Source organism: Podarcis tiliguerta (assembly GCF_965153285.1).
Source record: "Podarcis tiliguerta genome assembly, chromosome: 1".
NCBI lineage: Eukaryota > Metazoa > Chordata > Lepidosauria > Squamata > Lacertidae > Podarcis > Podarcis tiliguerta.
In genome coordinates this window covers 83,073,442-83,361,799 of record NC_139534.1, presented here as the reverse complement: position 1 = coordinate 83,361,799, position 288,358 = coordinate 83,073,442, and the positions used below count along the sequence as shown (strand labels likewise).

The window sequence follows — 288,358 nt, the reverse complement described above, 5'->3', positions numbered from 1 at the left end:
ACCTCCCTTAGTATATTTTTGCCTAGCTGGAACATGTCCATGAGCTCTGATGTTTCTCCCCTGCCTGGATGGATGACAGAAAGGGGTGTGCAAATGGTATGTAGCCCCCAGAAGGCAGCTAGCCTTCACAATGGTCCCCCGTTCCTGTGCTAGGTGTCCATTTTCTGGAAGCACTCTGTTCAACTTCTTCTGTCATTGAGAAAGCAAACTCAAATGCCGGTTACGGAAAGGCTGTTGCCGTGGCTTGCCTTAGCGTTCCTCTTTAATCCACCCCACGTTTCCTGCATTCGGGTGTTCAGAAGGGAAAGGGTCACGAGGAGGACTTGCCTAGAATAGCTAAGCCCTCCTGCATGTTTTCTGTGCACATTTGGAATCTGGTGGAGAACAGCAGGGAATACGCAGAGCAGCTAAAAATAGCACTTGCTCCCAGTGTTTATCCAATATATTTTGCTATGCTTGGTTTTGCTCGTGTCCTTTACTATGAATAAGTGTTCCAAGCAAGCTGAGGACAAAAAGTAAACTCTTTTGAACAAGAAACTGCTGAAAAGCCTGGACCTTGTGACTTGGCAGGCTACCCTCCTTTCTATTTATTTTTCATCTACAAGCAGCCAGCTCCCAATATTTTTTTTTTTTTTTTTTTTTTGTCTAAGCCAGGGATGGGGCACCTATGGACTCCAGCTCCCATCAGTTCTATCCAGCATGCTCAATGGTCAGAGATGATGGGAGTTGTAGTGCAGCAACACCTGGAGGGTTGCAGGTCCCCCCACCAGTGTTCTATACAGCCAATGGCAGCCTGCTCACAAAGTATGCCTGACTGTGATGGAGAAAGCAGGGTGTTGCCAAGCCCCTCAGCAGGCCCCACTATGCACAGCTACAGGAGACATTGTGGGCCCGCAAGTGTGTGGTCCTGCTCCACCCTCCACCCCACAAATTAGCTTTATGAATGAACAATGAGGGCAACATGGAACTGTAGTCAGAAGAGACCCTGCAATGCAGGAATATGCAGCTGTTGCATATGGGGATTGAACCTTTAACCTTGGTGTTATCAGCACCACACTCTAACCAACTGAGCTATCGTTGGACAGCCCTTTCTTCCTTCATAGCTATGCTTGACATGGACAAAGTATGGTCATGAGCAGAAAGCTGCTCTCATTGTGCCACTCAGAAGTTTGGTGAAACACACCCACCTTCTCTCTGCAGCCATATTCAGAATGGGAAGGGGAGATAAGGGAGTGGCAGTAATGGCAGTACAAGATCCAGTCCTAGCTGCGATGGGAAGGAAGAGGGAAGACATTGTCTCGTTTTTCCTCTCATTGACCTAACACCACCTGACATTTCAAAAGCAGTTACCTGGTTTACCTTTAAGAAAAGATTCTGTATTTGGGTGTCGTCTTTGTATTTTAGATACCTGGTTGCTGATTTTTCTCCTCGTTATGCTGTTGCTGTTACTAGAATCTGTATTTTTTAACGTTTTCCTAATTATAATTGGATGTCGCCGTGCTCTCAGGCCAGGAATGTCCAGAGTGAGGAATCAACTCTTAATTGTCAAAAGGACACTTGCAAGTTAGGGAAAGACGTGTTAATCTGCCCCATGTCTCTCGGGTACTTCTAGGTGTGTCACAGTTGCCACAATAGAGAGGCCCCGTCCCCGGCTTATGTATCTCCCCCATCTGAGCTGCTCGCAAGCAGGCGAAGACTCTGCCTGTGTGTAACCTTCTGCTCCTCTCACTTCATTCCTCTTCTGGCCCTGGGAGACAGTGGAGCTGAAGTGGGCGCAGGAGGAGGAGGTGGAGGTATTGAAGCCCTTGACTCTCCACCAGCCTGACCTCTCTCTCCCTCCTCCTGCACCTGTTCTTCACTCTCCAATCCTGCAGCTTCTTCTGCCTCAGACTCATCTCCTGGCTGTTACAGGCTCCCCCAGTTCACGGATCTCTTCTTCGAAAGGGGATCCAACCCCCTTTCTCCCGGTGCCCACTTATCAGTATCCAGCCTCCACTCCTCAGTGTCCAGCCAGTCGCCGACATTGGATCTCTATAATTATTATTTGGCATGTACAACGTATAGTTCTTATGCTGTACAGGTGTTATGTTGTGGCATTGGTGTTGTATGTTATAAACCACATTGTGGTCTTCTGTCAAATGTTGGCATATAAATTAAAAATAAATAAATTTGTATCTGGCAGCCGCTATTCTGCAGCTGGCTCTGATTGGGGGACCTGAGTATTCTACTAAAAAGCACAAAGACCCCACAAACTTAAGGTCTGTTCATCCCTGACCTAAACTATAAATGCAATTGTACAGGACTGCAGTGAACAGTGCAATGCTAGACACGTCTACCCAAAAGTCCTGTTTATTTCAAAGGGGCCTGCTTCCAGGTAAGTGGGTATAGGATTGCAGTCTGAATTGTTTTGCACCACAGATCTCTACTCAGTCCCACAGTGCATCGTTCACCTTCGCTCCCATAGCATGCAGCACAGCTTATGCTAGCTGGGCGGATGGTTATTCCTTGTCATGCAGGGATTTCTGACATCTCTCAGTCCCTCTTGTTTTGTGCTTGCTCTTGATGTGAGTTAATATGATAGGGTTGTTCGGGGTGGAATATCCTGCTGGAGTAGATGACCTTTAAGCCAACCTTACAGTTCTACCTTCGGGGTAGGGGGCAGGCACAGTTGTCATTCTGTGCTAATGCCCAACACAGCAGCAAAACGGAAAGCAATAAATGCTATCATATATATATATATATATATATATATATATATATATATATGAGAAAAGGAAAAGGCAGAATAAAGCGAGTTGACCCACCACAGCTACCAGTGAACACCAAAGCGCTAATGCACACAAGGAAAAGTTACTTTCTTCCCTCCCTTTGTTTAAAATCACATTAACACATCCCTTTTTTTAAAAAAAAATCACTTTTTAAAAAACTAAGAATTTTATCAGAATTTGTTAACTTGCAAACCCCCATGTGAGGTCCACTTCACTATATTTGAATCAGAGTCTCTCTTCTGCCTCTTCAACGATGTCCATCAGACAAGGCCCTTGCCCACTCCACCAGTATGATGGTATTGGAACTTAAAAAGGCTACTGTGAAGCACGTTACTGCTAAAAGTTAGTATAAGAACTGAGAACAGATACCCTTCAATTTCATAGTAGATGAGAGACTCAAAGTGATTACCTTATTTCAGAGACAGTGTTGGTAGCTACAAAAAAAATAATTAACTGGCCTGACTGGCCACTTCTTGCCAACTCAAACTACTGAATTCTTGAAGATGGTGCTGCAAAAAAATTCAGAATTTAAAAGAGTTGGGACTTAAGCCACTGAGATTTTCATCATTTTTGTTTTTGAGGCTGGAGTAGACACAACAATGTCATCCCCTTAAAGGATCAGGAACAGACTGGAGGACTCATCTTGTGCATGAATTCTCTTGCCCTAATCATGGTTAGTTGTGGCATATGCACAAACCCTAGCACACACAAGTAGCCAAGGTGGAGTCTTCAGTATGTTTTGGACTACAGTTCTCCTACACTCAGCCGTGATCCACATGACCAGTGATTAGGGAAGATGGGAACTGTAGTTCAAAACATCTGCAGGGCACCCCATTGGCTGTCCCTGGAACAACATTTCAGATTTTGGGGAGGAGCAAACCAAGATTAGGGTTAACCTAAGTTAACATTGAGATGCGGGTGGCGCTGTGGGTTAAACCACAGAGCCTAGGACTTGCCGATCAGAAGGTTGGCGGTTTGAATCCCCACGATGGGGTGAGTTGTTGCTTGGTCCCTGCTCCTGCCAACCTAGCAGTTCGCAAACACGTCAAAGTGCAAGTAGATAAATAGGTACCGCTTCAGTGGGAAGGTAAACGGCGTTTCTGTGTGCTGCTCTGGTTTGCCAGAAGCGGCTTAGTCATGCTGGCCACATGACCCGGAAGCTGTACGCCGGCTCCCTTGGCCAATAAAGCGAGATGAGCGCCGCAACCCCAGAGTCGGTCACGACTGGACCTAATGGTCAGGGGTCCCTTTACCTTTAAGTTAACATCAGTGCAGCCATTACAAATAACCATGGTTGAAACATTTAAGGGAAATTCAAGTATGAGAGGAAAAGAGCTAGAGAGGAGTGCATGTGAGACTAAGGTCTGTTCCTGTTCCTGCTTAAGAAGCAGGAAGCATTAAGTAAGCCTCTGAATACCAGTTGTGGGAAATCAAAAGTGGAGAGAGGGCTGTTGCACTCAGATCCTGCTTGTTGGCTTCCCATGGGCCTCTGGTTGGCCACTTTGAGAACAGGTTGCCAGACTAGATGTGCCATTGGCTTGATCTAGCAACCTTCTCTTATGTTCCTACTACAAATGTATTGACTGGAATTCAGTGTTGTTAGTAACAAATTCTCACCAGCTGAGTTACATACAAACACTGATTATTTACCTGTAGTAGATTATCAGAGATGGTGCACATTTAAATCTGCCTCTAAATTCTGTATTAAAACAACTTGTTAATGAAATGTTCACCTTAGGTCATAGCGAATTGTACTTCGATTTCATTTTAGGTCATGGGAGATGTAAAAAAAAAAAAAGAGAGAGAGAGAAGTTCTTCAGAGGCAAAAATTGAAAACCAGTGAAGATGAACCAGAAGCAGACCCAACAAAGATAAAATCTCTCTCTCCGTCTGCACAAGAGAGCATGAGCTTGGTAAATAGAAACAAAAATTTTAAAACTGTAATGCAAAGGGTGGAGACAGAATAAAAGCCACCCATCTGTAGTTGGCCCCAGTTTAATAGAATGATGAGAAGATGCCCACAGGAAGGAGGTTTACAAACGGCTTCCTGCTATATGGAAAATATATCATTAGGTAAGTCAAAGCTGAGCAGCAAGAACTTCCAGCGGCAATCCATGTGGAAGGGCACCAAAACCGTCTACTGCTTCCCCACCAACTTGCGGAAAACATCATAGACCTCTGGTTTCTCCTGGGCAAACTGTTCCACGGTATTCTTCTGCAGCCAGTCAGACGAGCGCATCTGCTGCTGAAGGAGGCCAATGAGATCGCCGAGGTTGGAGCTGCCAGCTGAGGCTGGCTCCTGATGGTGGGACACAAATATCACTTCGTCTGCGCTGTCTGCTTTGCCTTCCGAGTCAGACTCACAAGGCTGGTCTTTACCTTCATTCAGGATTCCATGCTCATGTTCTTCCAGAACCTCACGGACCCTCTGCATGCCTGGAGAAAAGGGAGAGAAAGACAAGAGTTGGAACAAAAGTTGGAACAAAAGCTGGATTCGGATGGAGAGCTATGGTCCTGAAGCAACCAAACAGTGACTGACAGTTGAAGAGAACCAACTAACAGGTCTGAGCTATCAGGCCACAGTATCTTACTGGTGGGTTTGGCATACTGGGTCGCCAGCTGGGAGAGAAGATAGGAGAAGGACAACACTGACCTAGCTGCAGCCGATGTATCTTGTCCGAAAAGATGATGCGGAACCAGCCAGGCTCACTGCACTCAAAAGCTTTACCACAAGAGAGCAGGACTTTGTTGTCCAGGAAGCGCCTCCAGAGCAGCATTTCCTCTTCAAATGTTCCTCTTCGCAAGTACTGGGGAGTAAAGGAGTCAAGAAACAAGTAAGCTCTGACTCACAAGAAGGAGTTAGAACCACATCTCCTCAACTTCAGTAAGACCATGGAGACCTGAGGTTCCCCGCAGCAGGGGCGGGCGGACTTCAGGCTTTGGGGGCGGGGGGGGGTGCAATTCAATGCCACAGTTTTCTGATCGTCCTGTCAGAACAAGAATTTTGGTTTCTCAGATGAAACTATTCCCCCTCTCCCCCGTCACAAGCTGTTCTGGGGAAAATCTTGACACCCCTTCCCTCAGTTTCAGAAGGAGGAGAAGGGGTGGAAAGCTCTGTTGTGAAAAGTCACCACACAAGGCGTCTGCAGACGGGATTCATTACCTGAGTCACACCCTCAGGATCTACTCTGTTTAATAGAACCTTGAGATCCACCGACAGGAGTCAGGGGCAACATCACTCAGGGATGTGTGTATGTGTGGGAGAGAGACTTCTGGGAGTCAGAAACATGTGGATCTACTGCAAATTACCCATGGATCTACTAGTAGATCCAGACTTGCCTTCTGCCCAGCCATAGAATTAGAATCATGCAAAAAGACCCTGCCCACTAAAAATAAGGACAGATTTTAATTTTTTTTAAAAAAAGGTCTGAAGAAGAAGAAGAAGAGTTTGGATTTGATATCCCGCCTTTCACTCCCTTTAAGGAGTCTCAAAGCGGCTAACATTCTCCTTTCCCTTCCTCCCCCACAACAAACACTCTGTGAGGTGAGTGGGGCTGAGAGACTTCAAAGAAGTGTGACTAGCCCAAGGTCACCCAGCAGCTGCATGTGGAGGAGCAAAGACGCGAACCCAGTTCCCCAGATTACGAGACTATCGCTCTTAACCACTACACCATACTGGCACTCTGAAGCTATAAGGGAGGCATTTTCCTATTTCTGGGAATGGGAGACAGCCCTGCTCACAGAAGACTTCAGAGAACTGGGAACTCCATCTTCCACCAGTGGAATGAGAAAGTCAACCACAATCTTTGCAAGTTTATTTCCCTTGGCTGTGGTGATGAAAGGGAAGCACCCATCAGACTAGGGAATATTCCCAACAAATGTCTTCAAAATGGTGTACAAAAGTACCAACCCTTCCCCAAATCTATAGTCAAAGTGAATATGCAGAACAGTCCAAAAGCAGTTCTTAAAGAATTAAATTACAAGATTCCATATGAATGCAATACAAAACTGCAGAGTCTCTCTTCAGGGAAACCCTCTTAGAAATAAAAAAAAAATCAGCAGTCGCCTAAAGGCAAAAATGCTACGGTTGTAAAAAAAAGCAAACCTAGGAAAAGGTTTGGGAGCTAGGAAAACGGCTAAGGGAGCTGGGCATGTTTAGCCTGGAGAAGAGGAGGTTAAGGGGTGATATGATAGCCATGTTCAAATATATAAAAGGATGTCATATAGAGGAGGGAGAAAGGTTGTTTTCTGATGCTCCAGAGAAGCGGACACGGAGCAATGGATCCAAACTACAAGAAAGAAGATTCCACCTAAACATTAGGAAGAACTTCCTGACAGTAAGAGCTGTTTGACAGTGGAATTTGCTGCCAAGGAGTGTGGTGGAGTCTCCTTCTTTGGAGGTCTTTAAGCAGAGGCTTGACAACCATATGTCAGGAGTGCTTTGATGGTGTTTCCTGCTTGGCAGGGGGTTGGACTCGATGGCCCTTGTGGTCTCTTCCAACTCTATGATTCTATGAAAAGGAGGCATTCAGGACCCAAGAAAACTACTTCACTGCCTCATAAAAAATCTCAACATGTGTTTCTGAATTGAAACAACTAATGCTACTTCTCTACTTTACAGAAAATTCTGAGTAAGCTCTTTCAAAGGATAATTTTGGAGATGAATTATTTGAAGTGGGGCCGCAGCGGGGGCAGGGGGGGGTTGAGGTTGCTTTTACAAAAGAAAGCAATGCCTTGCCAGTGAGACAGTGAGTGTGTGCACACACCAGCCAGATCTTTCTGAAATCCATAACACTGGATGTCTGCTTGATTCACACCCACCACTGCTGAAATAGAAGGACCTGGTTTGATCCTGCAGGGCCTCCTTTCATGAGCACTGACCTTTCGGAAATCAATCCATACAAAGAAGCCTGCATTGCGGTTCAGGAAGGGAACCCCAAGGGTCTTGAGCTCATCCGTTACAAAAGTGTGGGCAGCTTTCAGCCTTTCATGATTGGCCCGTAAGTATACCTGGTTGATCCAGTCTAGCCAAGAGGAAGACACATAAGGCAGTTCAGACACATACATATAAAATTGCTTGATTTCTCAACTCTTTGATGACTGGTGGTTCAACGTTTGAACTGACTCCATTGAAAAGCATTGCATCTGAAGCCATTCAAGAATATAGTCAAGTTCTGCCTGTGGCATCAACTCATTCAAACACCGATCATCACTTGGTGTTGCAGGCGAACTATGTGCACGCACAAAGCATCCCACAGAGAAGAACGTGGGCAAGAGCTACACAACATTGCCCATATTTTGTATTGAAATGTTGGTATCACTCCATTGCCTTCTTTTCTTTATTCTCACCTTCTGCACTATTGCAGCAGCAAAACATAATGCAAAATCCTCAGGGCCTTGTCAGTTTATGCAATGCATTGCAATTTCCTGTTGGTCACATTTCAGGTGTGCACATGAAAATAATCTTAAGATAAAGGTAAAGGTAAAGGTACCCCTGCCCGTACGGGCCAGTCGTGTCCGACTCTAGGGTTGTGCGCCCATCTCACTTAAGAGGCCGGGGGGCCAGCGCTGTCCGAAGACACTTCCGGGTCACGTGGCCAGCATGACGAAGCTGCTCTGGCGAGCCAGCACCAGCGCAGCACACGGAAACGCCGTTTGCCTTCCCGCTATAAAGCGGTACCTATTTATCTGCTTGCACTTAAGGGTGCTTTCGAACTGCTATGTGGGCCGAAGCTGGGACCGAAGGACGGGAGCTCACCCCGCCGCGGGGATTCGAACCGCAGACCATGCGATCGGCAAGCCCTAGGCGCTGAGGTTTTACCCACAGCGCCACCCGCGTCCCTTAAGATACACACCTAAAAATATAAGGAGGTCCATCCAAGGCAGGCATAGGCAAACTCAACCCTCCAGATGTTTTGGGACTACAATTGCCATCATCCATGACCAAGGATTTGCCCATGCCTGATCTAAGTTTGCCCATGCCTGATCTAAGCCACTCTAACATAGGCAGAATGTCTGAAAGGGTCCCCCAAACGAGTAGACTTGTATGCAGGTGGGGCTCCCATGCAATCTGGACCCCTGGATTGAGCAGAGCTCCAGATCTCATAGGAGCTGTACACGCAAAGGGGGCTGTTTCACATGTCCAACCAAACATGCAGAGCTTGGGTATGTGGCGTCACTTCCTACTCCACACATTGCTGTGTCTATGGTGGGGAGGCTATGAAAAGGGCTGTTGTTGGCAGTGCAATCTTTTTATGCTTTAATTGAAAATGCTGCTGAATTGGCTACAGCCTGAGAATCCTGGACAGGCAAAATCTGCAGTTTTGGCAAAGCTCCCTTCTCAAAGGGAGAACAAAGCAGGGAGGGGTTGTGCGACATTCTTGGTCTCACCTCTGTCTCGGAGTAGCTGGGCCATTTTGTACTGGACAGGCCCACAGACCCCATGGAAGTAGCACAAAGAAGCCACAGCATTGGCAACATCTTGATTCAATGTGTACAGTGTCCCAAAGCGAATCCCAGCAGCAGCAAAATCCTGCAGGGGCCAGAAATTAATAATCTTTTGAGCCAACCAATGAATAAACAAATCTCTCTTACGCATGGCCTAGGCTTTTGAAATAATACCACCTGAGCATCAGGAAAAAAATGCATCTTTATGCTCAAAGATGGGAGGAAGAAACAGTTCCGACAAAGGAAGACTGGCAATTAAAATTAATGGAGTACGCAGAAATAACAAAACTTACCAGAAGAATGAGAAATCAAGAAGAGACTTTTAAAAACAGAATGGGGACAATTTATTGATTATTTGAAGATATGTGGTAAACAAATCAAAACATTAGCAGGATTGATATAAACACATGCAGTAAGAGATAATCAAGGGGAAGATAATGGAAAATTAGTAAACAGACTTGAATTGGATATGCAGTAATAAAAAGATATAAAATAAGTAACTGCAGAAATGAGGGGAGGGAAGTAGAGGGGAAGGTAAATGAGATTTGAAAGATTTTGTTTTTCTTGTTAAAAATATTTGTAAAAGTTGAAATTGAAAATAAGATAAAAAAAGAAAAGAAAAAAGCACTCACCTTAGTAATTCCCCACATCACATGGGTCCTCTGCGGATCAGGAAATCTGTGCATAAAGAGAATGCATATGTAGATGTTAGCAACAAATCAACGAGGCTTCTAGGGTATTCTGAAACACCAGAAGAAATTATACAGTCCCCAGTATGGTTCCCAAGGGCACCCACTAAGACTTATCGAGGAAACTGCAAGTTTCTCTAGTTCCCACCCAGTCCGAGTTCCTCTTCATCCTCCCCTGTGTCAGGCCTAGTTTGCTCACAGAGAGTCAAAAGACTCTCTGAGGTCTCTCTGCTCTGCTTTCAAGCTGTGTATTTCCACACCATGTTTAGGAAAACCTCCAACCATCACAGACATGCAAAAGAATTTCAGACAATTGTATGCACATAGTTCCTCTCCTCCATGGTCCTGATCCAGGGTGGGGAGCCTGTGGCTGTTGCTGGACTCAAACATCCATCATCCCCAATCAGCACGGCCAATGATGATGCGAGTTGCAGTCCACAGATATCTGGAGGGCCACAGGTTCCTCTCCCCTGAACCAGAGAGTCATTCTCACAGTGCTGCTACTGTTAAAACTGTGCCAGAAAGCAACTCTTTGAAGCCCTGGGATATTGTGGTGCAGAAGCATGGAGAGCACTTTCCCCCAGTTACAAGCCTCTAAAAAAGGGAATGTACCACACTGCTGCCAGTAGAAGCTGCCAACTTTTAACCCATCAGGACTCTTAATAGCAGTTTGTGCTGTGAAAGTGTTTGCTCAGTGCCGCTTTTCTGTTTCACGGAACTTTATAGTGTTGGCGAACCCCATTAAGAGGTGATGGAAGCACTAAAGATGCCTTTACCTGTCCATTTCAAGCACACTGTGGAATGTGGCAGAATCATCAAAAACTGACAGCATGTAGATCTCATCTACTATCACGTGCAGCTCATGCCTAGAATGGGAGAAAGGGAAAACGGGATTTTTTGGAAATGGGTAGAGAGACTGCTTGCTGCCAGGAAGTGGTCACAGTTCAGCTGGCTGCCACTAGAGAGGAGGATTTAGGTGGGCAATGCTCCCAAAACCGGACAGCAGGAATGGAGTGAAAACATCACACCTAGTAGCCACATTTGCTCTCCCATTACTAAAGACGGCAGCAAAACCTTCATGGACATTCGGTTTCCCACCGAAAAGGCTGCCTTTCACTGACATGCAAAACAGCTTGCTGATAACAACAGGGGACACTTTCAGATTGTTGCTATTTTCGGCTGGGTTCAATCTTATTGGCATTCAATCACATATGGGCAAATTCAGGCCATGTAATTAAAAGTTGATTTGGCTCTCTTGGGCAATACGTTTTGTGATAAGGAAAACGATGGGAAACAATGAAAACTGGGCAGTAAAAATTGCTGACACAACATTGTATAGGCATCCCAGCAAACAAATCAGAGGGAATGCTCAAGAAATGACCAATGGTACCTGACCTTGCAAACTTTGTGGGAACAAATCGGGATGAATGTGCAATGAAATAGGTCATCTGGAAGCAACCAGGATGCTACACAGGTGTAACTTTCCCCCAGCATTCCTAGTTCTTTCTAAAGAGGAAGCAATATCAATGGAATGGAGCCAGAAATGTATCCCCCGTCACGGCATTTGCTCCTCCAGCTCCACCACTCTCCAGTAGATGAAGACCTCCTGCGCCATTGAATGGCACCCCATCAATTCTCCTTTGCTGCCCCTTATAGCTAAAGCTCCTTCTTGGAATATGTCTAGTGTCACACCCAACTCTTGCCTTCAAGTACCACCTCACCCTACAAAATGTCCCTAACCTTTTCTGTTGAGTCTTCAGCTGAACCTCATCCTCTACAACAGGTGTGGGGAACCTCTGGCCCTCCAGATGTTGCTGAACTGCAACTCCCATCATCCCTAGCCATTGACCATGCTTGCTGGGGCTGATGAGAACTGACAAGCCAGAGGTTCCCTACTCCTGCTCTGCAGAAACTAAGTACATGTAGCCTAGGCAGATGTAAAAATGCATATTTTCACTCATCCCAGCCTACAATATTTGGTCTGTTGGACTAGCCATCTCCAAACAAAGTCTTAGATCATACCTTTTTGCAAATTCCAAGAAGTCATGTAACTCAGAGAGAGAATAGATGTCCCCCAAGGGATTATGGGGGTTCAGGAGAATTAAAGCCTTTACTCTGACACCCTATAAAACAAAAGCATCAAACTGTAAAACACAAAGAACAAGGGACCTCATATAAAATACTGCCTGTCGAGAAACCTGCGTGTCCTGAGGCACTTTGGTTTATAACATTGGTGACCCTCATTATCAGGCTGCTTTTACCTGCCTGTTGTCAGTGCATCATGAAATGTAGCAAAGCAAAGGAGCTTGGTTGAATTCTCTTTTATAGCTTTACAATATTTTTTAAATCAAAAATGTCTTGGTGCAATCAAATTCCACATAGATGGTAAGTGAACAATTGCCAAGAAAATTCAACACAGCCACATTTGGCTTTAAAAGAGGAAACGTCCCAAAACTGAAGGAATTGGTAAAAAGAAAGTGGAATGGGGAAGTGGAAAGTGTCAAATCTCACCAAAATACTTAGAGATTGTTCAAAACCTCAATCATACAAACTGAGCTAGGAAGTACATTACAGATAAAGGAAAGACTCCATCAGAGACAAGAAGATGCCAATGTGGCTAATCAGCAGAATCAAGGAAGCTATTAGAGGTAGGAAGGTATCCTTCAAAAAACAGAAGTCTTTTCTAAATGAGAACAAAACAGAGCATAAACTTTGTCAAAAGAAGCAGAAGCAAGCAATAAGGGTCCATTCATACTATCCTGTATGCCAGGCATAGGCAAACTCCAGCCCTCCAGATGTTTGGGACTACAATTCCCATCATCCCTAGCTAACAGAACCAGTGGTCAGGAATGATGGAAATTGTAGTCCCAAACATCTGGAGGGCCAGAGTTTGCCTATGCCTGCCGTATGCTGTAATAAAATATTTGTCTATCAAAGCTCCAAAGTTGTAATGCAGCAGTCAAAACACCATAATGCATCCAGCCTCTACCACACTTGGCCTCAACAATGCTTATACTTAGACCACCCTGGACCACTGAAATGAATCAAAACTAGGGGCCAGATTCAGCTAACCTGGCCCGTGAGCAGAAGCCAGTGCGAAGACTCCCACAAGCAAAGGGGCTTCCCCTTGCACCTCCCCTAAATCCACTCTGGGAGCTTGAGAAAACCCCCAGAACAGTGTACAGGGGAGACTGTTCCATCAGGTAAGCAGAAATGCTTGCACTGGCAGAACGGCCGTATTAGCGCAACACTGAATTACCCCAAAATCTAAAGGTTTATTGTATTCCATTCCACAACATCCCTGTAATCTGTGGTCCCACCCACCAATGAAGCCTTGGAAGATTCAGCAACTGTAAGATGAAGCAAGCTCACCTCTGACTGTGCATCCTGCAAGGCCTTCTTTAGCTTTTCCACAGTGAGCTGGAACGGACGGTTGCAGGTGCCGGTGACCTGAAACGCATTAAAGAATAGGCTGAGCACAAAAGCCTTCGGAACCAAGCAAAAGCTATTAGTGCTGCACATCTCAAGAAGTCTTAACAAGGACTCCACTCCCTTCAACTGGATGTTATTACAGAGATAAGAATGGTTAACACACTTCCCAGTGACATAATGAATTGAGCAGCCATTCACAGAAGCTGAAGTTCAACTTCTACTGAGGAAGGGATATTCGTGGACCTCTACAGAGGAATGCCAGAATGCTGATTTGGATACAAGCAAAGGCAGCCTTCACAGCCCAAATTACTTAAGCCTTAAATTCAGCAAACATATTCTAGGAAAGGTGTTCCAAAACTTCTTACTGTAGGGATACACACAGGTAATTTCTGATCAGAAACTTTGTCTTCTCAGAAAAACCAAATATATCTTGTGTGCAATACTTCCCTCTCTGTCAGCCAGTTTGGCAACCCATACCCAACTTTCCCTGTGACTTGGAGCCTGAACCCATTGTTTAGCAACTATTGCTCAAGTGAACTGTGAGGAAGATATGTAAAGTTGCCTGCTGCCAGAAAATGCCATAGGACAATAGCAAGGGTAGCCAACATGGTGCCCCCAGATGTTATGGACATGCTGGCATGGTGACAGATGGAAATTTCAGTTCACATCCGGACCCCTGGGTTAGAGAATGTGATGGCTGTCTGCTCTCCTTCTTACCTGACTGTCCAAATGGGCATAGACCAGCTTCACATTCCCATAGAGAAACACACTTTGGGTGATGCCTCCGTAGAATGGGGTAGCGATCAGAAAGGCTTCTGAAATCAAAAGAAGAAAGCGGGTTATCCCACTGCTGCAATTTGTGCCCCTGAAGTTTACAGCTGGGACAATGCAGCTGAGGTCAGGGTCTTTGTGAAAAGTTCCTTTCTACGAGTCCAGAGAGACCAGTTTGGAGTTAACTTTTACTTGCCCTGATTAATGTAGCTAATTAGTGCAAGTACAATGGGCAAGGGAATAAAGAAGTATACCCAGCAGAAATACGACCATAAACATTAGCAGTTTTGTTGCTATTCTTTGCAATATTCCTACTCCATTACCAACCAACAAATCCATATATTAAGGGTTGTGTTCAACTACGTTTTGCTCAAAATAGGCCTACCAAAATCCATGGACCTAACTGAGTCATTAATTTGAATACCACCCAATATTTCTCTAGTTATCTCACTTACCCCCTGGATCGCAGAGAACGGTAGCCAAAGCAGAAAACAGAGAGCCGCAGCCATTCAGTATGATCACCTGCAGAAGACATGTTGGGACAGATGTTTACTCCCATTTAGGGTAGGATAATCATCAATATGAGTGCCAATACATTACTAAAAGAACAAACAAGCCAGAAGTAAATTGACCTACATTTTCTGCTTTAAGAGGTGCAGGTGCCTTGCAATAATAGGTCAAAAATCGAGCCACTTCCTCTCGCAAGCTGAAGGAGATATAAAAGCAACCATGGAATTAGCTTCTCCCAAGAAAAGGCTTTGCTCTCCACCAGGATGCATTGCAGAACAACACAGAGAAGGTTTATGCAGAAGGCATGGAAACAGGATAAAGTTTTACTGGGCCAGCGCAAAACATTTCCGTTGTTCACACACGTACGATGCCATAAATTCCTGCACTTTATTATTGTTAATTTCCACTTTAGGTCTGATTGCATTGAGAACTGAAGGTGTAAAATGCTTAAAAGCAGCAATGGGGCACCTAAGACGCTCCAGATGCGGGGCTAAAACTCCCATCATCCTGGACCATTGACCATGCTGGCTGAGGCTGATGGGGGTTGGAGTCCAACAGCATCTGGAGGTTACTGACTCCCCAACCCTGCTTAAAAGAACCATATCCTGGTGGGATGGAGATGGCCCTTCAGATGTTGTTGTGCTACAACTCCCACCTCTCCTGACTGTTGGTCATGCTGGCTCTAAATGACTGGAGCTGTAGTCAGCAACAAATGGAGGGGCACAGGTTCCCTGGTATACTGAGCTGAGCTCCCTTTGTGGAAAAGGAGAATATACATACAGTTAATTCACTGAAAGATCAGCCCTTCCTGTTACAAGCATGTTATGTTCCTGGCTGGACCAGTTCAAACTGCATGTCCTGGGTATTTCCACAGTCCTCTTTCTTTCTTTCTTTCTTTCTTTCTTTCTTTCTTTCTTTCTTTCTTTCCTTCCTTCCTTCCTTCCTTCCTTCCTTCCTTCCATTTCTTCCTTCCTTCCATTTCTTCCAAGGCAGTGAACATAGCTTCCCCTGCACCCAAGTTATGCTCACAACAGCCTTTGGAGAATGAATGAGTTATCAGAATATATGGTTATTAAAATTATCAACTATATTAAAGAGACGACCTCAGGCGCAAAGACTTCACATGCCACACAGTTAGCAAACAATCCATTGCGCTCCTGAGGTGCTATTTTGAAATAATTCAGCACACTCTTCCACCACCATACCCCTTATGTATTTTATTTTCTGATTTCTTATACACACATGCACACAACCATGCTCACTACATCACCCTTGGTACTTACAACAATCATAGATTTCATTTATAGCCATTTCAGGCACTTTAAAAAATACTCCTCCTCCTCCTCCTCCAGAACTGTCATGACTTCTCAGCCTCTTCCACTACCTTGGGGAATATAAAGATGATGGGGAAATACTAGCTGCTCATGGAGGGGGTTAGCATGGGGCTCAGTACTTCCTACAGGGCTCTCACAGTCTTAGGGTGTTCCCTCAATAACAGCTCCTGCAGAAGGGCACTTTAGTTCAGCTCAGCCTGTCCCTCAGGGAGGAAGGGTTTTTTTTCAGCTGCAACTCACCAGAATTCAGTTCTGGCACCTCTCAAGTGGGCACCATTGCCATTCTAAGACAACAAGGGAGGTGTTCATGGTGAGTTCCTGCACCTCTTTTTCTAGAAAAATAGTATAGGCATAACCAACCAACATCAAACCACAGGATTCTAGATGGCCCCAGCTCTCTGCTGAAACGTGTTTCACAGCTCAGCAAAGCAGCTGACCTGGGATCCTGACCTGCTTAGAGAGCTCTGACTTTGCCTGCCTGGAAAAGGCTCTCTTTATTGCTTGTACTGCACCTGCAATCTCCTGCAGAACAGGATAATAATTTCCTTGTAGGTGCAGAAAATAGGGTGAAGATACTTATGAAGGGGAAAAGATACAGGGCAGTTACTACTCACAACATATGGCCCTTCCAGTCAGGATATTGTAGCAGTGGAGGTTCTATGACGTTCATGTCACTTTGCGTCAGCTATTAGCAAAGAGAAGGAAAGGGCACAATAATTAAGCAAGCCAAACTGGTCTGGAAAAGGTAAGAATCAAACCTGTAGAACCGAATGCTCCCATCCTGCTGGAGGGCATTCGTCTTACAAGTTACAAAACCCAAAGCATGCAAATCTATATTGGTCAGCAAGGCAAGTCCATCCCATTTCCTTTCACGGGAACAGACGCACTGCTAGTGCTCCTGCAACATTATTATCAGAAGAGGACCCTCATTCTGGAAAGAGACACTGTCTAGAAGTACCCAGAATTTGAAAGTCAAAGAAACACCCTAAGTTAAGAAAATAACAATAATTTTGATTTCTATTATTGTTTAAAGCTTGGTCAAGGTAAGATTGCTAGCTTGGGAAACATTTCCATCCCTTCTAAAGGGTGTGGCTCCTCTGCAGAGTCCTGTCTCAATCCTCCTCTGGGTCCTTGGCCCACTTTCTCCCCCAGTTGTTTTGGGGATAGATAAATTCATGCATACTAGGGAAGCAAGGGCTTGGGGCAGGAATGGGGCAGGAAGTTCTCTCCAATATTTGAAAGTGTTTGGTGGTTGACTGCAAGAAACCCAAGAGAGGTGCCATGTTCCCACCACCACTACTCTGGAAAAGGCACAAATGGAAAAGAAAGGGGTCAACAAGTATTCATATCAAGATGCTTCAGCATGTAAAATTAAGCCTCTGAGGGCTAAATGATTTGGGAAGAGAAAGAGCAACACCCCCAGCACAGCTCAGGAATCTCTTACCCGCTTGGACATCAGATCAAAGCACAGCTTGTTTTCACTGGTGCCAAAATTAATGATGCCCTGGAGACAGAGACAGAAGTATTGTTAAGAAAAACAATCACTGCATGTATATGTATTTCACATTAGCTGACGTGCTATTACCCCGTTAAAAAATGTGTGAACCAGAGTTCCTTTAAGTACTGGGGCCGATGAGCACTTTGGGAAATAGATTTTTTTAAAGATCAGGCATATAAACAAATAGTATGTAATTTATTCTTCAATTCACTTGTGAATGTATCTGAATCCAAGATTCCTCTTTTTGTATAATTACGTGAGAGGCTTCAGCTGTAAATTTGCATGCATTTACACGGCACATATTCATATTCCTCAACGAAATCATTTCATGCCGTTCATTTATGTTCATATATAGACACTTCATCATTCATACAGTGTGAAAGAAACTGCAGGTCAGTAAGTATGGATACTATTTTTCTTGGAGACAGTAGCTTGGGGAGTCACCATGTTTACCCAGTTAATTTATTTATTTACTACATTTGTATACTGCCTTTTCTCTAATAATTTGTGGTGTACACAGATCTCATTTCCCCCCTCACAACATCCCTGGGAGGTAGATTAGGCTGATAGTTATTGGTCCAAAATTACCCAGTAAGGATTTGAACCCAAGTCTTTCAAGTCCAGTTCAACATACATCATGCTAACCGATTTGAAAGCAAAAGACATGGGCGTAGGCAGGATTTTTGTTGGCGGGTGGGGGACAGGACTTTTATTAGGGGGGGCAGAACCAATGTGATTGATCAGTTAGTTACTTCTATTGTTTTACTTGGCTACAACCATGTATGTTACTGTACCTTACTTTATTGTATTTTGTCTTTTTCAATTTTTTTGTATTTGTGAAAATTGAAATAAACATTTTTTTAAAATAAATAAATAAATAATTTTTGTTTTTGAAGGCTCACAGCAGAAACAGAGTTTACTCACAGTGGGGTTTTTGTCCTCTTCATACTTGTCGGCATGATAGGCCCTGTACCCTTCCTCTGTGGACCCCCTGAAGATGTTGGCAATATTGCCTCGGACTGAGAGGTATGGGCTGCTTTGGAAATCACTATGGTTGCAGAAATCAAACACATAGGCTGTCCTGTCCAAGACGGGCCGCACCAGCTGTGTGGTCCTCACTTCTTGCTGTGCCCCTTCGCCTGCCCCAGTGCTATCGGAAAATGCTTGGCTAAGGTCCATGCCCTGGGGCAGCCCGCTTGCAAAGGAGCCGTTATTGCTTTGTTTTAGGATACTGAGCATCTGGGCGAAGACGTTGAACATGCGGAATTCGTGGTCCCGTTCCAGTTCAAAGCGTCGCTGCTCCAGCTGTATCCGCCGCTCCTCTGCCTCCAGGTCCCGTTGGAGCCGCCGTTCCTCCATCTGCAGAAAGCGCTCCTCCATGTCCCGCTGCGCCGCCAGGGTCTTCAGCAAGAGCGCGTCCAGGGGATCCTTCAGCCGCTGGGCTTTCCGCTTCTTCCGCAGGCGGTGCAGGGTGGAAAAGCCAGGCCGTGGCCCCAGACTTTGGATCCGGGATGACGAAGCCATGTTGGGTTCACTGAAACCTGAAGGAGGAAACAGATAAAGGGAAATTCCTTCCTTTGAGGCACAAAATCATTTCACACTTCTTGACTACGGTCAGACTTGCTTGAACCGTCTGCCATCGGTGCCTTTAATTACCATCAGTCCTGTCCATAGGAGAATCTCAAAGCAAACCAAACTAGTAAGGATATTGATAAATCAACATAACATAAGCAGCATTTGCTGGCTGAGGCCAGCAGTCCACCTAGTGCAGTATCCTGTTCTCACAGTGGCCAACCAGCTGCCTGGGGGAAGCCAGCAAGCAGAACCTGAGCACAACAGCAGTATCCTCCCTGCAACTGGTATTCAGACATTTAGTGTCTCCCACAGTGAAGGTCTTCATGGCTACTAGTCATTATTCTCCATGAATTTGCCTAATCCCTTTTTAAAGCCATCCAAGTTGGTGGCCATCGCTGTTTCTTGTGAGAGCAAATCCCATAGTTTCCTGTGGGAAGAAGTATTTGCTGTCCTGAATCTTCTAATGCCCAGCTTCACTGACTACCCCCAAGTTGGAGTATTTTGTAAGAGGGAGGAAAAACTTTTGCCAATCCATTTTCTCCATAATTTTGTGCACCTGTATCATGTTCCCTTACTCAAATTTTTCTAAACTAAAATTTTGAATGTTGTAACCTTTTCTCATAAGGTTTCCTGCCCCTTTGTCGGCCTCTTCTGAACCTTTTACAGCTCTCAAATGTCATTCCTGAGACAAGATGCCCAAAACTGTATGCAGTTACAGTCACACCATAGATTTTTATAGTGGCATTATGATATTGGCAGTTTTATTTTCAGTTCTATTCCTAATGATTCCTAGCATGAAATTGGCACATCCAGAAATGCGCCCTTTCCTTTAACTTTTTGCAACAAGTACCTGATATACAGATGCAACTCATTCAGCATCGTGCTTCAAACAAGTTACAGAAACTGACATAGAATCATATTGTAGGGTTGGAAGAATTGTAGAATTGGAAGGGATCCCAAGAGCCATCTGGGCCAACTCCCTGCAATGCACGTGGCTCCCACTGTTTCAATTTCTAAAATAACCAATGCTGGAGATCAATCTTGGTGGATGCCATTTCCTCTCAGAGAAGCTCCTTCACCTTTAATTCTAGGTAAAAGGTAAAGGTAAAAGGTATATTCTGTACCTTAATTCTATACAATGGTTGGCTGTAGTGGCTGAGCAAAAGGTTTTCAAACGCCCTAGAGATGGCTTGATCCCAGCAAGCCACCAGTCAGAATTATAATTGGTTCCAAATAATGGATGGTGTGGAAGCTCACATTCTGAAGTCTGATACCAACGATGCCAAACTAAGCATCTACTACACTGGTACATCTGCTCATGGTATAGATTTCCCCTCATGCAAGGTGACTTGAACAGAGGTATTATTGTAGACTCAGCATTTAGAGTTATTTATTTGCTTTGTGGCATTTAAAACTCCAGGCAGAGGTGGATTTAGGGAAGTTTTTAATGTATGACATTTTATCACTTTTTTATTCTGTTGGGAGCCGCCCAGAGTGGCTGCGGAAACCCAGCCAGATGGGCAGGGTATAAATAATAAATTGTTGCTATTATTATTATAACCAGTTGCAGAGTCACAGGGCCCCACAGGAAGCACTGCTATAATGATGAACAATGGAAGGTGGGGATTTTGGTGCTGCACAAGGTGCCACTGAAATGTTAAGCCCAAAGTCCGCCACTGCTCCAGGATCCAAAGCAGCCTGTCTCACCCAGAAATCACCCAAACCTCTATTTTAAACCCTTTTTTTTGTAGTTTGAGTCATGGATTTAGTTTACTGTTTTGCATTGTTCCCCATTTGACACATGGGACAATTCCAAGAAAGTCAGCATTCTGTAAACTCAGGTTACTATTTGTTAACTGCAAAGGGCATTTAGCTGCAGAACTCATTGCCTCTGAGTGTTTCAAAGGCCCAAAGTATACCATTTATTTATTTAATTGCCTTTCTGCCTGAAACATGCCCAAGGCAATGTTCTGTGGCTTCAGATAAAGACAGGATAAAAGTTTCACAAATCAGCACATCAGGACCCTTAGAGGAATTGGGGGAGGGGGGACGGACACAACACACCTGCATTGGGGGGGGGGGAGGAGAGGCTGAAATTATGCTGTATTACAAAACCAGAGGACAGGTAAGCCTGGTCTCAATGCAGGAAAGAGGGACTTGGCATCAAAGGACTGGGAATTCTTGGAGATATCAGGGAAAGGCACTTGATTAAAAATGAGTTTTGTAACTAAAACAGAGGGTTGTAGTTTTCTGGGAAAACACAGATTGGCTGGTGGGGGGGGGGAAGTATATGCCTCATCTTTTATAGAGCAAAAGAGAGATTGTAACTGACCACTCTGAAAGCCAGATCCCTCAGAAAGTGGATTCTTTGCTTTCCGATCCTCTGCTGACATAACTAGCACGCAGCACAAAAACAGTGTTAGCTCCTGGCAGGACATCAAATGGTTGGTTACTTAATGTATTGTTGTTGTATTTTTACTGTGAGGGAAAGTGGTGCTTGTGGGATTGTCTGCCTCGGGGGCACTAGGCTAACTTCACCTGCTGGGTACTGTGTACCTTGACTTGAGAGAAGGGGGGGCAGCATGTGATGCCCCCCCCTCCAGTGCCAACTTGTCTCGGGTGGGGCCTGCTCTGTTGTGACCAAGAGGCCCTTGCCGTGTCGACGTTAAGTGAGCCGATCCCGCCGCCGTCCTACCTGAGGGCGAGACACTGGTCTCGATGGGCATCTCCAGCCTGGAGAGGGGCGAGTCGTCCAAAAAGGCCCTCTCCTCCTCGGGGGAGCCCCCCGGCTGGTAAGTGAGAGAAGGCGGCGGCTCCGGCGTCAAGCACTGCTCCACCTCGGAATCCACCTCCTCGCATTTGATCTCCATCAGCTCCGGGGGCTGAGAGGGCGGGAAGGGCAGAGCCGACGAGGGTGCCAAGTGGGGACGGTAGCTTTCCACCAGGCTCCCCGGCGGCAGGACTTGTTGCGCCATCAGCAAGGCGCCGCTGCTGCTGCTGTTGGCGGCGGCGGCGCTGTAGGCGAGGGACGGCCGGCTGGCCAGGACCCGATCCATCACGTCGTAAAACTTCCAAGTCCTGCCCCCTCGAGGGGCCTTGTTGTTCTCCTTGATGCGGCGGTACTCCAGCTTCATCTTCTTGATCTTCTCCCGGCACTGGTCGCCCGTGCGGTGGATGCCCTTCTCCCGCAGCACCTCGGCGATCCGGTTGAAGACGTGCTGGTTCCGAAGGCAGCTCTCCAGCTCCGCCTGCACCGACTCGTCGGCCCACAAGTGCAGCAGCTCCACCACCTCGGGGTCCGACCAGTTGCTGCCCCGCTCGTACTTCTTCCCTCGGAAATCCATGCTCGACCCCCGGCCTCTGAACCTGCCGCCGCCCCCTCGGCAAGGGGAAGCCCAGCAGCTCCCCAACAGCAGCAGCAGGAAGCGCAGGGGACGGGCATTAGGGAGAAGCGGCCGGCAAGGCGCAAGGAGTGCTTGAAACCCTCATCTGGGGCTGGCACGGACTTGACCCGCTTCAGTTTATTGGTGCTAAAGCTTTACTGTCGGGGATCGTCTTTAGGAAGCGGGACGAGGGGCGAATGCATTTATCTTGCCCCCCTCTCTTTTTCTCCTGCTGCAGAAGCCGCAGCGCGGAGTAAATCGGATTGGCACGGCTTGGCACGATTGCTGCCCCCCCTTCTGATTTTTTTTTTTTAACAAAGCGAGCTCCCGGGTGATGGAGGCGGAGGAGGCCAAATGAGCCTGTTCACATCCGGTGTGATGGCACATGCGTGCTTCCTTTATTCCGGGATAACTTTGGTCCGTGTCAATCACCCGTCCCGGCCGAGCTAGGCTGGGCTGGGCTAAACAAAGCGGAGCCGCGCGAAGGCACCAGGGGGCGGTGCTTAGGGAAAGCTCCGCCCCTCACAGGGCCGACCCCTTTCGAAGATGCGAACGCTGGCCGGAATAGACGGAACCAGCAGCCCTGCGGCGAAGGCGAACTTCCCAGAACGGGCAAATAAGTAACAGGATGGGGCGAAGGGACGCACAGGGCTCGAAGGACACCGAGTCTCTGCCAGATCCAGCGGCCTCTAGAGGCTTTGCCTTGCCTTTGTGATGATGAGAAAACGCGCTTTTAACGCTTGCAGGTTGTTCTGTGCCCGCGCTGGTAGGATTCAAGCTCGGCACAGTTCAATGTTGGATCCGAAAACGCCGCAATATATAGCAGCGGTTGAAGCTTCTAGGAATGAAGATGGGAAGCCAGATCTGCCTGGCTTTTATTTCTCTTTTCAAAAGCATGCCTGTTTCAGGGATAATTATACGCTAGAAGTGGGCAACAATTAAGACTTTTGTAATCACAGTACAACAGGTCGCGATTCTACGCATCTGCGCGTACAGTTTGGTTTTACAGAAAGTAAAGCCTATGGCAGGTGCAGTCGTTACTCATCTAATTTTTACTTGCACAGACCTTGATGTTCAATTCAAAAAGAAGACGACGATTGCATTATATTCCTATGCTGGTTTAGGAGGTTTGACATACACTTCCCTTGACTTTAGGAGAACTTTTTTATTATTCTGTTTCGATTATTTACTTCATTTATGTATTGGCCTTCCTCCCAAAGGAGCACTCCCCAAAGAGATCTCTTTTGCCCATCACTACAACCCAAGTGAATCCAGTTTGCCAACATACTTCTTCAAAGGGAACAGTCCCACATTTTTCCTGGTTATGGTTCTGTTCAACTGCACAACAGCAAAAAGATGCGGTGAGAAAGAAATGTTGAGTTCTGCTTGTGAAAGCCAGAAGAAGAAGAAATGATAAACACTGGCCCATAAACTATTGCACATGTTACCCTTCAAAAAGTGAAATATGCAAAAAGTAGAGATTATACTCTACAGAGTAGTACAATTCAACATTTGAATGCATTTGCTAATATTTATAAACTCATATAATGCTTTAATTATACAATATATACAATATGTATGAACGCAAAAAAGCAAAAACAACTCCACCCACCTTCAAATAAATTATTAATAAATATTGAATATGAACAATATAATATCACACTCGCTTCAAAAGTATGAGCCAGCTTTCCAAATGTACTCTTATAAGTACAAATAATTTATTCCTCTTCTTAAGATTTGTAATTATTTTTTATATATTGAGTTACCAAATCTCAGCTTTTAATAATTTTTCTTTCTTTAATTACTGGCCTATTCCATTATTGTTACCATAATTGGATATCAGCCAAGGACCATTTTCAAACTTTAGGCTGCATTCCTATACCCACTTAGCTAGGAGTAAGCCCCATTAAACCAATAGGAGTGTGCTGTGAGTTGTGCATAGTAATTATAATTTATTATTTTTATCATCTGAGAACTGCAACACAATGTTGTAGTGCATCCCACCCTGTAAGAGGGGTGCTTTTTAGGACTCCTGAGAGCTTTGAGCAGGAAGCTGGTGCTGTTCAGGTCTTGAGGAGGGGCGCTTCAGGAGTTGGGGAAGTGGGGAAAGGCATGTTTTTCTTTGCCCCCCCCCCCTTCCCCAATTTTCATCTAGGCTGCCAGATTCTACCCCTTTCTCCTCTTTCTCTGTAGGCTCTTCAATCTGAAGGTTGCATTCCTGGCCAGTTGTGCAGAAAGGCCTTTAAATATTCAGATTAAGAAACACTCCTGATTTTTAGAGAAAGGGGAGCAAAAATAAAAATTCTCTTTTCCCACTTCAAGCATTGCAAACTTTCATATCTTTCAGAATTCTCCTTAACCCTTACATGCTCGCTCGCTCTCTGTGTGTGTGTGTGTGATTTATAATTAGACAGTCTCTGAAATGTGTTGAACATTGCATATCTAAGGGGATGGTCTCCCATGCTGAAGACTTAGCAATTTTTCCACCTGGACCGAAAAAAGTTCCATGTCACTTGAAAGCTTGCAAAAGTGCAAGACAAAACAGACCGTTTTGTGTTCTTCTTTGAAAGCTGCACCTGCTGTGAAAGAGACTTACCAACAGATGGCGGTAGGCCCCCACATTTCCTGGGTGATCAGCCAAAAAGCAGCTGAACTTGCAACCTAATTTGGACTTTCAGTAGGACTTCAGTGGCTGGAACATACCAGGCTGTTGAGCTGGGAGCATGAAAAACATGTTCAAGCCAAGAGATCTTGGCAGTGTGGGGACTTTGGTCCAGAGTTAAGAAGTATCCGGATGCCAGCATTGGTTTCTTTTGAGTTTTTGTTCTTTTCTGTTCTCCAAAGCGGATGACTTTTCCCATAAGGATGATTTCAGTTGAAACAAACTAATTTTGCAGTTTCCACAAAGGAACAGGGCGGTGGGTTGGAGCATGTAAATATCTGCTTATCTTGTTTTAAAATGCACCCGAAAAATGACATGCAGACTAACTTTTTGAAGACTTCCCAGAAGGTTCTTTGCATCCTTGCACATTGCAATGTCCGTCAACAAGAAAACAAGCAACGTGTTGTTGGAAATGGCTAACACATGGCCGTAGAAAAATAGAGCATCAGAGCACAGGCCCATCTAGTTCTGCATCCTCTTCTCACAGTGGCCAACCAGATGCTTGTGAGAAGTTCTCAAGTAGTACCTGAGCACTCTCCTCACTGGTGATCTGCAGCAGATCTTTGGGGGAGCAGATCTCAGTGTAGATTTTTAGTCCCTCCTTGTTCCTGATGTAGGTCTTCACTTGCCACTTCTTCCCTGGCTGGGGGCGGGGCAACATTTTGTGGTTTGTCTCAGGCTCCGAAATGTATTGGGCAGGCCCTGTGGCTATCACTAAACCTGGGGGAGTGAATTTCATAGCTTAATTATGCAGTGTGTGAAGAATTTTCCATTGTAGGTCTTGAGTCTTCCAACATCCACCTTCATTGGTTTATTCCAGATTCTAGTAGAATGAGAATGTGAGAAAACCTTCATCCTATGTATTGTGCATTCATAATTATCTACACAGTTGATGGTATTAGGATAGTTATCTGCGCTCCTGAAGTACCGGTAAATACGATTTGCGCCCTCAAAGATTTTAGAGCAGTCACACTACTTTGCATTGTATGTCCAGTAGTTCCCTCCTGAAATCCCATATACAGTGGTTCCTCAGGTTACAGATGCTTTGGGTTACAGACTCTGCTAACCCAGAAATAGTACCTCGGGTTAAGGACTTTGCTTCAGGATAGAACAGAAATCGCGCTGTGGTGTCAGCGGGAGGCCCCATTAGCTAAAGTGGTATCTCAGGTTAAGAACAGTTTCAGGTTAAGAACGGAACTCCAGAACGAATTAAGTTCTTAACCCGAGGTACCACTGTACTACAAATGTTCTATTTCTTCTTCTTTCCAGTTCAGCTTCTAATTGCGCTACAGCACAAGGGGGCCTTGGCAATGTGCTGCATTGTATCGCCTTCTTTGTGATGTAACCACTCACATATACTTCAGGTTAATAACGGATACCAGTATTCATGTGGGCTTTTGTTTTTTAGTGAGTGGGCGTTTTGTTTTGTTCCGTTTGGTGGAAATGAGCAATGGCGTAGCAAAGCAATCATAGCAAACATAAGAAGTGTACAGATTGCAGGCTTTTTCCACTTAGCTTGTTGGGGGGGAGGCCCCCCTGACTGACCAACCACAAAAGCTGAGGCTGCTGAACAGACTCCTAGGCTGGGCTCTTGTTTGGGGGGGGCATTGTTGGGATGGTTGTTGCTGTTGGACCTTGTGGAAATTTTTCAGTTGGGTTGTATATTTTTTTAATGTTTCATTTATTGTTTACGACTACTATTCTTATGTTGCGATTATGCATTTTTAAAAATGTTGTAAGCTACCATGAACATGGTTTGAAGTGTGGAGCCGATGAAAGAAACTTGTTTGTCAGAAGCAACCCAGCAATAAAACCCGATTAACAGAGGCAATAATTCAATCTTGGTTTCAGATTATTACAGCTGCAGAACTAAAAAAAACTTGGTTCACTCCATGGGAAGGTCTTGTAAGGCCATAATTAAAACTAAAGGTTACTCAACTAAGTATTGTATATCTCATTTTTTCTATGTGTTTCACGTTTTTTCTTTATGACTGCTGTTGTAATAAATAATCCTTCATAAAAGTTATTGCATTACATTCTTCATTAAATTATCTTTCCATTGATATATAATTTTATGGTATTACTCCATAAAATGGTGGTGTTATGAGCCATCAAACCTCAGAAATACACTTTTCCCCAAAGGTTTCCACAATTTTGGTCACTAGTATATGTATGAATGTACAGATGAAATTATGGGTGCACAAGTAACTAAAAAAAAGAGTGAGAGAATTCAAGTTGTTGGGAGCATGGATGATGGAATGGGCAGTTAAAGTCTGAATGCAACAATGGGGGGACATTGGGGAAGCATTGCTAAACAACTGATAAAGTGAGTTTATGTGTGGGCAATCCAGTATACATCCACTAATATCACACTATTAATGTATCAACAACATGTTGCTCCACCACTTACCATAAAACAGCAGTCTGAAGCGGCCCTTTCTGCATACCATGGGTAATTTTACAGTCCACTTATTCTAAATTAAAAAGCCCCGAACACCAGAGCTACAAGTGTCCTGAAATCTAGCTCAAGTGGAGGCTGCTTGAGTTTTTCAGGGTCTGCTTTTAAATATTTTAGTAGAAATGCATGATCTGCTCACATTTTTTTAAATGTACAAATTATATTACTAGCTCTAATTGAATTGTCAGTATCTGTACTTGCATTTTATTTCCCTCAAGAGAATCTGTTTCAGTTTCTCTCTGTTTTTCATTTTTCCACTCTTAAGTTTGGTTCACTCTCATTTCCTCATATAACTGCAAACATTTTTAAAGTGTCTACACGGCAGTTTGTACACATTTTTGGGTCCTTTTATTTTCTCTTAATACACATATTTTTGTATGCAATTTTGCCTAGAAAATGATTTTTTACAAGCAATTTCCCCTTCATATAATGCTTTCTTGTACATCCTTTTCACTAATACACTCATCCTATGGGACCCTTTTTGCTAATATTGGTTGGCATTCTCTGCCTCGGGAGACAATGGAAGAGTGTGCCTTATATAATTCTTATATAATTCTATACACATCCTTTGCATAAGGAGTGCACTGCAAAATTCAAAGAAGTGCAGTTTTCAAGAAAGTTATGTTTCAGTTCTTTTTGTTTGTTTGTTTGTTTGTTTGGACACCATTAATTATTAGGTAATTTCACATTTAAAATGCAAACTGAAATAATTTATTTCCCATCCCTATTCAGACCTCACTGTTTATAATCCCACCACCACCAGAGGCAAGTGATGCAAATCTTTTAATAAAAATGAATATTCCCTTTCATCTAGAATGAAGTACTAATAATAGCAGGCTAGCAGTTATTGAAGGCTGTACGTAAAGGCAGTGGGAATGACATGTTGTGCCTTAAGTCCCATGCTTGATAGGTATCCCTTTTAAAGACACCCCATTAAATCCCTTTGATGGGTGTGATGGAATGGCATGCATTACGATTTGTATGTATACACCATTCCTACCTATGTTAATCTGGGCCCTACTAGGCCTGCAGAGCCCTGGTTGAAGGACCTAATTCGCATTGGTGCAATGACCAGGAATTGGCATCATATGACTTAGCATTGTTTGGATCTCCAGATTAACAACCTAGACATTTCTTTGCCGTGCATTTAGAATTATATGTGTACCAAACAATCCTGAAAGGTCCTTTTTTGCAGCTAATTTCATAGACTTCTGGAATCATAGAATTGTAGAGTCAGAAGGGACCCTGAGAATCAACTAGTCCAACTCCCTGCAATGCAGGAATATGCAGCTGTCCCATATGGGGATCGAACCTGCAACCTTGGCGTTATCAGCACCATGCTCTAACCAACTGAACTATTCAGGCTTTCCAATTTATTTTCATTGTTTCTTTTTCCACTCTTGATTTTGCTTTTTCCTCATATTCCATCTCGGCAAGTTCTCAAGGAGCCTTGAGAATTATGAACAGTGCATCCTGCACCAAAACTGTCAAAATGTCTTTGTTTAGCAGGTCCATTAATTCAATCCTAAAGCAGAGCCCAAGGAAAAGATAGGAGCCAATGGGTAGTTGAATCTTCTTTAGCTGATATCAAGGGCTTCAAAGTTCTACCTTGCCCTGCTTACAATAGATGCACTTTCTAAACCAGCATTGCTTATTCCTTCCTTGGCCTTCTTGAAGACTGGTGACATTCATCCAAAAGTCACTAGTAGTTCAACTACTGCAGTGGCTAGAGTACAGAGGCCCTTGTAATGTACATTTATAGAAGGGTTGTTTTATTTTTAGAAACACACAGAACCTTTGACCTAAGAATTAAAATTCCAGAAACATGGGAATCAAAGCTGGAAAAACAGAAGTTGATGTCCATTGAGATCCTCACAGCAGGACAACAGTCATATTGTCCTACAGCGATGAGTTTATTATTCAAGAACATAGTCATCACAACTGAATGAAATGCTGCAATCCGTAATGCATTATCAAAATCTGATGATGTTCTTGGGGAACAAAAGGTGATGATACTACATCAGGGGTCAGCAAGGTTTAACTTGCCTGGGCCGGTCCCATGGAAATTCCTCTGTGGGCTGGATCGTGTGTGTGCATGAGCACACACGCCTGCGATTTTTGGCATCTGCACAGACACGATTTTCGGCACCGTGGAAGCGAGTCCCTGCTCCGCGCTGCACCTGTTTAGCACAACACATGACTGGGCGGCTCTGTTTGGGGGCGGCTTGTGGGCCAGTCAAATGACCTCTGCAGGCCACTTCCGGCCCATGGGCCTTAGGTTGGTGACCCCTGTACTACATAATGCGACACGTCATCCTGTGACCAAACATGTTTTCTGCATGCTGCACAGCTTCATCCATTTCTGAGTTCAGAAGCTCATGTTGTGAGACTCCCATTATTTTCCATAGGAGATTATTTTAAAGACAAATTGAACTTGCGTTACTTCCAGCATCATGTTTTGTTTTCAAGCCTTAGATGGCTTAGACATCAAAGGGAAGGAATGGGCTGAAGAACTGCCTTGTAACTGAAATCCAGACTATACCTTTCCCAGGAGATACCATAATTTTTAAAAGACTTCAAAGCAGCCAAAGGATCTAATTTGGATTGGAGCCATGGCAATGGAGGAGAGGGTTAACCCTTCCTCCTCATATCATTTCCCCAATCAAAATCCACACCACTCTACCCCAAAGCTGCTATAAACTGCTTCAGAGAAATACTCCCCAAAGCAGAAGGGATTACATTTTTTTCACCCTGCCACTAATAGGAATTCCACTGCATTCAACTACAGCAGTCAGTCTAGTTATTTCAACCCAGAGGCACACTCTATTGTTTCTTGAGGGAGATGGATAACAACCAACTAAAAAGCTTGATCTGCCACTCCCATTATATGAATCCTAAGCATGCTAGGAAAACACATCCCTGAATCATGCCAAGTTTCCGCGAAACAAAGGCAGTCACTAAGTATCCTGTTGTGAACATAGATCTTCCATCGCTTGTGCTTTGAACAGAAATTTCTGAAATAAGTATGGATCTGATGAGCCCATTTACCGGTGCTTGTCTCAGAGTTGTCATGCCTGGGCAAGTGATAGCGCAAATGATGGCTGGTCAGTTCCAGGCTATGTATTTAGATGGAACCACTTCAGTTCGGTTTTACAGAGAAACTCCTTTGGTTGGCTGGTGGATGAACTGCACTGAGAAATAGGGCATGTGACTCTGTTGATTCTCCCAAATGTTTCAGTCACCTTTAATATCTTTCCACACCACCAGTCGAGGTTGGCGACTGGAAACTCTCCAACAAGTACTTCCTGCCTAACCAGGGAATTGCAGGAGATGGTTCTGGAAGGATGGCTGCTCCACACTTTAGGAATTATCTCATGGGTGCTATAGAGATTCCTCTTACACTCTGTGCTATTTAACACGGGAGAGATTGTATAGAGATTTGGGTCAGGAATCTACCACGTGCTGATGACACTCAATAGTATCTTGATCTTCTGAGGAAGCTGTGGGTCCCTGAATGTTTGTGTGTTCCTTTGCTTTGAGATGTCTGGGTTATGAGACCTAGATCTTAGACCTCAACTGTGGCACTCAGCTGGGAATTGAAACTCTGTCAGGTGTCAACCACAATGCCCAGAATTCTTTGAGAGAAATGATGTGCTTTAAAGGTATAGTGGGTCCACAGTCTTGGATGGTGGTATTTGTGTAAGATTCCAGGGACTATTACACAAAGATGACCTTTACAATTACATGACTTCTCAGTTGGATAGATTACAGTTAAAATTACATATAATGGACTGACTGGAACAACCCCTTAAGTTAGAAAGGCTGAAGGTCTTAAAAAAATAATAATCAAATCATTGGCTGCATCATTGAATCTTCCATGTCTCATAACTCAAGCTGCTGCTACATTGAAGATGATAGCAAATATGAAACTGTGAGTGACGTAAGAAAGACACAGCCACAGACAGGTTGCAAACCAGCATGTTGCGCATTCTTGGCTAACTTATTAATATGCATTTTGGCCCACTTTTAATATTAGGCAATAGACAATCTGCGTACATCTGAAATGCATTGGGCATGCATTTATGAGTTCCATGCTTCTAGACCAAAAAAGAGGAAGAACATGCACTGGACCCTTAACACAGAGAGCAGGAATATTGTCTAAGAAGAAGAGAAGAAGAGTTTGGATTTGATATCCCGCCTTTCACTCCCTTTAAGGAGTCTCAAAGCGGCTAACATTCTCCTTTCCCTTCCTAGTGCCCCAGGCCTCCTGCTTCTGCATGTTGAAATTATGGCTGCTTTGCAAGAATGCTGCATTTAGGATTTCACCTTCCTCTCCCTCAAAGTAAAGAGAGGGTGCTTCTACACTTACTATTTTGGGGTGGGTTTCAATCACACACTTGCAAATTAGGGTCCCACAATTGCCATGGATATGGAGGTCCTGTGCTATAATAGGAATGCATTGATAGTCAGTTGTCACAGTTGTGTATGAAGGCTTTATGCACACTCCTTGCATTTACTTTTTCAGAAGGGTAGCATTTGCTGTTTCTTTGCAAACTAACAACAATTTTGAAAAGTGTGGTATTAAAAACATCACTGCAAAGACCAACCACAAATTTGCTCGCACGACCCAAAGAGGAAGAACCCTTTTTGTAACTGAAAATGCACCATGTACACATTTATCTGGGAAAGAGATCAATAACTAGCTCAAGTGTTCTAGCTAAATTAATTAGAATGTGGGATCAGATGTGATGATTGCTGCACAATAAGTCTCTCTTGGAAGGCCAAGGAAGCCTGTTGTTGGCTGATAAGACAGCTTGCTTACAACATGCACAGCAGTCTAAAGAAGAGGATCAGACTTAGAAAGAGCACAGAGATGTTTTCCATATGGGAATGTAATCTTTCAAATCAGGGGAATTATAAACTTTAATAAGCCAGGAAAATGCCAGGAACCAAACCTGGTACTTTATGCAGGCAAAGCATGCACTCTTATCACTAAGGCCCTTCCCCGCACCAAAGGACAGCAAAATAAAAATAGGCTTCCTTTAGGCTGTGTACACATACATTTAAAGCACATTGTTTTCCCCAAGGAATCCTGGGAACTGTAATTTGCCCCTCACAGAGCCAAAATTATCAGCACTTTTTTTTCAAAAAAGATGAACAGAAGGTAAAATAAATTGAGAAGAGATAAGAGACCAACCTAATGACGATGGTGGAGTGAAAAGAAAAACAGGAGAGAAGAAGCAGGTTTTGAAAGATAGACCTCTGAAAACATATATTCTGCTGCAGTCTAGTAATCCTACTATTGCAAACATAGATGCTCACTCAGTGTTCCTTTATGTAGCACTCCCAAGCACACTTCTTACTTACTAACTTTCCCCCCTCAAGTTTAATTACACAGCAAAGGTGCATCCTGGCTATAATATTACCAGTTCTCCATTACAGTCAAGTATAAATTCTGGTGACCTGTAAGAACCTCCACCGGAATCCAATCACCAGTATTGGATTCCAAAGATTTTTTTTATCCTGAAATACAGTTCCTATAGATAAAATCATAACATCAGAAATGTACCACTTGTCTTTGTACCTCAGACAATCCCTTAAAACCCAATTAGCTGCCTCTTCCGTCCCACATACTTCATGTAGGCCAGAGGCAGTACCTGGCATGCCAAGCAAATTATATGGAAGAATCAGAAGCAATTTGTCTCACCTGTCCCGGTTGATCAAAAATCTGGATACTTCCCAAATTTGGGGGAAATAAATAAATCTTCCTACCAAGTGGCACCTGTTCTCCCAATGTCTTTGCTGTTTACTCTTAAGCTTAACCTTAACCTAACACTTAGCTTTCTGAGAAGACACAACATGTTCCACTGTACAATTGTTCTTAAAAATAAGAGGTGCTTCATCTGGTCCTCTGCTGTAACTTGAAGCAAGTGCTTCTGATTCTTCTTGTTAAATGATGACTCTTCCCGGTCCCTATGGCAGCTTTCTTTGATACAATTGTTATCATTAGTCATCGGAAAGGCATGGTGTGAGAAATCATCTCAGCTTCTTGAAACAACTATTACTATATCACCATGAAAACCTTTGAATTGAAGGGCCAGTTATAGATACAATTCACTGAAAATAATAATTGAAACTAATAGGCACCGCTTTCTGAATGTGAGATAATTTAAGTAATTAATAAAGGTAAATAAATACTGCTTCTCGGAAAGAAAGACCATCTTAAAGACCATCTTAAACCTCAAACACTGACCTGGGAGTACATTCCATGGAATTAAATGGGACTTATTTCTGACATGCATTAGATTGCACTGCAAGAGTAGTTTTTATTCCATTAGCAAACCAGTGACCAAATTGTGTTAAAAAAGAATGTTTTCCTCCTTATGATTATCGGGAATGATCCAGCTTTTAAGGATGAATTGGAATGCATTTCAACTGTCACGGTCTTGGTTTCTTAGTTCCGGAATGAAAGCCATAGCAGTTTCACTCTGAAATTCGAAATTCATATACAATCTGTATACTCACCCCAGTTTTGATTCTCAGCAGCTGGTATTTGGAGGCCTACAGCCAATAGAGGTATGACATAGCTATTGTGGCTTGATAGCCTATACCTGTACTCCATTAGCTTAATCCTCTTTTAAGACCATCTAAATTTGTGGCAATCAATACATATTATGGGAATTAACTCTGAAAGGTAATATGGGTTGTGTGAAGAAGTACTTTATTTTGTTATGAAGAGGGAGAGAAAAACTTCTCCCAATCCACTTTCTCTACACCATGCATAATTAGCTGCACGTGAAGGGGATTTAAGGTTTACTTTATTTTTTCTCCTAATTAAATCATGTCATCATAAATATCACTTAGTCTTCAAGTAACTTGATCTCTACATTAGCAGTGCAACCCTATATATGTCTACTCAGAAGTTCAGTGGGATTTACTCCTATACAACCATTTCCAGAGTGATAACAGCAAAAGCAACAAAGAATTGTGTGGCACTTCAGAATCTAACTACAGGCTCATCCACCTTTCCCTTTGTCCTGCAGTTGCTTCCATTTGTTCTGTGATTTCTAGACATGGGTCCAAAAAGGGGTTTATTTTGTCCCACCACTTTCCCGGGGAAAACCCGCTGCTTACTGCTGAATCGGAATACTGTAAATGTCAATCTGCAGAAAACCCAATTGAAGTTTGTTCCAGTTTTCCCAGGGAAGATGGTCGGATAAAAGAAAAACCTCTCAGAAAAAGCTCTCATTGGACAATGGAAGTGTAGATGTGCCCAATTTTGCGGAACAGGTTTTCATGGACAAGAGTTTCCCTCATCAGATGCAGAACTCTTGCCCAGTGCTACTCAAGCTATCTGATGTGTTCAACTGGCAATTCCCGCCCCCCCAGTGTGCCAGGGACTGGCACCTTATTTGGTCCCTGAAGTGTCCCATCCAACCTGGACTGCGGTGGAGCCACTGTGGACCAGCAGCCAATGGCTTGTGGACTTGCACTGCTCCACAGATAACCATTTTGAGTATACTTCCAGTCCATGAAAGCTTATGTCCTCATAAATATGTTAATATTTAAGGTGCCACAAGACTTATTTTTACTCCCACTTGTGTGTGTATAGGACTGCAGCCCAAGCTTCCTAAATCCAACAACATCTAATATCGAGCCATTCATTTTCAAACAATAATTCAAGAATACAGTCTCGTCAATTTACAAGGAATGTGATGCAGAACATCTGACTGACCTTTGAAAAGACAGAAGACTGCTATTGCTAGTGGTGATGTGTTTGAGATTATTCCGTGGTCAGCTTTAAACTTAATTATCTTCTGCCTTGCTGGTCTCTAGAAAGGGAGATCAACAAAATGGCTTGCGTTGCTTGGATTCAACACAAATAATGGTAATATTATCACTTACTTGGCACCTGGATTATGGAAGCACTGGACTAGGTAATGCCGATGGTACTTTTGCCTCATCTTTTTGCCTTGTTGTCTCACTGTTCATCATCCCGAAAATTCAACTCACTGATGGAAATGCACCAGTGATGCACCTTACTAAATGCTAGCAAACTCAATTATTGACAGTATATGGAGAACACTGCCAGGTGTGTCCAAGTGTAAGCATGGGAAAATATCAGGTGTTCAACTGATTAAATTATCAAGGCCACATGGCTAGCCTTAAATAATCAGAAATTATATAAAGAAAACAAATACAGGAGGTTGAGACATTAAAAGCTTGCGTGGCTATGTAGACTCAGCTTTGTTTCCTTCCATGCATATTTATGTGAGAAGCAGCATGTCTATCTGTGCCGAAGAGTCTTCATTCCTCTGATTTTTACTCAGAAGTGTAGGTGAGTGGTGTTCAATCCAGGGATCAGATCTGAAACCTGGAGGTGCTTATTGAGCCAGGGTTGTCACCAGAAGATCAGGTAGCCTCTGTGGCTTGAAGTACCTTTTGGCTTGGCCATTCCCAAATCAGCTTTGTCTGATAAACCAACTGCGACCATTTGTGAATGGCCAGACCATAGTTACCCATGCTCCGATAACAACCTCTTTGGACATTTGCAACGAGTTACATGTAAGGATACCTTTGAAAATGGCTGCAAGATTGCTACCTCAGAGTGAGCACTTCAGTCATATTACACCAGTGCTTAGTCAGATGTTATGGTTCCAAGTCCACTTCTGGACCCATTTTAAAAACTTGGCCTTAAAAGTCCTAAAGAGGGTAAGACCATCTTCTACCACAAAAACCAGCCAAATTGTAAGATTTTCTTCAGAAGCCCTACTCCAATGAGCCCCACCAAGCATAGTGAGGTGAATGGCCATGGCCATTATTAGAGGTACTCCAGAGGGCCCTTGCCTCAGGTTTTTCACCGCTCTGAATATCCTATGTCTTCCTCCTACCTTAAAAAAAACACTATATAAACTTGTTTACAGGGCAGCTGGGTGCAATGCAAATCACAGTGCTGATGGGACACCCACCATCTTTATTTGCAGAAATTTCAATCCACAACCTGTGTACTAGGCCTGGAAATTTTACATCCAAGTGTGGAACTAGACCACTACAAGTAACTCTGGCACAGTGTTTCCCACTTTATAGCTTAACTTTATTTTAGGAATGTAGGACTCTAGGAAGTTTTTACGGAGCCAGGCCACTGGCCTATCTAACCCTGACTGACAGCAGCTGTCCAAGGTTTGGGACCTTAGGTAGATTCCTGGTCCTACCTTTGTTGAGTTTTGAATCAGGGGCCTTCTGCATGCAACACAAAAGCTATGACCCTTCCTCAGTGTGAAACATTGCTTATCTAAATGACAACTACCCCCAACCCTGAAAATTAAGTTCAGAGCTGAAAACTAACTGCACCCGTGAATGTTACTGGTAAGTGAGGGATTATCCAGTATACCTGAAGGAGCGTCTCCACCCCCATCATTCTGCCCAGACACTGAGGTTCAGCGCCGAGGGCCTCACTGCGAGAAGCGAAGTTACAGGGAACCAGGCAGAGGACCTTCTCAGTAGTGGCGCCTGCCCTGTGGAACGCCCTCCCACCAGATGTCAAAGGAAAAAACTACCAGACTTTTAGAAGACATCTGATGGCAGCCCTGTTTAGGCAAGCTGTTAATATCTGAAGTACTATTGTATTTTAATATTTTGTTGGAAGCCATCCAGAGTGGCTGGGGAAATCCAGCCAGATGGGCAAGGTATAAATAATAAATTATTATATATTAGTATTATTATTCCAACCTAGAAGCCAAAAAAGGAAAATCCAAAGAAGGCAGCTGCTCAAGAGCTATAATCATTGTGGAAGAGCAACAAAGACCTATTCTACATGGCTTTCCATAGTTCTGGTGTGTATCTATTTGACCAGAACATCTAGTGGATTACACACACAAAAGGACTTATGCCAGGAATGCGATGCTATTGCAAAACAATCAAATGCCATCTTGAGGCTGCAATCACAGAATCAGCTGCAGCATCCTAGTGAAACAAGAAGTGACGGTGCTTCTTTGCTTTGCATTGTTCAGACCACCACAGGAGAACTTTGTCCTTTCAAGTTGGGTCCTGTGTTTGCTAAAGATATGGGCCACCTGAAGAAGATCCAGAGGAAAGCAATGAAGAGGCAAAGAGGATTAAAGCTGTGATTAAAGGTTCAAGGATCTATCTATCTTTAGCCTAGTGTGACATAGCTGCCATCATATATCACAAGAACTGCTCTTGCAATATATACCAGTGGCTTTATACTATTTGCAGATTATAATACTATTTGAACTATTTGTGGTTTGTTATTGGGGGGTAGCATTTATCCGTTGTTTCCCAATGCAGTATACACTTCAACTTTAAAAAAAAATACTGAGAAAGGAAGAACTACGTATATGTTTATTTGTGGTTGAAAGGACCTATACTGGCTAGGTTTAAAAATCCTGGTCACCTCCACCTCTTGTGTGTAAACCACAAAAACTACCAACCCTGGTGTTGTAAAGGAGGTTGGCTGCTGCTATGTATGCATGTACTATTTCCTTTACAGGAACCCTGTCCTACACAAGGTGCCAAGGTAAGGAAAGTGTGGCCCTCCAGATATTTGCTGAATTGAAACTCCCTGCATTCCTTGCCACTGGCCATGCTGAATGGGACTGATGGGAATTGGAGTCCAATAGTATTTGAAGGGCCACTGGTAAACCACCAGTGGGGTAAGTTATCTGTCACATAGTCTTGTCCATCTGGGTGCATGTGGAGAACTGTTGTGTTGTAATGGCTAGAGTGCCAGTTTAAGGCCAATGAGACCCACCTCTCCACACTTGTGCCAGTCACCATCTTGCAGCCACTGTTGTGAGGATGAAACGGGAATGGGAAGGACCATGTGGGCCACACCTGAACGCCCATGGAGGAAGGTAAGCATAAATGGAATCAATAAACAAGTGTATGTGCAGAGCAGCTGCATCTTCCCCCTTGCTCAGATATTTAACTGCTAGAGACCTAAGGTAGGAAACTAAAATCTGATGAACACTTGTGTACACTGGCAATATTTTCTAAAGGCATTCCAAAAATATTGCTCCCCCACTGCAAGGGACAAGAGAGATAAAATAATCAGAGTGGTCTACTAGGAGCAGGGTCAGAAAATAGGAACTATCTCTGGTGAACATGGACTGGTGGGGCACGTTGGTTGTGCTCATCCAAGTTCTCTTGAGTGCTGATATGTTCTATGGATGCAGCACTAACTCCACCTTGATTTCCTTTGGAAGGAGGCCCCTGGGGGCTTCTTGGTGTTTTGTAATATCTGCATTTATTTCTAAATATACAAGTTGAGCATAGAGGAGGCACAGCTTAAACAACAGGCAGTCCAAGTCCACTGCTTCCCACATCAGATCTCCAACTCCCTAAGATGCTTCCAGCATCCAAACTCAATTCTCTGTTTGTTTCCCTCTGTTTCACTCAAACTACAGTTTGTTGTTCATTTCATACACAGGCACCTAAGACCTCTGCCTGGCTAGATTGCGTATGTGGGGTTTTTTTCGGGGGGATGTCTCTGCAGATTAGTTATCTTTTCTGACCATCACCTAGCCTTTTTAGCTTCCATGGAGACAGAACACTGGGGCAGCATAGGCTATCAACACTCCTTGGTCAAGCCCAGTATTGCCTCATACCAATAGCCCTACTTACAGAAACTGATAGGAGACCCACAACAATCTGAATTAGTATTTGGTAGTTAGGAATGAACTGTGTTTCAGGGAAATTTACCTGCTGTTACTAATCTCCTTTGATAAGCTTCCAAGCAACACCGGGGCTTCCCCGAATGCAGTTTGAAAACAACAGACACCTTAAAATTGAATTAGTGTTTGAGATGCAACCTAGACCGCAGCTCATAAAGTCATATATTCTTGCCACGCAGAAAGGCTTCTGATGGCAGGGGAGCTATGAGCCTGCAGCCACCTGCCAGAGTTTCATTTATTAGTCCTCTAATTGACAAGAGTTTATGGGTGAAAATCCCAAGCATTGCTACTGGGACTGATCATAGTTTGGGTTGATTCCGGATATGAATAATTTGGCAGCACTCAATCATTACTGTTTTTTCTTTATGCAGGAAATGGGATAGCAGCTGTGCTCCAAACTTCTAACACTCTGTAGTCGAGTGGGCAAGTCCCCTTTCCTCCGCCCCCATTGTAGGCGGGAGTGGTATTCATTAGGACTGTTGTGTATAGTGAGGAAAGGGTTAAATACTCCCTGCTCTTCACAGCATTCCCGATCATGGTTGTCCCTTTCTACAATGGGGAGGGTATAGAAGCAATGCTATTTGGAAAGGAAAGTGTTAAAGCTTGAAGAAAGCTTCCACTTGGTTCCAATGAGAGAACATTTTCAAGCTAAATTGGTTTCATGTTATTATTATTGAATTTGCACCCCACCCTTCCTCCAAAGGAGCCTAGGTGGCAAGCATATCAATACTAAAACAATATAATGAGAATGTCTAAGAAGAGGAGATTGCTGCTGTTGTCTAAATTGCCATGCAGGGCAGGGGACGTTTTTGCAGCTGAGAAGGGAAGGTGTTAATCCTCCCCTCAAGAATGCCTGTGCTTTAAAAAATGTAGATATGTAGGAATGTGTGTGTTTGTGTACAAACGGCTGTGTGTGTGTAGGAGCTTCACCCACATTTTTCATTAGCCCCAGCCAGTGCTTTTTTCTGGGGGGACCTAGGGGGAAGCATACCACTAAACATTTTGTGAATCTAAGTTTGGCTTCATTGAGAGGCAGTATTTCAATACTGAGTAGGAAAATGAGAATACCCCTAAACATTTTTTCAGAAAAAAAGCACTGGCCCTAGCCACCACTGGCATGCCTGTCATAAAGCCTTTGTCTCACTGCCCCACAGTCTGGCAGGTGAGGTGGCTCTCAGTTTAATCCCAACTGCATTTTGTGTGTCTCAGTAAAACAACCTCTCTGCTTTCTCCTAAATATTTATCTGTGAGAGTTCGTGCTGTTAGACCCAGGAATGTCCTGAGATGGAAGAGGGATATGGAGCTGGGCCCAGCATTTTTTTCCTTCTTCTTCTGGCAGATTACTTCCAAATAAAACATTTGCAGACATAAATATTAGAGAATTGGGAAAGGGAGCCACATCTGTCATCTGCTATACCCAGTTCAGTTTAAAACTCCGAATTATAGAGAGGATTTAAAATAAAAATGAAACAATACAAGAAGCCTGCAACTCCAACACAAGCTCAGATCCGCCAGAAAGATGAATGTGAATCACCAAGTAGAAACATGCTACCTTTTATGGAAGAAAATTTTGCTGTGGTTGGCCTTGTTGAAATGATTTTTTAAAAAAGAAAAGAAAAGAACAACAACTCATATTAGGCCTTTGCCCCATTGTTAGTGAGCTGGTGGAAAGGTCTCTGGTTGCAAATTACCATAGCATTGCGTTTCCGTCTTCGACCAAAACCACAGTAATGTATGGTGAAGGCTTTCATAGTAATGCTGGGATTTTCCTTTAGATTAAAAAATAACAAGAAAAACTGAAGAAAAAAATTGCCTTGGTAACTTTCAGTTCTGTTTGAAATCACCCTAGCTCATGCTTTTGGTGCTCAGTTTTCAGGCTGAAAGTAGTAGCTCTAAAGAGATTTGGGTTGTTGTTCGGGTTGTTGTTATTGTTTATCGGAGACTGGATGCTTCTGAGTCATCGGTTTAAATACTGGACAATGGAAAATAACACTGTTATCATTCACTCAAGCAGTATGTCAGCTGTGGAAATGCAGTGCCCTATGAGCGCTCATCCACTGGACCCATATTTTGATGGTATTATGTACTGATTAATTCCACTCGGTCTGAGAACTTTGCTTGTTGTTCCAGACTTACCCACTTAAGGGTGGCACCTCAGAAATAAACAGGGTTCACTCAAAACGGCATTAATGCAGAAGGCCACCCCTCCCTTTGGTGTTGTCCTCTTTGGGGCAGACATTTCTGGTGTCTCACCACCTGCATCAGGCCTGGGAGAATGTTATGTACTGAGTTGAATAGGATCCAAAATGCAGCAGTCTGATTGGTCCTAGAACAATAGGCTCCAGAATGCAGCAGTTTGATTGGTCCACAGGAGCCACCCAATCCAGCTCCAGGTGGAAGTGAATCCGCGACCTGATTGGCCTACAGGAGAATCCCAGAATTAGCCAATCACGTGGGGCCCATTGTAAATAATGTATATAAAGCAGACATTCTGGGGGAACTTCCATTCTTCCTCACCACTATGAGCTGAATAAAGAGCATGAAATCCACTCTCGACTCTGAGTATATTCAGAGAAATACCACATCGACTCTTAAGAGGACTTCAGAGGGGCAGGGTTCTCCCCTCATCCAGCCGTAATAGTGAAATGGAGAGGTTTCATATCTCAATGGCAGAGATCAAATACCCCATGCATCACATGTTGCTTCTGAGACATTCATACATCCTTCCTGCTCCTGCCCTTCTATTTGCATCAGTGTTCAAAAGAGCAAGGCTCTCCTGAGTTGCTGCAACGAAGTTTCAATACTTTTGTACTAAAGAAAGTCCAACTGTGGAGTTTGTTTAGGATTCTAGGTCATTGATCAGAATGCTGAGATTACTAGTCAGATAAATTAGTCTGGGAGCAAACTAGAGATTATGTACTAATGAAAACCATCAGGCTGCGTATGCCTCCAGAGAACAGAATAAATATGTTGCTGACAGAGAGTACGGCTAGTGAGTTATGATGGAGATGGAGAAATCACTAAAACTGTTGGCCCAGCTGCAGTAACAAAAGCACAAGCCAGCTGTAAAGTATGTTAAAGAAGAAGAGAATAAGAACTGGGAGAGGTTCTGAAAAAGAGAACTGACGTCAGTGGGATTATTCCATTGGCCCTTTCACACATATCAACCAGTTTGTAAAATCCCTCTTCAGAATGTTTTTCCCCCCCACTTCTAAAAAATAACAGTCAAATATATAAATTAACAAAAGTCAGACGTTGAGACACTGGATGTAAGACCTATACTCTCTCTGGGAAGGCAAGAGAAGAAGGCAGGAGCACACATCTATAATTTGCTTGTTTCAGGCACAGCAGGTTGTCAATTGTCAAGAATGACACACCAGGGCATTAATTTGCACATAGGTCACTGTTCAGTTTTATGTCTCCAGAATCTATCTCAATGCTTCCCATCCACACTAGTGATTGGCACTTGATGGGATGTTTTTCATGTTGTCTGTAGTTGTCCCCTTCCCTCAATGATTACTTCCTCCTACACCATAAACTCCAGAAATTTGAGGTCCTTGTAGGTAATTGTTTGCAGGTGTACACATACCCTTTTTTTAAAAAAAAACAACAACAGCAAACAAATCAGAAGATTCACTCAATAAAGACTGAATACAGTCTAACCTCGTGGATAAAAAAGGTAAAGGACCCCGGCAGTTAAATCCAGTCATGAATGACTCTGGGGTTACGGCACTCATCTCTCTTTATTGGCCGAGGGAGCCGGCATACAGCTTCCGGGTCATGTGGCCAGCATGACTACGCTGCTTCTGGTGAAACCAGAGCAGCGCACGGAAACGCCATTTACCTTCCCACCGGAGTGGTACCTATTTATCTACTTGCACTTTGCTGTGCTTTCAAACTGCTAGGTTGGCAGGAGCTGGGACCGAGCAACGGGAGCTCACCCGACCGCGGGGATTCGAACCGCCAACCTTCTGATTGGCAAGCCCTAGGCTCTGTGGTTTAGACCACAGTGCCACCTGTGTCCCTATGAAACATAGGTGTTCACAAAATGGTACAGTCATGACTATTTGTGACATCACTAATAATGCCACAGATAATATACAGTAAGTGTCTATGGCCATCCTTCAGACGACAGTGTTCCATACTACAATTGCAATAGCCATGGGTGTGCTGTCTGGAGGAAGCACTACTTTTACTACATGCTAAAATATAGAAAATATTCTCTAATAATATGTTAATGGTTGCAACAAAAGTATCCCCTCAAGGAAATACATACAGACTGCCACTGCACCTAGCAAGCAACAAGTGCACATTTGTGGCACTAGAAAGTGAGGGTGCAGAAAGCCTCTTATTATTCTTATTGTCACTATTGATTGGCTTTGGACAGCAATTCTGCAGAAAAGCTTCAGACTATTGCAAAAAAAAAGAAAAGAAAAAAGAATAAGCATTAGAGAAGATTTTATCCATTTTCTATTTTTGTTAGAGGTCTTAAGCAAGGCAAACCTTCCGGGCTGGTCATATTGATTCCCACATACCACCTGTCTCTGATTCAGTGGGTACACTCTTCAAAGGATTGTTGTAGTCCCACACAAAATTGCATTCTCTAACCCACATGGCAATTCATTTCATAGCAGAAGCTCAATGGATGACCTACCATGACCTGGGTCAGGTGGAGCATCTCACAGCATAAAGAGATGGGGCCAAATCAGGGCGTGAGATCTTTCCAGATGCATGTCCACAAATAGCCAAAGAGGAAGTCCAAGAAGGCAGCTGGTCCCTGAGTGCCACAGTCCCTGGAGACTTTGGCCATTGGGTCAGAAGACTCAAAGCAGAAGAAGAGTCTTCTACATCCTCCCTGTTTATTGTTCCACCCTAGTCAACTCAGAGTTGCAAAAGTATTCCACTTGCTAGCTTATTGAGAGAGAGACAGAGAGACAAAGAGACAGAGTAGGTTTCTAACAAGTCACTACAGTTACTACTAAATGAAGATTTTTATCCAACTTAGACCATCATTCAGGACTACTGGAGGATGAACATCAAAACTAAGATGTTAAGAACAACCAGTGAAGAGGGGGCAATGGGGGACGTTGCTTTTTGTAACCATCTGCAAGCCTTCTTTACACAGTTTACACAAAACACTTCTGCTCTGAGCCAGTTACATTAAGAGGGAGCGTGGGCTTTGCCAGAACACCTGGAATGACTCATTATTTAAACAGAGGCATGGCATCTTTTTCAGCATGAAAAGAGTAAGATGTCACATCAGGGCATGCTTCAGGTCAGAAGGACTTGTGATGCTCAGCTTGGTAAATATTATTGTTATGTGAAGATGAAAAATGTCATTGAAGAAGGGCAAGCTATTATTACAGACCTGTTTACAAATCCACGAAAAGGACTCTTTTGCTGTGTTTCAAGCCTACAACAGCTTATGCTTTCAAAATGAAAATAAAAGAACGAAGCAAACAAGGAATAAACAAACAAAGACTCTTTCTTTCTGCTACACTTGTGCAAAAAGTACAACACTGAGTAGCCTCAGAAGGGCATCCAGTGTACATTCCCAGTGCCACATTCGATGACTGGGGCTCAAGACTTTTCTTTTGCTCGTGGTGACACTCAGAAGCTGCGTCAGGTTTTTTGGCACTTCCAGTATCCCCCACCAAAGCAAATGGCTCATTAGGCTTAGGGATGACCCTGTGCATATCCCACAAAAAAATAGTTTTGCTCATTCCCTCAGCAGAAGAAAGTCCAGGGCAGCTCTCGAGAGTCAATTCCATTGTGAGAACAGAATATTTCCAGAATGTAGTACTTTTGCAATATCAGTGTATGAACAAGCATACAAGTAGAGTAAGCAGGAACACAGAGTGGAAATGCTAGATCTAACACACCCGCCGCCACCAATTAGCCAAAGCCACAGCAACCCCTGGCGGCAGCAGCAGCAGCAGCAGCAGCAGCAGCAGCACCAGCACCAGACTTTCTTGCTAGCAAGCTCTAGAAACTCACACTTTTTGGCCAAATTAAAACAGTTCCCTTTCTCCGGCTGATCAAATATGATCCTTGGGGTTCTTTTGCTCCCATACAGGCAGGCAAACTCAACACCCCTAGTAGCTTGCCCTAGACCTTTTCAAGACCCTGAGAAACCCAGGGTCTGAATGCTTACTTGTGGCCTCCCTTCCTTTGCTTCTTGGTGGGACTGTCCTGTACTATCAGTGCTGCGATGGGCCCTTCTGTGTGTGAGGCCTGGGGCAACTGCCTCCACTACTTCAAAGGACCTGTAGTGGCTTCTTTTTTTAATTACAAAGTGCAGTTTGATGGCTTGTTACAGACCAGGCCACCCCAAGGCCAAGAAAAGCCACTACAATTATCAGAGTGCATATTTATAACATTGGCAGTCACCATTAATGGTCAGCCAACAGACATGACTGCAAAGACATGAGGGTTCCCTGGACGTTATCGTAAACAAATCTTGAGATAAAGTTGTTGATTCAAGTAAGCACAGGTTAAACAAACTTGACCCAAGGATAATCTCAGCTAGTGGCAGCCATGTGGAAAAGCCAGCTCATGCTGACATTATCACATGGCAGCCTGTGCAGGATTCAGGCCAGCTGGTGCTCACACTGAAAAAAACAAAACCTTGACCCAACTTGATCTGACGTCTTTACATGCCTGTGGGTTCTTATGGTGGAGCTGATGCATCTGCATGTCCTTGGACCTCAAGTGATTTCTTCCTGTAGCTGCCACAGCTTGAGTTGGTCATCAGAGATAGACCTTATTCTCAACTAGTTTAACTAGTTCATAGTTAAACATTCAATGTGTTGTTTTTTTTTACATCTAGATAGAATAGTCAGATTCTACATAGCTCACACCATCCATATAACTTCATCGAACTGCGTATCTGTCTCAAGTGAGGAAGTAAAAACTACCAAACTTGCCTTTTTGCTTCCCAGGTGCCAAAGAACACATACATCTATTTGATGCTAGGACTACGCACAACTGCCCTTGGCTCAGAAAGCAGCAGGAAATGGATCTGCGTCATTCTGCACGAGGCAGCTGGTCACTCAGTCCTTCTTCTGCATACAGGGATAGGGAGAAGCAAGAGTAATCTTTCTGCAGGCCAAGGAAGGGATAGGGAAAGAAATAACATAGAGCGGGGTAAGTATACATTGCAGAGTACATCTGCAAGAAAATGACAAAATAGTGCTGTAATTGCAGTGCGAAGAGATATAATTTTCTCCACCCTGCACCCCTGTTAGTATGTGCTGCACAGCACAGATGTTTCCAAATGGGCCACTTGCCAGCACAGTTTAATTGTGGTAACATCCTGGATGATGGATATCAAATGGGAAGGAATTGATGGCTTTGGTTATAAAAAAATAAACAGATCACAGCTCAGGGATAGTGTTCCTTCTTAGCAAGGAAGATAGTTTGTTATCTCTTTCATTATCTTCATATAGGGGGCGTATTTGAGGAAGGGAACCATGATCTGGATTTCTTTTCAGAGAATAAGATAATGAATCCAGATATTACAAGAAGATAAAGGTTGTGGGATGAGCAGAGGGTTAGCGTTCAAGCGGTATTCAGGTGAATATTCTCTTGCTCAGACCCGCAGGAATTCTTGTACTATAGAATAACAGAGAGTTTTGGTTTTTGCTTGTTCTTTAAAAATCCAGTTTCCTTTTTGCCCCTTTGAAGTTGTTGTTCCAATGTCTGGGCTGAAAGTTCAGCTTCACTTGGAACAGGGTCACGATACTTGGGTTGGAGCCCCCATATTCACTGGATGAGACTGGGATTTGGAGTTGGAGAAGTAATTGCTCCCGGAGCCAGCTCCAGGAGTACTAAATGGGAAGCATGTGGGCAAGAGGAGCCCACTGTGCCAGAAACTCTGCAGGTTGAGGAGGTTGTGCTACCTTCCTCTGACTTCAAAGGATCCATCTCAGAAGCCCTACTGGAACCACAGTCTCCCCCACCCTCAGTCAGAGTCCACAAGGCCTAAAGTAAGCAAGGCCCCTTTAAATGAAGATGTTGTATTTATGGAAGACGGAGCTGGTGTCTCAGCGCTGCAGCTGCTACTTAAGGTTCAGTCTGAGAATGCCTGTTGCTGAAACAACATTTGAGCTCTGCTTTTATGTAAATTCTAATTTGAGTCCTGCATGGAGCTGTCCAGGGTACTAACCAAGCCTTGTCTCATCTCCGTATTGAGGCCATTGCTCAAAATGGAACCAAAACTGTCTTCAAGGTGAGAGAGTCCATCAAAAATACACAAGGAGGAACTGTATTTACAAACAAGTGAGCAATTCATATGTGAGATTATTCCCAGGGAGTTGTTCCAATTAAGGTGATGTATTGCAATTTAATCTGTGACCCAGATTGTTGTTTATAGGCACTTAATATCAATACACGTTGGCTTTATGTGACTCCTTGACCAGGCCTTAACACTGGGTAGTCAAGTTACAACATGATGGTTGGAGAAGATGGCTCAGCCTTATTCCACTCTCTAGCAAGCTAGCCACAAGTGGAAAACAACAGTACCATTTTTGGGAAGACTAGTTGATAGACATCCTTTGTGCAAGTTCTTTAAAAGACCTTAAGACCTGTGAGACAGCAAGAGTGAGGCCTTTGTTTTGGAGGCTCTGTGAGTTAAGAACATCAGGGATTCTGGAGATATAATGTAGAATAATAGATCTGCCTGCTTGTTCGAGTGTCTAAGCTGTGCCTCTGCATGTATGCAAGCTGTATATTTAGAAATAAAGTCAGATATTACACAGAGCATCATCAATGTCCAATCAATCAATCTTCTGAACAAAGCCTGCAAGAGGATTGCATGAAACAAAATGTTCATACCAGACTCAGTTGCTATCAGTTCCCTCAAGAGAAGACAAAATACAAATAAAAGACAAAGAGGAATCTTGTGCTTTCTGCAGCTTTCTGTTTTCTGAGGCGTGCTCTGATTATTATCATTCTGCTCAGCTTGTTGATCCAATAAACTTTGCCTGGAATCTGTGCAAGGGTTACTGGAATAAGCAGGGAAAAAATAAAACAAATATACAGAAAAATAATGTGCAAGCTCCCTGGAAACCAGACAGAGACATAGTGACCCAAGACTCTTAATGGCAAGGGAACATGGAGGGAAAGGGAAGAGGTGATATATTGTCAGTAGGAAAGATTCTATAAATATCAGGAAAGGCAAAGTACGGAACATAGAGACACAGCATCAAAGATCTTTTGTATTAGGCCCCGGAACTTCGCAAATCACCTCACACAAGTGCTCTTAATGAAGCAATTGGTAGAAAAAGCTTCTGCCTGGAAATCCAGTTGCTTGACGCAAATGCTTGCAACACAGTTATTGAAAAGGCCTTTGCTACAAGGCCAATCTTTGTGGTGTTGTGTTTTGGAGTTTGTTTTTAAAATATATTTCCCAAATATGCAGGGTCATGGGAAGATTTACTCAGCTGACTTGAAAAGCACACACCAACATGTTTTCTGCCTATGAAAAAGCAGCTCAGAAAATGCTTCTGGCAAGCACAGAAGAAAAAAAGCCGAATAAGAGGGGAATTTTTCATTTAACTATGAGAGCGCCTGCAGATGAGCAAATTGATTTTTTCCATCTACCTTCTCTAATCACTGAACAACTTGGTGGCCAAGCACTTCATTCTAGTCTGGCTAAAGGCACTGTTATCACCTGCAGGTGTAATTGAGCACAAAAGGACAAAAGGCTGGTGCCAAAAGTCTATGCTAAAAGTGCACTCCATTGCAAAGGCATCCACATACATCCACATTATGAAACAACATCCACCTATAGCATCAGGGGGGCCGACTTGTGCCAGATTGTGGGTGCTCAGCGGCGCATGACGGAATGTGACGGCATGACATCACAGTGGTGCCTGGGAACCCCAGACGTTACATCTGAGCCCCCATGAGACCTCAGACACCTCACAGGGCATCCGGCGTGACTTCTGGTGGCATCGGAAGTCACATCAGAGGGCTTGTGAGGCCTTGGATGCCACCTCCAACCTTGAGTGCTTCACAAGGCACTGGAAGTTGCATTGGAGGCCTCGCAAGGCCTCAGAGGTGGTTTCCGAGGCCTCACAAGCCCTCTGGCGTGACTTCTGATGCCACCAGAAGTCACATCAGATACCCTGTGTTGTGGGTGCAAAGCACCCACAACTATTTTTTGTGGGTGCTCGGGCCCCCAAGGTCCCCTATAGTTGGTGCCAGTGTATAACATTATACATCGCACATGTAATGATCTCAGACAGGCAAGACTCTCCAACAGTTTTATGGTACTTTTATTTACAAAAACACATCCAGAGTGCAGCTTCTAGCCTGCTCTCATTGAAGGAGTTGGTCAGTCTGAATCTCTGCCCCTCTCATAGCAGGAAGGACATCCGATTCCTGCCCTTCCTCTCTTGCCCTTCCATTGCACTCTGACTCCGAGAACGGGGACTGAGAGGTTGGACTTCCCCCTCCCCACTTCCACTAGACACACTCTCTATCCTCTGCCTCTCTGCTGGTTCCCTAGCAACACTCTGACTGCCTCCTAAATCTCCCTCTGCTTGAGAGCTATCTGTGTCTGTGACTTCTACATGAAGGGGGATCGAAGCTTTCATCTGGAGAGCTGGCCTCTCTCTCACTTGGCTCTATTTCTGAGTCTGACTCCCCTTGAGCTCGGTTGAGCCACATCCCTGACAACACACATGGCACACATGTTGGAATCTTGCCAGTTCTCTTCATTGGTCTGGATCTATGGAACTCCTTGCCAGGGGAGGTCAATTTGCCCTCTCCCCAGACTTTTTGTTATTTAAGGCATTTCCTTCCCAGCAAGCTTTTCACCTGTCAGTGTGAAGAGTTTTCACTCAACTGCTCTCTTGTTGGCAGCACTTGTACCTCTTCAATGTTTTAGTAATTTATTGATTCATGTTTGTGTGCAGGTTGTCATTATGTGTGTGTATGTGAAGTAGTTTTAAGGCATAATCCTATACAGAAGATACCATTGGATTTTGCACACTCCTGCTACCCTGTTGGAACACTATGTGCCACCATCTTAAAAGATACTCCAGAAGATCTATTCTGCTATCTCCTGGAGCCTTTTAGCAGATCTCAGGAACTACCTTTCAAGGGGGCATGGTTTGCAATAGATTTTTTTGTATTCATTTTCTTCATTATGCACAGATTCTCTTTTCTTGAGACATCCAATAACACTCATGATGTACAGATTACACTGCCTAACATATATCTTCTCACCACCGTTAGACATGGAGTCTGACAATACGTCATTGTCCCCACCCCCCTCAAAAAAAAGGTTCACTTGCAATAAATATGTGGAAGAGCCGCCAGTCAAAATGGGCAATACTGGGCTGGAGAGATAAATAGTCTGCTTTTGTATACTGCAGCTTATGATGTTCACTTAAGCATGCAAGAGCACAGATGTTTCTTAAGACTTCAAGGAGAAATTAATTTATGAGCATTACCCACAAAGTACAAGTCACCCATTCTACTGTGAAAATTATTTTCACAGAATGTTCCTATTTTTTGCAACATTGAACAGAAAAGTACAAAAGTACAGTACATCGTGGGATCAATATGGGAGGCGGGGCATTCAGATTTATTTCCTGCTCTGATTCACAACTGTTCGATGAACAAATACAGCAAAATAGCCAAACAAGTTCCTATACCTGGAACTTAAGAGCAGGAAATGTGACAAATTCTAAACTGAGGACTGACATTTCCTAGCCTAGCTTCACCAAACTCACTATTTTTTTCCAGAGGTTCAAATTCTCCATACCACCAATTTCATGAGGACTTTCCCCAGGAGACTTACTACTTGATTCTACTGACTATGGGTGCTTCCAGGCAACTTGCTTACTGACCATTCATCCTGATTTGGTTCTAGGGAGAATACACAATGCCAGCTATTTATTGAGCATTCACTCGTATTTCTCTGTAGGGAGGTTAGACAATGTAGTAGGGGCGCTATCTCCCTTTCGGTCCCCCAATATTCTGGGGAGGGGGTCGGGGGTCCCCCAAGTCCAAAGGTGGCAGGAATTAACCCTAGGCCAGTGGTGGCGGCAGCAGCAGCAGCATGGCTTCAAGGGCCGAGCCACCGCTCTCGGCTCCACTCCTGGCTCCTCTGCCAGTGTGGTGTAGTGGTTAAGAGAGGTACTCTCATAATCTGGTGAACCGGGTTCGAGCCTCCGCTCCTCCACATGCAGCTGCTGAGTGACCTTGGGCTAGTCACACTTCTTTGAAGTCTCTCAGCCCCACTCACCTCACAGAGTGTTTGTTGTGGGGGAGGAAGGGAAAGGAGATTCTTAGCCGCTTTGAGACTCCTTAGGGTAGTGATAAAGCGGGATATCAAATCCAAGCTCTTCTCTTTTTCTCCTCTGATGTCCCGATGTCAAACGCACGACGCCACGCCCTGCACATTGCTGCCCCTCCATTCTTCTTCTGAAGGTGACACCTATGCAATGTTGCATCAGAGCAGGTATTCTCTTACACTTCCCAGGACATGCTTCCTTTACTTCCCTTATTTCAAAAAGAGAAGTGGATTTGTTTTGCAAGACTGCAACTATAATTGCAGGTCCTGAATTTGCTGGTATGTGATTGAATCCCACCTCAGAATAGCAGCAGTCTGTATAAACTAGAACTGGGGCTGGACATCTTATGGATTTCAAAGGTGAGCATGATTTTCATCTCAGAATAAGGCTGCAGGCCATAACCACTGCACATAACCACTGGAATAATACCACTGTATTTAACGAGAATTGCTTTTTCGGTGTTGAACCCTTGGTCTGTGCAACAAACAGAATTAACATGATCTTTCTCTAACCACTTGAGCTAAAGAAAAATATATAGCTTTTAAGCTGATCATGCAGAGAGACGACCCTGTACTTCTTCTTTTCTACAGACATGGCAGCATACACACCAGGCAGTTCATTTCTAGTTATTGTCCCATATTACGTTTCCTTCTAGCTGAGTCACACTGGATATTTTAAGCAAAGCTCTGTGCTGCAGGCCAACTTGAAAACATTTGAAAAAAAGACAGGTCACTCCTGAGGCAGGAGAGCAGCTGGCCCCTTGATGGGAATGGATGTGCAAGAAAGGGATTGTTATGGAAACATCACTTGCACGTTCTGTAACAGCACCAGAGTGATAAAGAGAGAACACATTTTAATTAACTGCCTTCAGCATATTCCCGATAACCACTGCTTGTACACACAGTGCAGAACAACATAGCAAGGCTGGTGATACTTCAAAGTGAGAAACAAAATGTCATAAGATTGGACAAGAAATTAAGTTGTGAGAGGCATCCTTTTCACAGTGGGCAATCTAGCATCGCACAAGGCACACAACCCCTATGACAGAGCCACGTAGCTGCTCTGGGCATGTGCAGATGATTCGATTCTGCTCTCAGCTGTGCTGGCGTAAATTAGGAGGCATTCAGTTTCTGATGTAGAGGTCCCCATTGTAAATGGATGGGTGTGTGGAGGAATGCATAATGGTAAGGGGGGGAAATGACTTCACTTTTATTTGTTAACACACACTTTATCGCAACATGATGGTGAAGCATAGGCTCAAGTTTAACGAAAGCAATACAGTGAGAAGCTGAAGAAAATGCTGGAAGTGGACAAAATAAATACTTTGTTATAATCCTTTTCAGGTAATTTTAGCTGGTGGTTTTTTCTGCCCTAGGCTGTGGGGCGGTGTGAAAATAAATGGAACCGAAAGAATTGGGGGCAGGGGCAGGGAAGAGAATTTGGGGGAAATGTTCAGGGCGTTAGAATTTTCCCTCAGTAATTTATTGTATGAGGTGGTTAATCTTAGCAAAGTCACTTTACTGAGCAAACCTGAACAAAAGGTGTCTAATTTGAGAAGAAATGTACACAGGTTTGGTTTTGCTTAAGTCGGGTCTTGTACATAGCAGGGAGCTGTTAAACTAACCATACAAGGGGAAAGTTCCCTTAGAACTACACAGCCTATTTAATAAATAAGGGAATAATAAATATTAGGCAATAGAAAACAAGTATGAGGCTGATTTCCACAGATACTAGATTATGCCTGATACAGCAAAAGAATACCTTTAGGGTATTATCATTATTATTATTATTATTTTATTTCTACCTTACCCATCTGGCTGGGTTTCCCCAGCCACAACTTCTCTCCCTGGCTAATTAACTGATAATGACAGGTGTTGGCATGGTAATGCCTTGCATGTCATATGATTTGGTCCTGTTCCAAAGGTGCAGTCTTTCAATCATAGGTTAGGCAACCATCTAAACATGGTCCTGGACACCTCCTTGAGATTTACAGATGCCAAAGTACTATCAAATGATGTCCTGGTCCTTTGGAACTTGACACAGGGACAATAGAAGGGCACTCATGGTGGCTACACATCTAGCACTTCAGTACTAGGTCTACCAGCCCCAGCCCCAAATCATACAGTGGGCAGAAGTAATGACTCAGCTAGCAGCCTAGGAGAAGGTGACCTTCTACAAGCACAAGAAAAATGGGAAGTTTTCCAATACATAGATTCCATATACAGATCTATTTGCATAAGTAAATGAACTTTCGGTTGGTCTGGACCACCAGCTGCATCAGCCATTCCAAATAAATGCACCGAAAATATTGCTTTGTTTTCTTATGTTTTACTTACCTGTATTCCCCTTTTCATTATTTCTCTTCAAAAATCCATAGAAACCTATAAATAAACAAGTTGCAGGACATTTGTGGGATGGGAAGTCCGCTCCTTTGTGCTCCTTCTTAGTCCCCGTCCCCCCGCTATTCTGGGGTTGTGAAGCCAATTTGGTCAAAGGCAATATATGTCATAGAATCATAGAATCATAGAATCATAGAGTTGGAAGAGAGCACAAGGGCCATCGAGTCCAACCCCCTGCCAAGCAGGAAACACCATCAGAGGACTCCTGACATATGGTTGTCAAGCCTCTGCTTAAAGACCTCCAAAGAAGGAGACTCCACCACACTCCTTGGCAGCAAATTCCACTGTCGAACAGCTCTTACTGTCAGGAAGTTCTTCCTAATGTTTAGGTGGAAGTTCTTCCTAATGTGTTGCTGTCTTTGCTCAGGTTAAGCTCTCTCTGAATGGAGGAACAGAGCTAAATGTGGCAGTGCAAGTTCTTGGCTCAATGGCCCCCAAATTGGTCTAGATCTTTGCAACGGCTGCCTTTGGCACCTGCTAGTGCGAGCCATGCTATTAACATGTTGTTCTCTCGTTCCAAAAACACCATCTTGAATTTTGGGTTCTCCCATTCTCTGATGTTTGCTACAGAGTGTGTCTGTAGAGTATCGGGGTATGGCTGCTTCTTTCAGGCTGCAGACACACTACACCTTTAAAGTGCATACAAAACACATTTCCGCCCCCTCAAAGAATTCTGGGCACAGCAGTTCACCCCTCACAGAGTTACAGTTCCCAGCAACCCTTTACAAACTACAGAGTGCTCATAATTCTTTGATGCAGGAATTGTGCTTTGAACATGCTTTACAGGCATGGTGTATATACTTAGATTCCAAATGAGCTTGCTGTCTTTCCTTTCCTCTTTCTCTCTCAGTACCTGGTAGATTTTAAAAATCACTTTTTTGCGAACTATAGGAGCAGGATGGCCTGACCACAACTGTCCTATCAGGAGTTTATCTTTCTGCGCATGGATATCTTGACCTTTTCACATTACACCCAACTGGGGCATCATGACAATGATGGAAAGGATGACTCAGATGCTGTGAAGTGTAGCGTACAATGTACATAACATGTTATGAAAGAACACAGTGTATGTTGTTTCCTTTTATTTCCCTCCCACCTTCAATTTTCTCCTCCTCCCAGCCTGTTTGCTTTTGTCTCCGGGAGAGAAGCTGAGTCATTTCCCAGCTGAGGCTCTGCTCACTGATGTGCCTTCTATGATACCAATGCTTTGGATGATGAAGGGCTGGAGGGAAGTATCCAGAGTGTTCCCTCGTCATGTCTCCCATCACAGCTGAAATCAAGCAATTATATATTCCACCCTTTCTCTGCACAGAAGAAAATGAAAAGCCTGCAGATATCACAGTTTCTGCCCGCAAACGATGTGGGCGTCAAGAAGGAACAAGCAAACAAATTCACATATTGTGGGCAGCGTCATTACAACCGGATCTTTATGCAAGCAAATTATTTCATTGGAAAAACAGATCCTGAACTCTTTTAAGTTTTGGTTCTTTCAAACCCATTCTTAATTGACAAGCAGAAACAGCAATGGGGATGGCAACACATAGGTATGTTTCGATACGCCTCTCTGCAGTTCTACCTTAGGCCAAGAAGCAATGAAAAATTGTTCCCGTACTTTAATGAGCTTGATCAGAAGTAACTTCAGTGAACCAGTTATTGAGAGCGGGGGAAAGTGCTCAACCACAACGAATTGTTGTCTTAAATTTTAGTGCTTAATTGTGAACTTCAATAATGAAGTCAGGAACTGGAAGCACCTGGGAGGTAAGAGTATTAAGGGTCAAATGACATGTTACATGTGGGATCTGTAAATGGATCTCCCATTGTTGTTTATAAGTGCAAGGAGATATTTATCACCCCTGCATGAGCCATAAGCCTCTGATTCCCAGTTTTCTCTCTTTTTTAAAAAGTCCCTAGCTCTTGCACAGTCTGAGATTTGAGGCAAAGAGTTGCATCCAAAGGAGCACTGAGTAACCATCCTGTCACCACAAGTATTTCCACTTGTGCAATGGGACTTTCCCCTTCTTCCTCCCTGTGCCCCATAAAACCAGTGATGGAGGAAGGGGAGGTGGGGGTGCGGTCCCCCCCGGGTGTCATCACTGGGATGTGTGTGACAAAATGACAAAAATATGAGTTGTTGTTTTTTTAAAAAAATGGGGTTCACAAAACTTTTTAGTTCAGTCAACAAACGTAACAAAACGCGGCTGGCACTGGGCGACACACCAAGGGGGCTGGCCAGCGGGGCCTGCAGTGTCCCCGAGCCATGTGTCTCTCCTGGCGGCATGGGGCTTGCATCTGCCCGCCACCTCTCCCTCAGCTGCCCTGCAGCTGAGGGGGAGGCAGTGGAGAGGCTCCATGCAGTGTGCCCCAGCCCCATGGCCGACTCGCCCTGCCCCCATCTGCAGGATGCCCGTGCTGCACTGGGCACCTGACCGGCTAGCTACTCCACTGCCTAAAATTGTTCTAGCAATATGTGCAGGGGAAGAAGAGGGGGAAATTCCTGTTGCAACGGTGGAAATCCTTGCACTGATGGGGCACATTGGTTGGATACCACCCTAAACATGCAGATTCTCAGGGGTTGAATAACTCCAAATCCTCCAACATTTCTCAAATGAAAATAGGGACATCCTAAGGAAAAGTGGGACATTTCAGGATCAAATCAGGCCCAGGTGTTTGGGGATTTTTCTCCCTAGTCAGCTGGTAGCTCGAAGTTAAGCATTAAAAGCATTTAAATAACAACAACAACAACAACAACAACAACATATTTCAGAAACATGGAATAAAGGACTTTTGGTAAAGCCTTGAAGTACATTTCTGTGTAAATTGCTTAGAGCTTAAGTATTGCCTTTCCCTTTTTTCAGAGAACCAAACCAAATATTTAGAGCTATGATGCCTTGAAGAAGAAGAAAACTATACAGAAAAAGGGGGGGGGGGCAAACTAAATAGACTGGATTAAACTTGTTGAAGTAACAGTGCTTCAGCCTTTGCCTCCCCAGTTCAAATATCTGTGTCTATAGCAGAGGCAAGAAGCTGAGATCAGCATGACTTTATAAACAAGTGTTGTATATTAATCATTCATATAAGTCAGAAGGAGCCTGTTAAAGTTGTAGTGTGATTCAAGTTTTCAATATTAATTGCCTATATGACACTATTAATGCACAAAGCACTGACGTTTTGCTCATGTTCATATTGGGGAAAAGTAGGAGCTGATGCTTACCCTGCGGGGGGAACACTGTCAATGTGAACACACATTTCAAAACACATTTTTAATAAAGCAGCATTTGAAGGTACACTTGTTTCCCCTGACTTTTTAGTAAATTCTCCTTCATTCCTTTCCTGTTACATCGTTTCTTCTTTCCTGTCCTTGTCCGCTAGATTGTAAATCTGACAAAACAATTGCATTGCATTTAAATGATTGCCAGACATCTTGTTTGGGAAATGCTTTGGAAATAACCATTAAGGGGATAGTAATGGTTAGAATGCCCTGTTGTGCCTTTCTCTGTACCCCAAAGCATTTCAAGTATTACAGGCACGAAGAGAGCATGTCCACTTTCCTCTTCCTGAGCACCTGACCGCCAAGGCATCTCTGTTCCATAAAAATGCATCAAAACCCGGCTTGCCAGGTGAGCTCTAAGTGACACGAACAGCGGGATGTGCTAATAGAAAGTGGATTAAATCCTAAGAAAAAATAATACTGTACTACACTCCCTGCTGCCCCAAAATAGGAATCCTTTGAGGCACAGGAGCTGCTTTTGTTCCTTTCACCAACTCAGCAAAGGCCCCCTGTGTGTCAGGCAGTTACAAACCAACTCAATTGGCCAATTTATTTCCTCTGAGACTCTGTGGTTTCCATTTGCCATTAAAGAAAATAAAAAGAGAGGGAGGGAATGAGAGAGAGGCAGCGAGCACATGGGGTTGCATGTATGCACCTAAGTGCATAGAGGTATCACATTCTTCACAATCTGCCCCAGAATCTGATGGAGGTATTAAGCTGGCCAGCTGTAAGCTCAAGAATGGAGTTTGGATAGATGAACAGGCAAGGCAGAAACAAGTGGATGAAAGAGGGTTCCTATGTCCTGCAATAGGATGGGAGAGAGCTCTTGTGCTCCTCTGGGTTCCCATAGGCATCTCTGGCCGCTGTGAGGGCAAGATGTGGGACTAGAGCCAGTGTGGTGTAGTGGTTAAGAGCGGTAGTCTCGTAATCTGGGGAACCGGGTTCGCTTCCCCGCTCCTCCACATGCAGCTGCTGGGTGACCTTGGCTAGTCACACTTCTTTGAAGTCTCTCAGCCCCACTCACCTCACAGAGTGTTTGTTGTGGGGGAGGAAGGGAAAGGAGAATGTTAGCCGCTTTGAGACTCCTGAAGGGGAGTGAAAGGCGGGATATCAAATCCAAGCTCTTCTTCTTCTACTTCTTCTAGATGTGCATGTTGGGGGCTGAGCTTCTGAAGTGGGGAGGCTGCGAACACCAGACTACAACCTGGGAGACCAGAGTCCAAATCTCTACTCAGTTCCCTGAGGGACCTGAGTCTGGTTGCAGTCTCTCAGCCTCACCTACCTCACAGGTTTTGCTGTGAGGACAAATTGGGGAGAAGGAGAACCATGTATGCTACTTGCAGGAAAGGTGGGGTCTAAATGTAGTAATTAAGAAGTAAAAAGATGTAAATATACAGCTGCAAAGGATCCGTATTTATATCCAGGCAGAGAGCCACTGCTTTCTACAAGATGAGTCAAAACACTTGTCTTGTAGGTATTTCTTTCCGCTTTAAAAAAACCAACTAGAAGCAGAATGTGGTAGTTTGTTTTGTTTTTTACAGTTAATTGCCCTTCCGGAAGACCCATATTATGTAAACTTGTGTGTACAAATAATGATTAACTGAAGTGTTTACATGTTAACTGTTGATGAAACTTTTAACTGAACATTTCGTCGCTGGAAGCAAACACTCAAGAGTTGTTTGTCTCTGAAAGCTGCTTTTGCAAAACTGTGCCAAGTGTGAAGGATGCACACGGGAGCCCCAAAAAACCCCAAACACCCCATCTGTTCTGACGGGGTCAGAAAAGGGCAACCAAAATGATCCACAGATGGAGCCATTTCCATGTGGAAATGGTAACAATATTTTTTTACTTAGGCTAAAGGTGGTCAGTGTGTAAGGAGGGGCGTGTGGATCTGAATTTATGATATGGTTTATCTCTGTAGAGTATAAGATATACTCTGCATGACTATAAGATTGACATAACTCTAACATGACATGAGACCTTCCATGATTAGCTTTGGTGACTATGGAACCATCCAGATCCCAGCCCCCTGCTGGGATATATCCTGAGTTCACCCACATCTGCCCTAAAAGATGAACACATGCAAGTGTAGTTGTCAAGTACAGGATACTCAGCCTCTCAATGGCATCCACCCACACAACGGTAAGGTCATGTAAAGACAAACACAGACAGAGATGGCAGGTTGCTCACTATCACAAGTCTTTCACCTTTTGTTAAACAAACTGATTTTGTTAAACTACTGGTATGCCTTGGCAAAATGTATAAAAAACCATTAGATGCCAAAGTTAGTTAGCTCTCACACCTCCAACAGGACAGAACAGGACAGTGTAGGTTTCTGGCAAAAGTGTCACGCCCTGCTCCTGTAGGCGGTGCACATGTGAGTCCAAATACACACATCGGGACATGAAAGAGGTATATCAAAATATGCAGAGAAAGATGATAGGGAGGTTCTTCTTTTAATATCAACAAACTGGGGTTGTCCAATGAAGCTGAATCGTGGAAGATTCAGGGCAGACAAAAGGATGTACTTATTCACACAAAGTTAAGCTACAAAATTTGATACTCCCAAGATGTAGTGATGGCTACAAATTAGGACAGGTTTCAAGGAGGATCAAGCAAACTGAACTACCTTGTGGTTTCCCCCCTACAATCAAGCATTATATACATTTTATTAGATGATAGATAGATGATAGATTAGATAGATAGATAGATAGATAGATAGATGATAGATAGATAGATAGATGATAGATAGATAGATAGATAGATGGGTGAAGAATAAGACTCTCAATGTGTACTAGTCACGATGGACATATATTACTTCCGGGATCAGAGCCAGTATGCCTCTGAATATCTGTTACACAGGTTAGCATGGGATATGCTTGTGGGCTTCCTATAGGCATCTGCTCTGCCTCTTCTAGGAACAGAATACTGGACTAAATAGGTTTTTAGTCTGATCCAACAGGGCTCTTATGTTCCTATTCACCAAGTCCCAGCTTGCTCGCCTTTGTCAGGTTTGCCAGCCTTAGTATATGGCAAAATGTATTAACCCTCACCCATGTACTACAAGTCCCAGGCTGCAACATGGTAGGGGATAACAGTAAGACTCAGAAGGTCTGAAAAGGTTAAAAACTACTGGATTAGACCCACTCACATGTACAAACATATTGCAAGTCTATGCCTTCCTTTCCCCCAGGCTACTCCCCAAGGGTACATTTATTTGTATGGCTTGTGCGAGGCCTAAAATAGCATCTGTACTAAATACCAAAATATGGGGGGGGGGGGGCATACAGTGGTCATGAACGGGTCATCACTTGAGGTAAATCTAGTATGCAAAACCACTGGGAATTATAAGTGCTACTGTTGCAGTTGTTCTCTTTGATTCCAGAGCTTCCAACTGGGAGTGGGGAAAAAGAGTCAAGAGTTTTCTGGGGAAATTGCTTTGGAATTTCCCATATCTGCTCACAAGACTCGCAACAGATATGAACTTACAAGGAGCCTGGGTTTTTTCCCCATTACAGTAGAGCCAAACAATTAGGGGGAAACCCCAAATAGTTCCCAAACGTCCTGAAACTTCAAAGTGTGTTAAGATAAAACAAGGAAGGCATTAGTGCAGTGAGTCAATAGTTCTTCTAACCAGATACAGTGGAACCTCTGTTTTCGAACGTAATCTGTTCCGGAAAACTGTTCAACTTCCAAAATGTTCGAAAACTGAGGTGCAAAGAACTGCCAGCAATTTCAATGGAGAAAACTGAAAAACACACAGAGGAAGTCATTTGACTTCCGAGGAGCGTTCGAAAATGGAAGCAATTCTGGGTTTTCGGCCTTTGAAAACCAGAATGTTCAGCTTCCAAGACACTTGAAAACCAAGGTTCCACTGTATTGCATCTCTAGCCACGAATGCTTATGTTTCAGGATATTTTAACAGAAGAGACAGCTGGGTACAAAGAAAATAGCCTCTTCGTACCATTCCTTACACACCATACATTTCAAAAACATGGATCCTGGGAACTATAACTTACCTCTCACACTGTTTGAGAATCATAGAATCATAGAGTTGGAAGAGACCACAAGGGCCATCGAGTCCAACCCCCTGCCAAGCAGGAAACACCATCAGAGCACTCCTGACATATGGTTGTCAAGCCTCTGCTTAAAGACCTTCAAAGAAGGAGACTCCACCACACTCCTTGGCATCAAATTCCACTGTCGAACAGCTCTTACTGTCAGGAAGTTCTTCCTAATGTTTAGGTGGAATCTTCTTTCTTGTAGTTTGGATCCATTGCTCTGTGTCCGCTTCTCTGGAGCAGCAAAAAACAACCTTTCTCCCTCCTCTATGTGACATCCTTTTATATATTTGAACATGGCTAGCATATCACCCCTTAACCTCCTCTTCTCCAGGGTAAACATGCCCAGCTCCCTTAGCCGTTCCTCATAAGGCATCGTTTCCAGGCCTTTGACCATTTTGGTTGCCCTCCTCTGGACACGTTCCAGTTTGTCAGTGTCCTTCTTGAACTGTGGTGCCCAGAACTGGACACAGTACTCCAGGTGAGGTCTGACCAGAGCAGAATACAGTGGTACTATTACTTCCCTTGATCTAGATGCTATACTCCTATTGATGCAGCCCAGAATTGCATTGGCTTTTTTAGCTGCCGTGTCACACTGTTGGCTCATGTCAAGTTTGTGGTCAACCAAGACTCCTAGATCCTTTTCACATGTACTGCTCTCAAGCCAGGTGTCACCCATCTTGTATTTGTGCCTCTCATTTTTTTTGCCCAAGTGCAATACTTTATATTTCTCCCTGTTAAAATTCATCTTGTTTGTTTTTGCCCAGTTCTCTAATCTGTCAAGGTCGTTTTGAAGTGTGATCCTGTCCTCTGGGGTGTTAGCCACCCCTCCCAGTTTGGTGTCATCTGCAAATTTGATCAGGATGCCCTTGAGTCCATCATCCAAGTCGTTGATAAAGATGTTGAATAAGACCGGGCCCAAGACAGAACCCTGTGGCACCCCACTAGTCACTCTTCTCCAGGATGAAGAGGAACCATTGATGAGCACCCTTTGGATGACTGCCAGTGGTTCTGAGATCACAACTGCCAGTTCTTTTAATACTCTTGGATGCAGTTCATCTGGCCCTAGAGACATCTAAACTAGCCAAGAAACACCCCTTTAACTCCTTAGGTCATTCTCCCTTAATACTCTAGGTTTCATTTCCCCCTTAAGGTTCTGTTTTTCTGGGCTGAACTTACCTCCTGTAAGCCTTTGAGCTTCTTGGGAAGAACAGCCTCAGAAAGCAACCATTTTACAGCACAGAAAAAAACACAAAATGGCTGGATCGTTTACATTCCTTGGCAACGATGCATGCTGATAAAGACCAATGATGAATTATGGGAAGAGACATTTTTATCTTTTTGGAGCATAGTTGGACTTCAGATAAAGAACTAACTTCCAGCTGATTAGCATGAATGAAAGAACTGGTTGTTCAGAAAATGGAAGCCTGTAACATTTATACGTTAATTGGGAACGGGATAATAAGTTATATTTCCTAACCGCGGGGTGTTGCGAACAAACTATCCAAAGTCGTTTGCTTGCACTCATTGATAGGCTGACTTAAGAACACACTGAAATAGCAAGGATGTGCTAATGTACGTCTGTCATTCTCACTCAAATATATATACGTAATAACCAGGCCTTTTTTCCAGCTGGAACTCATTTCCTCTAAGGTGGGTGTGATAGAAAAAGCCAAGGTGAGGGCAGGGGTGGTTTTTTTTATTCCCCCCACAACCCCTGTTCATAAAGTTGCCATCTGTGCACATTTGATGACTGCCCTGAATGTACATGCTATTCTTAAGACTGAAGCAAATGTGGCTTGTTTGTGAAAAAGCCACATCAAATAGCAGTATTTGTTAGGAAACTACAGGATCATATGGATTGTGTCTAACAGCTATGCAAATATGGCTTTAAAAATTGGCAGTGGAGCGCAATGGATGTGGAGGAAGCAGTAATGTGAACGTACACTTAGTCATGCTCAAACTCCACAGTCTTCTTTGCTCTGTTTCACAGACACACAGAGAGAGACCCTTCACAACCTCCTTGAGAGGTCCTGTATCAAGGAGCAATCTTCTAACAGCTCTAATGGAGACATATCCCAAGGTATTAGCACATCCTTGGATGCCTCCATGCAGGTGTTTTGGGGTGTTTTGAGGAACCTTGGGGAAGGGCTGTAGCTCAGTGGTAGAGCTTCTACTGTCTGGGCATGCAGAAGGTCGCTGGTTCACCCTTTGGCGTCTCCAGGTAGGGCTGGGACAGAACATGGTCTGAAATCCTGGAAAGTCATTGCTGGTCAGTGACAAATAGGGATGCCAATCATCCTGGTTTCCCCAGACACATCTGGCAATCAGGAGCCTAAAGTGGCATCCAGGGGGAATTTTCACGGCCCAGGCAAATGTCCAGGAAAACCCAGACATATGGCAACTCCCTTCGGGAAGTAAATTTTTCCTTCAGAATTAAAGAAAAACGTCTTCTTTTTTTTTTGTAGATTTTGCTGAAATTGGTGTCCGACCAATCACCCGCTCACCCCCTTGGCCACCTCTCACCCACCACCCACCGAAACTGCTGCCAATCCCTCACTCACCCATCACCGATTGCTGGATCACCAGCCCCACTGCCGATCGCCCCACCAGACAATGACACCTCCTCCATCACCACCTCAGGTCTGGATTTTTCATTTTTAAAATATAGCAACCCTAGGGACTGTTCAAGCTGGTTTATTCTGCAACATGCAGCCGACACAATGACAGTGGTAGATTCATACTGGACCACCCACACATCATTCCCCTTGTTTTATGATGCTTCCACAATAACCATGAATGCACAGAGAGGTGGTATCTCAGTGGTAGAGCACCTGCTTTGCATGTGGAAGATCCCAGGTTCAATCTCCAGGGAGGGCTGGGAAATACTTTCTGTCAGTCCGTGTGGGACAGTATGGAGCTAGATAGGCCAACTGATCTAATTCAGTATAAGGCAGTTTCCTATGTTCCGTATGTACAAACAAATACAGTGGTACCTCTGGTTACATACTTAATTTGTTCTGGAGGTCCGTTCTTAACCTGAAACTGTTCTTAACCTGAAGCACCACTTTAGCTAATGGGGCCTCCCATTGCCGCAGCGCCCCCAGGGCACGATTTCTGTTCTTATCCTGTAGCAAATTTCTTAACCTGAGGTACTATTTCTGGGTTAGCGCAGTCTGAAGCATATGTAACCTGAGGTACCACTGTATTTATATTTGTTGAGAGAGCCAATATGGTGTAGTAGCTACAATTTTGGACTAGGAGCTGGCAAACCAGGGTTCAAAATCCCTGCTCAGCCAGGAAACTCAATGGATGACCTTGGGCCAGTCACTCATTCTCAGGATAACCTACCTCACAGGGTTGTTGTGAGGAGAAAATGGAGAGGAGGAGAACTATGCACACCACCTTGGAGGAAAGGTATAAATGCAATGAATAAATGAATAATAAAAACGGATGGCTGGATTGGAACTTGTCAGGTTACAAGCTCTGTCCAGTTATTGCCTCAAGGAAAGTCACAATGATAGTTCTATTCACACACAAAAACACAACAGCAAAACATGCACTTTGATTATTTGTGAAGCTAATGATGACAGGAATGACTGGAAACAAATATATGACAAGAAAAATACGTCGCTCCAAGCAAACCCCAGTTCCTGGATTTTGATCCCTGGGCTCAGCGTTTCCTAGTCTTGCATCTCCTTTTTCTGCTTCCCGTGTCCCTGAGGGAACATGGAGCACAACACAGCTGGTGCCTGTTGTTTCTGAGAGGCATCTACTCTCTGGGCTCTCAGTTCTAAAAAGAACTGGAGAGCAATCCAGGCCTCTTCTGGAAAATGACCTTGGACACGAAACTAGATTAAAATAACTGCTAGCAGTATGCCTGAAATAGAATAGTTTTTTTCTTTTCTTCAGAAGTTCCATTAATGGGGTAACGGTGGGCAAAGAAAACCATGTGGAACATTTTAAAAGGACATCAGGAGGCAAGAATAAAAAAGTGAAATGCATTGTTTTGTTTAGCAGAAACTGAACCAGCTGAATAAGTGAGACAAAAGTGTGCTTGTGTGTAGCACCAGGGTAGGGTAGGGGGAACACTTCTGGGATGACAGCTATGTCATGTTTTCAGACCAAGGGAAGTTCAAGGCTGCTGTAACATTTGAACCAGGAACTTTCCATTCTTATCTGCTATGCTTCACAAGCTTTCAAGGTGAGATGAAATAGTTGACTGCAGTGAGCCCTTATGTAGCATCAGACAAACCAAACATGCACACGCACACAAAAAGCACTGGCCACATTTCTTTTTCTGCAGAATTCAAAGTATACAGTTAGGACAACCGAAAAATCAATTCCTTGAGCAAGAATGCACAAGTTATGTCTGCTGTCTTGTGCTTCCTACTAACCGAAAACATTAAAATGCCCCATCCTTTGCCTTATTTGGAGTTATTTTCATCTTTTAGCCATGAAGTGGGATTATTTCCCATCATATCAGCATATTACATAATCTCTAACAATCCTTCCTCCCCCAGAAACCTTAGCACCTGTGGAGAAGGGAAGCCTATTGGAGCCCTGGAAGTAATCAGAGACAAATTGAGAGGTAATTTGCTGCACTTATATTCACCACACTACTTATAGTATTATCATATCATCAAGATGTTCCAGCTTGGTAAAAACCAAGTTAGTTGAAGCTGAACAATCTAATTGCAGAATCATCACCACCATCATCAGCCGTCACCATGCAGGTTGGGGTCCCTGCTCTGAAGAGCTAGGAACATATAATTTGACCTAAGAGAAACAACAGGGGAAAGGAACATGTGATTAGGTTTGATTACAGGCTGAGAGCATGTGCCAAATACTTTCCTTTGACACAATAGTATTGCATTAGTGGTAGATTTATTCTGGACCATCCACACATCATTCTGCTTTAAGAGTTGATCTTGGATGCTTCCCCAATGTTATTGCATTATTGCTACCTGGAGGGGGACTCTTGCACTATAGCCCATCAAAACTGGGGGGGGGGGGAGGGGGAGGGGAGGGGGAGGGGGAGGAGGAGGAGGAGGAGAAGGAGGAGGAGGAGGAGGAGGAGGAGGAGGAGGAGAAGGAGAAGGAGAAGGAGAAGGAGAAGGAGAAGGAGAAGGAGAAGGAGAAGGAGAAGGAGAAGGAGAAGGAGAAGGGAAAGTTTTGCAGGTACTAAGGAAGGCAGTGGAAGCAGGAGTGCCTGGCATGCTCTGGGGTCACAAAGAGTCAGACACGACTAAACGACTAAACAGCAACAAAGGAAGCCATAGGAACCAAAATATTTTGGGTATTCTGTGTCAGCATAATAGTTAGATATGTGATTTATGGGCACCTTCCTTTTACACCTGAGAAGGGCAGATGAAGAAGTTGAAGGAGAGGGTGGGGGCTCATCCTCAGAGATAGAACTGTTTTTCTGCTTTGCCTTTTCAGTTAAGAACTTTTTAATTTAAGTCTTATTGAGTGCTTTCCTGGAGTGGCCATTAAACCACATAGTCCCCAGGTGTGCCTATCGATTAGGCTCAGTTTACATATTACTTCTTCCACATGTAGGCAATAGGAGATAGATTCCTGATAGCAATGCGGCACGCATATAGAGAAATATAGTCACAGCCTCCAGGGTGCAATGAAAGCTAAGAGGAGCTGCTGTCATGGGGCCTGGCACATGTGTACCCCCTGAACCCCTCTGTTGTCAGCCTGGCATGCTGGAATTGAGCATGCAATAAGGCTGGCATGCCTTAAGTATTACTCTCCCTGTGGGTACCCTTGCCATGACTAAGGGCTTTCCTGTGACCAGTTCTTGGGGTGACTAAACCAGCTCTTTGTGCCTTTGCACTGAGGCAAGTACAGTGCAATGCCATAGTTCCTCAGCAATGGTTTTCTGAGTTCATTGGGGTATCTCTGTTTGATAAGGGTGCTTAGGAACAATTTGTTTCCTGGGCAGCAAGTAATTTACTCAGTAATTTAATCAGATGGAAGGTTGCATCTAGAGCTGTTGCAATGGCAACTGTGGCATCATGACCTAGTCACCCCAGAGCAAGATGTTTCTCAAGTTTTTTTTTCCAGAAGGAAGGTGTTACCTCCCAAAAGAAAAGCAGCTATCAAAGGATTGCCAGCCCTGCTTTAGACTTTTAAAAGGCCTTGCATTCTGTCCCCTTCACCCCAAAAAGGCCTCTGTTGACGACAAAGATGAAATCATTTTGTTCCCCAAGAGTGTAGTTCTTCCCGTCAGACTCATTTACTTTGGTTTCCCTTTGTAGCTTCCTTTTCTCCCGGCTCCGCTTCTTGTCCCTATTCCTTTGTCCCTATAAATCTTCTCTCGCTTGTCTCCTTTTCTTTGGGGAAGCCACCTGCCTGTCCCTTTTATTACGGGGCTTAAGTAACAGCTGGTGACGCACAGACTCTGCTGCAAAATGGTTCAAGCATGCCTTGACTTTTGGAATATACACAGTAAACAGGGAAATCAACTCCACACCCCTCCCCGATGTTCTTGTGTTCCTGTTTGTCCAGAACTAGAGCACGAGGCTTTATTACAGTCGTGACTGAGAAACAAATTGCTTGGAGCAGAGCAGGAAAAACTTATTATGCACTCAGCAAGCAAGACTCTGGCAAAGGGATGTTTCTCTTGCTCCAGCTGCTGTATCTTTAGCAATGGTAAACTAGCCGGAATCAACAGGAAAAAATAAAGTTGGGTCCCCTTTTTTATGGTGGTGGAAGAAGTCCTGGCCCACTAACATGGCACAGGCATGGCCAAAGGTCTGTGAGGCCGTTATCACTAGTTGAGATGCTAGACATCATAGAGAACAAGAGAGAATTTCAGGTGGTGCAGTTTTTCTCATCGATGTACGAAAACCTGTCACAACCACTAATTCATTCTGTGTAGTTTTTTAAAGGTTCTAGAGGCCAGTCCTCGTTTGCATCTGGTCAGAGGTGCCAGCTTGCGAGGGGAACATGACGTTGACATCCCGACATTGCACATGTGATGTCAGGATGCTGTGAGGAGTGGGGGAGAGCCAAGTGCAGCCCCCTCCCCCAGCTTCAATGGCCAGCAGCGCCTCCCCCACTGTATATGTGGGGGCTCCCTATTCATCTTGTAAAGAACAGAAATAGGAAGGAGACACCTGCCATCCTAATATCCCCACCTCCATCCTTGTATGTTAAATTAACTCCCCCCAATCTCTGAAAAGGGCTAGAAAGAGTGTGTTCAAACCACTTCTATCATACTTACAATGTCTCTCTTTGCCCCTGGGGCATGCATAGAGAAATAAGGACTTGGATTTGAGAGTCAGGGGAAGATGGCGCCGGGTCAAGTCTCAACTGAGTCTCTGCTGTGAGAGTAAGAGCTCTAATGATCAAATTACCCTGATAAAAAGGCTCAACCTATGAAAATATCTGCCAACTTTTATCAGTAAAAGACTCCGGGAGCTGTCGGGTGGACTTTTAAACCTCCCCTCCCTTTCAAAGCTACTTAAATCAACTTTGAAACACCTCCCTTGAAAAGCCCATAAAGCTGTGGGCTGGATAAAAGAGCCCTATTTATTTCCGAGCATGAAGATAGTACTTACAAGACAATGTTGCAAAGAACTGGGAATTTCACCTTTACAACCTGTAACAACTCCCCCAAAGAAAAAACAGCCCAAAATTTCAACCTACTTCCATCCCAAGGCTGATGAAGCAAATAATCCAAGAAACCTTCATTCTCATTCTCATTGACCACACCTGGATTGGAAGAGAGGAAAAATCTAACGTCGGAGGTGAGGGAGTGGACCTGGCAACAGAACTAAAACAAGCTGAGCTAGCCAAAGAGGGAGCTGAAGCAAGTTTAGAACAGGAGCTATTCCTGGAAAACCCAGAAGCCATGTTAAATGAGCCTCCCCTCCCCTCCCTATCAGGAGAGAATTTAAGGTGCCATTCCCCGACTGAGCCGACTGAGACAGACAAATGGCCAAACAGCTTAAGGTTACAGCACCCGGACAACTTTGTCTTCTACTTGGCAGGGACTTGGATTTCTGGTAGAACAATCATATAGAAGAAGTCTGCCTATTGCACTTCTATCTCCAGCCCTTGCCTCAGTCAACAGATCAGTTGACCTCAGTCACTGAGATTATGAAGAATACAAACCACAGATCGGGATACCATCCATGGCCACATACTGATCCATGATAGTCCCCACACCTCCCTGACCCATATGCTGCCACTCTTCTCTGCCTCTGTGTTGGAAATGCCTTTGCTCCACCAACTGGCTCCTCAAGATTGTTGCCAAAGGTAGATATCTGCCAGGAAACGCATATGGCATTTATTAAATGCCCCTTTTTGTTCCAGTGGCGTTTTTAACCTGTTGAACTGGCCCTCCAGATGTACATGTAGGTTCATCCAACTTTCTGAAGATTTTTCAGCATATGGCAAGGTGCATTGTGGTCTAGAATTGCATCCGAGTATGTGCCTCACACACAGACACAAGATGCCAACATGAATGAAATAACTTGAAACGATAAGCACTTTGTACTGACTTAATGTCACAAAACTTGACTGTGTGAATCAGGCCTCAGCCACAACATAATGACTCATGAATATAAACACAAGTGAATAACCTAATGGTGAGTTTGCACACACACACTGCTCACATCTGTCACCGTGTGGTGAGTCACCAGTGATGGTATATGCGTTCCTTCTGCTAATGTTGCCTTGGCTCCCATTTTGGGTTATTTGCCTCAGGTGGTCAATGGTGAGTGACTCATCACAAAATTGAGTGATGCTAGTAATTTGAATATGAGTAACTTGGTACAATATTTTTTCATAGGGAAACCACCATGATATTACCCTGTAGCTCTTCCATACTTACGCATGCTTATAAATGTGCACCCAAGTGGTGAAAATAGCCTACAACCATTGGAAAGGTGAGCTTTCAATCTGTGTAGTTGTATGTCAGTTTAACATTGCTTATCATTTTCTTTAAACTGACTTAGAGGGAGATGTTATGTATTCAGTGGTCTGTGTTTGCTTGAGCTTGAGTCTGGACTAAGGATTCTGAGCCCCTGTGTTCTGATTCGATACATGATATCCAATCACAGAACATTTCAGGATTTGGCACTTAAACTCTATTGGCTCTTAAACTCTGAGTCATGATTCGCAGCTTGGAAGTTTAGACATCCCATCATGTTGGGGGTGGGAGTGGCCCAGGCCTCCTGAAATGTATATAAGCAGTTGCTTTGCCCCTGTTGTCCAGTTATGTTAGTTCAATAAAGGTTCTTGCTGTTATCACTGTGTCTTGCCTCGTGGGAACCCACCTACACTTTAACATTTACCTTTAAAAATTGTTCATTGCAACATGGGAAGCTGTCTTCAACCAAGTCTGACTATTTATGTGATATAACTCAAAATGGCCTGCACCATCTGCCTGCAGTTGATCAGGTGCGGTCTTTTCTAGCCTAACCTACCTCATAGGGTTGTTGCAAGACTAAAATGGAGGAGGAGGAGGAAGTATATACACTACCTTGAGTTCCTAGGAGGAAAGGTTAGATATAGGAAGCAGTCTTATACTGAGATCATTGGTCCATCTAGCTTCTGCTGTCCACACTGACTGGTAGGGGCTCTCCAGGGTACATTTCTAGCTTTACCTGAAGATGCCAGGGACTGAACCTACCTTCAGCATACATGAAGAATGCCACTTCTTTTCCTTCTTTTCTTTCTGTTCTCCACCATATTTATAACCATACAGCAGAAGATTCATGTCTATTATCCATTTTTGGTTGTCTTTTAGCAGGAATCTGATGCTGAACTGATGGTTTATGAGCAGGTCTCTTAAGACAAACTGTACAGAGAGCTGTCAGCTCTTAAATAAAGTCGCAGGCAGTAAGCTCTCATTCTAAGACACAAGGAGTTTCCTTGCACATGCCACTTGCCTCCTGAATTTCACACCCCAGCTAGTAGCTGCAGAAAACAACCCCAGCTATTGATCACTGGTATAATAATAATAATAATAATAATAATAATAATAATAATATGCCAAAGATAACATTGAAAAATTTGTCACAAACAAGATGGTCCTGCAGAGACGTTGCTACACAAACCATTGTCTACTATGACTGTATTTTGGAAACCTTAATAAATATTGTCAATGAATACAAAGGAAGTTAGAAGCAAACTTTCTTTGTCCTTCGACTGACTGCAATGTGAGCACAGCCGGCATTTAAACTTGCCTGACAGACTGGAGTGCTAACGTTCACTCTCAGGTCTGCTGACCAGGCTCTGCCCCCACTGACCCTAATGCCTCAACAAATGAAACTGACCTGTAAAAAATGTTACTTGGGGGGGGGAGAGAGAGAGAGACATTGCACATATTTTTGTAAATCAAGAAAATCTTTAATAAAAATACATTAAAAAATAATAATAATTGGGCCATTCAGATTTAGATTATTGGTGAGCTAAACTGCCTGTGAAGTGGCCAGCTGGGAAATCTACCAACGCCTCATGGCCCTGGAATTGAGGGCAGCTTGCGAGGTGCCTTTAGAAATGGCCTTTAGAAGCAAACCCTTTGGTTAAAAACCGAACAAAGCCCTGAAAACATTTGAAGTATATTTTATGGCAATATTCTGGCATAAAGTCCTTCACAGATTTTACTTTGTCAACAAAGTCCTGCAAAAAAGCAGACCTTGATGTTATGTCAAGGAAAAAGTCACTTTTTTTGTCCTTGACATGTGGAACAACTCTGAAGAAATGGAAGAACAGAAAAAAACAATAAATAAGAATGAGTCATCAAGTGGAAGCCACATATTCCGATGAAAGATAAAGAGCACAGGGACACAAATCTGTTTTCCCAAGTGGAAAAAGTGACAGCAAGCCAACAGGGAAGGACAAATTCAGACTGGAAAAATACTACAGTATTTTGGATAAACTTCCAATGGAACTAGATAGAATATCAACGATGCCGCCATCAAAAGACCGTTCACCTTTCTCTGTTCTCTTTCTAAAACGAAATCTTGTGACAGAAATGCCATTGGATAATCTCACAAGTGAATCATTGCCAATAAAAATAAAAAGATATAACTTTAACAATAAAATAACTTCTACAATTATCTGAATGTTGTTTGTCATTATGTTTAAGTGTTCGTTTATTTGTTTTTAAGTTATCAATATGTGCTATCCACTGCAAGTGAATTCGTTTTTTCCCCTTGAAATCTTAGAGATATAGTATCTTAACATGCTGTTTCTAATGTCAAATACAGGTTGTTGTTTTTTGACGGGGGTGGGTAAGGACTACATGCATATTTACTTCTTTTTTAACCAGGCCTGCTCTTAGTTTGCGTCCTCCTTCTGCTTTGCATCAAAAGCAAATATCTCTTTTGTAAACTTCTTATGCACCAGATTCTTCTTGGCCTGGCTCAACCACTCTTTCAGAATGTATTTCACGCTGCATGTCCATCCTGTATCCTTTGCCCCAACAGGTTATAACCCTACCTTTTGACCCAGGAGCTCCTGCTCTTGTAACTCATATTGCAATGCCACCATCTCACTCCCCTATCGTTTTTTCATCCTTCTTCAAAACAGGCTTCTTCTGCAAATCCAGGCTACTACTGCCCCAATCTTTTTATTTCAGCAAAAGGAATTGTATGTCTCCTTTAGCGCTTTGTAATTGCCTGTAACCAATGTCCCTTTGTTCCTTTTTTTTTTTTTTGTATCTGTTTTAATGTTTGTCCCTTTTATAAAACAGTAGCCTATAACTTCGTTGGACTCCATCCAGTGGATGATATATACCGGTAAGTAAGTAATTTTAAGAATTATCCACCACCTTATGGTGGGGGCTGGTATTGCATCTTGGTGTATTTCTTAGCATTTTCATTTAACCATGGATCACTTCTAAGAAGACATATATTATATAGAACTTTTAAACATTGGCAAAGTGCTTTAAAATCTTTACTCATAACAATCTTGCAAGCCAGGTCATGTTCACTATTTTTTTTTTTTTTTTTTTTACATACTTGAAACTTAGGGCAAGATATAGAGAAGAATGTGGCAATAGAGTGACCTGAATCCACTTATTGACAGTTCTTTCTATTCTTTGGCTCACACTGGCTGTATAATGGCTGTATGGATTGTTGGGGAAATGCAGGGGAGCGAATCCATTACAATATAGGATCATGTTTTTTGTTGGAAGTTGGGAATATTTACTTATGGATATGTAATCATTAAGAAAAGGAAATGGACTCTCAATGACCTCCCCATATAATACACTTTCCCAAATAAGTTCTAGGGCTTATTATACACCCCAGAAATGGAAGCAAGCAACTTCCCCATTTCTCTCAGTTCAAGGTTCATAATTTATGGAATGTACTAGGTGAAAACAGCCTATGCTCTAACACAGCAGGAGGGAAACTTTGGCTTCAGAAGTTATTGAACCACAACTCCTATAATCCCTCGGCGTTAACTATGTTTGCTGAGGCTGATGGGAACTGTAGTGTAGCAATGTCCGGATGGCCAAAGGTTTCCCACATCTGCTGTTATGGAATATAGTGAATGTAATGATATAGCTTGTAATTTATTGACTTCGCAATTTGAGGACTTGCCCTGGAGTCACATGGCCTGGTCAGTTCCTCAGGCCTTGAGTTTCACTTCTAGCAAAGGGTCTTAGAGGCTCCTTTTAATAAAGCACCTTTTATAAAACTACTCATTCTTGGTGCCTGTTGTTGGACCCAGAAGCATTGCACTGAAAATTGGGCAGAGTGGGGGATCCAGATAGGGAGCTTAAAGTGTGTTTCCCAGATATTTTGATTTAGGCAGACTGGTTCCTGTGGTTACAACATTTAGCACAACCATCTGCTGAATTGCAGTAATGGTGCCCAAGAGCTCCAGTGCCCACCTTAGAGAGCTTATTTCTAATCTTTTTCACCAGGGCAGGAGGGATGAAATAGCAATGTCTGCTTTCAAATGTGAAATACTTGAACCCAACAAACCCAGCATCCTGCTCTTGAGTGCATCAAGTAAAAAGCGTAGCGGCCAAATGGAAAATGTGAGTCTTCTGGGATTGTGAAAGCAAGGATTATTTTGTTTCTAAACTATAAATCAGGCAATGCACAGAGTGGAGGGGGAAGCAGGCCACTGGAACCATCATCAGGCAGAGTTACAGCTTTCAGTGGTGCTCACTTGAGAGCTTAATGCTGGGTTATGCCTGGATAATGTTCAGTGATGGACACCAAAAAAAATGTAATGGGAAGAAAACCGAATGCTTCACGTGGAATGTGGTTTTCCACCACCGCCCCCCCCCCAGCTGAGTAAGCTATCAGCTCAAAAACAACCCAGCAGAAAATAAAGATTCACTTTTCTGCATAGTAAAATATATAGAATACTTTCAGTAGCAGATCAATGACTGTGAAAACTTGGGAGAAACCTCAACTGAATGTTCTTTAATCAGAATACAAAAAATGTTATAATGCTGTTTTGAATGGGTATTTCAGAAACTTATCCAAACTTACCTGAGATATTGGTGCTTAATTCCAGGTTTGTCACTTTTCCACCTACAGCCCTCAACTGATTTTCCAGATTGACAGTAGGCCCAACATTGTTTTTCTCCTGTCACCTGGAATTCAGGACCAGACATTCAGAACTTGGATATTCTGTAATTTTGCAAATTCAGATATACCAGATTGGCCCGAATATAAGCTGCACCTGAATATAAGCCACACCTTTAAAATTCAAGAGTGAAAAAAGACAATACCTGAATATAAGACCTATGATGTATTTAGTATTTGGGAAGGTGGTTCAGGATGAAGTGATTATGGCTATATGAATATCTAACTCCCACACCAAGTAATCTCATCCATGACCCTCACCCTGACTCATCCTTGATGATGTACCATACTTCAGTCCTGACCTGCAGGCGTATACTTCCAACTGATGCTGCCTACCATTTGTGTCATTCATACCTGGGTATGACTAAACTGAGACCAACTTAGCGGTTGTCACCAAAAGCAGGATTTGAAGCAACTGTCCGAGCCGCATCCTTTGAATGAAACTGGAGCTCAAACAGATCAGAGCTCAATTCTCAGTAGATCAGTGGTACTGCTATCTTTTTCCAACGCCATCAACAATGCTCACCCCATTATACTTCAATATAGATTGACTAGGGGCTTATCCACACACTTACATTTCCTCCCCTCTTTCCAGGCACAGTCTGCAATTTAAAGCTCTGTGTCCAAGTGCCTTTATTTTCCTCTTTTTACTTTCGAGCTTTCCCCATGAAAACCCGCTCTTTAAAGCTCAGTCAGAACAAACTTCAATCCGTGGAAAACTCCAATTGATGTTTGCTCCAATTCAGCTTTAAAGAGTGGGTTTTCATGGGCAAAGCTTGGGACAAAATAAAGTAAAATGCTCGGACATGGAACATCGAAGTGTGGAACTCTGCCTGGAAAGTGCAGAGCAAAGGTAAGTGTGGATATGGGTTACTATAAACCACGGAAAGTGTCTTTGCATGTAGCCAGCAAAGCAGTCAGATGTCTAGGTTTTTGGAGCCAGCTGGCGCTGAGGTGACTTGGGGTTGGTGGAGGGGCACCAAAAGTGTGCTGTTGCTTTATGAGGCTTGATGCTGCTTTAAAGTCTAGCACTGCCTGTGACGGTGCCTGCTTAATCCCTTCTGTTCAATTTATGGATTTGGAAATAAACAGATGTTACGAAAACACTGTAAGGCGCCAGAACTGTCTCCTTGCAAGGAAACAGAACCCATCAAAGGCAGCCTATAACACTCCCAATTACTCCATGAAATGGGGAGTGCAAAACCAGCCTTTACCGATCTGGTGCAGGGGCTGAATGGAATTTTAGTCCAAAACACCTGGAGGGCATCAGGTTGGCAAAGGCTGGCAAAAGAATACAATACTATGCAAAACAAGTTCTTAGGCAGTATGTTTTCGATTGCACCGTGACTTGCTTTTCAATAAACACACGCACATTCGTGTTAAGTAACTGAACACTAAATAGCAGCATTAATAAGAATTTCACCTTTTCCTGTGGGATGTTCTTTTCAGTCCTGTTTCTCATCTAGCTGAACAACAATTCTATGAATGTAGCATTCTCTCCAGGAGAGCTCAGTAATGGCAAGGTATGGTTAGGTATATCAGGATTAGTATTAATTATGATTGTGCCCACCAGGTGGATAGATGCTATGCAAACTACGGGATCAACCATCAGTTCACACCTTAACCTTTAATTACGTATTTTTAAAGCCTACTTGTTAATCTGGAAAGTCACTGGCATCGTGGAACAACTTCTTTGTGTAGAACAAAAAGGTTGCGTTTGCTAAAGAACAGTAAAACGGATCTGGGCTGAGGCAATGAAAAACAGTGCAGCCCACCAGCCATAGCCAGGATTTTTGTTAGGGGTGCAGGACTTTGTTAGGGGGTGCAGGACTTTTGTTTGGGGGGCAGAACTGATGTGATCGGCCAGTTAGTTATTTCTATTGTTTTACTTGATGGGGGGGCAGTTGTCCCCCCTGCCTCCCCTTGACTACGCCCATGTCTTTTATGAAAGGATGGTATGCACTGCTGCTAATGCACATCTCTTGATTCTGCCTCAGCTACCTTGTGGTTGCCTTTAAAATCATGCCCCCAAACCAAAAATTGGTTAAGAAACCAGCATCTGTCGTCTCTGAAATCTCAGCTTAAATTCACACAACGCAGTAGTGTATTCTTTCTGTCACAAATGTGATTTTTTTAAAAAAAAAAAAATGCTTCTGACAGCACTTCTGATCGTACGTTATGATCAAGCTCTTTCTTCGTCATCTTCTGACAAACAGGCAGGCACATCTGGTGCAGACTTCTGGCAAGTCAGAGAGCATAGCAAAGAGCCAGGGGATGAGTAATCTGTGCTCAGAGCATATTGGGCATTGCCCGATAGCCATCAATATTTATATGCCTGCTTTTTTTAACAATTGGCAGTTAAAAGCCTCCTCCCAAAAGCCGTGAAGGAACTTCTCTCATGGGAACTGTGTTTTGCTTTATTTTTAGCTTTCCCACTGGGACGCGGGTGGCGGTGTGGTCTAAACCACAGAGCCTATGGCTTGCCAATCAGAAGATCAGTGGTTCAAAATCCTACAATGGGGTGAGCTTCCGTTGCTCGGTCCCTGCTTCTGCCAACCTAGCAGTTCGAAAGCACAACAAGTGCAAGTAGATAAATGGGTACCACTCCGGCGGGAAGGTAACCGGCATTTCCGTGTGCTGCTCTGGTTCACCAGAAGCGGCTTAGTCATGCTGGCCACATGACCTAGAAAAACTGCGGACAAACGCCAGCTCCCTCGGCCAGTTTACTGCTGCAACCCCAGAGTCATCCGCGACTGGACCTAATGGTCAGGACTCCCTTTACCTTTACCTTTTACTGTGCTAGGTTGTGGGGGTTCCCTGCTGCAAAATGTTGCAGTGTGCAGTACTTCAGAAAGTCAGCCAGCCATGCCCTTCCCTAAGATACTCCATCACATTCCCCTCAGTTTTCTGCTCCCCTCACAACAGTCTGCATTCTGTACCAACAGAGCATAGTCAATCTTAACTCCTGGTAGCATATTTCGTGATAATTTTTGTAGAGAAGATCAAGCCAGTTAAGAAACAAATGTTTAGTGTGTGTGGTTTAGTTTCAAATAATGTTAGTTTAAACACAAAATATTAGGTAAAGAAGCTTAAAAATGTTAATCTAGCCACTACAGAATTGCCATTTATCTTGGGTCTGATGCTGCTGGAACATCTTACTCTTGGCCTTGCCCCCATATCCCATATTGATGAAACCTAAGCATGATTTTTTTTTTAAAAAAAAAGTTTCAGTCCACAGATTCCCCATGTAGTGCACTATTCAGGGCAGCAGGTGTTTTTTTGCAATGCACCTGTTAAACAAACTTGATTTGATTGCAGAGCAGCTTCTTCAAGGTCTCTATTTGGAACAACATACCTTTCAATTAACTGGGGAAGGGTTATTCATTCAGTGCACATACCATCACAAGCTCTCTTACCTTTTCCTTTTGTGCTTGTGCAATTTCAGGATCCTGTGTTTTATAGGGTTGCACAATAGCTTCTTATTAGCATTGCCAAGAATGCTAGTTTTCAGAAATTAAAGACAAGCTGTGTCCTCAGAGCCAACATTACCCTGGATTAAAAATATGTATACCTGTGTTTCAATGGCAAAATACACAGGCTGTACATAAATTGTAAATAGCTGTCTAGCTACATAGATTTCTGTGCATTATACATGTAAACAGGGTGACTGGACCTTATACGACTATTGGAAGCTTCCTTTTACAAGATAAGACTAGTTGTTCCATCTACTCCAGTATGGTCTACTCGGCCACTAGTTTTCCAGAGCCTTTCCCATCACCTGCTCCCTGACCCCTTTTAACTAGAGATGCCAAGAATTGAAACTGGGAGCTGAACTGAGTGCATGTCTGAATTTGTGCCCACTTCTACGTTCACAAGGCCTTCACATTTGGAAATGGAACCGATTCTGTTTTTCCCCATCAACTCTCTGTATTCTGATCAGCAAGGCAGGCACATTGTGGTTGTATTCCCCAGGCCAAGTAAAGAGATAACACAATACTCAGGACATGGGTGTGAGTGAAAATAGGTCACAACCTTTTACTGGCTACAGTGAGGAAAGCAGGGTTGCCATGGCATTGAGTCAGGGTCCATTAACCTCCAGTACTTCCTGTCTGAAGCCTGATATGCCATACCAACTGGGGAAAGCCATGGGAGTTGACCAGGGCACAAAGATCCAACATGGTGCAAACCATGTGGCTGGAATCCTGTTGCTAACCTGAGATGAGTTGCACCAGGCCCAGTCCACTCCAAGCTCAGGGCAGGAGCCCAGGCACCTCTGCAAGGCCCTTCAAGAGGGTTCCCCTTACGTTTGGATCCTGCCCAATGCCATTTCACCCAAGCTGTGACACTTCCTATGTAGAAGACACCTAACAATCACCTGCTATCAACTGAGAGAGAGGGGGGCAAAAAAACTCTCAGCGAAAGGCTATGGGTGTCCTTTCAGGCCCTGTCAAATCAGCGGCCACTCAACACCTGACTGGAAGACTTTAAAACCAAGGGAAGGTTGGGAAAATTAACCTATGAGGTAAGAGAGAAAGAGTGGGTATTCTTTTCCTCTCTGAATGAAGGGTTTGCGAAGCTGAAAGATGCAGAAGGGCAGCAACTCAATCATGGCTATTTAAGCAGTACTGTATTCTGTGCCTTAATCATACATCCTTATTTGTACCCTTGTAAACAAGCCACCACTAAGAGTACATTGGTTTTAAGTTCTCTCTAAGGTTTAGGCCACATTTTTTAAATGACACAACACTATATAATTTGCAGCTGTATTCACAGAATGGCTCTTTTATTATCCAAATGCCAATTTTTCTTCTCAACCTTAATTTTTCACCATCTACTTTAAAAAAATTCTGACCCAGCAATACTGTTCTGGCAGGACTCTTGATTCACAAGACCTTTACTAAACACAGGTCAGTTTATAGCTTTGGTTCCCAGTTTGGTTCCTTGAACTTATGTGGTTTTAAAGAATAGCTTGCCAGTACTGAATAGCTTGCCAGTACTGAAGGGACGCGGGTGGCGCTGTAGGTGAAACCTCAGTGCCTAGGACTTGCTGATCGTAAGGTCGGCGGTTCGAATCCCCGCAGCGGGGTGAGCTCCCGTTGTTCGGTCCCTGCTCCTGCCCACCTAGCAGTTCGAAAGCACCCCTAAGTGCAAGTAGATAAATAGGTACCGCTTTATAGCGGGAAGGTAAACGGCGTTTCCGTGTGCTGCTCTGGTGCTGGCTCACCAGAGCAGCTTTGTCACGCTGGCCACGTGACCCGGAAGTGTCTTCGGATGGCGCCGGCTCCCGGCCTCTTGAGCGAGATGAGCGTGCAACCCTAGAGTCGGTTACCTTTACCTTACTGATTTTATTTACCAAAAGATAAAAGTCTTATTGATTTCCTGTTAACTATAACAAATACCTGCCTAATTGGTCTCAAATGTTATAGCCTAGGTTTGCAAATATTTCATCTAGCCTCTGTAGTTCCCTCTTTGATGGCAAGTTTATATGCTGGTGTAACAATGTTATACAGATATTTCTGCCCTCAGCTCTATGTGTGTATAGTTAATATAATGACACCAATGCCACACAGGAACAGTTAAAAAGGACAGGATGAGGTAGAGGCTGCCAATGACTTGGCATACTTCAGAGTGCAGCAGCTTTAAAAATTGAGCAGCAAAATCACTCAGCAGTGGCTGCTTCTTTTCTTTCTTTTTCTTTAAGTATGAAGAAATTGTGTTCTCTTATTATTGAATGTCTCTAAAATTGTGCCAAGGAACATAATCATGCTGCTTGTTCCTGTGCAGCCCTCCTGGAGGATTATGAGCAGTTGAGTTAGGACCTCGTAAAGTTTTCAGCAGCACAATTGCCAGGACCCAGTATCAACAGTAATAGGCAAATAAATAACATCCTCTGAGCCATTTTCAGTAACCCAAGAATCATTTTGCAAGCATGTCCTGCTATCACCTCCCTTTCTTCCTCCACTCTCTCCTTTTCCACTTCCCTCTCAAGAAAGGAACCTTTCTACACAGGTTTTAAGTACGAACAAATAACCTAAGCCTCCAAAATACAAATATTGGGGGGGGGGGAGAGAGAGATGATAACCACCCAACTGAAAATAATGCATTATCTAGGAAGATCTTAATTTTCTTTGAATCCAGTGTGAAGCCTGCATTTGGGTGAGGGGTGAGAGACTCTGCAGTTGCCATTAGAGGATGATTGTTTCACCTGAGTTGCCCCAACCTCCAGCCCTAGTAACCTTCATAAGGAAGCTGCTGTAATGTGAAAAAAGCCTTCCTCTAGTGGTCAATACACAGCAACTGAAGCAGGGTCCGAACCCACACTGAAATGGATCTTAATTATCAGTTTCCCCCAGGAATGCCTGCAGCTGCATCACCACAGCCTGAACTCATTCAGTCATGCCCCTGGCAGCTAGCTTTCATCAGCCATGGATTTTACTATTTACTACTGAACTGTAGGGGACACGAGTGGCACTGTGGGTTAAACCACAGAGCCTAGGACTTGCAGATCAGAAGGTCGGCGGTTCGAATCTCCACGATGGGGTGAGCTCCCGTTGTTCAGTCCCTGCTCCTGCCAACCTAGCAGTTTGAAAGCACGTCAAAGTGCAAGTAGATAAATAGGTACCGCTCCAGTGGGAAGGTAAACGGCATTTCCGTGCGCTGCTCTGGTTTGCCAGAAGCGGCTTAGTCATGCTGGCCACATGACCCGGAAGCTGTACGCCGGCTCCCTCGGCCAATAAAGCGAGATGAGCACTTCAACCCCAGAGTCGGTCATGACTGGACCTAATGGTCAGGGGTCCCTTTACCTTTGCTGAACTGTAATGCCTCAGACTGTGAGTGGGAAACAACTTCAAACCACAGACTAGGCCAAGAAGTATGGATCATCTCAGTGTCAATAACGAAGTCAAAGATTGCTGTATTACCTCTGGAGCTGCATATTAATTCCTATAGTACTACAGGGTTAAGAACTTAATTCGTTCCGGAGGTCCATTCTTAACCTGAAACTGTTCTTAACCTGAAGCACTACTTTAGGTAATAGGGCCTCCCGCTGCCACCGCACGATTTCTGTTCTTATCGTAAAGCAAAGTTCTTAACCTGAGGTACTATTTCTGGGTTAGTGGAGTCTGTAACCTGAAGCGTCTGTAACCTGAAGTGTCTGTAACCCAAGGTACTACTGTATCTGTATTCAGGGTATTTTAAGAGTTGACATAAAACAGATCCCTTCAAAAAGCTTTCAAGTGAAACTTTTACTTGGAAGATGAACAATGAGAAGGGAGAGCATAGAAAACAAAGGCATGTGGGTATAAATCTGTAATATGATTACACTAAGTGAATTTACACCAATATTCCCATACACAGCACCCACAATTAAGTTCAACTTCTCATCCACTTTGAGCATTTAAATAACCTCTAAGAAACCTGTGAAATGGAGCCTCTTGTGGGTATGATTTGTCTGAGAGGGAGGGTCAATGCTTATTTTGACTTTTGAGATCAAGGACTGAATTGTATATGAAAATCCTCATTGCTCTGCTGATGCCTAATGGCACCAGTTGTGAACTGGTAAGACTCCCAACTCCTATCAGTCTCAGCCAGCAAGTCCAATTGCCAGGGGTATATACAGGTATCAGCATGCTTTCCCAGTACAAATGTGCTAATATTCACTGATCAGATTAGAATATCAAAGTGTTTCTCCTAGGGAGCATAGCTCAGTGGTAGAGCATCTGCTTTGCATGCAGAAAATCTCTGGTTCAATCCTTGCCATGAAGGCAATTTTCCCCTGCTCTTCAACTAAACAGGCTCTCACAACAACTTACAGAACAATACCAGTCAAAATGACCTCTGTACTCAGGTTTATAATCTAAGAGACAAAACGAAAAAGTGGGAGGGAGAGCTGAGGAGGGAGGAAAAAGCAGCAAAGGTAGGTCTCCTCTCTGAGGAAGCAGCACATTTCAGATCTGCTATCCAGCTTCCATCTACTTTTAATTTCATTACAAGTTTGCATTCTGTTGTATACTATTAAATATTTCTATCTGTTTGTATCCCCTCCCTCCATGGTAGCATTTAGAAAATGGGCACAAATATCAGCAGTAAATGAATTAGAGGAAGAAATAGACAAACAAGTTTGATGAATGCAGTTATTTCTTTTAAACATGAAGAATCTGGACAGTTGTAGCCAGTTAACCGCCTGGCTTAATGGAAGACTAAGAAAGCATGGCACTGGACGGGAACTAGCTCAGTGGCACAACTCCCACTGTGCTTGCAGAAGGCCCCACGTACATTCCCCAGGGTCTCCAAATAGGGCTGGAGAAATCTCATGTCCAAAACCCTGGAGAGCTACGGCCAGTCAGTATAGAATTGTAGAGTTGGAAGGGACCACTAGGATTAGTTAGTCCAACCCCTGCAATGCAGGAATCTTTTGCCCAGCATGGTGCTCGAACCCATGACCCTGATATTAAGAGTCTCATGCGCTACCAACTGAGCTATATGTGCTGCCTCAGCTAGAAAGACCAAGGCAGATTCCTACTGCTGAGGAGGGAGGATTTTCCCTCTGTACTTCATAGTAAATACCATAACAATGTGATGAACTGCCTGCTTTGGTGTTCATGAATGCCACCCAGAGAGCAACAATCAGAACTGATACTAAAGAACTACGCTGAACAATTGATCTAACTCATAATACACAGTGCATTTATTCATCGGTTTCTTTCCTTTCTTTGCAAAATAACAGGAATGATATTACTTCCCCACATACCTGCTAGAATCCTTTGTATATTAAGGCATAATGCTGCATGATAGAACTTTTGGGATTAAGATGGGCGATTGCATTCCTATCGCAGGAATGTCAAACCGCCTGCCAAGCAATGAACGGTGTTCAATAAACTGTCTAGACAGGCCATATCCAGAAAGTTTGTTGAGCTGAATGCCCAGCTCTTCCTTGTTTGTTTGCACAGATTTTAAATGGCTTCTCCCCAAAGATGCTCTTCTGTTTGTGAGTTTTTAGAAAAATAGGTAAAATGCAATTCCCACTAGGAAGCCCATCCGGGTAATTCTTATGTTGTCTCTAATGAAAGCTACATAACCCCTCCATGCTCACACCATGGTGACTGTTTTGGTATTACTCTGTGGGTTTAACTTGTGGCTTTTACCTGTGCTTTACCTAGAATTTTGGAATGTGCACTGCTCACAGCTTTGTGATTAAGCAGTCTATAAATCTTTCTAAATAAAGGAGATTTATTGGGGGGGGGGCTATCTTAAAAAGTTGCCCTGCTTTCCCACTTCAAGGGATCACGGACTTCTTAGCCTAGCAGGCTCTCTACATCTTAACTACTGTAGCTTCATTCCAAGGGAAAGTTAAGCTGCTGAAATCTCTTTCATCTTAAGGCTGTGTTAATGGGAGATGTTGTGCCTACCAAAACTCCCCCCCCCATGCAGATACTCATAAACACAGCATCTTTCAGAAGGGGACACATGACAAACTTGTTAGACCATCATTTTAAGGGAGACAACCCCTTCCCCATCTTAAACCAGCTGGCTGTGTTGCTTTTAATGCCAGGACACCCCTTCTTTAAAAATAAATAAATAAAGCAATTACATCTGCGCGCAATTAAATAAGTTAGCATTTGCCACTAAACAACAACCTTGTTTTTATTCTGAAATATTCTAATCGGAATAATGAAGCCTTTATAATATTCTCTCCCTCCCTCCTTCTCTCCCCCGCTGATCTGCTCCTGACTAGATTTCCAAATGGGAGTTCTTGGAAGTATAAAGCCAATGCAAATCCTTTTCCTGCAGATGCTGTTGCTGCCTACCGCTGTGTTGCTGTCTGCAGTCTGGCAGTGCAGCATCGCCTGCCCATTTCCGATGGCATCCCAGCTACATACAAACACAGCCATGGGAAGCATACAGGTAAACAGCCTCCTTAATGCCCGCTTGTGTAGAATAGAGAGCTCCAAGAGGGGAAGTTTTATCGGCAGCCTGAGATTCTTACTCACTGACTCTACCTTTTAACAGATTTTTTTTTTTTACCTAAACCCTTAACACAAACCTGCAGAGCCACATTGCTTGAGTCATCCAAGGATGCAGTAGCTTGAATCCTACTAGAGTCACAAAATGCTTTAAGTGAGCATTGCCCTGCTGTAGGGTTACTTCAAAGCTATGGACCAAGGGGCAGTTTTGAGTCTCCAAAGGGCCTCACAGTGGGATTTCCAGATCACAAGTAATGCTGGAAATATCTGAGAAGAAATGCAGATGACTTTTAAACAATTATTTCTTTTTAAATTAACTTGGAAGTGGAGCATGCTTGCATTTAGGATGGTTAGCTTCCAAGTTACCGTGATATTTCTGCATTCAGGATGTACAGATTATGAGTGTGTACATATGTGCATATTAAGAAGATAGTTTAGTTTGTCTTCTATGGTAAGAGGAACATCTGGCTCGCTTACACATTTCCTTTTCTGGCTTTTTTATAGGCTTTTGCTGTAGAATAAACACAGTATCTAGGTGGTAAACCTAACGCATTCATAAAACAGCATAAAATACCTAGTCAACCTCTGGACAATGATACATGATAACCCATGCGTAAGCTATACATATCAGCAAGGCCTTCTAAACAGAAGACTCTTAAACCAGCATTTGAAACAAAATACTGATGGTGATTACAGAGGGTTTTTATTACAGAAACTGATGGGGAATATATCTCACTTCCTTGCCTGTCTGATTATTAATGGATTTTTCTGCATGATGAACTCTAAAGTTTCTTGCATTTCATTTTGTTTGTTTTTTGGTAAAGTGAAAAATGCTGCTCTGCTGACATGCTGTAATCCAGACTAGAAACATTTGTCCTACAACCCAGAAACTCTTGGCTTCCTATATATCTTGCTTTTGTCCTATTCTGCGGTATTTAGTGCTATTCACATATAGGCTCTAAGTGCATTCTGTTCTGCAGCATCACCTCTTAGCTGACACTACACTCTTCATCTCTGCTAGTGCCTCTTATTCCTGGGGGATTTCTGGTACCAGCTCCCACTTTCATCTTTTCTCAGAAACTTGTGTTTTGAGGATCCCCCCCGCCTCTCGGCCCCCTCCCCAAATCCAAACAAGCAGAGTTAAGGACCAGTCTCATTCATAACAACCGATTTCTTGAGAAAGAGAGAGGCCTTTACATGAACTTTCCCTTGGGCTATTAGAAAAATTCCAAAATATAGTGTCAGGACTCCAGGAGCATATCTGACGAAATGAAAGGCTGACAGATGGTTAGAAGTATGTGTTAAAGGGAGAACAGACATTAGTATTCTGATGCTTAAGAAACTGGGAGCAGCAGTTCTTACGGGTCTCAGCACTTTTAGAAGCACACTTCTCTGCACAGATGCAGTAGTTTAATATGAAAGGTAGAAAAACTGCACATGCATGATTGAAGGGAGCAGAGGAAAAGAGAAATACAGGCATTTTCTTAGTTTTTACTAGGATGGGAAGCCAATGAATGCCTCTTCCTAGAGTGCAGGCGTCCCTCCCCAAACCTCCTGTCTTGCATAACAAGAACTGCAGCACTGTATCGAGTTTCAAAACTTCACAACCCTTTTGGGTTCCCAGAAGAGAAAACTGCTATCAGGCACTGGTCAATAAACTAATCTCAACATCAAGAACTCACCACTTTAAGTTGTTATCAGAGTCACTCTGCAACATTACATTGCAGGATGTTGTTGTTTTTAAACTGCATTCCAACTCTCAACTTACTATATCTACAGTATATTAATCATTCCTTCATTTTAAACCACTGTAGTAAATATACAGCTTTCTGTGTGTTGCTTCCTCAGAAGATAAAAAACAGTATGTACTTACATATTGTGGTGTATACAACCATGATAATTTATGAGGGGCATGTCTATAAATATAATTACGATGCATAAAGATCAAATGCAATTATCAATCAGTCCCAGGTGCATTGTGCAAATATATCAGTTTTATTTCTCTTCTGTGGAAATAATTACAGACATTCAGGTATAAACATTTTAAGTTAATGCAGTCCAGAGTTTAAATGCAAAAATAAATATAAAGTCCAGCAGCGGATTGCATCCATAAAGCATCTCATATTTTTTTTAACAGTTAGAAAAAGATGTGCAATTTTTTATTTCCCCTTCGTTTTCTAAAAAAAGGGGTGGGGGTGGGGGAGGAGAGAGAGAAAAAAACTCAGTCAAGGTAGAAGCATACATACAAGCACTTTCTTTAAAAAGATTTTGACCTCACTTGCGAACTGCCCTGGGCATCTACTACATTCACACCGGATCTTTATCAGAGTTTTAAAGAAAAGAAGGGAAAGGAAACGAGGAGGTGGCGACTCGCACGCTCTTCCCAAAGTCTCTTGTCTTGTTACAGGATTTGGGTGGAGTGTAGGAGGCAAAACAAGGAGGGGGCGTCCGTTCCCGGCGAGGGAAAAGCCAAACAACCAGAAACCGTCCCTTTCGGCTTTAGAAAAGAGACTCTGCGGAGTTCCTCTCGGTTTCACTTCCTTATGGAGCGCGGGGCCAGAGAGGGGCGGCGGGTGTCCCGTCCTGTCCTGCCCGCTTCTCATGCCCCCGTCCCGGGTCCCTCAGAGCGGGGAGTCGGAGTCGCTGGAGTCCAGGCTGTTCCTCAGGCGGCTGCAGCTGCTGAGCTTCTTCTCCCTCTGCTGCAGGCTGAGGTTCTGGGTGCTCCTCCGGAGGCACTCGAGGGACTGCAGGAAGGACTTCTTGGCTTTCTCCTCCTCCATGGGGGAGACCCCTTCCTCCTCCACCTCCTGGATCTCGTCGAAGGTCACCGGCTGCGTCTTGAAGCGCGACTGGCGGGGTCTGCGCAGCTTGCCCCGAGGCAGCTTGGCCGGCCGGGTGGGCTGAGGGAACTCCTCGGCGATGCAGACGAAGTGCGGCATCACCGCCTGGTAGCTCGAGCAGATGCCCATCAGCTCCGCGGGCTTGGCGGCGGCGGCAGCCATCGGGCGGGGGAAAGAGAAAAGCGAACGCCGAGAAAGAGAGCGCGCGCGCCAGAAAACGAGCGCCCCGAAGAGCGCCTCGCGCTTGGCTCTCGCTTTGTGCTTCTCCTTATTCTTCGCTGCCTTGAGGCGTTTCTCTCTCTCTAAGGCGAGGGAGACCCGGGCGAAAAAGGCGGGAAAGCCGCCGGAGGTGGGGCGAGAGGGTGGCTTCTGCCGCTTCGCAGCCGAAAAAGCGCGCTGGGGAGGAGAGTAAATCCTGCTGGTGGCGGCGACTGGCAGAAAGAAGCGCGCGCTCCGCTGGTGTCCCCGCGCCACGCTGCTTCCGCGCCTGGCTGGATCTCCCCGCGCTCCCCGCCGATATATATATACCCCTCGCCTGCCCACACAGGAGCATGCTCAGATGACAAGCAATGCCATTTAAAGGCGCTGAGGCCGCTTCCCTTCCGCCTGACGACGACGTCGACGCGCGCTCCCACCGCCCCTCTCCCTCGCCGCCGTGGGGGGATTGCTCTTCCAAGGAGCGGCGGAAAGCCCCGCCAGCACCCACCGCAGAAACGGCCGGGGGAGGGAGCGAGGGAACCCGGAAGGCGAGGCGGAGGTGAGGGGACGAGGGACGCGCCAAAACACGTCGCCCCCGCCTGCTGGGGGAGGGGGGTTCCTGGAGAAGAAGAGGCCTCTTTTTCGCAGGGGGAGGCGGCGAAGGCAGCCGGGAAAGCAGACGCGGAATAGGCGCGATGGGATCTCCCGACTTTCTTTTAACTTTGAAGCAGCCACAGGGGAAGCATAGAAGTCCGACTTCGATCACAGAATTGTAGAGTTGGAAGAGGTCCCAAGGGTCATCTAGTCCAACCCACTGCAATGCTCGGGGATTTTATTAGCAGCGTTTACGAGGGGGGGGGGGGAGGTTTAAGCGCGTGAGTGTGGATTTAAATCCCGCTCCCCACATGGTCCGTTTCCTTCCTCTTTGCAGCCCCAAATTCTGGCTGCTGTTACCCCACTTGCGCTGGGGAGGATTTTCACACACAAACACGACTTAAGACGGCAAAAAGATCAGTGCAGACGTACATCGTGTCGCTTGCAAAGCAGCGCTTGGTTCCGTCAACCCGATTTGGAAGGAAGATGTCTTTGGGATGGTTGGTCTGGGGCTCCGTCGCTTCAGCCCGCCTAATCCTTGTGCTGCAAAACGGATCTCCCCAAATGGCGAAGGGTTGCATTTGGACGGAATACCGTGTGTGTGCGTGGACGACACGCGTTACTTCCAAGACACGGGTTGGGATCAATAGGGCAATTCCAAAGAAGGCAAATTTCTATGGGGGGGGCGGGGAGTTTGGGGCTACTGCTCTCTCCCAAGACGTTTGGCTTCTGACAACGTACTGATATTTCTTTATTGGTTTTTAGTAAGAATATTTCTAATCATCCAGGGCATAATACAACATACTCCTATATAATATACAGATCTCATACAATTACATAAAACAGTCATGGAATTTCAGTTGTCTGCAGTGGTAAAATAGACATAGAGTTGGGAAAGAATTCTGTTTGAGATTTTGGACAGCCTCTGCCAGGGGTCTGGCTCATTATAAGGCAGTTTGACATGTTCATATAACAAACATCCCCTGTAAAAGAGAATTGCTGCATCTTTCCATCCCACATTTGCAAATGATGTGAGAGGGGCCCATAACATGATCCAGCAAACATGTTTTCAGACTTCAGGCTATGCTTGCCTCTCAAAATCACACTGACACCTTATTTGCTATGTATTCAAACCTCCCCCCTCCCCATGTAATAAGAAAGCTACTTGAGAATAACAGTAGCCAAAGAAATATTTTTTGGCTAAACATGTAACATCATGATGACATTTTTAAAAAATCATGTCAAAAAGATTGGATTTTTAAAAACACTATATATTTGACATCCTCAATGAAAGTTTATCTTCTAAAACTTAAATTGTTATTTTAATCAGCTACAAAAAAACATAGGAAAGGATCACATATCTTGTCCACAACCTTCAAAAACTTGCTGCAGGCACCTCTCTTCTGGAAAGCTTTACCACAACCCAAAGACTGCATTAAACTGTGACTGAAGCTATTGCATCATCAGGCTTAATTCCTGGCTCCTTTGTGAGCAGAGTATATGGCATCAAATTGCGGGTGGGGGTGGAGAAGGATGCTAACTTGACAGGGCTAACCTTTGGATGTCTGTGTTACATCTGCACTGACTAACATCAGTGAGACTTGCCTGGCTTCTAAAGAGCGAGGCTGGTATGGCATATACTAAGATAGGGACAGGGAAGCCTTGAATGCTAGAACAACACTAAAATAGCTTTGATTTTTCTAGATTTTGTGTGTATATACACAAGTATCAGTGTAGTTGAAAATATATTGAAATTAGCCTGCAGCCCGTGAGGTAGGACATACCCTTTAACAGTGTGGGGCAGCTCGATTCTGTTGATAGGGGAGCTTGAATTAGTTATTATGTACATTTTCTGGTATGATTTGATTGGCCACCCCCTGTAGGGGTGGAGGACCTATTAAGATGATCTCCCCCCTTTCCAAGAGCAATAGAATTATTCCTGAATGGTCTGAGGAAATTTTCTCATGGAAAGGATTGACATTCCTGTCAAGGCACTAGTCTCAGTGTAGAATGGCGAGATGTGCAGGGCTACCAACACCATCACTCTAGCAGGGTTTTCCAAACTTGGGTCTCCAACTGGTTTTGGACTACAATTCCCATCATCTCTGACCACTGGTCCTTCTAGCTAGGGATGATGGGAGTTGTAGTCCAACAGCAGCTGGAGATAAAAACCACCTCAGTCCAGCAGGATACTGTGGTCAACAGTCTCAAAAGCTGCAGAGAAGTTGATACAGTATAAAAGAAAAGTAGAAGATGTGGGCTGTAAGTTTTGTTGACAGCTCCATCCCCATCACCTTGGATCCCCGAGGGAATGTTCAGTGGCATGTATTTATTTAATCAATTAATCTTTAAACTCAAGTGAATCAGGCATCAGAGAACTTGAGCAAGTATGCTTGAGCTCATTTGCACACCTTAAGCTCTGAACCTGCATGTTCAGAACAAAGGGCTCTATCCAGTCTTGTGCCAGCAGATTTCCACTGGCACAATGGGATTTTAATCCTTTCTACTCCTACTTTCATGGTTCCAAAAATCTGCTCCTACCCTAACTCTCTGGAGCTGATTTTGAGGGTGCAGGGGTGGGCTGGCAGGAACAAGAACGGAAGAGGCAGCATGAAATAGAAGACTTGAATGTACAGTCTTTGAGTCCTAAGTTAATTTCAAGGATTCCAAAGATTGTTCCATTAAAGCAGGAACAAATGGCATCATTTTGTCCCTTCTTATCCACATGGTGACTGCAAAATCACAGAGTTCTGGAAGGCAAAGTGAATGTTTGCTTAGAAGATACCTGAACTGAGAGCAGACAAGAAATAAGCAGGATAAGAAAAGACTTTCAGATTCAAGAAGGGGTGGCATCTACTGGAATCATTATGGCCTTGCAAAAGTAGCAACAAGGCCTTTTGGCAGCCTGTCGAGCTACAATTAACTTCTGTGGTGGTGGGTGGGAAGATATATTAGCTGCCAACAGGAGAAGAAATTAATGATTAAAGTTCTTTGCTGCAGCCTCTCAGCTCCTTGGCTTTTAAAAGCATCTTAGGTTCAGGATCAATGGCAAGCTATTTTTATTGGAAATACAGTTAAGTTAATGAAGTAATGATAGCATTGTTTTTCCCCAAAACGAAATAATTATGTATGCCTTAAATGCATTTCCTCATGAATAAATTCTGTCAATGTCCATGGGATTTAGGAATATAGATGCAGAAACTTAGGCTGCAATCCTATACATACTTAATTGGGAGTATGTTCCATTGAGCTCAATGGGATTACTTCTGAATAGACATATACTGTATATGATTGCACTATTAATCCCTCAAATGAAAATCCATGAGAAAAACATCTTCAGCTTTGATCTGAAATACAGCATACACTTTTGTTGACATGTAAGAAAATTTGCAGCTCATGCCCATGAAAATAAAATTCCACAATGGTCCTTACTCTAGATTTTAATGGAAAGCCTTAATTCATTTTGAAATTCCAAGATATAGGAACTGATCCGAGTAACTATTATAGGAATGCCCAATGGGATTTTTTGACCTTCCCCTTTTAACTGCAGGCTTCCGCAAGGCACATCACAAACTACTTTGAAACTCCTTTCAGTTTTAAGAAGACATATGCTATGCAAAGAAGGGGAACTGCTGTTCAGAGATAAGCAGCCAAACCCCACTTTGGGCACATGGGACTAGTCAGGTGACTAGCCGTGTTTCTCAAGCAAATTCACCAGAAGATGCTCATGAACATTATCCATTTCCTGTTGTTTACTTCCAGCATCTAGCTGTTTAAAGCATCTTTGAACAGAGCTTATGGGTTTTTTTAAAAATCACGGCTAGTAGCTTTCTGAAGCTCATGAAAGTTACATCCTTTCCTTTGAAGACAAGAATGAAGCATTACTAAGCAAATGCACAGATTTACCAATGTCTGCTTTCATAGAGCAAACCCTATTATTTAACACTGCTGAGCATTTCTGTCATGTTGGACTGGAGCTGCTACAGAGAAAGGGCTCGACGAGAGCAATTTTCCTCTTATATAAACAGATGTTTGACCTGCCTTAGCAACAGACTTATCAGAAAAGAATTAAATGCTCTGCACAAAGCACATTTGATTTCTAACTCATAATTAAATACTAATCATGTTCATTCTTCCCCTTCTACCCTTCCCTGTTTTTCCTCCATCTGGGTTGAGCCTTGCCATTGTGATAATAAAAGACTTTGGATAATTTTCTGTTGAGTCAGGGTACCATCACCTGTGTGAAAATAAGAGAGATGCAATTCACCAAGCAATGGGACTGCATAGTCTCTATTTATGTCAGTTTGGCCCATGTGGAAATCCCCTCTGGGCCCCTTTGCAACAGAAGCACACAGCAGTTGGGGCCAGTGGGTTTTGCCCAAGGAAGCCTACATGTTTGATGAGACAATTCAGTGAAAATATGCAATGATGCAATCTTCCAACTTGAGCTTGCAAAGTGCACTAGTGTCTATATTTGTTCCTGTGGCTTAAGTCATTGCTTTAATCTAGATCCCTTCTGGTATCTGGAAATGTGACACCTGACATATAGATGACTGATATTTCATGCCATGTGGTTGCTCCAAGCAAGTATATTCCTTGCATAGAACAAATTCAATATAGCATATACATACAGACCGTGCCTGGCCAGGATTGCAGGAGACAAGCACTCGCCCCTTGTCTATATCTGGTAATGTCTGAAGTGCTGCATGTTAAATAAAATTGATAACTGGTGTTAGCGTTTCTGGCTGCTTTGCAGTTCAGTGCTAAGCGTCTAGTTTGTTAGCTTAGCTATGCAAATTTTAAAGAAGTTTTTAAAAGAAAGGAAAGACAGGTTCAACGAGCAAACATAATCTCTGTGAATTCTGCACTCTCCCGAGAGTCTGCAATGGTGCTATTGGCTGAAGAGCTATATTATCAATCTTAATTGAAAGGCTTGTTGCCTTGTGTGTTTAAGATTCTTAACAGTAAATTCCATAATTTTGTATGCAGAAGAGTTGTCAACATTTTAATGAAATGGCACTAGAGAACACATCTGCAAAGCAATTTTATTTAAACAGAGAACTTTATTTGAGGCTATTGAGAAGCAGTTAATGGTAGGTAGCTAGGGATGCGTCAAATGTTCTCAATTATTTTTGTTCGTCAGATTGAGAGCAATGCTTTAGCGCAACGTTAAAAAATAATAATTTTTTTGGCCGTATTTCTACATCACCCTTCCTCCAAAAGAAGCCTAGGCTGATGAGCAACAAAAGATAACACAAACAATGCACATCAATAGATAAACACATACAAGGTACCAAAAGAATCTCTAAAATAACAAAGTCTTTTTAAATGACTTGGATGAAGGAATTGAGGGGATGCTCATCAAATTTGCAGATGACACCAAACTGGGAGGGGTAGTTAATGCTGCAGAAGACAGAATCAGAATTCAAAAGGACCTTAACAGATTGGAGAACTGGGCGGAAGCTAACAAAATTAATTTCAATAGGGACAAATAGAAGGTTCTGCACTTAGGAAGAACCAGATGCAGATACAGGATGGGGGACACCTGGCTTACTAGCAGTACATGTGAAAAGGATGTAGGGCTCTTGGTGGACCATGAGGCTGTTTCAACAGAAGTAATAGTACCACTCCATTCTGCCTTAGTCAGACCACACTTGGAATACTGTGTCCAATTCTGAGCACCACAATTTAAGGATGTTGACAAGCTGAAATGTGTGTAGAGGGCAACCAGGATGATCAAGGGTCTGGAAACTAAGCCTTATGAGGAGCGCTTGAAGGATCTGGGTATGTTTAGCTTGGAAAAGAGGAGACTGAGAGGAGATATGATAGCATAGCTGTCAACTTACAGGTTTGAAAATAAATAAATAAATAAAATAAGGGACCAGCAGCCAAAATAAGGGACCAGCAGCCTCACCTGTTCCAGGCACTCCAGTCTTTCTGTCCTCCTGGTCAAACTCATGCTGGTAGCTTCGAGAACACTGTCCAACCAACTTTGTAACCAGAGGTTCAGCTGAATAGAATCTGAATCACATGCACCACAAGGCCTATGCAGCCTCAACTTAAGATGGCTCCCCGGCCTGGCTTTGCACTGCAAAGTTTGCAGCAGCACGTGCAACAAAATGGCGTCCAGCATTCAAAAAACCCTCAGCTTGCATTAACTAGCCACACAAGGCATGCAAGCTCCACCCCCCAGTTGTTCTTAGACTTCTTATTGGGTGAGCAACACAGCCAAGCAACACAGTTAGAGCCTCCCCCCTCCCTGGCCGGCAGGGAGGGAGGGAGAGGAGTTGCTTCCTTTGAAATTTAAGGGACATTTATCAATAAGGGACAGCAGCGGGACATGGCGCTGGAATAAGGGACTGTCCCTTCAAATAAGGGACACTTGACAGCTATGTATGATAGCCATCTTCAACTACCTTAAGGGCCGTCACATGAAGGAGGGAGTATGCTTGTTTTCTCCTGCTCTGAAGAGTAGGACCCGAACCAATGGCTTCAAGTTGTAAAAAAGGAGATTCAGACTAAACATTTGGAATAAACTTTTTGATAGCAAGAGCTGTTCAGCAGTGGAACAGACTCTCACGAGAGGTGGACTCTCCTTCCTTGGAGGTTTTTAAACAGAGGTTGGATGGCCAACTGTCATGGATGCTTTAGCTGAGATTCCTGCATTGCAGGGGGTTGGACTAAATGAGCCTTGGGGTTCCTTCCAACTCTATGTTACTATGTTGTAAACAGCAGGAAGGACAAATTCCAGCTGAAGGGCATCAAATAGTCAGGATGCCACCACAGGTAAGACCCTGCTTTGCATGCCAAAACCATGAATCCTAGTGGGGAAGATATGGAAAACCCCACTCCCATCAATCATAGGGTTTGAATAAGCTGATATTGGAGGAGGCACTCCTGTAGATACTTGGATTCTAAGCTGTTTAGAGCTTTATAAGCCACTATCAAAACCTTGGATCAAGCCAGTAGCACATTGCAGCTAATGCTGTGCTTTTAAGATGGGTGTTTCATGCTCCCATCCCACTGCCCCAGTTAATAACTGGGCAGCAGCATTCTGCACAAGCTGAAACCTCCGGGCTGTTTTCAAGGATGGTTCCACATCAATAGCCCAAACTGCAGTACAGTGGTGCCTCGCAAGACGAAATTAATTCGTTCCGCGAGTCTCTTCATCTAGCGGTTTTTTCGTCTATTAGCGGTTTAGCAGCTATTAGCAGCTATTAAAGGCTTAAGGGATTAGCGGATTAGCTGCTCAAAGGCTATTAGCGGTTTAGTGGCTTAGAAAAAGGGGGTGGGGAGCGGAAAAAAATCTCAAGACTCGCAAGACATTTTCGTCTTGCGAAGCAAGCCCATAGGGAAATTCGTCCTGCGAAGCGCATTGAAAAACGGAAAACCCTTTCGTCTAGCGGGTTTTCCGTCTTGCGAGGCATTCGTCTTGCGGGGCACCACTGTAGTCCAAACATGAGGTTACTACACCATGGTTTAATGATATCTCATTCCAGAAATGGCCATAGCTGTTGTAGCTGGAAATAGGCATGCCTTGCCATCAAGGACACCTTCAGAGGGAATGCTATCCCATCCAGAACAGGCTGTCTCCCAGATTTCTGCTCATACGAACTGCCTATCCAAATTTCAGCTGGATTCAGTTGCAGTTTATTGACCCTAATTCAGTTTGCCATTGCCTCCAAACAACCAGATCCACGATTCAGAAAGAATGGAGAGCTAGAACATGCTGATAACATTGTACTCCAAATCACTATGTGACTCCAATGATCTGTTTCATATATCAATTAAATAGTATGGGAACTAAGATGGAACTTGGAAATTGCCATAGGCACAAAATGAGTCTCCTATTGCTACTCTGGTAGCAATATAGTAGGTAGGAGCATAACCACTGTGACACAGTAACCCCAACTCACAGAGCCATTCCAGGAGGATACTGTGGTCCATAGCATAAAAAGTTAGAGAGGTGTACTCTCTATATCGCTGTCGATGGGTGAATTAGTTGTAATACAGATCTATTTCAATTTGGTTCCAGCAGCACAAACAGCCTCCTCTAATTAGTTCTATTTTTCATAAGCTAATATATCATTTTTTTCTGAAATGGAGCATAATTAGCAGAGATTCCATTTTAGTATCTCAGCATGCCAGTCCAATCCTTTTGCGTACTTCAGCACCAATTAATGGATTTATTCCAGGGGAGAATGTGTCCTGTTTACTTCAGTTGCTATCTGCTTGCAATAAAAAAATTCAAGGTTAATCTGCCCCAGAGGTTTTTGTACACTCTCCTTTCCATCATTTTTAGTTATTCCAGCCTTCTTTCATTTTTACATAATAACTGATCAATGCCAACAACCCAACTCTGACAGGTTGGCATTAAAATGCACTCAGTTCAGAAAGCTTTCCATCCAGTACTGTTAACATTGCAGCAAAGCCATTCAAAAATGTTCCATCAGACAGAAATAATGTTGTGTTTCCAGGCTACAAAACACTTCATTCTAGTAAAATGTTGTCTCCTTCAAACCTCCAGATCAATGATGTTTCAGTAACAAACAGGCACACTTTTATGGAAGAAATATTTTGTGGCAGTTGGGAGATAGTGGTGTCAAACTATCTACTGCATCTATTTTACCAATCTTCTCTAGGGAAAATTCATTGAATCTAGTGGCAAAGAGAGAAGCTAAAAAACCCCCAAAGTTCAATATGAAGGAATATACTCATAGTCCTCCTTTCGGAAAACATCTTAGGAAATAGGGTTATATAGTTACATTTTGAGCCTACCTTTCTCCCCACAAAAATTGATATAAGAGAATGAAAAGGAAATCGCTGTGCATGTTCGAGTGTTGAAAAAATGGTGAGAAGCAAATGCACCATATAAATAATAATCTATGTCAGGGGTCAGCAAACGTTTTCAGCAGGGGGCCGCTCCACTGTCCCTCAGACCTTGTGGGGGGCCAGACTATATTTTTTGGGGGGAAATGAACTATGGTAATTCCTATGCCCCACAAATAACCCAGAGATGCATTTTAAATAAAAGGACACATTCTACTCATGTAAAAACACGAGGCAGGCCCCACAAATAACCCAGAGATGCATTTTAAATCAAAGGACACATTCTACTTATGTAAAAACATGCTGATTCCCAGACCATCCACGGGCCTGATTTAGAAGGCAATTGGGCCGGATTCGGCCCCCAGGCCTTAGTTTGCCTACCCATGATCTATTCTATGTCTTCCTTGTGGACACTTCTGGAATGCTGACCCTTGCTCATGGTAGCGTGCCGCTTGTAGCACCATTTGTATTTTGGATGAATTTCAAAACTGGAATAATTGTATAGAAATCTTCAATGAGGGGCAGTGGAGAGGGCTTTAGTTTCCTTCCAACTATGATTCTAATCTATATGAAACCCCTCCCACTGAAAGGGGGGGAGGCAGAAGATGGGCACTAAATGGCATTTGTGGGCTTAATATATATGGCAGTGAAGTCTCTATTCATATTTTTAAAAAACACCTATTAAAACCAGTAAAAGCAGTACATGATTATGTAAGTGGCAGTATCAGAGGACGAGTGTTTCCTGTACAGAGACAAAGCTGAGACGTTTGTTTCTGAACAATAAAAATGAAATGTTTCAGTACAGACCCTGCCACAGCAAATTACTGATGTATTTCAGTTCATTTTGCTGACAGATGTCAGAGTGAATAGCAGCTCTTCTGCTAAACCATCAATGGCATGCTGCATTCTCAATAATTCAGGGCACATGGTACAAGTGTACCTCTAGCAAACAGAAGTAATTGGAACGTTGTTGTTTTTAAAATCAACATGATTTTAAAATAAAATTTAAAAGGTAACAGCTACATGAAATAGCGCCTTCTGAATATGGATTCCCTTGCAGCCATGGATCAAAGCATCATTTTCATTCTGATCAGCACTACTCATTCATTTGTAGCACTTACAATCTCCACCCACTTCCAAAGGTTTGAAGGAGCTTAACATATAGTTTTCAAAGTAACCTAGGAAACTCCCAAAACCAAATGTGCTTAATTTCAGCAGAACTGCATCAGTTGTCATTAAATCATTCTCCAGTTAGTCCACATAGTTTCATACTTTGCAACTAGCTTCAAGACTGTTCTGTAACAGTCAAGCATGGCAAGACATTTCTTTTACCCCACTGAAGTGTATGAAGGGGGGGGGGGGGGAATGGTGAAAAGGAACTCCAGAAGGCAACCAGGGATGTCTTTGTCCTCAAAATTCTGGTCTTGACTGTAGCAGAGGCCCCTAGTCAACAGTGTGAAATAGGCAGAACTTGACATGCAAGCCCATTAGAGTTATAGGGAAATGTTCATAACTGAAGTCAGAATCCAAATTTAATTTTACGTCAATTTTAGAATTAGTCAAAAAATAACATATTTTTTTTTTGCAGGGGACTGTGCTGTGCACCTAACCTTCTGCACAGCATTTCTCTCTCTCTCTCTCTCTCTCTCTCTCAATTTGATGGTATTAGCAGTAGGAGTCATTCTGATACTGGATTTCAATAACTTTCCAGGCAACGATACTGCCCCATGACTGGAGCTACATGCCTGCTCTTTCTCAGTGTTGTTCTTCAGGCAGGACAGAGTAAAGATGAGCCTTACACTGGTAGTTTAGGGAAACATCTTTCAAGGACTAAAGTTGAACTACATCCTTTGAAATAGTCCGCTTTAAAAGGGGAAAATAGCTCAGCTCAGTCAAGTACTTCCTCAAAGAAAGCTTTATTGCAAAGCTAATGTTGGCCAGCAGGAAAGAAGAAACAAAAACAAATGCCAAGCTCAGCTTCAACGTAATCCTTGTAACAAGAGCAAGATATTCTTACTTCGATCAAACAAACTCTCTTATCTCTGTGCTAGCAGAGAGCCAGGAGCTGGCTGGAGATGTGACAGTAGGGGAAGAACAACCTGTGTTCAGGTGAACCAGAGCAAATGGCACATTGATCAAGATAGGATCAACCCTCAGCCCTTCTCGTTGGAGCTTGCACAACATGAACTATCCTGACAGGAGGAAACAGCTATCACTGTATGCAATGGACAAGATTTCCCTCACTCCATTCACTGGGCTGTTGTGTGGGACCATTTTCTTCCTGCTGCCTTGTCAGCCTGTCTGAGAAAAGCAACTAGCTCCAGCTTTCCAGAACAGGCAGTTCTCATAGCAGGCCATTAAACTGAAGCGGAGTTTGACTTGAAAAGGCTACCCAACATGCGTCTCCCAGGACCAGCTTTACCTATAGGCTTCCAGTTCTGAACATGGCATTGTCCATCTTCCACGAGCTCAAGACACATAGAGCCTGTTCTCTGATGTCGATCACAGGCCATAGCGTTGTCTCTTTTATGTTTAGGGTGCCTTCAGCATAAGTTTTAACCACTGGTTTATCTCTGCTGTGCATTTCATGGCTAGGCAATGCGCAGAGGATGAAGGGAAGGTTTATATACTGTGAAGACCTGCAGAGTGGAAAGGGCTGGAATCCTCTGCACATAGATATTGCACACTCTTACACAATCTCTGCCAGCCTGGCCACCTAGCATGAAGAACAGAAAATAGGTTTTGCTCACAGGGTCTCCAAAAAAACTCAAACAGCACATTGTGGGGGGAACCACTTCTCTATATGGGAGTAACCATTCAGTTTTATGGGAGAAAAATAATGGGTTATATTTGGTGTCACTTCTGAAGCAGGTGTGTAATACTTGTACAAGCAGCTGGTGGGGAAGAATGGCACCAAAGGGTTAAGTACCCTCTCTCCAAGCATTACTGCTCAAAAGCAATTTGGGGTAAGTGAAAAGGTAACAGGAGAGCCAGTCCACAGATCTCGTGCATAAAGTGTAGTTTGACGTCAATATTATTAGATGTCTGCTTGCCCCCTTTTTGTTTTTCGCAGTGGAAAGGTCAAGCCTGAATAACTAAGTGTTTATTTAGCAACAAACAAATGTAGCAAAAATCAGCCTCAGCTCATATGAAAAACCTTGGGACACATAAATTCACAGAAGTGGTTTCGGCTTGAGAGGGTGCGGCAGTGGTCCACTATTCAAGCAAACAAAATGTGTTGCTATAGAAACAGGGCGTTTAAAAGTAGCACACAAACACAAAAATCACACCAGTAAAAGAGCTTCTATTTCCAAGCTGAAAATGTTTATGACCAGAAAAGGCAAAGTGAGTGATCAACGGGTTTAGTTAAGCAAATGGTGCTAGTACTTGATGAGATATTTTAGGCTGCACAGGCACTCATCATCATCATCATCATCCTCATCTGTCATCTACCATTCATAGGGGAGGAAACATGCTGCCTTGGGCTAGGCAGTGCTGTGTTTTAGTTAGTTCTAGAGCTCCTTAGCCTCTTTTCTGCCATTTGGTATCCATGGCACTTGCAGTAGCACATCTGATGACTTGGCCAAATTGATCACTCAGGCTGTTCTCTGAACAAGGTTAACAGGAATGGATGGAATGGTGCCAGCCTGGCAGTTTGATAAAAACACACGAGTGATTTCAAAGGAATTAATCTGATAACACAAATGCTTGAAAAGCAAGCGGAGCAGTGGAAGTGGTAGAGAAGCTTGAGAACTAGAAAGTATGGATTTACTACTTAGAACAAATAAATACCATGAAGCATCCTCACTCACCCACCTCAAAGTGGCTTCCTTTGCTACAGAAGTCATGCCCTCAGTATGAAGCCTTAGCAAAGAGCCATTGCTTTTTCTGTGCTTACAATGCTGTTTTCCAATTCCTGACCAGCGGGATATATCCTTATGTGTCTTCTGTTGTTGGCCTTACAACACGGCTTCAACAAGAACAATCCCTGAAAACTGATCAACCACACAAGGAGAATTGTGGGGTCGTTCTGCTAAGTGGGCCACACAAACACATTCAATTCTACAGTTTGAAGAGAAATAGAAGCTATAAACACTGAACAGATACATCTTGTATCAAAATGTCATGTTTCAATTTGGGGCAATGAAGAATCATGATAGCATTCAGAGACAGATGGGTTTTAGAATTTAAAAGAACTAAAAAAAAAATAAAAATCATCGTGTACAACTTAACTCTTATTCTAAAGCCGAAACAGTCAAGAGCCCTTGACAGATGGCAACGTCTTACAAAGTTCCTTCTAGGAACACATCTTTAGTGGAGTGTTTCTTACAAGTATAACATTTTTATCTCGCACAATATGAACAGCATACACAACTCATCCATCAGTTCAATCTTTAATTAATGGAAGGATTCTGTATACCTTCAGTTCCAATAAATTCTTGTTTATAAGCAAATTGCCATAGAAACAGCTGCAAACTATATTTGAAATAAACAACTGGAGTTTTCCCCATTTCATATATAGGTTACACTTCTCATTAAAATAATAAAGCCTATGTTGATTGCATATCTTCATGCACAGTGCCTCAGTCCAAAGGCAGCATTTGAAGGAAGACTTTTTAAACCCAATGTGTGGTACCAATATAGAAAGCAGTGATGGGGGCTATGCTTCTTGGTGGTGGCTCAGTTTACAGTGCTCAGAGGGTGCTCACTCTAATGGGTAACCTATGACCGCTTAGATGCTGTTGGGACTAAAACTCCCATCAGCCAAAGCCAACATGGCCAGTAGTAGTGTAGTCTAACAACATTTGGAGGGTTATAAGTTCTCTATTCATGCTACAGGTATGGAAGAGTTGGGACTTAGACATATTCAAGAGTTTTCCCCCTGTTGCAAAGGGTAGGCTTAGGGACAGAGGACGAGGCTGATTTTGATAAAGCATCTCCTCCTGCCATGTTTTCTATTCCCTCCCCAGGCTCCATTGCTTATTTTAAATTAGCTGGGCCAAACTATGTAACATACATACCATCTAATTTAGCCCCTAATATGGACGCTAAAGCAATCCTTACACCAGGGTAGGGAGCAAGGTGCTCTCCAAATGTTGTTGGACTGCAACTCCCATTATCTCTGACCCTTGGCCATGCTCGCAGCAGCTCATGGGCATTGTAGTCAAAACCACCTCTGAAGGGCACCAAATGGGCAAACCCAGCCCCATAAGAATGTGGGGTGAGGCACAGGGACTATTAGGGGAAAGAAGTGGTACAATGAGCCTTGGATCCTAAAGCTAAGAGTTCACAGAAGGAATGTTTCCTGTCCCAAACATCTCCAGAATCCCATCCAACACTGTTCAGGTGGGCCCATGAACCTCCTTTTCAAGATTTCCTTCCATAGAATCTTCATTAAGGTAAACTAATCATAGTCATAGATTCTAGCCTACAAGTACTGCTGATTCAATAATTACTGTGGACAGTATTTAGACAGGGGTAATGCACAGCCAATGAACAACTAACACCTATAACCACAAGGCAGTAAGAAGAAAAAAAGCTGGATAACTTCATTGCTACCATTGAATTGGTAGTGAAACATACCCCTAAGCAGCAGGAATAGATCAAGGCAAGCATAAAGTAGGTTGGAATCTGCAGGCAGATTTCTAAGTAATCCAAAGATCAGCAAGGGTTTCTGGCTTGTCATCGTAAAAAGCCTTTTTTCCACCCTAAGTGAGGTTACTGAAATCAAGAAAGCTTTGGGAAACAGGAGACAATTTACCTGTGAAAGGGTATGTATGTGAGCGCAGGCACTGAAAACCAATTCCTAGGCTGAGTATGTACTCGGATCACTTTATTCTGCAATTCTATGCCTGGCACCATTTTGCAACTGGTTCTCATTGGTGGCACTCAGGGTTCTATTGGCAAGCAAAGCAAGATTCTGCAAGAATAAAAGCTACGTGCCCTGACATAGACTGGTCTTGGTGGATCATTCCCAAATCTTACAACCTGCCAATTATGTGTTGCCTTTGAAAGGTATACTGAATGGACCCCGGAAACAGGGTGGGAAGCAGTGCTTTATAGATAAGCAGTATAAATCCTTGCTTCCCCCAAACCACTATGGAGCTGTGTATTCATTCCACTGCTGTGTGAGATGCATTTCAGTGCAATTAGACAATTCTTGCCACTTAGCAGCATCTTCAATGACAGGGTACTCTGGGTAGACATACAGAGGGGTTTTTTGAAGAATGTGCTGCAGGGTGCTCCTAGGAGAGGCCACGACACTCTCCAAATGCATTAGAATACATTTGAAAATAAAGTTGAGATAGTAGGAATTTTTCAACAATGTATCAATTAACAACATGGAGAGCATCAGTATGCATAGCACGGGGCTCTGAAGACAGGGATACCGTTTCCAAATTCTATTACTGGGTAATTTAATGGTTTCAGCAGAGTCAGTTCTTTATACTGTGCTCACATACACTTCAGGTTTTTGGGAGACAGGCCTTATGTGTGCTACTGCAGTACCTCAAGTTGTGCTTTGATTATTCCCTCTGGGGTTAACTGAGAAGATTCTTATTCATATAACCAATTTTTATGTAGCACAGTACAAACAAAAAGCCCAAATGTAGTCATTCTCCTCCGTCAGGAAAATCCTCTCTCAGCTTGCCTGAGGGAAAACTTGTTAAAAGTGGTGCTTGCAGATTAGCAAGAGCTCAAGATATTTGATTCAAACCAGTCATACTAAAATTAATGCTCTACAGGGAAATTTGTTTTTCAATAAAACAAAAATAGTTTACCACCAAGCACTACACATTAGCAAACAGTACTAGAAAAAGGCATCACTCATCACTGGGAACTTGCGACTGTTACAGGCTCTCATTATAGCAGCCTCTTTCTTCTCTCCCTTCAAATGCTGGCATCATAATACTGAACTGAAATCAGGCTTGTCTCACCCAAACCAGCATTAATCTCTGGCCTCACAGCAAGAGCACAGTACCACAGAACATTTCATTCATGTGCGCATTGCCTCAGAGTCTGAATACATTGTCCTAAATGTCAGATTTACACGGGCTTCCCTAGAGTGATATTCCTTGGGTACGCGATGCTGAAACAAAGAACCAAAACAAAGTTAATCTGCTATCCATACACAAAACTTTACTGTAAGAATATACAAAAATATCCATATTCTTTTCTATCTCACAACTTCAGTCTGGACTTACTTTTAAGGCTAAATACTTTTTCAAAGCTTTTTTAAAAAAAATACAAACAAACAAAAGCTCAATTTCATTTTGCTTTGCTTTTTGAAAGTTATTTCTCCAATATTAATATTCGTTATTGCCACATGAGATTGCCACGCAGTGCTATTTAAGCGAAGTTTTATGAGGTTTCTATCCCACTCTTACTGGTTTATCAGAAAGGATATTATAAAATTATAAAGTAAGATCTCGGAGCTTTGTGAATTGTTGACTGTTGCACAAGAAGCAGTCCAATTCCATAGGAAACAACTCTCCATAATTCCCACTCCTGAAGGCATTTTATTTGTTCGTTCACTTTCAATCTTAGGTTCCCTAATGATTATGCCTTGTAGAAATCCAGGGGGAAGAAATGGCATCCAACCCCGGGGAGTTCAGGGGGGAGCTGAACTATTTCCACTTATGTTTAAACAGTCTCACCTGCCAGTCTTCTTGAGCTGCTCCTTCCATCATAAGCAGCGTCCCATGATCCAATGGTATATGCACCCTCTGCACATAAGTAAAGTCGTTGTTTTCTTCCTGAGAAGAGAAACATTATGTACAGCCAGTGTATAATTAACAGTTGAGAGAGGTTAGCCTGAGAGATAGAAACTTCCCAAGGTGTCCCAGCAAGCTCCATTACTTAGGGGGAATTTGAACCTAATCCATGGTTCCTAATTCAACATGCTAACCGCTATACCACACTGGTTTATCAACTACAGGCAACTCCCAATTTACAAGGGGGTTATGTTCTGAGGCACCGCACACATAGATTTGAAACACCATTGGGAAAGCCTGCAAACACCCCCTAATGCCATGGAAACTATTGAAGAACCCTTGAAAAAACCAGCAGCACTTACCAGACCACCAAACTCCACCATAATCGCTCCCTCCAAACCTCTTTTCTCAAACTCTTAACTCTCCACAAGGCCTCAAAGGTTGGTGGAAAGCTTCCCAGGATTGCACTTGCAAAGGCTTTCCTGACTCTTTTAGGGCCATTTCTGCCATTTTTAATGTCACTTCCGGGTTTGGCACAATGCACATGTCAATTGGATGCACCTACATTGGGAGCTGCCTGTATATCAACTCTTGCTGCGTGTGGCGGGGATAACTCCATCTCGTCAGGTGGAATGTGTTAGGCAGAGATAGAGAAGCTGTGGCCCCCAGGTTTGTTGGTCTACAACCCCCATCAGCTCCACCCAGCATGGCCAACATTCAGATCGATTGTTTAAGGCACTAATACCCCACACTTCAGTCAAAGATGGCTCTCAGGGCAGTTTACCAAAACCATGATTGAGGTTGTAGCTCAATGACATCTGAATGAATGCAGGTTTCCCTCCCTGATCTAATTCTCAGCACTGCTATCCACTTTTTTTACAGCTAACCTGCTGTACCTACATGTATCTGGCCCTGTTTTTGAATTACTATAGTAATCTTTTTCAAACAAGGTTCTGCTCCAAGGAATCTTGAACATTATCTGGAGTTCTTGAATGAGAAGCTCAGCAATGGGGCTTGGAATCTAACAGCATCTGGATGTCTGCAGGTTCCCCATTCCTGATCCGTACCAGTCCTTGGGAAACAGCAGGCACAAAACATGTGTTTTGGAAAAGTATATTTGGGTCAGATGTAGTATGTTTGGCACAAAACCAGATAGGGAGAACTGGCAAAGACGAAAGTTACCATTTTTTGTTTCACAGAAAATCCCAAGATCAAAGAGTTGAATATGATGCTGGGCACAAGCGATGGATCACATGTCCCATGAAAAGCTGAAACAGCTGCCTTTCACAAACTGAACTTGGGGGATAAACAATGGCATTAACACAAAGCAGGGCTACAAGTTTACTGGGTAAAATCCAGCAACTGGCCTGGACAGGGGGCAGAAATCAAGGAAACTGAAGGCATTCTTTGAAATTCATGTATTTGTAGCATCCACTTGATGCTTAAAGTGCTTCAGAAACAGTCAGGATTGTGTTTCTTACAATGGTTACCCACATCTCCGAGAACCTCAGGAGTATATACTTCCACTGTTGAAAGCTGGGAGACCAGGGTTTAATCCCCACATGGCCATGAGCTCCTTGGAGAAAAAGGTGGCATATAAATGTAATGAACAAATAATTAAAACCAACCTGTACAGTGGAGAAATGATGCTGGTGATGGAAAGGGGGGAAACATTGGGGAAAGATATACGGCTCTGTATATCTGTGATATAAGCAGAGGTATAGGAGCAGGCTAGCACTGCCAGTTCTATTGTGCTCCTCCCAACATATATATCTCAGGCTATTTTTTTTAAGTTTAGGGACAGCATAACCCTTAATTGGGGCTAGTGTTGATTAATGAAAGTCAACAATGAAAGAGTCATCAACGATGCATGATCTGGCCCAGAAGAAGGTTGCCAACGTGCTGTGCAGCACAGACTTGGCTGGATGATGTGTCTGAGCAAAACAATCGCCCAGATGGCTTTGGCAGGATATTCTGTCAGGCATCAATCAGGGGGTGGGAGGGAGGCGGAACAGCAGTCATCTAAGAAAGCAATTTAGCTGACATAGGAAGCACCTAGTGCAGATTTTATCCAAAATGACTGCATCCCTGTAAGAGAGCAAACCAGCCAGGCTCTCCATTTTTGCACTGTTATCATGCATGCATTCTATTACTATTAACCACAAGAAAATCACCATCACCACTACTTATATCCACCACCACTACTTATATCCTGCTTTTCTCCGAAAGTGCTCAGAATGGCAGACATCTTCTAAAGTGGCTTACAGGTATACTTCATCTAAAGCGTGAAGATCATTTTTCCTTAGTGGCTGCTGTGACTAAGAGGGAAGGGAGAGTACTATACTATTGTTAATAAACAATATAAGTGGAGACCGTATGGAGTCAAACCCATTTTTCTTTTTTATTCCTCTTATGACCCTCCAATTCTGAGTTAAGTGTTATATTCCACAGATATTGGGTCCAAGTTTCTGTGTGGAGGAGAGGGTGGTTTTGCCCCAATTGGAAGTAGCCGCTTGTCTTGCTGCTGTCATAGGAAAGACCATCAACTCTTTATGCTTGACATTTGGATTGATACCATTTTCCACTGATGGCAGGGCTAACATGGGATCGGGCACAAGATGTTGCTCCATAATAGCAGATGACAATGAAAAAAATGCAAGTCCAGAAATCCTCCATCATTATATTAATTCACCCTAGAAGCCTAGACCCTTCAAACTGCCCCATTTCTTCCTTTACAGGAAACCCACAACAACTTTCCCTTTTAAGGCATCAACCCGGGAGTAAGTTCTAGGGAACACAGTGGAACTTACTTCTGAGGAAACATGTACAGGAGTGCACTATTAATGCTACATCAGCAAAGCAAGAGCCTTTCTCTACAGTTCCTGCTCTCTGAAATATCTTTTTTCTTTTGTAGACAATGAGTAATTTTTACAAGTACAGGGGACTAGACCTTGCTCAGTGCCTCATTGGAAGGAAAAAGTTAAACAGAGGATGAGTTCCCAACCATGTTTGCTCTTTGTATCTCTAGAGTATCATGGACATTGTTATCTAACACATATATAACCCAACTCCTCCTTCCACCCCCCCTTGCAGCTGTTTCCTTGGTTACCAGCAAAGCAGCAGAGCTGCTGTCTGCCATCTAGCTATTATAGTTCAGTTTCATAGCTTACACTGCAGTGTAGATTTAAAGCTAGTAGGTTAACTGCATTGGACTAATTCCTTAAGCAAATGCAGGGCTCTGCAGCAAAACTTCCCTATGGAACAGGGAATTTCTGTAGAACTTAGGACCTACTGCTTAAACCAAAATCTTGGATATACCAGGATCTTTCTAAAATTAAAGGCCTCTTTACAAAATTAGCCACAGTGAACGTCATTAGTGCATGCAATGAATCCACACTAGTTTTTAGAACCCTATACTCTGTGTATGCATAATAGGGCATGTATAGAGACTTTGCAAGGAGCCACAAATGACTCAGTTACATATTTGTGTTAAATAATACTCTGGATCATAAATCCAGCATTTTACAGAAGCATCAATGCCTCGGGCTATTCACCATGCCAACTTGCTTAAGGGGCTTGTGTGTCTGTCACTTCAGTACAGAACAAACATTGATTTCTGGCTTATTGCTCATGGTTAGTTTCAAACAAACAGACCATGATCTTGATTTGGGCCACCCAACAAGCCATACTATGACGTGCTTGAAATATGCAGGTGTTACATGGAAAGACCCAGGCCACTGGAGGAAGCATATTCACTATTAAACCATGGTTTGTTTGTTTCGTTAAATTTATACACCACTTAATTGCAATGATAGAACAACTTTAAAAAGTTTAACTATGGCTTATTGGGCCATGTGAATGGGGCCTTTATAAAAACCAATCAATAAACATTACAAACCAGACAAGACTGAGAGGAAGACAGCACCCTGGGAAGGAAGGTAGGATCTAACTGGAGAATCACTCTGTCACTATAGAAGACACTATGGAAGTCACCCCAGCCGATGCCACCTCTGTAACGGCTAAAAATTAAAGCCTGTGGGGCTGTAGAGGATGATCCAATGCTTCCTAGAGTGGAGGTGGAAGCATCCACCACTTCCCCCCAACAAGAAAAAAATTGTAGATGGGTGGCAAGCCCTTTGTGCTCGCCTCTCAGAAGAGGAGGGAAAGGAGGGAGGAATCTAATCCCCCCTTCTTCTTTTTTTGTATTTATACAAAGAAAGAACAGTAGAAAGAGTGAAGTAACAGAAGAAGAAAATTGCTAAGCCAAGATGAAGGAGTAAGGCAAGCCAAAGCGGAATGTGACTGCTTGGTGGAGGCAGGAACAAAAAACTGAAGAGGGGCCAGAGTATTTCCTATAAAAGCTACTCATGCTTTTATTGGAAAAGCTACTTTATTTATTTAGGTTTTAGTAGTTTTTTATGCTGTTAGTTTTATTCTACTTTTGTAAGTTGCATTTTATGGCTTAAATTATGTATCTTTGGTAAAGTTTATGAGTTGCCTTGAAAACCTTTATTGGCTGAAAGAAAGTATAGAAATAAACTCTAAAGAACCAAACTACAGAGCAAAGTAATTCCAACTAAACATATAATCAGAAATGCCAGTAGTGATTGATAGGGCACATCTAGGATGACCACTTCAGTATTCCATAGCCAGTGAAAAAATTATACTTCTTCCAGATTAAGTTTGTTCCCACGACGCCTTTTTACACACAAAACATAGTTCCCCTCTTTTTTCCTCCTTGCCCAGACTGAAAGAAACCTAAAACGGTTTTTGCTAGCTGAAAGAGCGACTGTATCAAGGTAAAATGCAGCTAAACAAGTTTTCCATTAGACTTTATTTCAGGGAGAGACCAAGTAATGCAATGTTTTGAACCAAGTTAGTGAGTAAATTTGAAAACATAGCAGAGACCTCTTTTGCATCCATAATTGCAGTATTTACTAATGCAACCCCACTTAAGCAGGGGTTATGTTCCCGGTTACTGTGCGTATACATGAAATTGCATATAGTGGGGAACACCATCTAAAAAGCCTCTAACATCTTCCGAATTTCTGAAAACCCTTTAAAAAACCAGCAGCACTTACTAGCTACTGCTATTTCCCCCACTGTTTTTGTGCCCTTTTTGCTCTTTTTGCACTCTTTTCAGGCTGTTTTTGCCCTTTTAGCGTCCTTTAGCAGTTTAAATCAAATTATTTATTTCCTGGCCCCATTCGTATATGTGGTTGCACGTGAGTCAAGCACGTGTAAGTGGGGAGTTGCCTGTACACAGACAATAATGTACTTATTACATCACTACAGAAACAATCACTACCGTCAGGCAACATCATCACTCCTATACTAGCAGGAGTAATAGATTTGAGGAAGCAGCTGAGACTAGCTTTAAAGAGTTAATGCTCTTTGAGCCCACCCTAGAAGTGTGGTGTAATAGTTATGCATGTTGAACAAAGACCTGGAGACCAGAGTTCAAATCCTCAGCCAGCTATGAAGTTCACTGGGTGACTGTCTCTCAGCCTAACCTACTTCACAGTAAAATGGGGAGGAAGAGAATCTTGTATGCCACCAGCAGCAATGGCCCAGGGACTACTGACTACCTGCACAGAAACCATGTTACACTATGCAATTTAGAATAACCAAATACAAGGTCAACTCCGTAAAGGCCTTTCAGCTGGTTTACACAGTTCCCTACAACTTAGGAAAGCCAACACACTTACAGGCAAAGGTTTCTTCCTCATCTCAAACACCCGGGTGGCACCAAGGCTGAGGGAGGCAATGACAGGGTTTCTTCCCAGCTCAGGCTCATCATCACTATGCCAGTCAACACTGTCCTTCTCATTTCGATAGAGGTTGCACAGCAGAGAGTTGAAGGAGTGCTTCGTGAAATCTTCAATGCGATCCTTCAGCATGGTCAATAGTGGGTGCCACTGAAAGTTTGTTCCCACAGAAAAAAATGGACAGGAAAAAACCCGTATTAACATGGGAAGAAGTACAACTCATACGCAGAGGGAGAGATTGGGGCATGAAAGAAAAATGCAAAGCATCGAAGGGAGATTTCCAGGGCATTGAAAGGCTTGGAACAGCTTGCAAAAGGACCAACTGATCTCAATCCATTGTTAGAGAACACTGAATAATGGATCAACTGCTCCAGAACTTTCCATGCCAGCTTGTGCCATGTTCTCAGCAGTTTGTTCGTATGCACTGACATTAAAAAACATGCTTGGGGGTATGCCATCAGTCAATGCCTTATAATGCCATTCCAACGCTTCAGCCAATGTGGTCAGATTGGCAGTGAAACAGAGAGCCAAATGCAGCAGCATAGGAAAGGGCATGTGTAACCTGGCACTCTTGTGCACTTCAGTTTTGAAGCTGTTGGTATCTGTGCACTTCTCACACAAACACATGCTCCTTGCCAAGCAAGTGTTGTATTTTCATTGTGCCAAACACACCTCCAATAATTTTGTTGTATTGTGCTGTAAAAGGGGAAAGTGCTGAGGAAAAGGGTAGAAGAAGGTAAGTGGGACAATGAAGGGGCCCAATTTAGCATCTTAACTAGAAAAGGCAGAAAAAGTTAATAAACTGTTAGAGAGTAAGACATGGGTTTTGCTATGTTTGGGGCATGCACATATATTATACATTAGTTTATCAAAGTGAAATAAAAGTTGCTTAGCCTCTAAGAGTTGTCAAGAACTGAATCCATTACATATTCTTCTTTGGGGCTTACTAGGAACACACCCACACCCATATATTACCATGCTTATTACGCTATATTATTCTAATTGCTTCTCAAACATGATATACCATGTTTCTTTATTCCTTTCTTGCTGTATAGCGAGCTTTGCTATTGTTGTCTGTATTTTTAACTTTATTTCAAAATAAAATTCCATGAGAAAGTCACAAGTGCAAAGGGGGAAAAAGCTATTTGCATTTTGATTCTAAACACATATTCAGAACCTCTTCCAGTTGAGTTGCTGGAATTATTTTGTTTTTCACAATCTGAAGAGGTGCTAATCTTAACATATAAATTCCTTCATGAAAATCAGAGAGCCTGGCATTATTACACCAATAGTATTTTCCAACCATAGTATTTTTTAATAATCATGTACCACCTACCTGGAGCCTGCAAATTGATCATAGCACTCACTGAATGTGTGTGCCTGCACTAAAATATTTAAACTAGTTTCAAGCCTATTAAATTTCATGACCCATAACTAATGAACAACTAGAGAAGTTAAGAGATCCCCTAATAAAGAACTTACAGTGCTGTATCAATACCACAATATCAAGGGTGTACCCTAGGCAAAATGACGTATTTTAAGTTGGCTGAAATTCAAGTGTAGAGGCAATCCTACCTGGGAGGGGAGAACTAACACTGATCTCCCATTCTAACATGTCACCTGACAGCAGGAATACAAAGTGTTTTGATCGCTGTATGATTCTCTCTCTACTTCCCCCCTTCACTGCAGCATTCCCGTTAGTGAGCTCAGTGAACAAAGAATCTCAGAAGGCAACAGGCATTCTTCTGTAGCCAAGGAGTAACTACTGTCCAGTTGTTATGGAAAAAGTCAGCAGGCTACCATATTATTAAACTTCTATCCTACTCATCCTTCCAAAAGAGCCCAGTGCGGCATCACAACAGCTGTACTGCTCACTTTTAATAGTGAGATTCAGATAAAAATACTGTATTGTATGTAGGCAAAGTTATTTTAACTTCTGCAAGTACACATGTTTAGGCATATATACATACATCAGCATTTGCCTTCATTGTTAGCCTGGAGTAAGTATATGGAAGTTCACCATACCAAGCTGTGAGTCTGGGTTCATCATAAGACAGATCTAGAGAGAAAGAAAGGAAAAACAAAATATCTGTGACCCTCATATAAGTAACCCAGCCCCGATATATTGACCAAAGTACAGTTTGGTAAAGATCCTTGGTGGATGGCTTGATAAATGAAGCTTCCTCCTCCCCAGTTCCATCTGCAATCACTCTCTCTGCATTTACTCAAAGATCAGTAAAAACACTCCTTACACAGAGAAAGGAAGCCCATCGATCCACTTAGCCGAATATGGTCTACATCAAGGGCAGCCATCATAGTTCACTCAAGATGTTTGTTGGACTACAATCCCCATCATCCCCAGCCAGCATGGCCAATGGTAAGGGATGATGGGAATTGAAGTCCAGCAACAACTGGAGGACATCACAATGGCTGGCCTACAATAACTGGCAGCAGTTATCTAGGGTTTCAAACAAGAGGCATTTCCAGCCCTACCTGAAGATGCCAGGGACTGAATCAAGCAGACACTTCAGGACTTGTTTGATGTGGCCGAGGGAGAGATTTTGTAGGCTGTTCATATTATCTGCTGTGTCATCTTGCTTGCAATACAAGACTATAAAAAGATACAACACAACTGCCCCCAAGTGGACAAAACTAACAGAGCATACTTCTGGCTGCAGTAATAATGATAATAATATATATTGGTACACCACAGCTGCAACTAAGAGATGTATTTTAAGGTTTTCCTTTAGGGAAAGCCTATCAAACTCTATGAAGCAGAATTGCCACTGTTGACCCTTGGTGATAAGCACAAATTATGGCCTTGGTGTCAAACCCAAAATCTTATTGTCAGGCCCTGTTCAAGGGGCAGGTAACCGTAGGACACGCTTTTGCTACAGATTGTGGTTAACTGTGATCCTAAGCTATTACAAAACCATTGGCTCAGCAGTCACACTGTGCTGAAAGCACCAGGGAGGAACAAAGCTGGTTCAAGCTGCTCTCTGGGAGACAGCATGTCTGAGCAGCCTCAGTAAGCCAACGTTTGACTTACTGTGACATGTGAACCAAGCCATGATGAATAGAAGGAGCATTTTTCAAAATATGCAGGAAAGCACCTTAGAATGCCCACATGAGGATTGGGAAAGGACAGCGAGAATGGTCTTGGTGCTCCTCGACCTGTTCCAAATGGTACCACTCTCAGTGACTGCCACTGCTTGGGACCCTTCACAGCTGCATGGCCTCAGCCACCAGCTTTCTCCTCCAGAAGCAGGCAGTTGTAATGGGCCGGGAGCAACTATATTTTCTCTCCCACATCATCCGCCACCAGGTAAGCTCGTCCAGGGGTGCATGGGCTTCCAACAACTCCAAAACTGCTACAGCCAGCAGTGACAATGGAAAAAGGGGCTAGGGCTAAAGCAATGTGTCAGCCTGGTGGGTCCTGGCAGATGCCACGGTAACAGCAGGCCTGGCCACAGTAAAAGTGGGCAGTTAAACGAGAACGACTGTACCATTACCCTGCCTGATGTGTGTTCTCTGCCTCCAGGGGATCTCTTGGAGGAGTTGTTCAAACATCCAGTCTGCTTCGTTTAAGTCAATGAAGCCAGGAATCAAATGAATCCTAGCACAGGAAAAACTGGATTATACAGGAGCATTGCGAGATCCATCTTCCAAGCATTTTAATGTACAAATGCATTTCAGTTTAAGTGCAAGTGCTAACTTTGACACATGGCTGTCACTCAAAGCTAGTTAGCAGTTTATGATTTTTAAAAATCTCTTTACCAAAAAACCTTATTGAGACACCTTCAACAGACAAGCTTGCTATCAGTGTTTTTTCCTGTAGGAACCTGGAAAAGTACCTCTAACATTAGATACTGAAAATGAAGCTTTTATGGCAGATCCAAAGAATATTTTTGAAAATGTTTCTATGCTGCCAAGCGTATGCAGGCAATTAAAAAAGAAAGCTCCTTTCATTAACAGTTAGCTGATGATCTCTGATTTTAGCTTTCATGTTGTTTTTATTGTATATAGACATTGTTATAAACCACTTTGATATTTTTAATGAAACAGCAGTAGATAGTTTTATAAATGAATATATAGATAAAAAGTGACCATATTTTGAAGAGAAAATAAGGAAAATACATTGATTCACAGGAAGGTCAGTGGAGTAGCTAGCTCAGAGATTTTCCAGCCATTTCTGCTTGCAGTCATTCAGGTAATATGCAAGTAAAACTTGGGAAGCAAGAGCCTTTCCCTGTATTAAAGTATAGCGTAGTCCACATTCAGTGCACTGAAGTACACGCTTTCTGTAGCACCAATGCACCAGCCAATTCAGTACTGGCCAGAATCCAACTGCATTATTCTGCAATAATAACAAAGGAGAGTTTTTATCTGCTTACCGAGATATTCCTGATGGCGATGTGCTGATCTCATACACACCCTGATTCCTAAGAACAAGGAGGAAGAGAAAATCAGTCAGGTATGGTTGAGCAGGCATACGTGATTCAGAATACCAACAAGGGCCAGGGAAAGAAAGTCTACTAAATGACCACTGAGGCCATTCTTTTGCCATGGAAAAGCTAATAGGAAAGAGAAGGTGTTGTCCATATCACTATATGTCAGAAGAGCACCTTATTTTACAATGAATTCAAGTTGTACTTACTCTATTCTTTTGGGCTCTGGGGGTCTACGCACCACCTAAGGGGAGAAAACAACAACATTCTGTACAGTAGGCACATTCAAGTAAGTCAGCTAAAAGGGGGTAATTTGGTAACCCAGTAATAATCCTGCATGTGTCTTAAGTTTTCATGGCTTGGTTACTGTAAGCAGCACTGGCAGCCTTTGAGATGGACAGTATATGTTATTTATTTAAAATATTTCTAACTTGTCCTTCATCCAAGGTTCTCAGGCAGGAAACGGTAAAGCCGCAGTTAGAAATAACAATCCATAGCAAACATGAACAGAATAAATTTCACAGTACAATTCATCATTAAATGGTAAGACTACAAAATCCAACTGAGTATTAACAACCTCCCAAGGCCTAAGTGAACAACCATTTTTTAAGCTGGAGTCTAAATGGGGAAAAAAGGGCAAGACCATGCTGAAATTCAGAGGGGAGTTCCACAAGCAAGGTGCCACCACAGAGAAGGCCCTTTCCTACACCAATGCGTAACATATGATTCCGGCAGTGGGTTGCTAAGGAGGAGCTTCCTGGTAGATCTTAACACCAAGGCAGAACTATATACGGAGAGGCTATACTTCAAGTATGCCAGCCCCAAGTTACTCAAGGCACTGTAAGTCATCAGCAGTATCTTGAACTCAGACCAGAAAAGTATAGGCAGTCAATGTAATTGTTTAAGAACAAAATTAAATATGGATCCAACTGGTTACATCACTCAGCAACTGAGCAGCTGTATCTTGTGCTAGCTGCGGTTTCTGAGGAGTCTTCAAGGGCAACCCTATGTAGACACATTACAGTAATCCAACTGGGAGGTTATCAGAGCATGGATTATTGTGGCCAGAAGCTTTCCCCGTCCAGAAGCAGCTGTAGCTGGGAAAAAGCATTCTGTACCACTAAGGGCACCTGAGCCTCTGGTGACAATGCCAAATCTACAAGTAGACCCAGAAAACAAACCTGCTCCTTCAAGAGGGGTACAACCTCTTCAAGAACAGATTGAATACCTTATACCCAGACCCTAGCACAGCATTTCAGCTATTTAATCTCTACCTCTTCTGGGGCTTTAAAAACAAACTGCCTTTCAGATGGAAGCTGCTCCTCTCTTCTCACCCGGGACTGTGTTGTGCTTGCAAAGGCTTGGTTCCTGCGACTGGAAGTTCCAGAAGCTAAGACAGAAAGAGAAAGAACCAGCCAAATTAGTTAATACACATGACTTGGTATTTCTGGTACACTTGTAAACAGAACCTCAGAAATGTGGCTTTGAGAGTGACTCCCAAAGCCGAAGATCCCAAATCCCTTCACAAAGAACATACCATTTTTTTGAGAACTGTATGTGAAATAATAATAATAATAATAATAAATCCACTGCACAAGTGCCATGTATCTAGATCTTCAAAGACTGCCCATGTAAATAACTACAAGATGAAGCTTTCCTTCTATAACCTTTAGGTATAATACAAGCAGAAACATGAAAGCCTGGCAAACATTTGGGTGGAGGTACCCCTTTCCCTCCTAAAGCCTCCCCACCCACCACAAAATGGGGATAAAATTGGATTATGAAATATTTTCTTTTACAATGTTGAACAAAATGTTTGCGACAAGGTGTTTATATATTTCTCTGCCAAAATTATTTCTAAAACTGTAACAGAAAAGACTTTTATATAAGAGTATGTTCAATATTTGATCATTACAATTCCATTATTAGATCAGAGTACAACTCTCAAATGCAACAGTAAGACACGTTTCCGCCACTTATGGGGAACCTTCATTGTCACAAGCTTCCTTTGTTTGTGGCCTTCTTCTTGCTAGCATAGTTAGTGACTCTATTTTTGCCCTCCTGAATATGTCTTAAAGAACTGGGGGTGGGACAACGTACAGGGCAACCTAATTTTGTTACTATCCCAATTCAAGCTGTCACAAATCTGTTGAATCCAAGATGCAAAGGCAGAAATGTAAGTGATGATAGCACTACTTCTGAATTTGACAAAATAAGCAGCACACTTAGGACTTGATATTGGAAAGGTGCTTTCAAATGTTGCAGAATACAGAACACCTTCAGGTATCTAGCCAAGGAAGGAAGTCTGTAATTCTACCAAGCATATACCTCCTGCAACGCTGTGGCAAAGCCTTTCCACAACATAGCCGCAGACTCCTTTTGCTTCTTACCTATTTCAGATTTCTCCATCTTCTGCAGCATGTGAAAGAAACTGGGAAATGTTTGGAAATATGTGTATCAAATCAAGATATAAGCTGGCATGTGAAAGAGTTGAAGCTGGTTTCAGTCTGGGCAAGCCTTGTTTTTAGAAGTGCATGGTAAATTTGGCAAATATGAAGAAAATGAAACTGATAGTGATAGCTTATAAAGAAAGCCTGATTAAATTTTATGCAGTATTCATGTACCTGAATAAACTGTACTTTTAATATAACAAATAGTAATTCTATGGTAAACCAAGTTATACATAATGCAAAAGAAAGAATGAATGGGTACACTGGGTACCTTGAATGCATATACTACTCAAACCTGAAATCAGTCTTGTAATTGTCTTTTTACTTCAGATGTTTATCTCTAGGAAGCATAAAGGCTTATGCACACAGTTCTTCAGGCAGACTAAAATTAGTATGCTTACTAACTTTAGGCAGTTAGTATATTTACTTATGCTATTTATCTCAGGAAAACTTCTTAGGAAAAATTGGAGCAGCATCTATTAAGCAGAACCCCAGATATTGGAATGGCAGAGGAAAATGTTGGATCCACTGGCTTTTTGAACAGCAAGTTCTCTCTCATACATGTAGAGCATACCCTATGCCAACTACCCAGTCAAACTCTACTCATTTTTGGCCAGAAATTCAGCAGAATGATCACCACATATTGTGCTGTAGGTGGAACTTGTAGTCCTGTTTGAAAAGCAGGAAGAGATGCCACCAAACCAAGCATACAGACCTGTTGGGACCCAAGGTCTGAAGAACAAAGAAGATTATTCCATTCTCTTTCTTTCATCTGGTTTGGAATGGTGCATGCTTTCTTATACAAGGAGCAGGATAGAGGATACAACATGCCTTTTGGTAATAGTCTACAAAGTTGTATTAATAAGGATTATCCCCTAAGGTTAAGGGGCTTAAGAACATTATACAGATCCAAGCTTAGGACTGGTAAAGAAAACCAGACACTTTTAATTTTGTTCAATTATATACATCTATATAAAAACAAAAACATGATCTTGCCTGCACGAGAAGCTGCTCTGTTATTAACTGGTCCAGCCCAGCCCCCCTGCACTCTGGCTCTTTGCCTTTTATCTTCCATTATCCTTTAGAGTATCTTCCAGACCCTGTTGCAAAGGATTTAGCTTTCTTTTCTGTTTTAAAATATAAAGGAATGATAATTAAGCACATTAAGATATCTATGGCTTCTAGAGAGGTGATAGAACATAGCAGATAATAGCCTTTCTATAAGCCACAGGACCCCAGTTCAAATGTTAACTTGGGCCACATTAAAATCATACATATAAAGCTCTATGATACGATTTTAAACAATCGTGGCTCCCCTCCTAAAAAAATTAATTCTGGGAGCTGTAGTTTGCTAAGGATTTTGTTAGGAGACCCCTATTCCCCCCACAGAACTACAATTTCCATAGTTCCCATTCCTTCACCCTGTGAAGAGGGACTGATTACTAAACCACTCTGGGAATTGTAGCTCTGTGAGAAAAATAGGGCTCCATTAACAACTCACAGCACATGTAACAAACAACAGCTCTGAGAATTCTTTGGGGAAAGCCATGACGGTTTAAAGTGGTATCATAGTGCTTAAGATGTATGATGTGAATGTGGCACATCATATGTGGAAAGTAAACCCTATTAAACCCTATTAAACTCAAGGGTAAATTATTTCTGGGCACATATATGTAGGTTCATTCATGAATACGCTGCACCAGCCTCAGGCAACCTACTCTCAGTTCTCAATGTGTTACTGTGTCGAACTGAGACCTGGGAGATCAGGATTCATATCCAGCCCATGGAGCTCACTGGGTGACCTTGGGCCAGTGAAGATAAATGGGAGAGGGAAAGAAGCGTGCACGCCACACCTTGAGCTCCTGGAGGGAGTGAAGGCAAGATATAAATCTAGTTACAAAAAAAAAAATCATACTGGGGAGAACTATTGCTTTGGAAGATGCAGCAGCAGCACAGCTACGGAGCCGACAACCTGGAAGTGATCTCCCACTGAATCCAGTGGGACTTCCTGCACTGTCAGCGGCCTGGCTTCAAAAACGCAGACCACCCCCCCCCCCCCCGTTCTTAAATCTCTTGAGAAGAGGCGAAACATACACGGGAGCGAAACCCGTGCACGCTCGGAACTACGCTGCAGCCTGAGGAAGGGAAGGCAGAGAACGCAGCCCGGGTCTCTCTCTCTCTCTCTGTGTGTGTGCGTATATATATATATATATATATATATATATATACACACACACACACACAAACATACATACATATATACACACGCATATGTATATTTGTATGGCGTCTCCCCTTCCTGAAGCAAAATTCAGCATAATAAGCAGCGACAACAAGGCCGCCTTTCTTTCATTTCCTCACAACTCGGCCCACCTAAAGCCCACCCACCGAACCTCCGCGCTCTTCCGACCTCTCCTTTCTTCCCGCCCTCCTTTTAACTACCATCCCTCCCGCCCCCCGCCCCCGCCGTCACCGGAGCTCCCACTCACCGGCGGCACAAAACACAGCGGCTCCCTCCTCCTCGGCCAGACACCTGCGGTAAAAGAGGCAGCCCCGCCCCCGCCTGCGCGCGCACGCTCAGGGAAGCCCCCGCCCCCTTCTGTCCCGCTGCGCGAATGGGAACTGACAGGCGCCCCCCCCCCCGCCAGACCATTCCTTGCGCGGGCCCCGCCCCCTCTACTGACACTGGGACCTCCCAGTAAGGTCCGGATGCACGAAGGAGCTCTGCCGCAGAAAGTCCGCCGGCTTACCTAGTCTAGCATAGGGGAAGCCGCAGCAAGCAACAGCCTTCTCCCATCCCCGACCCCCAAGCAGCTGGCATCAGGGCCGTAGCTAGGGGGTGGTGATGTGGGTCCCCGCCAGGGGCGGGAGTGAGCCCCCCCCCCGCAAAATCAGCTAAATAATCTATCCATAAATATGCCTATAAATAAAAATATCCATTATTGCCTCCTAAGAAAAGGTTTTAAATAGAGGGTGAATGGAATGGGGGGCAGGGGTGGAAAGAAGGCAGAAAGAAGAGCTAATTTGTGGCTAGGGGGCAAAATGGTGGCACTGTGGGTTAAACCAGTGCCTAGGACTTGCCGATCAGAAGGTCGGCGGTTCGAATCGCTGCAACGGGGTGAGCACCTGTTGCTCAGTCCCTGCTCCTGCCAACCTAGCAGTTCAAAAGCACGTCAAAAGTGCAAGTAGATAAATAGGTACCACTCCGGCGGGAAGATAAACCGTGTTTCCGTGTGCTGCTCTGGTTTGCCAGAAGCGGCTTAGTCATGCTGGCCACGACCCGGAAGCTGTACGCTGGCTCCCTTGGCCAATAAAGCGAGATGAGCGCCGCAACCCCAGAGTCGGTCACGACTGGACCTAATGGTCAGGGGTCCCTTTACCTAGGGGGCGGAATCTGCCAAGATCACCTAGCTACGGCTCTGGTTGGCATTGGGGTCCCATACTGCCTCTGATCCTGGAGGTGGTGGAATAGGACATATTGTGACATTTGACTGTGTATTTCTCTCCCCCCCCCCCCCACATAGAATCAGTATTGAAAGAGACCCTGGAAGTTATTTAGTCCAACCCACCCCCCTCTGTCCCCACTTAATGCAGGATATGGCTACAGCATTCCTGGCAGGTGGCCTTCCAGTCTCTGTTTACTGTAATTACCTTCAGCGGAGCGAGGGCCTGCCTAATGCTGAGATTGTCTGCTCCACTGATTTATGCTGGGAAGAAACAAGAGTTCCGAATGTGTTTTGCACTGTAATAGGAGTGGAGGATAGGAGTGCCTGGCGTGCTCTGGTCCATGGGGTCACGAAGAGTCGGACACAACTAAACAACAACAGGCAAGATTGGCTAAATAAACGAATCCCCATTAAACATCATGAGAAATATTGTTTTATTGTAAATCAAAAGTTTTACAGAACAGGTTAGGGAAAAAAAGCAGTCAAGCTACATAGGCAAGCCAGCAATCTCAAATATGCTCTTAATTTTCCAATGGCTGCAGCACACAAGGTGGGGCACCACCACTCCACCACCCTCTTGGCTCCAATGGCACTGCTGCTTGCTGGACCAGGCTTAGCAAGGTTGGTAGTAGGTGCACAAAAGGATAAAATGCTCAAAAATGAGCTACAAACAAATGGATATTTAATATTCCATAAAATATCTATTTGTATGTTTGCATGTTTGAGCACTTTTTCTTTAACCCTGTCTTCTCTATGGTTGTTGCTTTTTGTTTAGAAAAGCACAACTTTCCTTGTGTTAGTGGGTGCACGTGTGTCTGCATCTATGCCTGCTGCCGCCACCAACCCATTGCTTCCCCTGCCCTACCCCATCTCTTTGAGCAATCTTGCGGCTGGGATAGCGCAGCAGCAGTGCTTCACCTCATGCATTGCAACTGCCTTACTAATGGTTGTAAGAGAAGCTTTATATAGCCAAAATCCATCTTCTTTCAAATAACTATTTAGAAAATTCAAGCACATTCTGGGACAAAACTTGTTTCTCAATCCTTATCAGCACCATTGCATCGGTTTTCATTTATTTTCTATGTACAGTATCATTTAACACACATTTACTTTCAAACCAGAGCCTTAAATTGCTTCTCCATTGGTAGTAGATGAAACAGAATGCAGAGTTTCTACCATCAATAAATGTGCTCAAACACACACAAGTGATTCTTCAGAACATAGGCAACTGATCACGATCCTTCATTTAAGGGCAACGGTAGTGGGCAATTTTTGCTTTTCTGATTCACCTTATAGGTAGGGTTTCCTCAGCTACCACTAGCCACCGTTAGTTCAGCACCCTTAGGATTCTTTGCTCTCTATACAGAGCTCATGTGCTATGGTGATAAAACTGTCCTCTGTATGCCATGAAAGCAACTAAACGCAGGAAATTGCCAGACTGCTGCACCTTTGGATCTGGTCCCCCAGTCTCCCCTCCTCAATCCCACCCAGCAGTTAAGAAGGGATGGGGAAGGGTCCCATTTGCAGAAATGGGAACTTTATTTCAAAGCTTAATTGTGCTTGGGGAAGAGAATAAAGGGGGGGTAGCAGAAATAAAATGAGTGGCCTATTGCTATCTCTGGTCAATGCCACTGCTAACTTCAGGCCCCCACGTTGCGTCTTCCCAATGTACAGCCCCCAAAAGATTTTGTGCTTCTCAGTATCAGAAAGGTTCCTCTTATCTGATCTAAAGACACAGCATTTTAATTTTACTTGAGTAAAACACATACAACTGGTAATGCTTGAGCAGAGAAAGTCTAGGACGTTAGCACTGAAATCTTAATTTGCAGGTAAAGGCAGCCAATTTTTTTAAATGTAGTTTCTACGCTGTACATTCTCAGTTCATTGAGTCTGTAGCGTAGGGCCAATATATACACATCAAATAATATTTCTATCAGTATCTAATTTCAAACACCGTGTGTTAAGCAACAACATAGCCTTGGATCCAAGAGTTCTGGTGCAAGAGGAGGGCATGTTGGTTTCCACAAGATTCCCCTTTCCCCCAATTTTCCCTTCCTATTGTAGCCTTCTGTGACACTCTATACTATTCTAAAGGGTTTCCTCAATCCTCAGAGGTAGCTTTGGGAGAGGTGGTGCAAGAAAGCCCTGTTGTACAAGCACATCTTTCAATCCAGGGTACGAGTAATTTAAGGATTTTTTTTTCATAGAATTGGAAGAGACCACAAGGATCATGTAGTCCAACTCCCTGCAGTGCAGGAATCTTTCATCCAAGGTGTGGGTTGAACCCAAAACCCTGGGATTAAGAGTCTCATTGCTCTACCAACTGAGCTAAATCACTATCAGTAACTGGCAAGATTTGTTACTGCAATCTGTAGCATTTGTCTTCCAACAGTTTGATAAAGCCCACCTCTCTTAATATACTATTTTAGTAAAAGGACTAGCATCAGTAAACAAAAGTATTGCCAATGGATAAAATCTATACAGCTATCACATTAAGCCCTTTCACTTCAATCTGATCATGTAGACTGCAACAATTTCACATTTACAGTGTCTTAGGTGGGGAGATCATGTAGAAGGGAGTGAAATGCTTAAAGAAGTCTATGCTGACAAGGCAAGGATCTTGTAGCCCATGTGTGATGGAGGGGAAACTTGTCCAATTTCATTCATAATAGAGACCATTGTGTGACTTCTTGCAAAGTAAAAATAAATGACAACAAATATTTAATGAAAGAAATACTGCATTGACCAGTTCAATACCAATATTAGTGTTGTTCTGTATCAACACCAACAATGTTCCACATCAAATTCTGTCAAATTTATCACATTGACATCATTTCCCAAACCAAACTTCTGTTGGTGTTAAGTGCATTTTAGTAAAGCTAGTAACTACAAGTACCCATTACTGTTCCAAGTCACATCGAAAAAGAACATTCTAAAACAATGATGCAGAAGAACAACAAACAAAATCAACAAGTTGCTGGTTGCCTTTTCCATGCTCCTCAGTTTTCTCTTTGTTCACGCTGGACTGTGGTCCCAAAAGAAAATCCCATTCGAAAGAACTTTAAGATATGACCAGTATTTCGCTCCACAGAACTACCAACAAATTGGTCATGATGATGCAACTCAATTCTCCTTTAATTTCTTCAAATAATAAGCTCTCAGTTTTAGGTTCGTGTCAAGGGCCAGCTTTGTGAAATACCACTTGGGCACAAACCTGCTAAACCAGGCCTAGGAAATGGAGGAAGAAAAAGGTTCATTATCAAATTTCTGAAGACCAAAATTTAATGTGACTATAAGGGAAACCAAATTATAACAGTGACACTCAGATATTAACAAGATACAAGAGCCCTGCTGGATCAGGTCAAAGGACTCTCAGGGGTGGAAAATCTTTGGTCCTTCAGATGTTGAAGAATGACAGCTGCCATCAGCCCCAGCAAAAATAGACAATGGCCAAAAATGATGGAAGCAACCTGTTCTTACAGTGGCAACCAGATGCCTATAGGAAGCCCACAAACAGCACCGGATATTCTAAAACAGGAGGGGAGCCTCCAGTCCATTGACCAAACTTAGCCTGCTGGGGGTTCAAATTTATTGTCATATATGATGTCAGGTGTGGGGCAAATAAAGACATGGCACAACTGGGAGCCTTAAAAGTGCAATCCTTGTGGTGCATCGGCAAGGGAAAGCATTTGGTTCAAGGAGCCAAAGCACCAAAGCCTGCAAAAAATATTTCAGCTAAAGCCTTCTGGATCAGCTGTGCAGAGCTTTGCATAGTGGTTCCCAAGTGCCCGGCAGCCAGCTGGTGGGCAGGACAACTCACTTGTGAGCTATCTGGTGTCATCATGACATCATGTGAATGACAGGTAGGTTGTCCCACCCATCTGTCAAAGTTGACCTGCAATGGGAGTCAAAAAGGTTCTCCATCCCCATTTTCTTTCCACAAATAGGAAATGTACTAAGAGCAATAAACTGACTAATACATACCACCAATGAATGAGTTGCGCATCCAGAAGTTTGTGTCTCAAGACCAACGGTGTTGAGGGCATTTTTTACATAGGCTTCAGGAGTAGGTTTAAAGGCTGATGGTTTACGGATTCTGGTCATTTTTGTAGCTACAAAATATGGCCGAACGCTCTGAAAAGGAAAGGAATAGCAGAATGTTTTTCTGGTTCTTAAAATATGCCTTCATGGATAATTATTATGCCAAGAAACAAGTATCATGATGAATACAAAGTGATTCAACATGCAAACAGCTTTCACTATATCATATGCAACTATGTTTTCACATTCAACCATTTATTATTAAAATATTTTTGCTTTTCAGGTAGACTTCACAAAGCAATTTATAGAAAATCATTAAAACATCAGTAATTTATGGTGTGCAAATTCTTCTCCAAACGCAACTAGTTCACTTTTGATGTTCTATTCCACCCCAATAGCCATTATCTCTACTAAAATGGCCATCAGAAGACCTTGCATCAGGTAACTGCTGACAGGGATATGGTGCTTCTCTTCCACATATGTGCTCCCACCTGCTCTCTCCTTTCCCTGCCCTGCTGTTGTCACCAATCCAGTGATTCCAAATCAGGAGAAAGGACTGGGGAAGGGGTGGCACAAGGCAGTAGCAAACTTTGCCTAACTCAGGTATGCTGGTTCTTAAGGATGTGGCAGGCCTGATGTAAATATCCTCTTGTGGAAATAAGACCATTTGGGTAGTTAAAAGCTATAGTCGCTGTTGATTTCCAGAGTATTTATTTAAATAGTAGTAATATGCATCATTTTGATACGGATTATAGGTGCCAATAAGACTACTGTCTGCAATGGAAATAGAAGATGGGTAGCTCATATCAAGCCACATCTCACTGTGTAACTCTCATTGTACCATACCTCTGGGTAGCATCCTGCATACACAAACCAATCTATTCTAGATTTTAAGTGAACCTTTAACACAGTTTATAAGACCAAAATGCAAGATATAAGTTAATGAACTGTAAGTCTTGAAAAGTCCCACTTTCACCCAACACCAAACCATGGCTTAATACTGTGAGCTTGAGTTGGAACAATCCCAAGTGAAGCATTAGGCTTGCATGTTAAGCCCCGTCCCCAATCCATCAGCTGCAGAGCCAGGACAATGGATTTGGCTTGTTGTGCTGTCCAAACTTGGGGTCGTAGTTCATGCTAACTCTGATCAACCTTTAACAACAGGTTGTGAAATGGGTTTGTTTAATTAACCAGAGTTTGTGATAAACCAGGGGTGGGTAACCTTTTTCAGACCAAAGGCTGTGTTCCTTTCTGGGCAACTCTTCAGGAACTACCTGCCACTGGTGGGCAGGAGGCAAAAGTGAATATAGCAATGAATACAATTTTTTACCTTTGTAGTTTCTACACCCACCTAATACATGCCTCTCTATCCTGCATCCAGGCAATATAGGTGAATTAGTAGAGTTCAGGGAGAGATTCCAGCCAGGTAAACATACTTAAAGAAGGGGGGGAAACAGTGGAGGGTGTGGCCTTGGGAGACAGTGTGGCCTTGAAAGAGTCCTTAGGGCTGGGCAGGGAAGCCAGGGATGGGGGACCATATTCCTTTGTGTCCTACCTATGTGCTAAACCACAATCTTGATTGGATGGGATGACTGAAAGGAAACACGGCCAAAGTCCTTTTCCCAGCTGCATGGAAAAAGCTGAGAAAAAGAGCTCAACATGCGAGCATGAGTCTTTGCTTGGGATTGTTTTCGCTCATGTATGTGGTGCTAAACCATGGTTTAATATTACGTGCAAACTTGCCTAGTATCTAAAGTTGTGTTGCTCAGCTACAGCACTGGGTGGCGCCAAAGGATGGACTACTGGCAACTAAACTAAATGTAGCATTATACAGTTTTTGGTCTAAGAGCTGGTCTATTCATCTCCGTCATTCTTTAAATACACATTTAGTACTGTAATACCTTTCCACATTGCCTTTTCTCAATTAAATATTTTATTCATTCATCTTCTAAGATAGCTTACATAGGTGTTCCATTTCCCCAAAGTCACAGAAAAACAGCAAAGGATCTTCCAATCACAATCAATGAAGTTAAATCCATTTATTTCAATGAGTCTACTCCTAAGTAAGGAATGTCACCCACTGAATGTTATTGTTTTAAATAGATATATTTTAAACCGCCCTAGGTTCTTAATTGATGAAGAGCAGTCTTAAAATGGACTAAATAAATAAAACATAAAGTTACACGTAAGTACCAATTAGCATACAAAAATTGGTTATGAAGAGAAACAGCAGTAAAAGCAACTCAATATAAGAAACTGTTCCACCTTAAAGAAATTTTGGAACAGTCATGTTCAGGCAGACACTAAAAATAAATAATTAAATAGAGCCACCTCCCGAGGGAGTTCAGTCCACAAAGTGGGCACAACTGATGAAAAGGCACTGCTTCTAGTGGATACCACTAAGCCTAGGTCAGCACTGGGACTCCAAGCAAAGCCTCAGATGTTGCCACACTTTGGAATGAGGTCAGCATCTTAACTAGTAACAACCAGTTAAACAACAGTAGAGGTATTAACAACAAAACAGTTCACCTCACCTGCACAATGACACCTTTATTTTTGTACTCTGCACTGAGACCTTCAGAGAAGAAATCAACAAAAGCCTAAATAAATGCAATGGGAAAGTATGTTAGGAAGGTACTATATGCAGATGAACTTATAGCATAATTTATATATTTTCCTCATGAAAGATAAACCCTGCCTAATTCTACAAATATAGCCTTTGGCAGAAGGTGGTATTCCAAGCCAAAAGCTGTGTGTATGTGACGGAAGTTATACAAGGGGACTGCAACCAAACCATGCTTGATCAGGATGAGAATGCTAATCTCGATGCTCTCCTTTCTCCAGAGTTTCTAGAATCACATGCTTAGCTCAGTTTTTAAAAAAGTACTTCATCTTCACCAACTAAAACATGTTCATAACCATCACTTTGTGTTCAAACTATATTCTCATCTACCTTAAACAGATGAATTAGAAATGGCAACGGTGAGTGCCATATATATATGCAACATACATACCACAGTTCCCTAGAAATGCAACATTCAATTTTCTAAGAATCTCAGCCTTTAGAGATTACGGTGTGGCTTGTAACATAATGCCAAACGATGGTTTAACGTGACGAGGGTAAGTCACAGCCTCACATTCTCCCCTCAACTCTGCCTTCCTTCAGAGAAGCCACAAGGCAATCAGAAGTTTCCCACTTCCATTTCAGATTAACTATAGGTTAGCATGTTGTCAAGATTCCTCAGTTGTAATTAATCTTAACTAAGGGTAGTTGAAAAAACCCACTTTCTTAAACTGTTTTAAAATTAATTTGTTTCAACCAAACTTAGTTAAGAATAGCCACAACTTGTGCTGTGTAACACAGCAAGCTGTGGTTAATCTAAACTGGAAACAAAAGCTTTTCAGCTCCTCACAGATGTGCTGGAGGAGGGAGAGAGCTACATGAGCCCAAACCTCACAGTGGTTTATATTCATAATGTTAAATGGTGGTTTAGTATTATATCCAACCAACCTCAATAGTGAACAAGACTGGCTTAAATCTCATGAGAAGGAGCTAACTAAGGTCTGATATGGGAGTTTTGCATCTGGCAAACTCAGATGGACAAATAATCTCATAATTACTTGTAACCTCATAATTAGATTACTGTAATGAGCTTTATGTGGGGCTACCCTTGGGCTTAGCTTGGAAGCTGCAACTAGAGCAGAATGCAGCAGTTAGAGTGCTTAGTAGGGTACCTAGCTATACACATAATACACCTTTTGTAAAGTGCTTTGGGATGCCTCATAGGAAGTGACTCATAAATGAAATAAATACATAGCACACATGCACTAAAAGAGTAAAAAGAATAGCTGCCTATTTACTATCAAACCATGCTCAGTGCTATGTTTTTAACATATAAAGCCCTGAACAACTTGGGACTGGGATACCTGGTAGACTCCCTTCCCCTAGATAGACCTCATCAATCTTTACCATCACTGGAGGCAGTCCAGTTCATTTGCTAAATATGCTTACAAATTACAATGACTGCCCACCAGAAAGCACTTGGTTATTTTTTTTATTCCTGATAGGAGGTGCAGTTCACAACATCTGGGGGGAAAGCATTAGCAGAGACAACATCATGTCATCTCTTAACTAGAATGTCACACAAGATTTTAGGACATGAAATATATATATAAACACCTATGCTCACTTTTTGCTGGGCTTTCCTCTTTGTGACTTAGTTTACAATTTTAATTTTAAAGGATTTTATTGTGAATTATATTCTACTGTATACCATCCAGATAACTTGGTAGGATGCACAGTACATAAATGCAATAAAGGGATAAATAAATTTACCTTGGTTGAAGAATACACAGTCAGCAATGGAGTTGGGTTAATCGCAGAAAAAGAGGAAATGTTTAATATAACTCCCTTGGACCTGAAGAGGTAAACATAACATATCAAATGAACCATTAGAAACAGAAGAACTGAAACAGGTTATTACAGAAACCAAAGTCTGGTTTACAAATATTTTTTCCATGGCCAGTTCCCTAAGTGACAGTTTAGGTCTCAGCATGTGCTCTGCGGGTGCATATACCTGTGTATATGGATATGTGATAACAACGTGTTGTTCTGAAATGATAATTTAATGCCTCTTAAGAGCTTAGCTTCTCTCTGGCTCCTGCTTTGGAATTCTGTCTTGGGGGTGGGGGTGGTTGGTTTTTTTTTTTTTTTGGTTCAACTTAATTCTTCAGTCCTGCTTCATATTTAATAATAATAATTTTATTTATACCCCCGCTCTCCCCGCTCCGGCCAACACCAGGCTCAGGGCAGCTAACACCGAATATAAATACAGTAAAAACATAAAAAATCCCAAACAAATAGTTAATTAAAATATAAGTTAGAATATAGTTTAAAATGCAGCTTGAAATGGAGCCTCGTTTTAGTGGTAGCTCATAGATCAAAGCCATAAGAGGAGAAAACGTCAAATATTCACCAGGGCCAACTAGCCATGCTGGTCCTACATGGGCGAGCAAAAAGAGTAGAGGCAAAATTTATATACAAAATCCCATATAAGGCGTACCATAATTTATTTTATTTTTTTAAAAAAATGAGAGTGGGGTTAGACTGAGTCCAGTCCAAAGGCCAGGTGGAACAGCTCAGTCTTGCAGGCCCTGTGGAAAGATGTCAAATCCCGCAGGGCCCTGATCTCCTGAAGTAGAGAGTTCCACCAGGCCGGGGCCAGAGCTGAAAAGGCTCTGGCCCTGGTTGAGGCCAATCTAACCTCCTTGGGGCTTGGGACTTCCAAAGTGTCACTATGGACCTTAAGGTCCTCCACGGGGCATAACAGGAGAGGCGGTCCCATAGGTACGAGGGTCCTAGGTAACACAGGGCTTTAAAGGTCAAAACCAGCACCTTAATCCTGATCCTGTACTCCACCAGGAGCCAGTGCAGCTGGTAAAGCACTGGATGAATGTGATCCCACGGTGAGAACTCCGTAAGGAGTCTCGCCGCGGCATTCTGCACCAGCTGGAGTTTCTGAGTCAGCTTCAAGGGCAGCCCCGAGTAGAGTGAATAACAGTAATCAAGCCTGGAGGTGACCATCGCATGAATCACCATGGCTAGATTGGGGTGAGAAAGGTAAGGGACCAACTGCTTAATACGGCGGAGATGGAAAAATCGCACCTTTGCTGTAGCTGCAACCTGCGCCTCCATAGAGAGGGAGGCATCAAAGGTTACACCCAAGCTCTTGACAGAAGGCACTGGCACTAACTGAGCCCCTGCAAGAGATGGGAGTTTCCCCCCCAACCCCATGTCGTCCCGACCCAGCCAGAGGACCTCTTTCTTTGAAGGATTTAACTTCAACCGGCTCCCACGCAGCCATCCAGCCACAGCTTCCAAGCATCTGGTCAGTGTGTCCGGGGCTGAGTCAGGATGGCCGTTCATCAACAGATAAAGCTGGGTGTCATCTGCATATTGATGATAGCCCAGCCCAAAGTTCCGGACAATCTGGGCAAGGGGCGCATAAAGATATTAAAAAGCATCGGGGAAAGGATTGTGCCCTGCGGCACTCCACACACCAAGGAATGCTGCGACAACTTATTCCCTAGCGCCACCCTCTGTCCCCGACCTGAGATAAAGGAGCGCAGCCATTGTCGGGCTGTGCCCTGAATCCCCATGTTGGTAAGGCGGTGGTCCAAAAGTTCGTGATCGACCATGTCGAAGACGGCTGACAAATCTAGAAGAATCAGCAGTTCCGACCTGCCTTGATCCAGCAGTTTACGGAGATCGTCTGTTAGGGCGATCAGCGCCATCTCGGTCCCATAACCAGGGCAAAAGCCGGACTGAAATGGATCAAAAGCCGATGTTTCATCCAGAAACCTACCAAGCTGTTCAGCAACTGCTCTCTCAATCACCTTACGCAGGTATGAAAGATTCAAAACCTGGTGGTAAATTGGATAGATCTGAAGGATCTAATGATGTTTTCTTTAAGAGTGGACGCACCACTGCTTCCTTCAACTCCCCGGGGAATGTACCCGTGCTGAGTACATTCCTTCTCTGTCCCAAATTGTGAGTAAGGGAGGACGCGATAAGAGGTGTGAAGAAAGTAGAAGGAGCAAAGCTTTTCTTCCTCTCACATAATTATTAGAAACAGGGTCATCCAATGAAGCTGAATGGCGAGTGGTTCAGGATAGACAAAAGGAAGTAGATCAGAGAATACAGTTATATGGAATTTGTACCACAGAATATAGTGATGGCTGCCAACTCGGACAGCCTTAAAAGGAGATAAGAAAAATTCATGGAGGTGAAGGCTATCAATGGCCACTGGCCACGACTGCTATGTACATATTGCCAGTGTCAGAGGCAGAACCTGTCTGAATGCCACTTTGCTGGGGATCATGAGTGGAAGATTGCTACTGTGCTCATGTCCTGCTTGTGGGCTCCCCACAGGAATCTGGTTGGCCAAGGTGAAAACAGAATGCTGGGCTAGATGCTGGACAGAAAGCTGAAGTTTTTTACCAGTACCTGAACAAAATAATACAGCAAATTATTAAATTTCTTGCCCAATTTTGGGCTCTTTCATGTTTCTTTGGTTCCAACTCCTAGCTTGTACCCTGACCCTGTTTGACCTTTGGCCCTACCTCTTTCATCAGGTCTGATCCCTAGACTGTCTTACTCACTCTACACTCATCTCAAAATGCTGCCCATGGTCCACCCCTAACAATTGGATTTGCCTTTTGCAGGTATCATTTCAAACAAAATGCAATTCCAGCTTTACACAACGTAGTATGCTTTTCCTGTTACAGGTTAAAAAACTGCATCAAGTTCAATGATATTTTACTAGATCAAACTACTCATTTAGAGAATGCTCTTTGCAAACCATTTTGGAGTTTTTGTTTCAGTTGCCAGTAAGCCAAAGCCAAACTTTGGGACCTCTTCTATTGTAAATGAAATATGGTAATTTGGGTAAGATGTTTTAAAGTAAACTTGTAGTTAGCCAGTTGCCTGAGGAGGGAAAGAATTACTTCCATGCAACTCACAGCAGGGGAATTCACTTGGTTTTCTCAAATCCTCCATTCTAACTTTTAAAGGCACCATCATGTGATTGAGGACAGTTATTTCATGCATTCAAGCCATCACAAGATAGCTACAATTAATATGTTAATGTTATATGGGAGGGGAGTGATAATTAGCACAGAGCAGGGAAGTTAATACTTCCTGTGCATTAGGAACATGACTTTGTGGAATACTGAAGAGCATGGATAATGGAAAGATATTGCAATAAGTACCCAACACTATCTACACAGTGTTGGTGGGTCAATTTCAAAAATAGTTGCTCCTAGAAATCTTAATTGCATTAATTAAATGAGCTGGATAATAGAATAAGAATCCAAGTAAGCATGCATTCAAGAAAACTGTAAGAAAGTAAATGCTCTAAAAACCAAGTACATGCATTTTCCTTTATACTAAGCATGCATGTTTTGCAATAGGCATAATTCAGAAGGGGCATTCTTCATTCTCTCTCACACAAAAAGTGAATGCTTTTTTTAACATGGCGGTTTCCGTCTGCAGTTTTTACCAGTACTAAATAAGACGTACAACAAATTTAAAAGTCTCTTACCCAATTTGCAGTTGATTAAAAATGTTTTTAAAATGGAGCAATCCAAATATTTTAATGCTACAGTCCTAGTGGCTACAAGATTTCCCTGAAGTCCAGGGCACTAAGGTTATCTCTTTGTAGGTACAACGCATGATAAAGTGGGGCACTAGCCGGAACAGATTCAATGACAAAACAAAATGTTTCCCGTTCAACAATGGTTCCATCCAAGCATTTTTCCTTTGTGAAAGTCAAGGCTACATATTAACCCAAAGATAGGTTAGAGGATAAGAATTATAAAACCAACAGCAATTATGGAGACTTTGCTCAGATACCAAGATCGTGGCGGGGTGGGGTGGGGGTAGAAGGTGTGAGAGAGAACGGACAATGGCTTGGCAAGCTGGAACTGAGCCAATGGATCTCTTTATATATACAATTTTACTACACATTCTCTAGCTCTCTCTAATCAGATTTGTCTAACATGAATGCACAAAGTGACTGACTGAACACACCCTAATACCTCATCAGCATTCTACCTTAAGCAAAATTGTAGAAAAACATGCTATATTTAGCTCTCCCATTGTTGTTATGGCAACCCTCGTCTGCCCCAGCTCTATGTAAAGTGGTAAAAAGCAAGCTGCCTCTGTAATACAATTAACTTCTAGAGGCGGCCGGGGGGGGGGGGGAGAGAGCCAACAATTTAATGTTTGCCGTGATTTGAATTGTGCACCACTGCTCTAGGCAAAGATTGTGCTGTTGTGCTGAACAGTGTACCACTTATCTTTGTGCAGTATGGTTATGGATAGAATATACATAACAGGTAATGAATTTGTCTTTATGCAGAATGTAAGTAACCTTACCACAGAATGTGGATCTTTTTCTTAAGAGGGTTGGAACAATTTCTAGCACCTCGAGAAAGACTGCATAGCATTTGCTTCTCAGGGAGTGTCAGTCTGTTCTAACAACCATCTACTTGCACAAGATGCTGCTCACGAGTGGTCAGAATGGTCTGCATTGACCTTTAAGCAGACTATGGAGACATTTTTATTTCAGTGCACTTTCTGGTGAAGTGTGGTGTGCTGCTATTTTTAGATAGGAAACGGAGTAGCTATGTATTTAATTGCTTTATGTTGCTTTAGTTCTGTGAACTGCCTTGCAACTATTAATTATTTTTAATAATCAATTTCTGTCTATTTTATAGAAAGCATCAATTTCATACTACTATGGTTTTATTATACCGCACAGAGTGGGCTGAGGCAGGGGATTAGTTTCTATTTGTATATGTGAAATCATGATCGTTGCAGTACTAAACCACCAATTTATGGTTGCAATGCATTTGATGTTTAATGCTTTTTGTTCTCAATTCTTGTGGCTATAAAATATGTTGTATAAAGCCAAAGTGCACATTTATTATGATCATTACTGTCATCATCAGCGTCATCCTATGATAGTATACAAATATTATACACCAAACGTGGTGGTGGATTCTTTGCATGAATTACTTATGCCAAGCTCATCTTCTCCAGGTTTGGTCACAGATGGATTATCAGTTGAAGATGACAAAACACAAGTTAGCAACCACCAATTGAGCATCCATTGAAAGTGATGGATCAAGGAAAAAACCCATGTTACATACCTACTACTTAAAGAACAGTGTAACCCCAACCAGGACAGATTGAACTATCTTATCTAGGTCTCCAGTACTCATAACCAATAATAGATAATAGCTCTGCTTTGTGGAATTAAGTTTCAGCCTGTTAACCTTTATTCACCCTGCATTGACTCTAGACACTGGTTCATCACCTCCACTGCTTCCCTGAGATCAGACAATGGAATCAAGAAGAAAAGCTGTGTGTCATCCTGTATCCTGGTGACATCTCAGCTTAAAAACACCAGATGATTTCATCCAAAGATTTAATAATAATAATAATTTATTATTTACACCCCGCCCATCTGGCTGGGTCCCCCCAACCACTCTGGGCGGCTTCCAACAAAAGACTAAAATACAATAACCTATTAAACATTAAAAGCTTCCCTAAACAGGGCTGCCTTTAGATGTCTTCTAAAAGTTTAGTAGTTATTTTTCTCTTTGACATCTGGTGGGAGGACGTTCCACAGGGCGGGCACCACTACCGAGAAGGCCCTCTGCCTGGTTCCCTATAACTTGGCTTCTCGCAGCGAGGGAACCGCCAGAAGGCCCTCGGTGCTGGACCTCAGTGTCCGGGCAGAACGATGGAGGTGGAGACGCTCCTTCAGGTATACTGGACCCAGGCCGTTTAGGGCTTTAAAGGTCAGCACCAACACTTTGAAGGGTGTTCGGAAACTACTGGGAGCCAGTGTAGCTCTTTCAAGACCGGTGTTATATGGTCTCGGCGGCCACTCCCAGTCACCAGTCTAGCTGCCACATTCTGGATTAATTGTAGTTTCCAGGTCACCTTCAAAGGTAGCCCCACATAGAGCGCATTGCAGTAGTCTAAGCAAGAGATAACCAGAACATGCACCACTCTGGCGAGACAGTCTGTGGGCAGGTAGGGTCTAAGCCTGCATACCAGATGGAGCTGAGAAAAATCTGCCCTGGACACAGAATTGACCTGTGCCTCCATGGACAGCTGTGAGTCCAGAATGACTCCCAGGCTGCGCACCTAGTCCTTCAGGGGCACAGTTACCCCATTCAGGACCAGGGAGTCTTCCACATCTGTCTGCCTCCTGTCCCCCCAAAACAGTACTTCTGTCTTGTCAGGATTCAACCTCAATCTGTTAGCCATCATCCATCCTCCAACCGCCTCCAGACACTCACACAGGACCTTCACCGCCTTCACTGGTTCCGATTTGAAAGAGAGGTAGAGCTGGGTATCAACTGCATACTGATGAACACCCAGACCAACCCCCCTGATGATCTCTCCCAACGGCTGCATGTAGATGTTGAAAAGCATGGGGGAAGAGGACAGAACCCTGAGGCACCCCACAAGTGAGAGCCCAGGGGTCTGAACACTCATCCCCCACCACCACTTTCTGAACACAGCCCAGGAGGAAGGAGCGGATTTGATGTAAATACTCAAAAGCACGAGGAAAAAAATGGAACTTTGTGGTACGCCATAGGTCAAAGGCCACAGGGTAAGACAGCGGTCTCCAATCACCACTTTCTGAGTACAGACATCTGTATGGTAATGGAACTGCTGGAAGAATGGTATTACATATACTCATCCCAGCAAGATGGCCCAGAAGCATATAACAGTTGATAGTTCTGAAAACTACTGACAGATCCAAAAGAAACAGCAGACTGGCACTCCAGGTAGTGATAAAGCGGGATATCAAATCCAAACTCTTCTTCTTCCCTTGTCCATCTCCCAGATATGTTATCCACCACAGCTGTTTGTGCCAAAACAAGGCCTAAAACCAGCCTAGAATTTGTTTTATTCAGAAAACTCTGGAGTGGAGATGCAACTGCATATTTGAACCTGTAGCTAAACAGTATGAAGGACTGGATACAAAACTATAGTTAATAACATGGCCTTTCACTATCCAAAAGAGTTCCTCTGGACAACAATGAGCAAATGCAATGGTGGCAAAGGTAAGAGTCTTTACAATCATCACAACTCCAGAGTTGCCTACTTCCAACTCTTCCTGATGATCCTAAACTCCGGAGAAGGATAGTGTACCATCATCCACAGGGAGTGAACAGATGATCTCCACTGTATTATGCTCAGAACTAGAGCAAGTGGTATGGCAGTATTAAACTGGATGCTAAAGACTACTACGGTCTCAGAGAAGTTCCGAGCAAGTCTGAGATATGTGAGGAACACATATAAGAGGAAATCTATAAAAGGGAATTGAACTGTCTGCATCAACATTGTTACGGTTGAAGTCAAGAAATTCAGAAGCTTGTGAAATATACATTAGCAATTATTTGATCTCTAGACTGAGTCACCGCAAGTCAGTAAAAGTGGGTGGGCACAATTCTTATGGAGGCAAGCAGGAACTCTACCAAGAATGAAGAGATTGGAATAGATCACCTGCAGCGAGACTAGTTTTCCAGCTACCTTAGTATGTGTCTCAACTGAGCAAGAGGGAATTGATCCCTGCAAAAGAGGGGTGGGAAACCTATGGCTCTTGAGATGCTGTTGGCCTCCCATCTCCCAGCCAGCATGACCAGTCATCAGAGATGACGTGATCAATAGCTCAGCAACATCTGGAATACCACGCATTCCCCTCTGCGATAGAAGAATCCTGAAAGGATGGAAGACCACTTGTAATGTTGAACAAGACATAGTGCTGAAAATGACACTTATACCAGTCTGAAGCAAAATGAGGAAGATACCAATGGCAGGTGCATCCATTCTTTCTCTCTAATTCATGTGGGAGGAATGGAGGAAGTGGGGAGTTTTACACTTTCAAAAGGACTATCTGCGTCGTGCAGCAGTCAAGTGACTGGGAAACCCCAACACAAACTCTATAGGACTCGGTGTGCTAGCCTTACAGGCAGGAAGCATTACAGGAGACAAGCACCAACAGGTTGTATATATTACAGCACCATGTTATTCCAGGAGCTTCCTGCTTTTGTTTGCACACTTCCCTCCATCTGCCACCTGCAATACAACTAGAGCTTATTCTCTATACCCATTTTGCTTCTCGTGCCTCTCAGAAATGGCTTTAAGAAGGTTATTCCCGGGAACATCCCAGTAACCACAGCCACCCCCACAGAACTGCAGGTTGTTGAGTTCACACCGATGAGTCAGAAGGGTTTTTTAAAATTCCATTTTAAAAGAAATCACCACAACAGTGAAGGGGAAAGGGAAAATAAAAAAGGGAATCAAGTGGAGATAGGCTTCCACGTCTGATGATTCATGCACCCAGAACCATGACTCACACGGCATTACTTTGCCACTGAAACATGGAGGCCAGGCTGATTAGTCATAGTAATGAATTTTTCAAAGAAAGGATTCTCCCCTATAAATAATGATGACTGTCTGGATAGTATTTGTGTGACTCACCTTTCCAGCATGCTGGGCAGCACCAATCGTGTCATCTGAAAAAATAAATAAGAAACAAAAACCTGGTGATTGAGTGGGATGCAGACACCAGATTGAGGGAAGCCTCTCTGCCTCCTCATAAAGAAACCAACACCTCTTCACCTCAAAATAGTCTAGGAGAATTGAAGGCCCTCATTTGTGGAAGCAGCATATTTTTATTCTATTGGTGTCACTTGGTTCTTGCACAAAGCATGTGCAGTGAATCAGATGAAATCATCTGTACTTGTTACAGCACACACCGGTACTCTGCTCTTCTTTCTTGTTTGTACTGCTACAGCACCACTGATTAGGGGCTTCTAAATACCATCTTGGTGAAATTACAGTCAAATACCTCATAATACTGATTCTAGGCACTGATTTCTGGTAGACGTACAAGAATTCTAGTTACGCCACCACCATACCACAAAGTTCAAATGATGGCATAAGGACAGTGGACGTTTTGTGAGGATTATCATGAAGTTTGTATGGTACTGTGATTTAGGGTAGAAAGAGAAATAGATGCTCTTTTGGCTCCATTCTACCTTAGATTCTGTGATTCTTCTTAAGAGGCACCAACCAATTCTAAAATCCAGCATTACAGTATGCTAAAGTATGAGAACAGGACAAGCAATGCAATCCACAATGCAGCCTCTATCATCATCTTTAATGGCTGTGAGCCACGGGCAAATCTTGCTGACATGAACTGAAGTGGTCTGGCTACAATGCTTCTTCAATGCTTTTTAATGGATTGCGCCAGGTCTAAACAAATCATTGGTGTCATAATTGAAGCAGAATGGGGACAGCCATTTTGTACACATTTTGCATAATGTCCTATCCTTCACAATTCCTTTGCCAAGAGATGGCCTTGGAGGATATAGATGTCCTGGGTCCGTCATGGAGTAAATCGGTGACTTTTGCTGAGTCACACTCATCATAATGTGTAAAGCGGGAATGAAAAACGACCTATGCCAGACAGAAGTTGCAACAATGTACAAACTTGTATAAAAATTTACATTTTGGGAGCGCTATTCCTAATGTCACCTTTTATAATTGCTATGATAAACTTCTTTTTTAAAGCTGTCATCTCTATACCATTGTATTTGGAGATGGAGGAATGGATAACCATGCAAACATAACAGAAACAGGGGACCTTGGAGAATTAAATCCAAGCTAAATATGACAAATATAAAGGTATTTCCTGCTTTTATTAACTATCACTTACAGTCTTTCAGTTAAGCATTTTCATGTGGTAATGGGACAAACCATGTAATCATAGTGATTGCAAGGGCAATCAAGAGCTCATGACCACTTCATATGCAGTGTCCACCTGAAACATCTCAGAAAGGCCACATGCTTGAAGCTCTTTGAACACAAGAACAGTCAGTAGACGTGAGCATTTGCACTGGTGTGATGTGCTTATGTGAATCAGTGGGGCTCCTTCCCCAACATCATATTCTATGGAGGCGGGGGAGATGCCAGGAACAGTGCTTTAGAAATTATAACTAATTTTCAGAACTCCAAGATTATTTAAAAAATGAGCATTGTGGGTAACAAAAGAATAGTTTTGGACCAGAGCAGGCTACAGAGAGCAAAATGCTCTCTGGTGGATTCCCTCTGATGAACCCTGATGGGCAGGCAGCAGTAACACTCTGAGTGTACCATTGCTTACAGCCACCACTGATGTTTCCCTATAGCGTCCCAGAGCATTCTGAGAGAGAAAGTTGTGTTATTATCAGCTGCAGAGTCACTTCCAGAGGCTACTAAAGAAAACAGACATGTGGAAGCTATTGCTCCAGGCAAGCAATTGTAACAACCTGACAAAACAGGAGTGTGAAACTGCACCTATAATGGGCAGACTGCATGGATGAATACGATATTTATGACAAACAACTGAATTACTTGATACTGACAAATAGAAAAAAGGTGCCATATCCTCTCTCCCCACATCTACATAAGGTGGCACTTACCTTGCACACAGATATGATATTAATATTCACCAGCTTGTCAATTGTCTATAAGAAAAAAAAACCCAATGAAATACGGCACTATAGCAGGATACCATAAATTCCTGATTTAAACAAAAACGGCAGCAATTGAGATGTATGACGTGCTTATTTACTTAAGTCAGATGAAGAAGCAGTTGTTAAATTTTAAAAATAACACAAAAGTTTCCCACTATCACATCAGCTATACTCAGTACAGAACACTTCACAGGTATGCAGAATAAGTACCTTTGCTCTGGTAATAAATGCTATTGAATAACTTACACTGTTTCATGTGATAAGGAAGAGAACTGGACAAGAGATTGTGACAGAGATGCTCCTTAGCTTCATAATTTCTTGGCTGATAATACAAATCTCAGCAAACTCTGATTTACCTCTGAGTGGCTAGAAATAAACCTGTATTTTCTCAAGTTTTGAGAAAATATTTTGGCTTATTGCTAGTCAAACCAAGCCAAGGAAAACCCAAGTGGGTGGAAATAGGTTTTATCAACTTGATAGCATGGTGCAGTAAAACCCATTCAGCACTATGGTTAACCCAGAATTGCTCACTTATGTGAAATGCATGGCACTAATATTCCAAATTTTATGAGCAGTTAAAACAGTCAAGATGATTTAAACATGAAGTAGTTGCAAAACACAAAATCAGTCAATTTTTGGTCTTAGTGACTAGCATGGTAGCCTCAACTGTTGATTCCTCTGTATCAAAATAAATACCTTAATAAAATTGAGAGGAAACCTGCCTAACCACCTTAAGAAAAAGATATGCAAAAGTAAGTTTAACTTAAAGCCATCTTATCAGTATTTAGGAGATGGGACTGGGTTGTGACAACAACCTAAATCCTTGTATTTGGATTACATGATCACTGTGAACCTCAATTTTAGTATTCAATTATTTATGAGACTGCATAGAAAACTCTTTGTTCTTTTTGCTACCGTATTCTACCTTATTTTTATGATGTTTATAGAAATACATCCAAAGTTGTGCTTATTTTTTTACAAGTCTATCTTAAAAATTTAAAAGAGGGGCAAGAGTAGAAGACAATACTTACTTTATCTAGGTCTGGAACGTCAAGGAAGTATTCAGGATAAGTATATGACATACCCACATTATTTACTGGGGGGGAAATAGAAGGAAAAGTTCACACAAGGTATTACATTCTGAAATGAAATGTGTACATCACTATATTCAGCTTTTAAATAATCTGAATTCACTTGATGCCTAGACTCTCAGTTCCTGGTGGGAAAACTCTTGATACTTCAGATTATAAATTCATCTGAGTTTCTTACAATATCAACAATGTGGACACAGAAGATCATTGAACAACGGCAAAGGAGAGGCAACATAACTTATTCCAGGGGTCAGCAAGGTTTATCTTGCCTGGGCCAGATCAGTCCCACTGAGATCCCTCCATGGGCCGGATTGCGTGAGCGCCCGCAATTTTTGGCATCTGCGCAGATGTGATTTTCGGCACCATGAAAATGAGTCCCCGCGCAGCGCTGGTTTAACGCAGTGTGCAAGCGGGTAGCTTGGTTCGGGGGGTGGCTCGTGGGCCGGTCAAACGATTTCCATGGGTCACTTCCAGCCCATGGACCTTAGGTTGCTGACCCCTAACTTATTCTGTTAAAGGCAACTCCAGTATGCTGGTGACATACTTCTCCATAACATCTGAATCAGGAGGGGCTGTGAAAGCTTTTAATTGGTGTCTAGATGCAGTGATGGACTGGATAAGGGCCAATAAACTGTGTTTGAATCCTGGAAAGACAGGTGCTAAAGAGGACTCAGAAACTTCAACTGGTCCAAAATGCAACAGCCAGATTACTGGCTGGGGTTCGATTTAGAACTCATATAATCCCTATTTTAGATCAGCTGCATTGACTACCAGACATTTTGGAACCCATTTCAAGGTGCTCATTTTAGTATTCAAAACCCCTAAACAACTTATGTTCCAAATATCTCAAAGACTACCTCCTTCCCTACAGGCCCTCTTGGATGTGGAGCAGGAAATGGGCCCTTCTTGGTAATTCCAGTGCCCTCAGAGGTTCAGGATGGCGGTGGCTCAGGAGAGGGAAGGAATTCTGTGTGGCTAAGTTGTGGAATTCCCCACAGAGATGCATCTATTTTATAGTTATTATATAGTTCCCATTGAATGCTGAAGATGCACCTTTGGCACTCAAGATAAATATTTTCAGCACCCACCCTACTCCTGTGAGTGCAATTTTTTAGAATGTTTTTATGATGGAGGGTAAGAGATTTAAATATTAATAATAATAGGCTGTCAGAAGAGTTGATCTCTACTTTTTTTACTCCATTTTGCAAAGTTTTCTTCATAGAATACCTTTATCTTTGTTTTGCCTTTTTGTGTGCATTATGTCCAATGCCAATAAACTTGCCACTCGACACTTGCAAGGATACCAAGCGATAGTTTATTTCATTATCAGAAATTCACATTCCAAGTTTCTGATCATAAACTGTATCACAGCATCCACTGTGATTCTGTTCATTAGAAATGACTGCGGAAGAGTAGGTATTTATGACACAGTGAGTCATTTTGGGAAGAAAGTAACCTGCAAAGGGACAGTATTCTTACATCAGTCCCAAGTCAGATCATCATCAGTACATTAGATGGCAGTATAAACCAACACACCACACTAGTTCTTTGAAAACCGTTCATAAAGAATTTTGGGAGGTAGATGGAGAGGTAGAGTGAAAGAATAATGCAGGAGAAACTCATTAATAGCGTTCTTATTACATTAAGCATTCTATGTTTTCAGCAACAATTACAAGCTTTTTGAATAGGTTTGTTGCTCCTGTGCTATTTCGAGGTACATTATACACAGATTCAACAAATGAAAGCATTCCATAAAGCTGTTTTCATACCCTTCATATCTGTGAAATTGTACCCCTCCTTCCACCCCCAATCAATTGGCAGCATATGAAATTTACTGAGCATTGTTTAAATCTAATTTTTCAAAGGCACAATATAGTGTCCCCAGGTTTTATTATCAGACTTACTGCTTACAATAAAGTAGACACTCCAATGTATCAGGGAAAACCTCCCATCATCACCCAAAGTGCAGAGAGAATTGGGAAAATCTAAATTAATTTTAACTGCTAGTGTGAGCTTCTCTTGCTTCGTTTACTGGTGCTTTATTCCTAAATTCAATATGCATATACTGTCTGACAGTATGGTATAGGACCACTCCATGTGGCGTTGCACTTAACTTTGTGTGGAGCAACTGAAATCTGTACTGGTCTGCTATGGCTTCCATTTGCCATGCAGTCAAGTGGGGGACCAGTTTGGGCATTGCAGGAGAAAGTTGCATGGTATGAATACAATGAATCGCTCCGAAAAAATAGTCTTATGAATACACATCCTCAAAGAGGAGATCCTGCACTTGGTGAGTCCTGGTTTAAGCTGATAATCCTACCGAATTGAAAGTATCCCCCAAACAGTTGCCATTTGCTCCTGGCATGTTCTCACACTGTAGGTGGGCAAGTTAATCTTTAATGATCTCAGAGCAACATGCAGGGCATTATCCCATTTTAATGTCGCTATGACATAGGCTGGGCCGAGAAGAAGTGACTTGGAAGTAGTCCAAGTCTAGAACTCCAGTCAATATGGCATAGCAACTTTCCAACATATTACGATGAAATATTTAAGTAGCCAAATGTCAGCAAAACAGATGAATGGAAGATATGGAAATTGATTTCAGCTAATGTAAGCAGGGCACTTCTCACTTCGGGGACCTTGTGGTGGCAGGGCAGAAACAGATCAATCAATGCCCAAGGGAAGAGGAGTACCAACTTATTTTTTCCCAGTCTTTCCTCCAGTTGGTGAACAATATAAACTAGTTTGTTGTTCCTCAGTAACATCATTTCTGCAGTTGCAGTCTCCAATGCAACAAATTAATAACTTATGAATCTGGGATCACCTATATTTGATCATACTCTGCAAAATGCTTCATTTCCAGAAGCAAAAATCTAGCCTATAACACTGAGTGAATACGTGGATACAGATTTACATATATTCTACCACTCATACAACCACTAGATAACTCAGTTGGTTTTAGAGCGTGGTGCTGATAATACCAAGGTCACAGGTTCGATCCCCATATGGGATTCCTGCACTGCAGGAGGTTAGACTAGATGATCCTCGGTGTCCCTTTCCAGTTCTATGATTCTATGATATACTCTAGTCAGAAAGGAGATGCAACACATTACTGGAATTCAAATGTATCTGAAGAGATTTCCTTAATATGGCTCAGAATAAAGAGTGCAAGACAAGCAGGAGCCTGAACAATAAGAAAGACTTCTATGAAAGTCCTCCAATCCTAAAGGAACCGTCTAACCCACTAAACAAGAATACTAATCTCTGACTGAGGAGGTGAAAAAATGTCTGGGGCCTAGACTCTATATTATTAGCCATATTTAAGCAATCACCCATGCAGTAGAAGGCAGGGGCAAAATGGAAGAGGTTAAGCTTTGAAGCTGCTTTAGCCTCAATACTTGAACTTCACCATGCTGGAAAATACAAGAAAACTACTACAAAGGTATCTAGATAGATGTCTGAAGCATGAAGGACATAAGAGAAGAGGTGACCTTTTTCGTAGGATAAGCTACTCTTGATAACAGTGCAAATTCTTCCACTTCTGAACAACTGTTTTATGAAGCACAGAGGCTTCAAAGTTTATTTCAAAATGACTTGTTGCTATGAACTGAATAATTTTATCTACTTTCCTTGGGAGCAAAGATTCCAAGAACATAGCAAATAACATGGAAATAAGAGTAAGATACAAACCTAGGACACCAATCTCAAGACCTTCCAGGCCTGCTTTTATGTTTCTGTAAATAGATTCACGATCTTCAAAGTCAGCAGGAATGGTTTTCGTTTCCACCTTGAACCGCTCTCCTAAAATAAAGCACACACACAAATATAAGCATGGATTATTTTACAACAAACATGGAAAACTTTAAAATCCCAATGCAAACCTCTTCTGTTAAGTCCTAATAGGTCAAATAAACTAATCATCAACACATGGCATGCATTTAAAGTTGTTCTTACCAGAATGAAACTACCAGTCTTTTGCCATTAAGACCAATTTTAAATGATCCATCTGACATACTGGTCCAAACGAAGTTCCAACATAAGCATCCTTGTGAAGGAATAATATACTGCATAGATTTGTCATTTGTGTTTAAAACACTGTCCAATGGGAGCAAAATACTCAGCTGCTTCGGACACTAAAAGTAGTTTCCTAGTGTTTGTTAGTGACAGGGATAAGAGTATGTCACTCTTAAGTATGTTCACATAATCCAAAGCTCCTCCAAACAACATGGCTTAAGCATTCTGAGGGACTTAAGTGTACGTAAGGAGAGATCCAACACATTGTTACAGAAAGCAGTACCTTATCGCAGTCATTTCAACTTGGGGCAGATCAAAAATGTTAAGGGTTGATTACAGAAACTGCTTGCAAGAAGGTGCAACCTTATTTGGAGGACATACTGCATCGTATGCCAAATCTTCCATACAACCGCAGCCTTATGAAGACCTAAGACATATCGCATAGAAAAGCTTTATGCATGGGGTGGATTTTTTTTTTATGTTAAGGGCCGCATTCCCTTGGAAGTAATCTGTCAAGAGCTACATGCTGGCGATAGACTGAGTAAAAGTCATAAACGGGAAAGACCATCATTTTTCTCTCCCAGACCCCACCCCTCAGCAAAGTCTGAACTAAGGGCTTCCTCCTTTTCCTATCACTCCACCCATTTCAACTCTTTCCTCCACCTGCTCAGTTTCTCTGGCTCCTCACACCCCAATGAAATCAAATTTGTTAGTAACTTTATCTTGTCCACGGGAACCCAAAGAGACTTAGAACCAACCAACCAAACAAACAAACAGACTTGTCAGACCACCCTATGAGATAAATGAATCTCTCCATTTTGTAGACTGAACAAAATGGTACAAAATTGAGACAGCTGTCCACAATTCTTGTTAAGTAGAATGTAATTCTTGCCTTGTTTTCTTGGGTCTCAACTGAACAGTCTGAATCAATTCTGAAACTGAAGGGACGAAAATCTAAACTTCTCCTTTATGGTGTAGGCCACTGAGAAACTGTGCTTAGCGGGTTCTCTTCCTCCCTGTGTCACTATTCATTCATGTATCCATCATCTAACCAAGAAAAAAGTTTTATCTGCTTTCCTCCCTGCCTCAGTTGCAGCCACAAAAGACAACGATTCTGTGTTTTCTGTGGCTGCCACTGAAAGACTAGCAAATTCTTTGACTTTCAGTACCACTAATACACAGGTCACCAAGTTCTGCTTCTATCCCATACTTTCCCCCACTCAACCCTTCTTCATGGACAGATGGATGGCTCACAATTGCCTCAAACACAAAATAATCCATCACTGAACTTATGTTCTTCTAAGTATTCCTCTCACTCTGTATCCTCCATATTCTCTGGTACCACCATTGTTTTATTGCTGACACCCCCCTTTGTTTCCTCTATTCAGGAAGCTGAGTTATTCCTCACTGAAACATTTTTAGGCATTGAAGAAACTACGGTATTACCTTCATACAACAGTAGGGTATGTATTTTAGTTTTTCAGGTGTTTCACACCTCATGTTTTTGTTGCAAACGTACTAGTTTCCTGTAGTATAAATATGTGGCCCAGAGCACACTATATCATGGTTTGTTTGAAGAGAAAAAGTTGTGAGTGCTAGTTCTTTTTTAACAAAGGATTGTAGTTTATTGCTCCCACAGATGCCAGGAGGAAAGTGCAGCCGGAGCAATTCAGCAGTGTGCACTAACAAGTTGCTCTTTTATGGTAAGCCCTGGTTTATGGCTTACTAAGTTGTCAGCATGTGACCTTTGTCAAATGATGCATGCTCTAGAAATCATCCGATTTGACCGCAAGCTTATTCTCTATCATTTTCACTTCAGTCTTTTCACCTTGATCCAGACCTCTGCTGATAAAATAACCCACCTCTCTCATTGTACAGACCATGCAACACCCCTTTAATCACTATGCACTCTTCTTGTCCACTCTCTCTCCCAACAAACTCACTGTTCTTGCCTTCAGTGCCTCCATGGTCTTTCCCCCTCCAATTTCCCCCACCACTCAACTCCAAAGGGGTTTTTTAGAGGCACATGGGGGCAGTGGTAGATCAGTTATGCAAACTGTTGAATGGAATTCATATTATTATAAAATCATAAAAGATGCAATAACCCTACACATTACTTCATTCTAAGTGATTTTTTTAACAGACACTGGTAAGGTAAAATACTTCAAGTAATTCATAAAAATAGTTGAGAGTTTAAAGGACAAAGTCATTCCTAGCTTTTTCCCGAGACAAACAATTGCTTATGCATTCATGCAGACTTGTGAGCCTAATTGTATTCCGTTGCTTGCTTCCCCCTCCCCCTCCTAATATCCCTAATGGCAGATGCAACTGTTTGCTTCCTACTTCATCTTTCAGAACAGCTGCATTGTTTATAAATCCCCAGGGATATGCTGCTATGCAAAATAACGACGTAAATAGCATTAAGTCCCTACTGCAGCAGTGGTCTTGTGATCACGTCAGAAGAAAATCAAGTTCAACATCTCTGTGAAGGGAGGTGGAGGCTTGCTATTTTTAGCAACATCTGCTCTATCACTACACATTCACGTTTGAAATCTTGCGGTCAGGGTATTTGCAGATAAATATATCAATGGACACTACCCATTCTCCTTTCTTTGTTATGAAATACTTGAGGTTTTTACTGCTAGCAAAAGTAATAACCGAAGATTTAGAAATAATCCAGGATTTAGAAAAAGAGTAACATTAATATGCACTGCTACATAGCTGTTTCTGCCATGAATGCACAATTTATCAATGGCTTGGTTAAAAAATCCCACATGTACTGCAGTGAGGAAAGTTGCCAAGTTGAGTGAGAGAAACAAATATTTCATATCATTTACTGGGATGATCAGCCCAAAGGAGCTACACAATGGACATTGGGTCTGCTCAGGATTTAACATATTCCTATTTATCTACTTGCACTGGTGTGCTTTTGAATTGCTAGGTTGGCAAAAGCTGGGACAGAGCAATGGAACTCACTCCGTCATGGGGATTTGAACCGCTGACCTTCCTATCAGCATGCCCAGTGGTTTAGACCACAGCACCATCCACTCAGTAGCTGGAGCAGGGAGCTCCACCAGTCATGTGACAAAGGTGTCACTCTGTGGGCAAGAGCCAGCGGAAAGTTGAGAGGCCTAAGCGTAGGTACGCCTCTGTCCAATCCAACACCCACTCCAGCAAATATACTCCTAGAATAGCAACTCTTTAAAAACTCAATAGCACCACATATGTATTATGCTGTGTTTTATCATACCTGATAGGATACAACTGCTTCAGTTCTACAGACATGGAATGGGGTAAGCAGAGAGAAGGAATCACCCTCCCTTCAATCCACTGAAAACATGGCAAAAACCTTGATTTTGACAGGTGTGAAAATTAATTTCATTCAAGTAGTTTACACCAGTTTGAATGATTTGGCACTGGAAAGAAAAATACTGTGTTCATTTCCAAGTTCTCCCACAAGGTTATCGTGATGCTGCTCATGTCTGAGTGTGTTCCTCATGCTTATGGTAATGAATGCTATTTTTAGCCTTGTTGAAAGGCAAACACCTGCCCAGAGGTTCCTGCACAGATTGCACCATATATACAATCTAGTGGATTGCTAAACTCAGTTTTAAACCTGGATACTTTATTCGAACACTGCATTTTAAAATCATCATTACTTATAGCAACAGTTGTTGAAAATGTCCATTAGTAGCTAGACAAGCTCTTTTTATAATAAAAATTCAAACTATGGTATGAATAAATGTGCACCCATTTACTAGCACTTAATAAGACTTAGGGGATATATTTACTACAACGACAGACCCAATGCAAACTAAGTTCCCTTTACTAAACATGTTGAACTCTTAAGTAATACCACATTAAACAGATTTGTTACCACCACTATAATTATACTAATGTTGTTTTGTAATATTTTGTCTGATTCTGTTCTGTTCATCATCTCCAATCTGTTTTGTTACTTGATTTCATTGTTTTATTGGTTTCTACTGTTGTTAAGACTTAAACAAGATATGGGGTATGTATCAATAAAGTGTGAGGTCTCATCATATTTTTCAAGAAATTGCGTACTCTTGATGGTTCACACAATTTAGGAAAAGCACGAACTACAAGACATCTCCTATTTCTATTCTATCACTTGCAAACATGACAGAAAATTTCTCCCTGAACCCAAATTTATACAATTTTGATGTGAAATAAAATACTAATCTACTCAGAGTAGATTTTTTTGTTTAAAAAAATCTGCCAGCAGGGCCTTTCTCTATTTCAGCCACCACCTCTCACCATGGAAATAGTACACGGCAGAGGGGAAAGGGTGGCTACAAAGCTTTCTAGCATCAATAGGCCACAATGATGGTTTCAGATCTTTCATAAATGTAGACATTGCTGCTTGTAAAACAGAGTTCTCCATCCCCAAACCTGTTTATAGTATTCCAGAATTGTAAAACTCTTATTCTGGGTTGTTGTTTTTAAAGGTTGGCCAGCTCATAGATATTAATGCTTATATATTTGAAACACACACACACAGAGCTTGAGTGCGGTCCATAGACCCAAAATACACAGTACAACAATACTTAAGCTCTTTAACAACTTTCCCCGCTCTGTTTCAAAAAGCTCTCGTGATATGAATTTGATGTGAATGCATCCCTTTTCACCTTCTGCCCAGAATTATCAAGCGTGGGTCCCCCATTTCCTATTATAAATATATATTATACACATAATATATTATCACAGAGAATTCAAGCCGGTCTTCCCTGAATAGCTGTAGGATAAGATGTAAGAATTTCTGGACATCCAAAGAAAACAAATATTGGAAGATTCAAAACAGACAAAAGAAAAGCTGTTCTTCACGGAACACATAAGTTAAATTCTGGAATTCACTCCCACAAGAAATAATGATGATCACCAACTTGGATGGTTAAAAAGAAAGTAGACAAATTCATGAAGGCTAAGGCTATCAATAGCTAGTAGCCAGACTGGCTATGTTCTCCTCCTACTGTCAGACATAGTATGCCTCTGAATGCCAGGTGCTGGGAACACCATCTTCCAATATCGTTTTCGGTTTTTTTGTTTTTACAAAGAAATCAACAACTACTTCCAAACTCAACAACATGCTAATTAGTTTATTCTATTTCAGAAGCTTTTAATTCTTGTCAATTTATGTTTTTAACTTTGTTTTATGGTTTGCATTATGTTTTCTATTGTATTTTGTACACTGCTTGGGTATTTTTTTAAAATTTAGAATGGTTATAAATCGGGGAGGGGGGGATTCCAAGCACCCAGGTTCTTGGTAGTTCTAGAAAACGTGTTGATCATAGTATATATAACAGTATGTGTGATTTGAGTATTTGATCGTTTTAACACTGCTATTTAACCTTTATTTAACTGCTGTTTTATTAAAGCTGGCAAACTGATTATTCCTGCAGAGTAAAAGTGTTTCCTGGTGGTGTGTCAAGTATGTTTTGAATATAATTTTGGAAATAAACTTAACCTGCCATAAACTAGCTAATATTTTCTACCACCTTATTTCTGGCACTGGTCTCCTGCCAACTACATTCTAGGGGAGACCGTAACTTATATTCATTCTCAGCTACTTACAATGATGATTACATGGTATTTTTACTGTGCTTTTAGGTTTTGGCTTATTTATGGAGAAGGAATAAAAGCAGAGCACTTCTGACGTGTACATGCGAAAACTGATGAAAAATATATACAGGTGCAATACTGTTCAATTCTTAAATTTTCCAGTAGGACCTTCTACTGGTTCTAATGTCCATCCACAAATGGGCAGCTTTAAATGCAAAACTATATTTTCAATGAATCTTATTCACCTCTATCATGTGCTCTCTTTCTTTCAATTAAAACGCTGAAGCCTTTCTTCATAGGGGAATTGCTCCAGCCCCCTATTGTTGCCCCTTTCTACATTTTTTCCAGCTCCACAATATAATTTTTGAGGTGTGGTGTCCAGAACTGCCAACCCTGCATTATAGAACTCCACTGGGAGAACTGTCAATTTATATCTACTCTCTGCTTTAACCAGTTTTTACTTCATAAGAGGACCTGAGCTGTGAAAAGGCTTTTTGGAAGCTTGTGCTTGCACGATGTCTACTGGATCCACCCGATGTAAATGCTGACTAACCTCCTAGCTTTCAAATGTTGCTTAACCTTTAACTCCCATAATCCCATTGACCATAATAGTTGAGTTCAGCAACATCTGGAGGGGCAGATGAAAGGCAGGGAAGCCATGAATAGGACCTTTGCTGATGAGGCTCATTGGTTGAATCCCATCATCCCTTGTTTTAGCTCTCAATAATCTAGTTGAGAAAAGACCAGAAAACTACTTACTTATTTCCTTGGCAACCTGATCCAATTTTTCCTGAGATCTGCTGATAAGAACCACCTTCATTCCACGCCTTGCTAACTGAAAAAAATAAGGGCAAAAGTCTAAGAGTGCCAGTTACAACTCTATGGTAGCATTTTATTGATCAACACCACTATTTATACAAGAAATTCAATTACAGAATTAGATCTAAAGATATCTCCTCTCCATCAGGAGGAAGTATTTGGCTCAAATTGGATTAACAAATAACAGAAAAAAGGAATTACAAGTATAGATTTGACATAAAGAGTAGGAAATTAGTAATCTATGGTAACTGAGCAAAGATTCATAATTAAGATGGACACTGAGCTAGATCTCGTCAAAGACACCAATCCACTGATCTAACCAGACCACTTGTGAATGTGAGCCAGGATAGGGAAACTGAACTGGCCAATGGAGCAAATCCTTATCTCACAAGGACCAAACTGGTCAGGTTGGAAGGGCCACCCATCTACCAACCCACCTGATGTCATAGTGACATCAGGTGTCAACTGTTAGAACTTTTTACAAAGAACCCTCCTTAGTGCTTCGAATTGCTGCTGATCAGCAGGCTTGAAATTACTACCTATCAGTTGATAGTGACTTCAAGCCTACCTTCTGCTGGGATTAGGGAACTCCAACATGAGTTCCACAGGGAACCTGGTGGTGCAGCAGATCCTTCTGCATCTCTACCTGCCCCACATCTGACATCACATATATCAGATCGGCCTTGGGGGCCAAACTGGGACCAGTGCTTAGTCAAATGTGGCCATTGGGCCAGAGGTTCTCCACTCCTAGTGTAAACACAGGCATTAATCCTCAGATCAGGTTTTAGGTATCCAGAGGTACAAATATTACCTGACTTGGCTGCCAAACCTTAACACTGAATCCAAAGTACTATGTGTAAGCAGACACTGTGCCTAGCACAAATGAAGACATTGGAAAGGATGTCAAACTGTTAATGGGTCATGTTTTAAGGATCAAAGTTCTTTTTTTCTTTCGCTTTATGCAATATGCTCGTCTTGCAAATATGGGTGGAATCATACACAGTCATACCTCGGGTTACAAGTGCTTCAGGTTGCGTTTTTTCAGGTTGTGGACCGCCGAAACCCGGAAGTACTGAAACGGGTTACTTCCGGGTTTCGGCGGTCGTGCATGCGCAGAAGCGCTAAATTGCGCTTTGCGCATAAGCACCGAATTGCAACCCACGTGTGCACAGATGCGGGTTGCGAATGTGCATCCCATACGGATCATGTTCGCAACCCAAGCATCCACTGTATTCATATGATAGCCAGACAACAAGGCAGGAGTCTTCGTAGAGCAAACTATAATGCACATTATACAGTGGTGCCTCGCAAGACGAAATTAATTCGTTCTGCGAGTTTTTTCATTCTACGAGTTTTTTCGTCTTGCGAAGCACCGCTGTGTATTGACGGTTTCCCATAGGAATGCATTGGCGGCTTTAAAATAAAGGCACCCATAGGGAAAATCCGGAAATAGGGAAATCCGTCTTGTGAAGCAACTCAGAAAATGGAAAACTCTTTCGTCTTGCTAGTTTTTCGTCTTCCGAGGCATTCGTCTTGCGAGGTACCACTGTATATAATCAGGGCTTTTTTCAGCCAGAATTCACCAGAACTCAGTTCTGGTACCTCTCAGGTGGACACCTTTGTCATTATAAGAGAACAAGGGGGGAGTTCATAGTGAGTTGTGGCACCTTTTGTTTTATAGAAGAGTAGCACTGTAATGAACTATAATACACATCTGACCAGAATAACGGATACTGTAACATGCACCAGAGCCATCTCAGAATTCATTTAGATTGTTAGACTACCGTGCTAAGTTAGCTCTGTTACAAAACAGTTTCCATGCAGGTGATATTTTGCCACATTATCCCTGTTAAACAACAATTTGCCTTATCATTCAGGCAAAACAAGAACATGACATACATACAGCACAGGATACAGACTCCAATTTGTTGTATGCATGTCAAAATGCACAAAGGTACAATATGTTACATGAATCACAACTTACCTCTTCTGCATATGCCTTTCCAATTCCATCAGTAGCTCCCGTGATAACTATAAAACATGAAAGGCGGAAGAACAGAGATGTTAGTGTGTTTCCAAAGCTTATGTCATAATGCCATAAATTCTTCGTCTTCTAGAAGTGATATAAGTTTTCTGGAAAAGTTGACTTAGGATTTTTTTTTAATGTTGTCTATCAATTCAAATCCAATTTAGCATGTATGTCTTATGAACAATTAATGAAAGCTTTACAACACATAACGTTAATTTTACTTGTTATGTTGTAATGGCACCTCCAATTCGCTCCTTCAATCCAAGCATTATACTGATTCAGCATTTCTTCATCTGAAAAATAATGCTTGCCTCCTTCGGATTAGGATTCAAGACTACTGTGAATAAATTAGTATTTTTATAGTATTGAACAGGAAGAAAACAGCACAAAGGAGAGTGATGTAAGAATAAATAAGACAGTATTTGATAGAAGCAATTCAGCTATGTCACCACTCAAACATGAAGACTGCAGAGTAGTCTTGGGCAAACCGCTTTCATGAAAATTATCAGTGCTGCTTTATTCAGGGTGAGGCTGTTCCAGCTATATATTTGAATCCACACCCTGCCCTCTATTCCCCAGATGGAGAAGTAGACAGAAAACTCTAAGTGACGTTTCGTTTTGGGATTAAGAGGGTGAACTCTTTTATAATATGTGAAGAAAAATGCAGGGCAAGATTTCTGGAAAAATTGATAAATCTAGAGTTGGAAGAATAGCAGTAGTCTTGCAGAAGTCACATGGTTTTACATGTAATCAAAATTTCAACATTACTTCCACTCACTTTCTTGTGAAATAACTGCTAATAAATAGATAACTAACAGATTATGTTGCAAATGTGGGAAATCAGCATTTCTCTTCACAGTTATAAGTAGCTGCAAGTAATATTCCAATATTACTTAATGAAAATCTATATTTTAGCAGGAGTTAACAAAACAGTGACAGCAGCCACGAAATTAAGAGACGCCTGCTTCTTGGGAGGAAAGCAGTGACAAACCTAGACAGCATTTTAAAAAGTAGAGACATCACCTTGCCAACAAAGGTCCGTATAGTAAAAGCTATGGTTTTCCCAGTAGTGATATATGGAAGTGAGAGCTGGACCATAAAGAAGGCTGATCACCGAAGAATTGACGCTTTTGAATTATGGTGCTGGAGGAGACTCTTGAGAGTCCCATGGACTGCAAGAAGATCAAACGCATCCATTCTTAAGGAAATCAGCCCTGAGTGCTCACTGGAAGGACAGATTGTGAAGCTGAGGCTCCAATACTTTGGCCACCTCATGAGAAGAGAAGACTCCCTGGAAAAGACCCTGATGCTGGGAAAGATGGAGGGCACAAGGAGAAGGGGACGACAGAGGACGAGATGGTTAGACAGTGTTCTCGAAGCTACAAACATGAGTCTGACCAAACTGCGGGAGGCAGTGGAAGACAGGAGTGCCTGGCGTGCTCTGGTCCATGGGGTCACGAAGAGTCGGACACGACTGAACGACTAAACAACAACAACAAAACAGTCTTCCAAATCAAGGCATGTAACAGAAAATGGTAACACTGAATAGGTGTGAATTATGTAAAACGGGGGGGGGGGGACCTGCTGCTATCTCCACTACATTACAAGAAGCTTGTGAAAGGCAAACAAGTCATACTAGCCCTTCAACACAACAAAAACTGGAAAGAACAGAGACAAGTCCTGGTTGGCATCAAATAATCTCTCATTTAATAGAGATTATATAAACACTGGCGTCTGACCAACACTTTCTTCCAAGATTATCTGCAGCCCACTAAAAAATTTTAGTTTGTGTTAGTTAAAAACATTTTACTATGTGTGTGTGTGTGCATGTGTTGCTAGCCTGGAAGAAACTTATTTTTAGTAAGAGCCCAATCAACCTTATCAAAATCAAGTATCAAAAATAGACTGGAGGAACACTTGAAGCAAATACTATTTTTAGCTGCTCTGCCTATTCCCTGCCGTTACCCACCAAAGAGAATGCTTAGTTATTCCAGACAGGTTCTCCTCATGACCCGTTTTCCCCTCAGAACACCTGAATGCAGAAAACACTCAATTGATTAAAGATTAATACTGCCGCAAACCGTGACAGCTGCCTTTTGTCTGAGGGTTTTTGAGGAGGGGCGAGTATATGCAATGACAGAGAGTTTGCATCAGTATTCCTCTTGGGATCTATTGCATGGAAAGAAAATTGCTATTTCAATTCCCCTTTGTTGCTAAAAATAGCTACCCCAATTGATTCAAGCAAACAGGGCACCAGCTTAGCAATGCCAAATTTAGAAGGCACTGAAGTCCCTAGAAGTGAACACTAATGCAGTCTAACACATGCCAGCTCATATTTTAACAAGAACAAAGAAGATAAGCATGCAGACTCTGCAAGTTAATAAGACAGCAGCAACACAATACATTTACGGAACGGAAAATCTGGTGCAGAAAATGAGACAAATGTGTGCTTCTAAACCTCCTATTTCTCACTCAAATTGCAACCACAAATGTTCAGATTTTGCATATTCTCACTTCTCTTTGGCACCCACAGTGCATTTCATATGATAGAGTATAGGCATGATAATATGTGGAAGTCAGATCTTGTGGCAAGCCACTGAAGGTTCAGGAACTGTCTAGAATAGTGTGGGTTGGGGCACTGGGAACTATAATGAAAGGGGACTCTTGGCATGAGAAACTTTGCAAAAGAACCCTTACGCTCACTTTTCATCGGATTCGGAGCACAGTTTTTTTAAAAATGAACAATGATAGAATATGTACAATCATGTTGGAGTGCTGTGGGTTAGAGTCGTAGAGTTGGAAGAGATCCTGAGGGTCATCTAATCCAATCCCCTGCAATGAAAGAATCTCAACCAGAGCATCCATGGCAGATGGCCATCCAACTTCTGCTTAAAAACCTCTAATGAAGGAGAGTCCACAGCCTCCCAAGGGTGTCAATTATGGAAAGAATAAGAAAGCAGTGTTAAGGAGTGGAATTTGCCACCACAAGATGAGGTGATGACCACCAACTTGGAGGGCTCTAAAAGGGGTTTAAACATATTCATGGATCCATGGCTACTGGTCATCTACAGCTACTACCTCAATTATTTGAGGCAGTATACTTCTGAAGACCAGTTGCTGGAGAAAAAGTGAGGGCTAATGCTGTAATCCTCATGTCCTGCTTACAGGCTTTCCACAGGCACCTGATTGGCCAGAGGGTGAAAAGGATGCTGAATGAGATTGGTCTTTAATTTGAACCAGCTGAGCTTCTCTGAGGTTCTTATGTACACTCGTCCCTTGGTGAAAGATCAGAGAATTGTAGAATTGGAAGGGACACAAAGGTCATCTAATCCCCCTACAATGCAGGAATCTCAACTAAAGCATCCATGACAGATGGTCATCCAACCTCTGCTTAAAAACCTCCAAGGAAGAAGAGTCCACCACCTTCCGAGGGAGTCTGGTCCACTGTTGAAAAGCTCTTACTGTCAGAAAATTCTTACGGATGTTTAGTTGGAATCTCCTTTCTTGTACAGTGGTACCAAGGGTTACAGACGCTTCAGGTTACAGACTCCGCTAACCCAGAAATAGTACTTTGTTAAGAACTTTGCTTCAGCATGAGAACAGAAATCGTGCGGCGGCGGCAGCAGGAGGCCCTGTTAGCTAAAGTGGTGCTTCAGGTTAAGAACAGTTTCAGGTTTGGAATGGACCTCCAGAACGAATTAAGTTCTTAACCAGAGGTACCACTGTAACTTGAAGCCGTTGGTTTGAGTCCTACCCTCCAGAGCAGGAGAACACAAGCTTACTTCATCTTCCATGTGATAGCCCTTTATATATTTGGCTATTATATCTCCTCTCAGTCTTCTCTTCTCCTGGCTAAACATACCCAACTCCCTCAACCATTCCTCATATGGCTTGTTTTCCAGACCCTTGATCATCTTGGTTGACCACCTCTGCACACGTTACAGCTTGTCAATATCTTTCTTAACTGTGGTTCCCAGGAACTGAAAGCAGTACTTTAGGGGGAGTTTGACAGAATAGAGCAGTACTATTATATCCCTTGATCTGGACACTATACTTCTGTTGATGTGGCCTAAACTAGCATTAGTTGGTTTTGTTTGTTTTTGCTACTGCATCACTCTGGCATGAGCCAGGAAACATTTTATTTGGAGATTCCATGTCACGAAGGCAAGAAATGAACAAAAGGAAGTTAAATAGATTCTTTTTTAGTTTTGCATAGGAAGTAAATAGATTTTTTAAAAAACATTCAGAACTAAGTCTTTGAATTTGACTGAGTTCACCAGTTATGGTAATTACAACTGCCTGTACCCATGTTCAACTCCCAAGTATTACAACTATTACAATTCTTTGTTCAGTACCCAAGTGTTGCATTGTCTTTCTAACTGCGTGTCACAATATACTGCAAAAATGCAAAATGATGAGATGAGTACGAACACACAAGTATTAAGGATGTTCTTTAGTACTATACAAATGGGGTTAGGGTTATATTTAACATGCAACATGACTAGATTGGAGAATTTCTGACACAGTATCTACGACCGGCCATTGTAAAACTCCAGTGTGCCAAGGTAACAAGCCTATAAAAATGCAAGTCACCTCATCTCTCAATTATGTTCATTTATTAAGTTACATTTATCCAGCAAGTGATTAAAATACATTTCTATAAATTACTGCCCACTGTTCTTAGAGTTGGGGTTCAATCAACCTACCTATACATTTCAATGTACATCTGTTTGTATGGTTTTTGAGGAAAAATGAAGACTGATCTATTGCTCTACAAGCTACATTACATGCTACATAACTTTTTGTCTGCCCTTTGTCAGAGAAGGGATAGAAACCACAAAACAAGCATCAGGTGTGTCTTGACTACCTTGCCTTTGTTGGTTGCAGATCTCCTCAAAGGATACCCTGAACATTGTTATCAGTCACTCTGAAAACATCTTTCTGCAATGCTAAGTATACAGCGGTGCCTCGCAAGACGAAAAGAATCCGTTCCGCGAGTCTCTTCGTCTTGTGGTTTTTTTCGTCTAGCGAAGCAAGCCCATTAGCGGATTAGCGCTATTAGCGGCCTTAGCGGATCAGCTGATAAGCGGCTTAGCGGCTTGGGGAAAGGGGGGGGGGGAGGGGAAAAACCCCCGCAGGAACTCGCAAGACATTTTCGTCTTGTGAAGCAAGCCCATAGCAAATTCGTTTTGCGAAGCACCTCCAAAACGGAAAACCCTTTCGTCTAGCGGGTTTTCCGTCTTGCGAGGCATTCGTCTTGCAGGGCACCACTGTACATTAAACTGCACAATCAACTTGTGTATTAGGTCAATAAGATTGTAATAACTTAAAAAATGAGGGCATGACTTGCTCAAGGCTACTGAGAATTTTCATTCCGAAACAGGAACTGGAACTTGGGACTCATTGCTGAAGCACAACCAATCTAATACAACCCACCAACCCATATTGATCTCAGGAGAATCTCCCCATATTACTGTATTTGCTCTGAGAAAAAAAGAATACCTTACCCACAGTACCAATGTGGTTTTAAATTTAGTGCTTTGTGGCTGCAGTTGAAGAATGTCAGGAGAGAGACTAGATTGGAAATTATAGAAAGGCATCTAAATCCATTAATTCCCCTCCAGCGCGCTTACTTTTGTGCACTATAACAGTTCAGCCATAATAGACAATAAGCAGAGATGCGTAAGCAGCTGCGTATAGAAAAAGATGAATGAAGTGCATGACGTTAAAGATCTGTGAACTGAGGAGTTTAATGCATGAATTGAAATCCAAAGTAACCACCTCCCCCTACTCCAAACTACACACTGCAAAGCATAAAACAGAGAAGATAGGTAGAAGGGGAAATGTGGTCTCTACCACATTTACAAAAACTGATGGCCTGTCACCCAGACACTGATGAATATTTTTACAGGATAAAAATGGCAACCTAAAGTCTAAAAATAGACCAGTGTGCTGCAGACCTGTCTGGTTTGGCAATGCTTCTAGAATACCAATGCAATTCCTTGCTGATATGCTGCCACCATTTCACAATGCAGGAAGAGGGGAAATGGTTATTGAAAACATTCTATTTGCAAGAAAGAGGAACATACAGAAATCTAGATTTATGATGTGCATTTTCTTTCAAATTTGTAGACTGCAGAAATGCCCATTTCTGTAAAGGAATATTCCTCTTTACACTGTAGGCAACAGATCAATGTCCTTAATTTTTAATATCTGCAACTCATGACAGAATGCTCTCATTATTTAAAAATTAAGATATAATGTAGCCTATTGCAACCTCCATGAAAAATTTTTTTGTCTATCATGTCTATTTGGGATGCAAGTAAGCCATTTTACACATCACAACATCTATTCTTAGCTAAAATGATGTAACATCCATAAAGTCTTTCCGAAAAGCTGCCTTATAGCACCTTATAAGAAAGTACATAAGCCCGTTAAAAGATGACTTGCCACCTCTCTATTTTATACTATGGTGTCAGAAAGGAGATACACTAAAGCTGATTGGGAATGGGAAATCTAAAATGGGAAAACTAAAATTTCCATGTTTTATTTCCTCTTCCATCTTGGACACACACACACACATTTTGCTTGATATATATATTTGCTTTGCATATTCATCAAATATAAATTTCAATATGGTGAAATGCTAAACATTATATTTACATTTAACATGTCTTCATTTTGGTTCACATTTCTACCCTCTCGCATTATTTTTATCAGGGGTGGGGAAATTCTGGCCAGGGGGTCAAATTTGGCCCAGCCCGGGTCTCAGTTTTGCCCACATGTTAATTTCCCCAAACCTGCCCCACACCTGATGTCACTTGTGATGTACACCTGTGTGAAAGGTAGGGATTAGACAATGAACATCTAGCGAGCTACATGGCTAAGCGAGATCTGAAGTCAGATCTCCTTAGTACCATTCCAACAACCCATTGGCATTATGAAAAAAGCCTGGAATGAGCACTGGCCTCTCATACTTTCTCCTACCCTCACATGATACGATTCTCTCCACTCTTGGTTCACAGCAAACCACCATTTGCCATCATGAACCTAATAGCAAACCAGGATGGGGAAACTGCAGAACACCAGATAGAGAACATAAAAGTCTATTTAGCCTAGGCTTCTACACCATGGTTTGCCATTATGTCTGAACTTAACCATTAGGATAAATAAATACTTATTTGATTTATCTGAGACTTTCTTGGAGGAAGTTCTGCAATTGTTCATTTGTGGCTAAGTGTAAGTTACTTTTGTTTCGAAATGCCATGAAGGAAGCCAAAATGCTTTCTTAAAATACTATTCAATACTGAGCATTAATAGGAAGGCTGTTTTAGTTACAGAATAGTTACAGAAGTGTAACTATCCAGCTTCTTTAAGCATTTCTGTTACAGTTTGTTTGATGTATCTTATTTCCCCTGAAAGAACAAAAAGGACACTATATAGGCATCAGAATGCTATGCTCAGCACCATAGCAATCCCTCACCCCAGATAAGAACACATGGATTTTGAGCATGTCCTTGTCACATGGCATTTCTCCCCTTTGGGGTTCAGTCACACCTATTCACCAAACAAGCAGTTGAGTCCCACTGCTCACCGGGAACACAGCACATTCATGTGACAGCATAAGATGATGAAAGGTGCAACTGAATACAAAGACTGGTCATTCACAATGTTCAGTTTACTGAAGAAGTTAAACACAATATATGTTGTGTCCCAACACCAATAATTCAGTCTCCCTCACAAGTTAAAAGAGAGATCTATTTCCCTGTTTCCACAATTCAGTGTCCTTTCTGTACAGACATTCACATGTCAGCGAATACACTATAAATACGCTATTAGGAGCCCTACTCAATCATGAGTTCCAGAGGTTCACGCTGCATGTTTGAAAGCATGCAGGAAAGGTGTGCCAAAAGATAAAAAAGATCCACAGCAGAAATGTGGGGAAAGCAACCCTTAAATTGGCTTAAACATAGCTTCCGGAGCTTAAAGAATGTGCACATCAAATTTCTGTATAGGAAAGGAAGCAATGCATAACCCTATGTGTTGTTTACCACATACAGTTATCTACAAGCATGAGGAGTGCTAGAGCAAATGCTTTGCATCAACCAGGTTTGAGGTTCAAATCCCAAATCTTCACTGAAAAGATCAGGTAATAAATAGGTGATGGAAGAGACCTCTGTCCAAGATCCCAAAGAGCTGCTGACATTCAAAAATAGACAATCTTGGACTAAATGGACCAATGGTGTGATAATAGAACAGCTTCATATGTAATAATAATAATAATAATTTTTTATTTGTATCCCGCCCTCCCCAGCCAAAGAGCGGCTAACAACAGATAAAAATAGCACAGTGTACATAAAATCGCAGTCAATTAATTAAAATATATTCTAGAATCAATTCAGAATCAAATTAATGGCAACCATCGGGTTAGAGTTCTATGAAGATTACAGAGGGGGGTGGGTCAGACTGTGCCTTGGCCAAAGGCCTGGTGGAACAGCTCTGTCTTGCAGGCCCTGCAGTAATAATAATCAATAAACTGCATTTTATTGCCTACACGAGAGTATTTCTCATGTATACAAGGTATGAAGTAGTCCAAGTTATGGCGGAAGATAACATAAGACACTGAATTTTCCTTTCTATACAAGAAACAGTTCAAACTGACTACATCTGATTTCATGAACTAACAAACATAACAGGCCAAAATACAGAAAACTAGACAGCAAAATCTGTTGATGGATCTCAACCAAAACTCTAGCTACCAGCTGCCAAATCGTACAATTCTAGGACAACGAAACAGGAATGGAACTTGCTTGACTAGTAACTTGATTTTTAGTTAGCTTTATTATATACAGCAGAGTAAAGCACAGCTTTGTACAAGTTACCATATACAGTGGTGAAGCTAATGCATTTTAGCTAATGAATCCCTGAGGAAAGAATTTGGGAAGTTTGGGGGCCCGGTTTGGGTAACTACTAGATAGTCAGGTTTGGGTAACCTGTTCCTTCAGCGATACCTCGGGTTAAGTACTTAATTCGTTCCGGAGGTCCGTTCTTAACCTGAAACTGTTCTTAACCTGAGGTACCACTTTAGCTAATGGGGCCTCCTGCTGCTGCTGCCGCCGGACAATTTCTGTTCACATCCTGAAGCAAAGTTCTTAACCCGAGGTACTCAAACTTCTTTCCAAACTTCAGCACTCCAATACTCCAACAAGAAAACTGCTTTGTCATTCTGCTTATACGGAAGAACTTAGTCAATCACCACCTGTTGCTAGGCTTCCTTATCTCCAAGCAGACTTTCTCAAGTACTCCATTTAACTTGGCTTGTTACCAACCCACTAACTGTTGACTCCAAAAGCTGCTAGAAAACCAAAGTCTCAACAAAATCATGCAACATATTCCCCACACATAAGAGCACCAATACCTGCATCTGTGTGGAGGGCTTGTCATTCTGGTGGCAACTGGCTGAGGTGCCCTGCTGACTCTGCCACCCACTGCTAAAATGGCTAACCCCTATCTCCTTGCCCCAAACTAGCTGGGGAGTGCAAAAATAATTAGGTTAGCACAAACATGCAAGAGGACATTTTCAGAATTAAATCCAAGTGGTATCACCCAAGCCCTATCCTTCATTAATTTCAAACAGGGCTTAAGATTTCTTTTACCATGGCCTTTGGGATCTGTAAGTTGTATGCTGTGTTTTTACATTGTTATATTATTTCTTTTCTTTTATGGTATGCTGCTTTATATTTGGATGGACCGTGGATGTTTTAAATGTCAATGGTTTGATGATATTTTTAATGGGAAATTTAATATGGTTGTAAACCACTTTGGGAGGCATTTCACAGATATTAAGGGATGAACAGGAATAGTTGGGAATGCTTTCCAACTCAGATCAAAAACCAAGCTCTAAGAGGACTCAGGGATTTGAAAGCTTGCTTCTTGCTTGAGATGGTCTTCTATGAGCCTGCCTCAGGAGAACTTTGTTGATATCTTTGCCTGCATGTGCAATAACTCTTAACAAAGAAAGCTACCCCACCCAAAGTATTTCCTTCTATAGGTGGAGTGCCTGACTCTCCGTCAAGGAAGATCTGAGTAAATCTGAAATTATATACGAGCCAAATAGGGTTAATTTAGTTGGGACACCAGTGGAAACACAATCAAGGAGCAGCATAGATGTTTATTACAATACATTTTAAACTAATGCATCAACATCGTTCAGCAGAGGTTCCTCCATTAGAGGAACCTCTAATGTACCAGCCTTCAATGTACACATACCAGCCTTCAATGTTGTGTTGAACTGTTTGGCAGTACAGTAATTACATAACTGAAGAGAATGCTGTATTTTTAAAGGAATGCTACAGTTGTAGGCATAAAAATAGGGAGGTCGATTCACAAGTTAGCCAACAGAGGATGCTGTGTAGCAATATATAAAAAACTTCATTCTACAGCTAAAACACTCTCAAAGGCACAATCAATTTCAAACCAAAATGTTTTCCCAACAAACATGACCATGAAGCAACTTCTTCATTACATTACTCACTCTTCAAGTTCCTTTAGAAAACTGCCAGAGGGGTTTACTTGAACAGTTAAGTAAGAAGCAACTGCATATAACTCAACATTTTACATGCTTTAAAATTTGCACAGGATCTCTGTTAATTGTATGGCTTATATGCATCAGATCTGCATTTACTGGACAGCTTAAAAAAATCATTGTTTCTTCTGGTTAAGAAAAGGGCAACAACAATTACGAGAACATGCAATGTAAAGGTAAAACACTTCTAACTTCACCAAGAAACTTCCTTCTGACTAAAGAAGGAGCTGAGCAACAATTTGCTCACTTTTGCATGTGCCAAATATCAAGTCAGGTCTGTCCCAGCAAAACCAGAATGGATGGTTTCTGTTTTTATTTTTAAAAAGCTGTCCAAGATTCTTAATAAAAGGGGGGAAAAACCAGTAAGTACAAGTTCACTAGGTGGTCCAAGGACTGAAATTTAAGTGTTGAAGTAGGTCCCTGCATCCCTTCCTTCATTGTCTCCCCTCCTTTCTTTAGCAGCACAATGGAAAGCATGGAATCTGCCTTGCAGGTTTCAAAGGGGGCCAAATACCCCCAGAAAGGATGGTACCGTACATGATGAACTACCAATCCTTACAGAACACTTATGTAGGAGTCAGCAAACTTACAGTGCCTCGGGCTGGTGTCTCCAGCGCCGAACGCACGGTGGACCGGAGGAGTGCGTGCCCATACGCTATTTCTGGAGCACTTCCGGGTCGGAGAAGCACCAGAAACAGCTTGTGCACAGGCCTCCTCCGACCTGGATGTGCACCGGAAATAACGCTTGCGCATGCGCAAATAACACTTGCACATGCGCACAAGCTATTTCCAGTACTCCTCTGGCCCGGAAGTGGGAAGCCACGCAGCGCATGCGCAAATAACGCTTGCACATGCGCACAAGCTATTTCTGGTGCTCCTCTGACCCGGAAGTGGGAAGCCACGCAGCGCAGTGCCAGATTAACGAGTCCCTCGGGCCTTATCTGGCCCGCGGGCCTTAGTTTGGGGACCCTGCACTTGTGCAATAAATAGGATAACTATTTTTCCTACTTGCTCTCCTCTAAGGGTCTGGCTGGAGCTTGAGGGTGCTGTTAGAGCTGGCCCCATCTGTAGAAGCCCAAGTGGATTCTGTCATTGAAATTATGTTCTACCAACAACAGCTGTTGCACTAGTTCCAACCCCATAGAGAAAGTTTTGCCAGTTATTCATGTACTAGTGGCAATCCATTTAGACTACTATAATGAGCCAGTGTGCATTTGAAGACTACAAGGGAACTTCAACTGGAACAACAAACAGCAGCTAGATTTCTAACTGGGATTCATCAAATGGAATCCTTCTCAAAACTATGAAACTTCACTGGTTACTATTCCATTTACAGACAGAAGTCAACGAGCTGGTTCTCATATTTAAAGCCTCAAATGGCTTAAGATCCAGATACTTGGAGGACTGCCTCCCTCACATGAACTTGCCAATCTAAACGCCATCTCTGTAGGCCATTTGAGGCTTCTCCCTGCCTTCTGAGGTGAGTGGTGATCACAAAGGGGAGCGTCTGCTGTGCATACCTACTGAGGAATGTTCTTCCCCAGGGAGATCTGACTGTCCTCAATTATGATGTGTTTTCACTGCAAGGCAAATAGCTTAAATTAACCCAAATTTTTTGTTTTGCGTTTTTCTGATTTTGTTTGTTTGTTTTTGTTTACTTAGATTATGCCGAAGCAGCCCTTAATTATCTGGTTTTATGCTTTTATCCTCTTAAGTGCTAAGCCACTCTTAAAAGACTCCAATGGAAGAGCAGAATAATATTGTAAGTATTGATTATTAATAACTATCAAACAAAAAGTGTGTGTGTGGATGAGGGTGAAAGGCATCTGGGAAAATTCACTGGCACTGTGAAACATGGAAGTGTCAGGCCTGCTGGTCCATCCTACATCTCTATCTCAGTTGTATCTGTGTGGCTTCTTCCAGCATTTTCACAAAGAACCACATCCAGGATTTGCACTATGTGGGGTCTTGTGCACTCAACTGATCCCATACCATTAGGTTATAAGGGAGAGTTCACATGGATTGTGCCTATATTGCAACCAGTCCCCTTGCTCACCATGTGTTTCTTTTTTGGGGTAGGGGGGAAGACACTCAACTTCTGATTCCTACAAAAGATACAGGGCAAAGTGATTAATAAAGACACAACGTGCCACAGCAGCTGCAACTTTCTTGCTGCTTCTGGATTTTTCAAGATACAGTGGTACCTCGGGTTAAGTACTTACTTCGTTCTGGAGGTCCGTTCTTAACCTGAAACTGTTCTTAACCTGAAGCACCACTTTAGCTAATGGGGCCTCCCGCTGCCGCTGGAGCATGATTTCTGTTCTCATCCTGAAGCAAAGTTCTTAACCCGAGGTACTATCTCTTGGTTAGCGGAGTCTGTAACCCGAAGTGTATGTAACCTGAAGTGTATGTAACCCAAGGTACCACTGTATAGGTACAACTTGGCAACCCTAACACTTGTTTTTATAAGTTTGTTATTTTTTAAGTTCTAATATGAAGAATAAAATTCCATTTCCAATATATATTTATAGATTGCACAAGTCAGAGGAAATAGTGCTAAGTTCTTGCAATATAAGCTTCGTAAGAAAAACATTACAAAACTAATACTTAGGCTTGTAACAAATATTTTAACTAATTGCAGAATCCTCCATTATTCTCTCAGCTGCTCTACTACCCCACCTATGTAAAGAACAGAATATGTGAGAATAAGTTCTACAAGGATGGCAACAGAGAGGTTACTCCAGACTCCCTGTCTGGACAGGGGGGGGGGGGGGGTATTTGCCTTCTACATCACAGCCATTCAGGTATTTGAAGAGGGCTATACTGTCTCCTTATAGGTCCGTATAGTTAAAGCTATGGTTTTCCCAGTAGTGATGTATGGAAGTGAGAGCTGGACCATAAAGAAGGCTGATCGCCGAAGAATTGATGCTTTTGAATTATGGTGCTGGAGGAGACTCTTGAGAGTCCCATGGACTGCTAGAAGATCACACCTCTCCATTCTGAAGGAAATCAGCCCTGAGTGCTCACTGGAAGGACAGATCGTGAAGCTGAGGCTCCAATACTTTGGCCACCTCATGAGAAGAGAAGACTCCCTGGAAAAGACCCTGATGCTGGGAAAGATGGAGGGCACAAGGAGAAGGGGACGACAGAGGACGAGATGGTTGGACAGTGTTCTCGAAGCTACCAGCACGAGTTTGACCAAACTGCAGGAGGCAGTGGAAGACAGGAGTGCCTGGCGTGCTCTGGTCCATGGGGTCATGAAGATTCGGACACAACTAAACGACTAAACAACAACATACTCTCTCCTAGGGATATGGGTGGCGCTGTGGATTAAACCACAGAGCCTAGGACTTGCCAAACAGAAGGTCGGTGGTTCGAATCCCCGTGACAGGGTGTGCTCCTGTTGCTCACCCTGCTCCTGCCAACCTAGCAGTTCAAAAGCACGTCAAAAGTGCAAGTAGATAAATAGGTACCACTCCGGTGGGAAGGTAAACACCGTTTCCGTGCGCTGTTCTGGTTCGCCAGAAGTGGCTTAGTCATGCTGGCCACATGACCCAGAAGCTGTACACCGGCTCCCTCGGCCAATAAAGCAAGATGAGCACCGCAAACCCAGAGTCGGCCACGACTGGACCTAATGGTCAGGGGTCCCTTTACCTTTATACTTTCTCTCCCCATCCCACCCTTTTCCATACAAAACATACCCAGCTCCTTCTTCAACCTTTCCTCACAGGACTTCTTTCCCATGTTATAAACCTCACTGAAAGCATATTTTGCCTTGAAAGGGTATTTCCATGTACAACCACCCATAAAAGCTTCATCTATTCAGGCCATATTTCATATTCTGGCCCAGCAGCATGTGACAATTGCTATGGCGAGACTGGAACAACAGATGACTTATGCCAGTGGTTTTCAATCAGTGTGCCATGGCACCCTGGGGTGCCTTGAATGATGGTCAGGGGTACCACGGGCAACACTTACCTCTGTCCCTCTTTTCTTCCCTCCCTCCTCTGATGCTCTCTCATGTCTCTGCCTCCCAAAGGCTTGCACAGCTTATTATTACAGCCCTGGCTGTAAACTCTGCAGACTAAAAGGTGTCTCTGAGAACCACCTTTCTTTGGGGCGGGGAGTGGGGCAGCTCAGAGACCAGGGGCAGCAGCAGGACTCCCAAGGAGAGGGGAGAGGAGAGGAGAGGAGGCTGAGGGAACACTCCACAAGGGAGGGTGTTTGCAAAAAGGTGAGAGGAAGCCAACTCTGCAGGCAAGGGGTGACATAACTGGGTTCCTGAGCCCCACAGGGGTGCCACAGAAAGAGTGTACAGTAGATGGTTAAGGGAGTTGTGGACTGAAAAGGTTGGAGACCTCTGCCTTATGCTGTGGCATGAATATCTCCTAGAGGTGCACTATTTGTGTATTTTGTGCATGGGTGTAGACAAATTGGGGATTTTATTTATTATTACATTTATAGCCCACCTTTTATTCCCAAAGAGCTAACGAAGAGGAAACACTTCTTCCCCTCTCTATTTTATCCTCACAATAACCTTGTGAGGTATGTTAGGCTGAAAGACAATGACTAGCCCAAAGTCTTACCCAGTAGGCTTCAAAGCTGAGTAGGGACCTGAATCCTGGCCTCCCAGGTCCTAGCTCAGCACTCTAACAACTTCTTCACAATGGCTTTGTGCTGTCCAGCACTCCTGACTGAGTAACAAGAGACAGCTGTGCAGAGGAAAACGAGATTGTTTATTCCAGGCTAGTAAGATTTTATCTGGATTAACATGTCCAGTTCCCGAATTTTAAAACTGAGAGGTACTTTTCTGGAAGACAGGTACAGGTACAAGTTTCCAAACTAGCTGTGTTTCAACACACAGTAAATTGGAACCACCTCAAAGCATGTATTAAAGGAGTGGAATTTTGGCTTACCTATATGGACTATATGGACAAACTACAATGTTATTGGAAACAAAGATGGTTTTATGTCTCTATCTTAAATAATGGGAGAGGTATGTGGATAGGATATCTCTGGCTGAAGTAATTCTTACAAGTTTTAATTTTAATATAGTTGCCTGATGTTTTTTGTTAATGTAAATATAACCCCAAGGACCTTTAGTGGCCGATACGAGCAAGATCAAACCATAATGCAAGCAGACATCCACCTGCACATCTGGGCTTTGTCTTCCTCTCCACGCCCCCATGTGCCCCTAAAATCTGTTCAGGAAGGGACAATAGAAGACAGAAGATCTGCTGGGCAAACTGGTGGACATCACTGGATGTTACTTTTACATACAGCAGGCTAGTAGTAAGGAGGTAAAGAAACTAAAGGTGGTATTCAGCTATTCTTTATGCAGAGAAGACTCATAAAAATGAAAGTGACAAAAATAGGTTGATTAATTTCTCTGGATTTACTCGGCGTAAACCTTAGTTAAATACCACCCTTGGTTAACTTGGAAAAGTGCTCTGTTTTACTCTAGGTTGCTCTCAACTATAATCTCAAGTATGTGGCTACATGTGTAGAATGAGCAATTTGCCTAAGGCACTAAACATGTCACATTATTTGAGAAAGTGAGAAGCAGCTTGTGGACTGTCAACAGCATGAGCAAAGTCCAGAAGTAATGTCTGTAGCGTATCTCTTAAGCACATGGACAATATGTCCATGTTTCAGTACTCTCTGATAATCACTTACCTAAACTGGGGGTTCCCAAACTGTGGTCCACAGACCATCAGCTTTGTTTGTGTGGTCCACAACATGCTTACAATTTGAATTCTACAGAATTCTGTGGAATTCAAATTGTACTACAATAAAATAGAGTGTAATATATAAAAAGCAAAAAAACAAAAAAATTAAATCTTAAGGCATGTAGCACAGTGCATTACCACTGCTATAAAAGGCAAAAAAAAAAAAAAAAAAGAGCATAGAGTGCTCTGCCAATTCCCTAAGCATTTTTAAAGAGGGGGTTGGGATTTGGGAACAACTGATCAAGAGTATGCAGTTTTCACAAGATGTAATCTCCTAGGTAGACAGGCACATCCACACATTATCTGATAGGCTGATAGAATTATCAGGTCAGTGATATCAGGATAAAGGTTGTTTTGGTGTGGCAGAAAAGAACTAATGGGAAAATATTATGTAATTTGATTGCAGAAGTTGGAAAGTCTTGGAAGCTGCCCAATGGAACTGATTATAAAATTAAATTAGTATGCCTATACTCAGCCATCAAGTTGCATGTTTTTTTCCTCAGAAACTTATATTTAAATTTTTAAGAATGGATTAAAAAGTGGTTCATCTGATTCCTAGATTTGTATTAAGACAATTAACATGACACTGTTATATTGTGAACTGTTTAAAATTTTTAGCACACAACATGCTTGTGTTCCCAAAACATTATCTATGAAAAAAAATGAGTATGTAAAAAATATTTTTATTTGGACCTTTTACTGTATGAAAACAAAAACATTACATTAGCACAAGCCCGTTCAAGGTAAGGCCCAAGCGCAGACCATTGTCCTCTTCCTAATTATGTGCAGCTTCAGCCATACATAGCCTTTTCCTATCTCTCTCTCTCTCTGCAAATCTGCAGGCCAAACAGGTTTCCCAGTATTGGGGGATGAAGGGATGGGAGCTTATCTATAGTACATTCTGTCACTGCTTCTTACCATGAATTTAGAAGGATCTGATGGAGTTAGAACTAGTTTTTCCAGTCTGTTGGAACCTGACTAATCTGATCTAGACAGTGAGAATTACTAATTAATAATGAAAACTACTTGTGAAACTCCAGCTACAGAACTCAGAAGAAATAAAGATGGGGTGGAGATGAGAAAGAGACAAGAAAAAAGGGGAAAGATAGGGATGCAAAATATGTACTACTGCAGAAAGACAAGAATGAATATTATGGGATACAGAGAGGGGCAAAGAGTTGTGGAGAGTGGTGTGAAGTTAGGGTTCTTGTTCCTTTTGTATTTTACACAATGGCCGTATCAACCATTTTGGAATGATTCTTTTGGAATATGAAACTTCTATATCTTCCACAAGTGATACTTGGCAAAGATACACTCTGGGACAAAACAAGAATTTCAGTTAACGAGTATGGTCGTAATGCATGCATCACTGCACAAAGAGCATGGGGTTGCATACTGAAATTCCCAGTGCCAGTAAAACTTCACCTCTTATCTTACTGTTGCACACCACCCCAATCTCCACAGCAAGGCCAGGTTTCAGGGGTCAGGCACTTACCCAGGGTTTGTGTTTCCTTTTGGAAATAAGGCACAGTAGAGACTGTGGTGTCTTTAGGATACATGGTTTATTTATATATACTGTATGTACAACGTAAACCTAAGATGTAGGGGCTTCCAGGATTACACTCCAAGAGGGTTTCATTTCTTCCATTTCTGCAGCCTTGGATTCACACTGTCTGCCCCCATTGTGCTCTCTCCCCACTTTCACCAGCCTGCTGCAACTTACAACTATTTCCCCTCAGTTTACATCATTTCCCACTGCAATCCTGAAACTCCCTTCTAAAAACCCTGGCAATGTCTTCTGCTAACTACCCACAGCTCAGAGTGGAGCTCCACCCATTTGCTGTCCTGCACAGAGAGTCTCTGTTAATGGCTCATATTCCCTGCCTTTGTTTGCTTAACAAATCGGCCATTATCAGGCTGGCCTGTATTTTTACACAGCTAAATGCAGCAAAGCATTGATTAAATTATAGCACTTAATTTATGGCACCCAAAACCCCATAAAATCACAATATAAACTACCCCAGGCCACTACACAACAGTCAGTACTGCCAGCAGGATTGATGTGTCAGCACTACAGAATAACCTGCCCATAATACAAAAGTGTATCACAAGAGTACTATAGACGAGCAAGAAAGACAAGGCTAGCAATATCTTAAATGAATCAGAGCAAAATATGCCCACAAAAGTGTATATCAAGGGCACTTGGAGTTGTTACTAGAAGCAAATGTGGCAGAGTTAAACAAGTAATGCCTATTTGCCTCACAGAGGATGCTATTTTAGCTATTGCAGGAGATGAATCTGTGCATAGTTCAGAGAATGGGACGGAGACATAGGATTAATTAAATTTCAAAGGTACTATTGGTGAAGAATTCAAAATAAATCAAGAGCTACTAGCTGGCATATACTGACAAGCACAGAAGCTGGTTTAATAAAAGCAATTCTACATGGCTTTTTAATTTCTTAAGGGGGGGGGGGAATCTACATTATTCATGACCCTAAGATGCATACACTGGCAGTTCACTAGGGCCAAGAATTAAATCTATTGATTACATTAACATAAAAGAGAGCATGTTTCAAAAACTCATACAGGTCAGTTGCAGAGCAATCAAACAAAAGCATAACTCTGATTTTTTTACTTGGTTCCTAACGAGATCCTTTACATTATACAAAAGCTCTGAAAAGTTCCTGCTTTATGTTCTTTTAATTCTGCTTTAAATTTCCATTTCTGAAGCTTTGACTTTATTATTGCTTCTCCTTTTAAAAAATCTTGTAAGCTATGTCAGGTAACTCTCAATTGTAGAAAATTGGGGTACATATAAGATAACCTCAGTATACCATAAGCATCCTAACCCTTAAGGGATCCAAGCACAGGATAAAACTATTCTAGTAAGCTCAAGATGTCTTACATTAATTTAATAATGACCCTAAATAAATATTTCTTGGGAGAAAGGGCCAAAAGGCAGATAGATACAAAGGATTATCCCCACTTTCCTTGGATCAAAAAAATCTATAATGACTACCAATTCCTGCTTCTGAACTCTAAATCTCTAAGACGGAACCGAATCACAACACTTAACAAGATAATGTCTTCCCCACCCCCACCCCAATGCATGTGGCCAGAAAACCATCCACATCAATAACCAACATCACTAAAAACATTACCTCTAGAAGTATGCATCAGAAAAGAGGTTTTTTAAAACCCTGACTACCAGTATAAAAGCAAGAACTAATCTTACGAATCTTACTGTGCAGCTGAAGCTTTCGCTGGGCAGAGAAATTTAAACAATTAAAGTACAGCCTTACTCTCCCCGCCCCAAATCTGCCACAACGCCGATTACAGAAAAGCAGCATCAGCAGAATGTGAAGTGATCGGCTAATCCGTGGCGAGTGACCTTGAGTGTGTACCGCACTTTATTCCCCTCCGATGCCAGTTAAGGAGGAGGGGTGAGCCAGGAGGGCTCCTCTCAAAAGAAGGAGAAACGCTCAGAAGTTATCACCCGCCAACATAAAAGGGAAAGACACAAACACACTTGCGCAGGAGGGAAAAGGCGTGCACGAGTTTGACGAAGTGGGGAGAAGATGCGAAGGCAGCCGAGAACTGCTGGGGCTGAACAGAGGCCTAGGAGGGGAAGGCACCGGCCAGACCTCGAGGGAGCAAGGGAGGGAAACGGGGGCTGGCTGCCGAGGCCTCCACTGGAGAATTCCGAGCCAAGGGGCACCGGCGCGGCGGAGGGCGGGTAGACTCACCTGCCCACGCGCCCAGGTGAGGGCCCACCGCCGCCGGGTTGCCCAGCACCCACAGGCGGACGGCATAAACTACGCGCTGAAGCTGCAGCCACACGAAGTAGGCGACGCTCGACACCCCGACCCAGTAGAAGAGGCCGGCGTAGGAAGACAAGAAAGAATCTGAGGCCCCCATAGCGCCGCCGCAGCTCCTGCGACCACAGCGACGAGACGGCTCAGGCGAGAATGAGCCCGCCCGGTTTCCGCCGGGCCTGTCCCACGGAACAGCCCCGCCCCCGCGGCATAGCCATTGGCTGGCCGCTTCCCCCGCGCGCCCTCCTATTGGACGTTTTGCAGCTCGCGGGGAGTCCACGCTCGCGGAGGCCTACTCAAGTCATTATTTCTCCTCGAAACCGCCCTCCTCCACACAGAGGAGCCGGTCCCTTCGCGCGTGCGCAGTCAGGGGTGGGGTGGGGTGGAGCCTATTCCTTTGCCTCTTATAGGCCGAGGCCTTCTTCATTCATGCGGTGGCCACGCGGTAAGCAGGTGGGCGGTTTTTTCCCCGGCGGGTAAATTGAAGGCGGGGAGCAATCGGGCGGCTCGCGCGTGGAGTCCAACGTCCACGCTCAAGGCCGGCCCATCCATGAGGCAAAGGTGAGGCGACTGCATCGGGAAGCAAGATCCACAGGGGCCGCAGATCCCAATGTCTTTACGTGCTGGATGAAAAGAGGATCGTGGGACCTTCATGCCTGAAGTCTTTCTACTGCTGAGATGTTGCCCCGCTGAGTTCTTCTTCCACTCTGCTTAGAGATATTTGTGTGTGGTTGTCCTCCACAGTGTTTTCCCCTCTTTGGGGCATAAGTCAGGAAATGAGACAGTAGCTCGTAATAAAACTAATTATCTTCCCTCCCCCGTAGATGGTTGTGCAAGCAGGCTCTGTGCCTTAGTGGGGAAATCTATGCTCCCCAGGAGGAGGTATCTCTTCAGAAATGATGTTATCAGCAAGCAACAAGTGCCTTGCAAGGCACACGGTATCTGTTTAAGATCTGTACGCAACTTTTCACGTGCATTGGCAAATACTTTTGAACCACCCGAATTTCTTGCAGGTATGCAGCCAGCTATGTGACTTTTCCTGCATGGTGTATCTGCTATAGGTCCCAAGACATTTCACTTCATCTCTTTGTTCATGTGTATATAAATCATTTGGCTGAAGGTTGCATTGGCTCTTTTAGCTTTTTGCATATGGGGTGAAAGCCCCATATTATAGCTTTGGGCACCAGGCAAAAGCCTTTCTCTATAACCAGGGCTTTGGCTGATTGACATTCTGTGGCCTTTAAAATGTGTTTGTGGAAAAAGGATTATTGGTTTTGTTTTTGTTTTATTAAGTATTTTGTGTTCTCATTTTGGTTTTTTGTGTGTGTTGTGAACTGCCCTGTGATCTTCGGATATGATAGAGAAATCGGGAGCTTAGCTTCACTTTGAAGCTAACTTCTGTTACTTTTGCTGTTCCTTTTCCAGCAACACTTTTAATTAGATATATTTATCCCAGTTTGTATCTATAGTGGACTTCAAATTGCTTTTAAATACACTTTTATTGTTGGCGATTGACTACTTAGAGTAAGCATTTGATTGCAGATATTTTGTTTATAGGCACATTTGACTTGATTCCTTTATGGAAAACTTCTATACCCAGCTATCATCTTCTGATGTCCATCTCTTACAGCACCTTCATATTGTATTGGTGCACATTCAGTTTATCCAGTGTAAGAGATGGTGGGTAGGCTTTCACCATAAGAAAATGTACACAAGGAGGTTTGTGAGGTATCCTGCGACTCGCGGAATAAACCTATAGGATTATAGAGGATTATCTCAACCATTACACACTATATGAAATTACAGAACTTGGTAATGCCCAGTTGTGTGGGAGTTAAAATTTAGCAATGATTGAAAAAGCAGGATTATCTCAACATCATTTTCTGGAGTGTCAGTTGTAGCAATGAACACATTATGTGCCACCCCAGTCACTTGGAGAGACTATCTGGAAAAAATTAAGAGGCCTGGATCAGGCCAAAGGCCCATCTAAATCCAGCATCCTGTTCTCACAGTAGCCAACTGGATGGCAGTGGGAAGCCTGTAGCAGGACGTGAGCACCATCCCCACTTGCAGCCCTGGTATTGACACATACTGTATTGACTTCAACAATGGGGGATATACTGTACCATCAAGTAAACAGCATTGATACCTTTATCATCTGTGAATTTGTCTAATCTTTTAAAGTCTTCCAAGCCGGTGGCTATTACTACTTCCTGTAGGAGCAGGAAATGCTCTGTACTTTTGTCTGTCCTGAATCTTCCAACTTTCAGCTTTATTGCATTGCCCCAGGTTCTAACATGGAGAGGGAGAGAAACTACTCTCTATCTACTCTCCACACCATGTATAATTTTATATATTTGTCATGTGTCATGTGCCTTTTCTCTGAAGTAAAATAAAAAATCCGAATGCTGTAACCTTTCCTCATAGGGAAGTCACTTTGTCCCCTTTGATCATTTTGGTTGCCCTTTTCCAGTTATACAATACAGTGGTACCTCAGGTTGCAGACGCTTCATGTTGCAGACGCTTCAGATTAGACTCCTCTAACCCAGAAATAGTACCTCAGGTTAAGAACTTTGCTTCAGGATGAGAACAGAAATTGGGTGGAGGTGGAGTGGCAGCAGCGGGAGGCGCCATTAGCTTAAGTGGTACCACTGTATCCATTTTGAAGTGGGGCAACCAGAACTTTACACAATATTCCAATCATGGTTAATCCATAGAGATTGGCAGTTTTATTTTCAATCCTTTTCCTAATGATCCCTTACATGAAATTTCTCTATCATACCTGCCACATGCTGGGTCATCACCTTATTGAGCTATTAACCACAAACTCAAGGTTTCCTTCTTGGTCTGTCACCACCAGCTCAGACTCCATTAGCAATTGTTTTGCCCCAATGTGTATCACTTCATTTGTGACCGGTAGCTTTTGTGCAAATGAATGGATAGTTTTCTTCTTGCTGTCTTTCTGACAATTTTCTACTCTCTTTTAAGCTCTTATCTGCATTGCTCCATTTGTTAACTAGCAAGTAGGAATGTCAAAACTTTTTTAAAAAATCTTTTTAAATACTTTGCTCTCATTTCACCTAGTTTTATATCTCTCATAATTCATGCCAGCGTATGATAGTGGTGTTTGATACCTTGGTTGTTTTCATGTCTTAAAGTACCAGCTCCAGTTTGCTTTTTTATTGTCCTATTCAGAAGAATTAGGGAGCCTTGGTTTATAAACTGAAAATGGCTGTTACTTGTCTGAACAAAGATCTATTGCTTAAGTAAGAGCCTTTATCCACATGTTTTGGACAGGACATAACCTATAGATGTGGCAACAACACAAAAGGTAAATTTGTGTAAGGCACCCTGTGGACTAAAATATTATTGACTACCCCAATTTCTGAGCAAGCTTCCAGGGATTCCAGGCACTCACTCAGGGTCCATGTTTCCTTTTGGAATTGAGGGACAGCAGAGACTGTGGTGTCTTTCTGATATATAGTTTATTTACAACCTGAGCCTACAGCATCAGCACCTTAAAAGGGTCTTGTTTCTCTAATAGCTGCAGCTTTAGATTCAATCAGAAATCAAACATTGCTCTCTGATGCTCTGCTTGCTGCTTTTTTTCAGCTTCTAACTCACATAACACAAATTCTGCTTTCAAACTCAGGCTTTTGTCCTTCTCTACCAGAGAGCTGGAAGAGGGCCTGCACCCATTTGCCATCTGGCACAGAACCCCATTTCCTCTGTTCTCTTAATGACCCATTGCCTTTTGTTCTTCTTAATGGCCCACCATCCCAGGCGATGACTTCATGAGGAAGCTAGTTGCCTTATAGGATGGATTACAAAAGATGGTTTAGAAATCTGGCATCACAAACTCTCTCTGTGCAATACTAATGTGTGGGCAGCTTTCCCAGCCCCACCAGGTTAAGCCATATGCCTCTAGTGTCCAAATTGCATAATAGAGTTGCTACAGGTGTTGTCAGTTTGTTCACATTCCCTTCCTTCCTTAGGCAAAAACTTTCTAAATGCCAAACTAGTAAAGCAGGATGAACTTAGGACTTATTGTGTTGAGTAGGCCATTTTGAAAGTCATTCTTTTAACCCAGAAGTGAGGAACTGCTGGCCTGAGCTGGAACTGACCTGACAACCTTTGCTATTTGGCCTGCCAGCCTCTTGTGAACCACTCTGAATCATGTGGGATCAGTAGTCGCAGTAGTGCTGGTAGAATTGGTGGCACAGCTGCTGAAGAAGAAAAACCAAACCAAAGAAGTCTGGAATCCACAGGCGCTCTCTGGGGTATTGAGGAATGGTGGTCATCTGCGTGATAGCACCCACACCCACACCCGAGTGCTGGGAGTGCAGGAGTGTGCAGAGATCACTAGAGAAGCATCTGAACAAATTGGCAGTGATGACTTTCCTACATTTCCCTTCCAGCTGCCCCATCTAAGAGATGCTCCTCTTATCCGAAGTCTTTCTTCCCAGCAGCTACATCCAGTACTCATGGTGAAATTGAAAAGTGCATCACTTGAAAAGCGCTGCCTTGAAACCAACTTTAAAAGAGCATTACTGTATTAGTTTTCAGCGAACAGCTTCATTTGCATTAATATAAGGGAGATGTCCCTATCTCGACTGCTGCTCTGAAACTAGACCCCTGCCTATGCATCTGCTTCTGACCGCTTTGACAGACAGCTTCCTCTAGTTCCCAGAACCCAACTATTTGGATACAGACTTTTGTCAACGCCTGATATTTATTTATTTGGTGCATTTATATATCACTTGGGATGCGGGTGGCGCTGTGGGTTAAACCACAGAGCCTAGGACTTGCCGATCAGAAGGTTGGCGGTTCGAATCCCCGCAACGGGGTGAGCTCCCGTTGCTCGGTCCCTGCTCCTGCCACCCTAGCAGTTCGAAAGCACGTCAAAGTGCAAGTAGATAAATAGTACTGCTCCGGCGGGAAGGTAAACGGCGTTTCTGTGCGCTGCTCTGGTTCGCCAGAAGCGGATTAGTCGTGCTGGCCACATGACCCGGAAGCTGTACGCCGGCTCCCTCGGCCAATAAAGTGAGATGAGCGCCGCAACCCCAGAGTCTGTCACGACTGGACCTAATGGTCAGGGGTCCCTTTACCTTTACCTTTATATACCACTTAATCGTTAGCAATTTGGTGTACATAAAAATAAACCATACAGAGAATAAAACAGTAAGAATTCATCATTAAACCAAACAGAAACCCAAACACTACCATAAAATGGCTGCTGGAATAAGAAAATACTGGTCATGCACCTGACGTTCAACAAGGATGGTGCCAGTGTCTCATCACAGCTAGGAGGACTTTCCACAGGCTGGGGAGCACAGCAAGGAATGCATGGATTCTAGTAGTAATGAGCTGTGCAGCTGAGCCATGAAGGACCACCAACAAAGACTCCCCTAAGGATCTCGGTGATTGGGTAATGACAGAAGGGATCAGGCAGTCCTTAAAATATCCTGGATCCAAATGGTTACAGAGTTTGCAAATTAACACAAGAACTTTGAATCTAGCCTGGTAACCAACCGGCAGCCAGTGTAAGCTTTTAAAACCCACCCACACAAGGCACTTCAGTATGTCCACAGCTGGGTAACATGCAATTTTATGTTGGATTTCCCCTTTCTCCCGTACCTCATTAGCTGTTTCTCTCTATTTAATATGGGGTTTACTGATAAAGTGTGGGCTGCTGGACTACCATCTCACTTGGATGAGTACAACATTCTGTGGACAACATGAAAACATACCCACGAGTGATGCGTGAAATCCACTTTAAACTGGCATGTGTACAAAGCCTTGGTTGCCACAACTATTGTAGGGATTGTTCAACTGCGAGAAGCTGTTCTTGTGAGTGCTTATTTGGCAAGATGAAATCAGTTTAGAAATAGTGCATCAATTCCCAGGCTTGCTGTTAATTAGTTACTATATGAAGTCACTCCTGCTTGTCAGCAGGAAGGTACAATATGCATGTGTGGATTTAAATTGCCCAGAATTTGTTAATTAGAAGTGCACCAACATACCGCTATTACTTACCCTTGTCGTTTGTGCCAAGTAATTTTGTTAGTTCCCATTTTTTAATTATAACTTTATGCCCAGATATAGTGTCCTGATCAAGGGAAGTAATCGTAGACCACAGCTGAGTACTGTGTCCAGCTCTGGGCACTGCAATTTAAGAAGGATACAGTGGTACCTCGGGTTAAATACTTAATTCGTTCCGGAGGCCCGTTCTTAACCTGAAACTGTTCTTAACCTGAAGCACCACTTTAGCTAATGGGGCCTCCTGCTGCCGCCATGCCGCTGGAGCATGATTTCTGTTTTCATCCTGAAGCAAAGTTCTTAACCCAAGGTACTATTTCTGGGTTAGCGGAGTGTAACCTAAAGTGTATGTAACCCGAGGTACCACTGTATTGACAAGCTGGAATGTGTGCAGAGGAGGGCAACCAAGATGATCAACAGTCTGGAAACCAACCTATGAAGAATAGTTGAGGGAGTTGGGTGTGGAGCAAGCTTGTTTTCTCCTGCTCCAGAGAGCAGGACCCAAACCAATGGCTTCAAGTTACAAGAAATGAGATTCTGACTAAACATCAGGAAGAACTTTCTGAAAGTAAGAGCTGTTTGACAGTGGAACAGACTTCCTTGGAAGGTGGCGGGCTCTCCTTTTTGGAGGTTTTCAAGAAGAGGTTGGATGGCCATCTTTAGTTGAGATACCTGCATTGCAGGGGGTTGGACTAGTTCTGTGGTTCTATGTCAAAGTTTATTTAAACTCGGAAGCACTACTTCTGTTCCAAATGATTTGCAGTCTAGCAGCACATTCCTAACCATGTTTACTCAGATGTAAGTCCAATTGAGTTCAAGGGTGCTCGCTCCCACTTCTAATCCCACTGTTCGACAGTGGAATTTGCTGCCAAGGAGTGTGGTGGAGTCTCCTTCTTTGGAGGTCTTTAAGCAGAGGCTTGATAACCATATGTCAGGAGTGCTCTGATGGTGTTTCCTGCTTGGCAGGGGGTTGGACTCGATGGCCCTTGTGGTCTATTCCAACTCTATGATTCTAAATGGCAGTGGAATGAGAGAAAATCAAGCTGCCCCAAGCCCATTTGTATATCTTAGACTGGAAATCATAGAAGAAACATGGAATAGAGCAGAATGTGAATGGCATGCCCACTTGTAGGGATTTACTAGGATATCCCCATAAATTTTTACATAGGATTTGCTACAATTAATGGAAGTTATGCTGCACTTTTAAGGAGATTCCAACCTGCTAGACTGCCAAAACCAGATGGTGGCTTGCTGAATTCATGAGCACCTGAGTAGTTCTGCCTTCCCCTCTGGCAACACCCCTGCCCGTACATGACTTATGTAACCCATTCTCAGAGCAATAATTAATGAGGCAGGCTCACCCTGACTTCAGGAATAGTATAAATGGTCTACTTATTACCAGCTTAGCAATGCTACTCTCATAAATCAAAATCAGGTGACTACAGAACTGCAGTACAGCAGACTACATATAAGAGCAGAAAAAGAACACTTCCCTCCCTGACACCTCCAAACAAAGCCTGGTCAGAGGGCTTAGGGACTGCAGGGTGAATAAGGATGCTCATTTTAAAGCATCACATAGCACAGTAACGAGGGGGAGTTGTGCCCAGTCACAAGGGGATTGCAACAAAATGGTCAGGTGGAACCAAACGCCCAAATATGGCTGGTGGGCTACAGCTTTTGACAAGAGTCTGTCCTTTTATTCTGCGACTACAACTGGATACAGAAAAGGAGAGGCAGAGAAGGAAGACCTCTAGGCTACCAAACCAGAAGTAACAATCAAATAATTGTTGTAGAATATAATTGCATAAGCGGACGCGGGTGGCGCTGTGGGTAAAAGCCTCAGCGCCTAGGGCTTGCCAATCGAAAGGTTGGCGGTTCGAATCCCCGCGGCGGGGTGCGCTCCTGTTGTTCGGTCCCAGCGCCTGCCAACCTAGCAGTTCGAAAGCACTCCCGGGTGCAAGTAGATAAATAGGGACCGCTTACTAGCGGGAAGGTAAACGGCGTTCTGTGTGCGGCTCTGGCTCCCCAGAGCAGCTTCGTCACGCTGGCCACGTGACCCGGAAGTGTCTCCGGACAGCGCTGGCCCTTGGCCTCTTTGAGTGAGATGGGCACACTACCCGAGAGTCTGTCAAGACTGGCCCGTACGGGCAGGGGTACCTTTACCTTTACCTATAATTGCATATACTGTAGTGCTGTTTCAGGCCAGAAAATAAATCAACAAAAAACAAATACCAGGAAACTGATATATTGGATGAAATAAAGCTGGAGGTAGACAGAATGTGGGTTGTTTTTTTTTAATGTGAATTTGAATGTGTGAGCCATGATAAAAAGTGAGACTGTAAGACCTGCCTGGCCATTCTTGTGGGAGTTTTACAAAAATACGCATTCAAGCAAAATGACAGCCAAACCTTTATTGAAGATACAGTGTGCGGTAACAAGGCAATGCAAAATTACATTTTCATGTCGTAAAATTACCCTGTGCACCCATACCCAGTGCTATTTCTGTTTATGCCTGACAGTTGGGCTGAATCTTTCTTTTAGAATTCAGACCATAGCAAACCACCCCAAAAGGTGTGTTGCTATCTTTTCTCTTGCAACTTGAGATTCTACATATGTAAGTTCAGTAGTTTAACTGAGTTATGTGGGTCTTCTAGATGAATGTGCACAGAAAAATAACAAAAGGAACGTAAGGGGCCCAGTTTGAAAGTTCTAGTGCAAACCAGGCCTCTTTCTGCTCATTGCTACCGGTAAGGAGCATACCACTATCTAATCTTGGCTAGTCTTTGCTGGCTTGCATACCCCTTAACTGTCCCAATTAAATCAGGACATCTTGGTTTTTTTGGGGGGGGGCATGTTCTCATGTGGGTCACATGATTCACACAACGTGGATCCAGAAGACAGGCATCCCGGTTTTCTGCTGCATCATAGAGGGTATGGGCTTGGCATTTTTGAGACAAATTATGTGCTACTCCAGAAGCACAGGGAAACAGAGTACTCAGAAAACAGAAGCTACTTACACTTAGTTTCTTCAGGTCCACAGTCCTTGATTAGAAATGATATCTGTTTAAAAGAAGAGACCAGCAGTGTTAAACATTTGGATCAAAGAAAGCTAGGCTGGGGTGGGGACATGGTAACACACACAAAAATACTTTTAAATCTACCATTTATTAATTTGGATAGACTGGGAAGAGGTACTGGGAGGCAGGTAATCTAAATTAAGAGTTTAAGAGGATTAAGTAAATGTAGGTAATGTATAAACAAAGAACCAGTATCCTAAAGGAAGTGTAGGGAAAGGAAAAGAGCCGAGAAAAGAATTGAGGAATGTGGATAGCCCTGCTTTTTGCAGGATTCCCATTTATGTACACAATTTGTACATAGAGGTGTGGGTGGCACTGTGGTCTAAACCACTGAGCCTCTTGGGCTTGCCAACTGGACGGTCAGCGGTTCGAATCCATGCAACAGGGTGAGCTTCCATTGCTCTGTCCAAGCTTCTACCAACCTAGCAGTTCAAAAGCACACTAGTGCAAGTAGATAAATAGGTACCGCTGCAGTGAAAAGGTAAACAGCGTTTCCATGTGTTCTGGCTTCCCTCATGGTGTCCTGTTGCACTACAAGCAGTTTAGTCATGCTGGCCACATGACCTGGAAAGCTGTCTGTGGTCAAATGCCGGCTCCCTCAGCCTGAAGCGAGATGAGTGCCGTCCCCTATAGTCGCTTTTGACTGGACTTAACCGACCAGGGGTCATTTACCTTTACCTTTCATTTTTACACAAATTGTGCAAACACTGGTCTGAATGCATTATGGTTGAGAGTGGGGCTGGACGTCATGCAAAACCTGAGCAGTTGCACTATGCTACGGCTCCTGTAACCCATATGCCACTGTATAGGTTTACTGCTTGATGGAAGACAAATGTTCCATGTGCCTGATTTCTATCTGCTGCTGTGGCTGAGTGGGTAAGAAACTGCTCTGTGGGCTGAAATATCTTCAGATTTATTTACAGACCATTCTCAACTTACACAGGGGTTACGTTCTGGGGATAGTGCATAAAGCCAAAACAGCATATCGTCAAAATATGGTGGGTGGGTGGGATTACCAAAGTCTTTTTCCCCAGACAATCACCCCCTTTCTAACTTGTTTTGCCAACCATGTGAAGCTGAATGCACTAAAGTTAAATGTGCATAAGCTGCAAGTTACCCATATTTTTAAAGTAAAAAATGGCACAAGGCCCTTACATCCCTAACCATCATGGCCCCCTGGAGCTGGATAGAGGCTAACAGAAGTACAGAAGTAAGCAGATTCTTTAATTTTTTGTATGTGTTATTACCTCAAAAAGCCCTTAAGGTTTTGACTGAATGTAAAAAGTAGCATTTCTGAATTTTTCAAATAATTTATCCATATATTTAACAATTGTTAGTATTTTCATAAAATAATGAATTTATACAATATTCAGTGTGTCTTGATGTACTTCACATTTTAATTCCATTCCAATATAATACAAAAGGTATCCAATTGTTTATCCGTGTGGATTTTTATCCGTGTGAAGTTGAATCCTGACAAGACAGAAGTACTGTTTTGGGGGGACAGGGGGCGGGCTGGTGTGGAGGACTCCCTGGTCCTGAATGGGGTAACTGTGCCCCTGAAGGACCAGGTGCGCAGCCTGGGAGTCATTTTGGACTCACAGCTGTCCATGGAGGCGCAGGTCAATTCTGTATCCAGGGCAGCTGTCTACCAACTCCACCTGGTACGCAGGCTGAGACCCTACCTGCCCACGGACTGTCTCGCCAGAGTGGTGCATGCTCTGGTTATCTCCCGCTTGGGCTACTGCAATGCGCTCTACGTGGGGCTACCTTTGAAGGTGACTCGGAAACTACAACTAATCCAGAATGCGGCAGCTAGACTGGTGACTGGGGGTGGCCGCCGAGACCACATAACACCGGTCTTGAAAGACCTACATTGGCTCCCAGTACGTTTCCGAGCACAATTCAAAGTGCTGGTGTTGACCTTTAAAGCCCTAAACTGCCTCGGCCCAGTATACCTGAAGGAGCGTCTCCACCCCCATCATTCTGCCCAGACGCTGAGGCCGAGGGCCTTCTGGCAGTTCCCTCATTGCGAGAATCAAAGCTACAGGGAACGAGACAGAGGGCCTTCTCGGTAGTGGCGCCCGCCCTGTGGAACGCCCTGCCATCAGATATCAAAGCGATAAATAACTACCTGACATTCAGAAGACATCTTAAGGCAGCCCTGTTCAGGGAAGTTTTTAATGTGTGATATTTTAGTGTATTTTTGGTTTCTATGGAAGCCGCCCAGAGTGTCTGGGGAAACCCAGCCAGATGGGCGGGGTACAAATATTATTATTATTATTGTTGTTGTTGTTGTTGTTGTTATTCTTATTGTTGTTATTGTTATTAATATTATTATTTTCCACTGTCCCAGTCTTTAAAAGTGGGCAATCTTTGCTGAGACCAAACTTTGAAGCCGCATATCCATAAAAGGAATGCTTGATTTCTTCCAGTGCTTTGCAACCAATAGCTGAGCCAGCATAAGCAGGTTATTTAGCAAACACTGATGTTCAGATGGTGTTTTTGTTTTACATCGTTCTCATATTTAGTCCATTATCCAGTCACTTCCAGCTATAGCTTATTGGGGAAGGAAGAGCAAGCCTTTGAAAGCAGCTCGTGTTGGCAGAATACTTTTCACAGAGTTCTTCAGCACAGGTGCTTGTTTGGTCGTAGAGCAGTATGATGAACCTCCCAACAGGATGCATAGCATATTCTGTAATGTAACATGATGGTAAACAGACAAATTTTAGCAGTACATCAGTAAGCTCCAACAAAGCATTCCATGTGGATGAGGCTGTTGTTTTTCTAAGTCCAGGAAATGATTCTTCATGTCTGAACATATCATTGAGATTCTCATCTCATTTTTGGCAGCCAACACATTTACAAAAAAAGCTCTACATCTCTTTTTCATTAAGGTGAACTTGATTCCTTTCTTTGACCCCTTAGCTGTTGAGGTACCAAATAACATTACTTAGTTAGTTAGTTAGTTAGTTAGTTAGTTAGTTAGTTATGATGTATACTGTCATCAATTTAGTTTGGTTCTTTCTATCAGCTGTTATTTTATGAACACATTTAAATGGCATTGGCCAATTTTCTCCAATTTTTTAATGTGTCTCATCTGCAGAAGGCTTTGCAATTTCCTTTCTATGGAAGATGAACAAATTCCCTCTCTTCTAAAGCTTTCCAAGTTCTTTGGCAACTTGCAAATGCTATGTTGATACTGTAGCCTTATGTTTCAGATAAAGTGGGATCCAGCATGCATAATTATACGGTCAAATGCAAAAACAAAAAACGGTATATGTGTGAGAGAGTTACATTAACGCATCCAGATACACAAAGAAACATTCTCACAGAAAGCGCATGTAGACGTATGCCAAGCACGTCTACAATTGCCATCACAATTGCCCAGTATTGAAACCAATGGCTACTATGTCTTCGGTCTTCAAAACATGCTTGAAACCTCAAAGTAGCTAATTTCCTGTTTCTTAAAGTTACCATAGGCAGGGTGCAATGGCATGTATAAAATTGCCACTGGGATTTAGGGTGGTCTTCTTATGCATGCTACATGGGTTGTTTGGGAAAATAAGCTTGCATTTCCTACCGTTGCTATTCCTTGTACCAAGGCCTGGGTTCAACCACCTTCCCAACCATGATCACAAACTCATCTTCATACTTCCTAGGCAACGTCCATCTGATCTAAGCTGGTGTTTGTCTCAATTCAGATATACAGCAATACTTTTCAATGTATTCGTTGTGTATCAGATCATTGCTACTGTGTGGGCCTTATGATGAAACTATTGAAGAATGGCAGTACACTTGGGACTCTCTATCACGTGAAATTTCAAGAATGTGTCTTGTACCTGCCACTCCTCCCCCACTTTTTGTCCAAATTCGTCCTGTTCATAGATGTTACACATTAAGGGGACAAAGATAAGTCTTTGACATTAGAGGCAACCTGTCTACGAGGCCTTTCTTACAGGGTTGTGCAAGCAACATCAGTCTAATTGGAACAGACATCTCCCAAGCAGCATGTGTATCCATGTGTTTGTGACTACTGCACCTATTCATCCGTTTGGTTGTTGATGCCGGGGCCTCCTAAAGCCACGTTAGCTAGAACCAGCTAACCATCCACATCACAAATGCAGGTTACAACAGAGTCTCTTTGGAAATGGACCCAAGACTTCACAGTCCCATTAGAATACCCATAACAACAAACTCATACATGTAACTGAACAGTGTTTCTGCCTAAGAACATGACAGAAATGAAACTGGATGGACCGACCTCAATAAACAAAACAATTCAGAGGTAGCACACAGCCAGAGTTACATGGTAGAGAAATCCAGGCAGGGAGTAAGCATGAAGAGTCCTTGAATAAAGGCAGGATAAACAAATCATGCCTCCCTAACTTGCTCTGATCTGCTCCCTTGTGGCTGTGGGAAAGAATGTCAGAAGTGCAACAAGGCTAACCTTCCATGCACTGCTCTGTGCTCTGATGAGAAAGCTCCAGCAACAATCTTACTCAGAAGAGATGTTCATTAAATCAAAAACTATCCACTTTTTAACAGCCCATGGCCCAATTTCCGCTTGATTTCTAAGCAATTTTGTATATGGTTAACATGTTGTTGTTTAGTCATTTAGTCGTGTCTGACTCTTTGTGATCCTATGGACCAGAGCACGCTAGGCACTCCTGTCTTCCACTGCCTCCCACAGTTTGGTCCTCTGTCATCCCCTTCTCCTTGTGCCCTCATTCTTTCCCAACATCAGGGTCTTTTCCAGGGAGTCTTCTCTTCTCATGAGGTGGCCAAAGTATTGGATCCTCAGCTTCAGGATCTGTCCTTCCAGTGAGCACTCAGGGCTGATTTCCTTAAGAATGGAGAGGTTTGATTTTCTTGCAGTCCATGGGACTCTCTCGAGTCTCCTCCAACACCATAATTCAAAAGCATCAATTCTTCGGTGATCCGCCTTCTTTATGGTCCAGCTCTCACTTCCATACATCACTACTGGGAAAACCATAGTTTTAACTATACGGACCTTTGTTGGCAAGGTGATGTCTCTACTTTTTAAGATGCTGTCTAGGTTTGTCATTGCTTTCCTCCCAAGAAGCAGGCGTCTTTTAATTTCGTGACTGCTGTCACCATCTGCAGTGATCATGGAGCCCAAGAAAGTAAAATCTCTCACTGCCTCCATTTCTTCCCCTTCTATTTGCCAGGAGGTGATGAAGTTGTTCCTTTTTATTCTAGTTGAATTTGCTTATCTGTGATGCATTTTAAGATCAAGGTATAAAAGAAAGACCATCCATATAATGTAACCTGATGGTAGGCCTAGAACTGGGCAGATTTCACCTCTGGTCAGCTGCAATTTTAATAGTGATTGATTTCTATTGGGCAGCATTTCCCAATCCTGAAAGCCCTTTGATAGCGGAAGCCACTTCCAAGTGAGGAGGAATAAAGCTCCAGTAAATAACATTTATCACTAGAACCTAAATTTGTTAGCAGCGTAAGTTTGATTTAACAAGGACTTGATCATGTATTCTGCACCACACAGGATGTGCTTGATGAATAACCAATTTTATTTTATCACTTTACATATTCTAGGGGAAAATAACTCTTAACTATTGGTGGTCACATACAAAAATCTGATGAAGCACAGAAGCATTTAAGAATCCCTGCCTTTTGCTTGTGCTCACAATCCAGTGTCTGAACCCACACTTCCTGGATTTCATAACCACATTTTTGTCTATTTGAAACACGAAACAGTACCCACCTATTGAATCACAATCTCTGATTTTTGTCTCTCCCCTGAGGTATCCTCAAAGTTGTTGTTTTTTAAAAAAAGACTTTCTGCCAGTGTTGAGATAGGCAGAGACAAACTCACATCATCATGGATCCCAATTTTCCCTACAGAAAAGGAACTTACCATGGTTAAGTAGCAACATTCACTCCTCCAATCTGTTAAGGTTGAATTCTGAGTCTGTCTTCTGCAGCCACCAGGAAAAGGACCTTCCAGCTCAAAAACCCTAGGGGGACAGAGTGCAGCTGCGTGAAGAGATGCTCTGTGAGTGCCTTCAGTACCCTGTGGAGGTTCCAAGGGTGGTTTTAGCAGCGCTGCTCCCTTCAGAAAGCGTCTTACCGATTAAATTTAATTTAATCATTACAGACAACCAGTGATATGAGGAATAAAGATCCACATGGAGTTAGTTAGTTTGAATTTTCTTGTGTTTTTGTATTATTTGTTCATTTTATTCAATGTTTGTATGATGTACAAGTATAAATATTTTTTAAAAAAACAACAGAAAGCGTCTTACCAGGGAGAGGGACCCCAGAGGAGTTCCTGCTGATCTGAGAACTGATCCCAAGGCTGCCACCTGCCTGCAGAGAGTATTTGCTCGTAGCCCGTTCCAAGCCCTCCTGTAGGAAAGCTAGAATGTCTGGTACCTGTCCTTCTAGGGGATCCACCTTATTTCTACGTGCCCACCTGACAAAGGCCCGCCAGGTGAATTTGTAGATTCGCTGAGTGGACTCTGCCGGAAGCTAGGATGGTGGAGGTTACTAGTCAGTCAACCCCAACTTCCTTAGGCATTCCCTCTCAACAGCTAAGCGTGAAGTTGTAGCCAATCCGAGCCTGGGTGGTGGACCTCTCCCGACAACAGACTGCTCCTTTGAGGTAGGGGCCAAGGGTCTGTTACTGATGACGCCCTCAGATCTGCAAATCAAGGCCTCCTTGGCCAAAAGGGAGCCACAACAATGATCTCTCCAGGCTGGACCTGACCCACCTGAGCAGTCTCTGGATGAGGGCCATTGGAGGGAAGACATATAGAAGTCCCCCTGACAGCTGGTCAAGGCATCCATGCCCATTGCTCCCCTCATCATGAACCGGGAGAAGAGCCCCACCTTTCAGTTCTCTGAACTTGCAAACAGGTCCACCCTGGGGAAGCCGAAGCGGTCCACTATTTGTTGGAACACCTGTGGATGAAGGCTCCATTCTGCTTGAGATACCTGGTGATGGAGCACAATACGTGCTCTGCCAATAGGGATTCTAGATGGCTTTCTGCCCAAGACAGGAGAATGGTGGCCTCCTACATGGGGGCCTGGGATCTGGCCCTCCATGCATCTATATGATTTGGTATCCAGGTTGTCTGAATGCATCAGCACGTTTTCCCTCCACCAACTTCTTGAAGCAGAGGAGGGCCAGTCTGACTGCTCTGAGCTCCAAACAGTTTATCGGTTGGTATGCTTTCTCCTTGGACCAGGTCTCTTGGGCATAATGATCACCTGTGTGTGCTCCCCACCCCGAAAGACTCATGTCCATGGTTATCTGGACCTGTGGCTGCTCCCTGAAAGAACACCCCTTCTCTAAAACTGGGGAAAGCCAGCTCTAGGGACCTCCTGGTCTCCCTGCTCAACTGCAGCCTGACATGCCTCCGCTGTATGATGTCCATCTGATAGGGATGGAGAGCCCACTGCAGGGGTCTGGCATGAAATCATACCCATGGCACACAGGTCATGGAGGCGATCATGTGCCCCTGCAGTTTGGCCAGCTGGAAGGTGTCTGCCCTCTTTGCCCCCAGGACCTGTCGGACCGAGGTCCGAATCTTGTCCACACGCTCTGAGGAGAGGCTCACCAAGCCCTGCTTGGTGTCTTTCAAGCTTCCTAGGGCAACATGACCTGCACTGGAAACAGCTTGCTTTTCTCCATTTTCACTAAGAATCTGTGCTGCTGCAGGCAGTCTATGGTCTCTGCTACATCGCTCCTAGCTTGATGGAGTGAGTCTGACCTGATCAGAATATCGCCCAAGTATGGAAAAAGATGAATGGCCAAACAGGTGTACTGATAATGATTTTTCTGGAATGCAAAATGCAGAAACTGGTTATGTCCTGGGTAAACTAGGCTGTGGAGGTAAGCATCCATCAGGTCTAGGGAAGCCATGAAGTCTCCAGGCCTGAGACCCTTTAGAATGGTCTTCAAGGTTTCCATTCTGAATTTATTTCAGGTCAGGTACTGATAGACCCTCTTGAGATCTCGAATGACCCTTCATTTTCCTGATTGCTTTGGGACCACAAAGTGACTAGAGTAGCAGCCAGATCCCCGCTGTGGTTTTGGCACAGGCTCTATCGCTCTGATCTCCAGCAGATGCTGGATTGCTTGAAGCATAGGGAGGTGTTTCTGTGTTTTTTTGGAGCATGGGGAGGAAATGAATTTGGTGGGGGGGGGGCGGGACTGGTCAAACTCTATCTTGTAACTCTCTTGGATAATGCTGAGCACCCACTGTTCTGTGATCAAGGCTTCCCGCTGCCGCCGCCTCTTGCCTCCCCTGTAATTGCTGCCTTGAGGCTGCTTGAGGGAGCTCTGGCTACATGAGGATTTGGGAAACCCTGCCCTCCCCAGGAGGGTTTGTAGCTCTTGAAATCTCTAGTGCTGAATAAGCCCCCGTTGGAACGAAAGGAAGAATAAATTCCCTTCCCTTCCTGTGCACTGACACGACTGCTGCCACGGCCCTTGCTGCAAACTGCAAGGCATCCGGCTGGACATGGACAAACCTCTGAAAGGCCTGAGCCCAGATGCAGACCGCCCTGGCCATGAAGGAAGCTGCAGCTGAGACCTTAATGGCTAGCGTGACCTGTATAACAGAACCTCTGCCCTTTTATACTCAGGGTTGCTGGGGTAATCCTGCCCATCTCTGGAAACCATGGATCCATGAGTAAGGGAACATATGGGGGGCATCTCAGAAATCCCACTCTATACTTATCAAATGGATATCCAGTGGTACCTCAGGTTACATACGCTTCAGGTAACATACACTTCAGGTTACAGAGTCCGCTAACCCAGAAATAGTGCTTCAGGTTAAGAACTCTGCTTCAGGATGAGAACAGAAATCGTGCTCTGGCGGTGTGGCGGCAGCAGAAGGCCCCATGAGCTAAAGTGGTGCTTCAGGTTAAGAACAGTTTCAGGTTAAGAATGGACCTCCGGAACAAATTAAGTACTTAACCCAAGGTACCACTGTAGCCATTTTATGAGAGAGTTTGTTACCTTGGAGGCCCCAGGTGCCTGCCATTCCTCAAACTCTACTGGAAAGGGGAAAGCCCTCTTGGGGGCCTTGCACTTGGGGGAGGTCTTGGAGACATTGCTGGCTGACTGGGGTTGCTTCTTGGCTTGCCTGGCTTCCTCAGGGAGAATGACTGCCTTCACAGCCTTTCCCAAGAGCTCATAAAGAGTTGGGGGGGATGCTCCCCCTCCTCCTCATCTGGGGAAAGCTCACCCTCCTCCCTGTCTGAAGAGGTGCATGTAAGCCTGGATGATGAAGAAAGGGGTTGAGGGCATGAGGCATCCTCTGAACTGGCTGCCCATGGGGAAAGGGAAGGTTCAGTTCTCCTGTAGGTCCTTCGGCCAGGGCCCCTTTCTCCCTGCTCAGCACCCAGCATCACTTGTGCTGGGGCCCCTTTGAGGGGACAAGGGGCTGCTCCAAGAAGAGTAGTATTCTGAGGGGGAAGGGGAGGGATCAGCTCTCTTCCTCCTGGCACCCTGCCAGTTCCCAGCCCTGCTTGAACCATGGGTGCTTTCCTGAGGCCCACCCCCCAGTGCTGCCCTTGGCTGAAGGGACCCTGATGGGTCTGTGGCAAGTGGGGATGGGGGTGGAGCGTGGAAGCCGCAGGTAGGCCCAAAGCCTGTCCTAGCCAGGCAATCCACTCATGGGTAACTGGAGGCCCAACTCCCCTTCTTACCAGAACCTCCAGAATTGCTGGAGCTGCTGGATCAGGCCTTTGCAGGTCGCCCAAAATTTCCTCAGCCTGGGCTGCTGCTAAATTCAAGGGAATTCCAGGCCCCTTTGCGCAGGCAGCTTGGGTTCCCATAGATCCTGCTGATGAATCTGGAGAAAGCTCCATCTCACAGAAAAGAAAGTCTCCTCCTGAGAAGGAAAATCCCTTCTGCTGGGTTTCAGTCCTTTCCTAGCCTTCCTTCCCAAGTCCAGAGGCCTCCAAAGACTGTAGGCCCAAAGGGAGGCCTAGTCAAAAGTACCGTATTTTTTGCTCTATAAGACTCACATTTTCCCTCCTAAAAAGTAAGGGGAAATGTGTGTGCGTCTTATGGAGCGAATGCAGGCTGCGCAGCTATCACAGAAGCCAGAACAGCAAGAGGGATTGCTGCTTTCACTGTGCAGCGATCCCTCTTGCTGTTCCGGCTTCTGAGACTGAGAATAATTTTTTTCTTGTTTTCCTCCTCCAAAAACTAGGTGCGTCTTGTGATCTGGTCTAGAGCGAAAAATACGGTAGATCCGAGAGAAGAAAAACCTGGTATGGATAACAGAAGGGAGCTGAAAGAGTGGATCCAAGAAATGAAGATAAAGAAAGAACAAAGGAAAGAAAAATCCCTTCCAAGATGGCATTCCCATCTTTTTCTTTTACTGGGCCTAGAGCAGGTAAAAGACCTCCTACCAGCGGTGAAGGCAGGAAATGGAACTGGAGCAAGAGGCTTGTCTCTTGTAACTATGATGCAGAAGACAGACTCAGAATTCAAAATGACCTTAACAAATTGAAGAACTGGGCCAAAACAAAATGAATCTCAGTAGGGACAAATGTAAGATTCTACACTTTAGGCAGGAATAACCAGGTGCAAAAACGTAAGTTGGAGGACACCGGGCTTGCCAGTAGTACATGTGAAACAGATCTAGAGGTCTTAGTAGACCACAAGCTTAACATGAGTCAGCAATGTGGTGCATCAACAGAAAAGCTCATACTATTCTAGGCTGCATCAACAGAAGCAGAGTGTCCCAAAACAAAGGAAGTAATAGTACAGTACTGCTCTATTCTGGCTTGTGAGACCATACTTAAGAGTACTGTGTCCAGTTCTGGAGCCACAATTTAAGAAGTATATTGACAAGCTGGAGCATGTACAGAGGGCAACCAAGATGATCAAGGGTCTGGAAACCAAGCCTTATGAGGAATGATTGAGGTTGCTGGGTAAGCCTGGATAAGAGGAAACTGAGAGGAGGTATGATAGCAATCTTCCAATATCTAAAAGGGTGTCACATGGAATATGGAGTAAGCTTATTTTCTCCTGCTCCAGAGGTTAGGACCCAAATCATGTCTAGGACCCTAACCAATGGACTCTCTCGGAAGGTGGTAGATAGACTCCCCTTTCTTGGGAGGTTAAAAGCAGTGGTTACATGGCCATCTGTCATGGACACTTTAGTTGAGATTCCTACATTGCAAGGGCTTGGACTGAATAACCCTAGGGGTCATTGCAAGGGATTGGACTGAATAACCCTAGGGGTCCCTTCCAACTCTACAATTCTATGGTATCCTGTCTGCCTTTAATCATGGAACTCAAGGCAACATACATGTGTCCAGGCTCTCACCCATCCAGACACTGATCAAATCCAGACATGCACAAATTCAGCAAGGTGGTAGCCTTCATACCATACCCCATATTTATAGAGGTTTGCACAAAACTGTTATCAAACCAGATGGACAGGGTGTACATAATAAAATTATTATTATTAAACAGGAGTGGTCAGAAAAATAATGATTTTGACATTTCAATTTATTTTCTGCTTTTACCAATTCCCAAATGTTAACATACACTTAACCCTTTTTGATAAAGTTTAATGCAATTCATGCACAAATTTGCCTATACAACTGCCTATAATGAACAGTAATAAATTTAAATCAAAGAAATTACTGTTTGGACATTGCTAAACTGTCTTCCACAGAATGATTCTGTTAAGCCTTGTCTTCTTTTATGCCATGTTATTACCTATTCCAACCAAAATCACATAATATTCTAAAAGGGTGACTTAGCTTTTACCACATTCTCTCATCTCAAGTAAGCTTCCTTCTGCCTTAGATATAATATATGAACAGTTTATGTGCATAAGAAAATTCCTAACTGAATTTAAATGTAACACACACACACACACATACAGTTTTTGCTGCGCAATTGCTTATTAAATCATTGTGATTGTATAGGAACGTTTTAAGCAGCAATGTCAGAAAATCAGCCATTGCCTGGTATCTCTCTACCGGCACAAAAAAGGTGTCATGTACTAAAGGAAAGCGCAAACATGAAATCACATAGGCAAAAGACGTGGAATAACAGAAGGCTAATAATTCCACCCTCCCAGCAGCAAGCTGTTTAGCTAATGCGCCCGAATCCTAGCAAGTCAGATTTAACAACCAGTTTATTTCAAGCAAAACCTGTTGCAGCAATGCAGAATTCCTCCCCCACCCCATCCCCCGAGGAGAAGCACAAACACAGAGAGAGAGCCTCAGTCAGCAGAAACTGAAACGGCGCTATGACACGCAGCCAACGAAGCGACCGGAATCACGACATTTTCATCAATACTGGAGACAACGATCAAGAGGCCCCTAAAGCAAGCAATCTTCTCCGCCTTCGGACATTCTTGGGCACTTAATCAGCCGCTGCATATCCCGAGACACCCATAATTTGGGCGAGCTCCGCATTTGCATTCGGATCGGTGAAAATCGGGCTTTTGCCGGAGATGAAAAATCCCTCTGCAGCACCCCTGAAATCGGCCATTACAGGAAGAAGCCGGAGCGGGTTTTACGACATCTCCCAGCATCCTTACTGCCTACAATTCCCACACTGCACATGCCCAGCAACTCCAGAGTTAACCCCTTGGTTGCCCAGAGGCAACAACTTTGTGTCATCGGGCTCGACTCTTGTTTCCTCGACTTTCCCCTCACATCCCTGTTCACACAAAATAGGCAACACACGCGACGCGTTAAAAACACTCAGAGTGTCAAGAGAAAGTGAAAAGGGGAGAGACCACACGCGGAGAGCTTCTAAAGGGAAGCCTGGAATTTTTTTTTTAGCATAAGAATATTCTTTTAAAATTCTCCAGAACAGTAACAAATCTGCATCTGCAGTCATCCTCAGGTGTTTACTATAAACGTTTTCGGTTTTAAGTCTACTGGTCTTTGTTTTCCTGACGCTTCTAGAGACTACAGTTTATTTGTATCAATAATAATCAATATTTTTGCTTTGTACCTCAGACAGCAGGTGGAATTTATTCTCCCATCTGAGTACCTCTTAATTTTTTTTTAAATGAATGCACTATTTGTTCTTAAAATCCCCAGGTCTCTTCCCAAGATCTCAGAATACATATAGACATACAGATAGATATACAGATAAGAAAAATAAAGCAGATTTAGAAAACCCTTGCTATTCTACTTTTCTCCTTACAAATATGCATTCAGGTATATATCAGTATTACTATACTACGCTCCTGCTTTTCAGTTCCTTCAGTCTTTCAAGAGCCAACAAACTACATCTATAAACAAAACCAACTACAATTTAAAACAGATTAAACAGTATCTAATTTGAAAGAGGAAAACAAAGCCTCATGGCAAGCCTTCTTAGACTTAACTGAAATGGGCATTGTGTGTACACACTTCTTACTATTTATTATTAATTGCATTTGAAATAACTGCCCTCACAAATAATTGCCAAAGAAAAATCAGTCTAATTATTCTAATTTGTACTGCCATGTTAATTGTTACATGGCTAGGAATTCCAGAGACCATCTGCTTCCCAGACAACACAGAAACCTAGCTGGTGCTACAACCCCTAAAAGAAATCCAAATCTCTCAGAAATCTGTTACATATAATAAAAAAACAGACAAAATATGGTCACTTACAGTCATGTTGTCGCTGTAATCCCCCCTCCTTTATAATTTATTTTAGACCATGGAAACAGCAGAAAAAGTGGTCATGCTTCTTTCAAAGAAGCTGACCTATAACGTACTCCCACACATTTTTACGAAGTTTAATTCCCAACAAAATATTTTGAACATCAAAGCGGTTTTCAAAGTGATACCTGGCTAAAACAACGACAGAAAAAACTTCCCTTTGTGACTCTACAGACACACTTTTTATATCTCCCAAGCCAATACAAGCCAAAGTCATTTCAAATAATACCCATACGCTTATTTACAATTTATTTCTTGGTGCATTGATTGTTGCTAGTTTTTCACCCCCCAAAATTCTACAGGAATCTCAGCTCTTTAACAGCCAGCACTACATAATTGTCCATCAACATTTCCATTGAAAAACCAAATCCTTCAACAGTCAGGCGTGCAGAGCTCTACCTTTTTCATTTACAAACAAGCCACAATCATTTTGCAAGCATTTTAATACATAGATTAAAGCCACAGCGGACAACATGTGAAAAAGACTGTGTGAAAAGAAACGTGAAATATAACAGGCCCCCCTTTATAATCCATATTTAACTATACAACTGCTCAGCTGTATATATTTCTCTGTCTCAAAGAAAAGATGGACAGTTTATGTAGTTTGCACTATTTGAATTAAAGTTTATAAAGCTGGCCTACTAAAAAGGCCTTTGTTTTTAGGATTTCAATTAATTTTTACATTTTTGTCTTATTAATATTATTTATCTATTTCAAGTCAATGAAGAATTTCAGAGTAACATTATTAAGTAATTTTAACCCTGGTACAGAAAGCTTTATTTAATAATAAAAGTTGCATGAGTAATGGAAGTTGACTTATTGCATACATTTCTAGATATTAACAAAAGCACTTGAGGAAAAATACGCCTCAGGTGCTTTAAATATTCACAATTTTTCTGGCAATAGATTAAATCTGAAATTAAGAATTATAAATATTTCGACAGGATCCAACCATACCATTTCATAATGGTATATGTCTTTCTGGCTTCAAGCAGAACTATTTCTCTGTCTCCTCCCAAAGGTAAAACACACACACACACAAACTGTAAACCTTCATTACTTTTGTTTTATAGGTAATTTTTTTTTATCATAGGGAACTCCAGACAGAATCACTTTTCTGCAGCTTTCAGTCAGTGTGCAATTATTTTACCAAAAGGTAAGAAGGCTTTGTTTTTGCCTTTAAAAGATTTCACAATTGCATGGAGTTTTTACTGTCCTAAACCTTTGTTGTTGTTTTTAAACATTACCATGAACATCAAATTTTAGTAACCAGAATTTAATAATAAGTAATCAAAGTGAAATGTACAACTGATTTGGAGCAGGTGTGTGTTTTACAACAGCATACCTTACACTTTTAACAGGTCTTATCCCACAATGTTTGCTATTACATGAAATTATCTAAGGTACAGATTAGGTCAGGAAAATAATATTCCCAATGCCGTCCCCCTCACTCCACCCTGCCACCTCCACACACAGCTCTTTATGTCCTCTAAATCACATAACTTTTTTAAATTGACAATTTGGTCTTAAGAAACACCATTGCAACCAAAGCCAGTAAACCCAAAATTTTATTACACAACAGCCTATTTTTAATTAACTAGCCTTTTTAAAAAATCGTACTTTGGGGCTCAATCCACTGGGAGCTTTCCAAGCACATGTCCAAAGAAAAGAATGACATTTGCAGAAAAGGCCTTCTACGACTTCCATTTCAGCAGGGGTTGTATGGCAAATGTATCTTGTGGGACAGTCCTGCTTATCAAGACAGACTGCTCTATTTTTAAAATGTTTACCAAATCACTCTGGTTGAGAAATACTGTTTTTAGAATTTAATTCTTGCATAACCAAAATAAAACCACCTTTCACCTGGAATTGTGTTTTTGCATTTTCTCATATGGATCTGGCTCACATACATACTAAGCATTACATACTGAATGTTACGTTATTCTTAGGCTTTTCATGGGGTAACTCAATGTCTGCTTAACCATCCTTTCACACTTTGCTAGATGCTAGAACAACCTTAACTCGTTTTTTTTCTGTATACAATACCTTACACAAAAATAACAGTCAGGGTTTACATGGTTTATTAGTCTAAAGGCCAAATAATATATTATGGAACTATGGTGTAACTATTTTCTTATCCTATCAAAAAAATTAAGTAATAAACCAATGCCTTACCAGTAAAAGGGGGCTCATTTCTTTAATCCATCACTGGCATTTACTGAAACAAGGATTTCCCAACAGTCTCTGTAAAACTAAAGAGAGAGAGAAATAAATCTACCAGACAATCAGTTGCAATTACAAAAACTACTTTTTGTATTTTTAAAAACAGTCAGGACCCTTGAACTACAAAAGTTTGTATTACTATACCTGAAATATATATTTTCTGAAATGTGGGGCCTATGTTCTTCATCACTATAACCTGGGGGGGGGGTGTTTAAACTAGGTATATACACTGCACTTTCCTCTTTTTTTGAAAAATAGAAAAAGTGAAATCCTATATAATCTTTGTGTCTAGAAAATAAAAATAATATGAGTTGTAAGTAGTGGTTTGTTTTGAGGGAAGAGGAAATTGGAAGATACTGCTCCTTATTGCCTCTCCTATATGCTATTATAAGCATTCATTTCAAAATAAAACAGTTTTACTCTTATTTTTCCCTTGGTTTATAATACTGTATATGTTATACAATAATACTGCTTGAATGCTTATATATATAGTGCATAATTTGTTCCTGCAAGGTGTTCGCCTTTTTTCTTGTACCCCTCTTTTGTCCGCAAGGTATTTCACAAATAAAATAACTGCAGATCCACTATTTTCATGGTTTGTTCATTTTTAATTTTTTCCCCCATTCACCATCTCAAACACATCCGTTATTAAGGCAATTAATGTGCACTGTATCCAGAATGAGACCCTTTAAAGGCTTTCATTTTATAGAGAATAAGTGGCATCCTTTTTAGTTTTCAAATGGAAAACTTAGGATGTAAGCTAAACCAGTTACTTGAAATCACTTTTTTCGGACTTTAATCTTACAGAATTAATGTTGGCATAAATGTTGCCTAACACCCGCCCTTCCAATGGAGCTTCAGCTCCGTCGAACTGTTGCAATTCACATGCTCCTCCCTGATTTTGAAGGTGATCTCAAAGGTAGTGAGAACGAAGGAAACAGTTGGACATAACACTAACTAGGAAACACTTCCCATCAGTTTTTTGTTTCTACTTTTGCTGTGTATACTGTGTATACTTTGGGCTAGTTATTAGCATTTTATATATATAAAATTTATATATAAAAACTATTTCCTGCCTAATTTTATTTTGTATCCTTAATTCGTCCTATGAAGAAAAAACCAGAATGAACTGAATGAGTAGTGCTCACAGATTTTGTACAATATCTCGGGGGGGGGGGGTGTTTAATAGGAAAATTGTAACCCTTGAAAATTTATTCAATATGTATCCCTTGATTCAAAACAACAAACCAACACAATTTCTGTAACAACCTGTTGGTCTACAAAAACCTATCTATTGGCACAAAACAAGCATAGGCTCCAATAATGCACTCCCCCCCACCCCGATTTATATTATTGTATACAGCAAAAATTTGGGGTACAGCCATTTCCTAGAAGCAGCAGAGTAAGAATAACTGAAAATGCCTTTTGAGGATTATAGCATGGTGCTCAAAGAGCCTGATGTTTTACAGAAACCTCTTTGCTTGGGACTCCTACTAACACTTTTCAGGCTTCTTAAAAACATAGAGGATTTTGAAAATCTGCTTTAATACCTGCAAAGTATTTTGTTTTCCCCATCTTAAGTCTGTGAGAGTACCTGCATTGGTTTCGCTTTTGCTCCTGCCACTTTTGTCCTTGTTCCTTAATGGCCCAGAGTCTCTTAGGGCTTTGTGGGGTGGGGTAGGGTGTTCACCTACTCTTACAGGTGCACACTTTAAAAATAAATTATTCTAAAGATATAAATGATGCTGATACATGTATATAATGGCATTTTATTGCCCGCTCACTAATATAGTTAACTGGGTAGCTCACAAATATGAAACAATAAAATACAATATGTAAAATAGCATAAAAAGAATCAGAGCATTAAAAATCCAGTTTTAAGAAAATGTAATTTTGGGGATGAGGTGAGCTTAAAGAAATTGAAAGAATAATTACGTCATGTAAATCTAAAGCTATTGCATGTACACCTAAACTGAAGGGCATGTTTCATAACTAAAACCCAGTGACAGTTACCAAATATCACTTTAAATATATCCACTTTACCCATTATATAATTGAATATTGCTTTTAAAATAGTGTCCTAGCCTTTTACTATTCTGACTGTAATAAAATATTTTTATGATTCTATGAAAATTAATAAATGCAACTTCATTTTTCTGTAAACTTCTAATTCCTAATTGTCTATCCTATCTCTCACCAAGACAATGTGAAATTAGGGGAAACTGATACTATCTTTCACCACCTTATAGTTGAGCCAAATCTCTCTTTCTATAATTTAGGTAAACGGCCTCTCACGCAACCGCAATCACTTGCTTCGGCTATCAAAGAGAGAGAGAGATAACTGATATTTTTCTGTATCCCTCTTTTTCCCTCTTCCTGTTGTATTCTTGGCCATAAAACATTCTGGGCCTCAAAATGCTTTGTAAAATATTCTGATAAATTACATGCTTACCAGACCTACGTATAGGAAGCATAGCTGTTTAAAGCACATGGTTTGAGGCTCTGGTAAACACTCATTGCCAAAACAATTCCTTAACTAACATTGCAGTCCAACCCTCCCCCCCTTGTGCTGGGCTAGGGTGTTGGTGCTTGGCTTCTGCCATCATCACTTCTCTGGTGTGGAGCTCCTCATTCAGCCCAAACTGAACATGTGTGAGTGAGTGCTGCCAGTGGGATCTCTGGCAAAAGCAGCCTGTGACAAGTCTCCAAACAGGGCATTTCAAAGAGGAGCTGAGCCAGCCTCAAATCTACTGGATCCTGAACCAGACTCACTGATGTCATATCTGGGCTCGATTGCTGTGCCAGCTTCAGGCTGACGTAGCCATTTCCCTAGCCCCTGCCTTCTCCCTTTGCCATTTTGAGTGTATCCAAGCTGGTAATACTCTAGACCCACCGAAATCTGTCGACTTCATTTATTTCAGTGAGTCTACTCTTGAGTATGACTAATCTTGGTTACCACCCTATATTTGTCTATTTACAGGTTAGTGTCCCACATGGGAACTGAATGAAGAAGAAGAAAATCCAAATTCTTCTTCTTGTTCCTACTTCAGAACCTACTTGTTCTGAACAGGCCAATTAGCTAGTTAAAAAAAAATATTATCTGCCTGCCTGCATAATTTTGTGTCATAAAAACTGAACTATGCCATACATTTAAAGCACATTTAACACACATTTAAAACTCACTGCTTCCCTCAAAGAAACATTAGAACTGTAGTTTGTTAAGGGTGCTGGGAATTATAACTTGGTGAGGGGTCCACCCCCGTTCCCTGGATTCTTTGGGGATGCTATGGGCTTTCAATGTATGGTATGGACCCCTAACACTGAACACCACTCAAGATTCCTGCAAACAGAGAGCTACCAACTCATCCACCCAGTTCCTTCCTGTTGCTCCTCCTCTGTCGAGGTGTCAGGTATAGGGGCTATCCTATATATTCTCATAATTTATTTTCTGAATAACCTCTGGGAAATAGTTATTGCTTTTGTGTTCCTCTCTAGAACTGTGTGGGAGAGTAATGCTGACTGGTGTATGGGGAAGGGTTTTTGATGCAGAATGGGAGCAAAAGAGAAGTCTAGCCTTTTCATTTTTTGTGCAGGTTACTTCATTTTCTTGTCAAATATCTTACTCTATGGTACTCTAATTCTAAGTAAGTCCCTCACAAAATGTAAAAGAAAAGGCCCAAGTCAAACACCCAAATACAGAAGGTAATTATAAGAATTAAAGACAAAATCAGTTTCCTTACTTCTTGCTTTGGAAATATTTAACAGTAATAAACACCAATTTTTAAAAAAATGCCTTGGACCCAACATCTGCTGCACCTTTACAGTGACAACAATCCAGTCTGTAATTTGTCTAATCAGGAGCCAGAAATAAAACACACAAGAGGTAGGAGAATAATGGGAAATTTGCTATATGGTGCAGAGTCCCAGGAAAGTTGGAACCACTCTCCTTGGTAATAAATTGCTGTTACACAGCAGTAACAGTTGTGGATTATTTATTTTTACTTTTTATTTGAGGAACTCTGGACAATTTGCATCCACATTAAGAGAAGCAGGAAAGAAACTAAAAGTCAACTATCAAATTTTCCAGAAATATTGTATCCTATCCCTTGCTATAAAATATCTGTCCATATAGAAGAATCTTCTGTGAGACCTACGAGAGCCTAGAGCAGCCTTCCCTGACTATTCTGGCATGGGCTGATGGGAACTGTAGTCCAAAACATCTATGACAGCATCAGGTTGGGGAGGGCTGGGCTAGAGTGTTAGGCTTGGAGGTAGGAAATCACAGGCCAGTTTGCCAAACCTACTGGATGATATTGGACATGATACTACCTTTCATCCTAGTCTACGTCATGGATGGTTGTGAGGCTAAACTGTGGATTTGGGCTCTTTTTATAGGAATGATCAGTTACAAATGTAAAACAATGTCTAAAGCAGAAAGGTTCGGACTCAGCCATGAATGAATTCTATAATGGGAGGGCAGAGAAGGTACATGGTAGCACTTATCGTCCTTGAAACAGTGAAGCAAGCACCTATATACCGGTAAATGTTTAAGGCAGCACATTTAGCAGGGATTAAATACCATTAAACTTTGTGTGGCATACTTCTGAATAAACACGCTTAGCATTGCATTACATGGCATCTAGGAATGATGGATAACTTTGATTCAGGTCTCATTTGCAAACCAAAACACAGCTGTCCTTCGAAATTTGTATTTATCTAAATTTTGCTATGTAGTTCACCAACCAATGTTTAGAAAAAATGCACATATTAAGGGAAAGTGTGGATAAAAATGAATACATTGGTGAAATTAACACACAAAATGCATTATAGCAGGAGGAAATTGCTTCCAAAAATGTGCGAGTTAGGCTAAACTGCATATACCGTATTTTTCGCTCTATAAGATGCACCAGACTACAAGACGCACCTAGTTTTTGGAGGAGGAAAACAAGAAAAAAAATATTCTGAATCTCAGAAGCCAGAACAGCAAGAGGGATTGCTGTGCAGTGAAAGCAGCAATCCCTCTTGCTGTTCTGGCTTCTGGTATAGCTGCGCAGCCTGCATTTGCTCCATAAGACGCATGCACATTTCCCCTTACTTTTTAGGAGGGAAAAAGTGAGTCTTATAGAGCAAAAAATACGGTAATTTTTTTGGGGGGGGGGTATTACACAAAAATGCTGAATTTTCACCAGGATTTTAAAAAGAAGTGACATGTTGCTGTAGATATGGAAAACTGAATTTAATATTGGAAAAATGAGAAACTGCGAGCAGTGCCATAGCTACTGGGGGGGGGGGGGTCGGGGCTAGCTGGGGTTTTTTGCCCTGGGTGAAGCCTGTGTGTGTGTGTGTGTGTGTGTGTGTACAGAAATGTGCATGGGGTGTTTGCCAAACAGGGTCTTTGACCAGGGTGAAATAAAGCCTAGTTTCCGCTCTGCTGAGAGAACTGAAATTGACAGATTATGTCATCCTAAACAACAACACATTTTAACCAGGCCATAGACTATCTAACTTTCCCTGAGCCTACCCAGCCCTCCAAAAGAAAGTATAAAAATATTTATACTTACTTGTGTATGCATTTAATGAACTACTTTTGCCAGGGTCTCCTCTAGTAGTGACTGCTTTAAACTCATCTCTCCAACAAGAGATTTTAAATGACTAGACTGAAGCAGAGGGCATTTCGATTAACAGCTGAACTGGTGGTGACAGAATAACCACCACTCTCAAAGCGGGTAAGAGGGTGGGTTCTTTTTCTTACTCCTGTCCTTGTAGTTCTTTGTGTTTTGAAAATCTGAAATTTTGGTTTCAAAGGGGGCATTATTTACGGCATCTCGGGCTGACATAATTGTTGGGCCTCTTCCTGGACCCTCTCAGCAGAATGGAGGGGTGTTAGTTCCAATAAATCCAAGCTATCTCCATCCCTGCCCCATCTTTGGAATGTCCCATTTTGTGGTCTACTGTCTCTGAAATGCTAGCCTTATGGGGGCTGCCAGAGCATAGATACCAGCCACCATTGGAGGGACACTTTTGTCCCATCCTAATATTCTCCAACCAGTGGATCTGGGAGTTAGGGATGCCTTGGAAGACAAATTTCACTACACCTTGGGTTCCCATGTTTTATAGAGTCTGTAATTGATTCCATGATGCATGAAGATCACTGACATCTTGAACCTGCCTAATCAGCCTTATATAGGTATTACCTGTTGAGCCTATAAAAATATTTCTGACATGTTCAAAAAGGGGATCTTCCCAAGTTTTGAACAGTTCAATTAAAAGATTCATATTTTTGATAACCTGTCTGACACTTAAATTCAAGTGCATAGTTCATGTTCCCTCCCTCACTATTCTGGTTTCTCGTTGTGTGCCTTTTGATGGTTTGGTCAAGTTATTAAGGGTAAAAGGAAGGGTAGAATGAAAATGGATAGGACAGTTGATATGCTGGTTTTTTTGTTTTTTTAACAAACAAACTCAAAAGACTGTATTGTAAAAAATGTTAACTGGAGTGCTCACAATTACCAAAAGTACTATTACAAGTCTTCTAAACGAGTAAATATAAAATATACCACTATTATACCAATATACCAATATACTCTATTTTTTATTTGTGTGCTGGCAAACAAGTGGCATGAACAAGACAAGCCCAACTAGATTGGGGGTGGGGGGAATTACCTGACACGAGCTATGTGAACTCAGGCACACCATTTTGAGGAAAAGCTAGCCTGTAAAATCTTATCCTTCTTAAACCTCTGTTTCCTACCACTCGTAACAATAAAGCAACAGTCTGCTTCATGTTAATCTAGCATAGCACAATTTTCCAGTTGGTTGAGGAAATGAAATATTCCCCTCTTAATAACAAATTAGGAAACTCCCTGAGTAATGTTTTTAAATGTCTTAACCAAACATTTTAATAATAAACAGTTCTGTCATAAACTAGAAAAAAGGTAAATTTTCAAGCTTTAAATGCAGGACTGGATTATGACTGTTCGAGGCCCTAAGCACTTAAAAGATTTTGGTGTCTCCCTATATATCTAATTCAAAATATAAACAATAATAAACCATAAAATACGGGACAGCCAACATGACCAAGACTTGAGCATCAGTGGACAGAGTGGCAGCTTACCAGTTACCAAATTCTAATGTTGTATGCCCAAAATTAATGTATATCATTAATCTCTATCATTACTATTTTATTCCTATTTTTATTATTGTATCTATATATATACTTATGTATGTCTTTTATTTATTTATTGTGGGTGCCTTTGTATAGAACCCGGTTCAGCTGCAGCATATGGTCCATGGTAAATTCGGCAATGGAAAATTTCTGTGGTGACCCCCTTCCTCCTTCCCTTGATGCCCTAAGCACATGCTTATTTTGCTTAACAGTTAATCCAGCCCTGCTTAAATGCTTCACTGGTACCTACAAAGTGGAGTGAAGTCAATAGCCTCCACTGAAGGCCCCGACATGCACCATTAAAATAGCGTGATGTGTAACTATAACTATGTGAGCCAGGTCTGTCGACTTATGCCTCTGTCGTGACACAGGGTTCTGGAAAAAGATGAAACTGATTTTGGTAGAATTTACTTTAGTCAGTGTTCCTTAAACGCTTTTAGGCCATGAAAGTGTTATGCTGTAATGGTCTGAGGAGGAGAGTGGGGTATTACAGACTGGCTTCTGTTAGAGCCTTGAGGGGGGATTTTTACTTGAAAAAATTCTGAACCACAGTATATCTAAACTCACCTCATGGTTTTAATGATATAATGATATGAGTTCAGTAACATTGGGAACAAGGCTATCCCATGCCAATTGCAAAATTTCACTTGTTAGAGGGAACCTGCCTACCACATATATAAATATTATGTTGTTTAGCAGCAAACCAAATACATTATATCGCCCTTCAGATGTTGTTGGACTCCATCAGGCCCAGCTAGCATAGTCAGGGAAGGTGGGAGTTGTAGTCCAGCAACATTTGGAGGGCCATAGGTTAGCCACCTGTACATAATACATCACAGTGTGCTCCCAGTACATACTGGGAAATGTTCTAGAGTTATCTTGGAGCTGCATGTGGTGGTGATATGGCTCTAATGGGGTCCTCAATATTCAAAGCTACTTTGTTATCATTTGCCTGTTCCTGGCACTGTGATTTGAAATAAATGACTGGGATGCAAGTCCTATTGATCAGCAAAAATGGAACTTTGTTTCTGTGTTTGAGGACTGAATATATTTAGAAAGACAGACTTAAAGAAATAGATTAGACATTCATGATATGGGCTTGTTCAGGGTTAATTTATTTCAGCAGAACTCTATCATCTATCTATCTATCATCTATCTATCTATCATCATCTATCTATGTATCTATATCTACGTATCTGTAGACAGATAGCTACAGATGATTGCGTCTTAGGTGGTACAAACATATAAAATGGTGCATGCATTTCACTTTTGCATAGCTAATGTGGTGCCTCCATATGCTGTGGGTTATAACTCCCATAATCCCTGAGCTTTGACCATGTCAGCTGGGGTTGATGGGAGACCAAAGTCCACAACATCTAGAGGACTTTCTGGTCCAGTGATGGCCAAACTTGGCCTGCCAGCTGTTTTGCAACTACAACTCCCATTATCCCTAGCTAACAGGACCAGTGGTCAGGGATGATGGGAATTGTAGTCCCAAAACAGCTGGAGGGCCAAGTTTGGCCATCACTATTAAATCTGGTCTAATCTGATTATACTGCCAACCACTGACCAGAGCCATGCTGGCTAGGCCTGATGGGAGTTGGACTCCATCTAGAGAGTCCCAAGTTCCTCAGCTCTGGCCTAAGGGAAATTTGGGCTTATATTTTTTGAAAACCATTCCTGAAATGGAGGTAAATATAAAAAGCAAATGCTGATATGGTGTGAAGATCTTTCATCTAAAGAGGACCTGTTCTGTTCCATGCCCAAAGAAGCTCTTGGATTCCTGGCCCATGACTACAACAGAAATTGGCTTCATAAACCTTAAGAGGCAGGAGTAACTTAAATTTATTTTCCCCTCAATTTTCCCCTTAAGGCGTGTTTATGTAATCAGGAGCTTATCATATTACAATCTGAGCATATCCTACAACCCTGCCTGTAAGTTTATACAGTATGTACATCATTCCTAGTTCATTTTAAACCAAATATTAAACATTTTTAACCTTAGCTGTTGAAAAATAATTCTTGAAATTGTTTGGGTTGATTTATATAGACTCCAGGAAATATTGACATTTTGTCAAGGAGTTATACACAAGGTAAATTTTAATGAATTATTTTATTATTTATATTTTTCCCTTATTCAAAAAGGCTTTTCACTTGTCCTAGAAACAATAACACAAGGGCTATTATATTATTCTTTGCTTCCTTGCAATATGATAGCATGGTGCTATAACAGAACATGCAAGTTGCTCTTTTTAAATTGGTAAAGAGTAAGGCCCAGATATTGAGACAGTACTTCAGATACATTTACAAATGTTTCCAGCTTATGTAAGCTTAAGTGATCACCAAGGCAGCGTTTGATAATATAAAGTGCTAGAATGTCGTTATATAAGTCCCTTCTACAGAAAGTTTTGTTTTTCACATGGATTTAATAACAATTAAGATTTCAGTAACAGAGTATCAATGCTACAACATAGATTTGTAGAAATTAATATTTCATGGATATATGATAAAATGTTTGTAAGCAGTCTATTTTTTCTTCCTTGCTAATTAATCTGTGACAGTGTATATGTGTTCTAATCCTGGATAAATATATACTTTAAAATAGGATATAATTTTCAGAAACTAGACAATAAAATGGATTTGGGGTGTTTGGGGTGTTTGCATGTTTGGTTGTCATGTTAAGAGTTGCCTTATAGATTTAATATATTATATAGCATAATACAAGATTTCTATGTAGATCAACAAACAACCATGGTTTAAATTACACTGTTTGAAAATTGTTTCAATTTACCTTACAAATGTATTATACGAGAGAATCTTATTAGTAGGCAGCCAGAAATTAAGCACGTTTACTTAGAAACAAGATTAATTTGTGTTCTTGACTACTGTTTTAAAAAATCTATATACATTTTTAAAAAGGCATGAGCAGCCCCAAAACTATAGTTTACATTAAAAAAAAATAAAAATCAGGACCCCTTGAAATATTAGTAAAAGAGCATTTACAGAAAAATCCTTTAACTAATGCCAACACTGAAATCAAATGTATTTTTGGTAATTTTCATTGTTCACATTTTCAATTCTGATTCTCATATTAGCTTTTAAAAAAGGTAAGTCAATGAATCAGTTTGGAATATTTGCAGCAGATACAGATACACCTGCTATTCGAACTACAAACTGGATAACTGCCAAATTTTAAAGATTTCCTCCCAAAAAAACAATCCTCAATATATAATTAAATATACTAAGGGTATTTAATTATTAGGTGTAACATTTTAGAAATTGTAAGTTTTAACATTTACCATATATATAAATTAAGGAAATTGATATAAATGTTATTTGAATTTTCAAGTGATTTTTCATAGATGGAGAGACAATATTCCTACATAAGTGCAACTCTATCTATCTATATCTATCTATCTATCTATCTATCTATCTATCTATCTATCTATCTATCTATCTATCGATGCACATGCCTTTTTGGGGGGGAAATCTTTTAATTAGCCATATGAACTTAAAATATATAACCTTATAACATATGAGTTGATTATTAATGCTTTATAGGAGCCAGTCCTGCAATATGTTTTTAGTTGCATATATAGGTGTATGTATTTAAAAAAAATTAAGGAACTATCAACAGTGGGGTTTTTTCTTTAGAACCTTTTGTTTATTTTTTAAAGAACGTTCTTCCTAGTTAAATGCTGAAGTAAACTAGAACTCTATAAAGTTACCTAGGAAAACAGTTCTTTTATTGCTTGTTGCTGGAAATTTTCACTGTTTTTTAAAAAACAAACAGACAATTTGTTTTGAAAATACTAGCATATTTTATTGTATTCATCGGGATTTATTCTCAGGAAAGTAAGCATAGGGCTTGCGGCCTTACACCACAGTCCTGTTTATGTCTGTTCAAAAAAATAAATCTTGTTAAGTTCAGTTAAGTACTCCCTTCAGAGAACTTTGTCTGGAAAGGTGGTCTACAAATATAAAGAATAAATACATTTAAATAAAAAGTGGGTATAGGATTGCAATCTAACAATGCAATCCTATACATGTTTACTCAGAAGTAAACACTACTCAGAGTTCACTGGGACTTACTCTCAGGTCAGTGTGTATAGAACTGCAGTCTTCGTCTGCCAAAAACAATGGCCTTCCAGTCATTACACAACCAGAACAGATGAGTTATTTGGTCTTCAGTGCAATCCTATGCAAGTTCTCACAGCAAGGCCCACTGTTTCCATTTAAGGTTCCTCTCAGGAAAGTAGGCACAGGTTTGTAGCATCAGGTGCAGTTCATTCAAAAGAACTGCAGTTTAACTATTATTTACTTTTTTTTAAAAATGAACTAAGTAAAAGGAACTATGCATTAATTAATTGTAAGAAGCTTTGATACACGTAGGTCTCATTCAAGTTCAGTATTGCATCTTACTAAGCTTCTTTTAACTGTTTAAAAGTTACAAATATCTGAACAAGTTTTGCTGATCTCAACAACAAGGGTTTAACAACACTGGAAGAACCAGACGGCTCTCCCCATCGCTCAACCTTTCCTCTCTTGCAGCGTATGAAAAGGCTGCTTTTGCCTGAAGGCGTAAGGAGCACAATTATTCTGAGATCTTCAGAGCTATTATGCAATGTGTACGTCCTATGGGCACTGCCAAGGCCCCCATCCCTCTCTCTATCCAATCCCCCACACTTCTCCCTTTTCCTTCTATTATTTTTGGTTTTAACCACTTAGGCATGGCCTTGTAAACTGGCACTGTGAATTGCAAAGCTTTAATGATGATTTCCCCCCCACCTCCATTGTTTGTACTTGTTAAATGTTTTTCCCCCCCGAATGTTTTTTTCCTAAAAGCCAATAAAAACCAGTGCATCTTTTTTTCTGATGGCAACTAACTTGCTTTTAAAATTACTGTCTTTCTGTTTTCAGTACTATTCAGGGCTGTATTGAATTACTGAAAACATATTTATGTTGCAGTAATCAAACCCCCAGTTATAAAATAAAGTTGAATAGGATTACTCTAGAGCAAAATAATCTTTTAAAACCTACCTTTAAATGCCAGTTGTTTTTAACAGAGTAGAATTTTATATCTCAAAACAGTATATATGGGCTATGTTGGAATTCTCTAAACTTTATAATTTAAGAAAATGAATATAACACTGTTCAGATATTAATGTAGGAAATTTAAGCTTTCCAACTTTTATGTTATCTCCCTTATTCCACATTACAAAAATCTACTTGCACATGGGGCTTAAAAACATACCTGATTACTTAGGTTTGTCCTTGTCCAATTTATTTTGTCTTTAAACTAATTGCAAACTTTGTTGTTACAATCAGCAGGGAACAGCAATTTTGCATCATCTGCTTAAAACCCTGCACCCAGCCGTCACAACTAAAGCCAGGGGAGTTAAGATAAACATGTATTATGTCTGAAAGGAGGTTTCAGAACCCTACACTTTAAAAAGATATGCAAGTAATTACTGGGTCACGATCTCCAAGGCTGATTCCGTCACTTGGACCTGTGGATAAGGAGAAACCTCTTGAGATTTCAGTCTCTCAAAGCCCCAGACTCAGCTGGCTTGAGCAAACTATTATCAGGAGAGGGCTGACGGGCAGAAGCTCAGAGCTCCACTCGGCAGAACAAGCACACCCTCCCCCCCCCAAAAAAAAAACCACCATAGCAGAGCTGGCTTACCACTTTGTTAAGTGATTTAAGTAATGCACACTACTGTCTTGGGAAGCAGGGGCATAACAGGACCATAGTCTTAGGGCTATGACTTCTAAAGCACATGACTTTGCCCAACGTATCCTAGGAACTTCAGCATCCTAAGGGTGCTGAGAATTGCAGCTCTGTCAGGTATAAACTACAGTTCCCAGGATTCCTTGGGGGAAGTCATATGCTTTAAGTGTGCTTTAAATGTATGGTGTATATACAGCCTTTAATTAGATAGCTGCCAGTAGATAACTGGTGGGATGAGGTGAAGCTGCCTTCACTTCAGCTTACCTGGGCAGGGCAGTGGTGATATTGTGGCTATGCAGATGCCCCACTGGAGCCAATCTCACACTTTGACGTATCCACACAACCCTGACTTCGTCGCAGCCCTGCCTGTACCAGGTGAGCTTCTGTAATACCAGTGCTGGGGAGGCAGCACTGCTAATTGCATCCCTGCATGGCTCTCTATTGCCAGGGATAGTCCTTCACTGCTTGAAGAACCCATGGAAGTGCAGCTCTTAACCCTAACAGCATGATGGATTAGGAGGGGACTGTTCTAACTCCTGTATTCTTGCAAATGTGGGGTCTGTATCAGTGGGAGAAACCGTCCACCCAGTTAGGTATAGTGGCTACCGATACATGGATATGCAGCTCTCAAAACACAGAAAATGACCTGACTTCTAATCTATTTCTGCATAATTTATTTTTCAACTATTTTTTTAAAAAGTTAACATTTTTAGTTGTCTGTGTGCCCTTGTATCAGAGAAAATTCTGAAACATTTACTTTCAAAATCTATAATCCAGGACTACAGAAGATAGTGTAATCCACAGCCCACAATATGAGGAACCATTGAGGGACTTGGATATGTTTAACCTGGATAAGAGGAGACTGAGAGGAGATATGATAGCTTGTTTTCTGCTGCTCCAGAAGCTATGGACCATGCCTAGGACTCTAACCAATGGACTCTGACAGAAGGTGGTGGCCTCTCCTTCCTTGGAGGTTTTTAAGCAGAGGTTGGATGGCCATCTGTCATGGATGCTTTAGTTGATATTCCTGCATTGCAGGGGGTTAGACTAGATGGCCCTTGGGATCCCTTCCAACTGCTGTTCTGTGATTCTCTGACTCCTGTAGGACTAAACCAACATGCACTTCAGCATTATAGCATTATAGTTATGCATAAAGTTGCAAGTCAATAGGAAAATTACATTGTTTTTATTAATGACTATGCATTCTTCACTGTCTAGATATATCTGACAATTTCACTGAGATAGGAACTATAGAATAAGACTTTGGCTAGTATACAATGATAACATATTTCTATGTTTTCTTCAATGTAACACACACTTTCAACAGAAACAAGAAATGTTTTGTCTTAATATTTTGCTGCACTTGCAGCTTCCACAAAGTTTTCCTCTAAGAGTGAGCAAAACAAGGTCCTTATGTCAGTTTCTCTGTGGCATAAAATGTTACTTATACATGTGAGGGGCAAAGTTGCTTTTATAAGTCCATGAAATAAATATATCCAGTTACCTTCCCTTAATCTTCAGCCTAGTTCTGGTTATCTCTCATCTGGAAAAGGAGGATGGGAGCCTGCTTTGGGAGTTAGATGAGCAAGGTATTATTTTCAGTTTACAAATCCATTTATTAGAGCACTGTGAAAAAGATGGTTTTGATGAATTTCCATATAATAAATGAGCTTTCCTTCCTGATTTTTAATTTAACTCAACTTATTTAGGTTCTAAACTTGCAAAAAAATAGTGTTATTGTTTTAGAAGATTTACAAATGAATTTTCTAAACTAGGTGTATGATGCATTCAAGACTGCCTATTCAGTGACACCAGTGCCAGATTTAGGGCAGTTCAGATTGTTCCCCTGCATAGGACGCTGAGCTGAGGAGGCACCAAATAATTATAATATGAGTACCTACTGAGAAGATGCATTAAAACGCAACTGTACCAAAAGGAATTATTGTGAAAATAAAAATATTTTGGGGGGCAGCGCCAAAAGTTGTCCTTGCTCAGGGCACCGTATTACCAAAGTCCACCACTGGTAAAACAAGTGGTCAAGTTATCACTAGAACAATTATCTAGAATTATATCTGGCTAAATCCACTGAGCATTCTAGGAGGCTGAGCTCTGTTATCTTTTGCCCAAAGAACTCCCCAATGCTTATGAAGATTCCTCTCAGATTCATGGAGCGTTTTTTTAAAAAAAGTGTGAGAGGGTGCTGGGGAGGAAGAGGAGGAATTGGGGGCAGTGGGGGAAGGGGAACGAGGACAGAGGTGCTGCTGCCAACACAGCGACAGCAGGAAGAAGAGAGACAGCTGCAGAGCTGCCACCTGCCTCCAAATTCTCCTTTGAATTTTGCAGTGCAGTTTACCAGCCAAGTGAAGTGTATGACAGCATATATACTAGGATAAACTGTGCATTAAAATACATGTATTAATGAAAATAACAGATAAGAATGAATTATATTATATAAAATTGCATACAAAATGTATTAGAATAAATTTGCACTAAAATGCTGGTGAATTTTCACGGTGACTTTTTTATTTTTCAAAAAACCACAAACTGGAGAACTAAACATATGACTAGAAAAATGAGAAACCGAGAGAAACAAAAATTGTCAGATGCTTTAGCTGAGTTTCCTGCATTGAATGGCTTTAGACCAGATGGCCCTTGGGGTCCCTTCCAACTCTTAAGATTCTATGTTTCTGTGACCTGTCTCTTTGCCACTCCTTTTTGTTTTGTCACCTCCCTGAACATCATATTCCAGGTCAATCAGCTCCATAGATTAACTATGTAATAAATAAATAAATAAATAAATAATTGATATTGTATAAATGTTTTTGTTTTAAATATATTTGCCCATCCCTATTCATAACATGAAGTGTTATCCTCGGTTGGCAGAATTATATACATATGGATATAGAGGTAGGAAATTTGAAACAGTGGGACCATTGACATTTGACTTCATTGTTTACTTTCCCCCTCTTAGGCATGCTGCCAACTGAGAATAACATTTCATGCATTTGATAAAGCGGAGCCTGGTTGACCAAATGCGACGCGGTAATAAATTGGTTCGTCTTTAAAGTGCTACAGGACTCCTTGTTGTATGTGTTGAACGGAGCTGGCAGATAACTGGACCAAAGTCATCCAGGTTAGTATTATTGACAGTGGTGTTGTTGCTTTATGCAAATCTGAACCCGGATCTTCCTAGTCCTAACCCAACACTCAAACACATAAATAGCACAAGAGAGGTTCAAAGGCAATTGAATCCTCACAATCACAAGTGAAATTGACCTCCGAATGCTGGCTTTCATTCTGTTCTATGTTGCTGAATTATTTGGTCACTGTAGACAGGTTGTTTCTCCAATCCTTGTAGCACAGCACTGGGAAGAGGATTTGTCATCTGTTGAAAGAATGACACACACTGTGCCACAATTATCAGTGCTGGATGCACTCATCATATTAAAATCAATATATGAAGAATAGAATGAGAAAAAATGGGACAAAGTGTTTAAAATGTTATAACTGGTCCAGACATGGAAAGTGCTTGCATGTGGGATTAGACTCAATTTGATTAAAATAATCAATAATTTTGCAAGGCTGCAGTAAAGCTAATAAAAGTTGCTTTTATAACGCTCTTTTCTTAGACAATATGTCTGGGGTTTAGCATGTCAATAAGCCGCATCTCTGTGAAACAATTTAGTTGTAAAGCTCCTGTTAGCATATCTTAGCTTCTTTGTAAATCATGTAATTCTACATCCCAATCCAAAGCATTTACTTGAATTAAGTCCCATTTATTTCAGCAGGCAGCAAGTATGTATGTCTAGGATCATAGAATTTGTGATAGAAGTGAATGCTGAGACTACAATCAACCAAGCCCCGATGCTGCACAGTCTCAATTCATTTAAATAGGGAATGTGCAGAACGACATGATGGCACTTAACAAATGAAATTATCTAAGCCAGGGGTGAAGAATCTGTGGCCCTCCCATTATTGTTAGACTCTAGCTTCCATCAGCCCTACAAAGCATGGTCAGTAGGCAGAGCTAATAGGAATTATAGTCTTGATGGCCACTACATTTATTGCATAGGGTTTTAATGCAAGCCATCTGCTTGCCGAACACCAGTCCTACAGTTGTCCTTTTAAAAGGCTGTTGTACATAGTTTGGACCAGATGAAATGCCTTCTCAGTTGTCCCTATCAAGAGAAATTTCATCTGGAGTTAATGTAAAAATGAGATTCTTTCATGCCACACTTTTTCTGTTCAGATTTACATTGCAACAGCCCCCAATGCCTGCTTTCACAGCCCTTGATTGCTGTGCTATTTTGTAGATAAAAAAACACTTTCAGAGAAGGAGAACTCAGATTTAGACAATAATTCAGTTGGTTATTTTGGCCAAGTCCTATCTACTGGCCTCAGTTCCTCATCTTCTCTCTCTCTCCCCGCACCCCCCAGATAGATAGTTAAATTGATGAAGAAAGACAGTGTGAACTGGACAGTTCTTGAATGCAGAGCACAAACCCAGTGATAGGTCACAGGAGGAGATGCTACATTACCTGGTAAATGACATCAGTTCCTTATTCCCCATCTCCATAGTGATGATGCAGCTTTAGCATTCCCTAACACTATTCAATATACCTCTGCACAAGGAGTACATTGCTTGCTCAACCTGCTGGATCATAACTATCGTCCATAATGCGCTTTGATAGAATATGACAAGCATTCCGGCAGCCATCTTGTGCACTCATATATTTCTCTCAGTGATGTCAAGGAGCTGTGACAGTAGCAGTATTTTAGATTGTGTCTCTATAAAACCAGAGGCATACCTAGGGGTTGGCAAAAGTGGCCCGTGCAGGGGCGCAGGCCCAGGGGGCTCGCAAAAATCACCTATCATACTATGAAGTGTATGGCAGGTATGTATGTGAAAATAATAAACTCTTTGGAAAACCAAGGAAATCAAAAAAATCTGAGCTTGGTCATGATGCAGCTCTGCTGCTGAAACAACAGGACTGGCCATTTAACTCAGAAAACTGCCTGGATGAGATACCACTGAAAATATATTGAAAGTAAGGACTTATTTAAAATGTAGGTGTTTAATTTTTTTAAAAAAATTATATCTTTCTTACTGCCCTGTTTTTGTTCAGTTTTGGCTTAGAGGCTTGTTTAATTTTGGGGGGCTTAGTCTTAAGGGACGGGGGGAGAGAGAGAGAGCGCCTTGGTATTAACTCAGAACAATGCAGTTAGAAGTCTAGTTTTGTAATACGCTGGGAGCATCCAACACCTGCCATAACAGACTTAGACATGTGGTTCCAAAAATATAGGATAGAGGGATAAAGGTGTGATATAAGGGTAGAGAAAGCAGACAAAAGAGAAGCTTCCTCCCCATCTCACATGAAAGCTGAGGGACAGAAGTTTCAGGATAGACCAAATGAAGTACTTCTTGACACAGCCCATAAGTTAAATTATGGAATTTGCTACACAAGATGTAGTGATGGCCATCAGATTGGATGGATTTAAAAGGGGATTCATGGACAATAAGGCTGTCAATTGCTATAGCAATATATTAACTCCAGTATTCCCCCAAGTACCAGTTGCTGGGGACCTTGAACAGAAGAGTTACTGTGCTCTTCTTCGGCTTGCAGGCTTCCCAAAGACATTAGTTGGTCACTGTTGGAACAGTGATGACAGACCTTTGGTTTGATCCAGCAGGGCTCTTCTGTAAAAATGGACAGACATTATCACACGCACAGCGATTTGATCGCAGACCTGTCATCGCATTTCTGACCCTTAGATGTCGGATTGCAGTGTTTTCCAGAGATAATTGCAGTAACCTACGGGAAAGCAACTAAGGAGCTAAATGTAATATGTGTAAAACAAAAACAAAAAACCATACCACTCACACAGCACTGTTGCTAGGCAGATGTAAAACCAGTTCAAAGAACCATTGCCACCAAACCACCTCAAACAATCCTTTCTTTCTTCCTTTACTTATCATGCATTAGGAATCAAATGACTTCAACGCATTATTAATTCCTTGATGGCCATGGTTTAGACAAAGAAATCTAACTCACCCAAGTGAGGTAGGAGCAAAATCAATCATGCATTGGGTCCCTCTGACTAAGATTGCCTTTTTTTCTAGCTAAGGAAAGACAGAAATTCTTTGCCAATGTGGATGTTAAGTACAAAAACCCCAAATTACTGTCCATTGTGTAGCTATAAAATAAGAAGAATAAAACTTGCATGTATGTTGAGAATATTTTGTGTATATTGTTTTGGCCATCTTTATTACAGTCTTGTAGTAGTATCATTCCTATGCTGCGGAACGTTTCCTGAGAAAAAGTAGTTTGCTGAACACCATCTAAGAAGTTTGTGGATAAAGCAGGATTAGAGTGGGGGTTGTCTGCTTAACAGCTCACACTATCAATATATTTCACCATCTCCTAAAGCACAAGTTGTGGTTTGCCAAGCTGAGAGTGCACCACCCTGACAACAAGCTTTTATTTATGCAGTGGTTTTTAATGTCTCCAGTATGCTTGGTCATCCAGTTTAAGGTTTTGTTTCATTGAGAAATGTTACAAAACCAGAGTAATGAACAACTGTATAAACTCATTAATGGCTGTGTAGGGGAAATATAAAAAATGATGTATCACCTCAGAAGCACTGCTTTTTAGTGGGGTCAATTCACATGTCCAGCATTGAGTCATCATGCACAGAGAAATTGCATAGATGTGTGAACCAGATGTTTGTTCGAAGGCTTCTACCTACCTCTGTACAGTTTTCTGGTGTGTTATGCTTTAGGATTTGCCCCTCTTAAAAGCAGAGAAAATTGAATTGTAAAATTTGGTATACATTCTAGAAGTACCCTAGAAATCTATCTGAAGTGCATCTGAAGTTAGTTTATTAAATTTGTGGTGCTAAGTCATTAAATCAACATGGACTTGCTGGCCATCATTGAGAGCTTCATTGCCAGCAAATCAATCCAGTTAAATATATACTAAAGCAGTACTGTACAATGTGTTGTCCTGATACCCATGTGATTTTAGTGTAGATGCCACTGGTCAAGTCCCAATAAATCATCTTCCGCACAACACTATTGCACGGTGATCTGGTAGTAGCACAGACAAATCTACAATCTTGATTACATTTGCAGGACAAACAGAAGCATATCCAGTAAACATGAACTTGCACAAACAGAAGGTTATCCGTGAAGGACATGAAGCAAAAAACCGAGGATATGCGAATAATGATCACTGAGCACAATATATCTTAATTTTGTGTTGCTGTTTTTTACTCTGCTCTTTTATTGCTTACTACTGATTTATTGTGTATGTATTTCTATTCAAACTGCCCTGCAAATACTTTTTGACGTGTGGTATGTAAATCTATTAAACAAACATATATGCCTGGGCAAATGCCCTTTGATATATGCAGGAATATGCATTGTCTGGTGCATTTAGACAGACAACATATCTTAACAGGTTTATGGAAAGTAGCACATGAACTAGTACACAAATATAACATAGACCAGTGTTACACAAACACTTAACACTTGAAGCACAGTTTTCTCAATTAAAATTGGAGGTATGTACACATAAACATTTCTTCATCAGTGCCATGGATAGTGGACAAACATCATCCCAACTGGGCTGGGGAATTGATATTACTTCTTGGTGCCAAATCCTAACCCTGTGCTTCCAGGCCAATGTTAATGTTTCTGGGGTTCCCCCCTGCCCATCAGCTGTAGTGTGAGCTGCATCAGGAAATCCCGGTGGTGGCATTTCCCTTCCCCCCAGGATGATGTCACCACCCAAAAATTGGCAGAGAGAGGAGAGAGTAAATACTGCATGGGGCATACTTGCTCTGACAGGCAGAGGATGTTAGCTAAATCCTACAGGGGGCTTAATTTTCCAAAGCACATTTCAATTTCTCAGACAGCACAGTTTGGAAATCACTGGCAAACTTACACATATGCAGGCTTGGGTTCCTGTATACTCATTTCCCCGTGTCTCTTTTTTTCCGGAACTAAATGTTCAGGCACCTTATCTCTATCAAGAAATAGGGTTGGTCTACAGTAACAGCAACCACAAAGCACACACTTAACAAGCGTACATACAATATTCACACAGACATACCTAAAATAGGTCTCTTCTTTCCAGAAGGTTGTCTGATGGTTTTCATTTTCAGAATATGTATCCTTTTTTCCTGAAGGACACAGATGAGCACACTGAGAATAAAGCACAAAAACAACAGAAACAGAAATATAGTAGATGCTAACTTGTGCTTATAAAAAAAAAAATATTTCACTTTTATTCAAGGAAGGAACAACCAGCAATGTTCTCTTCATAAGTTATTTTATCTGAAATCTGGAATTTGGTATGGGAATAAGAGCGCAGCTGCCATCAGGGCTAACTTGCCCATTAGCTACGCTGAGACCTTTGCTCAGTTTTGCCGTACAGATTTATTTATTAGTTCTTTACCAAAATTCCTAAGCAAAATCAGCAATCATGGGATAAGAAAATGGGGGGGGGGGGGGTTTCTCTTATAGATCAGGAAGCAAAGAATGAAGGGGCCGACATGGCATCTATCACTGAGACTTGGGCAGAGGAGTGGGGTGGACCTGACTAAATTTGGCTGTGCTCAGTACAACAGCGGGCCAGATTGGAGGACAGTGGGGGAAGGGAGATTGCCATTGTCAATAAAAGTGCCATCTCTTTCCCCAGAAGATATATTGATATTTGGATGATACTAGATATTGGCATCTTGAAAAATGATCTTCGTTAAGCACAGTTCTTGATGGAGACCTGGACATGATTGAGAGTGGTGTTAGATGTATGCAGGTAACCATACATATCCCAAAGAAGGGCAGTGCCAAAGAATGCTCCAACTGTCGCACAATTGCACTCATTTCACACGCTAGCAAGGTTATGCTTAAAATTCTACAAGGCAGGCTTAAGCAGTATGTGGATCAAGAATTCCCAGAAGTGCAAGCTGGATTTCGAAGGGGCAGAGGAACCAGAGACCAAATTGCAAACATGCGCTGGATTATGGAGAAAGCTAGAGAGTTCCGGAAAGACATCTACTTCTGCTTCATTGACTACGCAAAAGCCTTTGACTGTGTCGACCACAGCAAACTATAGCAAGTTCTTAAAGAAATGGGAGTACCTGATCACCTCATCTGTCTCCTGAGAAATCTCTATGTGGGACAAGAAGCTACAGTTAGAACTGGATATGGAACAACTGATGGTTCAAAATTGGGAAAGGAGTACGACAAGGCTGTATATTGTCTCCCTGCTTATTTAACTTATATGCAGAAATCATTATGCGAAAGGCTGGAGAGGAATCCCAAGCCAGAATTAACATTGCCAGAAGAAATATCAACAACCTCAGATATGCAGATGACACAACTTTGATGGCAGAAAGTGAGGAGGAATTAAAGAACCTCTTAATGAGGGTGAAAGAGGAGAGCGCAAAATATGGTCTAAGCTCAACATCAAAAAAAACTAAGATCATGGCCACTGGTCCCATCACCTCCTGGCAAATAGAAGGGGAAGAAATGAAGGCAGTGAGAGATTTTATTTTCTTGGGCTCCATGATCACTGCAGATGGTGACAGCAGTCACGAAATTAAAAGACGCCTGCTTCTTGGGAGAAAAGCGATGACAAATCTAGACAGCATCTTAAAAAGCAGAGACATCACCTTGCCAACAAAGGTCTGTATAGTTAAAGCTATGGTTTTCCCAGTAGTGATGTATGGAAGTGAGAACTGGCCAAAAAGAAGGCTGATTGCCGAAGAATTGATGCTTTTGAATTATGGTGCTGGAGGAGCCTCTTGATAGCCCTATGGACTGCAAGAAGATCAAACCTATCAATGCTTAAGGAAATCAGCCCTGAGTGCTTACTAGAAGGACAAATCCTGAAGCTGAGGCTCCAATACTTTGGCCACCTCATGAGAAGAGAAGACTCCCTGGAAAAGACCCTGATGTTGGGAAAGATTGAGGGCACAAGGTGAAGGGGACGACAGAGGACGAGATGGTTGGACAGTGTTCTCGAAGCTACCAACATGAGTTTGACCAAACTGTGGGAGGCAGTGGAAGACAAGAGTGCCTGGCATGCTCTGGTCCATGGGGTCACGAAGAGTCGGACACAACTAAGCGACTAAACAACAACAACAAGGTAACCATACAGGTTTCATGATCCTCAGCCTGATACTATTGCCTGCTCTGAACTTGTAAGCTAATTTGCAAATAAAGCTCTGCCTTCCCCAGTCCTGCTCCAACACCTTCCTAGACAGATCAAACCATGTTTCTTCCCCCCCCCCATATTGAATTGGCTGCCTTTTAAGATGGATAGGAATGTCTGTGTGTTCCAGAGACTGGCCTACACACCACTATGAAGTCACACCCACACCATACTTTTAAAGCACATTTAAAGCACATGGCTTCCCCCAAAGTATCCTGAGAACTGTAGTTTACACCTCACAGAGCTACAATTCCAAGCAAAAATCATAGAATCATAGAATCATAGAATCATAGAGTTGGAAGAGACCACAAGGGTCATCGAGTCCAACCCCCTGCCAAGCAGGAAACACCATCAGAGCACTCCTGACATATGGTTGTCAAGCCTCTGCTTAAAGACCCCCAAAGAAGGAGACTCCACCACACTCCTTGGCAGCAAATTCCACTGTCGAACAGCTCTTACTGTCAGGAAGTTCTTCCTAATGTTTAGGTGGAATCTTCTTTCTTGTAGTTTGGATCCATTGCTCCGTGTCCGCTTCTCTGGAGCAGCAGAAAACAACCTTTCTCCCTCCTCTAGGTGACATCCTTTTATATATTTGAACATGGCTATCATATCACCCCTTAACCTCCTCTTCTCCAGGCTAAACATGCCCAGCTCCCTTAGCCGATCCTCATAAGGCATTGTTTCCAGGCCTTTGACCATTTTGGTTGCCCTCCTCTGTACACGTTCTAGTTTGTCAGTGTCCTTCTTGAACTGTGGTGCCCAGAACTGGACACAGTACTCCAGGTGAGGTCTGACCAGAGCAGAATACAGTGGTTTCCCTTATTTGACTTAAGCACAAATAATGTCCATCGTCATACTTCAGTGTACTTATAAATTTTAGCTGTGTTGCAAGATGCTATGATGATAACATGTAAAATGTCAGAACACTGCAAACTTATCTGGCACTGTTAAGTGGATACCACTAGAGCACTAGCAGTAAGACTAACGCATTGAACAGGAAGTTGGATTAAATGGTCTCCAAGACCCCTCCAATCTATGATTCTGCAATTCAGTGTTACCAGAAAGGAGTAGAAGACATAACATAGATCTGTTTTGACCTCTGTTGCAAGGCATGAGCATAGTGGAGGACAGACCAGACAGTTTGAGATAATAGGATATATAACTGGCCTTGAATGAGTGACCTGAAGTTGGAGTCTCTATCTCTTAACTTATCTAGATCACAGGTAAAAATATGCCAAAGGCAGAAATGAGGGTCAGTTTGCATAGACTGTATAATAGAAGTCTGCTGTCAGTTTCTGCAATGGATCCATAAACTGTACATTTGCCAGACAATGGGACTAGAAAATTGGAATGTGACTTAAGAGTAATTCACTCCACCATCTCTGTAATAGAAGAATTCTATAAACTTAAAATCATCCCCAGAGAAGCAGCATAGCCATTTTAGGGCAATACAGTTTGTTAACCTATTATCCTTCCAGTTAGGCAGTAATTTCTGATATTCCACATTCAGTCTTCTCTGCTGCATCTTTTTTGGTGAGGATCTAAACATCCTGTGAATAGAGTTCCATTCATGGCATGCTTCTGTTGGAGGGAAGGAGGCAGTCATTTTGCTGATCTCCCCTCCCCGCAGCAACCCCCTAGATCCCCCAAAATCTGCTCTAGTGGACTTGGGAGCGTTGGAGGTTGCTCCTGGGTGGGGCGAAATGGATGAAAGTTGTCTCTCATCCCTTCTAACAGCAGGATCTCCCTTCTGAATCAAAGACACATCCACAAATGGAAGAAGCCCCTCCATTTTTGGAAAAGTGAGTCCACATACAAGCCATTTTTTCCTGCCCTGCCTCAAGTGACATTGTGATTAGTTGCCCTCTCTCTACTTTATGAAAGAAAGGCTTTATGGAAGATCTCAATGTATTGCATAAAATTTTAACGTTCCCCCCCCCATCATCTTTTTGATAAGTACACAGATGATAGCTCATCTCTTTAGTATATCAACCACTTTTCATGTGTGAATGATCCAGCTAAAAAGCCATCAAACACAACTTCACCTTTTCAATGGAGCCAATTGATCAGGTGCAAGTGATGAGGTTTCAAGCATTACACTTTTGTGATACTTTCCCAGTTCCTTCTGCCTTTTACACATGTCATGCATATATCTGTATCTTGCTGCTTTTCTTCTCCGAATCCTAAATTCCTTCTCTAAATGCTACCCCAAGTGGATGGCATTAATTTTACGGAGGCATTTTATTTTTTTTGTGGCACACTGTTGAGATACTGTAATCTCATAGTCTTCTCAAAGTTGCTGTAGCCTAAATAGTTTTCCACTGATTTCCACTCCCCATCTATATATGTTTAATACCTGGATTGTGCAATGGTGCAATCGCAAAGATGCAGATGGCTAACCCTGCCAGGAGAACCTCCTATTATTGCTACAAGGAAAGCCATTTGTGTAATGCGGCTTTAATGTCATTTAGTGTGGTTAGCCAGGTTCCTAACACTTTTATTCCCAGCACTGCCCAAGGGCTTGAAGGGAGGAAATTGTTCAAGACCACAGAGTAGAGCTGGGACAGGCATGCAAGCAGCAGTGAGGAAGGGATAGCTTCTGCTGCTTTGCAGGATCCGAAGGTTGTCACAAGAGTGCCAACTGTGGCCTCCTGCCAGTGCTGGGACCTGATTGTAGCAGCTCAGACACACAGCATCACATAGGATTAGCAACAAGTCATTAATGAAAATGTTGAACACCACTAGATCCTGGACAGATCCTGCTAAACCCCACTTGTTAGCCACCTTCCATTGATTTTTTCATTCCTCTTGGTAGTGTTAAGCTTAGGGTCGCCGCATTTCAAAAAGTGAAAATCCAAACACAAAATTTGTTGAGTTTTTTGGCAATTTTTTTTTTTGCAAAAACTTTTTTCAAAAAAGTTTTTGAGCTATTTTTAAGGAAAGTTGCCAAAACCTACACTTCCAACACTGATTGCCATACATCCATCTTTTCCCAGAAATTCGAGTGATTTCCGCCCAGACACTGTTTCTGACAGCCAAATCCGGGTTATGTCTGGCAAATTCTGGACATATGGCAACCCTATGTTAAGGAAATGCAGATTTTCAGACAGCTGGACCTGAACATACAGTTTTTCAAGCAGCTGGGTGATGTAATACAGCATAGTCTAAGCCACATTTTTGCAATTTGCCATTATTGAAGACCTTGCTGAAACTGGTATGTGTATTTGTAAATTTGGCCCTTTTGATTGTAGCCACCTGGTAGGTATTGGCCCACAATCACCGTACCCAATGACATGGAACCTTGCTATTGCATGTATGTTGCAGGTGTATGTTTCAGCAGGCAGATGGCAAGGGTGAAGCTTGCCTCTACCTGCCTTCTACATGCTCATTAAACATGTGGAGAGCTGCTGGGAACAGTTTGGAGTATGCCATTTGAATTGGGGAGCAAGAGAGCTATGTTGTGTCTGAAACTGCAGGACCCTGAGATATAGGAGTTCTCTCTGATGCAGGGCTGGTGGAATTGCTGCCTCTTGTTGGAAAGTCTGCTTACCTCTAATCGCTCAGCTTTTATAGTGGTAAATGAAATCACTATTACAAGCAAAAGAAACTCAACCATGGATGGACAGAGAAAAATATCTGACACATTCCAAATTGTGCTGACAGATAAGGAAATTAGTTTGGCTCTTCAATATTTGCTGTTAACATACCCATGCTTGCTTCTGCTAATCATTCTGTTTTATTGTACCTCTGCTGTTCTCAGTGTAGAAGCCAGACCACCTAGCGGTACAGGTGTTTATTATACCCTGGCTCTTCCTCTAAGAATTTCAGAGTGGCTTACACATGGTTCCCTAGATGTATCCTGCCCAGATAGCTTACAAGTCCAGACTTGCTCAGCTTCAACAGCAGGACTACATCATCATGAGCCTTCAGGAGACAGGAACTCCCTATTGAACAACGAATAGAGGTTTTATATGTTAATACTAGAAGCCTCTGAGCCAAGATGGGGGAACCTAGAGTGCTTGGTGCTAAACAACAACATAGTGGGCATATCAGAAACCTGATGGAATGGAGAAAAACAGTGAGACACAGTTGTCTGTGGGTATGAACTCTGTTGAAAGGGCAGAAAAGGGCACATTAGAGACTGTGTCAAACAGGGGATTCAGTTCAACAAAGTGGAAGAAACTCTTCCACAGAATTGCTGCAGGTAACAATACCAGGCATGAAAAGTAATTTAGAACAAGGGGTGTACTATGGCTATTTGACCAAAATGATGACTGTGAGATGGAGAAATAAATCAGGGAGGTGGCTAAAGAGAAAGTGTTGTAAGAATGGGCGACTTCACCTACTTTCAGATCAATTGGGCAAATGCATGTTCAGGTCACAACAAAGACAGTTACTATTATTTATGTAGTACAGTACCATCCATCTGCATGGCATTTTACAGAGTAGAACAGGATAGGTCACTTTTTCAGAGGGCTTACAATCTATAATCTGACAAGGGAGACAACAGAGAAGAAGGTGGTAAATGGGAGTAGAGATAAACAAGGAGCAAATATGTACAATTTCAGTTACAGTGAATTAGGCTCAGTTGCAGCAGGGAGAGGAGGGGACTGTGTCAAAGGATTCACCGAAAATGTGGGTTTTGAAGAGGAAATTAGCATCACATAGATGTTCTAGGTTATGTTCCAAGATCAAGGGGCAGGAAGAGAGAAAGAGTGGTGTTATTTGGGAGAGAAGGGTAAGCTGCATAGCCAAGGGTGGTAGAGCTGGAAGAGCAATGGTGATAGGCAGGGATGGTTAAGAGCAGAGAGATGGGGATGAGATTCTACTGGAACTGTGAATGGAAAAGTTATTAGCATGAGGACATAAGGAAGGATGTCACATGATCAGGGCAGTAAAAGAGCTTTGTTTACTTCAGCAGTAGACTCCTATACAAAGGTGAGACAGTACAAACCAGAGAGAATACAGTGACAATAAACAAAGTGTGAGATTACTAGCACTAGAGATGATGTAAAGAGAGAAGCTAGATGACTTGGGCATGGACTAAATATCATTCATATATATACATATATATGTGTGTGTGTGTGTGTGTGTGTGTGTGTGTATCCCACTTGATTATAAGTAAACCTCTCTCTCTCTCTCTCTCTCTCTCTCTCTCTCTCTGTGTGTGTGTGTGTGTGTGTGTGTTAGGAGAGAGAAAAGGCAAAGAGAGAACAAAGACTCATTCCTGTCTTACAGGGTAGATTAGCGACATTGTCAATGGATATTGAGAATGAACTAGGACAAGGGGAGGAAAGTAAAGGGCCGAGGAAGGGGAAGGAAGAACTGGAATAAAAAGGAAGAGGCGGGAGTGAGAAAAAGTCAGTTCAGAATGGATGGCTTCCATTTTAATACAGCAACATCCTTCAGTCAAATTATTTTGTGTTTACAAAAAAACAAAAAGTTGTTTAAAACTCAACCTGGTAATAAGATAGTTTAGAATTTAATTTAGAAATTAAATTAAATTAAAACTCAGCCTGGTAATAAGATAGTTTATAATTTAATTTAGAAATTAAATTATTAATTATTATTATTATTATTAATAATAATAATAGAAAATATCATGAGAGAATACACACACACTGTATACACACACAATAAGTGCAAAATCATTCCTACTTAAGGATATACTTTAGGCTCTTCTTTTATTTTCCTCAAATGAACATGAAAAGTGTGTGGATCATGTCGTTATATGATTTAGTCCAGGGCTCAGCAAACTCTGGCCCCTGGGCTGGATCATGCCTGCCAGGGTCCTAAATCCAGCCCGCGCCACGAAGCCGGAACCTGCCGCAAAGCTGAGACTCCCGGCAATGGCAACGGAAGGAATAGGCTGAGTGGCGACGGCTCTGCCAATCAAACACCGCACCTGGTTTACCTCAGTGCGGCATGCGGACATCGCTGTCAATCAAACACCGCTGAGGTAAACCAGACACGGCGTTTGATTGACAGAGCTGCCACTACTCGGCCTCTTCCTCCCGCCGCCGCCGCCACTGCCCTGGTGCTCCTGTGGGCCAGAGATCAGCGCAGATGAGCTCTCTCTGCCTACCCGCTTCATGAGAAGGAGTGGCGGTGGTGGCGGTGGTGGCAGCCCCTGGCAAAGTAAGCAGAGCGCCTTCTTTCTCTAGGCAGGGAGGAAGCCAGTTTCGTGCCACCGCTGCCAGCCCTTTGGCAAATGAGGCAGGCGGCAAACCAAGAAGGCGGCTGGGGGGGGGACTACTTGCCCCCCTCGCAGTGTGCATAGGAGTTCATTTTTTTATAAATAAAATAGTCCGGCCCTCCACAAGGTCTGAAGGACAGTGGACCGGCCCCTTGCGGAAAAAGTTTGCTGACCCCTGATTTAGTCACTAGGTTATGTGCTAGATTGTAGGAAACAGTAACTTTCTTGTCTAGCTTTCTAATAGTATGAAAGCCTTGGTGTCAGAAGTAAAGTTTATAAAGCTACAAATTCCTAACGTGACAAAGAAAAGGGCACAGTTCCCTGCATCTGAAACCTTCACCTTTAGTAGTACTTTCTAAATGGAAGGAAATAATTGCCAGGCCATAAACCTCCACAAGGAAAAATGAATAATGCAGGTAAACTTGGCACTTTATGTCATGAGAAAGAAGCAGAAGAGGACCACGAGCACAACTCTGAGAAAGTTTGTGTCAAGTCTGAGGCCCATTTTATCTCCAGGGGGGAATGTGGTTTATGAGAGGATCTGCTTCTATCAAAGAGCTCAGAAGCCAAGGGATATCTTATTGAGTCATTTGTTAGGGCCTGCCTTGTATGAACACTGTGAGTTTTCTGATAAAAAGGAGAAGCATCTTAGAGATAGAACAGTTCTTGGAATTCTAGACAAAGGGTGCTCTAGAAAAAAATGCAGCTAATAAAGAACTCTTAGCTCTTCACAAAGCCACAGTGGTGGCAAAACAATCAGTGTTGATAAAAACCCAGAACAGGGAGCAAAGACAACGTCAGAGTGACTTGGAAGATGCAATTTCTACATCACAAAACCCTAGAAGCAGCAGTAGCCATTTTGAAAAGGACAAATTAATTCCTCAAGTCTCTCTGCAGGGCCATCGCAAAAGAAAGCCCAGAAAAGAAAATCCAGCAATTTGAAAAGCACTCTGCATGCTGTTTTCAGATAGCATGCACAATATATGAAACATTAGAGGGGCCCTGTAAAGGGGCACAGGGCAGCAAATTTTGCTGTTTTTTAAAAAAAGTAGTTTTGTTAACATATGTCATACCAGATACTAATCCACCTGTTTTATGAGGAATGGGGAACTACCTTGGTCAGTGGTTCGTCACACAAACCACTTGAAATCTGCTGAGGGTCTTGGTGGACCACTTAATAATTTATTTGCCTGATATAGCAATTGCAATTCCAAAGAATTCAAATTGTAATGCAATCATATACAATATAAGAAATAAAAGAAGCAATAAAATACAATTAAAAATCAATATGAGTAATCTATGTGATGGGTATGCCATTGCCTGTCTTCAACCACAGCTCTGCAGACAGGCTGCTGACAACCTGAATGACGCTTGGAGTCCACCGGTGGTACGAAGAATACAGTTTGGGAACCCTTGATCTAAGTCTAGGTTGATATTTTCAAGATATATTAACAAAAGTGCAATCAATAAACCCATTGCAATATCCACCATGGCCTGGCTTTGAGGACCAGATAAGACATTGGCTTTACAAAGATAAATGTCATTGTCATCAATGGCCCAATCATATAGTTTAATGATGCCAATAAGGTCCCATTAAGTTAGCACTGATAGAAGGAGCCATGCAATAGGTGAAGTGCTACTACAGCTGCATGGTTCAGAATGGATGCCAATCACATTCTGCTCCAGAACTCCTACCAAAGCAGAAAAACACTATGCACAACTCATAAAGGAGTGTGTTATTAGCATTTAGGCATGTAGAACTGTCTGCTACTGCCACTAGCCCTCGTTACTATCTTCAAGTAAGCGATGAGGCAGAGAGCAGAAGAACATATTTATACAGAATGAGCTACCCACTGTTCTTTTAAGCTACATGTCAACACCGGTGATTAGCCCAGCAAAGCTGCTAATGGGAAGACAAATCAGAAAACCTATTCTAGCCCTAGGGAAGAATCTCATTCCAAAGTAGCCTGGTGTAAAAAAGGTTGCTGCTTTCATATTATGAAGTCCATAGAGGTTATGAACAGTGCTGGCCCGCCCATGAGCCAGACTGAGGCAGCCACCTGAAGCTGCTTTTTGAGACACAAATGCAGGACACAAATATTGGGAGGTATCTGCTATGTTTTACTCACAGTAGACCCACACCTAAATTAGGGCCATTACTTTCAACAGGTCTACTCTGAGTAAAACTGAGGAAAACTTAGTTGAATACCAATTCTTTTGTTCCTGAGCACTAACTATGGGAATTATGACTGGAACTATTTGCTATTTCATGCAAAATAACTGGACCATTTAGTGTCATTCAGGCAAATGAAGTTATGAAGTTTATAAGCTCAAATTATTCAGGCTAAGCTGAGTTGCTGGCTGTGTTATTAACCAGTAAAATAAGGTAAATGAAATTCAAATTTAAAGGAAGGCTGCAATTTTGTATTGGGTTAATGCTTCCAAAAACTGTATTTTAAATAAAAACAATAGCAAAGATGCTATAGATCATGGTTCCATTTGAGTTTAACTCCTGGGATCTTCCGCTGATGATTTCTATGCTCATACACCAGGTCCACTGTCATATCAGAAGAGGCATGTCCAGCCATTGTGGTTTATCTCAAAGATGGAAACTTGCATCTGATTCTTGCCCTTCCCCATTAATAAAAGCACACAAAAGGCTTTTATTCTTTAGGTTCTGTTAGAAAATCTATTGCTCTTTCTCCTTGGTCCATCTTTTCTCATTCCTGTCCACTTTTTCACTTTCTAATAATCGGTTTACCATGGCTTATTAATCTGAATTGCTTGTCATATTTTTACACAAAATGCCCTGGGCACCAATTAGCAGATTAAAAAATGGTTGTTGTTGTTGTTGTTGTTAGTGGCCGCCTTTTTCAGAAATCCTGGGTGGGTCTATCAAGGACAGGTAGAAAGCACTGAAAGTCAGTTTATGATCACTCCATACAATCCAGTAGTTACAAACAGAATCCAAATGCAGATTGGACGGTGGGGAAGATGTGATTCAGCCACAGGGCTGTTGAAATCAGTGTTGTGCTGGGTAATTATTATTTACACAATGCCCCAGAAGCCAGTAGTTCTGTTTATAAAAAACAGTAAACATGGGACAGAATCCCTCTGTGAAGCTAGCAGAAGGACTAATGGCCCCCTATGTGTGCCTTTATTGATTATTCTCTCACATTCTAAAAGCGCTGAATAAAATTAAATAATGAGAATACATTTCTAATTATTTTACAAAATTTCTAGACTGCATTCCTTCTAAAAGTACCGATGTTAGTTTATGACTAAATACTTATAAAATCAGCACATAAAACAAGCAAGCGATAAAACACAATTATTGATATCAAGAACAGAACAGAAGTAGAGAGAATGACTCAACGCTTAATTGTGAAAAAGCCAACAGCCTGGGCAAATAACTATGTTGATACTTTAGATAAAGTTAAGATGGAAGGTAGCCTCACAGGCCTTCCTGGGAAATGTGCTCTCTGACTATAACATACCCTCCAACATTTCTCTGATGAAAATAGGGATGTCCCATTCCATAATGATAGTTTGACTATTTATACCCCACGCATCTTACTGGGTTGCCCTAGCAGCTTCCAACATATATAAAAACATAATAAAACATTAAACATTTTAAAAAAACTTCCCTATACAGAATTGCCTTCAGACTGCTCGGGAGTTGAATAACTCCATACCAGCCAACATTTCTCCAGTGAAAATAGGGATGTCCTAAGGAAAAGTGGGACATTCCGGGATCAAATCAGGGACGTCCCTGAAAATAGGGACACTTGGAGGTTCTGCTGTAACACTACTATGCAGTTGAGCTACTAGAAGATCAAAAAGAAAGGCAAGCATTTTTTTGTTTTGCCCATCAGGAAGACAAGGGAGGTGACCTGTCACCATATTCAGAGTTGGCACCCAACCAGAAAATCAACAAAACCCTTCCCAACTTTGCCTTATATTTATTTTTTGCTTTGACACCAATTGCCAGAAAAGCATGGGTTGTCATTTCTTTTTCAGCTGTTCTGTTTTAGCTGTTCACCTTAAATGAATGTACTGTTTTTGTGTTTGCTTGCCCCTTGCCCAACCACAAGATCTGTTCTGGGCTCTGCATGTGATTCAGAGGACTCTTTCTCCAGCCCCTGTCCAAGCGGCAGCATTGGCAATTCCAACATGATATTGTTTATGTTGTTTTATTATTAATATTTAAATAATTGCATTTTAGGAGGCACAACACATGCATGTGAATAATTCCCCCCCCCCTTTACATTGAGGTTTGTGAGAGCTCTGTGAGGAGGATTTCAATAACAGGCCCTTAGGTAAGAAGCCTCTGTGTAACCCCTACAAAGTCAACTTGTTAAGTCTACAGGGACATTCCCACCACCACCACCACAACCACTGTGCACAGATGACACTAATGGTGCCGTTTGAATTTCCTAGGTCTTGTATGTTAATTAAAAACCTACATTCATTAACGCATGCTTCCAGTTTAAAAATACTTATTCAGGGATAGCCCTGGCCATTTTGTGGGCTGAGGCAAAGGACAAGATGGTGTCACCTAATTTCCAGAAGCTGGCTCGCGCATGTGCAGGAGGGGGATTAATTTTACACCAAAATTCTTCCACAGTATCAAAGGTCCTCGGGATAGCTTTAGAATGGGCCCTGGTTAGGTTGCATAACATACAGAGCTCTGTTCCCACCACCCCACACCATTTCCCCTCCTCCCCTAGTAACTGCCACCTGAGACAGCCGTCTCATTCTTCCTAACGGCAGGGCCAGCTTTCGTTATGCTTTTTATCTTGCGTTGACATATTTAAGTGCACACAGCTGTGAGAGGTTTTTTACCATGTTGTTATTTATTTATTTATTTATTTGTCAATTTGCGTGCAATCCTTTTATCTCACTCTTCTTCTTCAAAAATAAAACAAACCCCACAAGAAACCAGAGTAGTTCATGTGGGCTTCTGAGCAAACCTTCACTGAGACACTGATTATACACAAGGCCCATAAACAGGCAAGCATTGTGAACAAGCCACTTCATAAAGTCTCCAAGTCCCACTAAATTCTTTTGGAAAACTCCTTCCCAAATACAAAACACATGTTTATATCTAGATGAGCACAGTGTGTATGTGTGTAAGGAATACTGATATATTGCAAGTAGTCCTATGCTTGCTGTGATAAGTCTACTTGGTATCTGTGAAGGGGGTGTAAGTTAAGAACACGGCACCTAGGAAGGGGATGTTAGTGATCTGCTGGCAGTTGTTTCTTTTATGAGTAATCTCACAACCATCTCCTTTATGGCAGCTGGTATCCCTTTTTAAGGAGGTATTTTCTACCTTCCGGACCCAGCCATTTCCTCCTTTCTCAATGTTATAAGCCAAGCTGGATAAAGTTGAGGTGACCCTCACATTTCTTAGCATCCTAAGGTTGCAGGAATTGAAATTCAACCAATAGACTGATGATGCTCTGTGTACATTTGTGTCAATAGCGGCATCTAAGTTAAGTGGGGGGGAAACAATGATTTGTTTAGCTAACATTTCACAGCGAGCCTCTGGAGGTTCCTATAAGTCTCTTACTTGGTCAAGTCAGTGATGGACCCAAACCAGTTGAAACTCCAAACCAGCTCTGATTATAGTGTGCAAGAGGTTTTTCCTAATATTTAGTCAAAACCCTCTTTTGCGTAATTTGAACTTGTTGCATTGTGTCTTACCCTGGGCAGAAACAAATTTTCTCCATCATCTATGTGACAGTCCTTCAAATATCTGAAAATGGCTATTGTAGCATCTGTTGTACAAACTAAACATATCCAGCTTTTTCAACCCTTCCTCGTAGGACTTCATCTATTCCTCAAGTCATTTCTGAATTCCACAGAGCAACTAGAGCATCAACAAAGCACCAGCTGTCCCAAAGGACTCAGGAATCCTCAGATTCCATTAGGTTTCAGGGATGGGACCATTTTAATAGGTCCACTATGGCTGTGTATAGAAATATCTATGAAATCTCACCAGGAAGTGAGCTGATCATTGCAGGGGAGTTTAAAACAACCCACAATCAGGCCACAATCCTTCTTCCAAGTTGACAATACTAAGTTGGGAGTACTACATGTATTGGTGGCATATTGGGACTGCCTCATGTTGTGTCAGGGCAGTTGTGAAGGTCTAAGCTCTCTCAAACAAGGCAGCCTTGGCATTGATATAGAAGTCCCTCAAGTCTCACCATCCCAGAGGTCCTTAAAATGGGGTTTGGGGCACTATCAAATTCCCAGTCTCTTTTGTTAGCCAACATCAGGTACAAACATTCAAAATTGGAACCTGTTCAGATAAAACCCTGTAAAAGGAAATACTATCCCGGTAAACCACAACAACTTCCCTTTCTTGGTCCTCAAGCCTGTTTTATGATAGACTAACCCATACACATATTTGCACATATAACACTATGAGAGCAGTGTGTGGAGGAAGTTTTTGTATATTGATGCAATGTAGAGACATCTTCCCTCCCTCTTCTCAGTTATTGCCAGCTCAGTGAAGCCATATAGTGTCATGAGTGAAATATACGTTTTGCTCTTATTGAAGCAATGTTGCAAATATAGCATTTACTCCTTTTACACAGGAGATAACAGGAACCATTCATTGGGGGGAACGACAAGAGGGGCAGTCAGGAAAAACCTATCGATGGGGAGTGAACATGCCATTGGCTCCCCAGGACCCCCAGTTAGTGACAATCAATCCTACACCTATTGGCATAGTTCTATATTGTCTTCTGTTCCTTAGTCACACCAGAGCATGACTGTGCAGGGAACTGGCCTTTTGACTGATTTTTTCCTAGATAGATAGATATTACATATTTGTATATTTTCAGTGTTTACATATAAACCTTGTTCACGGCTACTAGGATGTTCAATAATTGAACCAATTCAATTTGGTTGTAAATTGCTTTGGATAGTCTCAGACAAGATAAAGCGATTAACAAATTTAATAAATAAAAATAAAAATCGCCGTTAGATCTGGTACCAAAGCAAGTAATCAGATACATTGCAATTCAAAAAGATGTCATGCTCCATTGCTACTTGAACATTCAGTATTCCCGACTAAGTACTACAAATGGTAAGAAAGTAAACAGTGTATCTAACAAACATAACAGGAGGGCAGAAGCTTAAGACAATTCATGAAGAATAGATAATCTGGAACAATTTATCTCTGCCCACTCTAATATTAAGCAGGGCTTTTTTGGAGCCAGAACTCATCAGAACTGAGTTCTGGTACCTGTTTGGTGCGTTCTGTCACCTCTGTAGCGTTGCAGTGCCATTCCCCGACACATCACTTGCGGCTGTGGGACAGAGGTAGGGGGTGGCATGGTGCTCTCCAATGTATATTTTTTGGGTGTGGCGGTGTGGTGAGCGGGTGAAGAAGAGAAGTCCTCTCCCTTTAAAAAGCTCAATAACTTTGGGTGGGTGCTCCCCCTAAAAAAGGGTCAAGAATTTCCAGCACCTCTTTTTCTAGGGAAAAAAAAGCCTTTTTCATCTTTTGAGAATATAACTCCACAGATGTTTCCTTCCATTTGGGGAATTTATGATGAGTGTGAGGTAGGCAAGTTTGAACCCTGCTCTTACTTAAATAATTATGAAAGTACAAGCACTTTCCAAATTAGACATATATTGGAACATTCAGTGCACATCAATACTTAAAAAAGTAGATTAAGCCTATACTTTCCTACATGCATTCATACTAGACACACATGCATATGCATACACATTTTTTATCTTAGTATTCCTTAATAAATGTCTTTCAGGGCTTACACTGCAAAGCACAGGAGGCAGTAAAATTATCCTGAGAGAGCATAGATGACTGAAACAGCCTAAAATGTTATCACAGCAGATGTTATATCATGTGGCACAGCCCTTTGTGGCCAGTGTCACTGACTACAGATGGTGGACAATTTGGTCAAAAGATCTGCCATCTTAATATATCTCAGCACGCTGCAGAGAAAAGTTCTGGCTCAAACCTTTTGTTGATGTACCAAATTTCTATGGATATGGAGGGTTTTTTCTCCTTCCCCCCTTTTTTCTCTTTTCTTTTTTTTACACAGAAAGCACTCAGGCATGAGTTCTCTACTTGCTTTCCAATAGTGCTGCATCATGCAACTATTTTGAATGTTCAGATTGGCTGGTTAAGTATTCTAGAAAACCTCAGAGTTTTGAGAGAATAAATGATAAAGTAATCAGATTATAATGGCATACCAAGTAGGCCCAAAGTAAAAGAATTGTCACAGAGAATGTCATTGTCACCGGGTTATCAGCATTCCACTTGTCTCCTCAGAGGTAGCACAGTCCATGGTGTAAAACATGATCCACGAGGAGAAAAGGAAGGGCTATCAAGAGCCATCTGGATGAAGATGGGGTGCATTGGCACCAGAGGGGCTTTTATTGCCACCAATGCATCACTTGGGGGCTGACTGATTATCATTTAGCCATGAGATGAATTGGTCTCACCATCTCTAGAAATATAATAGGTACAAAAAAGATGTCTTGAAGCAGTTTTGTCCTCTAAAGTTTTGTCATAATGTACTCCTGTGGTGGTAATAACATCATAATTTCCACCAATCTTTGTTGCTATCACATGGAGATCGCTCTGGGGTTTTAACATATTGCAAGAACAGCTAATTCCCAGTCAAAGAGCCAGTGCTTTTTTCCTTTAAAAAATGTTTAGGGGTACTCTCATTTTCCTACTCTCACTGAAATATTGCCCCTCAATGAGGCCAAAGTTAGAGTTACAAAATGTTTAGGGGTATGCGTCCCCCCGCGTCCCTCCAGAAAAAAGCACTGAAAAGAGCCATATGAGATATGCATTCTGCAGATAGCAAAACATATGTGGCCTATTGCACAATACACATTAACACTGCACATTCTTATTTTTCTTGGTTACATAGAAAACAAAGCTTTGGTTATTTCACTGGGACCTGAGCAGTTATTAAGGGATAAGTGGGCAAGCCCAGTCCAGTAAGCAACAGTATGTGTACAACGCTATAGACCAAAGTGTGGATAGGGGTTGGGGCAGGCATGCTAAGCAAGCACCATTCTTGATGTCCCTGCATGCATTGTGCAGGAAGTCCCAAAGTGTTGGCTCTGCTACACCAAATGATTGAGTTCTTAAAATTCAGAGCAGGTATCATATGGCTCCCGCAGTAGTGCCAATACTGCCAACCGAAGTGGTTGAGTAGGCACATGTAGGGGCTTTATATACAATATTGTAGGGGCTTTATATACGAATAGTAATATCAGGGTGGCAAACAAAAAGAAAAACTAATGTTTGCTTATTTTTAAAAAACAAATTAATAATTTCAAAGTTGCCAGAAACAATGTCTTTCAACCACCAAATGCCTGTGTAAACGCCAATGTTTTTAGATTCTGACTAAAATAAATAACGAGGGAGACAGGCACCTCTCACCAGGGAGGGAATTCCAAATGCATTGTTCTATTTTTACTGCCAGGAGAAGAACAAGGAACTTGTGGCATTTTCTACCTAAGATGCTAAAATAACATGATCAGTCTTGGATACTATGCACCTTAGGGATGCGGGTGGCCCTGTGGTCTGAACCACTGAGCCTCTTGGGCTTGCTGATCAGAAGGTCGGCAGTTCAAATCCGCACAACGGTGTGAGCTCCCGTTGCTCGGTCCCTGCTCCTGCCAACCTAGCAGTTTGAAAGCACGTCAAAGTGCAAGTAGATAAATAGGTACCACTCCGGCGGGAAGGTAAACGGCGTTTCCGTGCGCTGCTCTGGTTCGCCAGAAGCGGCTTAGTCATGCTGGCCACATGACCCGGAAGCTGTACGCTGGCTCCCTCAGCCAGTAAAGCGAGATGAGCGCCACAACCCCAGATTCGGCCACGACTGGACCTAATGGTCAGGAGTCCCTTTACCTTTTATATTATCAACTATTCAAAATAAATTCAGGAGCCACAGTGTGTGAAATGTCATGCTATTCACTATATTGTACCCTAGTGTTCAAACACATGTTTTACATGGATGTGCACTAGAGACAATACACCATTACTCACTACAATATGATTTATTTCTGAGTAGAATGATGCTTTCAGACACAGCTGCTAGATACTGTACTTTGAGCTAAACTGAGAAGAACTGCAACACTAGCAAGTAACACTACACTGACAACATTTTAACAAAGCATTTCCCCAAAGGCAGAAATAGGGGCAGGGATTTGCAGAGATGCATACCTGGAACAGGAACCATGTAAGAAGTGGGAACAGCCACTGCTTCATTATCCCAGAATTCTAGGTATGTAAACTGATATCTGTAGCACCTAAGAAAGATGTGTTCAACCTGCAATCTCCATCTTGGAACTGAGTTTACAAGCTGACCTTATGGCTACAACTTCCAACTTATTTTTAGTACTTTTTATTTTTAACTCCCCCCCCCCCCATTCATTTCATATAATGTCTTGCCTGATGAAGAGAAGTAGAAAGCATGCCACAAACTTTGTGTGCGCGCATGCACATGCGTTTTAATAAAGATACTGCCCAACTGTGCGGTTTGGAGCTTTTTAAACTTATGGATCAACACAGCTACCTTTGATTTTTATGTACATTGATATTATCTTTCTATGAATGGCATCTCAAGTTTGAAGCTAGTTTTACCTTACATAACAACTATAAAAATCCAAATAAAGCAAGCTTAAGATGCATATTGTCTATGCAAAGCAAACAGACAATTTCTCAAGATAGACAGCTGTAAAACTGTCCATACATCTGAAAGAAAAATTAATGCTCTGAAGCCCTGCTCATCCCCTTTCCTGTCTGACATTAGGCCCCACAACACATTCTTACTAGGGCCGCCTCTCACACTTGCATTGCATACACTACGTATCTTTCACCCCCAATTACAGCTGTGCACTTATAATCTCACTTATAATTTCACTTCTGAGATTCCCCAAAATTGAATAAATTTTTGTTCTCAAGAACTGACAATGTTAAGTAATGTGAAGGTGTGCGTTTGGAGCATTTTTACAGAGCATTTTATTTCTGTGCCAGTTTTGAGCCATGCTAAGACAATTGGTTGGAAGAGGAATGGATAAATTATGAGGCAAAGTTGGGGACAACTTGCAATAGAGTTTTTCATCTGGTGACACTGCGTATATGGAACTCCCAGGCCCAAGAGGTCTTTTCAAGCAAAGTTTTGATTCTGTTGCTGCTCAGTGTGCATTGCTTATGCTGCTTTTTCTGTTTTTGTGTTTGCTTTCTTTTGGTGCTGCTTGAATCATTTGCTTTTTAATTGCAAGCCACTTTGAGCAACTCCTTTATATGGAGGGGGAAAGTGGGGTATGTTTTTAAAAAAACAAACTAAATACTATGGCGGTAAGTTCTAAATATAAATTTTGCAAATTATAAATCATGAGAAATCTATAGCTGACTGCTAAAAGGAAAGAAATTCTCACTGTTACCAGCACAACGTCTTCATGATGAAATTCAGAAACCATGTGATTTGTATTTTTTTTAAAAGGAAAAAAAGGAGAGTTTCAGTGCAAATCTATACGTGTTTACTCAGAAGAAAGCCCCATGAGTTAAATGAAAGAGCATGCAGGACTGCAGCCATAATTAACTTTTCTAATATTAACAGTTGGCACAGTGATAAAAAATGGTCGCCTGACCTGATACTTTGATTAAATGTCTCCTATTCATTGTTATATATCATTATGACCCTGATTATAAATACATCTATCCCTTCATTTAAATGGGATGTTTTTCAAAATACATAGGGTTTTGTTTGTTGTTTACTTTAAATTTTGTTGCATTTAATGAACGTGCTAGCCTTGGTGCCTGAAACGGTGTTTAGATGAGCTCCTGCCGTATGTGCAAACAGTTGTTGCAAGGGTACAAGCATCCCACATCCAGGTGATGTGACCAGTCACTAATAATTTGTTAAACAGAGGGCTACAGGTGCTATTGTAGGGCTGCCATACATTTGGGCGGAATTTCCAGAATATGTAAAAATGTCCATGAAAACTCAGGTGTATGGCAACCCATGTCGGAAGTGTTTATTTTTTGGTGAGTTTCCTTAAAAAACAACAACCCAATTTTTTAAAAATAGATTTTGCAACAACTTTTGTGCCTGGATTTTCACTTTTTGAAATATGGCAACCCTAGCTATTACTAGCTATTGCACTTGGACCTATGGATCTGGGTGATTGTCAATATCATGTCTGCAGTTAGATTTGGGATTGCTTTAAGAAGTGGAACATTTGCTGATCCTATTTATAAAATTAACCTGCTGAACGGTTTTGGTTTGGAAAAGAAGAAAGAAAAATATGACCATTTTGTTTTCTATCGTTCAAACAGATAGTCCCTAGAAAGGCCCTGGTTTTTGTTTGGTTGAAATGAATGGCACTGCACACACATAAATAAATGAGTTGGGCTCACCTGGGGGCAGAGGAGGGAGGAAGCGAGCATTTGAAATTGTTTTAAGGATTTCATAGGTGACCATGGTCACTCACCGCTTTCCCAAGGGGCGACATTTGAGGTCCCCTGTGCTCTGGCCTTGATCCCTGCCACTTGGCTGCTTGTGGGGAATTTCCCATGGTTTAGGATAACAGGGAGGATTTCCCCACCAAAAGGACAATTCAAACAGGCCAATCAGTGGCTGCACTGGGCAGCAACACCTTAAAAGGTCAACCATGCAGTGGTTACAATAATCATGCCATTTCTTTCAGGAATCTACAAGCTATTGTACTGTTGAGCACAGCACAGGAAGAGAGGTCCTGACATGAAAGAATCCCCCTCTTTTTTTCTCTTTTTATCACATGGAATTCAGAATAATTTGGCTTGTCAGTTATCTAGCTTGTGTTTTTAGTCCTCCTCCTATTATTATTATTATTATTATTATTATTATTATTATTATTATTTACCTGCCCTTCATGCTAGGGTCCCAGAGTGCTTACAACTTTAAAACACAACATTCAAAACAGTTTAAAACATCTTATAATCACAAAACTAAGGTGGGGCCTAGCAATCTACACCTCAAGTGCTGAAAGCCAGAGAAACGTGGTGCATCTTCAGCAATTGCCGGAAGCTGTAAAATGAAAGTGCCAGATACACTTCTGTGGAGAGGGAGTGCCACAGCTTAGTTTACACCTCCAAATTTGCAGTTTGTTCAAATGGAGTGGCTTTGCCTGCGACTTACCAGGGACTAATTTAATTGCTGCAGAGGATGTGTGGTGTTTGCTGACTAGCGTTTCTATGCCCTTGCTTGATAATGTCCAAATAAAATAAATGTGTGATATGACTACGTTGTGCTCGGCATTTCTGCAATCCCATTCCAATTTGTCAAAGGGAGGAAAGCTCCAAACTTCATGCCATGTTGTGCATTTCATGTCAGGTAAAGAGCGGCATAATCTGGTAGCAGTCACTTCTTCCCCATGTTTGTTGGTTGCAGCTGCACCTGTTGTTAACATTTGTAACCCATCATTCCCCCACTTACAAAGGATGGCATACATGTATGCAGGTTATTCCAGTTACTCCTCACAACAGCCCCGTGAAATAGGTTAGACTAGGGGTCAGCAACCTTTTTTCAGCCATGGGCCGGTCCACCATCCCTCAGACCTTGTGGTGGGTCAGACTATTTGCGGGGGGGGGGGATGAGCAAATTCCTATGCCCCACAAATAACCCAGAGATGCATTTTAAATAACAGGACACATTCTACTCATGTAAAAACACGCTGATTCCCAGACTGTCCGCGGGCTGGATTGAAAAGGCGATTGGGTCGCATCCAGCCTTAGGTTAGGCTGACACAAAGTGATCAGTCCAAGGTCACCCCATGAGCTTTACGGCTGGATTTGGATTCTCTGCTCCACAGTCAAAGCCCAGCATTCTAACAATTCCTAGGAAACTGGCTACTCATTGCAATCAAGATTTGGAAAAACCAGATCATCTATCAACAGAAGCAACAGGTCATGCCTCTGGCAGAATTCTTTTCCCCAAAGGCACTGTAACGCCGGCACAAGGTCACTTTTCCAAGTTAGTTTGTGATGATATCAACTTCATCTACTGCAAAAATTAAGCATTACCAGGCTATAATCCCAACCCCATTTCACTAGGAATATGCCCCGGTGAATTCAATAAGACTTGCTTCTGAGTTGACATGGTTAGGAGGATTCCACTGCAAATAAGAATTGTTGTTGGTGCTATTTGCATTGTCCCCACCTGAATCTGGATGCTGGTGGTTTTACTAATGCAGACTGAACTTAAATGCCCAAGAAACACAAAGAAAGGATGCCTTTGGCCAAGACTTATAGCACTCTTGCTTGGCCCTATGAAGGGAAACGAAAGCTCCCAACCCAGTTTCTTCATAAACCCAAGATGGGAAGGGAAGAATATTTTAACGAAACTCTTTGTAACTGGAAATAAATGTAATTTAATTTTCCATAAGAAGTGACTGCAACATATAATCCATTTTGCTCTATTAGAGGTCTACAGAACCTGAGTTTCAAAACATGAAACAAGGTGTATTGGTCCTGAACAACATGTGAGGTTAAAATGCACGTATTATGCACAGAGATATACCGTAGCATGTTGCAGGAGGTTTAGTGCTCACATCTGTTAGGGTATCCATGACAGACCCTGGTTTCCAAAGGATTATTACAGCTCAGCCATATTAATTTTCCTGAGTGCTGAAACATAATGTCTCAGCTTCAGAGATGCTTTTTAAATACGAAAACAAAGCAACCCCCTCCCCAGCCTCTATGTTATTGTATCTCTGAAGAGGTCGTATTCCTAAGATTGTTCAGTGGAAATCTGATTTTCTGTTGACTGAGCAGCAGTCAGAAAATAATACTAACAGTATTATTATTATTATTATTATTATTATTATTATTATTATTATTCCCCAACTTTTTCTGTGACAGGGACTCAAGGAACCTTACAGATAAAATAAGAACAGCTAAAACCATAGGGAGGGAAACAGTCATTAAAAACAATGAAACATTAATAGAATTAAAACTGTGTGTGTTTGTGTGTGTGTGCATGTAAATATAGACAATTACAACAAAAACAGCATGGCACCAGCCCCCTCATTAAAAACAGTCATTTCTCCAGAGCCTGTTGGAACAAGGAGGTCTTCAACTGCCAGTGGGAGGACAAGAAGGAGCATGCCAGTCTAACTTCTCTAGGGAGGGAATTCCAAATGGTTCCCCATTATTTGAAATATAATCCTTAAATGTATGACTCTGCACATGTATTGTCTGGAACAATTTTGTCTATGATAACTACACTTCTTCAGAGTTCGACACCAATCAAAACCCTTTCAAACACAAATAAATGACATCTCATACAGTAACTGAATATTGTTTTCACGTTGAAAATAAAATTTGGAGACTCCTGGGACAAAGGATGGTAGGTCTCAGGCCTACTCTGGAGATGAAGATGTGTCACGTTAAATAATAGCAACCTAATAAAGGAGGGGGTTTTCTGGTTGTTTTTTTTAAAAAGTGGTGTCCAGTGTTCACACTGATCTGAATTTCTTCCAAGCACTTTTCAAATGTTATGTGTATCAAGAATGAAGGCATGCGTGGATTTGTTATATAATGAAGATTCCACCCCCAGCCTATACGTGTTCCTTAGGATGTCTGAATAAAGCCCTTGAATATACAGGATGGGCTCTGCTCATGCTTTCTAATGAAGACCCCTTGTTGAGGGGACAATGCCACCACACACCCATCATGCTACACAACTCGTATGCTTATGAATGACAGAAAGTACAAATGGGAAGAAGGCAGGCTTCTCATAAGCACCCGGCTGGCCACTGTGAGAACAGGATGCTGGAGCAGATGGGCCATTGGTCTGATCCCTCACAGATCTTCTTCTTGCAGACATATAACATGTGGAAAGGGCTTCAGGTTAGGGATATTATCATTAGCATATTTTTAAAAGTTCTTTAGTTAGTACGCTATTCTTAAGACCTATACCACTTCATACCACACGCTTACCTTTTTATAAAAATAATGAATGAATTGCATGTCGCATTCACTCTTCATGAGGAGCTACATACATATTGATGCGTGCGAATCTCCCATCTAGGGTTACTAATATCTGATTCTTAAAAATGCAAGTTTCCTGAGTGAACCTGTCGATCCAGAGAAGGAAGAGGGAGATCAGACCCTGATAGATTATAGCTAGACACAGGGCATAGCCCAGTAGGTCAGCCTAGAAAATATGACTGGCAAGTACTGTATAGAATTTTGCAGATCAAGGTTAAAGCTAAAACTAAGAGCTAAGCTGGACAAGACACGAAATGCATGTAGATATTTAATATGCCTTCTGCATTGCATTGGGGTTGGTCTAGACGACGCTCAGCATACCTTCCAACTCCACAAATATATGGTTCTTTTTTCTTTAATAATAATAGCCTGAGGGTTGTTGGGGGGGGAGGGTATTTGGAACTGAGTATGGCAAATGGGTGAGGTTTTAAAAGCTTTTTTTAAAAAAAAAACAGTCTTGGTGACCCCACCCCAAGCTGTGATTCCACGCTGGAGGTAAGCTGCTACTGGTACTAACAACAGCTTAGCTGCTCAGCCCAGGAATAAAACTGACATTATGTCAATGGGGTGGATCCCATATTCAGGCGAGTGGGTGTATTTTTGCCAAGATCACAGTGCTGCAGGGCTAAAAAAATGCAGGCCATGTGTCAGGCTCCTCCTAGGGGCTGCTATGTTTAAGGTAAATAAAGTGCACTGCTTAGAAATATTAAGTGGTTTATACATACATACATACATACATACATACATACAAATAAATAAATAAATAAATAAGGTTAACTTAATGTTACCAAAGAACAACAAATAACAGATAAGGGATGAAATCAGAGTGGAAACTGGTGGGTAAACCTGGCAGAATCTGATTCCATTTTTTAGGTCTTATCTGGCAGGGCAGTTTTACTTGTCCGTTAGATACTCTGTTCCCACCTAGGCAGCATATAGGTCCAGACTAGTTTAGTTTCAGCAGGAAAACTGTTTCCTCTGTCCTTCTCAGACCCTATTTTCTCAGCTCACTTTCTTGTAAATGTAGTACAGCAATACTCAAAACGAATGCTATGTGGGAATTAAGTTTTGTTATGTTGGGGGGGGGGGTAACAGTCCAACAACTTTCAGGGACAACGTGGAAATACATCTGGTCCAAAGGCCCAGCAGCACCTTGCTGTGCTAATATTTTTTTAAAATTGCTACAAAATCGCACACAACATATTTAATCTGATATAGTTGGATGATATCTGAAATAGACCTGATGGAGATGTAGAAGCCTGAAAGCCAATTATTGTGATATCTGGTAGCAAGCCTATCTGATTCATCATATTTGGTCAAAAGTGCTTGTATGTTAATAAAATAATGACTGGGTCTGTGGTCCCTATGGGCACCCAAAAATCTTTATTGAATAGAAGTATTGAAAACTTATATTGGCTGTTACAGCTTATGCAAGACTAATGGGAGGAAATTTGTGGGCGGGGGTTACATGGATTAAATCTTGAGTTCCATGTTCTTTTTGATACAGGGCTGGAATGGTAAAACTAACAGACAATATCAGGATCAGAGAAAATTAATTAGATTTAAAAGTAAATGGACTGTTGTTACGGTGACAAGAATGGAAAATTTAGCAGTATAGTCAAGTGTAATGTTGTTCTTTGATAGTGATATTTTTATTTATCAACATAATTGCTATATTTGAATAAATGCTGGGAAACTTTTTAGAGAACACCCCCCCCCCCAAGCTAGCTTCCTTTTATTTCTGTGCTTTGTCACGTCCTTTTACATTGTTATTACAAACATATTATAAATTAATTGCATGGAAAGGCACAACAAAATCCAAACTAAGGGGTAGAACCAAACCTAATTCTCTAACCTAAGCCTCCATTCCTAATCCAGTTTGCTTAAAATGAATCTGAATGACTATTCTTTCCTTGCTGAAACAATGCAAACTGAATCAGTCTTCAGGGCAGGGGAGACAATTCAGATATTGAGACAGGGCTTAAATACTATTTTGTGAGAGGGCAGCAGCAGTGGCTATCACGAGAATCACAGTGGGAATCACAGATACAAGTAACGTGTAGGTGGCTCGACACAGAAGGGTGGTTCCAGGCCAGTTTCAGAAATTTGCATGTTGCCTATTCTGCTTTGTTAACATATTGCCACATTTTAAATATATTTGCTGTACGGTAATATTGATGTTTGCGTTTTGCTGCTCTTGTGAGCTCCTTTGGGGGCATTACGGATGGGAAAGTGGCATATAAATAAACTTAAAAACAACTCATTAGGTTCTCTCAGCAGTTCGGCTCCGTGAAGCTGCCTTCTCAACTGTGGAACAAGTCCCTTCTGGAACCCACCGGGGTTCAGATACACTGCCAAGGGGCAGCCAGACACAAAGAAGTTTGCTTTCTTTTTCCTGCTGCAGAGTAGCTAAAAGAATTACCTAGCTTGGTGGTCTCAGTCTGATGCTTGTCTCTAGCCCTGAGAAATCTCGAAATTTTCTGAATATCAGTAGATAGCTACGTACATAATACCGGTGTATGTATATAATGAACATTAATTCCATTTGGCATTTTTTTAAATGAGAGAGCTGATGTCGTTCAAATAATACAGTGTTTGGGTCTCGTGAGCCTAAATATTGGTTAAGCCACAGAATAATTGTTTTGTTAGTTTCCTGAGCATGTAACCGTCCCGCTCCGTAAAGATATTTATATCATAGCATAAGCCGCCTTTCCTAGCAGGGATGAGGATTGGTTATAATGGTATAAGCAGAAAAGATTGCTAATTAAATCTATATCATTCAGCTATATTGCAAGAAGAAAATGTAATAACATATGTTGAAATTAAATAACATTATAAAAAACCTAATAAGATTAATATTTACCTGTCACTAACAATTCATTTTTTGCCTGACCTCATAACAAGGGCCTGGGCGATCTTTTGCTTTAGAGACCTCATGAAGAAGGGTCTCTAGGCCCTCTTGCTCTTTTGCTCATGAGAAATCATGTACATAGACGCTTTCTCAGCTGAAACTAAGTTTGCAATAGGATATAGTGGAAGAGAAGTCCCTTAAGAATATAGTAGCCAGTGCCACCAAGCTAATTTGGAGGTAAGAATGAGCAAGTCTTTATTTATTTGCATTTATATAGCCACCCATTAACAAAAGTTCCTTGGAAGGCAACTAAATATAAGCTTTCATCTCCCATCACTACAACTGTATAATAGCATATGGCCAAAGAATTAAAATAAGTCTCTTGATGCACGAGGGGTAAAAGGAACAAGAAAGACTGTAAGGGCTGAGATCCAAAGAACCACGCCACTTGTTCCACATTTCCAAGGCCATCTTGACACTCCATGCCACATGGCAAATCAATTGTGAAACAGGACGGGACCTTCCAGATCTGTTTCTGAGGTGGCATGGTGGCCTGCTGTAAAAGATGCAAAATATTCTATTGTATATATCCTATGCCCTTTTAAAATGTGGTAGAGTTTTTTTAGTGGGAGGATTATTGGGTTGTTACTTGTATTTTGATTATGTATTTTGTGGTTTTATATTTTGATTTTATTCTGCGAACTGCCCTGAGACCTCTGGGTATAGGGAGGTATATAAATTCTAATAACAATAACAATAATAATATAAACCTACTGTATGGCTCTCTGGCCCACTGCCATAGGCTGCCATCTTAGGGGCATTTATTAGGAAGTAATCCCCCCCCTCCAAAAACCCAAAGAATGGAAGTTAATAGCTCTGGATAAACATGGTTAAGCTCAGCTCAGATGCCATGGTTCTGTAAGCGTATATGGCTGCTGATTTGTATGTGCTATTGGCATACTGGTAACTAAGATATTCATAAGCAAGCCTTAAATTATTTAGGCTTCAATCTTACACCCACTTGCCTGGGAGTAAGTCCCACTGAATGCAGAGGGACTTGCTCACAAGTAAATGTGCACAGGGTTGCACTGCCAGGCTCCAGTCCTTCACATGCTTTCCTGAGAGAGTATCCCATGGAATACAATTGGACTAACTTCCGAATGGAAATGCAGAGGATTGCAGCATTAATCAACATTAATCAACTGCAGTGTTAATCTCTTATCAAGATTTTCACCTTTGATTAATCTGTGCGGCTAAAATGGAAGACTGCTCCAAATTAGCAGACTTCTCTCCTTTTATACTGATTCCTCAGTATCATTCCAGCAATAAAGCAAAAGCAGCTGAAGCGGACAGTGCACAACTGAAATCCGATACAATTGTGTTTGTTTGTTTGTTTGTTTGTGTGTTGTGTGTAAATGATGATGAGATTTGAACCTGTTCATTTTAAGCCTTTTGGTTCTAGTGTCCTATTTTAGCTGTCCTGGGGCTATTTATATTGAAGGGGCAGCAAAGAAATTTTAGAAATAAATGTATAGAGATAAAAGTCAATATCTTATATTCCAAATTCCCCGCTCAAGTAAAACAAAAGATTAAAGATAGACATGCCTTCTAATAATATATGCTTCAATTGTGTGTGTGTGTGTATATATATATATATATATATATATATATATTATTGTGAATTATTCTATATTAACAAAAAGTAGGCCCTATCTTTAGTATCCCCCAATTGCATCTGCAATGAGATTTTAGTATTATGCAAATATGTTTTAATATATATATCATTCATTAACTTTTTAAAATACATATGTCTCATGAAATGAAATAGTTCCATTGGCTAGCTGCCTCACTAAACGTATATATTAGGGCCTTCCCACAAAATAATACTGAATATGTTCAAAATTCAAAGTTGCCTATTTAGGAGATCACCATAATTTTTCTTCGTACTTCAGGGAGCTGAAACAATAATGTACATATATTCCTCCAGCACCCCCATTTTTAAACCTACCAGAGAGAATTATGTTTTTCATAACCACGTTCCTGTAGGCATATATGTATCTGAATTTGCTTAATTTTGTGCCCACTTCTATTTCTATGTTGTGTTGTGTTGTGTGTAAACTATTCTGAAAGAGACCTGTCACTCTGGGTTTTTTTTGCATGGCGTTAAGCAAAATTGATGCGCCATTATTATTATTATTAGGTATACTTTAAATAGGCCTGATTTTAACACAATTATGACCATTATGATAAACATAGATAAAATGTGGCAAAAATATGACCACGACCAGAATACAAAATGGAAGAATGCTATAAAGAGGTGTGGAATATAGCTATTCATGATAAATTAACATGTGCCATTAAGGTAAGACGGGGAATATTCAGGAGGAATGATTTTGAGGAGATGTGGAGGGTGTTTGTAGAATTTGTACTGTTAGAATGGAAAGGGGTCAAGCCATCGCGAGAGGTGTTGAAATTTTGAGAGGCTGGATAGTTACAATGGAATAGTCTTGGTGGTGGGGTGCACATTTTTATTCTTATTTATTTACTTCATCAAAATAAAAAAGAATGTATAAAATGTAAATAAATGTATAAAATATAAGTAAAATAAGGGGGGCAGGGGAGAGAGAGAGACTATGACCACAATCTAGGAGAGAGTTAGCTATGTTTAACTCACTCTCTCTTGGATATCGGCTCATGGCTAGAACATGAAGATGCTTCTACTCCTTGTCCCCTAACAGGCTATGGTTGGTGCAATCAGTCCCGTCCCTATTTTCTACGGTAGGAGAGCAGCATGGTTTGGGGAAAATGCCTCTTCACTCCTCCAACACATACTGTCACTATTGGAACTGAACAACCATCTACTGAGGGATGTGAGAGCATGAATCTACTTAGCTGTTATGGGACTTTTTAATGTTTGAAGTTTTATTCTTAGCCCTCTATTGGGAGCCACCCAGAGTGGCTGGGGAGACCCAGCCAGATGGGCGGGGTATAAATAATAAAATTATTATTATTATTATTATTATTATTATTATTATTATTATTAAGCTCATCATGTGCACAGGCCGGGATGCTGAGTTGTGTTTTTTTAAAAAAACAAACCAACAAACAAGCATTCCCCCCGCGCAGCACCTGTTTGCACGTACAGCACACATCTATCAAAATATCTGTGAAGCCTTTAGCCAGGAGCCTGCTTTTACATATGGAAACCTTTCCTGGATTCAGGAAACAATCATTCTAAAATCCCTGCCACTGCAGTGATGTCATATGGTATCCCCTGTTTGTAATGCAAAGGCTCCTCGTACAGTTCTTGTCTCTTTCATTGAGGTTTGAACCACAGAAGTGGTTGCTCGATCAAGTTTAGCCTCCTGTTTCATAAAGTTTCAAAGTCTAGTCACTCACTGTATAGCTGTGACCCATTAGCAGCTCTCCCTTATTATCCAGATTAGATTATTATAACATGCATTCACGTTCCGTTGGAAAAAAAGGTACAGAGAAAGAGAAATGAACAAAAGTAAAATCAAGACGCAAAAACAAAAACAAAAAACCACAAAAACATTCACTGGGCAAGCAGAGAGAGAGAGAGAGAGAGAGAGAAGGAATAAGAATCAAAATGTTGGCTGAATACATAAGATTTGCTTACCTATTGTAAATGCACATAATGGACAAAATTCACCAGAAATGCCCCTCTGTTTTCCTTTCTTACTTTTTAATTATCTCTCTCTCTCCATACACAATTCACACATTAGTTTTCTGTTATTCTCAAGGGCAAGATTATATAACTATTTCTCTATCAGCCCAATTACAACGCATCTACCATTCATAAATATATGCTATCAAATTGGGCAAATTGTTAATGAGAAAAGAAAATGGTTTTAATGTCAGCATTTTAAAAGAGCCCAAAGAGTTTCTTTTGTTGGATAGTACATATAGCTTGCTTGCCCTTTTTCAGGAGAATGAAAATAAAACAAAAAGAAGCATACCAAGTTGTATATGTTTTGCATATAGGTTGATTGTCCTATGTGCTGGTCTTAGTTTCTGCAGATTTGCTTGAGCTGAAAACTAGGATGACATGACGTCTAGTATAAAAGTTTGGTCCTTCATATCTAAATGTTGATGCTAGTAAAGAGGGGAACTTGGAAACATTTTTGCAATAAATAAACTGAATTCAAATAAATATACCTGCAGGTACAAATGAGCAGCTTTATTTTGCTACACTTTTGTCTATAAATAATTTATCTGTATATTATATTATAAACGTGCATATGTATATCTGTGTATGTTACTTCATCATGACGGGTAGCAATTTTGGGCAGCAATCCAGGCAAGGAACATGTGTTTAACCATCATATTTTTAGGCCCAATTTTGCTTTTCTAATTGTAAGTTGCTTTTATCTCTTTTTAATATTGTTTTGTAATGTTGTGCTGTAATGTCGTTACCTGCCTCAGGAGCTAAGGGGGGAAGAGCAGGTAATAAATAATAATAATAATAATAATAATAATAATAATAATAATAATATACAGTATTTGCTCCCTGTTTTGACCCAAGCTATATTTTTAAGCGCAGGCTCCCACACTACAACACCTAAGGCTGATCCAAGAAGCCACTGTTTAATACAGGGCACAGTGAAGAGGGAAGTTGCCTTGTGCAGGCATCAATGAGATGAACAATAACCACGCAGAATTTGCCCAGCTCCTATTCCCTTCAGAGGCACTTGCATGAGAGAACTTCCCTGACAGATTGTGTCCCGTGTGCTCGAGCAATCTACCACCCATTCTGCTGCCTTACTGTCTTGGAGGTGGCTGCCTCATTTCCCCTAGCGATAGGGCTACCTCTGAAGGTTGACAAAATACAAGAATATTGTTATCACACATCATGTTATCTACATATCTGTATCTGTTTGAAAGGCAGTTCCCAAAGTTCAATCGCATTCTACTCAAGCACAACAGAGGATGAAGCTATACAGTTGTTTGGCAGTGGAGCCGACTGCCACAAAAGGTGGTGGGCTCTCCTTCCTTGGAGGTTTTTAAGTGGATGTTGGGTGGCCACTTGTCATGTGTGATCCAGTTGAGATTCCTGCATTGCAGGAGCTGGACTAGATGGCCATAAGGATCCCTTCCAACTCTATGGTTTATGAACTCAGTTCTTCTTGGCTATGATGACTGTGTTATCAAAACAATGGCCCTCACAAGGAAGCAGGATTCTTTCCCTAAATATTTTTTGTTCCAGTGCAAATCTTCTCAATTTCCTATGCCAATATGAGACAATATGGGGGCAGGGAGAAGCTTTAGCTCCATTAAAACCATGTTCTCAAATGTAGTGTGGAACAGTAAAGCACTGCTCTTGATGCTTGTGTTGTAGGCAAAAGCTTCCTTCCATCCTGACACTGGGCTGCCCTGGCCCTCACAAGGAGTTCATCTTGTGCGCACAGACCACACTAAGACGTGCTGCACCCCCAGGAGTCCTTGCAATATACAAGTATTTCTTCCATATACACATTAAGCACAATGACGGGCATTTTCCTAGTCCAACATCAGCACCAGGTCTCAAGCTATAATAGCCTGGAATAATTTGTTACTCTATCACAAGTTTGGTCACGGAACTTTCATCTTATTTGTCTATACTGTTGCATAGATAGACGTTAGCTGACGTCAGTACATTGTTTAAAGTAAGGGGAGACAGCAGCCATGTTGTAAGGATTTAAAGGCACAGTCAGAAGGCAACAGGACTGACACCACAGGTGATAATTTTAGCATGCCAATAAAGCATGTTGGTATTTGCACTTTTTGTTCGGTGCCCAAGATATTTCTCCGAAATTAACAATGCTGACATGTTCTGGGTGTTGTGGGGAAATAACAGGTTGGCTGCTTAATTGGTCTCATTTTCCATTGCTTCCCCAGATGACGCAATCACTTCAATAGGGGCTCTCAGTACTATTGAATGAAGGATCATACACCTAATGCTTCAAAGGACACTTCCTTTCTATAGGATAAAAACAAACTTCTATGCTCTTGTTGTTTAGCTTTCTATGCTATGTCATAACCAGACTCATGCTCCGAATGACTCTCTATCATAAAGTTCCCATAGCAAGAGGGTTGTTTAAAATGTAACGTTCTTTTATCCAACGGCCCCAGGACTGTGTACTGAGAGCAGGCATGGAGTTAGAGTATCAGATTGCTGAGCTGCAGCCTACCCCAAAGGAATAAAACTGGCTATACACTTTTTGAGCAGATTAAGTAGAACTCCTCATACCTGAATTTGCCTTTAAGCAGGATATGGGAGCAGGATGATTGTGCTTAAAGAGATGCAACTAATTTCGACTTGGGGGGGGGGGGGAATCCTTGTTGTGCAAAGGAACAACACAAATACAGACAAAGCGCACTCCCACACTTTTGCGTAATTAAACTCCTGAAAAAAGAAAGCTCTAAGCAGTGTAAAACCTGTCACCACCACCACATATATGGCCACTTTTTTTGTGTGTTGCAGAATCTAGGCAATTTCCCCCGTCTCACCACAATCCTGTAACTACTAAAGTTACATGGTCCTGCTGCTCAGATAAGAAACTTGTGGTGTGCTTTTTTTAACCTCAAGAAAAGAGAGAGCATGCCCACCAATTGTTTTTCCCTTCTGTGTCTTGAGAAAGGCCTTCTACACCCATTGCCGTGCCAGTCTCAAGTACACAAAGACACCAGCAGCAAAGTATGACTTGCGTGTGGAAAGGGATTATGCCTCTTCATGGGAGAAAGTTTCTCTCTCCACATTGGTTGAAACAGAAATAATGAAGAGAACAATGAGTTCTTCAAAACTACCGAAACACTGTGAAGCTCTGGATGAAGTGAAAAGCTGGAACGTAAATTTAAGTCAAAAAGCAAAAGGAAATCTCATTCGCCAGATATCTGGAAAATGGTGGGTGCAACAGTTTCTAATGATGTTGCATAATTATCGCTGTGTGTGGAAATGTGGATACAGATCAACGTGACCCTTAAAGTTTTTCTGACGGCACAGAAATCTGATGGCCATTTTAGAGCAATAATATGATCCCAGCCTACGTCCATCCTAAATCCATGTGAAAAGAGCAAAGATGTGCCAGGCTAATATTCTTCAAGAATATTAATATGAAATTAAATATATAAACAAGGCTTCCAGAATGCAAGGGCAGTGACCCTAAAATATATAACTGAAATTTCTATTTTATGACAGTTCACTCAAAGTAATTACAAAGACAATCTTTGGAGTGCCTTGCATTAGCCAACTTTGAGAGGCTCAAGTTGAAACAAGTTACTGAAATGATCTCAACAATATTTATTTAATCAACAAGCTGTGTATATGTCTGTCTGTCTGTCTATCAGGATTGGAACAAGCCTATTGTTTCCTTTAATTAATATGTTGTATAATTTCCTCACTTCTACTCTAGGTTACATTTACACAAGAGGCCCTAGGTCTCTTCTTTCTCAGGCAGGGCTATGGTCTCCATATAAAAATGTAAAATAAAAAGCCAACGTAAGATTTCTTTGTAGACCTGCAGTCTCTTGTCTAGGATCTGCTCAGCCCATTTTCCAACCCTCTGTAGCCAGGTATTAAGCTACCTGCAGCAAAAATTTGCATTTAAAGATGTCTCATATCTGTGACCATTAGTTGAAACCAATAAGTGGCCTCCGCAGTACTGGCCCTAGAATAGATTTGGTATTTAAAACATGATGATTTGCAGTAATAACAGAAACAGAAGACCCTCTTTCAGTGCTGGCAACCGTTGGATGCCGCTAGCGATAGCTAAATAGGATTTTTGTTGTCGTTGTTGTTTCATCTCATTTTGCAGAAAGCTTTGTTCGTCCCTCTTCCCCAAGTGAGTCAGCAGAATAGCATGACGTTCCATATGATGGGAATCACCGGCTCGGAAACAGAGACCCACCATTCACAAAGTGGCAATTGGGCTTCCCTAAGGAGGCAGTATTAGTTACTGGAAGGAGCCTGAGCTTCTCTCTGACTCCTCCCAGGTCACGATTCAGCTATAACAAAATGGAGGGGGTCTAGAACTTCCTTCCTAACCTATGCAGTGACCTCTACATAGAAAGCAACAGTTTTTGCTCTTGATACGGGGGGGGGGGGTCCATGTGTGACAGGCAGTTGCAAACCTGTCAAATTACACTTTTGTATAGACAACAAATATATTTGTAATATGCACACATACAAACACCAAAAATAATTAGCTTTTATATGATGAGGGCAGGGCCGGATTTAGGTTTGATGAGGCCCATAGCTACTGAAGGTAATAGGGCCCTTTATATGTCCTGCTGTCCTTTGTTAATGACAAATTGTCGCTGTTTTTTGTGCTGAATATATGCTCTAGGTATCTAAAGCCATTTGCCACTGATGCTGTATGCAAATTTTATTTTGTTTTTTTATCTTATATTTTGGAAATGTACATCCAGTTTTTTCCCTTTATTTTTTTTTTTGGGGGGGACCCCCAAGAGAGTGGGGCCCTAAGCTATAGCTTGTTTAGCTTATACGTAAATCCGGCACTGGATGAGGGGGGATGTAAGTGAGATAGCCAACTTGCAATTTAACAGCCCCCAAATTTACTACTCTTTGGGTTTTTCTGAAATTGGTGGAGTGGGGCGGGAAGGCAGAAATGCATAGTTGTTTTGTTAACTATTCAGTAGGGATGCAAAGATGCTGAAAATGACCAAAGAGCAAAATGACCTCCCAATCAATTCCCATAATTTAAAGAATAATAAATAGTAATTTATGAATGCCTATGTGTTTCCATGTGAGACATAGGGCACAACAGTGCAATGTGGGAAAACTTTACTCTCTAGTTGGAGATTGTTTTAAGGTGATTGCTAGTGAACTCCTACCTATAACAAGAGTATGATTTAGGTCTGACCTATAGGAAATATTTGGACTAAAGAAATAGGAACTGAACAAGATATGGGTGGTTGAGGAGGGCTGTGACAAATTGGGATGCAAAGATTCGTGGGCAATGATGACAACATTGTATCTGTCCCTGATATGCATATTTGAAACAGAGTATCTGCTGTAGAAGGACACTTAATTACATTTGGGAGACACCCAACCCACCCAGCTCAAAATCAAGAGAATCTTGTTCTTCGAATGTACAGAACTCTGATGACCAGTCACAAAGCTTCAAAGTCTCCCCAGCCAACTTGCTTTCTTGAACAGTTTTTTCAAGCTTTAGAAGAACCCAAAAGCATGTTATGGTTTTCAAAAACTAAGGAAATAAAATGATGGACAGTCTGTCAGATAAAAACCACAAGGGGGTGGGGAGAAATGAAGGAAGGTGGGTTGGTACACCAAAGAGAGTGAAGCACCGAAAGGGGGAAAGGGCAAAGGGGGGAAAAGGCAATCGTCATTTGATTTTGAGGCCTTGTGTATGTCATTTGAAGGATATGTTGGAGTAGTGGAGCTCACTCCACAGCAGCAGAAAGACTCACATCCATTCCTATTTGCAGGTATGCCTATATGCAGACTCAATGAGTACAAACACAGGCAAAACAGCTCATATACTGCCAGCTTGGGTAGCTCACTCAGAACAGCATGAGACTCTTAACCTCAGGGTTGTGGGTTTGAGCCCCACGTTGGGCAAAAGATTCATGTATTGCAGGGGGCTGAACTACATGACCCTTGTGGACCCTTCCAACTCTACAGTTCTATGATTATAGAATAATAGTAGTAGTAGTAGTAGTAATAATTTATTATTTATACCCCGCCCATCTGGCTGGTTTTCCCCAGCTACCCTGGGCAGCTTTCAACAAAAGATTAAAAATACATTAAAACATCAGTCATGAAAAACTTCCCTAAACAGGGCTGCCTTCAGTATATCTTATGGATGCTTACTCAGAAGTAAATTCTACTGTGTCCAGTGGGGTTTCCTCACTAGAGAGTGTGTTCATGTTTGCAGCTTTAATGATATTCACTATTTAGACATTTACTTCTGTTGTCAAACCCCAGTATATTAACACTTTAAAACTGTTTATGCCCAACTTGGGCAGAAGGATGAACGAAATATATTTACTTACTGCATTTTACACCCCATTCCTATCCTTAGGACCCCTCCTGGCTGAGAGGTTGTCGTCTTTCTGTCTCATACTAAGGTTGCAGCCCTGCACACATGTCCTTGAGATTGTTCGCCTCATTCAGATCAGTAGGAAGTTTTTCCAAACAGACATGCACAGGACTGATATGGTATGATATTGAACCCTTCCAGCATTTCTGTACCTAAATATTTATTTAAAACACAATGAGGGATGATGTAAGAGCTGTAAAGCAATGTGTGGCATAAAGAATGGCCTGGCCCAAGACAATGGAAAAAACAGCACCCTGTCTGTGATGCCACCAAATCGTAATAGCACCTTTCTGAAGAACATTCTCGCGCTTACAAAAAAGTGTGCATTATAGGATAATGGCTTCCTATGCAATTACAGGCCAAAATTGTCTTCCAGAAATGGTCTTCTAATAGAAAGAGATCTTGAAAACGCTTACTTTAAGACATAAAACGTAGCTGGCTGGAATACATTTTTTTTTTGGGGGGGGCAGCTTTTCAACTATGGACTTTTATAAATCCATAATGAGCTTGTTGTTTCTCATTCTGTTTATTTTAGATTGATGGACAGGATGGAATCGAATGCTTAAATTTCTCAGTCACCAGAGAATGTGAAAACAGGCCTGAATCTCTTCCCTGCATATATCCTTCCTATGAATCCATACATAAACAACAACCCAACCTTCTCAGGAGTTTAAGACAAACGGTAGATTGTTTTTGTGGTCTTCATTCGCTTCTTGGTAACACTAGGGCAAAGTCAACCCTATTGACCTTTCTTCTTGCCTTAAGTGAATCACCTCTAACCACTGCTTAATGGTAGACTTGAAGCTACGTAAAGGTCAGCAGATAAAGGAGGCACCGCTTAGTGCAGCAACCTTCATGGCTGCTGTCTTGTCCATGAGTACATCACATTTGTTTAATTGAGAAGTATCAATATAACTGTGGGCCAGAGAGGTCTGCAGCCCGTACACAACAGCTCTGGGTTAATGCAAAAGGTAAATGGGAAAGAAAAGAACTGCACGTTATGGACCAAACCACTTTCTAAGTGATGACAAATTAAAATTTGTTAGGCTGGTAAGGATGAGCAGCATTTTTAGTATTGGCTGAAATTTTATGAAATCATAGCTTGCTCTATGGCCATTGTGGGGGTGCCAGTCGCTGACTCAATTTATATCTGAGATTTCTCCCTTTATGCTTGCCTTAACCTAAGCCTGTCCAGTGAGCATGTGTCTGCTCATCCTTGTCAACGCATTCAAAAAACCCTCCTCCACCAGATGTGAACGGTCTTCCTGCAGTATAAGAACATTAAGCAGCATTATAAGTACGTAATTGCGAGGTGGGAAGCCAAACCGTTCATACCAGCCCAGTTAAACTGCAGTCCTAGGACTACACTTGGGCTGAATCGTCTTTCATTGTCTTATCTGAGTTGTGGGTCACAGTCTTCAACTGCACTTCTTACATACAACGAAGGGAAATCTGGGTTTATTTCAGATATGTAACAAGTTGTTGGTACTGAAATTGACGCTTTAAAGTTGCACATGAAGCTGAGAAAGGGTAAAACAGTATAATTTGGTTTGGATATCTTCTGTTTCAAAGGGAGAGGCCTTAGCAGCTAATTGAATGGCTAGTTTCATTTCCATTTCAACCAGGGGGAAAAATACTGCATAAACTCCCTTACCTGCCTGATTTTTAAAATGTTGTCAATCCCTTTGAGAAACCCCTTTGACCTACCCCACTCCCAAACATTAGCCGAAGGCCTTTAGAAACTGCCTAGAGGCAAGAAATTCCTTTGGGCCAAAGATGGAAGAGTGGGGAGAACACCCAGGTCTCTGCTGAGGGTTATTCTTTTTAAATTCGGCTATACTTCAATGAAACAGGAAGCAGTGCTAAAGATTATCACATCTCAGTCGAACTTTACAGACCCCTTTGATTTCTGCAGGGTGAGGGGAGAACGTGACTCGGCCTGCCTCTCTTTTACTTCACCTTTCTTCCTCCTTTTCTTGAAAGGGCGCCTATGAAATTATATGGTCACATGCTGCCCCGCGCTAAGAAGTGATATCGACCAGCAAGTTACCTCAGCCTGGAGTTCCCTTCCCTTCCTTCTCAAAAAGACGTATGCAGCCCCAGCCTTGAGAAAGCGCTGCACTACAGGCCCTACAAACGACGCGACTGTTTTCTGCTCTGGTCAAGAGAGGGAAGGGAAACTGCACCGGTTTCCAGGGTCGGCTGGACGGATCTCAAGGGCGCGCGTTGTTTAGTCTCTTTGCACTCTTTTGTTTAGTCTCTCCAGACCGCTGTGACCTTTCGCGCTAACCCTGCTGCTCACGCGGTTGTGGGGTTTCTTTTCCGTGTGCGTTTACGTGTTTCTCACCTGCAGCTCCCAACTAGGCGAGTCCTCTTCTCCGTCCTCTCCCTCGGAATCCGATCTCTTCCAGAGTGAGGCCTTCCCCTCGGACCGCCAGCCCGGACAGACGGGGCCACCACCTGCAAAGGAGCACAGCGTTCTCGACGTTAGCGCTTCCCAGGGCAAACGGGATTCTTGTTGCATGGAAGGGGGGACGACACGGAGGCTGCTTCTGTGGGAAAGAGGCGAGGGAGGGAGAGAGGGACGCAACAACCTCCAGTCGAAAGAGCATCTGGCCTCTGCTTACATCGGACGTCCTTGAAACTTCTTGGGAAACACGTCGCATGGATAAGGGTGGAGGGCACGCAGAAATGGGAGGCTAAGTGGGCTAAAGGCTCCTTTAGAAAGAAAGGGAAGGTGAGTGGCTGGCTATACATTTGATTTTTTAAAAAAGCCTTTCTCCCAAAGATCATTTTCTCACAATATCCCTTGCCTTTTCCGACGGGCGTTGGTTTGGCTCTTCCACCTGACTCAGCTCGTCTCGTCTTTTCAGACAGCTGTAGTCTCGGCTTTGGGCCATTCCTAGCGTGCCCTCGAAATTTAAAGGTGGGGGCATTTAGAGTATTTCGGGGATGGTGGCGTGGGGGAGTTTCTTGGAGAGGACAGATAGAACTTTTCTGCATCTTTCGAGAACGATCTCTGCTCACATATAAGAAAAGGTAGCATAAAAGCGAGGCGCGCAGAACAGGAAAAGGTTAGCCATTCACCTCCCCCTTTCCTGGGCAGGGGGAGGGGGAGGAAAGCAAGTACCCCCAGCTTCCCCGCAGCTTTTGCCTGCAAGGACGTGAGGATTTTTCATTGGGAGAGAAGGAAACGGAGGATGAGGCCTTGCTCGTGTTTTAGACGTGGTCTCTAGATCCTTAGGAAAGATCTCATTGCCTTCACTGAGAAGAACGTCATTGATCCCCCAACCTCCCCCCAATGAGCAGACAATCTTTCAGACTGAGTGGATCACGCCCAAATCATTGAGATTTGGAAGGTGCAAGGGCTGTTGTCGCCCGCCACGTCGGGCAAGGGAGCCTGTCGCGGTTTTGCAGAGCAGAGCTGACGGAGCTTCCCTCTAGTCGAAAGCCACCCCCTCAAAATGTCCCCTCCCGCCTAAAAAAAATACCAGTCATACGCAGTAGTGGTGGTGAGGCAAGGGGGAGACAGGCGCTATGGTTTGCTTTATGCCCTTTTAACCCGCATTGAAGAGCACGGCTTGAAAGTGAGAGAAGGAGCTCAGATTCCCGCAACTACAGCAGTTTCCCCCAGACTGGTAGCAACAGTTGGCTGCCAATGCAAAGAGCCGAAAGGAAGGGAGCTAACCCACGGTGGCTTGGTTTTTCCAAGCGTTCCTCCTCAGACACCCCTCCCCTCCCAGATTGCTTAGGTTGGGATTCTCCTGCGACAGGGATGGGCAAGACACACGCACAGCAAAGGAGAGGCTCTGGTCGTGGCTGCTCCATCCGTGCACTTCCCTCCCTTTCAAGCGCCCCTCTCTGCCCTGTGTGCGCCTTTCCCTTCAGAGATGCTCCCCAGACTCAGAGGGCTTGCTGGAGACTGGGAGGATGGGCAGAGAGGGGGGATTCGGGTGGTGGTGGTTGTGCAAGAAGGCGAAAAGCGGGGATCTTGGGCAAATGCACGTTGCTTTCGAGGTGGAGTGACCCACCTAGTGCTGCCTCCCTCAATCCAGCTCCATTGCCAGCCACCAACCCTGGCCAAGGAGGTGGGGAAGGGGAGAAAAGGTGGGGAAGAAACCCGAGGCGCTCCTTTGCTTTTGCCCTGCATCCCAGCTCAGCAACTGGGCAGACTTTTACTCTTTTCTGCAACACCACCAGCCTGTCAAACCCCCTTTTATCTCTGGAGAAACAGCAGCCCTCAGCCTCGGCTGTGTCCCTCGCCCTCAGTGTCTCCACTGCAGCCTTCTCTCCCAAGCAAGAGACGCTCCTTCCGGAGTTGAGCACTTTCTCTGTGTGTTGGCTAGGAGGGGTGGGGGGTGGGGATCCCTGAGAGTTGTCAAGAGTTGGAGAAGGATCCTTCTTGGGTTTCCCACCCTTCCTCCTCCTCCTCCTCCTTCCAAAGAGGCTTTTGCACCCAATAGGCCCCGAGATTGCGACAACCGGGCATTCATTGCACGGGCAACTTGCTGTTCGCCCCTCGTCTGGTCTGTCCGGGCCGAGGTGCATTTGTCTTCGTAGGAGGGGGGGGGGGAACCTTTCCTCCTCACCTAACGCCCCTTCTTTCTCCTGCCCACGAAATCCGACTTGCTAATTACAGCGAAAGGGGAAAGGCAAAGCAATGCAAGCTGCCTCTAACTCTCCTCGGCGCTATGTGCATGGATAAGGAAAAGGCGAGGCAGTTTCAATAGTGCTAGACAGCTGGGCTGAGGCGGCTTCGCTCGCTACCAATCACCTCGTCCAAAAGCAACGCCTCGGCCGGGTTTCCCCCCGGATCTGGCCTTTTTTACCCCGATCGGGGCCATTTGGAGTTGGAAAAGGGGAGACCTCGGGAATCGGAGGACTGGAAGTTACCTAAAAGGAGGTTGAAAGTGATGGGGGTGGGGAATGGAGGCATCGCCTGATGACAGGAGTCTCCCCTTAAATCGGGGCCGATTTGTGACTCCCCCCTCCCTGCTATTTATGGGGTGATCCCCCAGTATCCCACCCACTCTGAAATCGATAGAAACCTCCCTCACCCTCCCCATCTTAAAGAGAGACTTGTCGACACTTGTCTCTCAATTCAGTGGAGGACTTACACATCCAACTCCATCTCTGGTGGGATGGAGGAGGATGGGACACATCACACACCCTTCTGGCGTGGGAGGGGGCGTCCTCTGAACTTTTGAGAAAGTTTTATTGTATTTTATTCTGTGAAGGTTTTCTTTAAAAAAGAAAAAAAAGGCAGTAGCATGAAATCATCCACGGAAAAGAGCAAGCAGAAGTCGATTAAGAAAGTTAAGCTACGAAAGGATCGTGGGAGTGGGGACGAGGGTGGGGGGAGTTTAATTCTCTCGAGACACACACGCTGGGTGGGGGAGAAGGGGGTCGTGGGGTTACAGAGGAAAAGGGAAAGGAGAGGCGGCGGTGAGGGGGGGGGGAGCCCAGAAAATCTAGATAAGTCCGAGGCTCGGCGGTCGCGCTGCTGCTCCTTCGGCGAAAGCGCCCTCCGCGAATGCTTTTTGGGGTAAGGGCTTCCCGGCTAGGTAGTTATATACAGCAAGCCCAGACCGCAAAAAGATTCGCGAAGGACAAAGTCTCCCGTGGCTTCCTACATCCATCCATCCGGCTGCCACCAAAACGGGGGAAAAAATTCAAATATCCAAGGCACCCCAAGACGGCCGACGGCTGCTTTTCCAGACACTATCGGGATCACACCATCCGCCCCATCGTCCATTCACTCACACACGTTCCATCCCCACCGAGTCCCTCTGCAAGCCCAAACCGAGAGATCCAACTCAGGAGAGTCTAGGAGGTGGGGAAGGGGAAGGGGGGGTTTCCCTTGGCCCAGCCCTTCACATCCAGCCCCCGCTCCACCGCCTTCCCCCTCCCTGCGAATGAGCCGAGAGCAGGGGCTTGCAGAATCAGGGGGCTCTGTGAGCAAGGCAGAGTTGGGAATGCGCTCCCCCCACACCCCTCCATCGTTCTGCTCCCGAGCAGAGGGTCTAGCGCTGTGCACGGACGCTGCGTAAAGAGAAAACTCTCCCCCTGAGCACTAAATAAATAGAGACGAGGCCGGCCGTTCATTGGTGCGGGCTAAAATCGTCATTCGCCAATCAGGAGGAGCCTCACATTTCTCTCCCTCTCCCTCTTCCCCCTCCCCAGAAAAAGGGGAGGGGGAAGAGCGAGAGAAAGAAACATTTCCATTTCTAATTATTCAACAAACCCTAGACAAGACCACGCTCCATAGTGTTGCTATGCCTGCTAGACTTATCCTTGCTGTCTGCCCCGGGGTTGGAGATGGGGAGGGTTGGGGGGTAGGAGCAGGGGTTTGAGAAGGCACTTGCAAACAGCCTGCAAGGCATCAAACCGAGCAGTTAGGCTTCACAACACAGCACAAACAAAACACTTACCCCAAGGACCTGGTTGTGCGCCATGTGGGCGCAAGAAGCCACAAGTCAAAAGTTCAGATCCGCTGAGGGTAGCCTGATCCCTTCAGTCACCAAGTCGTGCCACCCAAGGAAATGCCCACTGGGGGAGGTCAAGCAGTGGCCATCGCTGATCCATCGGCTGGATAACTCATAGCGAGATCCAACTGCGTTGGGATGACTAGGAAGGTTGCTGGAGCGCTGGGGGCGAGAGTCCCATTGAATTTGCCCCGCAGTGCCTCCTCTGAGCCTCTGCTCAACACCCGCAGACAGACTGGGGGACGGGGGTGGCGGGTGGAGGGGGAAAGAAACGCCTCCCCAGCTAAAAGTTGCGAGAGCACGACACTGAACTAACTCCACAGGTCTTCTGGGAATGGGAAGCCTGGCGAAGGTGCTTCTCCTCTGCCGCAGCTCGAGAGTGGCCACTTTTGCCACGGAGTTCCCTAGGCAAAGTTCGAGAAGAAGGCATCCTCCTCTACCGAGAGTCAACACGAGTCAGCCCAAGAACTTGGAAGTTCCCTTCCTGGTTGCCTGCACCCCGCAGCTACAATGACGCCTCAAGAGCACAGGAGTTCCTACCGGGAGATCCAAAAGTCCCTACCTTCTCCGTTGCCTTTCCCCCCAAGCAAATCCACCCCGAGAAGCAGCGGCGGCAGCAGCAGCAGCAGCAGCAGCATCACCAGCCCTCCGGCAGCAGTAGCAGCAGCAGCAGCAGCACCGCAGCCTCGTCGAGATGCAAGCTCCTACTGAGCCCTACCTGCTTCCTCTTTCCCTTCAAGTACTGCTGTTGCTGCTACGGATTCGCTCGCAACTTGCTTTGCTTGAGACTGGCACCTCTCGCAGACATGGGGAGCGAGGAGCGGAGGAAGGACAACAAAGTTGTAAGCCCCCTCCCCTTTCCCCCCTTCACTTACCTTGCTTGCCAGGCGCTCAAGCAGCCATTGAGTAGGATAGGGTCCTTGCTTGGAGGTGCAGGAAGCAGCATCTCCCCCAGAGTATGTGTGCCTGTGCGTGTGTGGAGTTTTGGGGTGGTTTTCCCCCCCTCTCCCCCCCTTTTGTTTTTAAAGGAAACTCGTGGCAAAGCTTCCCTTCCTCCCAGGCATGTATAAACTACTGTAGTGTGTGGGAGGGTCACGATCTTGCTAAGTGCAGAAAATTTTCCCAGGATTAACCCCTTCCTCTCCGGCCTCCTCCTTCTGCAACTTGTTGCAGATAGGTGTGTGTGTGTAGTGTGTGTGTGTGTGAATATATATATATATATACTATATATATATATAGTATCTGAAACACACACATGCGGATCAGGAAGCAAAAAAGCAAGCAAGCAAGCAAGCCTCGGAGGAGTCCAGATGCCCCCCTGACGCCGTTTTGATTGGATGGTCTTTTCATGTAGAGGGGACGTCTCAAGTCGAAGTCACGATTCCTCCTCAGTTTGGAACCATCTGTGACTGGAGCCATGACGCAGCCAGCACACATTACTCACTTTTACAGTCACGACTTGGAAATCCGTGCAGTTTGCAACCAAAATTACACCGCCACCATTGAATTATTTAATAGGATCCAGTTAAGGGTAATCTTATGCATTGTGCCAGGAGATGTGCGAGGACGATCTGGCAAAAGTGAGGGTAGGGTAGGGAGATCTGAGGGAAGAGGACGCGAGGGTGGGTACTCGGAAAGGACCGGCAGCTTTTGGTTTGCTTGTAATGACTTTCACAGTTTGTGTGTGTATATAATTCATTGATGTCCACATGGAACGGTATGTCAAAGTGTTTGGAAGCACTTTGCTTGTTCTCAGACGACCCATTTGTAAATACAGACACGAAAGCCCAAGAAAAGCATGGCTTCTCTATACATCATAGGGACATCAGTGGGTGGTGTGCTCAGCAATTGATTCTTAGGCTTGCGTTGTCTCAGCGGCAAGAAATGTCCAAGCTATTGCATGCAATATGAGCCAAGGCTGCTGTGACCAAGCCTATTTATCTATATCCATCCTACAATGCTCTCCCGGTGGTCATTACTGCATCTCTCTCATTGTCTGCAAGAATCGTAAGTGTTGCTGGGCTTTGCGTGTGGTAGGTCCACTATAAATACAGTTGATTCTGCTGCTTTCTTTAAATCCCCCTCCTTCACCTGCTTTAAATCCCCCCCCCCATCGCTTCTTGCTGACTTATGGCTGCAACTAAAAGTGCCTCCCCCTTGGGAATACAGCCACCCTTTTCCCGTTGTTGAGACAAATAGATTCATGCATGTGAGTGTTGCGTTGTGTCTCTGTTTCAAAGCACTCAGATGACATGGCTTTTGCCTAGCTAGAATGCCTCTGAACCGGCATGATCACTGGCTAACAAGAACATTCCCGGCTTCAGGAAGGTACCGGAGGATGATTGATGCTTGTCTCGTCAAGGTAATGGAGCATCTGCTCGGTACATACCACAACAAATCCTCAACACCCCACTTTTAGTCATTCCACCAACTCATCTGGTGAGGATCTCTCTAAGGAAGCGAAGGAAGGGCAATAAGAAACACACACACACACAACACGATAGGCAGAAGGTGTGGGCATTTTGGAGGGGATAAACGAGGTGGGAGGAGAAGGGGTGAGTCCAAATAAAACAACCTATAGACTGTTCTTTTGAGAGGCACCATCATCAGGTGCGGGCTATTTCAAACGCACGGGCGGGAAAGGGGCAGGCAAGTCTAACCAGAGCGGCGCTTTTACGCACCCGATGGGAAAACCTGACTTAGATGGGAAGCGCCCAGCATTTAACGAACAACTTCTGTCTCCCACCATCTCACCGTAGCCCCTCACCCACCCACCTGTCCGCCTCTCCTGGCATACGTGCAGTGAGGGTGACCTAAGCGAGAGCAAGGTAACAAGGTCGAGCTTCTGCAGAGGCAAAGAGCCACAAGCAGAATGGGCTGCTGTTTCAGCACCCGTATCCACGGACAGCTCCCAGCAAGCGCCGCTTGGGTGGCTTCTTAGCAGAGCGCGAGGAAGAGCAAATTGATAGTGTCAGCATATTCCATGATCCCTTTATGCAATCTACAGAGAGAATCTCTCTCTCTCGCTCCGTCTCGGTCTCCGTCTCTCTCCAGCTACACAGGAGCCTTGCCATTAGATTGCGTCTAGCCACCCTTCCGGAAAAAAAAAAAAAGACTGAGAGCTCGAGAAAGAGGGACTCAATAGCGCCGACAGAGAGGGAGAGAGAGAGTTGCAGCTTGCTATTGATTCAGAGATTTACCGACAGGGTGATTCCCCTTTCTGCAAGAATTCCCTGTGTCTGGGTTCCGTGCATGCACCAAATTCGTTAAGCAGACGAGTATGTTCCACTCTCCCCTCCCTCTTCCTCCACCCTCCCCCTTTAATATAAAAATAGCAAGAGAGACAAAATAAACCCAAGCATGCATAAAATAAAGGCAAGATTCACCGTCACTCTCTCTGCGGCATGCACAAGAAATATTACTACTTACCCAAACGGGAACTCCTTTGGTAGGAATGGGAGGGGAAGAGAGTTGGGGGTAGGGAGTGAAGGGAAAGTGGTGGTGGTAGGAGCGAGCGGGGGGGGGGGACGTACAGACAGAGAGAGGGGAAAATCCAACAATTAATTTCCAGACAGTAGTTGGGAAAAATATACTGCGGTGATGTCCAGGTTTTCTTCCACCCGCGCTGGCGTTTATATACAAGTGCAACTCTCTGTCTATTTCTGGAACGCGATCAAAACCCTGATGCTATTTTTAGCAAGTGCTAGGGAGAAAAAAAAATCCACACAAAGGCATTTCGCTGGAACGTTACGTCCAAAATATTAAATGTGCATTAAGTCTCCCACCTGCCCCCAACTCCCCCACCCAGCTTCTTTCTCCTTCACCATTCAGAGTTGTTTTAGGTGCAACGTTGCAGAGAATTTAAAGGGCTGATATTGATCGCTTTCCATATTGCCCTATTGCTCAACCTTGCCCCCCCCCCATTCACAGATATGTTGAATATGACTCTCTGCCTGTTGCCTTGCAAGCATTGTTGTGTCTGCGTTCTTGCTGTGTCTTTAATAAAGTAAACGTAAAAAAACAAACAAAAAAAAAAAAACAGAAGCACACACAACAGCCATGCACTACTTTACCCTCATGCACAAATGTGGCATTCAAGCAAGCTTGCTTGTTTTTCTGAGAAAGAGAGAATCTTGCAGAGTGAATTACACAGCACAAAGAAAGGTTGTTTTTAACATTCTTCTTTCTCCACCCCAGTTTTTTTAAAATCCTTTGTCTTGAGACTAAAGAATCTATAAATACACACACACACACACACACACACACGCTCTAAAAGAACGTGCATGTGTGTGTGTGCGATTGCGTTCTAGTAATTCACTACGAAGGGAGATGGGGAAAAATAGAACCATTAAGGCTTGCAGGCTACAAGAAGCCAGCCTGAGACTCCTTTGCAAGGCTGCGTCAGTTATCAGCTATTGACGTCACGTTCAGATTCTCCTCTTCAGAGGCTCCAGTTCATCATAAAAGATGTCTGTGCTTGGAGCTTTTGTGCTTGCAGAAAAGCACTTCAAATCTGGGGGAAAGAGTTAATTAGCAAGCCCCACAATTGGGGTGTGTGTGTGTGTTGCACCTTTTTGTACATTGTGTGTGTGTGTGTGTGTGTACACACACACACACACACACACACACAATGCATGGGGGAAGAAAGGAGGAAAGGGGAGACAAAGGTGTTTTTGGAGTGTTGTGTAGGGAGCTGAATATATTTCAAAACACCTCCTAGAATCGAGCTGCAAAGGAAGCCAAAGCATACTATATATGCACATTGTGCAGGGACATCTCCTATGGTATCTCTTGTATTTTGATGTAGCAGAGCAGGGGGAAGGGATGTAAAACCTGAGATTTTGCATATTTGTCAAGCAAACAGGAGGGGAATGGTAGCAGCATTTTAACAGCCCCTCCCTTGTACTCACACACCCACACACTGAAAACTGGGGAGGGTGGGAGAGAATAATGTTCAGCACCCACCTCCTGTACACACAGAGACACATATACAACACACACACACCTCTCACTCTTTTATTTGGCTACAGTAGCAAAAGCCATATATTGATAAAGCTGGGATTAATTCTGTATATTTGTCAGGCAAACAGCCCCGTCTCCTAGAGTGACGCAAATAACAGATTCTATGGCTCTGGCTTTCTATATTCTGCACCCACGCACTCTGCTTGGTCTCCCACGGAATCAGCTACAGAGAGCAATGATCCAGATTAGAGGGGAGGGGGAAGAGAGAGAGAGAGGCAAAAAGAACAAATGAAATTGCAATTAAAAATCATAATACTGCTATAGGTCTCTAAGCACAAGACTAAATCTGATGTTACAGAGGTACACACACACACACACACACACACACACACGAAACCTGTACCCATCTATCAAACAGCAATCAATCCCAAGAAGATTGTCATATTGACAAATTTAGAGTTTATTTGGGAGAGGTATTTCCTCCTCACATATATCCCCCCCCCCCATCTCCATTACAAATATGTGTCTGCAAAGACCCAGATTACAAGCACTGGCAGGAAAAATAAACACTGAGGTTGAAAGATAGGTGTGGGTGGAGAGGGAAAACCACGGTATATCCTCAAGTGGATTAATCAGGACCTTTAAAGCAGAATGGGCATTTCCTTCCCTTTTTTTTTTTAAACATCCCCCCCCCCCAGCATCTTCAAAGCAGCACTCAATGGGCTGTTGCTATATTTAAAGATCTCGTGTTTGTGGGAGGATGACACGAGGCATCTGGGCAAAAATGAAAAATGTGGGATACGGTACTAAGAAAGCACGCACACATGCACATACGCATCCAAGCGGAACAGAAAGTTCTGTGGATCAGAGTGGAAACTACAAGTGTTGAAAGGTACATCCTGCACCATACAATCAAATGGATATTTCTTTCCAACCAGTCCACTCCACTTTTTTGTCTGCCCAAATGGAAAAGGACGCTCAGACACATGAAGTTATTTACAGTCTAAACCACACACACACCCCTATGCACAGCTGTGCACAAGCACACACATACACACTGTGTATATAACTCTGCCAGTTATTATCAACTTTTTAATAGTAGACAATATATTGTATAACATCCATACATCGTCACTGTGGAAGTAACAAGAGAACCAGCATAGCCAACGACTTCCACTGAGGCAGCAACTTTGGGGTATTTCATACGCCAAGATGAAGAGATTACATCTAAAATGTTGCTAGCATGAGGGAGACTTGTTTGGCTTTAAAAACACACCATGCTGCACTCTTTGTCTTTGGGCAGCTGTGATCAGATGCAGTGACATTGCATGTCCCCATGTACCTCAGTCAGTCAGTCAGTCTGTCTGTCTCCTTCAATTATGACTCACCTCTCTGCCAGAAGGCACCCTAGGTGGCATGCAACAATTAAATCAATACAAAATCCCCATAAAGCATTATGAATCTATGGTAAGCTAACAAAAGCAGCAGTTTACTCTCCCTTTTGCTAGCCTGACTCAAATAGCCAACTTTCCGTCATCTTTTTTTGTTTAAAGGCTACACACGAGATTACATGGCCTTGGTGAAATATTAGGAGTATGTTTCTAAAATAGCAAATTCATGCAGGGGAACAGCCTAGGATGGGCCAGCTTAAAGTAAACCCAATTCTGAATTGGGTTCAGTACTGTAAAGTAAACCCTGGTATCTGAAGAAGTGTGCATGCACACAAAAGCTTATACCCAGAACAAACTTAGTCGGTCTCTAAGGTGCTACTGGACAATTTTTAAATTTATTTCGACTGCATCAGACCAACACGACTACCTACCTGAATGCAGTACTGAACTATTAGTACAAACTATTAGTACAAACATTAGACACACACATACATTCCCCAGCTAGGCCTTCATTTCTCTAACAAAGAGCTTAACAGTCAACAGGGTTAATAGAGCCACCCTCTTATGGTATGGCCCAGCCAGTATAGGTTGATGGGTCCTGTTAAACAAAACATGAAAGTAGCAATGCAGATGGACTTGTTTTGGTGGCAAACATTAGAATTAACACAGAACTAATTACTTCTCCCTGATACATCAGGCTATGCAGTCTACATTATTTTGCAGTTTAGATAGCCAGGCTATAAAATGATAGCGTTTCTCTCCTTGAATTAAAAACAGGTCTGCCATGGGTATTCAGAGATCACTCCTCTTCCTTATTCCATGTTCTACAAGGTTTTTGAAAGATGGAGTATGCTCAGCTTTTTCTAACAGGAACTATTTTGACTTGGTAAAGTGGACACAACTGTCCACAGTCTCAGTCTCATTTGGTGTGTGCTGCCTTCTGCACACATCACCTGTGAAAGCACCAAACCTCAAGAAATACTTGTTTCGAGAGCATGGAATCTTTTAGCAAGCCACCCCTGCTGTTCTCGCTTCTCTAGATCATTATTTGCACTAAAAGGAGACTTTATCTTTCAATTTGATATGTTATGGTTATCAGCAATCTTTTGCTTTCCAAAGAACTAAGGCTTGATGATAACAGGGATATAATGAAATCAACAGACCTCCCACTCATTCCTCCATTTTGAAGAGTATTATCATTCTTACTCAGATGGAATTGTGATGGCCACCACCAGATAATGGAATAATATTATACCACTAGAGCTATCCCGGGTGCTGAAATAGGTTCAAGCTTTTTTAATGGGTATGCTCCACAAATCAAAGCACCCCCAACCATTTCATACCCCTGTCCTTTGAATAATGAGTCTGAAAAAAGAGAATGCTTTAAAGAATATACATAGCCATACCTGGTTTTAAGTTCCCTTAGTCTTTGAAACACAGAGAGCTATTCTTATCAACACTCAGAATTTTTGAATGAATTGATGAAGAAGAAATTTAGGAACAGGGAAAAGAGAGAGTGATGTCTAGATTTGTTTTTCTTTGGCCAAACCAACATCAAAGGTCCACCTTTTACCAAAGTCTCTTCCGAACCCTTGTTGGTTTTCACTTTTGGTAGTTGTGTCTATGCCCTACTACTGCAGAGTGCTGAAGAGGTGCTTTGCCACTGTACACTTTCTTAATGGAAGATTATTATATACTCTTGATCCACTGGTGCTAGCGCATATATCCTGAGATGAAAGGTAAGTGTTTGTTAAAAACACCCCAATACTGCTTTTCATCTATAAGTCTTCCAGAGTGGTTAACAAATCTGAAGATAGGCCACCATTTTGCCATTTGTAATTATAGGAAAGTGATTGATATAATCCAGTGTACACCCTATGGAATACCAAAGGGTCAGCATTATCATCTTATTTTCTTTACTTACCTTGCACAACAGACCTCACCACCAGTCTTTCCAGTTGAGAAATGAGTTGCTCAGATCTAAATAGGTTTCATCTTTTAAAATTAGTTACCTGTCATGTGAGACCATAATATAAAGGCAGGAAAAAACTTTGAAAACCATCCCTTCAAATACTGGTTTGAGAGAACGTACGTTACACTGGAAATGGAAAAACCCACATGACAGAAGGCCAAATGCTGTTATAGTTGTTATTAATAGATATGGCTTCTGTTAATAGAGTTTGAATAGAGTAGAAAATCCAGGCCTTCTCCCCAAGAAAGTGGATCAGACATTGCACATCAATGTCATCATTACATATGTGCAAAAATTGTGTCTCATCAATAATCTATAGCCAGTTTTAACATTTAAGGATAACCCAATATATTACATCATCTGCTGTATTTTGTATCTGATAAGATGAATTAATTTCTATATTTCTTGTAATTAAATAATTTTAATATTATATATATTTTATTAATACAGGGATATTAAATAGTAGGGCTGGATAAAAGTCTGACTGAGACCTTGGGGACCTGCTGCTGTTCAGAGTAAATAATAGTGGCAAGATGGACCAATGGCCTTTGCATTTCCAATAATACAAATCATGGAAGCACAGTTTCTTTAGTTATATGACTGTCCAGTGTTGAAGGCAGTGCATTCTGCACAGGATCAGAGCAACATATCTTTTAAATAGTAATTCACTTGTTTTGGGCCTAGTCGAGATATTCAAAAATATACCGCAGGTGGGATTGAGCCCTTGCAAACTTTGTCTCAAATCGTGCCCTTTCTAAACCCATGAAGAAATTGCAAGGAGTAAAAAGTAATTGGAATTTAGAAAATAAAGCGATCAGCATAATGAAATCAAGAAGAGAGCACACTATTGAAAGAAGTGACAACACTTTAATTTCTCATCAAGAAAACAATAACCAAAACCTCGTTTTTCAAATATATTGATAGTGAATTCACCTTGGATTTTTCTTTTTCTTTTTACTACAGTTGTTGCTGACATTTGATGTACACTGAACTTCCTACAAACAAGATCCATGGCCCTTATAATGAACAAACCTCTGGCCATGGTCTTGAGAAAATTGTATACTGATGAAGGTACAAGTATAAAAGATAGGTAATAGTTGTAGATTTGCTTCCAAGTCTTTGGAGTAAGAAAAGCAGAGAGGCAGTTAATGGAAGACACCCTTGTTTCCAAAACTGTAAATATATAAATTCAAAGGAAGGAATATGCATAAATAATAACCAACCAAACCATGGAAAATATTTAAAATATTCAGAAATGTCTTAGTGTTACTTAGTTCACGGGGGTAAATTTACCTTCAGAAAATGGATCATCACCAATGCTAGTCCTATTAATTCTAGTGGGTCTACTCTGAGTAGGACTAGCACTGAATACAAATCAAAATATAGTTGCTGTTCAGTAGAGTGAAAAAATGCATGAGGAGATAGGAATGATTTCTGTAGTCTAGCCTTCCCTAATTGTATGCCCTCCATAAGTTTTGGACTGCAACTCCCATCATCCCATCCCATTAGTCATGCCAGCTGGGGATGATGGAAATTGGAGTCAAAACATCTGAAGGACATCAGATTGAGGAGGGCTGTGCAGTCCATTGAGGGCATGGCTGAGAAGGAAATGAGGAATGTAGAGTTACAAGAGCAGGCTTAGCTGAACCAGTTACAGTTCCTTCTCAGAATAGCATACTATACATCTTACTCGGCTACGAGTGATTGCCAAAGGAAGGAAGGAGGAAACTATACAGTACAGTGGTACCTCTGGTTACGAACTTAATTCGTTCTGGAGGTCTGTTCTTAACCTGAATCCGTTCTCAACCTGAGGTACCACTTTAGCTAATGGGGCCTCCCGTCGCCGCCGCATGATTTCTGTTCTCATCCTGAGGTAAAGTTCTTAACCGAGGTACTACTTCCGGGCTAGCGGAGTCTGTAACCTGAAGTGTTTGTAACCTGAGGTACCATTGTACTCCCAGTGCCATTTAACTGATTTATAAAGTGGTGCTCATCAGTCATAAAACTTGTACTTTGTGTGTGCAAGAATCCATGTTCAGACCCTGGCAAATCCAATTAAAGGAATTCAGATGCAGGACTGGAAATCATCCCTGATACCCTGATGAGTTGTTGCTAGTCAGAGGAAACAGTACAGGACAGTTTGCAACACTGACCTGACAGTATAAGGCAGCTTCCTGGATTTATCTATTCACTTCTCATTGCAAATTGTTAAGCTCTTCGGGCGTATTATGAATATGCTATTAAAGGCATGGTTGTTTTGCCCAACATATTACCATTTATCTGCACAATTGTTGAGCAAGTAAGTCATTCTTTCTAGCACTATCCCATAACCAAAAGATTCAGAGTATGAGATGGAAGTTCCTATGAATCAATATAGAAATCAAAATTAATCAGCCTTAACAGTATACGTAGTGAAGACTGCGATACTTTCTGGTGGAGGATAGAGAAACAAATCAAAAATTTCCTCAGTTCATTAGATTCTAAATTTTAATTGTTAATAAGCATGATCTTTTAAGCACTGACAGCATTAAGACCAATCTCTGCCGTATAAAGCAAATCTAAATAAGTGATTGTATCAGCAATAGGTAGACTATATAATACCCACAGAACACTCCCTAGCAACATACAAACCTGTCTGCTGGGATTCTGCTTCACTTACCTAGCACTCTAATCCTAAGGACAATAAGTCCCATTGGATAAATGAAACTTTATTCCAAGTAAATTGGGTGTGGATTGGGATACAAGACTTAGCACTGACTTTTTCCATTTAAACAAAACTCCTATACCTTTCAGTGTCAAGAGCATGATTTTGTTTATCACTGGGGGACCACAGTAGGAAGGGATTGTTATCATTATGTACTGCTTGTGGGCCTTCCATAGGCAACTGGCTGGCCACTGAGAAAAGCAGGATGCTGAACTAAATAAGCATTTGGTCTGACCCAGCAGAGCTCTTCTTACTTACGTTCTTACGACAAGCGTATAAACAGAAGATGAAGCATTTGCAAGGCAGAGTTTCTTAGAGATCCAAGCCACAGTATCAAAATATTTAAAAGTAAAAGACAAACACAGGACAAATGAGAAAATAATGTGAAAGACTCACATAAAGGACCCATCCACTTGCAATGTTCTGTGGAGGATGTTCTCAATTAAATTCATCAAAATCAACCCTTAGCTTTATTTTCTTGCACTATCATTGGTCTTTGATGTATCCTTTAAAGTTTTGTTATGGTTATTTGACCAAAGTTAAGATAGCATGGCATCCATCCTTTTTGCCTCTCTGTTCTTGGGTGTCAAGTAAGTCATTCTTTCTGTACTGTAGAATGCAGTCCTAACTTATGGAAAGTAAGTCATGTTAAACAGTGGAACTTTCTTCCAATTACTGAAGCTGCTGGAATGTGACAGTGTTTAGCTATCTTAGTTAGTAAAGTGGATATTTCTCTATGATGGTCCTGCTGCTGTAGAATACCATGCCGCTGGACCTGTGTCAAATGCCTATAATTCAGACTTCTTTGGTTCAGTTAAACTTCTAGCCATGGTCCTTATTAGCTGGGTTGATGATCTGATTGATCTATGTTTTTTCTGACTCAGATTTTTTTAAAAAATGTGAATTGTTGCTGAGTTGTAGATTTAAGTTTTTCATTTTTGTATCACTGATCTTTGTATCTTTTGTTGTTTTTGACTATAAGGCATTTTGAATGGATATTTGCCTAGAAATGCTCTTAGATCCATGAACATGGGTTATGAATAGGAAAAGATGGATCAGACTCTTTCTGATTCATGTCAATTTCTGCACATGTTTATTTGTAAGTCCATTCTACCCCATTTCCACACAAATCTGTATTTTTTTAAAAAAAATTAAAAATCTATATGCTTGTGTCTAAATACATATTTTATTACAAGATATGTTTTTAAATGCATTTTATGCTCTACTAAACTATTTTATCCTACTTATTTTTATGCATTTTTATTTTTATTTTGAACTGATAACCATACTGCAAAAGTGTGGAACATGAAGCATAATTACATTTGAATCCAAGAGAGGCAGATGAAGTCGGTTTGCTTTAAAATGCAGACTGAATTTAACTTTTCACCATGCCTAGTTAAGAAAGCTTAGAATGTCATTATTTCACAAGAAATGTAAAATGTAAAATGCTGGTTTTCAAAACTGTTAGGTTCCTCAAAAACTTATCAGGGGTTCCACAATGTGAAGATCAATAGCAGCAGACAAATTTCCCAAAAAGATATATTGACCTCTATCGCCAGTCTTTCCCTCCTGCAACATTCATTCACAGGGATGTGTTGGGAATGTTTATGGCCTTAGCTTCCATTCACAATGCTTAATGGCAGGCTGAACAGTACTCAAATAAATTACAGTACAGGACCCACAACTTGGTAGCATCACTACAACCATGCATATTCATGGCAAAAACAATTAAGAAGCAGGTTTCATTATGCATGTTTGGGCTAAGGGTGAGTCCTAGGTCTGAACTTAAGTTGCAGACCCTCCAAGTGTCCCTATTTTCCAGGGACGCCCCTGATTTAGAGAAGCCATCCTGGTTTCCGATTTGAACCTGGAATGTCCCACTTTTCCTTAAGATGTCCCTATTTTCATTGGAAAAATGTTAGAGGATTTGGAGTTATCCGACCCATGAGCCATCTGAAGGTAATCCTGTAAAGTTTTTTTTTTTATGTTTAATGTCTTATTATGTTTTTATGGATGTTGGAACCCAGAGTGGCTGGGACAACCCAGTAAAATGTGTGGGGTATAAATAGTAAAATTATCATTACGAAATGGGACGCCCCTGTTTTCATTGGATGAACGTTGGAGCATATAAAGTTGCAGCCTATTACTCTAGAACAAAGTTGCAGAACTAGTAGTCTTCCAGATGCGGTTGGACTCCAGCTCTTATTTAGACAAGCCTACCTAGATGTTTAGGAAGTTTGTATGAAATTTTATTTGATCTAGTCTATTCTATAGCGGTTTTAACTTTCTGTATGATTTAAATCATGCTTATAATTTTTTAGTGATAATTTTATTGTTTTTGCAAATTGCATTGAGGGTTATTTTTTCTCCAGTGGTATATTAATTTTATGAAACAAACTCCCATCATCTACAGCCAGTATGGCTAACGGTCAGCGATGGTGGGTGTTGCAGTACAAAAACATCTGGAAGGTGAGATGATTGCTTTCAAAAGGGTTCCTTGAAGGCAAGAAATTTGACTATCGGTGCTGTAGAGACACTGAGAATAACATAACTGCTTCTTTAGTATATGTAAATATGAAATTTGTTTTTCAATTTCCAACATAGCATAACGGTATTTGGTACCATTTTCTACATCCAGCAACAAAGGATGTGATGGGGTGTGAGAAACGGAGAAGTCTAGACAAACTCTTCTTCAATGATGACTTTTAAGAAAGATCCATTAAAAGATTTTATGGGTGGATTTCAGTCAGGGAATTCTTGACTGAAAATAAGTAGTAATTTATTTATTTTTAAAGTGAAACCTGGCAAAAACCTCCATATATTTTTGTTGTTGACAGCAAGTAGAGGAATGATCTATTGTCATTACCAGTCAAGTAGCCATAATGTATTTGATAAAATATTAAGCAGGACACAGCCCTTGACCATCAGTCAAATATTTCAACTCTTCAGCTGGTTACTCATAGTTAAATGAGAATTTAGACTTCATGGTTGTTTTTAATTGCTTTGATGTTTTCACCTGCTCTTTCTTTGGTTGATTGTTGTTTTTATTATTTTTCCAGTATTTGCTTTCATATTCTATTTGTATATTTTTATTGTTAGCTGCCTTGGACACCTTGTGCTGAAAGATAGGATATATCTTGGAGGCTTTTAAGCAGAGGTTGGATGGCCATCTGCCATGGATGCTTTTGTTGAGATTCCTGCATTGCAGAGAGTTAGACAAGGTAGCCCTCAGGGTCCCTTCCAGCTCTAAAATTCTATGATTCCATTGTTTGTACTGGCACTGAAACAATGAATCTATGTGCCTGCTTATACGTACTATCAGAATTGTTGTCTAAATTGCCCTGGACATAAAACAGCAGTTCAATCTAGGTATCTAATTCTGTATTACGTGGACCAAAATCTTTAGTCATAGTAGTGAATGATGTGTGTTTGGAGAGAGAAAGGAAATGGCAGTAGGGTTGTCCACCTGGCAGAAAACAATGAATGAGTTTCATCTGCAGAAAAGCTGCTTGGATGGACAACAATATCTATGACCCTTGGTAGACCCTTTAATTAGTAGATATCAGTGCAATTATTAGGGTTAGGGTTATTTTTATGAAGATGGGTATTTTTAAGAAAGGTGGCTTAGTAGTTTCACTGGCCTAATGTTCCCCAACCTGGTGATATAGCATACTAGTCAGTATATGTATTAAGTTTGCTTTGAATATTCATTTCTGAATGGTTTGGTGTAAATTCAATTCTCACATCCAGTCATTTGAACATTAACTGGTTCAATGAAAAGTATACAATCCATTTCATGTTCCTGTGAACTCATGTTCTATGAATGCATATCTTTCCTAATTTACACCAGGAAAACCAGATCTTAGCACTGATGGCTTGTCCAAGGCAATCTGTAGTGGCCTTCAGATTATGTATTCTTGCCTGCCAAGTGGTGCAGATGCCCTTAAAAAGGCAAACTTTAAAAAGGTTTTAAAAACCCATTTATTGTGGGTTGCCTTCTCATAAGGCCTTATTTCAGAGGATTATATTAGAATGCATAGCTTTTTTATTTCTTCTGAGATATTTATTATCAGTCTTAACTGACCTGTGCATTTAAAATGATAGTTAATACTGCTGCCTTGGTAATTAGAATCTGCATTGTGTTTTTATGACATGTAAGGCATATTGAGAGGGTTAGTCCTCAGAAGGCGGCCTATAATTTTATAGATAATAAGTAAGTAAAATATCAGGACCAAGCCTCACTGTGGCTTATAGGCAGTGTCATATTGGACATACAGCAACTGGTGACAAAGCCTTGATGGGGGAGCATGGCTCCTGCACCATACCAGTTATTTCCAGTGAGCTAGGCAGTAACTTTAAGCTTCTACCTCTAGTCATAGTGATGCAGCAGCAGCAAACGCTGATGTACCAAAAATTAGGGGAGTGTCAGTGGCTTGGACAGAAGTCATCAGCTGATGAAAGAATGGACATGGCATAAATAGAAATATGGTAGTTGTATTATTGTGTGGTCTGGCCTTTAAAAATGTGCTGTGCTGTTAGAAGAGGCATTACCTGTCTATCACAGCATCAAGCCTTGAACAAAAATGTTCAGTTATACTCAGAGAGCATGACATCCTCCTCTTCATTTGGTTTTGTGTGTGTGTGTGTGTGTGTGTGTCCATGATGTATACTAGGGTAGCCACCAGATGCCATGTTCTCAGCTATAATTTTACACTATCCTTTGTTGTGCTGGACATCCAACGCTATATTTTTCATTTTTCATTTCTTCTTATTTTTCACACCCACTTTCCTTAAACTCTGAATAGTCAGAGAACAGGCAGGGCTGTCGAACAAAGACTGCCCATGCCAATGTGGGACAGTAGAAAGATGTGTTCCAAATCGTAGGTGCTAGACTGTGGTTCATCATAGACCTGCCATGTCTTTCATATGGCTTCTGGAAATCCGAAAACAGACTCAAAGAAAAGTAAGATGTCATATACCCAAGTAAGTGTATAGAACTTTTTCTGGGTCTTTGGCTCCTCAGTGGGTTTAGATCACTTGTTTCTAAGTTAACAGTGGCTGGCAGCCATAAAGTATTGGAGGAATTGCTGAATTGCTGAATAATGAATTTTCTTAGGAATAGCCGTAATTGTCATCATTCGGTGAGGTATAGGAAAGCAGAAACAATGTGTGGTTAGGTTACCTACCTTTGGTGTGTACATCCAGATGGCAACAATATAATTTTATTTTCATATATTAATGCGCATTCCTACTTAGAACTAAGTCCCACTGAGTTCAATGAGGCTTACTTTCTGGTAAGTGTAGGGTTGCAGCCTGAAATATCTACACGGTGTTATTATATGTTTAAATGAAAGGTTCACTATATTATCCACTTTGCATTGTAACAGATTCCTAGTTATTTATCATTAGATTATTCATGTTTATATTTCAAACATGAAAGAGAAAAAGTTTAACGAGTTAAGCTCTGCTTTTTTGGAATTTGCAGTAAAAAAACTAAAAGGCTCTTCTTGTGATAGTACACCACCAGCTGTGAAAGGGGTAAACTATTATTCATCTATAGAAGAGATGGTTGGTTTATTGTATTGTAGTGATGCATAATTGTACATACAGATATAATGTTTAGCCAGCAGGTCTTTCCATCAGTTGCCACTCTGTCAGCTATTTTTAGCAAATGTGTGTGAAAAGCCAGAGTTCTGTACATCACGACCAATATGACCCATTGTAGCTACCTCATTTTCTTTTATAAAATCTCAAGTGCTCCCAGCACCCTTTACTAATCCATGTATTTTCTTTCTTCTTCTTCTTTTGGTCAGATTGAGCACCATTCTCTATTTCTGTTCTTCTGCACTAAAGTGAAGTATGTTTCCACCTTTGCAAAACGGTCCCTTATACTGTATGTTCATACTCTTTTGATTCCGGGTTTATTCCATGGCTACCAATCAATCACTTCATTGTCAGTAACATGGACCAAATGCATCAGTTTCCTCTTCAAGGCTTCAATTCTCCACTGTACGTAAGCCCAATTAAGTTGAATGGGACTGATACAGGCATAACTGTGTCCAGGTTTGCAACTAAGAGCGTCCATGAAAAGAGCTCACAAATTGTTCCTGTTAAGAAAGGCTCCCATCGCCTAGGGCTGCCCTAAAATGTTATGCCATTGACCCATTATGGTTTCATTCAGCTTGAGACCCAAGAAGCAGAACCATAGCTCACTAGAGACAGCGTCGTCTAATTGTCTAACTGTGGATACGACAAAAATGAGTTGCCCAGAGCAGAATTTGACTGACAAATCAGGAAGTTTCATGTCAACTTGGATCTGGTTTTGTGTTTTCCGATTTGAAGCCCCCAGGTGAGGTGGCAGGGCAGGAGGGTGGACCACTTCTGGTAGGTCTGAGAAGATCAACAATTTAACAGAAGCGACAGCTGTCCAACTAGTGGCACCAAGCCTTATGAAGAAGTCTTATGGCACGTAATGACTGAACCCACCTGGTGCAACAATGAAGAGAGCAGGGGGAAATAAACCATTGTTCTGCCCTTTGCCACTATTCATTAAGCCACTCAAAGCAGCCAGAGATGACTATTGTAGACTTTACATTCTACAGTGAATCTGACTGCTGATGCGAGGGATATTGTGGCTTAGCCTGCATGTATCCATTTCAGGACATAAATGGCTATATAAGATAAGGCATAGAAACCAAAGGGTACTTATATTAACATTGTGACTTGAGGGGTGTTTGGTAGTTTATAACCTAAAGCGCAGTCCATGCATCATTGCAAATCAAGAGAAATATGTGATCGGCCCTGATAGCAAGACTCCAAAGAGGACTGAAAGCCTTGACTAAAGCTAGGCACGTTACAGCCTTTGACGTCACAGCACGACTGAGGCACCGGTCTTTTGACTACAATGTTGGGTTCACCACTGTAGGTCTGTATACTGTTGCTCTTCCATCCTACAGTGCCATAAACATGAACTTTAGGTTTAAGACTCCCAGCTCTCCGAGTCTTTTTCAGGCATAAGCTGAAAGATTCAGTCTACCACTATGCGATGGTAGCCTTCCACTCTGCAGCTCCTGTCCCTGAATCCGCAGTTTGTTCTACATGGGATTCTAATGAAGCAGCTCCCAGTGTAGACACAACTGTCAGAATCAGGGTCACTGTAAGCAGAGTTAAAAGATGTTGTAGCGTCAACACCACAAGTAGCAGTAAAATTCTCTCTTGCTCGCTATCTCTCTCTTCCTTCCCGACTCCCTGTTCATAATCAACCTGGAGTTGAACCAAATTCTCCCCGGGGCAAAGGGGTGGTCAAAAACCAGGATCTTCCCCATTCTCCTGGACAGAGTGCCATGTGCCCCTAACCATGCTAACTCACAAGTATGTGCCAGATGAGTTCAGTGGGACTTGCACCCTAGTTTAAAGTATGCTCAGGACTGCAGTCGTGAGAGCTACTAATTTCTAGGGCTGACTTTGCAAAGAAGAAAAACACAGGCTTGGAATAGCCACTATCCTGAAAGCACCTTGAAATGAACGATAAATCAGAACTTCTCGGGCAAGACATCTGTTGCTATTCACTTCTTCAAGAGGAACGGCACTGAACACAGCCCGAGTGGGTGCCAAAGTATCGGTGTGTTGTTTCCCATTGGCTTCCTGTGAGCCAACAGAGAATTGCCAAAAAGAGTATGGGCAATTTGCAGACACCCCTGAATAAATCTGGCTCTTGCATTCCCACCAAAGTTTGGAATTGGATGTTCTCTTTGGTTTTCTTCTAGACACCGCTATGAAGGAGGGGGAATTATTGTGTATAAAGATTTCCCTCTACAGGTGGTTGGAGACTGTGGCAGTTTCTCACTCTTGCATCAGAGAAGACTCTTGGAGTCCTGGTTTCCTCTCCCTATAGACCCACATCTCATTCTGCCTCTATATAGTCCATCTGAGAGTTTGCTGGCTAATCCCTCTATGCCCCCAAAATATCTTTCCTTCCTTACCTTTGCCCTGATTCTGCAGCAACATTGCACAGCTTTTATGTAATCAGTATTTCATTCATTAATAAAGCACTTCTCCCCTTTGCCCCAGTATAGCAAACTGAGACTAGCAAGGTCTGCCCCAGATGGCTGGAAACTTCATTCATATATATGTATTTCCTCTCCCCAGTTTTGACAGGGCTTTTTAAAAAGATTGGGCAGGGAGATCCATCACCGTTATCCTCCCAAGGTGGCATGCTCCCCCCCCCCCCCCGCTTTTAATTTCTCCCCTTGCAAAAAACACAATTCAACACACTGCAAATACAACCCATGGCAGTCTAGAGAACTTTCCCCTCCTTGTTGCTTTCCTAAAGGGAGGATTTGCTGGCCAATGCATCGTGCAGCTTTCCAAAAGGCAGTCAGCAACAGCAAATCAGCAAAGTCTGCTCTTTGCAAAAGCATCCGGCAACTGAAATCAGAAAACTTTGCAAAAAGCAAAAGCACAAGTGCACACACCACACACAAACACAACAGAGACACAGAGGGAGCGAGACAGAGTGCAGAGAGACCTACCTTGCCACATCTTCTCCACTTATGTGTGCGAAAGAGGGGGGTTGGGTGGGTGTCAAAATAAACAAAACAAAAAGCATTTCGGAAAAGCCAAAGAAAAGAACAACCACCAAAACAATGAAATAGAAATCAAATGAAACAACAACACCCCCCACCTAAAAAGAAAAAAAAGGGGGGGAAAGCCCCACACACAATCGATTTCCTCCCCACACGCCTTAGAAGCTGGTTTTCTAGGGAATTTTTTGGCGAGAGGACTGCGAAGGGAAGAAAAGGGTGTGGGGGGAGATTACATAAATAAAAACTCCAGCGTTTGGAGCGGTGTGTGCACCCTAGCAAAAGGCTGTGTAGATTTCGCGAAATGTGTGTCTCTGTACTCTTCCAGGAGGAAGGCAAAAAAAAAAAAAACCCACCACAAAAAAAAACCAACCCTAAAAAAATCAGTTCGTGTTCTCTGCCTGACTTGGAGACAGAGAGAAGCAAACCCCCCCTCCCACTCACCCTCCCACCCACGCATCCACCCCCACACCACCAATCCAGGCACCTCCTGAGTAACTGATCAGAGCAGAATAACTCATCACCCACGTTCGCAAGCCTCCCTCCCTTCCTCCGCCCCCCCCCCGCGCGACCGTTTGGGGAGTAAATTGCCAATGCACGCACCTTCGCGAGCTCTATTTATAGGCTCCTAATGCTGTGTGTGCATTGCATTCACAAGCCAAATGTGTGTGTGTGTATCAATAACGCTGCTTTGACAGGTAAAAGAGGGATGTTTTTGTTTGTTTTTTTGCACTGCAGTGCGTCTGATCACAGTTTTAAAAGATTTTTTTTAAAGGGGGGGTGTAGGTGCGTGCAAAAAGCAAGCAAGCATCATTGCTTTTAATTGTTGGGGGGGCATATTCATAATGACTATATGGGGGGCATATATACACACTGTTCAACGCCCCACTCGGGGATTATTAGTATTAGCATCATTATTATTTGCAAAATTGTGTGTGTATGTGTGTATGTGCAATAGCTGGTGTGTGTGTGTGTCTTGGAAAAGGCTCCCAGCCCTTGGCTCCCGATAGCACAGTCAGTTCCTCCAGTGTGTGCTATTGACCTGCATTGACGTCATTGCGTCATTAGGTCTCCCTTAGAAACACTGACTTTCAAAAATAGTATCAAATTAATTCAACTGGCAGAGAGAGGCCACTAGCTGGAATGAGCTATAAAACTCCAGAATCTTCAGCTAAGCTTTGCTGCGCTCTCTCTTCCCCCAACCCCCCAAAACAAACCCCCTCCTTAGGAGCAAAAAGGGGGGAATAGAAAAAGGGGGGAGGGAGAGAAAAGAAAGAAAGAATGAAAAAAGAAAGAATAAAATTGTATGGAAAATACCATTGATAGAAATAAGGGGGGGGGGATCAAATTAGATTGCAAACCCCAGACCAGCCTCCCTCCCTCCCTCCCTCTCTCTCCCCCCCTTCCTCCTCCCCCTTTTCTGATCTAAAAATAACCCCTTGCTTGAGCTGACTGCGGTATCTTTTGTGTAGCATCTTTCTGTTTTTAGCCTTTACATGAGCCATTGAAGGGTGTCCACAGGAGATCAGAGAGGCAAAAGATATTGATCTAGCGAGACCCCCCCCCGAGGGGGGGGGCAAGAATTGGCAATGAATTGCGCTGCATCTTGATTTCTGGTCAGGGGTGTCTAGCTGGGAGGATAGGGCGACCCGGGGCGGAGGGCGGGGGAGGGAAGGGGTATTTTAGGATATCCTTCAGAATAGATCCTTCCTTTAAGCGCAGCTTGTTTCAATCTCCCCTCCTCTCCATTCAGTTTCCTTTGTAGAAGCACACACGCACGCACACCACCATTCCTCTCCCAAGCCTCACGTGGACGTGTGGGCAAGCACATGTAACCCCCATTCATACAAACACAATGCAACGGAGCGTAGGTAATGTGCAGAGATGGTACATTCACAAACAGTAACGCAGTCTCTTTCATGCAGGCTGATTTCATTGAAAGGACATCCTAGCCCAGAGGAATTTGAGGAGCCTGGTGGATTTTTAAGTTTGCGAGTTGCTTATTAGATCTTTCACGGGGTTCATCTTAACCTGGAAAAGTGGAGGAGGGGGAAGTGAGTTGCGGGGTGTGTGTTTGTTTCCTCCCCACCCTTTCATTTTGCTGTTTTGCAAAAGCACACACACACACACACAGCGCCTTTCCAGGCAATAAGGAAGTCGTTCCAAATGTCAAGTTAGGTGCCATTGAATGGGGGATGGGATGCTTAAGTCACAATGTGTGTTGCCAAGATACTGGTAGCAGGTGCTGTGGATAGTGGGATAAAGGAGAAGCGTGGAATAAAGACACCCATCAGGCTCCCAGAGGTGGGGGGGGGGGGACTGCTTTCGGAGTCCAGGCAGGCATATATAGTGTTTTGCTAAATTTTGTTCAGATGTGCCATTTTCTCATTTTCTTTTGGTGATCAAGCTCAAGGGGCAACTGGCTCTGCCCATTTGCAATAGAAATTAGCTGTGTCTAGTGCTGATTGGCCAGCATCCATGATGCCACCCTAACCCGCTTCTTTGGACCACTTTTCCCACTTCAATAATATTGATTAAATAAAAATAAAAATAATTTGTTGCCAAATTAACATTTATTTACATAGCTCAATGCATAAGCAACTCTCTAACCATTTTTTTTTAAAAAAAGGCACAAAGCCTATCTGAAATAAGGAGGGGGCAAAACCGAAGACTAAATCTGTGTCTAAGGTGGCATTAGCAACACCAGCTAATTGCAATGCAAAAGTGGGGGAATGGGGAGTCATGTTCATTTCAGTGGAGAAAAAAGAGTGATATTGTTATATGGTGCATCATATGCATTATCCAGTTGCAGTCCTTACAACGTCCTGTAAAGTATTGCCATTTACCATACTGTAAAGTGGGGTGGGGGGAGCCGAGGCTTGGCAGAGTGGCTTGCCTAAAGCCAGCAACTGAATTCATGGCAGGGGTGAAATGCTAAATGGGGCTTCCTAATTTTCTACACCAGCTCTCACCAGGCTATGTTGTCTTCACCAGTGGTGAAAGGAAGATAGACTATAGCAGAGAAATTGCCTTTAACCAGCCCCAATGAGCAACCTTTTCCTTCTGTTATGGGCTGCACCACTTCTATCAAGAATCAGGCTGTAGTGACTGTATTGTATTGAACTATATACTGCAACCTTTTCCAAGCTGGTGCCCTTCAGATGCTTGGAACTACAACTCTCAAGAGCTGCAGCATGTATGGTGGAGCTGATGGAAAAAGATGTCAAAAGCTGTTGCATCCTGTTGTGTTTCACAGGGGTCCCCAACTTTATAGGCCTTGGGGCAGCACAGAATACCCACTTCACAGAAGGAAAGCTGGAAATGCTCAGAACCCCTCCCTCCAAACAGCCAAGATGCCTACACAAATTCCAGAACAAATATTGCCCCCCCCCCCGATAGACATCACAGCACCAAACAAAACCAAAACCCCCAACTTAAATAAAAATAAAAATGGGGAGGGACAGGGAACCTTGGCAGATGTTGTGGGTCACAGATATATCAGATCAATAACTCCAAACTTCTTGCCTTGCCACAAACTACAGAGAAAATGGCACCCACCATACCATGCAGCAGCTCTGCCTAAGGATTTGGTCGATCAAAGCAGGAATGACATTTGATGTTCATTTGTTTGTTTCTCCTTCCATACCACCAAGCAATATTAGAAAGCGCAGATCACATGGGGAAAGTCCACAATGTGACTAATGTTACCCCATTTTCTAGTAGCAAATGCTGGACCTTTGAAAATGTATGGTCTATGGTGGTATTCTCTTTAGGCTAGACTTCTGTCTCTGATTGTAACTGGTTACTTTTGCCCTTGTTATTAGCAAAACATTTCAAAAATTACTGCAATGGGGTGGCATAACAAGTCTATAGTCTCTGGATATACCAGGATGTCCCTGAACACAAACTAAGCATGTACAGTGGTACCTCGGGTTAAGTACTTAATTCGTTCTGGAGGTCTGTTCTTAACCTGAAACTGTTCAACCTGAAGCACCACTTTAGCTAATGGGGTCTCCTGCTGCTGCCGCGCTGCCAGAACACAATTTCTGTTCTCACCCTGAAGCAAAGTTCTTAATCTGAGGTACTATTTCTGGGTTAGTGGAGTCTGTAACCTGAAGCGTATGTAACCTTAAGTGTATGTAACCCGAGGTACCACTGTACATAGGAATTTAAGCAGCTGCCTTATAATGAGACAAGCCATTGATCCATCTCTTGCTCAGTATTGTCTACAATGACTGGCCGTGGGTCTTGTGGCTAGATTTCAGACAGGTGTCTCTCCCAGTCCTACCTGGAGATGTCAGGGATTCAAATCTAGGACATAGAAGAAGAAGATCAAAGAAAAAAAACGTGCTTCTTAACAGAATCTGCTAAGTTAACCCTGCAATTGAGGCTGGCATGTAGTCTCAGACTCTTTTGATGCCACTTGGTGCAGTTTTACACAGCAAATTCTAATATTAGTGGAAGGAAGCCCCCACAAACGCATGAATCACTCTGGACCAACCTTCTCACTGTTCAAGGGTTGGTGGCAATGAGGTGACAATGTTGCTTGTTGAGCATTCATCCTGATGAGTTTGCAAGGAGATCATGTAATTGTTGGCTATTTACAGTTTAGTAGCGCTGCAGAGAGCTTGCTGGGGAGACCATGCATTAAAAAGGGACTAAAAAATAACTTAAACAAGGTTTTAATAACAAAAACAAAATCTCCTTATACACTAAATACATCAACAACAAACCAAACCCAACCACCATCCCATCCCCCAGGGTAATGGGAGAGCTAGGTGCTGCTCCTTATGTACTATACCCAATTGCTGACACAGCTTGATTAACACAACTCAGCAGCACCTGCTATGTTTCACAGCTGTAAGACTGGATCTCGTTATTTGCCCTGGCCCTTAAAGACATACACAACTTGTGAAATAATAATGAACCTTCACATTTTAAAGTGACCATTCAAGAGTAATATTAACTACTTACTGAGCATTCACTTTGATTTGTTTGTGGGGAGGTTAGATGACATTACATCAAGCCGGGGTTATCTCACACTTTCCACACTTTCCC

General features: G+C 42.4%; 5 protein-coding genes and 2 long non-coding RNA genes across 14 annotated transcripts; 2 read left to right on the top strand and 5 right to left on the bottom strand.

Annotated features, from left to right (window-relative positions):
* Nucleotides 1–4,747: 4,747 nt before the first annotated feature.
* LOC310672931 (1-aminocyclopropane-1-carboxylate synthase-like protein 1) lies at nt 4,748–24,027 on the bottom strand. The gene is made up of 15 exons (XM_083430615.1): nt 21,720–24,027; nt 18,374–18,990; nt 17,396–17,455; nt 16,566–16,636; nt 14,744–14,813; nt 14,563–14,629; nt 14,054–14,151; nt 13,277–13,354; nt 11,927–12,027; nt 10,681–10,770; nt 9,848–9,893; nt 9,159–9,300; nt 7,650–7,792; nt 5,422–5,575; nt 4,748–5,204 (listed from the first exon to the last, which is right to left on the bottom strand). The coding sequence occupies exons 1-15, from the start codon at nt 22,366–22,368 to the stop codon at nt 4,906–4,908; spliced, it is 2,685 nt and encodes an 894-aa protein (XP_083286741.1). The 5' UTR covers nt 22,369–24,027; the 3' UTR covers nt 4,748–4,905.
* Nucleotides 24,028–33,994: 9,967 nt separating this feature from the next.
* Nucleotides 33,995–57,195, top strand: LOC310681376. 2 transcript variants are annotated; one of them, XR_014513236.1, is made up of 4 exons: nt 33,995–34,103; nt 37,261–37,660; nt 46,162–46,366; nt 56,783–57,195. It is a non-coding gene; the product is annotated as an uncharacterized lncRNA (long non-coding RNA). The 2 variants fall into 2 exon arrangements; XR_014513237.1 differs by lacking the exons at nt 46,162–46,366; nt 56,783–57,195 and having other exon boundaries at nt 37,261–37,775.
* Nucleotides 57,196–86,766: 29,571 nt separating this feature from the next.
* Nucleotides 86,767–88,359, bottom strand: LOC310679940 (uncharacterized protein C11orf96 homolog). The gene has a single exon (XM_083445926.1). The coding sequence runs from the start codon at nt 87,792–87,794 to the stop codon at nt 87,414–87,416; it is 381 nt and encodes a 126-aa protein (XP_083302052.1). The 5' UTR covers nt 87,795–88,359; the 3' UTR covers nt 86,767–87,413.
* A 12,196-nt stretch (nt 88,360–100,555) lies between these two features.
* ALKBH3 (alkB homolog 3, alpha-ketoglutarate dependent dioxygenase) lies at nt 100,556–120,222 on the bottom strand. 2 transcript variants are annotated; one of them, XR_014512571.1, is made up of 11 exons: nt 120,121–120,222; nt 118,628–118,758; nt 116,456–116,571; nt 115,391–115,425; nt 115,128–115,175; nt 114,246–114,349; nt 112,704–112,792; nt 110,674–110,883; nt 104,909–105,007; nt 102,254–104,340; nt 100,556–102,172 (listed from the first exon to the last, which is right to left on the bottom strand). XR_014512571.1 is itself a non-coding variant. In XM_083445910.1 (10 exons), exons 2-10 carry the CDS (start codon nt 118,704–118,706, stop codon nt 104,248–104,250), a joined length of 873 nt encoding a protein of 290 aa, XP_083302036.1. In that variant the 5' UTR covers nt 118,707–118,758; nt 120,121–120,222; the 3' UTR covers nt 100,556–104,247. The 2 variants fall into 2 exon arrangements, 1 of the variants encoding a protein (XP_083302036.1); XM_083445910.1 differs by having other exon boundaries at nt 100,556–104,340.
* A 1,274-nt stretch (nt 120,223–121,496) lies between these two features.
* HSD17B12 (hydroxysteroid 17-beta dehydrogenase 12) lies at nt 121,497–174,255 on the bottom strand. The gene is made up of 11 exons (XM_083440904.1): nt 173,824–174,255; nt 153,718–153,764; nt 151,674–151,749; nt 145,008–145,118; nt 141,258–141,322; nt 140,173–140,217; nt 138,188–138,222; nt 129,455–129,536; nt 127,653–127,718; nt 125,062–125,211; nt 121,497–124,305 (listed from the first exon to the last, which is right to left on the bottom strand). The coding sequence occupies exons 1-11, from the start codon at nt 173,993–173,995 to the stop codon at nt 124,201–124,203; spliced, it is 954 nt and encodes a 317-aa protein (XP_083297030.1). The 5' UTR covers nt 173,996–174,255; the 3' UTR covers nt 121,497–124,200.
* Nucleotides 174,256–174,352: 97 nt separating this feature from the next.
* LOC310682192 lies at nt 174,353–189,078 on the top strand. The gene is made up of 3 exons (XR_014513764.1): nt 174,353–174,453; nt 188,827–188,911; nt 188,982–189,078. It is a non-coding gene; the product is annotated as an uncharacterized lncRNA (long non-coding RNA).
* Nucleotides 182,215–283,349, bottom strand: LOC310680697 (uncharacterized protein). Of its 6 annotated transcripts, XM_083447702.1 has the most exons (6): nt 283,250–283,349; nt 267,119–267,132; nt 259,552–259,664; nt 219,931–220,022; nt 198,873–198,949; nt 182,215–182,991 (listed from the first exon to the last, which is right to left on the bottom strand). In XM_083447702.1, exons 1-5 carry the CDS (start codon nt 283,324–283,326, stop codon nt 198,913–198,915), a joined length of 333 nt encoding a protein of 110 aa, XP_083303828.1. In that variant the 5' UTR covers nt 283,327–283,349; the 3' UTR covers nt 182,215–182,991; nt 198,873–198,912. The 6 variants fall into 6 exon arrangements, 3 of the variants coding, with proteins under 3 accessions (XP_083303828.1, XP_083303830.1, XP_083303829.1); XM_083447704.1 differs by lacking the exon at nt 219,931–220,022 and having other exon boundaries at nt 182,217–182,991; XM_083447703.1 differs by lacking the exons at nt 267,119–267,132; nt 283,250–283,349 and adding an exon at nt 263,636–264,870 and having other exon boundaries at nt 182,217–182,991.
* Nucleotides 283,350–288,358: the final 5,009 nt, after the last annotated feature.

Coding starts and splice junctions, on each gene's coding strand:
- ALKBH3 (XM_083445910.1), bottom strand. CDS start 118,706: ATGGAAGATAAAAGGCAAAGAGCCAGAGTGCAGGGGGGCTGGGCTGGA. Junction 115,176..115,390: donor CCAGAGCCCAAAAGAATAGA/GTAAGTACAACT, acceptor CCTTGTTCTTAG/GAATCAGGGTGTGTATGAGA. Junction 104,341..104,908: donor CAGCTCAAGAAGACTGGCAG/GTGAGACTGTTT, acceptor TCTTTGTTTCAG/CATCGCGTACCCAAGGAATA.
- LOC310680697 (XM_083447702.1), bottom strand. CDS start 283,326: ATGCTTTTTGTTTTGTTTATTTTGACACCCACCCAACCCCCCTCTTTC. Junction 220,023..259,551: donor CGCCTAGTTGGGAGCTGCAG/GTGAGAAACACG, acceptor CTTTATTCTCAG/TGTGCTCATCTGTGTCCTTC. Junction 198,950..219,930: donor AAAGAAGAGACCTATTTTAG/GTATGTCTGTGT, acceptor CTCTCTCTTTAG/TTTTACAGAGACTGTTGGGA.
- HSD17B12 (XM_083440904.1), bottom strand. CDS start 173,995: ATGGGGGCCTCAGATTCTTTCTTGTCTTCCTACGCCGGCCTCTTCTAC. Junction 145,119..151,673: donor TCAGGTTGCCAAGGAAATAA/GTAAGTAGTTTT, acceptor GCTTTATTTTAG/GAGAGCGGTTCAAGGTGGAA. Junction 127,719..129,454: donor CTGTGTATTCTTCAACCAAG/GTAAATTTATTT, acceptor GCATTTATTTAG/GCTTTTGTTGATTTCTTCTC.
- LOC310679940 (XM_083445926.1), bottom strand. CDS start 87,794: ATGGCTGCCGCCGCCGCCAAGCCCGCGGAGCTGATGGGCATCTGCTCG.
- LOC310672931 (XM_083430615.1), bottom strand. CDS start 22,368: ATGGATTTCCGAGGGAAGAAGTACGAGCGGGGCAGCAACTGGTCGGAC. Junction 14,152..14,562: donor CGTTCTCTGCGATCCAGGGG/GTAAGTGAGATA, acceptor TTTTGATTTCAG/AAGCCTTTCTGATCGCTACC. Junction 10,771..11,926: donor TTCTTGGAATTTGCAAAAAG/GTATGATCTAAG, acceptor CTCCCATTCTAG/GCATGAGCTGCACGTGATAG.